Source organism: Periplaneta americana, chromosome 5 (assembly GCF_040183065.1).
Source record: "Periplaneta americana isolate PAMFEO1 chromosome 5, P.americana_PAMFEO1_priV1, whole genome shotgun sequence".
NCBI classification, from domain to species: domain Eukaryota; kingdom Metazoa; phylum Arthropoda; class Insecta; order Blattodea; family Blattidae; genus Periplaneta; species Periplaneta americana.
The window spans coordinates 88,576,847-88,865,204 of NC_091121.1; the positions used below are offsets into that span (position 1 = coordinate 88,576,847).

General features: G+C 35.5%; 1 protein-coding gene across 2 annotated transcripts; it reads right to left on the minus strand.

The window, feature by feature from the left end:
- Window positions 1-99,906: 99,906 nt before the first annotated feature.
- LOC138699960 (transmembrane protein 8B) lies at window positions 99,907-197,155 on the minus strand. 2 transcript variants are annotated; one of them, XM_069826197.1, is made up of 2 exons: window positions 196,974-197,155; window positions 99,907-108,677 (listed from the first exon to the last, which is right to left on the minus strand). In XM_069826197.1, the coding sequence occupies exon 2, from the start codon at window positions 108,663-108,665 to the stop codon at window positions 106,338-106,340; it is 2,328 nt and encodes a 775-aa protein (XP_069682298.1). In that variant the 5' UTR covers window positions 108,666-108,677; window positions 196,974-197,155; the 3' UTR covers window positions 99,907-106,337. The 2 variants fall into 2 exon arrangements, with proteins under 2 accessions (XP_069682298.1, XP_069682297.1); XM_069826196.1 differs by lacking the exon at window positions 196,974-197,155 and adding an exon at window positions 160,006-160,140.
- Window positions 197,156-288,358: the final 91,203 nt, after the last annotated feature.

Genomic DNA, 288,358 nt, shown 5'->3' on the forward strand with positions numbered 1-288,358 from the left:
TATTTCAAAGGACTCATGCAAATTCTACAATTTTATCAATTTTTTTAAATAATTTCAATTGTGCCAATATTTTAAGTGTTTATTATTGTCAAATTAATTTGTTTTTGCATTCAATACGTTAATTGTCTTCATGATTGTAAGATTTTGGATCCTTGTGTTCATCCTTATTAGAGGGCGGATTATTTTTCAATAAATCTTTCATAATGATATTATAACTAATTTTTTACACAACCTCGAGATTCTTCATGTTTCATCAAGGTGTAAACCAGTTAGAACTCGTTAACATTGTTTCTTACTTCGAAAGAAACATAGATTTCTGCCCTATCCTGCTTTGTGTTGATGTGAGTGCAACACTGAAGTCGCAGCATTAAAATTATGTGAAAATTACTATTGTGGTAGACTTTTTCATAGTAGAAGAGCCGTGTGCCAGCCTGCAGAGCATATTGATGAGAAGTATGCAATATCAATGGCTACCTGACTGGAGCATACGAGTATAGGAGTGTCGATAAACAGAAATTAACACTTTTAGACTAATCGATATAGGTTAACAGATTTTCCTTTGCCACTATTTATTATGTTTTGAATAGGTACCAAACAGAGGTTAAAAAATAACTCATATTTAGATATCAATCTTATACAAAAATAAACAAATTTAAAGCCTTGATCTTTCTGAACCGACGCATGCGATGTGCGAGGAGTGTCGATAAACAGGAATTAACACTTTTAGACTAATCGAAATAGGCTAACAGATTTTCCTTTGCCACTATTTATTAGGTTTTTAATAGGTACCAAACAGAGGTTAAAAATAACTCATATTTAGATATCAATCTTATACAAAAATAAACAAACTTAAAGCCTTGATCTTTCTGAACCGACGCATGCGATGTGCGAGGTGCGCCTCTCACAAATCCGGACTACACGGGAAATAGTGAGTTTCTATAACTGCGATGAATGAAATTTTGATCGTTTTCTTGAAATTGATAGAAATTTATATAATTACATCATAATCACGATATTTTCAACAAAGAACAAGTTTTATGCATCCTTCCTTTCCAATAAAACGTGAAAATTTGTGTAAACATGAATATATATATATATATATATATATATATATATATATATATATATATATATAAAATCGTTCAGAATTACATGTGTGTGGCAACGATGTACGCATAGTTTCAGGGACTACTTCCAGGGAGCAGGGCAAGCAGACGGTCATTTCTTTTTCCTGCAACAACTGATCTCAAGAAGGCAGTGTTATCACCCCCTTACAGTCGAATGAAATTGAATTATATATTTAATTGAAGATGCAAACAATTTTCTGTTAGTTTCAAACGGATTGTTCAATAATAATTTTAAAATATTGTTTTATTAATTTTTAAATTGTTTCGGGTGTGAAATATGCTAGAAATTGCTTGCTTTTAAGAAATATTCACCGAAATTAAACCATTTTAATCACCGAATTCAGGGTAAAATAATTACCATAAAATCACGCCTGTACTTATCACTTGAATATTACTTTAATTCGAAGAAAAATAATTTACCTAACTATCTAGTTTCTAATTCTGCAACATATAGAACTCAATTAATTATGATTTATCAAGCTCAAACTAAACAAAGCTACATTGAACCCTAAAATATCCCACGTTTCCGGTCATCTTTCAAAATATCTGCCAATATTCGAAACCTATGAATGAAATGTACATGTTTACTCTAATGACTGAAACATGGACATTATGAAGATGTGAAGATGCAAAGTTAAAACTTGGCCAACTCTCCGTTCCCAGCAAGCTTCTTGTTAGTTGTGAATGTCCACATTTAAAAACATTTATTTAAAAAAAAGTCCGTTCTCGTTGTCGTTTCCGTTCCCGGTTCATTGTAAATAGTCATCCAGAATCGCGATACTCGGTAACTTTTCGAACTCCTATTCATCGCTCAGTAGTTCAGTATTACCTTCTGAAAACAGTGATTCTTTGTCGTAATAAATTAATGTCATGGCTGCAAAATATTATTTTGCCAGTCTTCAATCTTATATCAATTAAACGGCTAGTGAGGGAAACTCAGTTGTGTATACTGCAGAATTACCGGAAAAGTGTCTTTCGCCATTTTTGCACGCACTTGGAGAGCGAAGTAAATCGCAGTTCCATTAAGTTTGTGTAAGCCGAGGAGACCTCCTTGAAGATTATCATATTTATCATCCTTTATAACGCCAGGTCCTCCAATTATACCCAAGCAGCCGGCACCGCCGTCACTAATTTTCTTGTAATCCATACAACATTTCTCTTCGTTAAGTTGGTGCCCTTATGCACATTACTCTGGTCACAAAGACAGATAGAATTAAGAAATTCTAATGCATTTTTGTTATTCGATATTTGAAATGATTAAACAAAACGAAGAACTGAAGACAGAATTTCAAATCCCATTGTTTGGAAATATCAACGTTAAATTAACAATGGAATATGTGTCTCATGCTCTGTTTCTCAATATACAGCATGTCTCAAAAATGTTCAAGTCTCGTAACGTAACAGTACAACTAGTCTATAGACAATGTAATGAAAGCACATAGGTCTACTATCTCCTTCACAGTAATTTAAAGATCTTTAAAGTAATTCAGTTTAGTATTATTATTCCGAGTCGAATTTGATTCCTGGCGTTAAACGCTGTAATATTTGAATCGGTCATTTGTAAAACTACATGAGTCACAGAAAATAAGTTTCGAGAAAAATGGAAAAAACTACCTATAGTTAATAGATTTTCTATTAGGTCTGTGAAATTTTTTACAGGAGGACCATACATTAGTATTTCTGATTACAAAAGCATTGTAACTTAATTATCTCATTTCATAATACCTTAAAATATTTTTTAAATTTCTTGGACTCGTGTTGTTTTAACAAGTACCAATAACAACTACTCCAGTATCCTGACAAAATATGAAGTGTATTGTTTGTTGTAGCGTATAATATATTATTATACAGTTTTCAATCAATTTATATTGTTATTTTTATTTCATATTCAAAATTATTCATATCATTCACAAATTAAATTCAAAATATCATAGCCGTCTTAAACAAAGTTATTCGCGAATAATTAATTTTCATACCAGTGTGTCACATGTTTAATGACAATGTATGAGTACAGACATATCTTTAGTTCACAATAAGGAAATATTTCTAGCTTTGGGATCTCTCTTCGAGCACTTTTTCTCTTTATATCATGCACTTCTACAAGTCCTTGAAGGTACACAGGTACACATTTTGTTCATTTTTGCTTTCAAATGACGTAGTTTTATTAAAAATATCTATTCTATCTGGTACAGGTACTTTTATAGATCACTGTTGATTATTTTTTCTTCTACTGAACTCTTGAAACTACACTCACTGTCTAACACTTTGACAAAGAAGTGCATGATAGCAAATGCGTAATGCCTGCATCATGGCGTTAAGCGTTAAAGCCACATGATCGGGGCTGATGTGGTTTTGAAAGAAATCAATATTTTAAGATTTTATAGAATGTTTAACAATGATCGTACTCATGTTTTTTTGACTGAAAATGATGTGTATACCCATAGTGCTTCCTTTAGTACCGGTGACTCATTTTCGTAAAAAAGTAGATTCATGTGGTTTTACAAATGACCGATTCATTTATGGTGAAAATAATGGCTTATTCCTGCTCTTTTCCATCAGCACTCTTCACTTCATCCTCTAATTTCCAATCGTTTCATTTCATTAAAAGATATAAAAAAATGATCATCCAGATTACTGTATAATCTATGAAAATTGACTACCACACGACATGTACTGGTATAGGCCTACGAGACCTACTGGCATACACTTTTTTTTTATTTTTCTTAAGATATTTTAGCCGCTTGTTCGAGGCACTCCAGTACCTTTTCGCTTTCTGAAGCCAAACTGCTACTCTTCAAACTGATCTTCCGTCTTAGAATGTAAGGGTGCTATTCATAGACATTTCGCTAGCCCGCGCTACGAGCGTGCTAAACTAGCCCCGGCTATTGACTGATTACTTGTACAGGATTCATATAATTTTAGTATATAGCTAGCACTGCTATGAATACGAAAAACGTTAGTTCGCTGATCATCCACCGGAAGCCCGCACTAACAATGTCTATGAATATGGCCCTAAACGTTTATTCAGTATTCGAAGGAGAACCTTCGCCGAGTGAAATATCAGGCTGATAGTCCTGAACTCGTTACATTTCTTGGCATTATTTGTTTCGGAATGCGAAGCAACACTGTCTCCATAAAATCTTAGGGACATTTGCCTTTCTCATATATTTCGTTCATGATGGAATATTCTTATTGTCTTCACCCGAGCATTTCACTAAATCAATGGGAATTCCATCTACTCCTGTTGCTTTCCCATTCTTCATTTCCCTAAGCGCTAGTTCAACCTCTTCCCTTAAAATCCTTTTTTGTCTTCGGATACGGCTGTTTTGTCTTCTATGAGTGTGCTTAATATAAGACCAAAAATTTCCACTAGGTGTCATATTTCATGTTGAATGAACAGAAGAGTTGAGCAATAACTTATGAAAACTCATGATATGTAATAGCATTTCTACTGATAGAACTGATGACAATGCCAGTGATATCAATGACACTAGTAATGCAACAGTATACCATGTAAACATCTTCGCTTTCTATAACGTCTTAACTGTTGTTGCTGTAGACAATACAACAGATGGAAATTAAATTATATTGAAGAGGACATCTGATGTACGTAATGAAATTGGGAAAAATTTAGTAGGTGGTTTCTTCATTACCTCAAAAAAAAAAAAAAAACTTGAGTTAGAGACGAAGGAAGATAACAGTGTTCTAAAATATGTCATTGAGGAAAATAAACATAAAAACAATATCTGTCTTCAGCGTTCATAATGTTGACATATGAATTGGAGTTTGAAAGTACAAGTGTTTCTTGAGACGTACCTTAATCATATTATTGGAAATTCTACCGATAAATGTTTGTCAAATGATGTGTTATTTCATGGGTGTCAAGACGCCTATAGAACCAGGAGATATTGCAAGTCAAGCATGCTCTGCTAAGGTCAATAACTTTCCATATAAAATAGGAAAAACGACCTTAAAGAATATGCGCTGCGGGTTGCTTACGCCAGGGGTTACCTCGTACGAGTTACAATTGGACATCTATGTGTTATCTGCTTGACTGACGTTCTGGTCATAATGCCTTGGTGTCAAGAAAGGCACTAAACCATATATTTCCAAGTCAACTGATCAGAAGAGGTAGCTGTTGAAAAATTCCACTGTGATCACCTGATCTAATTCCGTTATTTCTGCGTTAAAAATTTAGTGTACCAGCATATTCCAACTATAGTGGAAGGCATGAAAGACCGTATTCCCGCAGCAATAACTCCAGAACATTGACAGTAGTAGGCCTAAAGAACCCACTGTGAGATATATGACTGTACACCGAAAGAATTTCCTGTTTTTACAGCGTAATTATGTGTAATTTTTATTTCTGTACCTTGAGTGGTTTTGGGTGTAATAGATCGACTATTAATCAGATTTCTTGTATTCGACAGATATTGAAAGAAATTGAGAATATAAGAGCACAGTACATCCGCTATTCATAGATTTAAAAAAGACATATGACTCGGTTAAGAGAGATTTATATGTAATATTTTTATTGAATTTGGTATTCCCAAGAACCTAGTTCGATTAATTAAAATGTGTCTCACTGCGGGCTAAAGCAAGCAGATGCACTATCACCTTTACTTTTTAAATTTGCTCTAGAATATGCCATTAAGAAAGTCCAGGAAAAAAGAGAGGGCTTGGAAATGAACGGGTTACATCGGCTGTTGTTTATGCGGATGACGTGAATATGTTGTAAGAAAAATCCACAAACTATTAGGAAAAACATGGTAATTTCACTTGTAGCAAGTAAAGATATAGGTTTGGAAGTAAATCTAGAAAAAAGAAAAAGTATGTGATAACTCGTGACCAGGATGTAGTATGAAAGAAAAATATAAAAATTGTAAATTTATTCTTTGAGAAAGTGGAAAAGTTCAAATGCAGTACCTTGGAGCAACAGTAACTAATATAAATGACACTCGAGAGCAAATCAAACGCAGAATAAATATGGGAAATTCCTGCTATTATTCGGTTGAGAAGCTTTTGTCATCCAGTTTGCTGTCAAAAAAGTTGAAAGTTAGAATTTATAAAACAGTTATATTACCGGTTGTTCTGTAAGGTTGTGAAACTTGGACTCTCATTTTGGAAGAGGAACAAAGATTAAAGTTGTTTGAAGATAAAGTGCTTGGAAAAATATTTGGGATTAAGACGGATGAAGTCACAAAAGAATGGTGAAAGTTACACAACTCAGACCTGTACGCACTGCATTCTTCATCTAACAATTAGGAACATTAAATCCAAACGTTTCAGATGGGCAGGGCATGTAGCACATATAGTTGAATCCGGAAATGCATATAGAGTGTTAGTTTGGAGGCCAGAGGAAGAAAGACCTTTGGAGAGACCGAGACTTAGATGGGAGAATAATATTAAAATGGATTTGAGGGAGGTGGGATATGATTGTAGATACTGGATTAATCTTACTCAGAATAGGGACAGATGGAGGAGTTATGTGAGGAAGGCAACGAACCTCTGGGTTCTTTAGAAGCCATTTGTATTTATGTAAGTTAGTTATAAGTTTTTGGGAACTACATTTAATAGGAAATCCGAAATCATAAGCCAGCTGTAACGATTAGGCTGATCACCATACTTACACTACATTACCCCTGTACTGGTTTGGTTACAGTCCACTGAGACATGTGGATGTGAGGCCAGCAGTTGGCTGATCGGTGTTGGCCCTCCGTGGACTATCGCGCCACGGATTTAATTTAATAGTCTACGTAGAATATAGAAAAAAATGCTCTAGTTACTGTATGAATCAGAACTATTCACACTATTAATTCATTTCAAATTACTTGAAATATCCCCGGGTTGTAGCTCTTCACATAATCGCAAACCATATCTGCCCCAATGAAAACTAGTCTCGACAAATTAATCTGTAGTGCCATTTGTATTTTATATATGGAATTGTTGGTCAATTAAATGTTGTAAAATAGGGTACTCGAATTCAAAAACAATTTTTGAAGTCTACGTCCGCCGAAGTAAAGCCTTTGTTTTTCTGAACCGACGCATGTGACGTGTCCCGCACAAATCCTGACTACATGAGAGATAGTGAGTGGTTTCTATAACTGCGAGGTGCGCAGACCTGTGTAGTCCGGATTTGTGGCACCTCGCACGTCGCATGCGTCGGTTCAGAAAAACCAAGGCTTAATACTTCCCTTCACTAGTGAAATCATTACTACTCTTACTATTATAATAGACTTGGCTTAATGGAGTTTTATCTTTGTTCTTGTCTTTATGTTCATTATGAAAGTAGGAAGTTAAAAAAGTTCCTATGTATTTCAGTATACAAAATCAGATATGATATTTAAAAAATCGGAGGTTATTGTATGTTGGAGTTTACATATTTTAATTAAATGACCTTGAATGTAAATTAAATTTGTTATTCAGAGCAGCAACTCTTCGGTTTTATTAGTTTCATAACTTGTTAACGAGCTTATTCATTATGTGCTTAATGTAAACATTGAATAATAATTGATGGCAAGGCAATACCTTGCTATCACTTTTCTTAAGTAAGAAGTAGCTGACTACATTAAGAGAACTTTATAGTGTATATCGCCAACGTTCGGAAAAGGTGAACAATTAATTTTTAATTGCACAAGAGAAGTAGACACTTCGATCAATATTTGATCTGGATATATTTGTGTGTGTACAGAGTTCATTGTTGACTGGATGACATATGAAAACTTGACCACTCTGTAATTTATATAGCCAATTAGACACAGAGTCGTGTGATAGGAATTTTGCGACTATTCATTGGACGATAACGAACAGTATATTACTATCTATAAATGTGTTCTGTAGTCAAGGGAGAATATTTCATTCAGTGAAAGAGAAACCACTACTACTACTACTACTACTACTACTACTACTACTACTACTACTGCTGCTGCTACTACTACTACTACTACTACTACTGCTGCTGCTACTACTACTACTACTACTGCTATTGCTACTACTGCTACTACTACTACTACTACTACTACTGCTGCTACTACTGCTACTGATACTACTACTACCACCACCACTACTACCAACAACACCACCACACTACCACTACTACTACCACTACACATCTACTACTGCTACACTACTACTGCTAATACTACTACTACTACTGCTGCTGCTACTATTACTACTACTACCTCCACCACCACCACCACCACTACCACTATCAACACCACCATCACCACTACTACCACTATCTCTACTACTGCTACTAATATTACTACCACTACACATCTACTACTCTTACACTACTACTGCTAATACTACTACTACTACGACTACTAAGACTACTACTACTACTACCACTACTTTTCCTACTCCTACACATCTACTACTACTCCTACACGCCTACTGCTGCTACTTCTGCACCTACTACTACTACTACTATTCTATTCCTACATCTCTACTCCTGTTTCCACACTCCTACTCCTACTACTGCTACTCTTCTTACTACTACTACTACTACTACTACTACTTCTATTCATACTACCACTACTATTCCTACTCCTAAACTCGTACTGCTGGTACTGCTGCACCTACTACTACTACTACTACTACTACTACTACTATTATTATTATTATTCTACTCCTACATCTCTACTCCTGTTCCCACACTCCTACTCCTACTACTGCTACTCTTACTACTACTACTACTACTACTACTACTACCACCCCTACTACTACTGCTACTAATAATACTACTACTACTAATACTACTACTACTACTACTACCACCACCCCTACTACTACTGCTACTTTTACTACTACTACTACTACTACTACTACTACTACGACCACCACCCCTACTACTACTGCTACTCTTCTTACTACTACTACTTCTATTCATACTACCACTACTATTCCTACTCCTACACTCGTACTGCTGCACCTACTACTACTACTACTACTACTACTACTACTACTACTACTACTACTACTACTATTATTATTATTATTATTATTATTATTATTATTATTATTATTATTATTATTATTCTACTCCTACATCTTTACTCCTGTTCCCACACTCCTACAGCTACTACTGCTACTCTTACTACTACTACTACTACCATCCCTACTACTACTGCTACTAATACTACTACTACCACCACCCCTACTACTACTGCTACTAATACTACTACCACGACCCCTACTACTACTGCTACTAACACTACTACTCTTACACTACTACACCTGCTATTACTTCTATTCCTACTCCTGCTCTACACCTACTGACACTGCTACTCCTATTAGTCTTAGTACTGTTTCTACTACTACTACCACCACTACTCCTACTACCACTCCGGACATTCCTCTCACTCCCAACATCACTACTACTGCTGCTGTCGCTACTATTACTACTAATACTACCGCCACCTGGAAAATGTTGCCGAGGAAAGGCCAAAAGTTAACACGAAAATCGTAGAAAAATTATTTCTCATCAACATTGATGGATTAAACCAATTATTGGTTAGTACCGATTCCAATGCTGATTGTTCGGTTTTCCAGTATTTCTACGTCATTTTGGATTATGAGATATTTTCTCGACTATTCCCCATTCATAAAGCTGTCACAAGTCAAATTTGTTCCTGTATCCTTCTATATTTTTAGCTGTACTAAATATTTGCAGCTCTTTTCTTTTATCTGTATTTCTTCTCGTATATATAAGTGGGAATATCCTACAGAAATTTCATTTCAGCTGCTTCTAATTTTTTCAGGTTGCTCTTTGCCAAGGTTCATTTACTGATCCATAAAGTTACACAGCAACTGCCATAATTTTATAGGATTTGAGTTTAGTTTGTTGATTCATTACTTTAAATAGGCGTTCTGCACAAATAACGTAAATTTGTTAATTCTGACGTCAAAGTTTACATTTTTGGAACATGTCACCAGCCTAAATAATTAAAACAATTCATATGTTCTGATATCTTAAATGTCATATTATAACGTTTTAAATATACATCTTACTACCCGGTCAGCAGGCTAAGGGGACGCCCATAAATTGGTGGCTCGAGAAAATTATTCTATATATATATATATATATATATATATATATATATATATATGCTTGTAACTCGGTCCCTAATAGTCGGAGGGGAGTGGCAGCGAGTAGGACGAGGACGTACGTGTTCCTCTGATGGGTGACTTAACAAATTCACAGGCGTGAGATGAGAGATAGCCAGTGCATGAAAACTCAGTCATGTTAATATTGTCTTTTTCTACCTCAAACGTTTTTCCCTCTCATCATTCCTTTCAGTACATTCTTCAGCAGACAGTTTCTTCTCAGCCAGTGACCCAGCCAATTTCCTTCCCTCTTCCTATTATTGTTGTGATGTGCCGAAGTAAGTACGATATTTCCGTGCAGGAATTCTGCATTACCATATGATGAAGGATGGGTGGAGCGGAGAAAAATTCTATCCGGCACCGAGGTTCGAACCGAGATTTTCACCTGTACGTGCTGACGCTTTATCCACTAAGCCACACCGGATTCCAGTCCCGATGCCGGACTGAATTCTCTCAGCTTAAGTTCCACCTCTTAGTTTCCCTTTAGTGGCCAACCCTCGTGTATCTATCACAGATGGTGACAGTGGCACAGTGTCCAGTGTCCTCTTCTTGATCTTCAGTATTATTCTGTCTTCACCTACTCTTTACAGCACAGCTTACATATGTACTACTGTATATGAATTACAATATTGACATAGTAAAGTAAATTCTAAATTTAAAATAAGAGGCATAACTGAAATTTTAAGAATCTCACAGCTCAATTTTTACAAACTTGTAAGCTATGAATATTATCTGGGGTTGAAATTAGGAGTAATGGGAAGAGTTGTAATTACAGTTTTGAACACTAAATTATTATTCTTCTGAAATTGTCGCTTTGTAATTGAAGAAATTTCCGCCAGAGGTGTCTGTTCTGTGAATTGTACATGTTCTGTATATAGGTAGAATTCAGGTTTGGTAGGTTTTAATTTGATTTTAGTTCTCGGTTCAATTTGGTCGGTATAATCGCTTTTAAGTAATGTAATTATATGTGCTGTGCGCCCTGTTTTATGCCAATAGCTATGCGTATAAGAGGCTAGCAATTGAAATTGTGGTTGGTAATGACGTTATTGAATGGAAATGTAGTTGGAAATTAATAAACTCTGCATCGTGTGTTATTTCAAAGATGATTAAGTAATTGGAATATATTTTACTGTACAGTGGTAAGTTCAATCATGAATACAAATTATACTGATCTGAACGCGAAATGTACTAGTGGCACTATCGAATAAGCACACACTTCTGATGTGCATTTGGTAAGTTTCAGCCGTATGTGAAATACATTTAGCCTTTTCGAAGCTACTTAGGCTACTAGTTATACCTTCAGAGACATTGGTGCCTGAAGCATGCCATGTAGGATAGGAAAATATATTATTAATAATTTAGAGAGAAGTCAGTTCCATTGCTGTAACAAAGATACTGAACTCCGCGAAGTATTTGCCCTTTCCCAGATGGTTAGAGACAATTAAAACAATAACGTTGGGAATTATATAGGGTCATTTAGACACGCTCAGGAAAAATGTTAATTTTGAGACCAATTTATGCAAATTTTATTCCAATTTTGTCCCCTAATACGTATGGGCATGTTTTCTGTACATTTCATATATCTGGTGAGAATGTGATCATTTTTGTACCACTGTACTTAAAAAGAGACTCGGGAGGAAAATAAACGCAGAATAAATATGGGAAATGCCTGTTATTATTCGGTTGAGAAGCTTTTTGTCATCTAGTCTGCTGTCAAAAAATCTTAAAGTTAGAATTTATAAAACAATTATATTACTGGTTGTTCTGTATAGTTGTAAAACTTGGACTCTCACTTTGACAGAGGAACAGAGATAAAGAGTGTTGGAGAATAAGGCTGTTAGGAAAATATTTGGGGCTAAGAGGGGTGAAGTTACAGGAGAATGGAGAAAGGTACACAACACAGAACTGCATGCATTGTACTCTTCACCTCACATAGGCTAATTAGGAACATTAAATCCAGACGTTTGAGGGCATGTAGCACGTATGGGCGAATCCAGAAATGCATATAGAGTGTTATTTGGGAGGCCGGAGGGAAAAAGATCTTTGGGGAGGCCGAGACGTAGATGGGAGGATAATATAAAAATGGATTTGAGGGACGTGGGATATGATGATAGAGACTGGATTAATCTTGCTCAGGTTAGGGACCGATGGCGGACTTATGTGAAGGCGGCTATGAACCTGCGGGTTCCTTAAAAGCCAGTAAGTAAGAAAGTAAGTATTAAAAAGAATACAAATTGGTGCCAATGTGTCGACTCCTCTCATAAAGGGGGATATTTCGACGTAGTATTACAAACACAGGAAACACTTAAAAACAAAGTTTATTACATAAATTATGCTCCTGAAATATTTCTAAATGTTTTATAATATTCCTACTCGCGTTGATCACATGTGAATTTTCCACACATGTCTTGTTAAACCCTGTTCTAGTATTCTCCAACACACTGAATAAAAAGTTCTCTCCTTAGCATTGTCCGTTATTGTTGTTACCTGATTATCTGTGAAATGATAACTGAAACATCTATTTTAAATCAACAGCACATTGTAGACAGTGACGTGACTGTAGCTGGTGTATAGGGTTGTTCGAAATAAAAAATACTGTAGTTTTTGTAATTTCCCTTACCTGATGACACGTTCCAGACACCTTGCCTTGTCTCCTGAGTGTCTTGATGCTTGCTGGTTTACGGACGCATTAATACTTGAAGTTTTGTTGGAGATGATAATGATGATGAATTTTCTTATTTTGAAGTTTGAACCTCATGATTTCAATAATAACAGTCCAAGTTGATGCTCTTCTTATGGTGATGGTGGCGGTGATTGTGAATATGATGGTGATATATTATGACCATGAGGATATTAGCCTATGATATATTTACTTAGGCTATTACATTAAATTTGTTTCAGATGAATTTGTTTTAACTTCTACTCCGTCAGCAAGTCATTCATGAAGAGTCTTGCATCACTTGTTTTGTTACAATAATTAGTGTTCTGCTGACATTCACCGCGATTAAGATGATAATTACGGCGACTATAATAATCGAGACCATAATGATATGATGATTGATGTTAATTATATGACAATGCTTATAAATATAGGCTATTATAACCTTGTAATGTTCGTTTTAGGTTTATTTCAGCTCCGTCAAAAAGGAGTTCGTATTACTTACTTTGGTGCAATTTATGTTTTTTATGAATACCATTTGGCTCTTCCTACAAAACATGAATCTAGTAAATTTGTCACTAATTGATTAAGTGTTAATCACATGTTTATGGTGACTTGGTTTAATCACAAGTTTCGCGTGCAATTTATGGTTCAGAAGAGAGAAGCAGTCAGCCATTACACCCAGAGCGAGGTTTTGAGCAAATTCTGTTTGAACAAACAGCCCCATTTCACTCGCCTGTTTTCGAATTAAAACGCAAAATGGAACTATAAAGTTGAATTAAAGCTCCATGATAATCAAGTATGGTTAATTACAAAAGCGGCTATCACAATACTTTCCATTCGCAGGAGCCATTTCAAACGTTTATAAATTGTAATTTCATGCTTACGTTAAATTAATATGTAAATAACAAACTGAATATTAAATTCTATGAAATACACCGAATTTGTATAGCTAAACATGTTCACTTTATGCAAACTCTGGCTACACCGCTCCCTGACTGTTGCAGTGTTTTCGTGTTTTAAAAAGTTATCCATTATAATTTTGCAAATTATAATTGACAGATAAGTTTGCAGGGCCTGTAAAATTGTTAGAATATTGCAAAATATGAGTAGAGATGAGTTTTCAGTTAAATTAAATATATAAAAAATAAAGTAATGAACAAATAGTAATGTCTACATTTGCCCCGATGCTGTGCCCGTTCGTTCACTCGAATCTCGATTGGACTGATCACTAGACTTAGGGTATTTAGACTCTTAAAAATAACTTTTAGCTTGGGAAAGTAGGCTTTAAAATTATCAATGTCTGAACTAAAATATAGCTTAGGCATCTAAAAACAATTTCAGGGAACTAGAAATACGATATTATGCACCTTAATGTGTTTCTACCTACTCAAAGTACAATAATTATAAAAAATATTAGTTTAGGTTAGGTAAGGTAACTGTGGCTACGGGCGGGTTAGGGACGACCCTTTGCACGTCGACCACACTGAGGCCTATTGTGCAACCCAGATTTCTGGGATAAATGAGGATGAAGTGTACTAACCCAGCGACCGCATGTTTTTAGTTATTTTACGACGCTGTATCAACGTCTTAGGTTATTTAACGTCTGAATGAGATAAAGGTGATAATGCCGGTGGAATAAGTCCGGACTTCAGCAACGATAGTTACCCAGCATTTGCTCATATTGGGTTGAGGAAAAACTCCGGAAAAAAACTCAACTTGCCCCGACCGGGATTCGGACCTGCGCCACCTGGTTTTGCGGCCAGACACGCTAACCGTTACTCCACAGGTGTGGACCCAGTTGCATGTGACCCCTCACACGCTCACCCAATGGGGGTCCCCTATCCCCCCCCCCCAAAATTCATGTCGCCAAGGTGATCAAGCAACACAGGATCTATTCCAACGACCCTTCCAAGGTGTCGAAGCACCCTTGGAAGTGCTCTTAAATATTGAATTCTAGCAGCGATATTGCGGAAAGCTGGGAACCCAGGAACGGTTGCGGAGAAGACCTCTCCCTTCTCGGTAAGTAGATGAAGACATGCGTCTTGACTTGAATGGAAATTAACCGTGAGAATGAAAATTCCAACGCGGCATTTGCCTAGGTAACAGTGAAAATTCACAGAAAACCCGCAGTCAGATTGGTTGGTCCAGGAATCGAAACACGGACCTCCCGAATGCGTGTTTCATGCGGAACGCATGAGCTACCTCGCTCGGTAAAAATACAATTAAATAGTGAATATCAAACGTAACAGTAAATCAATTAATCAATTATTGTGGTTAGAAACTTTATTTTTAATATATCTTAAATTATGAATTACACAGGCTTGCGAATTCTCATTTTCAAGGCCTTTAAATCTGAAGAATGATTTTATTTAATTTCTGCCTTCAATTCACGAATCTGTAGTGACAGTTTATCTATCATGTAAGGCTCAATTTTGATAAATATAATTGCATTAATTGCACTAACTAATCTTACAAAAACAATACAGTAAACAATATCATTATAGCACTTAAATTGGTATTTTTGTCATACTGGTATCTTAACACAGCTCACATTCCAAGTCTTATGTAACCACTTCTGTCTTTCAACAGCGCTTTCTCTTCATGTGAAAGTTCGTCTCGTCTTTGTCTTCTGTGATGTAGCTCTACAATGTTTCTTTTTAAAGATCAGCATTAGTTGGCCATCATAACTTCATCCCAGTTGTCTTGAAAACGCTTTTCTATTTCTTTCTTATTATGAAGACATTTCCCTCCATGTTCTTCTTTCAAATCTTCTATGTTATCAGGGAATAAGTCAAAATGGCTATGAAGAAAATAGATTTTTTTTTTGCTCATATTGCATCCTAAATTTTCCATAGCTATCAACACATTTTCTACAATGTTTTTTTTTAAATCTGTGTTTCTCCTTCCCCAAGAAATTGTCAATCACATTCTTTAATCCTGTCCAAGTCATTTTTTCTTCAATAATTTAAGTTTAACCTCAGAAAAGAAAATTTAGAACTGATATACTTGAAACAATCACCGTCTTTATGCAAAGCTTTAACGAACTATTTAATAACACCCAGTTTTATATGAAGAGGTGGGAGAACGATCTCTCGTTTCACCAGACATTTCTTAAATGTATTCTTCCCTCCAGAATTATATTGTTGTTCTAGAGGGGCATTTTCTTCTCGAGCACGACTATCCCAGAGGGAAAGAAAGTAGAGAAACTTAGTAAAGCCTGACTGTTGTTCGAGCAACATTCTTATGATTTTAAAGTCTCCACCTTTTACCAACAGGTGTTTTAGATACTTTACTGCCTTCAACTATCTCCAAGCATTCATAGGTTTCCTTTAAGCGCACGAAATATGTACCTGGTAATGAAGCAAATTTATTAGCATTGTGTAGAACAGCCTTGAGGTTCCGTTTGGTAGAATCAATAAATAACGTCCATTCAGAATTGTTATATTTATTCGCTGGATGAGTGGATGGATGAATGAAGGGATGGATGGATGAATTAGCCTTATTTATCTCATTAGGAGATAAACTTTTCTCAGAACGGAGAGCTCGTTTTAGAATCTCATATGATGAACTAATACACATGGGCTTCATTCATTTTACTGTTGTTATCACTCCCATAATAATCGTATCCACATACCTATTAACCCAAATTTGGATAATAGATCTGCATTGGGGACGGAACGGACTGTATAACCAAAGTCACCGTTTCTGGCGCGTGAAATAAGTAATGGGAACGTTGAGAGCGAGTATCTTGTCTTTTCCACAGTCTGTGGGCGAGAAAGCTGACAACTGTGATGGACAGATTGCTCACGTCACAACTTAAAAGGAGGTGGTACCACTCTTAGCCTAATTGGTAACAGATGCCTCTGACTGGACAGTGTAATCAAGGACACATCCCAGAGACGCAAAGTGCAAGTATCTTGCCTTTGGCGCAGTCAGTGGATAATAAGACTGACAACTGTGATTGGCAGATTGCTGACGTGACTTGTTGGGTGATACCGTTCTCAGCTGCACTGGCAACAAGTGCTCATTGACTGGCTTTTTACTCAAGGACAAGTGCCAAAAGTGCTGGCACTGGCTGTAAAGGCCTAAACCTTGTAGATGGTGATCTAAAACGATTTTACATACAATCACTATCTAACAGATTGGACAGACACTTAAACACAGTTACTAAAATTTCCTTTTCACAGTTCTGAAGTATTTTATAGACTTCTGCATACATTCTGACTCTTGGCTGCACTAGGTCAATGCACTCCGGCGACTTTCTTAAAGAATCAGTCCGTATGGTTCTTCGTCTGCCTTAGTTCCTCGTGCCGATACAAGGACCCCACATGGTAGAAATCTATGCCCACCTGCTGGTTTGGAATCTCGCCACGTTACATACCCATTAGTTATTCAAGTTTAGTTAGATTATTAGTTAAGTACCGAGCGAAAATAATGATAAATAAAGAAGTAGGACGACTTGTTTTATGTTTGTAATCAATGCTTAGTAACCCGTAATAAAACAATGAAAACACTTCACTGTTCAGTATACAGGGTGATGCATAATTAATGATCTACGCTTTACAGGTCATTTGTAGAGGCTATTTTGAGCATAAAGTGTCATATAAACATGGGTACGATTATAATTAGTTTGAAAGTTATTCGTAAAAATCCAAACTTCATACTATGAATCAGGCTTTGGGATTGCTTGGATCGTAATAAAACGCTGGAACGTAAATTAAACGGAAGGTTGCGCAGTGACGTGAAGTACGGGGTGAAGGGGAAAGTAAGTCTGGTGATTATTATAGGTATCCGACAAGGAAACCTCAGTGCGCAGAAACCAGCGGGCGTGACTGTCTCACGCAGATGACGTATGCTTCTGTTCCTAGCATGCTCTCACGCTTACTGCAGGGGAAGTAAGAGGGGTATAGCATGCGCTCCTCGAGGATTCCGAGGTGAGTTTTCCTTTTAGGATAACTATAGCTCCGCTTCACAAACTGTATACACGTAGCACATATTGGAAGTGATTCTATTGAATTTCTGAGTTAGTTAGTCTTACAAGAAATGGATGAAGAAGCATGTCATCTGGTTGGGTTTTTCCGAGACTTCCCCAACCTAAAGACAAATGCCGGGTAATATTTTGGCGAATCCTCGGACCTCACCTCATCTCACTACATCTGGCCAAAGTATTGTAAAAAATTGCATAAAATTGTAAAAATTGTAGAAAATTACTAAATTGTAAAACTGGGTCATTCCATATCAAATCAACAAGGCACTCAACCCGACCGACTCAGATTTCTTTCAAAATTTCAGGGTTTGTTTGACCTGTCGCGCTAACTAAAACTGCCAAGTTTCATATGTCCTGTGCTTTTCGTTTTCTGTCAATGGCGTTTCAAAAATGAAGAAAAATCACAGTTTTGTAAGCACGCCACTTCAATTAAAATTATATATCTCAACAACGTCTCCAGGTAAATTTACAAAAATTAGGTGATACATTCTTAATATGTGATAGCTTTTATTACTTATATTGTTTTCTGCATGTATTCAATTACACTAAAAAAAAACATGGTGAAACAATTTTCATATATTCACATTTAAAAATGCGGGGGTTCTATTTTAATGAAAAATATATATAGTACGCCTCAATTAGTGATATAATGAACTGATAAGTTTCAACTTGGAATCTTCATAGGTTATGAAGATAAAAATTATTATGTCACAGCAAGCGTAAGCTAACCGTATAAGTCGCGATAATTATGTCCCACACATTCGTTGTATTTAATTATATTTGATCATATTCTTGAATGTCGCTATGTAATTTAACATGTAGTACATAATTCGAATTTTTTTAATTATTACCTGAAATAAATTGTCACATGGATTTTGTTAAACCTGAAGTTCTGTAAGAAATGCTTACCTTTCATTGCTGAGATGAAATAGCCTGATCATCTTTCCAGACAGGATGCTGCGTTGTTTCAACTGCATTTTAAAACTGCTTAGCAAGTATAATACCCATCCTAAACAGCAGGACTGTATGAAACTTGTGTTCCAGGCACTGCGGTGGATTTTGCAAATCGAAGAGCAAGCATTTTTTCCTCTTCAGTATAGCCTTTTTTAGTCACATAAACGGTATTAATGTTTGGGAGATGATGCCTTGTCCAGTCGTACAATTCCCTAGGTGTAGTTATTTGTTTATCGGATGGTCTCTGCAAACTAGCACAAGCCGCAAACCTTTTAAGTGTCCCACCTACAACGTCGCATGCTCTTTTGCCATGCGATATGCAAAAATAATGCAATTCTGTTGGAAATCCAAAATCTTCTTCATGTAATGTGAGGTTCAGGAATTTTTTTTTCTATTTTTATACTGAGCAGAGAATCCATCGGAGAAATACATAATTTTTGTGGTGAATTACAGATGTTTGTTTTAATAACTCCATTAGATATTTTTGAAACAGATGTACAGCTGTAGTGTCATATTTCGGGCAGTGTGAAATTATTACCAGATTTTTAATAGAGACTGTATCGGATGACGATTCGTTATGATATATTACGAAAGTATGAATGGTTGTCTGCACATTAGTCCTGTGATATGACTGAATTTCATCTTGGATTACGAAATAATAGTTTTCAGCGAAGTCGCATAACACAACAAGCAGGCATGGCTGTAGAAATGATTTCATATCACGTAGAAACTTACTTTGTTCAGATGATATAAATGAGTGAGTCAGTAAATCACCAAGTTTCTCCAAGAGACAGTCGAAAAATTTGTCTGTGGGTTTCATTATAGTCTCAAGCGTTAATCGGTCAGTCGTCCTCCACTGCTTGTAGGTCACTGATTCACCGCAGTTTTATACGAAACATTTCTCTAAACCCTCTCTTGTATTTTGAATGGTTCAGGACATTCTGTACATTTCCTGAACAAGCAATTTATATGAGGAGGATTGCACACCATGGTAGCCAAGAAATGTTAAGTTGGAAAGTATAAAGAAAAATTTTCTTGAAATCCACGTAGACCTGAAACTTTAATAAATTGCTTCCGGCATAAGTTTTACATTCTGATAGGACACAGACACAGACAGTATAGTCCACTAACTCCAGCTAGAATACAATTTCTTGGTCAGGGTTAGAATTTTTAAACACTGCATATAATTAATTTCTGCCCATGTGATTTACTCCCTGATTCTTTAATCACAACAAATATTTCTTACCAGGCATCATTCTGCTTATCTCGTCAGAACAACAGAATTCTTTAACTTTACCGGCAACAGCCGCGAGCAAGGGTTTTCCAGGTTTCGGATTTGGTGAACACAAAATTCCCTTTCCCTTTGCCAGGACTTTGTCTTTCCGAATTATGTGCTCGAAAGCTGAAAGAAACTCTTTTTTATATTATTTATGCTCCAGCTTTTAGGTAGTAGTGTTAAAATGGTGATTTTCTCACTTTTACCTGAATTTTGAAAATTTTCCTGCAACTGAGACAAAATTTCAGAATCAGAAAGGTCCTGGTTCCTCGGCATCTTTATATCGAAGACTTTGTCTTTTACAATATATTCAAATTTCTGTCTCTTATATTTCTCTTGTTGTAGCCTTTCTTGTTTAATAAGGAACACACCTTGGTCAAAAAGACTTGTATTTAATGAACTTACATTTGCTGTAGAGTCGACGTATTCTTCATTGCTAGAGTCATTATGAGGATTCTGCGTAATAGCATCATATTATATTTTTATTTCTTTGCGACACATAGCGCATACCTTTTGTTCCTGTTTTAAATCAGGAAATACATTAAGCATCCACGATATAACACTTCTTAAATTTTTCCTCTAATTACAGTGCCCTGATTTCTCGAAGGGATTGCAGCAAACATAGGCCTATAACATAAAACGCGACTCCATTACATCGCACAAAACTACCACATACTACGAAAACTAATGACACTGCACTTGAAACAGATTGCACGTTTTGTATAAATTGAAGACTGTATAAACTGCCACTCATGACGGCCTGACAGATCGATGACGCAGCTTATCAGACAAGTACGAAGTCGTGCGCATGCAGTGTTGGTGTAAGACGGGGTTAAGTGCTACAAACCAATACATTGATATATTTTTTTACTGATATTCCTGAAACGTTTCCAAAATGAAACTTACACCAAGGGGGGAATACTCTTACCTCTATAACATAGCCTACATTTTTCGCGAAATAATTTATGTCCCGCATTTATAGATATTCAATGTTAAAATGTGTTTCACGTGACTATTCAATAAAGAATTCATTACTTTGATGCAAACCTATTTTTATTGAAACGTATGATCCCTTAGCTTTAATATAAGCCCAAGTTTAAGATTCTACCTCAATTAGAAGAGAAGTTATGAATTATTTTTGTTGACATAGTATGCGACATTTTTACATTTTTTCTCGTATTGACAGAATTTCTGTAGGGATATCGTGCATTATTGAGGGCTAAAATTTTACATAATTACTTACCTTAAGGTTCTTTACCATCCTACCAAATTTAATGAAAATCTGAGGTGGTCGGGTTGAAAAGTCCACTTTTTTATGTTGATTTGACATGGAATGCCCCAACTGTAAACATTTTTAAAAATTGTAATTGTAATATTGTAAAATTTTGACTTGTTCCACATCTTAAAGCTTCATTGCTCATGTAAGATCTATGGAATAAAATGAATGAATGAATGAATGAATGAATGAATGAACGACCTCCTTACTACAAAATATACTACGACCAAATAGCTTTTTGATGACAACAGAATGAACATTAGTAGACTGTGATCGGAAACGAAAACGGCAAAGTTAAAAGTTCGCCAACTTTCACGTTCCCGTTCCCGGGCTCCGGTAAGCTTCTCTCATATTTAAATATATTTATTGTAACAATTTTTCTGCTCCCGTTTTCGTTCCCGGTTTATTGTGGACTTGCCGAAACATTGTGATGACCTTGCCATTTGAGACGTTGCTCGAAGTTCACCATAGGAAGTAATGGATTTCTGTGTATGTTAAGTAATTCCTACTATAAAAATTACGTAGACTGTACATTGTTAATTCAGTACTTTTATTTTCCATTTCATCTCATGTTATTGATTTTTATACAAGTTGGTATTATCAAGTTGCATTTTTATATAATTGAAAACACAGTAAGTCAATATACAAACATGAAGCAATAAATGTCTGTTGATTGAGTTGTTAATTCTACTAGAGCAAATGGCCGACACGGAATATTGCAGATTCTGTCGTATTCATGCCGATATTTGTTATTACTGTAAGGAAGTATCGACATGAAGGCCGCGCGATTGGGTCGTTTCGCCATGGAATTGCCCAATAAAAGCGAGGTACGTCGTAAACTGAAGTGCACGTCCAATAGCAGCTTATCATCACGTGGATATTGTGGCTTCTCACACCACCCGATGGAGGGCATTGCTATCGTAGCTCTTGTAATTTCTGTGCTGTGTACTTTTTTATGCTTTACATGTGTATCCTTACACACATTCAGGTGTAACTTGGTTAAGGGACAATGATATCAAGTTGCGAGTCGTGTTTTGGAAAGTAAGAATTGTTATTAGATTCTGCCATATACATAGCTACTGCACTTTGAAAAATAATATACAGGTACGGTTTAATTTTAAAGAATAACTATCGTCAGCTAAAATCAGTACCTTAAGTTACAATGGATTAATTAATTTCTTGCAGGTTAGTTCATATTTACACCAAGAGCAAAATCAGCACAAAATTGATACAACAAAATGGCCTGAAACAGGTGCTGTGTAATTTGTAAAATAATGAATATCTGCTAATTCGTAATGAGTATTAAATACACTGCATATGTAAATTAATCTAACATTACCAGCCAGTAATTAATGTAAAAAGGTTTAAACAGAAATCAAGAATATCTGTATTAAATATAAGCCCAAAGTAACAACACAATCAGTCTGAAATGAGTGTCCCATACCAGTGACAAAATCTAACAAAATAATCACCTATTTAATATGCATTATAAATTCATAATTAACGCACTTATTAGCACAAAATTAGGATCAAATATGAAAGCAAAATAAATGAGATGAAATGAAATTAATAATTTAAAATATTAATTTAAAACGGAATGTAGCAAAACAACTAGGGAAGAAGGTACAACTTTGTCCGAAGAAAAATGGTTTTATAATTGACGTCTAGAAATTTCCAAAAAGAATTTATCAATACCGGTTCAAATTTTAAATGAAATAGTAGCCAAAAATGAATATTGCTAGATCTAAATACCAGGAATTTCTAATTGCTGGCTGTGTGACGTCACACGTCTCTGCTCTCGATCTCTTTGAGAGGGGAAACATATGTAGAAGAGTGAAGTAGGGGGAGTGGCAGTGGAAGGGATGGAGATGTTTAAATAGCGAGCAGATATTACACCACAGTCTAGTATATATTATAGTCACGAAGCTTGAATTGTGAGAGTACTAGGTACAATAGACTGTGCAGGTACTATTTCGCATTGTCTGTAATGAGGCGATAGTAGCGATCCTAGTGGTTAGCAACTATCTGTGGATGCATATTTACTACGTATTGAGCTTCGTGACTGTATATACTAGACTGTGATTAAACTCTCTCGCTTACTATACCAGCTCTGCTTCGGGAGGATCAGCATGCTCCGAATCAGAGCTTCCGACGTCACTGGTTGGTCAGTTGGAAATGACTGCTATATACATTTAGGCCCATAACAAAATTAGTCTAAATGATTGTCACATAGGCCTGTCAGTGAATAATAGACTAAATTATAAAAGTATTAGTAATTATTTTATTATTATTATTATTATTATTATTATTATTATTATTATTATTATTATTATTATATTAGTATGGTAGAATTTGAATATACATCTGTAATATAGAATTATGTTACAGCAAGTAATTCAGCTAAATTAGAAAGTATCCAATGAAAATTCTTTTGTTATGTGTATATAGAATGTCTAATGACTCCAGGAACAGTTATGAGAAAAATTGTGATTATTTCATATTTCACAGTTCTTATTGCAGACATTGAGTTTTGATATTCTGTTTAATCTAAAGCCGTTAATAGTGATATAACCTGTGAATTTGTAATTAAAAAGGCCTTCAAAGATCATATTTTAATCAATGAATCTTTTATAAGCCATTTTTTCCTCGTTCTTAGAAGAGTCATGGGAATTCACAATGTTTTCCACAATCGAAATTCTAAGTCTTCTTTCGTGGTCTTCAGATGTATTAAAATTACCAACTAATATGAAAATAAATATGACGCATGTATCTTTTAAATTAAGAATTTTCGTAATGATAATGTATTTTATAGATGTAATACTATCATAGCTACAATTGTCAATATCATTATCAACAATATTATCGTTGCATTATTGGAGTCAATCTTCTGCTATGCTATTATTGGCTGATCGCTGTTGGTTATCACTGTTAAAATTAGTAAGCAGAAGTAAGAATAAATTATTAGCTTCGTTTTTAGGTGTTAATTTAAATAACGTAACCTACAAGACTAGCACACTTAGATCTCCATTCTTAAATAAAGTGTTGACATGAAAAGTAGGAACAACATTATTAAATTCGACCGTTTGTAATACATTCATATAGATGCAACCGCAATGACGTAGGTCGTAGGCTAAATTGAAAAACAGTACGTCCACGTCAATTACAATTAATAATTATACCTATAACATCGATAATTTCTTGATATTGGAAAAAGAAGACACATATGACGAATAGGTTATTACTTCGGTTGAAAGAGTTTAATATTATTCTCTTTCAAGAAACTAGTGTTTAGACGGAGGACATTAGGAAGAATAATAAGAAAATCTACTTAAATTTTATAGAATGGAGGCAATAGTCATTGTGTCATAAGGAAGGTGAGACGTGGAAATTGGAAACAAAATAAAAATATAGGACACTGACTACGGAGATGAAACTTATAAGATATGTTAAAGTAGGTATTATAATGAGAAACACAAAAATGTATGGATAGCCATATACAGTACATAAAGAACTGGAGATACGAAGTTAAAGAATAAAATACAGCAATATCACTAAATTTTGACACAACATCTTTAAAGACTAAACGACGAATGAAGCAGAGAAGCAGGAAGATCTTGATAAATATTGATTCTCGCTAAGACATCGCTGGAGCAAGCTGACACAGTCTAATCTCTCTAGTTGGTGGTGATAGTGATGATGGTAATGAAGACGATGATTAGGCTACGATTTGAATTTCGAGACCCAGCACTCCAAACAAAAAAATTCATTGCGCTAATTTTCAAGCGAGAAGCATTCCCAATCCACACTGGCTGACTACAATAAGGTTCGCTGAGTATCCAGGTTTCGAGCAGACAACCCCACTCGTCCCTAGATCAGCCTCCTCATTGCGTCTCCGGCCGGTATTTGAGGAATGCTATGGATTTTTGATGAAATGGAGATCGAACGGAATGGTATAGATACATCATATGGAGAAACAGGAGAACCCGAGAAAAACCCCAACAGCCACCTCGTCTGTCACATGTATAACTTTAATATGGATTTTTCACATGACATGCGTGACAAGCCGAAGGTCTGATCACTCAATTGCCACAAGAAAGTTGATGATGATGATGATGATGATGATGATGATGATGATGATGATGATAACTAGACCGCGGAACTTCATGGATTAATTTCGCATATTGAAGAAGTAAAAGTGGATCTTTGCCAATCATGATTTTTAAGTTCTAATCAAGCAAACTTTATTTTGCGTAATATATTTCGAGGGTTTTCCCTTTTAAATGCATTTATATTTTTATTTTGCATATTTAAATGCATATATTAACATATTTCCTTCTTTCTTCCGATTTATTACCTAATTTCAAAAATTTCTCTCTGATAAAGATAACAATAGGCTAATTTTCAAGAAATATAAACATTTTGTGTGAAATAAAACGAATAATTTGTTAATTACAGTGAAGACATGAAATTTCTGCGACAACAATGGATATTTCTCCCTACTGTATAATTTGGGTCATTTCCACTTTAACGTAAGGCTAGCCTTGTGTAGGCTAAAGTTGCCTAATTCAGTGACACTCCTAATTCCGTGATATGTTTCTTTCACTGAATGTCACGGGATTGGGTATCTTGCTAGGAACTTCACCGATGTCTCAAAAGTAGGGGAAAGATGCACACTTTCGAGAAAGATGTGTGGCGCTATGTTCGAACGGCAAAGCTTCGACTGACATTCAATTAAAAAAAATTATCACGGGATTAAAAGTATCACGGAATTAGACAACTTTACCCTACGTACTAGCCATGAAAGTGTAATGTTTTAGGGGCCAGGGCGTCACCTAGATGTCATTCGGACTCTGATTTCGTCGAACCAAAAATTATTAATGTACTGTACTTAGACACCTGCGACAATAAAGTCACATATTGTTGATATCATGAAACTGCTGCGAAAGGTAAAAGACTTGATGGAAGCAGTTCCAGGACCACGAAGTAAGCAGTGTCTGCAAAATTTAAGTGGACCTATGCATTAGAGAATAATCCTGGCTATAAAAAATGCTCCAAAGTACTGATATTCTCGGTGGAAAATGTGAAACAGTAATTGAAATTCGGAACATTTCTGCTTACAAGTATGCATCAATCATATCATTGTGGTGTCGAGTGATCGTTCTCGTCATTTCAACTCTTTCCGAACGATAAGAGGAATTTTATACTAGAGAACCTGGAGAAATCATTGTTTGTTTACTATCATAATAATTACGTTAAAAGCAAAGAAAGTTAAAAAAAGTTTGAAAGTTAGAAATGTAACAATTCAAATAAGTAGGCCATGTAAAATGGATAATTATTAATACATTTATAGAAAAAATATATATTTAATGAAAATGATGATGGCTTGATGACAATTATTGCTTTCATTTATTTTCATTTATATCAAATTATTAAACCACATTAACCTCTTTCAAGTCAGTACGTCTAAAAGTACGAGGTCTAAAATACATAATGCCTGATCAGCAATTAGGTACGTCTAAATAAAAATAAGTCTACAACTTATCCAATTAAAATGGGAAAAGGTCTCATGCCAAAATGTCTAAATTTAATTAAGTCTAATCACAAATAATGTCTACTGACGCATGGGCTAATGCCGAAAAGTCTAATTGGAAATGTCTTAAAACGTCTAATGGGAAAAGATCTCATGCCAAAATGTCTAATTTTGAATTGGGTCTAATCGCAAGTAATGTCTACTGAAATATGGTCTAATGCTGTAGTAACAATATCCACTAACTTGAATGTACAATAAGGTAAATTGAAAAATAGTGGATAAATAACATTGCAGTTCCAAATTACTATAAAACTGTCAGTGTTACTACTCTCTGATCCGACAAAGACATGTAGTAGCTATTATCGCACATTCCCTAATTGGAAACATGTCTATTTAATAGTCTCAGTAAGTCTTCACTCTTCCTAAGAGCCTTACTCTTTAGGCTCAAATTTCAAACTGAACTAGTATAGGAAAATTAAGAAGTTTGAGCTACCTTTTCAATTCGTATGTTATGTATGTTTTTTTAACTGCTTGTATACTTTGTGACCTGGTAGAGTGTAAGAGAAGGCCCTATGGCCTTAACTCTGCCAGTATAAATAAAGAATTATTATTATCACATTTACAGATATAAAACTGTAACTTTTAATGAGTATAAATATATAATTTTCTCTATTCAAACATTTTAAGAATCGAAATCTGTTGCACATTTTTCAACTTTCACAGCTTAGACAACATTGAAAGCTAGGCATATAGCTATTGGACCTTACTGTAAGTTAGACATAGTTGTATTGAATTTCATTTTACATTAGGCATATTTGTATTAGATCTGCTTTCTTTGTCTTTCTGTCATTACACCTAAGGAATTAGACAATATTGAAAGTTAGACATAGAGGTATTCGACTTAATTGTAAATTATACGTAGTTGTAATGGGATTAATTTTACAATAGATTTATTCGTATTAGACCTGATTTCTTAGATCTTCTTTCGTTAGACCTATGGAATTAGACATTACTGTATTAGACGTTAAATCTTTAGACGTACTGACCGCTAAGCTTTTTTACTATTTAGTGCATATTTCAACAACTTTTACTGCATAGTTGCATGCATATTTTCAAGTTTTTCAGTGTATAAAGTTCCGTGGTATAATAATAACCATTACAAAGAATCGATATTCAGAGAAATATCGCTGAAAACAATCTAGTTGGTAAGCAGAATATAGTAGTCTAGTCCCAATGAAATTGATTATTTCTTAGGTGTAGATAATATGTTTCTCATTCGGACTTATGAAATGTTTTTTCCCCATTTTACTATTTACGTTGGATCATTTTGTGTACGTTCAAGTTTTGTTTTTGAGTGAGACTACGCTTTTGGTGTGCGCAATTAATTATGAATAAGCTCTGTCTTGGATCTATAATAACATACGGAGACAGACACATGAAGACAGGAAGAAGTTACTTCAGGTCCATTAGTCTTGCGTGGGCTCAATGATTCAACTTGGAATTTCAATGTTTCACAGCGCGAATAAAAAGGAACCCTTGTTCGTCTCACGAACGTTACGAGTCGATTTCTGTCTGACTTTAATTAAATTTTCCGTAGTGCGAGAGTCGGTAAATTAAATTCATGAACAAGCTTGAAGAACTGGCTGTGTTGTGGTTGTAATTAATTGCGCCTCCGCTAGGAGCGCTTCTCGTGACATGCAAGTGTCGCGCTCCTACGGCACAACCCATTGTTCGCTTATTGCATTGCCGCCCTCTACCAAGACATCCGTCCGGTCACTCATTTCCTTTATTTTTAGTCAAGAAGGCTGTGATAATGCTTATGTGCAGTCATAGAAATTATTTGAAAGAAGCGTGAGAAACAAGTTTAGTTCTGTCTCTTTCACCCACACTTGATAATTTCCAAATCATTGGATTGCTTTCTCTGTTTTGGTATTCCCTCAAGGAACTTCAACAGTTAATTTCTCAATCATTCATTCATCCATTCATCCATACACTTACCCATTTATTTACTTAGTTACCTACTTACTCACCACTTATTTACGTAGCTATTTCTGTTTCAGAGTTGAAACCAAATGTCTGTTTCGATTCCACACTCTAGTTTTTAGTCCGTATAATATTCAATGAAGCAGTTTGAAGTATCTTTTAAAAATCATATTCTTAGTTCCGCATAATTCAATATTCTTCTTTCTTTCTTCAATCACTTTCCGTTCCTATATTCTCTGACTTTAGAATTAAGAACGAAGAATCGAAGCAGTAGAAATGAAGTTTTTGAGATACATAGCTGGCTATGCTTTATTAGATAGAAAGAGGAATGAAGATATAAAAAGGAACTAAATATATAGAAATAATTAGAACAAAACAACAGGACTGGAAAGAACACATGGATAGAATGCCAACTACACGAATTGCTAGAGAAGCCATGGATTACACTGTACAACATGAAATTTGTCCTTTTTATAAAAATATTGTGTATTCGATGTTTTTTTGTGATCGCAAAAACGAATCTGCAGTTAGTTTTTGTTCAGCACGTACAGTTTCTTCAAAATAAAAAGTTAATTAATGTTAGTGAAATGTTGCACTACTTTCACCTTATGGGGTGCAACATGTCACTGAAAGTACACTTTCCTGACAGCCACCTTTACTTCTTTCCAAAAAAAAACTTTGGTGCTGTAAGCGATGGACACGGGGAGAGGTTTCATCAAGAAATATTTACCTTCGAAAAGCGCTTCAGTGGAAGGTGGAATGCAAGTATGCTGGCTGAATATCGCTGGTCACTCACCAGACAGATTGCAGAAGCTGTCTACAACCGTAAAAGATAAAAAAATATATTTTAATTTGTGAATTTTGGCCAAACAGAAGTTGCTATGTACTAGTATAACAAATTTGTGTAAATAAGTGATGTTTGTGTACCATAAAAATGATATGTATTAAAAAATATTGATATTTAGAAATCAACTCAGCACCTCTCATTTAGTTAAAATTACATAGTTTCATCTAAAAGACCGAAATTTGTTGTCCAGTGTTATAATCCAAGAGGCAGAAGGTCATTAAGACGACCAGTTAAAAGATGGCTAGACCAATTTTGATGGAGGCGGAACAGGTGAAAAAGCCTAAGCCTTGAACGAGATGATGATGATTTATTTTTATGTTAAATTTCGTTCATTCCTTACCAGATGTTATGTTTAACATAAAAAGAGACCGCAATTTCGAAATATATTACCATTTAATGACAAATCTGGCGTTTTCTGGCATAGAAACTCATATATTTTGTGTCATACTTAAAGAACTTCCGTATGTGTACCCCAGTGGCACGACACCTGTCCAATCTCTATTCCATCTCAAACCAGTTATTCAACAACATTTGCGGCATGACTTTGTCGACAGTCAGACGAATTTTGCATTGAAAATCGATCAGATTCCCCACAGGCATCCGATACACTTAGTCCTTCACCAACCCCACAGGAAGAAATCGAGAGGGGCAAGATATGGGGAGCCTGGATGCCGATCTCTAAACTGATTGCCTTGGACTTTCAAAGATCGCTCGAATCCTTTCCACTATTTCCTTGAACTCCTTTTGCTTACCATGCTTCCTCACGCATTGATTGATTTATGAACTACTGCTACCATTTTCTATGTCATGTCTTGCAGTTCATGTGGGTACAACTGTTAGGCTCTTTATGTTCATTTACTGAATGTATGTTTTAACGGACATCGGCCATAGAGTTGAAATGCAAGAAGATTTGAATATCATTACGATTGTTTACCTTAGTTGTCAAATGGCTCGCCTTTGAACTGTAGTGTATAATTAATAGTTGTACGGACTATGTGCAAACACTACTACAGTAAATCTCTTTAGATGATTGAGTACTGTACGCTTTTATTATATAATCCTTGTATGCTCCAGCACGTAATATTTAAAGCCATTTTCCGTTCCTTTTATCATATAATATTAATCTCCCTTGTTTTATTCTCTTTGAGTATTTTATCATTGTATTTTATTTTACATAAGATGGGGCCTGCCCAATGTTACAATCCAAACTTGGAGGACTGTTCTAGTGGTCTTAAGCAAATTTTTTGTCACTCAGATTTTCAATCCATCATAATTTGTACTTGTACATAGTTTGAGATTTTTATTCCTAGTAATAAATACTGAAGTGTTTCCTGTTGTTATATCTGTTTGCCCTGGAAAATAATTGAAGAGATATTTTCCCCTACATATCTTGCGTATTGGAATTCAATTTATTAGAGAAAAGTTACACATACCGGTATCTATTTCGTACTACTGGAATAGTATTCTTTTATACCCGTTATACTTTGTGACCTGGTAGAGTGTAAGAGAAGAGTCTATGGCCTTAACTCTGCCAGTATAAATAAATAAATAAGTAAATAAATAAATAAATAAATATCGTTCTTATTATTATTATTATTATTATTATTATTATTATTATTATTATTATTATTACTGAATAATATCGGGGAGAAAAAAGCATGAAATACCACAACATCCGTAGTTTATAATCGAAAACATAGTGTAAATGAAGAAGATTATTTGGAAATTTTAGAAAAACAAAACTGCAGAATTTCGTTGGAAATCCTGCGTATTTCATAGGAATATTTCAATATAAAATTAACTTTTGTATTCTGCTCTGTGAATCATAATATGTTGGCTGTGTACGTACCTAGTGACAGAATCCACCTGTATTGTGATAGTTTTTTGACGGAAAATGTGATTTATTTTCCTCCATTATTTAGTAGGTTATTTAATGACACTTATCAGCTACTAAATTATTTAGCGTAGATGAAATTAGTGATAGCGAGACAGTATTTTGCGAGATGAGGCCAGGATTAACCAGGGACTGCCCGACATTCGTCTTACAGCCTGGAGAAACTCGAGAAAACATGACTTTTGACTTATATATATATATATATATATATATATATATATATACACTAATAATAAATCTGTAGCCGAATTTTTTCTGGTAATTTTCGATTTTCCAAAAATAATTCGTCTTAACATATATAATTAACCACCCTGAAACCGAAAATCGCTTTTTTGAAATTTTTGTTTGTATGTCTGTCTGTATCTGTCTGTCTGTCTGTCTGTCTGTCTTTCTGTCTGTTTGTTACCTTTTCACGCGATAATGGCTAAACCGATTTCGATGAAAATTGGAATATAAATTAAGTTCGTTGTAACTTAGATTTTAGGCTATATGGCATTCAAAATACATTATTTAAAAGGAGGCTTATAAGGGGGCCTGAATTAAATAAATCGAAATATCTAGCTTATTATTGGTTTTTATGAAAAATGTTACATAACAAAAATTTCTTTTCAAAGTCATTTCCGATAAGTTTTATTCTTTGAAAAATTTTGATAGGACTGATATTTAATGAGATAAATGAGTTTTAAAATTAAAATAACTGCCATCTAAGGCGGTGTATTGAAATAAAAAACAATTGACTTCGTCTATAAGGGGCCTTGGTCAATAGCAATCGAAAGCTATGAATCATAGCCTACAGAAAATGTTTCTGTGTTTGTATGAAGCAATATCGGAAACTAAATTAACCGATTTGTATAATTAATTATTATTTCACCATTGGAAAGTGTAGTTTCTCTGTATGGACATAATGCTATAATGTTATTAGAGTAACTTCTGAGTGAATTGAGGACAGGTAAGATTAAAATAGCTTCTTATGCACAGAAAACTTGATAGGCTATTCTGTATATTCGTTTCCTGTATTTCTTAAAATAATGTTTATCTCAGAGAATTAACGAACAACGAGAGTGTATTGATTTAGTATGCAGTAATAATATGTTAGCTTAGCATTTCATTATTTTATAATCCAAATTTTAACTATGCTCAATTGAATCGAGTTAAAATACATAAAATACATATGCATTAAATGCAATGCAAAAAATTTGAGTAATGAGCCAAGTAGATTATGTTGCCCTGTTGTAAAATAAAATTTGTTCCTCCTGAGATTCAAGAGCCCCCATAACAAATTGAAAACTTACTTATCGGGGTACATCCGTTATCAACACACTTTTTATATAATATAATATAATATAATATAATATAATATAATATAATATAATATAATATAATATAATATAATATAATATAATATAATATAATATAATATAATATAATATAATTTAAGTTATTTAAGTTATTTGAAGGGTTCAGAACCATAGTGGGCCAAGCGCCATTTACTGAATACGTAGAAAACAAGAGTTAAAATTAAGTTATTACCATAATTCAATGGAAACATATAACAAGTAAAATAAAGTATACACATTAAATGTAAATGATGTCAATGTTCATTGAACTATGGATGCATGTAATAAAAATTAAGAAACATGTTAAAGGAATTGTCATTGCACCAAATGAGTGCTCTGTGGACCAAAATGATTCCATTTTAATTATTTAAATATAATTTAAATTAAGTAACATATTAAACGATTTATCCTTCTATCAAACACGAATATTCCCTGGATCAAATGTCCTATTTTAATATTATGTAATTACTTTATATTTATTTCTAACGGGTGCAGCGGAGCGCACGGGTACGGCTAGTATATAATATATTTATATATTGTATATAAAGACCGTTCAGCTCTACTACCGACCAGGAACACACGCATCAGACATGCCTTCATTGCCGGCGTAGACAGTCAGTATGTATGTTGATCCGTAACCTTCCACGTATTTTTCCTATAGGCCTATACCTAATTTTGATTATCATTGTTGTTGCTTATCCCAGATTGCAGCTAAAATGTAGCTAAACCATGTCCATGAGAATACATATTTATAATTTGTCTGTTATATTAGTCGGATTTTTCCGAAGTTCTTTTATTCTGCAGCTGATGCAGCCCAAAATGTGTTGAGGAGAAACTTCATATTTATTGCATTTTAGGCATGTAGAAAATGTCTTAACACCAATGAATTAAAGTTTTCAAATTATGTTTTATTTAAAGACGTTCGCAACTGCCGAGGTTATATCAGCTTCGCCGGTATGCCGGAATTTTTTCCCGCAGAAGTTCTTTTACATGCCAGTAAATCTACTGACACGAACCTGTCCCATTTAAGAACGGTTAAATGTCATCGATCTCGGTCGGGATCGAACCAGCAACCTCGGACATTGAAGGCCATAACGCTACCGACTGCGCCACCTAGGCCGGTACCATTTATGTATTTAATAATTTTATTTAATAATAGCATGCTCACAATTATATTTTCATTTCATAATGACTACTAATATGTGTTACAGTAGTTTTTCAAAATTATTGGTGTTCGTCTGCATTCACATATTCCTGATATCTTTTGACAAAATTGTTATTCACAGCACTGAAAAACTCTTAGAGTCTGCGGGAATAAACCCCACATTTTAAATAAACTCAGAGGCACTGTAGCAAAAGAAATCGCTAACATTACAAGTTTGTGGAATTATTGCATGTGATTTAGGCTTACAATTCATAAAAAAGTAGATAATATGTGAACTCAAACGGATATAATACAGGCCACATCACGATTTGTGCATGGGTAAATAGATCCCTAAGTGTTTGAATGCTGGTCGGAAACGTATCCAGAGTGACAAATTTTTGCTGTTTTGAAGAAGATCTCTCTAACTGCCTGGAACATAGCATAACTGTGGACGAAACATGGATCCACCATTACGATCCAAAAATAAAATATTAATAAAAATAGATTAATGGAAAAACCCCGGTTCTCTCCGTCGGAATTAATTTTTCGATCAAGTATCGAGCTGTAATGACCCCCAAATCAGTTAGCTAGGACATTCGTTCATAGTTTTCTGTCTAAGGCCAGAGCTTTCACTGTAAACCCAGCGTTCTCCAATCTTTCTTCTTTTCGCCATTCTATTATTCTCTGCATAAGTTCTACATACCTTAATGTTGTCTATCTACTTTTCTCCCGTTCACAATTTCTTCCAGTAGCCAGTTTCTTCTTAGCCAGTGACCCAGCCAATTCCTTTTTCTCTTCCTGATCATTTTCAACGTCATTTTTTCTTCACCTAGTTTTTCTAGCACAGCTTCATTTCTTATTCTGTCTATTCATTTCACACGCCCCATTCTTCTCCATATCCACATGTACCCAACATTATTATTATTAACATTATTAGGTAGTACATGACTATCTTAAAATTATACATTATTAAGACTATTAAGCTATATGTACACCCACAAAACGCAAAAAAATGATGAAAAATTAAAATTTTCAAAATATAACTATTTTAATAGAGAATTTTCTCCCCTTTAATTTTATACAAGAATTTTCGATTTATGCATTATGCTTTTTTAGATAAGTCCCATTTTCAAAAATTCTGCGTCATCAGCCACGGTCACTTCTACGAAGATCACTCCAAAAGTAATGCACAACATTTTTAAAAATTTATTTTTTATTCTAAACCTTTGCAATTTATGGAGGTCATAGATACATCTTCCCCCTTGTATTCAAATTTAATTTAAGTCGTTCCCGTGAGTGGCGCCAGAGAGTAGCTCAGACGTGTTGGTTCAGACTTTTATCGTGCAGGTATACAGGCCCTCATTCCAAGGTGGCGTAAGCAGTTGAAAGGTGGGGGGGATAATGTGGAAAAGTGACGTATTGTTCCTGAAGGATGCATCTACATTCTATGAAAATAGCAAAGCTGTAGGATAAAAATGTAATTTTAAAATAAATATTGTGGATTATTTTTGGAGTGATCCTCGTAGCAGTCAATCCCCTCGTCCAGCATTGCTTGTAAACTAAACTTCTTTCTAGTCCCAAAATAAATGCATAGATATCAGGGCATCATCATTAGATTGAAAACACGTTTTTACATACTGAAGTAATTTATAATCTTTTACCGATAGTCATAAAACTGTAAATTTGTGTGTCAGTGATGTTGTACGTCATTTTAATAAGAGTCCAAAAGTAGACATTAAAATTCTGAGGAGGATGGGCATGAACCCTGGGACAAACACCATCGCAGGATTTGTTGCATCAATGGAAAATGAGGACAAAAATGCCAAAAAACATTCAACACATGAAGTTAAAACAAGGAGGAGGTATTTGAGAGGCAGAAAGAAGCTGAAACAGGACCGACATGAAGCTGCTTAAGGGGTGACATATGTTGATGCAGTCTTATAGGCTCTGAAAGTTTGTGGTTCATTTCCTGTAAATGGTAATTTTAAAATACTTTAATTTTTAAAACATGATATCTCAGTCAAATATGGTGATACCAAGAAGATATTGGTGTCATTTTGAAGCCCCCTAGTGCTTGACAATGAGTAAAATAACATTAATGTAGTTAATAATTATCTATAGATTTTTACATGATATATGCAACATAAAATATTAGTATAAATTACATATATGGTAATATTTAATTAATGTAAATGAAAACAAAAAATAGCTCTATGTCAGGCACTAACGAATAGTTTTAGCTATAAAACAGTGAAAAAAATGTGGCTCTATCTTAAAAACTGAATGAGCTATCATGTTTCAAGTAGTATGTCAAAATTATAAACAAAATAATTTTTATAAACAATTTAGACATAATTTCAAGGGATTTGTTCACTACATTCTCATTCTGGTACCATTCTCAATTGTATAAAAATTTTACAGAGCAAAATTATGCGGCCGGGTAGCTCAGTTGGTAGAGCAGCTGGCTACGGACTGGAAGGTCCGGGGTTCGATCCCAGGTGGTGACAGGATTTTTTCTCGTTGCCAAACTTTCAGAACGGCCCCCAGGTTCGCTCAGCCTCCTATAAAATTGAGTACCGGGTCCTTCCCGGGGGTAAAAGACGGTCAGAGCGTGGTGCCGACCACACCACCTCATTCTAGTGCCGAGGTCATGGAAAGCATGGGGCTCTACCTCCATGCCCCCCAAGTGCCTTCATGGCATGTTACCTTTACCTTTTTACCTTTTAAATGTGTACATATACCTTAATTGGTACTAAAACTGCATTACATAAACAAATTATGCAGTTATACAAAGACAAATTTTATTCATAGTTCAAAAATTTGATAGTATAAATGCTTCTCGTCACTTCTTTTTACTTCGTCGTAATGTCCACGTTTCTTCCCCATTAAATGCCACACTCCACGCAAAGCTTCCTTTACCGTTCATATCCTCTTTTTGACTTTCTAGTAGCAGCTCATGTTACTACCGTACTTATAATAGGGCTACACCCCAAGTATTTGAAGATGTCAACTTGTTCTATTGCCTTATTTCGAATTCGCTTTTTTACCTTTGTTACTTTTTTCCGATAACTATGGTCTACGTCTTGTTTGCATTTATCTTCATTCCATACTGCTCACAGATGTCATTTAGATGCAGTAGCATATCCCTTAGTGTAATCTCCTCTTCTGCGAGCAATGCTATATCATTAGCAAATCTTACACATTATATTTTTCCTTCTACTACCACCCCTCCCCCATGTTCTGAAAATAGTCTTCACTAAATCCTTCAAGTAATTGCTGAACAAGGTAAGTGATAACAGACATCCTTGTCGTACTCCTCTCCCTATTGAATTCGCCTCTGACATTTCCTCTCCTATCCCGACTTTGACTGGTTATTTCATATAAAGATTATTTAATAGTCTCTTCTCTTTCCAATTCATACCAATTTTCTTCAGGATCCCTCTAAGTTCATCACAATCTGCTCATTCAAAATAATTTTCTAGATTCACAAATAATACATACATTTCTTTATTCTTCTCTAGGTATCTTTCACCGTGTCTTCGCAGCAGTCCAATTCCATCTCTCGTACTTTTTCCCTTTCTGAAGTAAAATTGCTCTTCTTCAAACTTTCCTTCCGTCATAGAATATAAACGACGATTCAGTAATCGCAGAAAAGTCATCGCCGAGTACATATCAGGCTGATTGTCCTGAACTCATTACATTTCTTGGCTTTATTTTTCTTTTTAGTATTGGCAGCAACACTGTCTCCGTGAAATCTTGAAGCCATAGGTCTTTATCATATAGTGTAGCTGCGACAAAGAAATAATAATGATGACAGATAAGTTAACATTATGACGGAGCTCATTTTTAATTTTTAACAAAGATTAGGGGAAGATTTTTGAGAAACGTCGTGGTAAAATTTTCAAAGTTGCACTGTTCTTGTAAGACAGTAAACTTGCTCGCAAGTCCTAGATTGTCAGATTGAGACCCCACAGACCTATATCCAGAGTCACCTATTTCCGGGGGGGGGGGGCGGGAAGCACACATTTTAAAGGAAAGAAATCGTCAACGAATGGAGCAGTAATAAGTACTATGAAAAAGTGTTTTGCGTACTAAGAAAAAAAATAATGTATTGGTTTGCATTGCTACTACATTTGTGCTGAGTATTCACAGTTAAAAAGTAATTATGTCCAATAATTGTTATAGATACAGTAAGTTTTCTCATATTGGCCTACGAACTTATCATTACTGCCCCGTGTTTTGTCTTGAGTGAAAGCCTTCCGGTTTAAAATTCTTTACATACTTGATAACGATATGGGAAAAGTGCTCATTCCATGAAAGAAGGTAGATGATGGTGATGACTAGAATTGGAAGTTAAGGCACTAAAATGGTATTTTAGGCTCCTAAAAAAGGCTCTAAAACAACAAAAATAGGACAATAAAGGCATTGAAATTATATTGAATCACTCATAATTCATAAAGTAAACATCCATAACACCATAAGTAACCCAACCAAGTGCACTGGAAAAGTAGTTTATCTGTTCTATCGACTTGTTTCATTTGTACTTATGAATCCACAACTTCACGTCCATAATTTGAGTTACAATAAGCAACAAGCAAATTTTGAAGATTAACACACAAACTTCTGTCACGTTTATTGGACAAAATCAGTATACATGCTGAAAAAGATCTCTCAGCGTATACTGATGTGATTGGAACATACTTAAACAGTGCCATCCTGGCTATATAATAATCGTTCCATTAGTAGTGAAAGCAGGAAATTCTTCTAACCACTGACGATATAAAGAAGATTTCGATGTTTTCAATTTTGTCATTTTTCACCATACAACAGTACCCTCACAAAAACTATCCTAGAATGACAGCGTACAGTACGATTATTTAATCCTGATAGTCGCCGGAGATGTGCGCCTGGATCAGGCGAGTCCATTTAGTTACGCCAAAGGGTGTTTGGGTTAGTTACTCGCTTGCCTCGCGATCGGATGTCACGCATATGGTAGAGAGTTATGTTTCCAGTACAGTTAAGCTGTACTGCATTCCTTTACCGGCCGCTCGCCCTTATCTCTACCCCAGAGCTCTCCCCACTACTCCTATTACTTCCATTCTTTCGCGTCGCTGAGATGTCAGGACTAAATAATCGGTCTGTACTTCGTGTTCTTAACACAGTGCTGGAGTCAGAAGGACAAGATCGATTCCGGAGTAAGCAAAACAATAATGCTGCGTTGCAACAGTGTGTCTCATATCTATTGTTATATAAGAACTAAAATTTCCTTAGTTTCCAACAAAGAAATAAATGCAGTATTGTTGAGTGAGTAGTCATATAAAGAAAAAAGCACAAAAGTCCATATAAAAGCAAAAGAAGAGCAAAAAAGTAAATATTAAGGCGTTAACGGCAAAAAACGCAAGGTAAAACTTCATCAGAATGCTTCATTTCTCATAATTCCTGCACATTTACTAAAAACCTTTAAGTATAAACATCAAATATAACAGGCATTTTCCTAAACATCCGATGTCTAGTGATGACTATGACGATGATGATGATGATGATGATGATGATGGTTGTGGTGGTGGTGGTGGTGGTGGTGATAACTGTGCTTGCATGTGTATGTAGATAGTCATATGTTCTTAAATGCTGAAGAGAATAAGTTGTTCACTAGAGTGCACATCGATAGCTACATGGATTTTAAATTACTTGTAAAGCTATTGCTTTTAAAAATAACGTCTTTTACTCGTATAATGGAATTGCATTCAGTTAATCCTGAAAATTGTGAAATCATAATCTATGCGATTTATCAGTAAGTTTCTTATATGTTATTGTTATTTTCTTGCGAGTTATAGTTAGTGAAAGATTATTAGGTTATGAAGTCTTGAGTTTTGAATCCCTTATTCCCTATGCATGCAGTTTAGAGCAAGTCTATAACTAAGAACTTTTGCATGCAGAGTAATTAAAGAAATTTGCTTTATCAGTCTGTGTTCTCATATTTGCAAGCAATCGTTGTACAGTTAGAACTTTCAAGTGCTGTTAATACCTCATAAACTTAAGAGTAATATTAAAACTTCGAGATATGCTCCAATAGAGTTTTGCAATCTGTTTCAGTCTTTAATAAAAATACTTCAGTGCTGTGAACTATAAACATAATAAAAAGTGAAGCTACGGTTTGAAGATTCCATATTTGACTTTATTGCCAACAAGAATGAAAGATACAAATTTTGATTACAGGATGGAAGTGAAATAACCTTGCAGAATGAAAGGGACGATAGGGTACACTGAAATTAATAGAAATCTATATTACGTTTTGTCATTAAATACACGGTTAATTAGAAAATGAAGTTTGAAGTTTCAGCAATCCGACAAAATCGCCGCTAAATACACTCTATTTGTGATACAGACGTAAGAGGTCAACGAACTCGGTAATTCGTGCAGTTCTTTCAATTTAGAGGTATTTAAATTAAATTTACACGAAAACCGCCCACAATATTGAAATACGCCAGAGGGATAAATTATTCTTTATTAGTTTTCCTGTCGATATGCATGAAAATCACGATCCTACTCGCAATAGTTACCGAATAAGAGGTTGTTAAACATTTTAGAAAATAAATTTTTTTCTGAAAAGCTATTAACTTTCCACCAATATGATATAATAGTTTTTTTTTATTACACACAACATGAACTATTCGCTCTGAAAACCTACAAGACTATTTCACTTCGACCCTGTATATTACTATAGGTAATTAGTAGTCGCTTGTGATTGAAACAGCAGTAGGCCTACATATACAGCTACAAATCCACTTGACCTGAGATCGAATCCTAACAGGGAAGTGAAGATTTATTTTGTAAAGGACATTTTGATTTTTCCAATCGTATTCCAATTTTAGTTTATCTTCAAAATTTCATATAAATATAGGTTCCTCCTCTGTCATCTGCGCTTTTTTGTATGAAGTTATGCAGTCCTGTACATTCTTATCCGATACCTTAAATACAGCACTCATGATCAGATCTGAACTCGGGCGACAATATCTTATTTCACACATTAGTTCAGTTGGTGAAGACATGAAAACAATGACGGCGGACCCAATAGCTTAGGTGACGCCTCAGTCACTCGTTTGCATACGTTGGGAATACTTCGTATGTTTCGATACACGGTTGGAAAACTACATTCTTGTTTTGGTCGCTATTATCTCGAATGCTTTATACAGGGTATTAAAAAAGTATCCAATATTTTAGAAGGTGATAGTATGCATCAAAACAAGCAAATAATGTCTAATAAACATGGGTCCTACAACACATACTTCCTGAGATGTGAACACTTGTTAATAGGAGGTGCACAATGTGACGTCCATTCATGGAAATGCATTCCTCTGCCCTTCGGCATAAGGAATCACACACTCTTTGAAATTGACCTGGTTGTTCTTGATAACCAAAAGTCTAGAGAATGTAGGTTTGGGGAACGAGCAGGCCAAGGTGTGAGGTCTCTCCAATCAATCCAGCAGTCCTGAAATTTCAGCGTCAGGTGTTCACGCTCATTGCGGAAAAAATGTGCTGGTGTGTATCATGCATGAACCACATCTGGTAGTCTTTGCTGACATGACACATACTCCAGCAAGGTAGGCAATATGTTAATAAGAAAGTCCTGATAGCGAGCCCCAGTTAATCTCTGTGGTAGCACGTATGGCCCTTAATCTATCGCCAAGAATGCCTGCCCGTATGTTCATTGAGAATCGGTGTGATGCCTTATTTTTTTTTTCAACTGCATGGGAATTTTCATCAGCCCACATATGCTGATTACTAAAATTCACAACACCATCTCTGCTGAACCCTGCTCATATCCGCAACCAAACTTTTGTTTTTAGTATTCCTTGCGACGTATCAATATTTCATGCCAGGGGTGTCAACTACGGTATGATTATCTGGTAGTCTGCTGTATTGTAGGGCAGAAAAATGCATTGCCATAAATGAACGTTACATTGATCACCTCCTATGAACAAGTGTTTAGATCTCAGAAAGTATGTGTTGTAGGACCCATGTCTATTAGAACTTCTTTTCTTGTTTTGATGCATACTATCAACTCCTAAAATATTGGATACTTTTTTTTAACACTCTGTATATCATAACGAGATCTATAACAAAAATAGGAAGACTCTGGTGTGGATTTATACCGAAGACTGCGGTTTCATCATTTTAATTCCACTGCTCCTCCGTTATTGACTGGTCTTTAAATAGCCAGAGTAATTTGTAAAGTAACATTAAATAAAGAACTACAATAATTGCAGTTGCCAGTCCGGAGTTACGTAGTTTGTTTAATAGTCTTAGTGATTACTTACTTTATAAGTGAGAGGAATATCGTGTCTCAATACACATTAAAACTCCGAAGTTTATCCTAACTGGAATCTGGAACGAAGACCAAAACTTTTTAATTAGCTGTCAAGTTGTGTGTAATATAAAGAGTTCCAGAAACAGGATATTGCATAGAGGAAATTCTTTAGGCGCCAATTTTATTGCAACGAAGGGAATATTAAAGTAATCACTTCCGCGTACTATGCACATCCTACTTCGCTTCTCTTTCAAAAATGTAACAATACAATGGTTCTGAAAGTGTGTTAATTTCCTTTGTACTTGCACTTAATTCTATCAGTGTCAAATTTACTGGTTTAGGTCTTAATTGTGTACATTTTATTTAATTATATGAAATAGAGATTTATCTCCTTTTTCTTAATTTAATAAAGTTTACGCTATAAATTCGATAAATTGAAATTACATTACATACAAAAAAGTCGAGATTCATCTTCAAAAGGATTTCATGAATTTCATAGTCGTGTGTTTTTCTGAGCTGTATTAATGGTTGTCTTATAAGCCTATCTTGCCGATTAGGCTACTAGACCTATACATAATAAATTCCGCCGTCACGCATTAAACTATGATACGAATATTAGATAATTCAAAATCCCCGTAGATTGGCAAAGTAATCGGAAAGTTGTAAAGTTTCAGATGACGAGGAGGAAGACTATGTTGATGTTGCTGATGATAATAAACAAGGAAAATATTGTAGTCATAAAATCGATTGAAAGACTATCTAATTGGCAGAATTTCTGTTACATATGGGAAAATTTCTTTTTACTTTAAGATATATTAGATATTCTCCAATAATTGTACTTAGTAACCGTAATATATAATATCGTATCGTTCATTACTATAAAATGACATAGAATATTTTTCTTAAACAGGGTGGACTAGGATCTCTGGCCTGTTCCATTCTCTAGAAAGATAGTTTTTTATTTTGTTCTAGGTCTTCCAGTATCCCTATATTCTTTTGATTATTGTACAGGTTGTCTGATTCAAGCCTTTCATAAATTGTTTTAGACATAACACACAACACGACTAGGGGTGGACACATTTTTTTCGTTAACTCGCAGTGCTTGTTTTTTAGTTTTAATAATTATTGAAAACAGCTAAGGTAATAAATAAATATAGACGGATGAATTGATTAATATATTGGGTCATGCGATGCGTCTGACAACGGATGTACTTGACCTCTAATGCTCAGAACTGCACAAAAACATGATTATAATATAACAAAAATCAGTGTCTGAGTCATTCCCACGAAAAACTGCGCTTCTGACCACAAGAGACGTTTGAATTTTCACCTATTAAAGGACTAGGAGAAGAACTTTGATAACGCAAAGAGGTAAAATATCGATATATATCAGATAGGACAAAAACACACATCTTTCAATGTCGTGACTATATTGCTATATTTCCCGTCAAGAGTATCACAAAACTGCTCCTTGAAATATTTACGATACCTGAACAATAAACTTTTTTTTTCTACATAGCTGTTCAGTTTTCAAGGTGCAGGTGTGGGATTTGAATGAAGTGATCAGCAAAGTGGAACTAAACAATATGCACATCTGAATAAAGCCACTTTTTCACATTCAACATCACTTCCTTATTCAAGCAGTCCAATATCAAAAGTCGCACTAATTACATTTTCAAACGATATTAGAATGTTGATGTCCTTACCTGCCTTGTGCCAAGCATATATCATCGTACAGTAATCTTGTTCTTTTGTACAGAAAGTTGCTTGTACGTATATCACAGAGAGAAGTATGATGATGAAATGGCGATCGTATAACTTTACTAATGAGTTTTCACATTGTAGTCTTACAAAATCAACTATCTTTCTCATATACAGCTAATATTGCCTAAAGAAGTGCACATCAAGAGGTTGGCAATATTTTTTGTTGTCAGCTGAGTGGTATTTTCGAACATTACATGACCATACATACTGGTTTCTTTCGCTCTTCCTTGGAGAAAAATCTGATTCTGTCTCACAAACACCTACTACAGCCATTATTCTGGTAGTCTTAATAAATAGATCGAAGGTGGCGGGAAAAACTATGCACAAATACAAAATTTGGACTTCAGCCCTTATTCTACTGACTGATTCACGTAAATTAATGTACTGTATAAGTATACTCTACTTTGTGCCAGAGCCTGAAGATCGGATACGTATACACGGCACGATAACAATGAGTTGATGATGGATAATGGAAAGAAATAAGATACGGGAAACGAGAGTACTCCGAAAAGTCATCCGCAAACATTGTATCTTTCCTTCATAAATGCCACCTTTATCTTGCATCCTGCACAAAACCTCATCGCTCTAATAAGTTCTAATCGACAATTTATAGCTGCTGTAGCTTATATAGGCCTAAATAAATTTTACTTGAGAAGCTATCGATGTGAATATGTCGTAGGCCGTAGAGCAACTTCTGCTTACTGAAATACCATAAAATATGCGGTGTGACATAGTCTACTGCTGCACTCTGATGGCTGGGGTATAAATCGCATCGACAGAATGTTATCACTCGCAGGCGGCACTGCCACCTGCTCCACCACCTCATTGAGTTTCCTCTAATTTTTGATGTACCGTGACGTCATTCAAAGTTAGAACATACTACAGGATGCCAACAAATTTCCTATGTAGCACCTCACGCCCACCTTTAGTTACTATAGGGTTATCAATAAGATGTAATGATAGTAACTGGCAATAATAACAATAATAATAATAATATTAATAATAATAATAATAGGTAATAATAATAATGATAACAATAATAATTTTACATCTTGATTACACACCTTTTAACGCTGTATCACTTCGGAATATGTATGATAAGAACTTTCTTGTGTTAAATATTATTAACGTACCTTGTTAACATGTTTCGACCTATTTTCGGTCATCTTCGGAACTGGTCGTTGTTGGTCTTGGCGCCTTTTGTTTCCTATGTGGGTGCGTTCGTAGTGTAGAGTCAAAGAGTGTATGTGTTTTAACATTGAGTTGTGTGTTGAGAATATCGTTGGGGTGTATTTTCGTGTGTCTGTATATTTCATATTGTTCTAGTGTGTTGAGTTTCTGGCTTTTTGGTTGGATGTGCAGCATTTCCAAGTCTGTGTCACATCACAAATGCCAATCACACCTACAGAGACATCAACACAGGCATGGAAATACTGCACATCCAACCGAAAAGCCAGAAACTCAACACACTAGAACAATATGAAATATACAGACACACGAAAACACACCCCAACGATATTCTCAACACACAACTCAATTTTAAAACACATACACTTTTTGACTCTACACTACGAACGCACCCACACAGGAAAGAAGAGGTGCCAAGACCAACAACGACAAATTCCGAAGATGACCGAAAATAGGTCAAAACATGTTAACAAGGTACGTTAATAATATTTAACACAAGAAGGTTCTTGAATAATTTCAAGAGAAAAATTGTTCCGGGGCCGAGTATCGATCCCGGGCCCTCTGGTTGAACGTACCAGCGCTCTACCACTGAGCTACCCAGGAACTCCACCCGACACCGTCTCAACTTTTCCCTTTATATCCACACAACTCGCGTGGGCTGACGAAACGCCAGAGACCCACAACGAGTGCACACAATCTCTGTGTGACTTGGAATCGTGGTTTTCTGTTAACGTACACAGTAACGTATATATTATGCAAATCTAGTCTTTCAGGGGAAGCTCCCTGTAAAGCAGATTTGAATAATTTCAAGGGAAAAATTGTTCCGGGGCCGGGTATCGATCCCGGGGCCTCTGGTTGAACGTACCAGCGCTCTGCCACTGAGATACCCAGGAACTCCACCCTACACCGACTCAACTTTTCCCTTTATATCCACACAACTCGCGTGGGCTGACGAAACGCCAGAGACCCACAACGAGTGCACACAATCTCTGTGTGACTTGGAATTGTGGTTTTCTGTTAACGTACACAGTAACGTATATATTATGCAAATCTAGTCTTTCAGGTGAAGCTCCCTGTAAAGCAGATTTGAATAATTTCAATTTCCAGGGTGGCCTATAGGAAAGCTTTCAGGGAAGATGTCGCCATATTATGTGAACAGGAGAACGAGTCGGAGGAATAAATTGTCTTATTTTTACGAGTACTGATAGACGAGTGAGCAAATGAACATGAAAATCTATCGGGCCGTGGTTTAAGTAATTCTTACAATTTAGAGTTGTTGTTTAGTCAACTGTCCGAAGACAGGTTGGAACCTCATGAGTGACACCAGTAAAACATCACTCATGAGGTAACTAAGCCAGAATATAATGGAGTAGGACGATCAGCTCCTTTCCCTCTCAATTTAGTTACAAGCGAACTAATTTTATGTAATACTTTATATTTGTCGGGTACCTGGCCTTCAGACCAATTGTTGTTTCTTATAGACCTATATGTATACTATCTTCGTTATAACTATGAAGAAGCAATTGTAAACTTAATATCATAGATGATTGAATGAATCAGTCAGTCAGTCAGTCAGTCAGTCAGTCAGTCAGTCAGTCAGTCAGTCAATCTGTTCAACCACAGTACTCATTTCACACAAATAATATTGGAGATCTTGATTATTATCTTTTTATATTTTGCTGTCCTTTCTAATGGGTAGATCTTCTGAAATAAAAAGCCTTGCTGAACATTGGTTTCATAGATGCTATGTCGAATGAGGACATTCTCTATGCGTCGTGGCCACTGATTTCGATCGGCAGCCCATCTGTACGAAACAAAAGGCGAAGTAATACCCATTAATTAGCTTCGAGTTGCTTACAAAGTGAACGCCGCGTCTGTTGAGGAATTAATAATATGGAGAATTATTATGAAAAATGACTGTCAAGTAAGACGGGAGCCACTTTGTAAGTAGCCGTTTGTGTGACGAAGGAAATATAAAATGTATCTACTCTTAATTTCGTAGGCTTTTTTCATAATTTTATAAAGATTACAACGAGAAAATCAAACAAAGAGCAGCAATTAAAATAAATTATAATAAATATAGAGTAATTAATATTATAAATCAACGAAAGGAGAAACAAATGAAAAAAAATTATATTGAATTGATGAATTAGTAAGTTATCGCATGGAAAGACTAGAGTGCATTCATTATGAATGGTGTGAAAGGATTATGGATTGAATAGATTAATGGATGTAGCGAATATATTATTCAATGGAGTGACCGAATTGAATGGAATGAATTAATTAATGAATGGCTGAATGGCATGATTTAATGTTAAATTGAATAAAGTTCTCATTGAAGACTGGATTAAGTGAAAAAATATTTGAATGAGTGGATAAAGCGATTAAATAAGCGTACGAACGACAATGATAAGAAAACGGAAGAAATAATGTACCTATGTGGGGAAAATTAACAAATGTAAAGAAAAAACTGCAGAAGGAAACGAAATGGAAGGTAAAATGAAAAAAAAAAAATGAAAAGCTACTTGCAAATTATAATTAAAATTTCGATATACAATAAAGAAACGAAAATAAAGCGATACAGAAAATATAAAATAGTATATTATAATATATATAAAAATAATGTAGCCTATATGAAGGATGGAAGAGGAAGAAACTACAATATAAAAAGGAGCGTCGGAGGAACAGAAATAGGAAAAAAGACAAAAGGTAGAAAAATTGACATGTGCATATCTTTATTATGACTGCGTATCTTTATGTAGGAATAAAGGTACTTATAGATGCGGTCACTAATCGACATATCTTTGCGTGTGAGTTTTGCGATAAATGAAAGAAGGGGCATACAAAGAGAAGAAGAAGAATACCAGATGACAGGAAGATGAGGACAACAGGGGAATACAAGGAGAACAAGGCGAAAACAATGAGGACAATGAAGACGATGTAAACAAGGAGAAGACAGGAAGAAGCGGGATAATACAAGGAGAACAAGAAAAAAGGAGAGGAAAAAGAAATCAAGAAGAAGGCAAGGAGAACGAGGAAACACAAGCAAAACAACGGAAGCCCAAGAGAACAAGGTGAAAACAAGGATAAAAAGGGAATACAAGAACAAGAGGAAGACAAAGAGTACAAGAAGAATACAAAGAGAAATAGAGGCGACAAGGAGAACAAGGGGAAGAGGAGTAAAACATGAGAAGCACAAGGAAAGCAAGGGGAATGTAACAAGAATAATGAGAATTCGAGGACAAGAGGAATACTGTACAAGGAAAGCTAGAGGAAATGTGGGGAAGAAGTGAATACAAAGAGAAAAAGGAAATACAAGGAGAATAAGGGAGAGGTTGTAGTTTTGTGTCACGATCAATTACCGAGTTATCCTCCCATACATATAATTGAGAAGAATAACGTGGTTCTGCGTCAGAATGAAAGAGAGGAAAGAGGAAATGTGAATATAATCAAAGGAAATAAAATAGGAGTGTATATGTAAATTTACTGAGTGGTCGAACGATCGACGACCCGCAAATAGAATGTGCGTAAAACTTCCAGTAGGGAAAGATTAGATGAATGAGTGACACATGGCCGGTTTTTGAGCTTCGAAAATGCTACGTAGTCGACACGGGCAGGTCCCTAATGGCCACAATACAGAGAGCTCACATACAGAGTGATTCACGAGGATTTACCGTCCTTTACGGAGCTTATTTCCGAAGACATTCTGAGCAAAACATGTCATATAAAGATGGGTCCTATTCTCAATATTTATAGAGTTACGTTTCGTTATTGGAACGCATTGTTGTGAACGCGTGATCTTGGTCAGCGTACAGTCAGCAGCCAGCGCGAGCGCTACGGAAATCAAAGATAGCCGTATGCAGTTACGTAGAGCGACGAGTGCCATTCACAAGCGTGCGGCCAAGTGTACTCGAGGACGGCGACATTTTTTAAAATGTGTTGTAAACTCTCCAAGGCTGTAAATTAGGATGCAAAATTTAACTACAAATAATTAAGTCGGTGGAAGTGGTGTGATTTGTAATAATTCTTGTGATAAGTGCGCAAGAATAATTAATTTTTCTAGTTAAAAATAGAAAAAGATGTCTGTACGAAGGAACTAAGGAGTTCACAGACATTTTTAGCTTCATAATACTTGACAATTAAAGAATGGTTCATTCTCTATTAGTATTATTTTTTTACCTTCAAACTAAAGAAAAAACGTATTTTACAAACAACTTTAAATTAGTGTAACTCTGAAAATACTGAGAATAGGAGCTATGTTTATATGACATTTGTTGCTCAAAATGTCTTCAGATATAAGCTCCGTAAAGGACGATAAATCCTCGTGAATCACCTTGTACACATTTCTTTCCATAATGTGTGTCAGACAGCGTAAACATTGCCAGTAGAGGAGGAGAGAAGTATAATTACTATTCAACCAGTGACAGAGGTCTCATTCCACTCTTCTCTTCAAATATTGGGCCCTTCAAGATAAGTGTGAAATGAGAGCTCTGCCATAGGCTCAATAGCAATTATCCTTCTCTCCATCTCTTCTGGCAATGTTTACGTCGCCTGTCAGATATTATGGATCAAAGTATAGCCGGCAGACTTCGACAGATTTTCTCATTCTATGTAGGCCAATAAAGAGCGCTGCAATCCTTGATGAGCTACTTGTCGAGCCAATAGGAAGTTAAGGAGGACAAACAGTGACATCTAGTGCTTCTCTGTACTGGTCGTCTACACTTAGCATTGGTGAAGCTATTACACCTTACCCTGAAACAATATTTCTTAATGGTATCAAGAGAAAAGAAAGGGAAAATGGTGAACGTCAGTGGAATGAAATTCATAATGTTGAGAAAATATTCATCTCTCTTCACCCGATTATTGATAGGAGGAAAGAATGTAAGCAATGTAAGAGAGAATAATGAAATAAAATTAAATGGCCTATGAGAATTTTCTTAAAGAACATTGTGGTAATATTCAGATAAGTCAACATATAATATTAGATTATTTTATTGAATATGTTTCAGTCAAAATGACTCATCAAGATTTTAAAGCAACAAAAAATATTTAGACATAGAGGGCCGTATTCATAGACATTTTTAGCGCGGGTTTTCGGTGGATTATCAGCGTTTTTCGTATTCATAAACCAGTGTTAGCGATAGGATATGATTTGAATTCTGTACTAGTAACCAGTGGATAGCCGGGGCTAGCTTAGTACGCTCGTAGCGCGTGCTGCGAAATGTCTATGAATAGCACCCTTAAGTATTATTAACATCAATAAATTATTTAAATGTCTAAATATTTGTTGTTTTAAAATCTTGATAAGTCACTTTGACTGAAACATATTCAATAAAATAATCTAATACTATGAAAATTAGTTTAGAGAAACGACAAAGAAGTAATGGTGTCTTGGAATAAAGATATGAACAAAAATGAAGTCAGAAAACGGAAGGCTATATAAAGAAACATAAACGGAAACTACAACGTATAATCACAGTCTACTATATACAGTCGCGAAGCTTGAGGTGATTTTTTGCAAATCTCGCGATAAAGCGCTACAAGCGGTTAGAAACTAGAAACAATAGACTGTCCACAGTCGACTTTGGCTTTAGAGTGGATTGAGTCGTATTTCTATCGAGTGCTAGGTCGTTGCGTATTTCACATTGATGCTCGTGAAGAAAAATCCTAACATCTATTTCTTATTTTACTTCTAGATGCAAAAAGTGGTTAATAAACAGTAGGAGGGAAGATCTAATGACAAAGAATGAAGCATATCTTTATAATAATATCAAGTTTTGCTCTCTTCATTTCGAAAACACACAATTTATGAATGAAAACAGAAATAAATTAATCTGAAATGCAGTTCCAACTTTATTTGATGTTTCAAATAAACCTATTCTGTTATTACCTGCAGCTGAGAAACAAAAGCTTTGCACGAATTCTATGTCTGTATCAGCTGATTCCTTGAATAATTGTACATTTTCAGACAACTTAGGCCTACTTTTTTTTCAAAGTATATGTTTTTAATTATAGCTGTTAATTTTGTTGTTATTTTTATTTGTTACTTTACTAGAGACGTAGAAAAAGTAAGTCTGTTACAATAAAATTTATTGATCACGTTTTATTTCCAATTCTGGTGTGATTATTATTGCTTAACCTCATCCTACTTTGTTAACTACGTAAGTATACACTACAAGTACCGGTACACGTAAGTTACTCCCATTAATTCATATTTACATTATTATTGTTATTATATTATTGTTGTGAAGGGAAATGCAAATTAATATTTATTGGTTTCATAGTTCATTATCGCTATAATCTTGAATGAGTGAAGCGATTATAGTAAATTTCAGTTCGTTTTGCACAAACAAAAATAATATTAACCTATTTCTTGCAGGTATCTTCGAGTTTATGGTGGAATTTAATATATTTCATTCAAATAATAAATGAACTTTATCCATTTAATATTTCAATAATGGAAGGTGTTAATTTTTTCAAAGGAACACGACAACGAAAGTGTAACATATTTTGTCATCTGCTAGGAGAGATCTGTGATGATGAGGCGATAGTAGCGATCCTAGTGGTGGGCAACTACCCATGTTTGCATTTTTACTACATATTGAGCTTCGCGACTGTATATAGTAGACTGTGGTATAATCAAATTAGGTAAGCACGGGGAAAAAACTCAATGATATGAGCATGTCTTCGTCACAGGACCCCGCGGTCCTGGTAGCAATGGCGTCAGCGTGCACAGAACATGAGAATAATGAGGCTGGAATTCGTTTACTGCATTTCAGCGGAGCTGGTTGTATCGGGTGGCGGCAGAATTACAAAACTTTGCCAACAAAAAAAAACTCATCTTGAAGAAGTTGACGGATCCTGTTACAGCATTTTAGTGCGGCGCAGACTGTTGTTCGATAACTTCGTTCACCTAGACTTAGTGAACATTGCAAGAGCGACACAAGTCAACACTGTGTTCAGATATCGGAAGTGACTCCTCTTGGCTTAGATCTTGAACACAGATCTGTCATGTAAGTGAACATTATGTCACAGAAAGTTCCAATTTATTTTTTCAGCAAGTACTGTGAAATTTATAATGCACATAAGCTCTTTGGTAGCAGACTTCCTCCATTTCGCCACATTATCACACCAAGTATTTCGGCCAGTGTTGCCAACTTTAGCGACATGTCGCTAGATCTAGTGTTTTTGAGAGGGTGTCTAACGACAAAAATTACGAAATAGTGATGATAACTTTTCTGGAGTTTTTATTAATCATTTGGCGACAAAAGTTAGCGATTTTTACGTTTTGCCATTTTAACTGTTTTTAATAAAATATATTTTGAAAGGTTAATTTTGGTATTTTTACGTTGTTAATATAATTATAGAGAAAATATTTTTCTTGGTACAATTTCAAAATTTCATAAGAATAACCCTGCACAACGTATTATGACATCTAGGGTAACCCGCTGCATTATCTTACTTTTGGCGAATTCTTGGCGTTGTTAAATGTTAAAATGTTATGTTTCATTTAACGACGCTCGCAACTGCCGAGGTTATATCAGCGTCGCCGGTGGCCGGAATTTTGTCCCGCAGGAGTTCTTTTACATGCCAGTTAATCTACTGACATGAGCCTGTCGCATTTAAGCACACTCAAGTGCCATCGACCTGGCCCGGGATGGAACCCGCAACCTCGGGCATAAAAGGCCAGCGCTATACCAACTGCACCAACCAGGCCGACCGCGTTGTTAAATCTTGCAGTATTTCATCAATTTTTAGTTGAGGTGTACCAGTACAAAAATACTTCCGGGGTAATTCTAACAGCGTTCTATGTTTGCTCTGACCGTACTTCCCCTTTCCTATTCCAATGCTAAGGTAGAACGCCTGTTCAACCAGTCTAACTTAATGAAACCAAAACTGCGCAACATAATTAATATCAAAACAGCTAGTGCTATACCTCATGCAAGGAACATCTTGAGGATTTCGGGTAAAACAAGTTACAAATACCAAATTCCCTGAAAGTGTTCTGTTGAAAACTGGAAATAGTGATGCGTATTTACGTTCTATTTCCGGCGTATATGAATCGTTTTCCACGTCAGCAGCTACAAGTAGGAGAGAATTATATGGATTATTTATATCTGTAAAAGTTACGATAAACTTTTTCTGTTGTTAATCTTACACATGTCTTTAGGTACGCTCTTTTCTTACTTATAATTGAATTTAGCGACATTTGAAATCATATTTGACGACTATGAGGTGACAATAATTGTTAGCAACACTGATTTCAGCACAGTACTGAAACTATTGTTTGGTGCTGTACATCTCTTAAGAGAGCGGGGCCAGAACACAATATCTGGTTCTTTCCTTCACCTAACAGTTTTCTTCAAGTGAGTTTGAAATAACACAGCTCTCCAATAGGCTTTTGCGGCATATTTTATGGACGTGCTTTTTTTTTCTTGTTATGACATTATTTCCAACTCCTAGGTGTCGCTAGTATCGTTCAGCCAAAGATATGTGACTGCAATGTGTACGCGCATCAAAATGATTCCGTTCCTCTTGCACGAGCCCCCGTTATGCGCGTCACGTCACAGGCATACAAATATAACCAAAATCCCGGCTTCAGTTCGATAGCGTCCTTAGTCTCGTTCTTATACGTTATTCTGGTTGCATTTCGTATTGCATGTATGGAACATACTTTTGAAGTCACTTGCTATGATAATGTTCTTAAGAAGAGTTTCTTCCAACGATTGGTTTAAGACAATCTTTCCCATCTGACGGTGCGCGGAACCCTTGACGCCTGGGAACTAATTTTGGGAGTCCGTGGCATCATGTACAAAAAACTCTAACTTTTAAAAATGCATTCATTTTTGCGATAGGTCTACTCATTGGTTTGATTCAAATGAACGTGTCTAAAATCGTACTAAAACTACGGTTGTACCATTTTCGCTAACATCTATTCGTATTAAATCTCCTGATTCGCTCTCGATTTTAAAAATGTATATATGCTATGCTTTCATATTTCTAAATCACGTTTAGAGATTGGTTGTCAAAAGTTTATTCATAGCTACATACATAACTAGTGTTAGGCCTATTGTACTTCAAGACTGTGTTTACAGTAGATTTTCATCTGAATCAATACAAATTTGAGCTCGAGTGTGAATCGCGTATCGGTAGCGTCACCAATATTGACATTATTTTGTCCTTGATCTTGATATCCAGTGTGCAACACAGATTCTATTATCTTAATTTCAGTAGACCTAGTGTGTCCTGCCACAGAGTTTTGACTTATGAGTAAAGTTAACAACTTTATAGTCCACACCAGTGGCGTAATGGTTAGCGCTACTGACATCCAATTTTAAGAAAAAATTTAATAACGTTATGTTCTCAAGTTCGTCTGCAAAACATTTTGCAACATCTTACACAGTCCAGCTACTTGTGAATGTATAGTGTCCTTTAGTGATTTTCTCACGGAGTCGACCAGTGACACCAACTGTTGAAATTAGACGATTGTTACAAATATAATGATTATTTCGGTTTCTTAAGTTTCGAAAACAGTCTGTGAGGCCAAATACTGTTATAGTCGTGTCGCTTTTATTTCCGGCGTGACTCTTCTTTGCCTTGGAAAGTGACGGCTCTATAAAGTCTAGGTAGGTAGTATCGTTCGCCATTTTTGTTCTTTCGTTGCCGAGCTACCAGAAAAGGAATCTGTTTGCCGCATCGTTAAACATTATCTTGTCGTAACTCCTAAGATAATAAATCAAACGCACTGTAATTCAGAAAATAATTGAGCGGCAAACAATGTACTCGTGTGCTTTCTGCGAACGCCAATGAAAGAAAAAAATGGCGGGCGAATATATTAAGTATTTATCGAGCCTTAGGAAGTGCATAACGTCATCAGCAGCGAATCACAAGACTCATACGTTTAAATGTAGCCGACCTGCAACGTAATTGGCTGCCGGAAATAAGAGCGACGGAACTATAGTAACGATTAACTCACCTTTTATTTCTATTTGCATTCCTGTTTCCATGGAAACGCTTTTAACTAGTATTATACTGTATTTGGAATGAGCAACCTAATTTGATGAACGCAGTAAGTCTCGCTTCATTGTGAGTAATACTTCCTGTGAGTGATGCTTGGTTATAAACCCACTCGAGTTCCCCGATGCGTCGAGTTTTGCTTCTGACCTCATTACTTGTCTAATAGGATAATCGTTTCTTGCTAACAGTTCTCGTGCTGTTTTAAGCTGTTCTGATTTCCTAGATTACGTGTTGGCTGTGTAACAGCCAAGTTAGTTCATTGATGTTATAATGTCTGGGATAAAACTGTTTGTGACATCTTAGGGCATGTTTAACCGGCGTGTCTTAGCGATTCTGTTTTCGAATTTTGTCTGTAAATCAGGTACTGAAATAATACCATAATTGTAACGAGTTCGATAGCTGTAATGTTCTTTCTTCCAACACAATGAATCAATTTTTAATATGTTATTCATTATTAATAGTATATTATACAACGACGTACAAAAGTGGAGCTTTATTACCGAGTGGGTCAAATAGGATCACGACCGGAGGGAGTGATCTAAGACCCACGAGTTAATGAAACTACTTTTGTACGAGTTGTACACAATACTTTATCTACGTTGTTCGTTATTCGCCGGAAATTGTAAGAAAATAAATGTAGGCCTATAAATTCAATTAGGAGTATTAAATCTCTTGTATCAGTGAAGAATTATATTCTTTATGATTCATGACGTCATCTGTATTGTTGCTATGATAATAATTGCAGTTGATTGAAATCAATAAAGAGATTGAAAGCTGTCGCCATTTTTTTGTGGATGGAAATTCGTGAAGTTATTGAGAATTTTTCTGATGTAGACGATATTGAACTAGCGGCAAATAGCGCCACTATAGTGTTGTTGCCGGAAAAGTCTCGAAGGTTATATGAAGCAACATACAAATGTTTTAAAGAAGGGTATTTAAGAAAAATGTAAAAGACATTACGGAAAAAGTTTTTTGGTTAACGTTTTGTAATAAAATGCTTCATAACACGTTGCTAAGTAAAGTAACATAGCAACTCGTTTTCCATTTTATTTTAACAATGAAGGCAAACTTTTGCAGTACAAGTGTCAATAGGACATACGGCATTCAACTATGGGGAACTGCTAGCAATTCAAACATTGAAATACTGTAGAGGTATCAGTCTAAAATTTTACGTTCCATTGTCACTGCACCATGGTATGTCCGTAATGATGTCATTCATCGTGACCTAAACATTTCAACTGTGAAAGAAGAAATCTCTAAGTTCAGTAAAAAATACCTGCACGGATTAAATCAACATCCCAATCATTATGCATTAAATTTGCTGGATAATAGTCAAATAATAAGAAGACTTAAAAGGACCAATGCTCTTGACATTCCATTCATTTTACTACAGCTATTTGAAACATTGTTATTTTTCTTTTGGATTGTTGTCATGGGATAACATCTCCACTCATGTCATATTCTTTTATAATATTTACTTATTGTTTATTGTAGACAGATTGTAAATGTGGCAGGTGTTAAATAAAAAAAGTGCCAATAATGGCCTACTTTTGCGACGAAAGTAGATAAATAATATTATGCAATAGGCAGTATAAATTAATTTGTTTTCTGATCAAGACTTTCGAGTTTCAAACTAGCTTTGAAATGGAAAGATACGAAACTTACTGAAATACATAGTCTATTGATTCCATTTCCAGAAGTGAAGTTAGCAGTATTATGCCACATCAGTTACATTCGTCTATAATCCCTTGAAAAGGTTAGACTATTCTTTTGGAGGGGACTACAAAACAAATTGCACTTTTCTATGGACATCCATCTCGCATAATTAATTGTGATAATGAATATCATTTTCTTTGTTCTATTGTTACCGTCTTTGGTTTCTTTAAAGATGAAAAACTTTGAGAGTTTTATTTTCATCTGACACCAGTATTCCATTTCTACCTCTTTTCATTCAAAAACACATAATCCTCCGAAACTCCACCACGACTTTTAGGACACGGGATATTTGTCGCTTCTAACTTGGGAAGTTCAGTCTTGTATGTTCGTATATTATATTATGATCGTTGCCAGTGACAATTATTGTAACATTAAAATTTTCTTTGCGCATAATGCCGAAACAAACTTGGAATTAAAAACTTACGTCCTGTTTCCATCTTTCCAACCATTGATAACTAAACCGTACACGTATATTGCAGAGGTCAGCCCATCGTTCTAAGTCTATTATGCAATGAAAGCCCCAGCAAATAAAGAAGAAAATTTCACTTTGAACGTGTCTATTTATTGAGAGAGAAAAGAGATTGCGTGACGTATTGAAATCAATAACGTGTATTATGTAAAAAAAGTAGTTGTTACAGAATTTAACAATTTCATGAAAATCATGAGTATATGTGCAGAATTGTGGCGCTATTTATTTCACCGTCAGCTCTCACAACTGCATAAAGGAATTTCTTGCCAGACATATACGTATGTATGGGGTGAGATAGATCATTAGAAGAAAAATCATTAGAATACAAAAGTAGATAATACCCGTGATTTTAAGTGATAGAAGCACACAAAAATAAAGACGAGACCCCCCCTAGTCTCTATCGAAGAGAGAGAATATTTCATTTTTCTGTCGGAAATCGAGCCAAGATCTGCTGACCTTTAAGTAAATATTATGCAACTTGGTTTATAGCAGACGATAAGGAGAAAGTACTAGGATACTTATATATTAATAACTAGGCTTCGTATTCTAGTTACCTATAAACTACAATGAAGTTGCCTGGTTCAAAGTAGATGTGACGTCACAGCGCACGTACAGGTATGTTCGTATGCAAAATAGTTACGAATCCTCTGTCCTCTTCCCCGGAATGCAATTATAAAGAGTAATCTAATCGACCACTGCTCTTACTAGTAGTATTATTTAAATAACTACATCTTTGTGGCTGATTGAAGGTTAATTACAGAGGTAAAATGTTATAGGCAAGACGCTCAAGCGTGTAATATTGTAAGAAATTGTTGAGAATATTGGAACTAATATTTTCACTCCCAATATAGACAACATTACATATCAATTTTGTAAAATAAAAAGAAAAGTGACAAAAACAGCGCACTGAAAGACACTGCAATACCAAAAGGCATAGAAAGTGTATTGAACGTAACTCAAAAGAACCAGCAGGCCTACTATCACAATCTGAAAATTTGAAGTTATTAACTCGACGTTTAGCCTGAATTTTTGTAGCCTAGCATGATGTTTAGTACGAACATACCAATTAATAAATTAAATAATCTACATTTTAGAAAATTTCTAGAAAAGTACATAGAAAATTAGTGCATTTTCAGTTATGTGCGACATGTAAAACCCTAATGAAACACGAAAAAATATCTTGTACTAAATTATACACCAATATCGTCATGTGCTATTGAAAGAATTTCTTACAATATAAAATAATTTCAAGTGACATCCGCATTTATTCAAGTTCCGTAACTTACAAATGCACGTTATTATTCACTACAAAGATAACGGCGAAAATGAACATCACTGCTCAAGCATGTGTTTGCTAGTATAGCCTCAGAATGTCGGGAGTTGACTATACCCCACGAACACGCAGCTACGACTTGTTTGTTTATATCTTTGTCAGTTGCATTACCTGTGTTCGTCGTACTATATACCCAATGTGTCTTTAACTTCAGTCTTTAGGTAGCTGGAATACGGAGCCTATTAATAACTACCATAGCTTAAATTAATAAATATGCCAAATAAATTGAACAAACGAGATGAAATTAGGGGCTATGGAATGTGCTAAGTGTGCCATGTACTGTGTGCACACGGATTAACAGTTGTCGATATTCGACAAATTCTGAGTATTGACTCCATTATTGAGAATAAATTGAGCCTCATCTGTCCACAGTATTCCAGATAACTATAAGCCGTTCCACGGTGGCTGAAGCATGACTTCGGATGCGCTGTAGACGAAAATATGTCTATTCCGTAAGATTTCCGCTTGCTTCCGCCCACGTAACCTGTGCAAGATGCGTAAGCAATGCTTCAACTGCGGTGGAACAGCTTCTATTCTTAGCTAATACACATAATGAAAAATTGTGTCTTTCCATAATCTATAGATTGTATGGCTCGGGGTCCTTACCTTCTACGTTAAGTATAACTGTAGTGTTCTATGTCGAGTATATTGAACATATCTACAGTATGTGTGTTGTTTCATCAATTGAAGGTTTTTTAAAAAGAAAGAACCATAGTGCAAAAAATGCAAAATTAAGGTATTGAGCATGTGGTGAGTGTATTGTACCGGCCGTCTAGTGAATTGGTTGTTTGTAAAAAAAAAATCATAGTTTTATGTAATAGGAGTGAAAATTTTCATAAAACAACTATAGTTCAAATACTTTTTTTTTGTGAACACAGCCATTGTCCAGGGCGATGTTAGCATTTACAAATATCCCATTCATATAATCTTGAAACATTTATCCACACAAAATCAAACTGCAGTTGACTGGCAGTACTGCTTTTTATGTTCGCGGCAAAAACCACCTGAAAGAAAAATACTTTAGCACGTGAATTCTTGTATCAGTTATGGAGTCATCTTTAGGTGCAGAAGTAATCCCATTGAAGGAACGTAAGTAATAAAAGGAGAAGAAACATGATATAAAAAAAAATAGAAAATTAAAGGACAGGCAAGACACACTTCAGCTACAACAGATTTTTTTCTTAAAACAACCATTGTCCAAATTTAGCTACATTTACACATGTGAGCGCTGGCCTTCTGTGCTCGAGATTGCGGGTTCGATCCCGGCCCAGGTCGTTGGCATTTAAGTATGCTTAAATGCGACAGGCTCATGTCAGTAGATTTATTGACATGTAAAAGAACTCCTACGGGATAAAATTCCGGCACACCGGCGACGCTGATATAACCTCTGCCTGCAGTTGCGAGCGTCGTTAATTAAACTATTATTATTATTATTATTATTATTATTATTATTATTATTATTATTATTTACACATGTGTTTCTATGAGGCAATTTAAGTTGTACATGCACTCAGTTATCCCAAGTTTCTATAACACCTTAAGGAATGACATGATGAATGTCATACTTGTAGTGTCAACAACATCCATGCCAGATAGTTTTTTGTTTTTCCTGAAAAATTTTTTTTAACTATAGTTGTTTTTCCAAAAAAAAAATGCCTCAATTGAAACCCATATGAAGAGTCCAGGGGAAAAAGGGGGGATGTCCACTTTTAAACAATTTTCAGGAAATCAATTTTATTATTATTATTATTATTATTATTATTATTATTATTATTATTATTATTATTATTATTATTATTATTATTATTATTATTATTTACACATGTGTTTCTATGAGGCAATTTAAGTTGTACATGCACTCAGTTATCCCAAGTTTCTATAACACCTTAAGGAATGACATGATGAATGTCATACTTGTAGTGTCAACAACATCCATGCCAGATAGTTTTTTGTTTTTCCTGAAAAATTTTTTTTAACTATAGTTGTTTTTCCAAAAAAAAAAAAAAGCCTCAATTGAAACCCATATGAAGAGTCCAGGGGAAAAAGGGGGGATGTCCACTTTTAAACAATTTTCAGGAAATCAATTTTAAAGTTTGAAACTCTATCATTCCGAAAATAATACTGACTAATACCTCCATTTTATTTTGTGACATTTATTGATATATATTCTATCAGTATACAACGTGTGATGCACAACACTGGAGTATTATGACTACAGTAATTAAAAATCTGTTTTGATGTAACCTCACACAGGAGAAAAATGGGGCCCTGGCAACTAAAAAAGTGAATAAAGGGGGTCCTACTCCTATAATGGCATTAAAAATACCGTAGAAAAAAAGCAAAATATTAGTTAACTATAAAATCAATGGACAAAATAAAATATAAAATTATCACTTCATAACACCGAGTAATTGGTTCTCTTTCAGTTTGTTTCTGTTCATGCACAGCCACTTTTTGTGAAGTATGAGTAGAATTTTTGAGCGTTTGGTCCACATAACACCTTTAATTCTTTCAAATTCTGCCATTTCTCTTGTGATATCGGCAATTTTTCTAAAATAATACAGTATACTATTATATTAATAATATAATAAATTAATAAGAAGGACTATTTTAAATTGTTTTTGTAAAAATATAATCCCACCTTCATATGCAGCCACCGGCATAGCTCTGTCGGCTAAAGCCTTGGTTTTTGTGAACCGACGCATACGAAGTGCGTGGTGTGAGCCCGTCTCGCTCCTCGCACGTCGCATGCGTCGGTTCAGAAAAGCCAAGGCTTTAGACGCTTGTCTGCCGATGCGGAGTTGTGCTCGGGAGCGGGTTCGATTCCCACTTAAGCTGATTACCTTTTTGGTTTTTTTCCGAAGTTTTCTGCAATCGTAAGGCAAATATCAGGTAATCTATGGCGAATCCTCGACCTCATATCGCCAAATATAATCTCACTATCACCAATTCCATTGACGCTAAATAACTTCATAGTTGATATAGCGTCGTTAAATCCAAGTAAATAAAACCTTCATATGCTCTGTCAGGATACAAGAATTCTCCATTCAATAAGTCTACATTCACTGGCCGTTTTCTAAGTGGAGGTTGAATCACAAGAGTACCAGGCACCATTGTAAGTATCCCTATGAATCACCATTCTTGGATGCTTCTCTTCCATTCGCAGTTCCCTCACTGGCCTTGGTTGGAATGGACATTCCTTCAGTTAAAATTATTCCAAGAATGTAGTCCAATCTCGAATCATGGAATTATCGACTTCATTGACTTGAAATGATGGGTGGGGCTTGGTTCTGGCACATCTGATTATATTATTCCAGTCGTCAGGAATTTCAGTTTTTGATATTGTGTTTACAAGTCCCATATTCTTGTCACATTCCATGTAAGAATGTCCCCGAATAGGGAATGTGACATGAATTGAACTGAACCTCTTTTTCTCGTGCACCATGTAATGGAGATATCCCACTACTGTATAATTCTTGTTTTGACCACTACAGCAGTCACAGAACAGATCTAGATGGCGAACATTAGAAGATAATTCAAATTCGCAATAGTGAACCAAGAATGAAATTACTTCATTAGCACCATTTTTTCCAGTTTTTTTCTGTGTAAGTATAGAAAACTGATTTAGAATCAGACAATTGTTGCACATTAAATGAATAAAAAGATAATTGGCGCTTATAATATACAATGTTTAATGAGATGTTTGGTGTTGGCAGATTCTTCTGGTAGTTCATCACTAAACACTCAACTTCTTCTGATTTCCTGCACCTGTTTTTAGATTATTCTTACGCTGATAAAATGTTTGTGCCTTTGCAAGATGTACTTTGTTTTGAACTTCTAAATGCTTTATTTCCTGTTCAATCTCATTCTTCCTGGTTGTATTTCTTATGGGCAAGCTTTAACAACTAAGTTCTTAATCCTTTTAACTTGGCTGCACATTCATCGCAAGTACTGCACGTGTCACATCTTGGGTGCCTAAATGATATGTTGAACTCAGTGGAGAATAGTTCTATAAGTTTCATAAGTCTCAGAATGTTCATTATAGGCCTACAATCTCTTTACATTGAGGGTTTCAGGAAGATAAATTTTAGAAGTTTTCTCCATTGAGTAATGACTTGAACGACCTTTGAAAGATTTAATATGCTCAATGACTTCGTCATGTGTACCTGTGGATAGTTTGTGAGGACGATTTCCATATTTTCTCCTGTCATCAGTAGGTGCTAATCCAGAAAATTTCAAAGAACGCTGAATTGTTTGTAGTCTCTTCTTCGTTATTCCATGGACAGATAAGAAGGATTTCTGACACACAACAAAATCACCAATTCTTCCGTCTTCAGCATCATCTTCATTCTTCCTTCGTGATATTAGTTGAACAGTGATGAGGCCAGCAAGGTGAGAACTTTGTGCATTCCAATCAGCCAGTGCATTAAAAATCATGTATTATTTTCTGAATATCAAAGACCTGTAGTTTTCAAAACATTTGTTTCTGCAGTAACATTCTTTACCGGCTTCAAAACTTTAGGCTCTTAACTTTTTGAAAGCATCATTAATAGGTCCAAACCTCTTCCAAAGAGATTCTGATACAGAGTCACACATGTTTGCACTTCAGTTGCTCTAGTAAAACTAACATGAATAATAATAATTCCTTTGTTGAAGCTAAATTTATTAGTGATAATTGTGAACAATGGATTGTGATTTAAAAAGCTATAATATTCAATCCAATAGCAAGGAAAAATGAAAACCTGATTGTATGACCCCCTTCTTTCACTGTTTGACATGGAAATGCCCCCTTCTTTCCCTGTACAAGGAATATTTAACCTGCAGTTATTCCGTAACTGAGAACTTTCTTCCCCTTTTCTAAGTGTAGAATGAATTCACTTCATATGAAGTATATAAGCGAATGGAAATCTGAATTTTGCCTAAAAGTGGACATCCCCCCTTTTTCCCCTGGACTCTTCATATGTTCTGATCATTCACATTTTCTCTAATTTTGGCAATCGTATTCTCATAACAAATGGGTAAAAATTTTTGACATACGGCTGATTCGCCTGTAATATGGTGATGTATATAATTTTTTCAGAAATTATCTGAAGTAGGAATTATCCATAGTTCTGAAAGGTATGTTTGCATAAACCATCATGTCACATAAGTCTCCATAGAACAGTGACAGATTTTATTTGAACTCGAAAAATTTGTTTGAATTGCGCTTAACATTTTTCTTATGTGTTTTGCCATTGCGATGTCTGTCTATGTAGTATTTCTTAACAATTTGCAATTACACACTGCACATACAATTCTTTCTCCTTCTAAAGTGAATATATCTCGTGCGAATTGTTACACTAAACTCTTCAGTACCGCATCTGCTGAACGCTTTGTTTTCGGCGTTGTATTTTGTTTCACTTGGTACTACGCAAGTCGTCACTATGACACGTAAACTCGTCCACACCTGTGGAGTAACGGTCAGCGCGTCTGGCCGCGAAACCAGGTGGCTCGGGTTCGAATCCCGATCGGGCAAGTTACATGGTTGAGGTTTTTTTCGGGGGTTTTCCCTCAACCCAATATGAGCAAATGCTGGGTAACTTTCGGTGCTGGACCCCGGACTCATTTCACCGGCATTATCACCTTCATATCATTCAGACGCTAAATAACCTAGATGTTGATACAGCGTCGTAAAATAACCCAATAAAATAAAATAGACACGTAAACTCACTCTGAATATCTTGCGTTCGATGCTCAGTACTGTACTAGGGAAGGGCTTACGCCATACTGACATCTTCAGAGCAGCGATAACTTGCATCGTCGTATTAAGGTCCCGAGTCACGCGGTCTAATATTCAGCTTCCTTCAGTTCAAACATCATGGCGATATATGTCAGAGGAAGAACAATTGTTTCTATAAATCTTTTAAGTCTGATTAGTGAACTGTGTTACCTACTAGTCAGCGATGTGTGCAATGGAGAAAGAAGGAAACTGGCTGTCCTACCCCATTATCTCCTGGCTTAGTTATCTTATTGATGTCACTTACGAGGTTCCAACCTGTCTTCGGACAGTTAACTAAACAACAATTATGCATAATTGCAATGCGAAAATTGTTCCGGGACCGGGTATCGATCCTGGGACCCATTGCTTAGCACACGAATGATCTACCGACTGAGCTACCCAGGAACTACACCCGACACCGTCCCAATTTTTCCCTTTATATCCACACAACTCGAGTGGGCTGACAAGGCGCCAGAAACCCAACTTTGAGTGAAAGCAAACTATGCGTGACTTGAATTGTGGTTTTCTGTTAACGTACCTACAGTGACGTATATGTTATGCAAATCTGGCTTTCAGGTAAAACTCCCTGCAATGGCTTGAACAATTATGCAGTTTATGAAGATATATTTTCAGATGTCTTGATAAAATTACCCAAACAGTGTTGTATGTTAACCTGTGTGTAAGCTGACTGATAACTAGATGTCCCTGGATATCACTGAATATTATTAATTCTTGTTCTTCCCGATTTCATTTTATCATGACCTCAACCTGTTTGTTGAAAATTCTTAATTAACCAAGGTAAGAAAGCATGGTACAAGGGCCTTCCTTAGATGCATTCTTTTTGTTCAAAATCTTCATCCGGCAGTGACGTTTTACTATGTTCATAATAACTAGGGACCGTATTCTGTCACAGGACGTATGGAGATGCATCTTTGTGCTGCAATTGACGTTCTATGCATGATTCAAAACTAGACCTCAAAAACTGTTGAAAATGCATTCTAGTGATAAAGACTGATATTACGATGACCGTTCCTACAATTTAAATTATTTGTTTATTTACTCATTTAATTAATTTTTGTCTGGTATTGACAGAGTTACGGCCATAAGGCCTTCCCTACCACTCAATCAATATAAAACACATAGCAAATGTAAACAACATCAATACAGAAAACGATGTAATAATAATAATAATAATAATAATAATAATAATAATAATAATAATAATAATAAAAGGAGCAAAATGTAGATATGTTTATTTATGTAATTCTAAGAGTTAAACAATTACAATTTAGTGTTAAATAAGATAGTTTGGATCGAAGGAATGATTAACTTAATGAAGGAAAGTTAATATATTAAAATAAACTCAAATTATATAACAGAAATATATGAATAACGATCATGTTCTAGAGACGAAAAGCAGTCTTTCTGACAATCAGTGTTTGAAAGTAGTCAATGTCTGACAACCCTTTACACTATGTACACTGAAATACGATATTTCCACTATCAAAATAATGAAGGCTTACATTGAACAAAGAATATTTATAATATGGTACACAATATTTACAAAATAAGTAGGCTGTATTATTATTAAATAAAATACCTTGCATTACAATAGAGAACACTGTACATAAGTTTGATAGTGTAACTGTAAACAGTGTTTGATCAGTATAGGCCTACAATCTTTATTATAGTATAAATAGTAAAAATATCGTAGTCTAGTGTACATAGTATAAATAATTTAAATTGTAGATATTAGTGTAATATTGTTAAGGTGGTCCACTTTACGAAACAAGAGTAGCGTGAGCCTTCAGTCAAGTATTTCGTTTGCTAGATGCATGCGCGTCATCCAGTTAAATTTTCAGTAATAGGCCTACTTAAGCTTGTAGCATTCTGGGACAAAGTACGATCCATAATAATAACATTGCACAAATCCAATTCTTGTTTGAAGATTTGAAACTATATTCTTAGAAAACGTGTGTAATAAAAAGCCAAACGTTTCTTTGTTTTTCAAAGCTTAATATTCTTGTATCATAACAATGAAAGCATTTGTTTTATAGCGGAGTAATTAAGTCCCTTTCTTCATATATACCATAGTCGTTTAATTAATCTCGATTACTCAATTTCTTTAGATTTAGAAATTGCAGTTGTGTTAATCCTATATATATATATATATATGATTAACACAACTGCAATTTCTAAATATATATATATATATATATATATATATAATTTAAAGAGAGAATATTATTCATTTAATACTATTGATCTACTAGTCTTTGTGCGTCTTGACATTTGTAATATTCAAAAGAAAATCTCTCTTCTGCAACTTCAACTACCTTTTAATGTCAATGGAAATTTTCCTCCACTTCGATCTGCCTACCACAGTCTCACATAAATATACCATATATATTATATAGGCCTATAATATATATAATTTTACTATAATATATTTATTTAAATTAAAGCAAACTTTCGAAATGTGATGTTCGATAGGGGTAAACTCTAATCTTGGATAAAAAGGGACTCTATCCGACATATTGTATTCCCACAGCGAATACAGTTAATCAAGGGTTGGATTACACATTTAAAGTTTTTACTCATTTGATGGAGTTGATATAGATAACGCGAGCTTTGTATTCGTACCCGCGGGTAGGCTTGGCGTCCATATCATAAATATTAATAAACAGCGTACACTGTTCAATACAAATGCCGGAGGCACCGATAGCGTCGCTCCCCAACCCCCATCCCTTCCTCTTCAAGACTTACAACTGGGAATTTTGTGCGTACGGCGAAATGGCTAACTAGTATACACATAAAACTCTAAGAGAGAGTTTTATAAACAAACGTAACTTTGTTGTCATGGTGATAATGATCATGGCGACTCCCCGTGGTTGTAATGACAGTTTAGACTGTATTGAACATTCATGAGGCGCGTTAAAATACATGATCTGGGACGCAGAGCAGGCTTTCGCTTTTTTAAATCAAGTACAGCGTCACATCCCAAAGGAAATGATTTTTAAAAACAAGTCCCTTCCTCATGAATATTATGATGCACTGCCACAACCAGAAAATGCCACCCCTTTCCATTGTTCTACCCTCAAGAAAGACTTAACCTCGACGACAGAATAATCTGCGTCATTACTCTACGTAAAGTTGGTCAGGATTAGCCTAGTACTTATTTCTATTATTATTATTATTATTATTATTATTATTATTATTATTATTATTATTATTATTATTATTATTATTATTATTATTATTATTATTGTTTAGTCAACTGTCCGAAGACAGTTTGAACCTCATAAGTGAGACCAATAAGGCATCTCTCATGATGCAACTAAGCCAGGAGATAAAGTGATAGGGAGGCTAGTTCCTTTCCTCCTCCATTGCATACATCGCTGACTAGTAACATATTACACTAATCAGACTTCAGATGAATACAAACATTTGTTCTTCCTGTGACACATATCGTGAAGTGAGATGAACTGCCTGATAATAGAATATAGTGTATATCAACCAGAATCTCAGAGATTATTATTATTATTATTATTATTATTATTATTATTATTATTATTATTATTATACATTCACTATTTAGTTCCTTGTGCCTCTTTAATTCGCACTCATACGCGTTAAGCGTTCTAAATCTACCGTCAGATATAAAATAGAAGCACCACGGTGTCTCACTTATCAGTGCTAGCTATCCCACTAGGCCAGGGATATAGAACTGGCGGGAGAGGGGTGGAAAGCATGGGGAAAGCTTTGGTTCCCCGTCCACAGTCCATCGGCGTTGAATGACGCGTCTTTGGCCCGTACGCAATCACATAAGAAAGACACTGAATACAAATCCCCTCCCCTACCAAGTCAATGAGGCTGGGCTGGAAGGAAGGGGTGAGTGACGTAACCGATGAGTGATGCAACGCCACAATTGTCGCCCAGTTCTCCAAGCCTGCACTAGGCTTATAAGCAGGCTTCGAGACTTTGGACCTGATACAATAAGTTTACTGTGCTTGTACTATAGGTTGTTGACTCGCTGCAGGTAGTGAAAGGTAGAGATGTGTTGAGGTTACAACGTTGCTGTTTAGAGTAGAGTACGGTAGTATGGGGAAACACACATATGTACATTCTGAAAGTAAATATACATTACACAATGGCAATGTCAAAAGAATGTGAAAAGTATTTATTCTCCTGTCTTTTATAAGCATTTGTGTTTAATTATAGCCAGTGTTAATGGTGGAAATAAACATGTAGCAGTTTTAATTTCTTCATTTATCCTATTGGTCGTCTTTAGGAAGTGCAGTTTACAGTACCGAATTGCAATGTACTACAAGATATATTTTCAGTGTGTCAAACATAAATCTTTTTCGGTTATCTGCCAAACACAGTTTGTATTGTGAAAAGCTGCGCTCTACATCGCAAGACGTGTAGGAGCAAAACGAAAAAAACCTAACATCATTGCAGTCTCTAAGAGACAGTCCTTTATTCTCGGTTACTCTATGTCCACTATTTTGCTGTTTATATTACACAATGTTCCATATCCGTTATTTTTACATAAAATTGATTTCCACTTCTGTTTTACACGTTCAATAACCGGTGTACTTGGTGTTTCATTAATTCTCTGTGTCATTTCCTCAACTAATTTGAGGGCTTCCGGCATCTCTTGCTCTGACTTTTTTAACCGTGTAATAGTTTCAGACACAGTTTGAAAATAGGTTTGTAAGAAAACCAAATTATTATTCGTCAGAACCTTCAAATCAGGAGCGTTTCCCTTTGCGTATTTGTGGTCATTCATTCTACAGTACCCCCACCCACTATACGCTTTACCACTATACTCAGTACGCCGTTATGCGAATTTCCCACTGAACTACTCTATTGGGTCCGAAGTCTCGAAGCCTGCTTATAAGCCAGGGGTTCAAATTTGTTCTGCATTTACACATTTAACTTGTGTTGGGCAAGGCCATGGTCCAGAAAACACAGGAGCTTTCTCCGGATACTCAGGTTCCCCTGTGACATCCCAGCAATAATTCTCCGTCATCGTCGTCATCATCATCATCATCATCACCATCATCATCATCTCCTCTGATTGAGGTTCTGGCTGATATTATATCTATTATCAGGCAGTATATCTCACTTAACGATATATGTCACAAGAAAAACAATTGTTTGTATGCATCTGAAGTCTGACAAGTGTAATATGTAGCTAGTCGGTGATGTATGCAAAGGGGGGGTTAAAGGAACTGGCCACCCTACCCCTTTATTTCCTGACCTTGTTACCTCATAAGTGGTGCCTTCTTGGTATCACTTGTGAGGTTCAGACCTGTCTTTGACAGTCAACTAAACAATAATGTAAGCATCATCAACAACAGCAGCAATCCATTCATTCATTACAAGTATGCTGTAAGACTTATCACCTGCGGTGCACTCTAGGTCAGGCCTGTCCTCAGCTGCGTCAGTCCGCCGAGGCCCCATCACGCGACTATCAGAGTAGTAGTGGGAACAACCACAAACTCACCCTCCGAAAATGGCTCGGCTGATTTAGCGATTTTTAAGGATATTTTGTAGCTCGCACTGAGAGACGGCCTCACAGTAGGCTAGACTGCTGTATACCGCGCTCTCGAACAGCAAGCGATGTTCTGTGTGAAACAAATTACCACACTGCATTTTGTGCACTCGTGAGATTTGAATTGTAATGTATGATAATTCGAACACAATCACGGAGAGTCTATTGCAAATGGAACGCTAGATCCGAGGTATGATCTCTTTCGTGTATCATAAATGGAGGACACGCTTGGTTTATGAAGCACAGAATTATTGGAGTAATGTCGATCTTCTGTCAGGTTTCACACATTTGCCTGTGTTTTGTCTGCGTAACTGAACGTACTCCAACGTAAAGCTCACAATGATGAGCTCTAAATTGATATCACAATGCATAAGCATTATTTTCTGTTATTTTATTTGTCTGTGATTGAAAATCAATCTCATCCGAGACACGTAAACGTTATCTGTAGCCCTAATATTTATAATTGTTGAAGTTGTAACTATTTAAAGAATATAACTTATATTATAATAAATCAAAACTACTACCATCAGTTCTCTTACTAATATGATTAAAATCAATAAATTGTATTATTATTTATTAAGATTGCAGGTTTTAAGGTCTTAAATAATTGTAGGGATGATGTAATCACGGAAACAAGGAGTGTAAATCTGCAGTATTGAATTTTCCTTGACTGGCTGGCTCGGATTTCGAGGCACTGTCCTAGAATGTTTCCCATGAATTTAGACTCACATTGGCCCATTGTGCGCTCTATATCGGTGAGTATTCAAGTGCGACAGGTGGCACGGGTGGCATTCGTGAATGGTACGCTAAAAAGTGGGTCATCCTATCTCAGCCCTGACAGCCAGGCCCCATTCCCAGACGAGTACCTGATAAGCTATATGACCCTGATCCCCAAACCCTTAAATTCTATATCTGCGTCGGAGACCAGTCTATTTTTAATTATTATAGATGATAGAAGTAGTCTACCGCTGTGGAGTAACGGTTTTCACGTCTGACCGTGAACTAGCGGACCCGGGTTCAAATTCTAGTTGGGAAAGTTACCTGGTTGTGGTTTTTTCCGGGGTTTCTACTCAATCTATTAAGAACATTAATGCTGGGTAACTTCCTGCGCTGAATCCTGAACTTATCTCGCTAGTGTTATGATCTTCATCTCTTTCAGCCGCTACATAACCATAGCAGTTGATAAAATAATACACTAAGAATGAGAGAAGAAATGAGAGGAGGATGGAGAGTGTGGTGGATAGATAGATAGACAGACAGACAGAGATAGATAGATAGATAGATAGATAGATAGATAGATAGATAGATAGATAGATAGATAGATAGATAGATAGATAGATAGATAGATAGATAGATAGATAGATAGATAGATAGATAGATAGATAGATAGATAGATAGATAGATAGATAGATAGGTAGGTAGGTAGGTAGGTAGGTAGGTAGGTAGGTAGGTAGGTAGGTAGATAGGTAGATAGGTAGATAGGTAGATAGGTAGATAGGTAGATAGATAGATAGATAGATAGATAGATAGATAGATAGATAGATAGATAGATAGATAGATAGATAGATAGATAGATAGATAGATAGATAGATAGATAGATAGATAGATAGATAGATAGGCAGATAGAAAAATAAAAAAGGGGAAAACAAGAGTTCTCCGATAATAATCACCGCAACGTCTATTTGTTTCATCACGACCTACTGGTGGATAGAACCCTAACCGCCTGGATGGAAAAACAGATCAGCGCTAAACGAGAATATTTTATCTTAGACTACAATGCTTCCCGCACACTGAACGGCAAGCACTGCTCAGAAGTAATTAATTCGAAAATCAAAGTGATGCTTTATCATTAACGACAAGCAGTGGAGCGTTAGATTTACTGCCTTGATTCAAGAACGGTAGGCTAATAGATTGTAGAAATTATTCTATACGTATTTAATTTTTTTTTCCTTATTACCCATTAGCGTAACTCAGACGGTAGCGCGTTTGCATACTGATCCGTAGTTGAGTTCGGGAATGAGTTCGAATCCAGCTTGATCTGTTACCTGGTTAGGTTTTTCCGATGTTTCCGTACCAACTTTTCTTCTTCACTGCTTCAAAAGCAAACTTAAAGAATAATCGTAAGATTGATCATACGTCAACATGTCAAAATAACCTACAACTTATAATCACATGTGAAAAGTAAATTTATTCAAGGAAAAGAATAGTTGTCATTGTTAGAAACTTTAGAGAGCTTCTTTTGTCCTAAATTTCGCAGCTAATCATTCTCTTCTCAAATAACTTCATTTTTCCTAAATTTTGCAGCTCATAGTTATCTTTTCAAAGTTCTTCTTCTGTCCTAAGTTTAGCAGCTCGTCTTTCTGTTCTAACTGAGGGAAGGGGAAGACCAGTTCAATTTTCAACAAGATGCTGTATCACCTCACTTCCACCGTCATGTGCGTGAGTACCTCAGCGAGCATTTTCCTCAACTTTGGATTAGCCGTAGCACTGTATAAGACCAAATCTTAATGAGGTGGCCTCCATACTCAGCTGTTCTAACCCCTGTGATTTTTTCCTATGGGTCAAATGAAGGACAAAATTTTCGTTCCTTATTTGGCCAATAATCTGCATGAGCTACGACGTCGTATCACAACTGCAATGCAGGCGATAGATTGTGACATTCTGCGCAGTGTGGGAAGAATTGGAATATCACCTAGATATGTGCCGCTTGATTAGACGTATATAAATAGAGAACTGCTATTATTTAAAACAATCATTAACAGTATTTTCTCAACATCAACCATATTTGAACACCAAAGACGAAAGTATAATGATATAAGTTAGAAGATTGTAATGATTTAATCTGAAAGTGAAATTGGGCACTGAGATTGATAAGAAATAAAACTATGTAAGAATGGTTATAAATAGGAGGAAAGGAGCTGGCTACCATACCCCATTATCTCCAGGCTCAGTTGTCTTAGTTGTCTCATCAATGATACCTAATTGGTATTACTTATGAATGTGACCTTCCAACCTGTCTTCGTACAGTTGACTAAACAACAACAATGATTGTAGGACTAAAGCCGAGAACGATAGTTGAATTACAGGACATGTTGGCATAAGTAGCAATTCTCTTGACGGGTCAAAGATACCAATAAGCTGGACCTAAAGCTTTAAGATGACAATTCCACAAATGGTCTACCCTGAATAGAGTTCTTACACGATCAAGGGATTTTCTCCTGTTCGCCCGCCTCAAACTAAATTTCACATTATAGGCTTAAACCTAGAAAATAAAGATGTCATGGTTGATCTTAGAGAATATGGACTAGCGTCGTGCATTTCAAGCTCTATGTTCGGTTCAAGTTTGTCTTACCCTCCCATCTCATCATGCTTTTAGCTGAGTAAAGATTTTAGAACATTTCTTGTGAAATTTGATTTAGATGTAAAGACAGGTAATTTCACATAATATTCAAATTAATCACAATTGTCACTATACGGATGATAAAAGTTTTAGCGACGTGTATTACAAGCACTATAGTATGTTCGATTGCAGTTAGTCGAGTATGAGGAAATTCGACATTCGTCGATTTTCGCTCTGCAAAAGAATGCCCGTCATGTTTGTTCCACCTTCTTATAAAAATATTCGCTGTCCTCCATCCTCCACTCCCACCCCTTAATGTTTTAGCACAGATCTTGCTATTATCCTTTCATATTAAATACGATGTAAGACGAAGTTTGTAATATCATGATTGTTTCTCTCATGTTCGAACATTGCAGGACACTATTTTAAACTGATTAAGGCTTTGAGCACATATCTTGCGATTAGTTTTTAATGTGGAATTAGACGAAGTTTGTAATATCTTGGTTTCCTCTCCCAAGTTTGAACATTGCACAATAGTAGTCGGCACTTTGAAGATATGTGTTTTTTTAATATATTATGTTTCATTTATTTACGTATATTTTTGTGAATATTTATTCATATTAATAACAAGAAAAGTTATCTATACTCATTACTATGCGTAAGTTCGCACGATATGTGCCTGATATCCCCATGCAGCTAAAGCATAAATGCGAAGAGAGAAGAGGAACTAAGAAGGAAGGCACCGAGCATTATATAACGAAAGAGGAAGATTGAACAAACGCAAATGAAGCTTCGCTTCTACAGAGACTCGGCAAACATGAACCGAACATAAGGCCTGTTACCGGTTTTCAATGGACTCGGTTATTTTAGTATACATGCTTCACTTCCACGTACTGTTGGGATGCTTATGGAGTATGGCGAAGTTTGTAGTATCTTGACATTCCTTCACATGTTCGAACATTGCACGACACTAATATGGACTATAAATTGAAGAAGATGGAAAGAAGAATTATGTAAAGTTCAATAAAAAGAGATTTTAAGTACTTTTATTATGCTTTAAGTCAAAGCAGTTTTAAAGATGTTGACTCAAAAATTAAAAAAAACATCAATGTTTATACTGTAGGTACAATTAAAAGAATTTTGTACGGTAAAGCCAAGTAAGGCCAACACTGACACAATTCTAAGGTTTCACAAAGTAATGGAAGTCCCCAGAATTGAAGAATGTGATCCCACAATGTGTTCAGTCCATTTTTATGAAAGGACTGAGCTAGTCTTTGTATATACCGGTTTACTGACTGAGCGAGTTTTTAAGTGACGTGCACAATAACACAATCTTTTTAGACAAGAATTGGCGTTGTTTTGGAAGAATACATACTTAAAATATAGTAATGATAGAGGGGTCAAATATAATCATATATATCAGTTCTGGACATAAGAGAGAAAGTGAGAAGAACTGAGAAATTCCCGCCCATGTCCTTTTTGCTTACAGCGTCTTATAAACAAATGCGCAGTAAGGTTCATTACATGAGTGATGGATTTTAGGCGTTCAGTGAGAGTCGAAATTTAAAAAAAAAAGCCATGATGCCGCCTGATACAACCCGTCTCTGACCTGACTGTCTGCTTGGTACCGCACCAAAATATTACTATCTGAGCCGGGGAAGATGGAGTGGGAAGTTAAGGGACCTGCAGTAACTGAATCGAGTTATTTACGCCCAGGCCTCTCGTATACATATGGTTAAAACATAAAAATGGCCAAACGGATTGAGCGAATTTTGGAATCACACTCTTAATTTCTTTGTAGAGCTGAGTTCTGGACCCTGACAAAACAACAAAACAATAGGATAAAAAACAGAGATGTAATTCTTGAAATCAATACCGGTTTGAAATACACAAGATTAGGTCGAATGAGAAATTAAGATATCAGGAACAAATTAAACATAGTCTAGGAGTATACTGTGCAGGGGATAGACAAATTAACGTGAATAGCAGCAGTAAAGGGGCAGGTTTGTTTGAAGGTCAACAACTCCGACAAGGCACTTGGCTTGCTTTTTTACATCGTGTAGATTGTGTACCAGTAGTGAACAGTTCGTAGTTTGCTTCTGAGGCGGCAAGTAGACTTACAATGAAAGACTTAACAGAGTTCGAAAGAGGGCAAATTGTGGGGGACCAATTAACTGGAGCATCATTAACCAAGACAGCCAACTTATTTAGTGTTTCAAGAGCAACAGTTTCAACAGTTATGATAGCCTACACAAAACATGGAAAGACATAATCGTGTAAAAGTAATAGTGGAGAAAATCAAAGCTAAGTGAAAGAGATCGTCGTACACACTAAGAAGAATTGTGTGGAAACAACACAAAACTATCGCGGTAAAAGTGACATTAGAACTCAATAATAATATAATAATAATAATAATAATAATAATAATAATAATGATTTATTTTAGCTGGCAGAGTTAAGGCCGTAAGGCCTTCTCTTCCACTCAACCAGCAGAAAGTGTATATACATATGCATGAACTTACAAAGAATTCAACAATTTGATTTAGATGAAAGTTACATGTATACAAGAGTTATTTACGAATTAAACAACAATACTCATCTTGTAGATCTTGTAGATCCTGTTTCTGAAGACACTGTCCGCTGAGAACTCCATGAAGCGAATATTAATGGACCATTACCAAGTAAGTACAGATGTTCACATTATTTTGCCTATCCCCTGTATATTCTTGTATACGAAACATCGAATTACTTCCATTGACAGATTGTGTACCTCGTTTTTACCGTGACAACGGTTTTTAGTTTTAGCATTCAGCTTATTGTACTTTGTATGTGTTTGGTTTTGTTCAGAGTTTTAGACAAGGACGCAAATAGCCATAGCAGCTGACGCGCCCTTTTATACCCCACTAACTTAGCTTATTGACAGATACACATTTCCGAAACGAATTTTCAACTACAAAGCTAAGGGGAAGAGAGACAGACACCGTCCACAGAAAACACGGACAGCAGTTTTAAATATTTGAAAACGAAAGAGTCTAAAGACTGATACTTCAAGATGATGATGAGAGTCATATGAAATCAATTAATTGGGCATATTATTTGGGTTAACCTTGAGCATTCACCAACCACTGAACGAATATTGCACACTTTTATCACTGCCAACGTGGCGCTATAAGCCAATTTTCAATACTTTTATCACAACCACAACACATTTCAAATCTTATTGTATCATATAGAATTATTACTACAATAACACATTTAGTATTCTTTTTAGAATTAGTATGATCCACTTCCACTAGATAGCAGCCGACACGATTGACAGGGCCGACAATACTTGAAAACGAAATGATACTAAATGTGAGTAATGTTACTACAGGTGCGTAGTATTATATGACAGGTTAGGTTAAATTAGGTGTGTATTATGTGACAGGTTAGGTTAGGTTTGTTTAGGTGTGTAGTATTATGACAGAGGTTAGGTTAGGTTTGATTAGGTGTATAGTATTATTACTATGTTGGCAACACTGAAACCCATTGTTACATTGAAGAAATATGGCGGTATTCTTCGTTCACGCACGACGATTTTCGTACTTAAGTAAGGTATGTATTTAGGGCGGGTTGGGCGGGCTTACAGCTGTCCCAGTGATCACATCAATTTCTACTAATCAATACTATAAATGCAAGGAATTTTAAAGGTATTTGATCAAGTTCCTATAGTTGTTGGCACATAAGAAAGCTTCACCATTATTTGATATATATATATATATATATATATATATATATATTTCCGTGTAATAAATTTATCAAGTTACTAGTGGGCCTATAATTTTATCACAAAAGTAAACTAAGTTAAGATAATCTGATGGGCTCATTCTCAAGTTACCGGGTATTAAACTCACACGTTTCTGTGCACAAAGAGCTGTTCCACTAGAAAGACTGGAGTGTAGAGAACATGAAGGTAGGCCTAATTAGAATCGGAGCTGCAGTTCTTTGAGGTTGAATTCATTGTGGTCTGCATTTTAATTTTGCTTTATTGCACGACGACGAATATTACGGAGCACGGAATAATTGAGATCAGAATAATTACACCTGGACCACCGGGGGGATAAAAGTTATTTAAATCAGGCTGCCATGACGTGTGTGTGTGTTTGTGTGTGTGTGTGTGCGTATGTGTGTTTGTGTGTGTGTGTGTGTGTGTGTGGAATTGACACGAAAAATTGCAGACAACGTCCCTGGAAGCTCACCTGCTGGGTTAAAGTTTGCGTCGCAAAAATTTAATTTCGTCTCCATGCAGACTGAAATTTCTAGGAATTCGTCCAAAAATTGTGGTGAATCCTTGTTGAAATATTACATATTTGGAAGTCGTTTATATGTTTATACCATATATCAGTACCATGTATTGGATATAGGAACTTATTTCTTTTGCAAAGTAAATGGTAGTATGTATGCATCTGTATTGTAGTGAAACATGAATAGAAAATAGCCAGAGTGTAATACGAAGTTCAGTAAAGAACAGTTGGTTTTATAAAGAATGTAGATTATACAGAGCAATAACTGAATAACAAATATTGTGGAAGGAACGCATGAAATAAGTATCTAAACTGTATATAATGTTCAGTAATTACTTCATGTTTGATGATAAAATGTTTAGTTGATTATACATTGTAAGCATGTAACAATTAAGACAGATGAGAAGATCAGTTTCAATAAAATTGAGAGACGATCGGTGATAAAGTAGTACATGTTTTTGAAAGGTTGTCCGACAAGAAAATGTATGTGAACAATGTTAATGCAATAAGAGCTAGTTTATTTTGTAGTGTGTTTTGTATCGCAGTTTTACTCCTGTTTGAGTATTAGAGAAGTCTGTATTGCCTTAAATCTGCCAGGTTAAATAAACCATTATTATTATTATTATTATTATTATTATTATTATTATTATTATTATTATTATTCTATGTACAACTTACTACTAATTGAACCGTTGAGCAAAGCAACGTAATACGTTTTCTCCGATAGAATAGCGAATAAATTGCTCTTCACATTCTGTACAAAACCTTCTGTTCCTGCTAGAGACAGAGGGTTTGTAGAGCGACATGGTACAGATACTACTTACCTTCAGTGCGTGAGCGAGACAGAGAGCAATGTACAGTAGCGACAAAAAAAATCGGACCGATCCTTGTAGCTGATTTCAGGGCCTTGTTCATTCCAGAGCACGATAGACTGGTAACTAAGACTTTCATGGTTCGAATCCTGCCTGGAAAGGAAACTTTTTTTTTTTGTTCCTTATTCAAATTTATTCCAATACCTGTCGATTGCTGGTAAAATTCATGTTCTGGGAATAATAAGTTAATTAAGTAGTAAAATATCCCTGCAATCGAAAAGTATTGGGAATAAATTTCGATAAGGAACAAAAAAAAGTTTCCTTCCCAGACTGGATTCGAACCACGAAAGTCTTGGTTACCAGTGTATCGTGCTCTGAGTCAACAAGGCTCTGAAATCAGCTACAAGGGTCGGTCCGGTTTTTTTACCACTACTATACAGGAAACTCCCCTTACCAGTATGAATGTCTTTGATTACACGATACCCAATTTGGTCACCGCTAACGTAGAAAATAATTGTTATACGTATTACCGGGAGAAAAAATAAACTTTGATAACTCTCAAAATACGTAAAGATTATTTTGTGGTTAAATAACTTTAAATAATGGAAAAAGAACGTACACTTTTAGACAAAAAAAAAAAAAAACCGGACTCTTGAAGCGTAAATTTGTCTAAGTTCCGTTCGGCTGTGCGCCTGATACACAAGACTACAATCAGAGTAGTAAGGACGAAACCAGCGAGATCCAAGAACATACTCTTATACCGGCAAACAACGGTTTGAACTGTGTATGTGTCATAGCTCCGTGGTAAAACTCTGACTTCACACGGGTTCGTATCCGCTTTCGGATAAGTATATATATTTATTTCGTTTTATTTTTTCTCTAGCTGAAAACGAATGATACATTTATTAACGTGCACAGGAGTTTGGAAATTAAACAAAAACGTTCAGTAATATCGGAGACATCTTCCTAATTACCCTTGAATTAAAACAGATGCTCAGATCTTGGATCTTCTCTCTTCTCCATAAAGAGTATTGCTCAGTTACTAAAAGTAGTAGTAGTAGTAGTAGTAGTAGTAGTGGTAGTGGTGGTAGTGGTGGTAGTGGTGGTAGTGGTGGTAGTGGTGGTAGTGGTGGTAGTGGTGGTTGTGGTGGTTGTGGTGGTGGTGGTGGTGGTGGTGGTGGTGGTGGTGGTGGTGGTGGTAGTCTAATAATAATATTGTAACAACGAGAATAATAACAATAATAATATTCATAGTATTAAAAACCGGAGAATAATAATCATTATCATCATCATAAAGTTAATAGTATTGCAAAAACGAAATGAATAATGTTAAAGACAAAACCAATGCGTTCCATGGCTACACTCGTAAATAGTGCCGTTACATATCTGCTTTGTAATAGCTCCGTGGTAACAGCCTTGCTTCTTGTGTAGGCGATTCAAGGTCGTACACCCCGTAAGGATGTCAGATGTTTATTTCTATATTGATGTGTAATTTATTTAGAGACATCTGGAACTTCTGAAAACATAGTTCTGCGCACAAGTAACTGCGCATATTAAACGTGAAACAACTATTCTCTCTTGTCATTATCAGGGGTAACATGGCTGACAGAAGACATAGGCCAGATACGTGTAGATAACCTCTTCTCTCTCTCTCTTGTGAGGGATGCCGGATTTTCCGCTACTGAGGCAGGTAGGCGACTAGGAGTGCACGATTCCACAGCTAGAAGATGGGTGAGATTATCCAGAGAAGGAATTGAACATCGTCAGCCAACTCTGCTTTAGTTGCAGAAGTAGAAGCGAACCCACTTCTTCAATTAAAGTAAATGTCCGTTTCCCTGGATCTTCTCCTATTGTCATAAGGCATCTGCGGGACGTAGGACGTTATCCAAGAGTGGCAGCAATGAAAGGGTGCATCACTGATACCACAGATTATTCCGCCTTGCATTTGCAGAGGAAAATGTTAATTTCGATTGGAATAAGATAATATTTTCAGACGAAGTTACTTTTTCCTCTGACAATTACGGGCGGCAAATAGTCTACCGTTCACGGGGACCCCGAAACGATCCTACGCATGTGGCAACTCGCTTTCGCAGTGGCCGTGTATCTGTTCCATGTTGGGGCTGGATGTCCAGTGACGGCCTGGGTGTTCTATGGCGGCTCGACGGAAACCTTAATGCCCAACAATACAAGGTTTTAGTGGAAAATGTTATGCTTTCCTCTGTACGGATGTTATATATCCTGATGATGATGATATCATATATCAACAGAATAATCATCGTGTTCACACGTGTCGAGGTCATGAGATGGTTTTCAGAGAGGCCATATATCAGACTGATAGAATGGCCTCCCTGTTCACCAGATCTCAGTGTTCTAGAAAATATGTGATCGGAGGTGGAGAAAACTGTGAACGCGATGATAAATACAATGCCACGTCGGCCGACCACAAAAGATGCACTCTGGAATATTATCAAGAACGCTTGGGATCGTATATCTTCACGTCGACAATACCTGAGACGCCTGATCGCATCCATACCCCGTAGGATGCAGGCGGTTACAGATGTGGAGGGATTACATACCCGGTATTGAATTTTTTGTCTATTTTGATTTTTGTTTATTGGTCTCCGAGATGTATTTCTTTATTTTGTTTAAAACAAAGAAAAGAATTTATTATGTTTGTTTATTCCTATCCGAGAAGGATTTCTTTTACTTAAGGTTTATTTTTCTTTATTTCTATCCGAGAAGATTTCGTTTAGTCTAAATACAAGATAGAAGGGAAAGGATTGCTATTATGTATCTAACTTGCCCTTTGTAAATATTCAACTTTCTGTTAAATATTTCACAATACTGGTTATTATCAGTACACAAGAAGTAAAAAATGAGAATGAAAAAACAAAGTTTAGACTAAGATTCGAACTCGAAACCTTTCGAATACAAGATCACAATGCTACCACAAGACTACGCTATGCGAGAGAAACGATGATGCTTATCCTTAAGAAGCATGTTATATAATCATCATATAGTGGTGGCGGTGGAGGGTTGGAAACATTTACGACAGAAGATATTCGTTTGCGTGTGTATCATGCTCTGACGAATGCACCCGAAGTCTTCCGAATCGGACATAGAATCTGGAGCCCGGTCATTGTTTTTGTCTAGAGGGTACAATTTGGCAACGCTAATTCCAGGTGACCGGAGCAGGTGGAACTTTTCCACAAAAAAAGAATGGCTTTTATCTATATTTACAATAATTAAATTGGAATTGATTTGGAGTAAGTTACAAGCTTTTCTTTAGAGCATTTGTTCTCCATTTTTAATTTGTCCGTTTGAATTTGTGTGGTAATTTTTCTTTTTCTTTGTTTATTTTTTTCTCCGTTTCTCCCTTACTTTTTTTTAGTAGGTTATTTTACGACGTTTACCAACATCTTAGGTTATTTAGGGTCTGAATGAGATGAAGGTGATAATGCCGGCGAAATGAGTCCGGAATGCAGCACCGAAAGTTACCCAGCGTTTGCTCATATTGAGTTGGGGGAAAACCTCGGAGAAAACCTCAACCAGGTAACTTGCCCCGACTGGGAATCAACCCGGGCCACATGGTTTCACGGCCAGACGCGCTGTTACTCCACAGGTGTGGACTGCTTTTTTGTTCCTTGTCCTCTTCATTGTTCCTTTTTCCTGAATTTAATATTCACTTTTTGTTTCGTTTTACTTGATTTTTTTCTATCTCTCGTTTGCATATTTTTTTTCTTTCTTTTGTTTGTTTCTTTATTTTTCTTTCTTTAATTTTTATTTGACATTTCCTTATCTGCCTTCTTTGTTGTTCCATTTTTATTTCTTTCTTTTAAGTGTCTTAAAACTAATTTCAATCGACTTATTTCCTTTTTACAACTCTACAACTCATTGAATCTCCAAAGTTAATCAACCACACACAATGTTCAAATAAGCTTACACAAGTACCGATACACAAAATGTCGGGAAAGATTGGACCATCGCCAACTATAACGAGCTAACGTCCATAAAATGTGTTATTAATATCACACTAATACATCTGTGCTTCCCCATTCGTGCGTACCTAATTTTCCACATTTTTATTCCAGCATTTACCTCTCATTCGCTAATTGTAGTGGGATATCCATTTGTTAATACATCTGGTTGTTGGGTGCTGTAGATTTCGACCCTCAGATAGGCGGCCATCACTTTGTCCTAATGCGTGGCATTCACTGCAAAGATAAGGTTTTTACATTCAGACACTTTTCCCGTGGTAATTCTGTGTACAAAGGCAGCATTACCCTGCGGATGACGAACCATATTTAAACGTGAATAGATCAGTTTAACAGGAACTGATACCTGAGCTAAAGGATCATTTATTTAACGTCGCTTTGTGACTGCTCCCACACAGAAATGAACCGACTCTAATGACAGCTGTAAAAGAGAAACCGTTGGCGATATGGTCCACAAAAGAGCTCCGAGTTTACTACGGCTCCTGCAGTGTTCTTGCTATGACAAGTCCGTACTTGGTGTACAGTTTCCACTACTGTTTCAGTGATACAGGTACAAACAGAATTATAATTATATAAACACTATCAATGGTGCGGTACCATTTTCGAACGGTTACAACGTCGACTTTGAAACAACATGGAATTCGGAAAATGTTTAAATTTAATCAAGGAGCTGTACAGAAAATACACATGCTAAGTATTCACGAAGAAAAGCTAACAGAAACATTAGAGTGAACAGTGGAGTGAGTGAAGGCTGAAGGATCTAAATTATTCACCAAAGGGAGTATTTGTACAGCTACATGCTTAATTAGAAAATTAATGGCAACATTTTAATTGAGAACAAATAACTCATTTATTTATTCACTGTTGAATCTGAAAACTGTCATGCGACATTTTTTGCCATTTTCAATCTTTATTGGATTTAAGTTCTGTAGAGAGAGACACAATTCTGTGCTAAAAGGTGCTGGTATTGACAGTCTGGATTGTATTTTATGTTGTGTATATTCAAAGCCATCACATTGTATTTCCCTATTCGTGGGCATTCGTTTTTGCACTGCGATAAGGACTTTGGTCAAATAAAACTGCAGAGCGAACCAAACGTCACGCACGTCTGAATAATAATACGTTCACATATTAATTATATTTATAAATATGAATTTATTGCGTTTACTTACATGAGTTACATCATTTGCTGAAAATGGCAGCCCTGTTAAGTAAGGCATGTACGAACTTTTTTTACCATGTTTGCGGCCACTTTTTTGAGCATACGTACACTGATGTTGTTAAACTCCATTTTGTTCCTATTCAGTTTCTCCGTGTGCGGCCTGTTTTTGTATAACCTTCCTGTAAGATAACTCCGCAGGAAGAAATGTGGGGACATCAAATCGGGAGAACGTGGGAGCCATAATCCTTGAGAGATTATACTCTCATAAAAAACGCTCGCAAAAACGTGCATGGTTTTATTAGATGTGTGGCGTGTGGTACTGTCCTCCTGGAACCAACAATCACGTTCATCATTGTTAAGAAGCGCAGATCCACATTCCCTAAAACGGGCGATTAATCTCGTTATGGTCGAATCCACATCCGGATAATTCCTACAAAATTCGTCTACAACACGTGAATAAGAACGACTGGAAAAATAATGTTGGACAATGAAAACTCGTTGCTCTTGGGAAAACGACATGTTTGCCGAGCAATAAACAAAGGCCTACTGCAAGCGTCAGTGTATACATACACATCATAATGACGTCTAGGTTTGTTGCTGTTAATACATATGATGCTATGTAGCGGTAGCGGATAGCACTTGCCAACTGCACTACTCAATATAGACAATATAATTTTAATATGCGCGACTTTTGGATCGCTCTATACTTGTTTGGCTAGCTGACCATAAATAACAATTGAAGAATATGGATAGTTAATGCTGAAATTATCAATTTCTGGCAGATTTTCTGTAACATATTTGTACTCTAAAATAACACTAACTTTGTCTTGGTGGGGAACATACTGTAGAAAGAGCTGTCTTTCAGATGAGTCCTCTGGAAGACATGTTCAAAAATATTTTCAAATTAATGAATTTAAATATCTTCTTTGACAAGAATGTGAAGGGAAAGATGACAGCATGACCTTTCCTTGGTTTACTCGTAAAACATACATTCATGCTCCTTAAGTCCATTACTCATGTCATTATTCTTCCAACTGAATGGGGGCATAAACAAGGACATCACGACGAAGTGACGAGAAGAGAATAGAAGCATTTGAAATGCGGATGTGGAGAAGAATGGAGCGTGTGAAATGGATAAATAGAATAAGAAATGAAGCTCTACTAGAACGAGTGGATGAAGAAATAATAATGTTGAAACTGATAGGGAGAAAAAGGAAATTGGCGGGATCAATGGCTAAGAAGACACTGCCTACTGAAGGATGCACTGGAAGGAATGGTAAACGGAAGAAAAGTTCGGGGCAGGAGAAGATATAAGGTGACAGACAACATTAAGATCATATGCGGAGACTAAGAGGAAGGCAGATATTAGGAAACATTGGACAGTGCTGGGTTTGCAGTGAAAGACCTGCCCTTGGGCAGGACTCTATGGATGAATGAATTAATTAATCAATCAATGTATTGAGTACTGAATAGCGGGAATATGTGTAAATGATGATTTGATAAATGAAGAGTCCACTGCAAGAATGATGGATGTCACTTTCTTGTCGAAAATGAACCAAGACTGTCAAAGAATAGCTTAAGACATATAGAATGTACATACAGAGTTATATGGCCTTAACACTGATAGTCATTGTCCAGTAGTGATCGGAAAATCACAGTTAAGCTTTGAGCGCTAAGCATTTCAAACTTTCAATTGTTTCTCCTGCAAAATGTATTCCAAATGACATCCATCATTCTTGCAGTGGACTCTTCAAATATGAGTACTTATTTTTATGTTTTCCCTAAAATAAGTTTAAATTTATCGGTGGGGAAATTACTCTCTCATGGTCAATACGTAGGGGAAAGGTGGGTAGCGCTGGACACTTAAGAATTATTACTTAGTAACTAATTAACATTTATTCAACTTACATATTAATGTAATATACTTTGCATGACATAAGGACATTGTTTATACAGGTTACTAGATGACAGAAAACACTGGAATAAATATTATTAGTAATATTTGGAAGTTACATTTCTAAGTTTTATTGGCAAATGCAGGGTACCGACGGACACTTTAAATCCATGCACAACTTCACGCTTTCTTCTGAAGGCAGCGATCACAATGAAACGAAACATCATCTGGCTCAACCCCAGCACATTCTTCATGTGCCCAACCTTTGCATGTGCAGCATTGGATCCAGTTTTCTTCAAATGTTTCTCCACATACTGTGCAAACCGTTTTCTCAGGCACTCCAGTTCTATTTCGAGAAACATCCTTAAAAGTTGACGGAATCTCAGATGTAGGGCCAAATAAAACCTTTCTCTGTGATTTTCCTTGTGCTGTACTGGATCTGCTTGATTTTTTAATGAACTTTTCTTCAAGGACTTTCTTCAATGGTGATGATGTTAAAATTTCGCTTTTCTGAGCTTTCCTTTTCCGAGTTTCGCTCCTTCTCTTACTGGCATCTGGGAGAGGTGAAAGCTTCTTCAAAATATTAACAACTGGCATAGCCTTGTTCTTGTCCACCTCGAATGATGTTTTAGGGTTTTCTACAGCAGATCTGGAGCTTCTGTTTGATGGTGTGGTGAGGCTTTCAAAAACATGTGGACTTGACCTGGAATTTGAGGGAGCATTTCGTTCTTCTAAGGCTTGTACAGGAGTTTCTTCATCTACAACTGGTCTAGATGTGTTGTCAGCACGTAGTTCGTCTAGGTGTGGTTCGGCTGTGCCCTCCTGAGCTTCTGGGATGTCTGTGAAGAGTGATGGCAGGAAATAATTTTCTGTAAAAACTCCGGGATTTAAGGGGTGGATTCCTTTGCATGAAAACCTATTTCTTGCTATATCCAGGCGACAAGATTTGGCGTATGCGGTTGAGGCCAACCCAGAGATTTCATTTTCAGTTATTCGAAGCCCAGCATTTTGCCTCATCCACATAGCAGAAGATTCTGCATTACGCTGCCTTGAACGTCTGTCTAAAGGTTGGAGTTTATGCGCTGTGTGAGGAGTGCTGATCATTGCATATTATTTTCTCGTGCACAGTTTATCACTGTGAGCTCCTTGTGGCTACTGTGTCCATCCAAAATCAGGAGCACAGGATTTTGAGGTGTAGGCTTTGTAGAACTGCACGCATTGTATTCTTCACCTGACATAATTAGGAACTTGAAATCCAGACGCTTGAGATGGGCAGGCATGTAGCACGTATGGGCGAATCCAGAAATGCATATAGAGTGTTAGTTGGGAGACCGGAGGGAAAAAGACCTTTAGGGAGGCCGAGACGTAGATGGGAGGATAATATTAAAATGGATTTGAGGGAGGTGGGGTATGATGATAGAGACTGGCTTAATCTTGCACAGGATAGGGACCGATGGCGGGCTTATGTGAGGGCGGCAATGAACCTTCGGGTTCCTTAAAAGCCATTTGTAAGTAAGTAAGTAATAATATACTTGCCAGTTTATAATAGAAGCTGTCCGCGGCTACCCGCGATTTGACTGTCCGCGGCTACCCACTGTGCATATAACGTTCTATAAATTAATAGAACCAAAACCATACCAGCTTTGATTCTGTAAGATGCAATACATGTAAAACACATTCATAACAACACACCGGATGTATAATAATAGAGATCAACTTACTTGTGTAACTGGTAGGAGGCCTTAAATTTAATCTCGCTGCCAGAAGTCTAAACAATTACTCACAAGAATTACGTATATTACAAGCACACCAGTCGACGCAACTCAATCAACTGATAACATTCAACATCCAACAAAGCGGGAAGTCATATGCAAGTAAAACAGGATTACCAACTTTTGTTAGTTTAAAGAAACCCCTAGTGTCCGGGGCTACCCACTGTCCGGGGCGACCCACCGTTCCCCTAACTAAAATAGTGTTTTACTTCAAATATTATATCCGCTTGTTAAATAGTTAGGTACAGCTTACAGCAGTAAAATTTTTGAAAATATTCAACATTTTTTCCTCCATTACTGTATCTTGTATAATAGTGAAAATCAGTATGTGAAACATCGTCCTTCTGCTATATGAAAAAAAAATCTTTAGGGTTAAAAAAATATACTTCTTTTTTTCAAAATTAAAAATGGTGGCAGTTTACTGTGCAGTGATGAAGCATTTCACTCATAACTCATAAACTTATTTACTTTTTCATGTTCTCTTTCTTTTATTTTATTGCTGAAAACTCGTGTTTACAATATCATGCTCTTTCAACTACATTCCTTAATAAATACTATTTTTTTTATTTTGTGTTAGAAGAAAATATTGATATTTGACCATTTTTAAAAATGAATTTATTTTTATCAGACAATCTATCAAAGGTAAATAACTGATCTTGCAACATATTGTAGATATGGTATGCATAAATAGACACAAAAAATTTCGTAACAGAAGGTTGGATAGTTTTTTAGTTATGTGGAAAAAGCTTAATCACTGCACAGTGAACTGAATTTTGAAAAAAAAAAAAAATGTAAGTAATTTCTTTAAATCGTACAAATATATATATATATATATATATATATATATATTCATATAGCAGAAGGACAGTGTTTTACACGTACTAATTTTCAATATTGTACAAGATACATAAATGGAGGAAAAAATGTTGAATATTTCCAAAATTTTACTGCTGTAAGCTGTATCTAACCCCTTAACCAAGCAAGTACTGAAAGTCCCCTGCGGGGGCTTGAGTGTTCAGACCTTCAGCGAACATACTGTAATCAGCCGGTGTGAGTTAGAGAATGCTCCTAGCTTGAGGGTTAGAGCAGTAAATCATAAAAGGTCGCACTGCTGGGTCATAGTCTCCCCTCCCGAAAATTCCATTACATTCCATAGGTACTGCAAAGATGGACGCAAGAACAGTGGCATGAAAAATGTTGAAATATGTTTCTGTGTAAAGCTAGAGATCGGCCTTCTGCTTAATTAGGCCCTATTATATTTTCCCTCAATTGATATAATGAAGAAGCTTAAGTGTCTATGTTTTAATAGTTGTACGTAGTAGCGAAGACTGTATTAAACATTGCATGGAAAACTCGTGTTAATTGAGGAGAAGTTTACAATGTACCTGACATATGAATATTCTGTATTAGACAGACTTGACAGTAACTGAAGCACCGGCGGGTATGTGGCATATGTTGAGGACGTCGGCGTTTATTGATCAAACGACCTGCTTCTCCTGGACCGAACTTGAACAAGTCAAAGCCGTACAACGGAAACACTCTAAGGCTAATAATTACGCACGACTCGGCCATGCCCCATCGATTCCAATCAAGTGGGGTCAAAATCATGAAATTCCTTTGATTACCAACTCCGACTAACTGGAACGTCGGTTGCCCCTTTGTGGGCGATACCTGTTATGTAACATAACGCTATGTACTCTGCGCGCAATTGTGGCTCAACTCTTCCCCGATGAAGACTTACACTATCATGTACAAAAGTTCAGAACTGCTTTATTTTTTCATATGGGATACGGAAGTAATTCGCCATTCAATATTTTTTATGAAAATACGCAATTTAGTTCCTCCAAGATAAGACTATTGCAAAAAGGCAGCTTCTTCAAGAATTTACCACTGCCACAACCCTTCTTTACTTCTGAGAATTTTAAGGTACTACAGCAGTCATGTCAACAGATGCCCATAAGCGCAAGCGCGCGCTTTAGAGCTCAGTAGAGCCTGAGCGCTTTACAGCGGAAAGGAAAGAGACAGATGAAAGAGGTAGCATATGCCGCTTGGTCGAGTTATTTATAGGGATGGCCCAGCACTGATTCAATGGATAAAGGGAAGAGAACTTAGGCCTATCAAAACTGTTTCCATGTTAATTTTTAGATTTGTCTGAGAAGTATAAGTGCATTATAAGAATGTAAGTTTTAATATTATGCTGATTTTTCACAAGTTTGCTTTTTTATTCAAAAGGAATATTTTTCTCAATTTTTTTTACAGAAAAGTGAAATTTTCAGATATGTTTATTTAGTATTGAAACAATGCTTTCGTAAATCTAATACATCGTAAATACGTAATTGAATATAGTATATTGAAAATTTTGAAAATATTCGCATGGAAAATGTTTGCAAGGAAATGAATGAACAAGGGAACCACTGTTACATCATAAACAAAAGATATGTGCCCATGTGTTGTAAAAACGTCAGCTTATAGCTTCAGCAGATTTCGAGAAAATAGTTTAATATTCTGACGATAAGAAGTTTCGCCCCAATATCACCTTAAAAGCATAATGCGATAAGAATTTTGTTATGTAATATTAGTTACAGTTAAAACATATACCTAGGTAACTTTGCTTTGTACTATAATATTGTTTGTGCGAGATCGTGCGTATTTGCTTGTTTTCCGCACAAAACCAATACGCGGTAAGTGTGAAATACCACATTCAGTATTCCCAACGTAACACACGTAACAATTTCCCTCTTCTTACCGCTTAAGCGCGACATTCATTTTACTGCTTTAGGCTTTTAACATATTATTTTTAGACACGTTTAACATAGTAATAATTATAAATTGGAAACTTACCACTGCAATTTCACATAAATTGCAATGTCAATTATTGTTTTTAAATATATGCAAAAAATAAGTAAAGTCTACTACTCCACGAAACTTATTGCATTCCTGATACAAGTAACATTAAGGAAGCCGTGAAAAAATCAACGAGATTCCAGATGCCGATGTTATTACTGCAATATGTTATATAAATAATATTGTTAAAATATTAAAATGAAAAATAAATCATTACATAACCTTACCGTTTGTTTTAAGTTCGCATTTATAGACTGGGGGAAAAAAAAAAGACAGACGGATATCACGGCCTGCTGGAGTATAGATATTTTTGTTTTCTAAAGTTGCCGTCATTAAACAGAAACCAAGATGGAGATTTCATTACAACTAATTAAAAATTCGTCTTTCAGGTACGTAATAAACGAACTTCGCACAAAATAATGTACGATACGCGAGCGGTATGTTCTTTTTCATGTTCTCGGAAATTAAAAAAGCTCAACAACGTTTCGCTTTTTCAATCTTTTCCTCGAACATGAAAACGTCAACATACCGCTCTTGTAACGTATATTACTATTTCATTAGTTTATTGATTACTTTCGTAAGGCTAAAGATACCATCAAAATCAATTCTAACTTATCATGTCATACTCTCTCTCTCTTTTTTGGATACCACCTTCTTTATGAATGATGTGTTTCATTCATTTAGTACAGTATACTTGTACTACTATGGAATTTATGTGAATATTCCTTCTTAACTTTTTATTATGTTATTAACGTTTAAAACACAACTGCAATATTAAGGGATTGGTGTTAGTAGGCTACTTTTGTTTTACAGACAATGATAATGTCATACAGAAAGAGGCCATATAAAAATAACGACTTAAAATTTCAAGTTGCATTTGAAGTTTGTACACCACTGTTTTCTTAATCCAACAGGCTGTCTATTCATATGCGTAATCCTTCCTCCTTCCAAACCTAGCACTTGATGCCCGCGCACGACGTCAAGTCAGAAAAATGTGCTTGCTTTGACATCATTGCAGTACAGATTCACAAGCAGCTCGACTCCCACAGGTAGTCAGCATAGTACAAGGTGATTCAATTAAATCAACACATTTCGCTTGTTTATATATTTCAACAGGAAGTATTTCAGAAAATTTGTTGTACCTCAAATGTAAATTATGTTTGGGAGATTACTATCCTCTATATGTAGAAAATTCTGAAAATGTCTTCCCTCCTGCTCAAGGTAGGATCTTTGACCTAGCTCTTCATCGTCCAGTTGCTCAATAAACTGCATGAAAGTGCGACGGTACTCTCACAGTCAAAAATAATTAATTGATCCCACAATTATCTGTTTACGCCACACGCCCCTAGACAATGGACGATTTAAGCAGAAAATTACACATGATGGTTGGCGACAGAGTCCTTCAACATGGTAACATGGAATGACGTGTTGAGTTGTGCCTTGAGCAGGAGGGAGGACGTTTTCAGCATTTTGTATAGAGGTCAGCAATCTCCCAAATGTTTATACTCTACAGACCGATTATTTAGTCCTGACAGCCCGGCGACGCGAAAGAGAGGAAGTAACAGGAGTAGTGGGGAGAGCTCCGGAGTAGAGATAAGGGCGAGCGGTCTGTAAAGGAATGCAGTACAGCTTAATTGCACTGGAAACACACCGCTCTTCCGCACGCATGACATCCGATCGCTTCGAAGGCAAGCGAGTGACTAACCCAAACACCCCTTGGCGTAACTAAATGGACTCGCCTGACCCAAGCGCACACTGCCGGTGACTGTCAGGACTAAATAATCGTACTGTACATATGAGGTATAACAAATTATGGTGAGCATCGTTCCTTTTGAAATAAATAAAGAAAGAAATGTCAAAGTTTTGTATAAATTGCTTTGTACAATAATTAATCGTGGCGAGACAGCCCATGATAGTTAAAGACCAAACAGGCGACTGCCGGCCTCATGTCCCCATGTCCCCATGCTTCAGCAGTGGATGCATGGTCATCCAACCAGTACAGAGATAATGCATGGTTAGCACAATGTTCCTTCTAGCCGTTACAGCTGATTTTTGAAGCCGGATTTCGCAACCTAGCGCAGCTCCCTAAATTTATCACAATACTCGGTGGCCACCGGTCATAATTCATAAAAAAATTATTCCTCCATGAGTACTTAACCCAGCGCTCATTCCATAACCAAATCGATGCGTGGTGTCTTAGAGTACGACGGTACGGCGCGCAACCAGCACAACACAATAAATACTATAATTTTAAATCAAAAATAGGTAACTCTCTCTTTACTCTAGACTTCCAGTCGAAATTATTATTACTTTTTTGCACAATCATGCTCTTTTTTGCATACTTACCATCACTGTTGCATGTCGTGTAACTTGAAGACACAACACGTTCAATGGTTAGTATGTAAACGCAGGAAATAACAGTGCGGTAAGTAAATTACTTACAATACAGCTGTGTTGGAAGTACATTCTCTACAAACTTGAGATAAAATTACTTGTAAATTTTAAAAGAAAAAGAACTCTAAAGGAAGAAGCTGTAACTTTATTTATTAACATTAAAATTGAACGTTATTAAATGTTATGGAACAAAGATTGTCATTCAATTTCGTACATATTGCAATAGCTTCTTATTTATTTGAAAAATGCATATATATATAAAAAGACAGTCGTATACAACAATGAAACAAAGAATACAAAACACGGTCACCTAGAAAATTATACATTAACAAAATTATAAACGTTCAGTTCAAAATTAATACATAACTAAAATACATAATAAATGAAACAAAGATATAGATTATGATTGTGCAAAAAGTAATATGCAATACACGGACGTCAAGGGGTTAGGTACAGCTTAGAGCAGTGAAATTTTGGAAATATTCAACATTTTTTCCCTCTATAACTGTATCTTGTACAATAATGAAAATTAGTATGTATAAGACACTGTCATTCTGCAATATGAAAAAAAAAAAAAAAAAAAAAAATACGATTTAAAAAAAATTATTATTTTTCTTTTTCAAAATTCAAAATGGTGGCAGTTCACTGTACAGTGATGAAATGTTTTCCTCATAACACACAAAAACTGTCCAACATTCTTTGATGAATCTATTTTGTGTATTTATGCATGACATATCTACAATATGATGCAAAATCACTTCTCTATCTTTGGTAGATTGTCTGATAAAAAATAAATTCATTTAAAAATGGTCAAATATCAGTATTCTCTTCTAGCACAAAATTTAAAAAATATATATTATTTATTAAGGAATGTAATTGAAAGTGCATGATACCGTAAATATGAGTTTCATCAATAAAATAAAAGAGAGAGAACATGAAAAAGTTAACAGGTTTATGAGTTATGAGGAAAACGCCTCATCACTGCGCAGTGAACTGTCACCATTTTGAAGTTTGAAAAAAAAAATGTATAAATATTTATTTAAATTGTAAAAATATTTTTTCGCATATAGCAGAAGGACAATGTTTTATACATACCAATTTTTATTATTGTAAAAGATACAGTAATGGAGGAAAAAAATGTTGAATATTTCCAAAAATTTTACTGCTGTAAGCTGTACCTAACCCTTTAAGTGCATAGCAGTCTCGGGAATTAAAAATAATTCGGCTGTGTTATAGAGCACTTACCAAACTATTATCGCAATATAGCTACGACAGTGTAAGAGGTAAACATTTACAAAGTTCAATTAGAATTAATTTTGTTTGAATTTTTTTTATTCTTCAAATAGAACAGAAAATGTAATATTTTGCACAATGTGATGGTTAGACTATCCATGAGATTTCCAGCTAATTTTTCTAATTATTAGTGCACTTAAACACAAAACATGATACAGGTATTCTATTCAATTAAGTGTATCCTATCGTCCCTTTCAGATGTGCAGGGTTATTTCACTTCCCCCTGCATTTAGCAACTCAAACATTCAGAATATAGGGTGAATAAGCTTAATCTGTTGCAATAGAATTTGAATATGTGCTTGATTTTTGCACAGTTTCTTCAGTTGTTCAATACCTCATTCACCTCTTTAGAGGCAGTGTACTTGAGCAAATAAAGCGCATAGGTTACACCATATTTTTATGAAGTACAATTTCATTGTTCTACGTTAGACTACCAAGTCCGCTATTGACAATCGGAAGCGATCTACTCAGTTGTCTAGTTATTCTGGCTGTTTAACTCTGATTTCATTCAGGACATTTTATTTGATATTCGTCATGGAGACTCTTTGAGCTCTTATAACCATAATAATGTTACAGTTTTATCGTTGGAAATGTGCATACGTTTCTTTATGGCATCTGACTCTCACGGTGGCTGAATTGTGATGTAATTTTAGTGTGTTCAAGCCATGTTTTGAAATGTAATCTCCCCAAAGTTTCGTAGTATTTCAAACTTCAATGTTCCATCATTCATGGCATAGGAAACTTGTCTCTTCAGTTTGTTCCAGTTTCCAGAACTATACAAACATAAAGGACTCACCTGAGAAAGCGAACGGTATATGCCTGAAGATAATTCATTCATTCATTGTTCTGCAGGTCTTCCACTGCAAACTCAGCCTTTCTTCAATCTTTCCTATTTTCTGCCTTCCTCTTTGTCTGCTCATATGATCCATATATCTTAATACAGTCTATCATCTGATATCTTCTTCTGCCCCGAACTCTTCTCCCGTTCACCATTCCTTCCAGAAGAGCTTTATGCAATTCTGAAATTTTTGAAGGATTTTATTCCGATACACGTGTAAAATACTCAAACGCTAAATCACACTCAATTGTTTTGTTATAATCCTCTTTAAATGTGATTAATTATTTAGACTATGTTACAGAGATTAGTAAACTAGTGAACTATTATAATTTAAAAATAATAACTTTCGATACTTTCAATCATAACGTCATAAATGCTTCTGCAGAATTGTAGATTGAATTTCATTCCATTGCTTTTAACAAAATGATTTTACAATATGTCAAGTCTGGTTTGTATTGTCATTCGAATAAACATAAATGAAATGAAGGGTAGAGGAGAGTATCTCGTTCGTTCCTGGGGTCAGTCAAGTTGATTAAGCGATTTGAATCGACCCCCAACAAGCGAGTAAGCTCCTCGTTACTTCATTTTCTGTTGAACTGTAAACTAAGATGGAACCAAATTTGGAAATGTTGTGAATTCATTCCATCAGCAGCGAGTAGAAAAAATCAAGAACTAAACCTCTTATTAGTATTAGTTATTAGTAATATTTCCGTACAATCTAATACTAAAATGGTATCATAATCTCCTACAACTTCAGCGTACACAGGATCGACTTGCAGCAGGTATGTGGTAGCTAATCTCCCGCACTGATATATTACGTAATTTACCTCCTTCATATTGCATGTAGCTAAAGCAGAGAGCTGATGTAGTGTTCACCACACCATCAGAAAATTCACTACTTATGCAAAATATTGTCTGGAAGTACTAACCATAAACAACGAAACAGGTAGTGAAGACCAGTTCATGAAGGTGCAGATAAAGATGAAGAGAAAATGAAAGGCGACATTAAGTTATCAATGTGATAGAATAAAAAAATTTTAAATTTAAACTTAAAATTAAAAATATTTGACATTAAGTAACTGACATTTGAAATAAAATGAAAATTATTATTCAATAAAATCCAACCTTTTATTTGGAGAAATATCCAGTAGTACAGAAATAACTTTGCATGCGCTTTATTTTACACTTGTACCACAGTCTAGTATATTCAGTCACGAAACTTGAGTTGTGAGGGTGCTTGGAACAATAGACTGTGCCGGTATTATTTTGCATTGCCTATAATGAGACGATATTAACGATCCTAGTGGTTAGCAACTATCTACGGATGCATATTTACTACGTATTAAGCTTCGTGACTGTATATACTAGACTATTCCTACCATAAATTAATCACGATATAGGTAGATTTGTTACTTACCTTTGTGTACTGGCTCTTGGTAGACGTTTTAACGACACAGATCTTCACATAGATTCGTGTAATGTTTACTCAACGTACACAAAAACACACACACAAGATTTAGAGATTCAGATAAATTATATTAAACTAAATAATTCAGGATGTCTCTCCAATGGGAAAAGGTGTGAATCTCAAAACTCGATAGTATTGATTTTGTACTATTAATATGATTTTTAATGCAAGCCATCATTTACAGACGATTTTAACATTTTATAAATAAATTATTAATAAAGTACACAAATTACTTAAAAATACACCGGATGACAGTGCAATAGAATGAAATTGTTTCTATTGCTTATACATGATAGTACATTTCAACAGATATACAAACACAATAAGTATATAAAAACATAAAAATATTAGATCTTTATACTGACTGATTGGATATTTAAACTGTGTTACAGTGGAAATTTGTTCCTTTCGAAAGTAGACAAAACGAATTGCGTTCTTTAAATATGTAGAAGTGTCAAAATGTTCTCAGAATTGAAGGCGACTTTTTTAAGGATCTGATTTGATTAAGCATATGTCATATGCGTTGTATATAAAATGTTTACACATTTCTAAATAGCTGCATGTGGGTACCTGCAGATCATGTGTTGAAGTTGATTGAATGTACAATACATACAACATAATATATCAACTTGAGCAGAAAACCGACATAGGTTTTCTGAAAACTGTGGAAAAGTGCAACTCAAACAATGTAAGCCTTGAAAGACCATTAAAATAACCTCTGTAGAATAGCTAAATATAAAAAAATTCCAAAATTATAGTTTAAAAACAGGCCTTACAGTTGGAAACCTTTAATGTGTGTAAAGTCTGAAATAATATCAAAGACGAGAGAGAGCTACAGATAATATTTCAAAAGCATCAATTTTTAAGTTTTCTAACACAAGAACTTTAGATAAGACAAATTCTTATAAGAGCTTTCTGTATTTTTCTTTGACAGTTCATCATAATATCCATATTCATTATATTAACCAGACCTGACTTTCTTTCATGTTTTGTTAGCTTCACTAAATGCAAGGGTACACATTAACATTTTGCAAATCAAGTGCATTAAATTCATCGCAGCATTGAACATGAGCGCTGTGAAAGAATATTCTTTTTATGATTGCTTCCATTCAAGCAAAGCTATTAAAGAAGGTGTGTGAATTAGAAAAGGATGTACTTTGAGAGTGGAGGACTTGTAAGGCTTACAATTCAAATACGCTTTGTTTCTGGGAACATTTTGGCACTTTCTCTTATTCCCCTTTTATTTTTGAAACCAGTAGGCCCTATAAAGTATAAAACATTTGGAAAACAAGGCATTTTTTGCTGTCAGAGCTCTCACCAGGGTTGCCAATGAAAAATAATATACAAACACCATTGTTACATCACTCTGACGTAATTCTGCAAAAATCATAACAGCTAATCAGTAGTTTTAGAAACTACAACGTGATGGATCATCTTGTTTATTTTTCTAACCTTGCCAACTATTAGTTGTCCTTGTCGATATACTTTTTAACTATTGCTAAATTATTTCATCTTAATTTCCGAAGTATATATATATATATATATATATATATATATATATATATATATATATATGTATATATATATAGAGAGAGAGAGAGAGAGAGAGAGAGACAGAGAGAGAAGAAATTATCTGATTCTACTTTTGGAATAACAGATGGGATCAAAACAAACATACTTTCTCTAAAAGATCTATGGATCAAAGGTGCTTCCTTGCAAAGGTATATGCCATGGTCTCAGAGACCTTCGAATTTGATGACGTTGTATTTCTGTTTATGGAGATACATGGAAAGCATAACGTCAGGGGAGCACAAAATGAATATTGTTCCTCAAATTACAGACGATGAATTATTCAGAGAACATGATATTTTCGAGAGTAAAAGACATTCCCTGCTCAGTAGTTAGAGGTTTGAAAATATCTTGGTGACCATAAAACAATTTCGAAGAGTAAAAATTAATAAAATTTTATCCATACTGTTTTAATCGCTATTATTCATCGTAACATACATCTTTACGTACGAACACTCTGTAGTGCCGTAAAATTGCATTTGCGGCCCACTATTCGTTTGATAACATCTGCTATAAAAAAGAATCTGACCAGATAATTTTGTACGCTCTATAAGTAGCCCGAATTAGAGCAAAATAATAATTTGAAGTTGGAAAATTTATGCCTTACGTTTGTACATGGAATGGAGTTATGTTTTGTTACAATAAATTCATGTGAACTTTTCTCAAATAACTTACCAGTGGAAGTTTTCTTCGAAGAAGCATTTACAGAGGAAGACTATAAATATTAGGAATAAATCTTATTGGAATAGATTTGATTGAGCATGTGCACTGTTTTAATTTGTATACGTTGCAGATTCATACATCGAAATTTGTAACTTTAGTATTTCTTAAAATAGAAAATATTTTATCATCTCTCTTATTAATTATATTTTTTAATACTTGAACTCTGTTTGTAGGCAGTAAAAACACGAAAATTTCCATGTAAAAATCTTTGTAGTGACACTGTGTAAATATCCAAAATGTTACATTGCATTATTTCATAGATAGTGGCACACAAAAATTCATAATTGAGATATTTGAGTTGTTTGTCCTATGTTTTATTTTTATGTAGCCTTATTTTAGCGCAGTGCAGGCTACTTTAAAATTTGAAGTTTATTAAAGGAGGCACCACTTCTTATTGGGCCTATATTTGACTACTTTACCTAATTTATCTACTGCAAGATCACAGATATTATTAGCACCTTGCTTTTTCCTATTACCCGACTTAACACATTAGTACTATGAAACTTGAGCCTAATAAGTCACGTTCTTAATTGCAACTGAGACTCGCGCTTTTAATTACGATGGAAAAAGCTGATGCAGCACAGTGTCGAAAATTTCAATTATTCATGTGTCATTCATTGCATTAATCACACAAAGCCTTAATAGTTTCTTTAATACGAAAACCCTGAACGTAGTACCAAACTAAATTGTAAACTAAGAGACAAAACTAAAAACACTATTACAACATTGTCAACACCACCCAGATTGTTTGTGGTTCACACCGAGACAATTTTCGCAGTCTTGTCGTTCGCTAAACGGTTAACGCTATGTTGACGTCATTGATGAAAGAGCGAATCAGCCATTCATCTCACTTTATTTCAAAAAGCTGAGCGGCTATCTCTAGGTGGATAATGTGGACGGAAACGAAGTTTACCGTAGGCCTAATTCTGTGTTAAGACATGGCATCTCCTTTGAGATTTACCGCTGTATGCGATATTCATCTACTTAGAACCAGTCAAGATGGATAAATATTCAGGTCAAAGTACAGGAAGACTCACGAAAGAATGTTTCGTTGAAGACGTTGAAGGAACATGTGCAACGATACCTTAGTATTCTTTCCGATGTTTTACGAACGTGAACATACGTCACCAAACACGTGACTGATTCCAACATAGCGTTGAGCGTTTAGCGGACGAGAAGAGTGCAAAAATTCTGACCTAAATAAATAAAAGGCTTGTGAGACTACTTGTAACAATCTGAAATTAATTTCACAGTAATTTTTGTATAATTTAAAGTAGAGTAAAATCACTTTCTTCCGCTACTTTGGTTTAGTATATATATAGCTACACTCTCCTACATTACATTCACTTGTAACTCTGTATCAAAAGAGGGGATGAAACGAGACAAATAACGAAAATTATTTCTTTCTGATAACATTTACATTAAGATTTAGATTGTAATAATTACTGTTTATGTTAATGATGAATGATCACTGAAACTTATATCCATTGATATCTTACTACTGTGTTCAGATAACTTGGCCGTGTTATGAGCGAACATTTGAGTAGGGGTGATGTGGAGTGATTCAATTTCTCAGCATATTCAGTGGGACAGGAGGGGGGGGGGAAGGAGAAAAACTGTCTGCATGCTGACGTAAATTATAGCTATGTTGAAAAACATTGGTCACGTACCTGCATTCCATGAGTGATCACACTTTTTCCACTCACTGTTATCCTATACTTAACACAATGCAGTCTTCTTTTTTCAATCTTCCACTCATAAGCGAATAAACTATAATGTCTTTATTGGTTCCATTAAGGTACTAATGTTTTTGCAATAGTTAGCATAGGCTACTACGCGTTCCGCGCCGTGGCTTCGTGTTCTAAGGCATCCTGCCTAGGACTCGCATTACGGAATGCGCGCTGTTTCTAGTCCTCAAGGGGGAAGATATTATTGCCTCATGAAATTTCAGCCAGTGTATGGGACCGGTGCCCACCCAGCATCGTGATGCACTTGGGGAGCTACGATAGATAGCGAAATCCTGTTACGCAAACCAACTATAACGGCTGGGGGGCTCATCGTGCTAACCACACGATACCTCCTTTCTAGTTGGATGATTGTCCACCTGTGCTTCGGCATGTGGACGTGAGGCCAGTAGCCGGCTGGTCGGTCTTGGACCTTCGTGGGATGTAGCGCCACGGATTATTAGGCCTATTATTATTAGTATACTACACACACGCACGAGGAAAAGAAGTGAACTCTACAGAAGCTGCACAGCTACTAACACATACAACACCCTTGCGGTGCAGGCGGACTGGGTTGGAATCCTGGGATTTTTCATTAAAGAATCCATAGTGACACTTGTGGCGGACAAGGTCGCAGTTGGGATTTTTCTCGGGATTCTCCCGTTTTCCCCCATATTAGGCATATAGGCCTATATCATTCCGTCACAGTTTCTCCATTTCGTTATTTCTTAGCATTCCCCGATCGCCGGCTAGTGACACACGGAGGGGACTGCTCTAGGGACGAGGAAAGTTGTCTGCACGAAACCTAGGTACGCAGTGAACCTTAGTGTAGTCAGCCGGTGTGGATTTGGGAATGCGCCTAGCTTGAGGGTTAGCGCAATAGATCGTATAGGTCTCAGTGCTGGGTCATAGTGCCATAGTGCCCCCGTTCCGTAAATAATATTCTATTCTCTTACATTCCAACGCATACATCCACTTTTTCCTTGTCAGTATCGAATTGACTTTCTTGGCTATACTGCGCATAATGTTATGACCGGCCAAGCTATCTAAACACAACAGTAACTCATTTCTGATAATTGTGTAAGTCTTAAAACTTTAGTACTTATCAGTGTTACTATATTTCACTTTTGGAAGAACATACGTTCGAGAAATTTTCTATTGTACCAGTTTTTATGTCTTCGCAAAGTTACTTAGACGACCATCGAGAAAGGTAGCCTTTAAAGAGATTTAATAGGTTTGAAATTTGACGAGAAGGAGAAATAATCCATGCAATTGAGTGAATCATTAAATAATTCACAGAACAGATACTGTAGCTTACCGTAGCAACATTCTTTTCTTACGATTCACTTGCATCGACAACAATGAACTGCATTTTTAGAAACGTTCCTGCATATATCGCCTATATTTCTATTAGAAAGATGTATACAGAACAAATCTATTCTAAATTGAACTTTATGTATGTCACTTGAAATTGTTGTATTTGTTCTTACCTACATTTCAAGTTTCCCTATTTGGATTTAAATGCATAATACTTTCACTGAGTAAACTGTTTGGTGGAAAATTAAATTTCTTTGATATAAGCGATCTATCGGAAGACATCTTTACTAGACTGCATATATTTTTTCTAAAATCTTATACAAACTTTAATATTTTTGTGTGATGTAATGCGTAAGTTTTGATACTAATTATTATTGCGCCATTGTTTCGTGTGTAATAAGTTTCTCTCTTCAATTTAAAGAGTTAAAGCGTTATGAATTTGAGTCAAAACTATTGATAGTGCATATAGATATTACATATCTAATTACCGAAATTCTGTTACAATTTTCTAATGTTGATTTTAGTAAAATTGATATCATTAATATTAGTATCACAAATGCTAAGATACATAGTTAATTGGGTCACAAATGTAGTTGAATGTAATACTGGGTGAACAGTATAGAGCAGAACAGGTTTCACGGCCGGCCGATTATGCTCGCGGGGGACTCAAGGCCGCGCGAGCCGTGAAACCTGTTCTGCTCTATACTGTTCACCCAGTATATACACAATGATTCATTATTGTTGACCATAATTTTGAAAATAGTTAAATATGTAGCTTACACCTCAAAAGTAATATTCGCCTGGCAACATTTCTCATGAACACTTATACAGGGATTATTCCATTACTTACAAGAAATACTGAATTAAAAAATAATTTTCCTATATTAAACATTTCGCTTAAAAACACCATTCCTTATGATTTATAAAGGCTATTCATCTGTAGAAAGGGAACCCTGAGACTTCTATTTCACAGTTTCAGTAGCTGAAAGAGATACAAAATGGTAGTATTGTTTGTTTGATTTTAGAGATTCGCACTTGAAACACCTTATTCTCTTTTCGAGTCACATTGATGTTGATAAATTTCCATACGTAGCAGAGAAAATTCCCAACTTAGTCATACATATGTCTGCTTACCTGTTTTTCCACGTGACCTGTTTCGCTGTTTAGTTCGATAATTTTTTTATCACTGTACATATACATACAAATTAAATTTGCTCGAAAAGAAATTAGCATAAATGTAAGGCTATTTTAAGGTTAAGATTCTTCATAATATTATTAGAGAAACGGACCTAGCATTATAACTGATAACAGTACTCCGAGAAAAGGTCATTATCTACAAATGAAGATACCCTTCCGATGATTTGTTTTGTTACTGTAGTAGAGAGAGCATAGAGTTTGAAATACTGTACCTAAAGGTGCTCAATGGACATTATGATTCTTTTAGTGTCTTTGTCGTAGTTGAACATTTGTATATCCAGCAATGTTATCAACATGTATGTAATGAAGGCAGCGTAGTTAGGTTCAGTTTTAATTCTTTTACGCTTTTAATCTTTTAAATTGAAGGGTTCAGAACCATAGTGGGCCAAGCGACATTTACTAAAACCGTAAAAAAACAAGTTATTACCATAATTCAATGGAAACATATACCAAGTAATATAAATTATACACATTAAAACTAAATGATATTCCATCTTCATTAAACTATGGTATTCACTTAACTTTAACCTTTACTTTCTCCGTTTTTAATAAATGACGCTTGGCCCACTAAGGCTCTGAACTCTTCAATTAATGAGAAAACAATTTCATTTATTTCTAATATCTTCCATTTACAGAATGATTCATCTGCCCCTTCCTTTCCAGTTTTATGAAATCTCTCATTTTATTACTCGCTTTGGAAAGTGCTGTGCCTTCTTCTAGTAGATTTCAACGCAGGGAAACTTCAGTATATTTAGAGTGACTCACCAACGCGTTTATAACTGAAAATGTGCAAGACCAAGGAATGTTAGCACTAGTTAATATTAGACACTCTTTACTTTAAGAATGGCAATAAAAGGAGCACTTACGATAGGCTAGGATGCACCGACAAGCTTTAATAACGTAGGCCTATTATTTATTTATTTGTTTAAGTATGTACGGCGTTAGTGTGGAAATTAAGAACATTTTATAATAAATACTGAAAACTTCTAACACTGTTTTGAAACGCATTTACGACATCTCTGCAACAAATTTGAACCTGATAGGCTGAAAATTCTGGACCCCAATGGTAAAGCAAATGCTAGTGTTTTGTTCCTTTACACGTTACACATTGCAGAGTTTCTAAGTATAATCGATTACAACATATTATATGCGAGAATCAAAGTAAAAAATTTACCGTACCCCAAAATCAGCTAAGCTAATGTGTCAGGCTCAGGAATATTTTTGTACTTCCGATCTGATTATGAATAATGTGGCTGTCAAATCTACTGAAAAGTGAGAAGTTGCATAACTTCGCAAAAAAACAAAAACAAAAAAAAAGGCACAGTTAACTCATTTAGTAAAAAATTCGTAAGTTACAAGCACAATTTTGGATTCGGGTATGTTGAATTAAATCAAAGTGGAATGAGCAGAAGAAATAATTTTTGCATTTAGTAAGCACTAACTCAAAAGAATTCGTGCATATGTGTGTGAAAAATCCTTCCCTTTTTGGAGAAAATTTGTAATGATACTCATTTAGTGATAATTTATGCGAAGGGCACGTGGAAAAACGTCTGCATTAAAGTAAGGAAAAATAATTTCAATGTGACAAATCCTTTCTTAGTATTTCTTTCAGCACTTACATAAAGATCAAGAAAACATCGAAATTTGGGACCCTTCAAGAAGAGCAACGAGAGTAATTTTGCTTGAAATAGAAAAGTATACTGAGAATTGTCTCATCTTAGGCAATAGAAGAGAAATTGGAAGAGTCCTTGGTATCCTTAACTTCCAAGATTTCCAAGGAAAACAAAATCAGAATCATCCTGTATATACGTTTGTCACTCGGGACAGCGGATGTAATATACGAACGATATTGCATTCCTTTTACATTTGTGTCTAATGTTTAGCATGTGAACAATCTTTGCATTATAATGAATACCTGAATACATAGCACAGGTAATCATTTCCTGAGAAAATCACAACTAGTGACAGACAGCTGCATCATTTTAAATTACTAGTCGACCGCGCCTTGTGTAAACTAAGGCTTATATGCAGTGAGTTTCTTGATAAGAAGGCACTACGATGAAGTAAGATAAGAGAGCAATGACGAGAGATAATGATGAAACTCTGAGGATTTCTGGAAAGGTATGACGCAGCTGATATTTCATATGTACTACATAAGCAATTGCTTAACATGTGACCATTCAATCATTCTTATTTCATGGCAATCGATATGTAAACATTAGGCTTAAAAAAAGGAAATTTCGGCTTTTCTTTCGATATTTTACATTTAATTATTTATCTTCATGTTTTATATTTTACACTTAATGCTGATATGACATTTCGGTTGTAATCTGTTACGTTTAGAATATCCAGCATATAACATTGTTAGGCAGTGATTTCTATTACTATTAGATAAATAGAATTAAATAGAAGTATGATGCTTATAGTCTCCTAAACACTAGGAATGGTAACGTATTAGAGAACTCATCTTTGTCAGTGGACTTTCAGAGGAACTGCCTCTAAAGAACGGACAAAAATATGAAAGAATGTATCAATAAAATCGTCGGACATTCGAATATAAGTTAAGACCGAAAGTGATCCTAATTTAATTTTGTCAAGAAAATTGATCTATTTACAAAATATTGATTTTTTTTCCTTTATTTAGCCTCGTATGTATTTATGTATGTATGTATGTATGTATGTATGTATGTATGTATGTATGTATGTATGTATGTATGTATGTACTGTATGTATGTAATGTATGTATGTATGTAGGCCTACTGTATATGTATGTATATATATATATATATATATATATATATTAGGCAAGAGTAAGAATCCTATTGTTACTTGTAAGGTATGCAGAGAAATGAACTGACGCTGGAACATATGTTGCTGTTATTGGGCGGAGAAAATGAGCAAACAAGATTGAGAGGGATAAAATTTCGTCTCCTTTTGTTTTTCTTTATGTTATAATTCTAGAAAATCTGTTCCATTCTTAAGTGGATTTCTGAGAGAGATAAGAAATTCTACAGATTTGTTAACTATTTATCCAATAAATGGGAAATCTTATTCTCACGGAACGTATTTTATTATCATACCATCTAGTATTTATTCTGATATGATAGGCTAATATACACAAACGGTGACAATGTCTTTATGAGAATTATAATATAAAATATTCCCTTCTGATGGTGTAGGATTTCCGAGAAACATACTTAGAGAAAGAGAAACTGTATAGAACGAACGCAAAAGAAGCGTTTATCTTGGCTACAAGGTAACTCAATCTCAGTGAATTAACTTAAATATCCCTCTATTAACTATATTCTATTGGTGAATATACAATGCGTATAATGTGAAGCATATAACGTAATGCAAATGCTTCTATTTACTAAGACAAAGATCAGCTGGACGTCATTCTTGTTTGCCATGAAATAGAATCATTGAACAGATCATGAGATTTATTACGGTTTGCTACTACACATAATGCCATTGTCATCGATCCCACCATCGGAATAGCTTGAGGAATTTGTTGTCTTTCCAAGTAGAAGGTGAGCAAGAAATGGGAGGCAGGGCTATAAAATCATCAGGACTCACACTCGCCACTCCTTCCTGTTTTCTGGTTGGGAGAAGGAAGATGATGGCCAACGCCATGATAATGTGCCAGGCGCTATGCACATACTTGTAGTTTTGTTTTGTTTGCAAGAAAGAGTAACACACGAGTCCCACTGTAACCAGAAGCACTCCGGGAGGAAAATAAAATTTCCAGTACTTCTTGCTGGGGTAGCAGGATCTTTGGGCTTTGCAACGCCATACCCAGGATTGTGTCATTACAGCCACCCCAACAAGAGCGGGTACAACCAATACCCACAACGATGTTCGATTGTATTCCGTACCCAATGCTATGCCAACTGCACCAGCCATGTGAGCTATAGACTTTAGAGCATTACGGACGTCTGACATTGCAATCAATGTCACCCAAAGAGACAAAATAGCGGAATAGAAGTCACAAAATTGCAGTACATTTAGTCTCATTAGACAAAAAGAGTACATGTCCTCTCCTGCATCACAGGCATGATAAAATGTCGAGAAAACCATCGTGCAAGCGTAAACGAAAGCTTCAGTGTAATATTTGTGACGTATCGCCATCACGACTGCTGGAATGAAGAATAAGTTGCTCAAAGTGAGGAGGAGTGCTGCAATAAGCAGTTGCTCCAGAGACGTAACTCTACTGTCGTCTGTACAGCCCCATCCTATGTAACCATGTTTGCATACACATGTGGAAAATATGAATCCTCCACTCATGTAATTATAGCAGTCACCAAAACGACCACAGTTATCTACTGTGCACATATTTGACTCTATTATCAGAGAGATATTCAATGTACCAAGCTCTGAAGTGCAATTTGATACAGTACTGTCGTTAGTGAAGCAGAATGGTTTCAAAGTAATAAACCAGAATCCTGGTTCAGGGAAAGGCACATGGATACTTCCGATGTGATTTATTTCGCTAGTAGAATTAACTTGAATTTTTGACTCTGAGAAATCTCCAGTGTAATTGAGGCACATGTCCTGAGGGAACAAAGGAACAGCTCTCGCTTGGTAACTTAAACATGCAACCACTGAAACATTATATAGATTCTCAGTAACATTTTTCAAATTCGCGTCGTCTTCAAGTTTCATCTGAAATGTGAGAGTGCCACCTATATCGCTCACGTGATTCACTTCAAACTGCATCATCGCCACTTCATCAGCACTGACGTTGATGGAAAAGAAGCCTTTATTTTCGTCTGAATATTCACTTAGGTAATTGAATGTGAAGAATGCCGAGAAAGACTGTCTGACGAGAGGTACAAGGGTCCAAAAGTTTTGAAAATCTTCAAGTATTAAAGCTATATCATATTTTAATCCGTCGCTTGCCAAACGAGGAAGCATTGACATGTTCACCAATTTCCACTTTTCTGTTGAATTATTAAGAAGAAATGATACCTTTAGTGTAAAGCTTATACTGTCAGTCAAATTTTGAAGAGAAGATATAGAAATATAATACCAGCTATCCACTTTTGGAATGAAATCTTCTTCACATCCCATAACAGATTCACAATTACCACTGTCAAGATCGGGATCTGGAATAGCCTCCGATGAGTACAACATCCGAAAACATGGAGATGTGTCGCACTGTTCTGAAGAAAGGTTGATCCTAACCATCCAAGTCCCTGATGGGACGTAAATTTTGAAGTTCCTTGTTTCATTCCCAGTATCAAGTTGCCCGGTGACATCTTCTCCAGCCACAATTATTTTAGTGTCCTCTTCAATCATAACACTCATGGTAGATTCCATCATGGCGGCACAGTTTGGTGTCAATCCTTGTTGCAAGATCTGATCATTGTTTGGGTCCGTGTAACTGAGAAATGCCACAGCAAACCAATCTCCTGGCACGGGACTAGATACATTGAGGATCATAGGGACTCCATCACTCTGGAATTCAGCGCTGTATATCGGCACCCGGTTCGCAATGGAGAAGTTATCAGGGAATTTGGCTCCATCTGGATTGATAACTGGCAAGCTTCCGTATTTGAGATAGAGACTCACTTTTCTTGAGTCACATCCCGAGAATATTTGTGACGAGGTGAGCTTCTCCGATACGGTGAAGTTGAAGGCAGCTGTGAATGTCTGTTCCGGTATCCGGTAGTGGAGGACAGTGACGTCGCGGTACGCTCTGTAGTCGATGAGTTCGCGTGTCGAAAGCTTCCATACCTTCGTCAACTGCCCGCTACAGAGTGCAGTGGCTCCCAGAACAAGTAATAGAAGCCGGGCTGCCATATTCTCATCCAGCTGAAACAAGGAAAAATCTTCGTTAATAATTTGGGACGTAGGCAGATACTTTATTGGGATTCATAATTTTATCACTTAATACATTCAGTTAAATAGAAAGTGTACGTAAAATTATCTTAAAGGTAATCGCGTTCTTCAGTTATATATACAGTACATTCTCTTGAACTACTGTATATTTTAGAAAACATAATATCACGACTTTGCTAATCTGAACGTGCAGTGGAAGTATTTTTGTTCCTTTCCGTCATTAAAGCTAATATTATCGACAGACTTGGCTCATAACTATCATTTTACCTCCTATGTATTTTTAATTAATGATAATATGAAGATTAAATTATATAAATATTCGTGTATAGCATACTGTAACAGTGATTCATTTAAATTATGGTAATATTAAAATGGACGTAAAAGCAAAAAGTAAAAGTAAATCCTTGGCGCTACAACCCATAAAGGGCCAAGATCGACCAGCCGGTTACTGGCCTCATTTCCACATGCTGAAGCAGAGGTGGACGATCATTCAACCAGAATGGAGGTATCGCGTGGTTAGCACGATGATCCCCCCAGCCTTTATAGCCGGTTTGCGAAACCGGATTTTCGCTACCTATCCTAGATCCCTAAGTGCATCACGATACTGGGTGGGCACCAGTTCCATTCACTGGCCGAAATTTCATGAGAAAATTTCTTCCCCCATGAGGACTAGAACCAGCGCGCATTCCGTAACGCGAGTCCTGGGCAGGATGCTTTAGACCACGACGCCACAGCGCGGGACGGACGTAAAAGCAACGAAGATGAAATTGTGATAATCAATGAAATAATGTATACATACATAGGCGAGATCTTAATCTCAGATATAAAAAATGAAATACCGTCAAAGGGGTAACATTGGCCCATTAGGGATAACTTTAGCCCAACAGAGAATACATATTTGAATTTTCATATCGCTCACAAAATATTAGCTGGCGCTGCCATCTACACAGTATAGTTGAAGCTACTAAGATATACCACATTTTGCGGGAGTTACAGAAATTCAAATATGTATGCCCTTTTGGGCCAAAGTTATCCTTTATAGGCCAATTTTACTCCGTTGATGGTACATAAATATTAAGTACACGCGAAAATGTTATCATATAACAATAAGTCGATATAGGATTTTATTATTCTGAAAAAATATCACAGAGGACATTAATAGAGTTCATAATTTCTTATGGATGAAGTCAGCAGAGCCTCGGCCATCCGTTCAAACGATAGTCTTATGTCACAAGAAGTATTCATATAAATATGATTGAATAGAGATGATGATGATGATGATGATGATGATGATGATGATGATGATGATGATGAAATGGATAGCATATGGGGGATATGCAAGATATGAATATTAGCGGAAAGGAATTATGGAATAATATAGGGGAAGGTTACCTATATCGTAGCACTTTTCAGTCTTTCTTTATTTATTTCGAACTGGAAAGGAATTTTAATTGCATGTATTGTTAAATATTCAGAAAGGGCCATGGGACACAAAATATATATTTTTTTTTCAGAAATCTTTAACGATTATCAAATGTTTTTAAAAGGCATTATTTAAAACTCTGCGAGCGGTACGATTTATGAGCCCTGTTTCCTAAATCGTACATAGACGTTGCTTAAATCGTACCCATTTGTAAGATGTACATATCATTTTCAAAATAAAAACTACATCAAAGGCAAGCTACCTGACGTCTGTTATAGTAAGTTCAAAAAGATATTCTTCAAACATCAGAATATATTGAACCAATTCATCTTCTATTTTCCGTGGAAAATCTGTATTCCTCCCTTTGGCGGATCTATTTGCAGGATGATCTAGACCTCTCTTCACCTTGCCCATCAAATGTCGCTTGAAGTCTGTTTTTTAATTTCGTACTTATGGCTACATTCATTCAATCCCACCACTCGGATCGAAATTCATCCAATGCCTTAATCGTAAAGCACTTGGTTCCCATTTTCCATATTCTCGTTTGCCCATTATCCAGAGCTGCCAAGGGTCTCCATGGTAACTGAGTGAGATCACTGGTTAGAAGGAGTGAAATTCAGGGAAAATGATTGAGACAACAAATTTCTTTTATATATCCATTTGTTTCATAATTAATCATTAGCAAACCACAATTCTTTTATAATGCAAATTATTTTTATGTAATGTTCATCGTTTTTGTGGAAAACAACAGAACACAAAATAAGTTAATATACTGCGAATGCACTTCATCATCCATTCGGTAAATGTACCGACTTACGTGCACCTCATCTTGGACTTTAGCACTTTCCCATACATGTTTTAAAATTTTGTAATTCACAAATGCGTGAGATTTCAGCTCGGGTGCTTGTGAGCGTGATATCAGCCTCGAATCCGTGTGTCTTACTTGGCAGATCTGCATTATCTATTATCTATTCTGAAATTTAAAAATATTATGCACCTAACTTTAATTGTTCAAGTCGCCAAAATCGTACTGATACGATATGAGCAACCTTTCAAAGGTACGATTTAGGAAACCAGCACTCCAAGCAAACTATTCAGATTATAACCTAAACAAAGCTGTTACAGTGACTATTTTTATCATTTAAATAATGCAAACAATCTTATATGTTACGTGTAATAGAAGATATTCATTAAACTAACTCAATTTTTCAATAAAAACTTACGAAAGAGTAGCAAAATCTTATATGAGAAATCAAAACTTACCATTAAGTACGATTTAATACAGCTGATTTCTTGGGTGAAAGGAGGGAAACTGAATGCATGTCAGTTTCTATTTGTATTTCATGAAAAAATCTCTAGATGGTTCCTATATGCAATACTTTCCTCAATATTAATAGTGGTACGATTTCGGCGCCGGTAAGATTTAAGCTACTTTCCTCTACAAATTTCTCGTTGAAAACAATCGGCCATGGAACTTACTCCCGAATACAAACAAAAATGCTATTCACCTGTGCACGCTTCGGCATTTAATTCATTTAAGGGATTATGTACAGCTTACAGCAGTAAGATTTTTGAAAATATTAAACATTTTTTTCCTTCATTACTGTACCTTGTACAGTAATGAAAATTGGTATGTGTAAAACACTGTCCTTCTGCTATATGAAAAAAAGTATTTATATATTTTTTTCTAAATTCAAAATGTGCAGTGATTAAGCTTTTCTCTCATAACTCATAAACTTATTAACTTTCATATTTTCTCTTTTATTTTATTTCTGAAACTCACGTTTACTTCAACTACATTCCTTAATAAATAATATATTTTTTATTTTTTTAGAAGAAAATACTGATATTTGACAATTTTTTAAAATGAATTTATTTTTTATCAGACAATCAATCAAAGGTAGAGAAGTGATTTTTCATCATATTGGAGACATGACATGCATAAATACATATAAAAAATTTCATCGCAGAATGTTGGATAGTTTTTTTAGGTATGAGGGAAATGTTTCATCACTGCATAGTAAACTGCCACCAATTTGAATTTTGAAAAAAAAAAAAACCTAAAAGTATTTGTATCATATAGCAGAATAAAGTGTTTTAAACATATTAATTTTCATTATTGTACAAGATACAGAAATGGAGGAAAAAAAAGTTGAATATTTCCAAAATTTTACTGCTGTAAGCTGTACCTAACCCCTTAAATTGACGTTACGTAGAACAAACACTTTTAGGTGATAGCATACTAGTTAATGTTTTAAACAATAGATACTTATAAAAACTTATGTCATCTATACTAATAATAAATCTGTAGCCGACATTTTTCTGGTAATTTTCGATTTTCCAAAAATAATTGGTCCTAACATATATAATTAACCACCATGAAACCAAAAACGCTTTTTTGAAATTTTTTTTTGTATGTCTGTCTGTCTGTCTATCTGCATGTTTGTTACCTTTTCACGCGATAATTGCTGAACGGATTTCGATGAAAATTGGAATATAAATTAAGTTCGTTGTAACTTAGATTATAGGCTATATGGCATTCAAAATACATTATTTAAAAGGGGGTTTATAAGGGGGCTTGAATTAAATAAATCGAAATATCTCGCTTATTATTGATTTCTATGAAAAATGTTACATAACAAAAATTTCTTTAAAACTCATTTCCGATAAGTTTTAGTCTTTGCAAAATTTTGATAGGACTGATATTTAATGAGATAAATGAGTTAATAAATTAAAATAACTGCCATCTAAGGCCGTGTAATGAAATAAACAAATGACTTCGTCTATAAGGGGCCTTGGTCTACAACAATCGAAAGCTATGAATCATAGCCTACAGAAAATGTTTCTGTGTTCGTATGAAGCAATATCGGAAGCTAAATTAACCGATTTGTATAATTAATTATTATTTCACCATTGGAAAGTGTAGTTTCTCTGTATGGACATAATGCTTTAATGTTATTACAGTAACTTCTGAGTGAATTGAGGACAGGTAAGATTAAAATTGCTTCTTATGCACAGAAAACTTGATAGGCTATTCTGTGCATTCGTTTCCTGTATTTCTTAAAATAATGTTTATCTCGGACAATTAACGACCAACGAGAGTGTATTGATTTAGTATGCAGTAATAATACGTTAGCTTAGCATTTCATTATTTTATAATCCAAATTTTAACTATGCTCAATTGAATCGAGCTAAAATACATAAAATACATATGCATTAAATGCAATGCAAAAAATTTGGGTAATGAGCCAAGCAGATTATGTTGCCCTGTTGTAAAATAAAATTTGTTCCTCCTGAGATTCAAGAGCCCCCATAACAAATTGAAAACTTACTTATCGGGGTACATCCGTTATCAACACACTTTTTATATAATATAATATAATATAATATAATATAATATAATATAATATAATATAATATAATATAATATAATATAATATAATATAATATAATATAATATAATATAATATAATATAATGTAATGTAATGTAATGTAATATAATATAATATAATATAATATAATTTAAGTTATTTAAGTTATTTGAAGGGTTCAGAACCATAGTGGGCCAAGCGCCATTTACTGAATACGTAGAAAACAAGAGTTAAAATTAAGTTATTACCATAATTCAATGGAAACATATAACAAGTAAAATAAAGTATACACATTAAATGTAAATGATGTCAATGTTCATTGAACTATGGATGCATGTAATAAAAATTAAGAAACATGTTAAAGGAATTGTCAGTGCACCAAATGAGTGCTCTGTGGACCAAAATGATTCCGTTTTAATTATTTAAATATAATTTAAATTAAGTAACATATTAAAAGATTTATCCTTCTATCAAAAACGAATATTCCCTGGATCAAATGTCCTATTTTAATTATGTAATTACTTTATATTTATTTCTAATGGGTGCAGCGGAGCGCATGGGTACGGCTAGTGTAAAGTATAACTGAATAGTCACTAGTTTAAATCAACTTCAAGCGTCAATTAGATATTGAAAAATTTATATTGTTAATTTGCATTTAATGGTGAATTGTGATTAATAACAAAATACTTGTATGATTTCCACAGGACAATAATAATAAAAAATTGTTGTACTACTTATAAATCAGAGTGGCATTGCATGTATAGCGTATATAATAATACGGGATGGAGTCCATAAAAATAAGTCAAGATAGTTCGATTTCGTCTTGTGTACGAATTGCAGTACTTTTCACACTCCAGCGGACCTTCAGAAAAAAAAAAACTAAAAATGAGCTGAAATTTCATATTCTGCCACTGTGCTACCGGCTTTCGTCTTTAGGCAAGTAAGACATGCGTCAAATGAATGATTAACGCATAAAGTTTTCCTGAGGTTGGTATTAAAAATTGAAGACATGCAGCAATCGAACAAATGCAGTAATATCCATTTCACTGTAATGATTGTATAGAAGGTGGATGTTCAGCAAGACCATCCACTAATGAAGAGTCGTTTTTGAAGCCATTCGAAAAAGATTTATTCACAGTTCAAAGAAATCTGTACGTAAATATGATCTGCAAATATTCATGCAGATTTGAAAAAATGTCTTTACTCAAACTTAAACTGGTACACATGCGATCCACCGAGATGATAATCGCAAATATACGATTTTGCTGTGGACATTTTTATGAAATTGACAATTGCGAACAGTTTTTAGATCGTATAATGTTCAATGATGAGTCCATTTTTCATGTTTCAGGAATTATCCATCGGTACAATGTAAGAATATGGGTTAATGAACCTTCTTCCCCTATGATTTAGTTGAATTTGAGTGTGATAGCTCTGAAGTGGGTGTGCTTTTGACATAGATCGCCTGATTAGCCTATTTTTCTTTGTGGAATGCGCTGTAGAAAAACAAAATTACCTAGATATGTTGCACCTGTTCGCAATAATTCGATTGAAAGGGGCCTTCACACTCTCCGGACTTGATAATAATACAATAATAATAATAATAATAATAATAATAATAATAATAATAATAATAATAATAATATTTTTTGAATAATTTCAAGGGAAAAATTGTTCCGGGGCCGGGTATCGATCCCGGGACCTCTGGTTGAACGTACCAGCGCTCTACCACTGAGCTACCCGGTACAGGGAGCTTCACCTGAAAGACTAGATTTGAATAATATTTTTTATATACAGAAAAATACAATGTCTCTAGACTTTTGTTTTCGTATGACAAGCAAGCCGTCTACAACTGCAAATCAAGGAAACTATTGAATCTTTCATTTCTAATGCTCTCTATCGAGTATATGACGTTAGCAGAGCCACCAGTATAGCCCACATAGAACTTCTGAAAAATGTGACAAAATGATTTCAGTTGTTTTTAATTGAGTGTACCACGTTCCGTTTAATAGAATATATAATATTTTTTGTGCGAGATCGTGCGTATTTGCTTGGTTTCCTCACAAAACCAATCCGCGGTAAGTCTAAAATTCCACATTCAGTATTCCCAACCTAACATACATAACAATTTCCCTCTTCTTACCGCTTAAGTGACATATTGATTTTACTGCTTTAGGGGTTTAACATATTATTTTCAGAGACGTTCAATATAGTAATAATTATAAATTGGAAACTTACCACTGCAATTTCACCTAAATTGCACTCTTAATTATTGTTTTTAAATATTTGAAACAAATTAAGTAAACTCTACAACTCCACTAAAGTTACTGCATTCGTGATGCATGTAACATTAAGGAAGCCGTTTGTTTTAAGTTCGCATTTATAGACTGGGGAAAAAAAGACAGACGTATATCACGGCCTGCTGGAGTATAGAAAAACACAGAAAACATTTTATAGCAACAATGTTGAAGATAGATATTTTTGTTTTGCAAATTTGCCGTCATTGAACAGAAACCAAGATGGAGATTTCATTGCAACTAATTAGAAATTCCTCTTTCAGGTATGTAATAAACGATCTTCGCACAAAATATTGTACGATACACGAGCGGTATGTTTTCTTTCAATTCTCGTTTCGCTTTTTCAAACTTTTCCTTGAACATGAAAACTTCAACATGCCGGTCTTGTAACGCATATTACTATAAACACCACCATCACTTTTAGGATACAGTGTAGTAAAAATAAAAATGAAATTCATGTCTCTCGTCTTGGTGGTCCGTCGGATATTATTATTGCCGTTGGATTCGAGTTTCGGGGATTCAAACCGAGCTGAGAGCAATGGATTTTTGATGATGATGAGAACATTAGCATCACTCTCTCCTGAAACGGTGCAAAACAGAGTTGCATGCTAAAGAACCCTATTGCTGATCGAAATTTCCAGGTAAAACAGTGTGTCATTTCTCGCCGAAGTCGAGATTGGAGGTAAGACAATAAATCCACATCCGTGGCATAAATGCGTGTGTGCTTGTTCCACTCCCTGAGTCATCTTTCCACCCATTATTCCATCCATCGTTCCATACGTGACATGCATGTCTGTTGTCATTTGATATGAATTAGGGGCCATTATCACTACTTGTAATTAAAGACAAGGTTCAAATAATTTTTCTACCGTAAGTAGCAATGAAAGTAATAAAAAAGTTACATGAAATAAAGGCTAATTGGGATTTTCTGGTCTCTGATCGGGTCAAAAACCCTGCTAGAACTCTTGTGGTGAATTTCGGTGAAGTCCGGAGGACCTAATTAGTCAAATCCACTCTCCTCATCTCCACGCTGGGCCCCCTAGAATCTTTTAAGATGAGACAGAGAGAGTGGTGTGCGGAAGGCAACGAGAAGCTACTACATTTACCTTTCCCAATAAAAACTGCAAACATGGCATGATGCCCTTTATCACCTACTTGGAGGATTTAGTGAAGAACTGTTTTCAGAATATGGGAGGAGTGATAGTAGGAGGAAGAAGGATAAAGTGTATAATATTTGCTGATATGGCGTTGTTAGCAGAAGAGATAATACTAAGGGATATGCTACTGGAGCTAACTGACAGTTGTGAGCGGTATGGAATGAAGATAAATTCCAATGATGAAGACCATGGTCATAGGAAGAAAAGCGAAGAAGTTAAACTTGCGAATTCTATATGAGGCAGTAGAGCAAGTGGACAGCTTAAAATACTTGGGGTGTACTATAAGCAGTAACAAGGGCTGCTGCCAAGAAATCAAAACGAGAATAGAAATGGCGAAGGATGCTTTTAATAGAAAAAGAAGCATCTTCTGCTAATCTCTGGAGAAAGAATGAAGAAAGAGACTAGTGAAGTGATTTGTGTGGAGTGTAGCATTGTATGGGGCAAAAACATGATTATTACGACAAAGTGACGAGAAGCGACTAGAAGCATTTGAAATGTGGATATGGAGAAGAATGGAGCGTGTGAAGTGGACAGACAGAATACAATTAGAAATAAACTAAAAATCTTTAACTGAAATGAGATAATAATGGATAAGAAAGAAAACTGGCATGATCACATCTTACGGATGGACAATGAACGATTAACTCAGTAGAGTTTACTGCACAGATCCTTCGGATGTAGAAATGTGGGACGTCCTAAGGGAAGAGGGAGAGATGGCTTTTCTGTGTGATTGAAACTGACCGATAGATGCACCATGATGATGACGACGACGACGATGATGATGATGATGATGATGTATTTGAATCAAATCAGTTATGCAAACTCCGTTTCGAAGAAAATTGTCATAGCAGCAAAATATTCTGCATGTTGAGAAAGGACACATTTAGACATCAGTTTAGACGAATTTTAAAATATGAATAAATTTATTAAATATTCCCACTTATTACGAGACATTTACATTAAAGTTACGACCATCCAGATTAATCTTTTTAGCTAAGTGGCTTTACATAGTACATATCTCCTAATGGCCTTACTGCAGGTCAGTGAGAATCTCATTCCCAGAGGATTGTTTATGATTTATGGTGGCTAACACGTCTGTGAGGACACATTTCGACGAATACCATTTCGCTCAGCAAATCCATTGACGCTAGGTAATCGCTTAGTGATTCACGTCGTTAAATAATAGAGTAGAAAATAAATTAGCTTTCATTAAGAAAATACATTAATATGTTAATACATTACTGGCTAATATTATGTCTTTACAAATTAAATGTATGAGAAAATTACGGGTAAAAAGTTACAACAGGCTCATTTTCACTTCTAATCATGTTTTATACACCTAACAAATTACGCAGTTTCCTACATAAATATAAATTAATCCATATTTGTATATCCTAGATATAGGGATTTAGATTACTCATGAAAACTCATTTACACACTTGATAGAAACATGAATTATCATATTAGCTTAAAAGCATTGTTAAATAAGGAATCATTTTTCAGTTTCAGATAACATGGGTGCCAGTAGAAAGTGACCGTATCTGCAACTTTAATTTAGGTGAAGAGAACGTAGCCTAAGTAAATTGAGAAACTCTCCTCGCTTTTCTCCCTTGAAATAGGTCTATATTTAAATATTTATTATTAAATAAAAGCAAATATTTCTGATACTAAATTTAATAATACATTATTATTATTATTATTATTATTATTATTATTATTATTATTATTACAATTAATACTAAACATACAGTCATTTGAAATGTTTATAAATGTATACTTAATTTTAAAATGCTTAAAAATTATCAGTGCAGTTAAATTGAGGAGCAAACTTTCAAAACCTGACATGTTCACTTTCAGAAAGTGCTACACATATGTGTCTCTGTAACATTTTTTTTTCTATGCTGAAATTTTATAAGAATCTATAGCCAAAAAAATCATCTTTCATATTTCATCACAGAAAATATTTTGTTCATTGCAGAGATATAAGTTTTTGATATCTGAAGTGTATTTTCTGGAAATTTGCTCCTAAATTTATAAGAGTACTTATGTAACTCCCTGGTAACTAAGGTGTAGCACTCACCGCACGCTAGTCTTATTGTTTGAAGTTATTGACGATGAAATGATTAAATGATTCTAGGAGATACGGCAGTACTTCGGAAAACCTGCTTCAACACCACATTTGTCCACAATACTGTAGATCCGATTTGAGTATGTTTGGTCTAAAGTTTGAAAAATCAAATCTCTTACAATTTCATTTAGGCCCATAGTAGGCCTATATTTAAGACTCGCAAATATTTTAATCACCCCCAGTGACAGGACAGTAAACAGTAAGTGCACACAACTGCATAAGCCAGCAACTGATTTGGAATAACCGCTACAGTTTAAATTAGATGCTTAATATACATACGCAGAAGCCAGCAAAGTTGACATTTGGGTCGATAAATAGCCTTGACTTGTCTGTTGCGAGACATGGCTCCCACTCTCTGCCCACGTTAATTACACTCATTGAGACCCAGATGTAGGGTCATTCCTTCGGTGGTACTGAGTCATTCAAGGGATACTTCGAAAAGAGAAGAATATCTGGATGCATAGACAACTTGTCTCCTTTCTGTAACTTACGAGCAGCGCTTCAAGTTAAAAAAATCGCAAAAGTTTTGTTCGATTCTACAGAAGTAAGTAGAGATATATTATCTCCTTCGCGTTGTCGATTGCGGACGTATTTTGAATCTGTTATCTAATAAAGCTCAATAAAATACTAGGACTATTTGTTTATAAGGCAATGTAAGCGAAAAGGACATGGACGGGGCTTTCTGCGTGCCTTCCACTTCCCCTCTTATGCCCAGGGCAATTCTAGTCCAAGAAAAAAGGATCCATTTACTCTTCTGGTGGTTAGCACACTTATTGCCCTTTTACCATATGTTCAAGCTCAACGACCATAAATATCCTTCATAATCAGCCTCTTTCTTTCGAAGAATACTATGAGTAGCCTATATTATAGTCTCTTGACTATTCACCATTCACGGCATGGCTTGAAACTAAGACTAGTATTGTCCACCATTGTGGCTGAGTGGTTAGCAAGTCTAACTCCGAACCCAGCGGGCCAGGGTTCGATCCCCGGTCGGGACGAGTTGCCTTGCTGAGGTTTTTTCCTCACTCCTATGAATGAATATCAGGTACCTTTATCAGGCGATTGGAACCCCACTCATCTTCGCCACTTCATTTCCTCCCCTATTATCCTTTCATTCATCATCCTGGTTTTCAGATCGCTCTACAGGCGGCCTTCCGAAGCTGCTGGCTCTCTCGACCGGCCTCTGTGGAATTGTATTCAAGTGATGATGGATAGCTTCTGCAACGGAACCCTGGGCAGACTTCTCGGGGAGGACCGCCTCGGACCGTTAAGGGAGCCTTACGGGGGTTGCCGAAGCAGGAATGGTACATGGACTCTGTTGGCTGTAGGGACCGGTCGTTAAGGGGGTCGAGTGGTTAGGTCGGTGCGCGTAGAGGCTCGGTGGGCACGCAACTCATCCCATATCGGGTGGTGTACAATATACGACAGGTCGTAGTGCGTGGGATGTTCCCTCCCTCCTAACAAGGGAAAAAAGACCAGTACTTAACGCCTTTTAAGAAAAAATAAATACTAAATTGGAATTTATATGTAGATGGGTACTAGAGGCAATTTCTACTAATCCGATGGCCTGAAAAAATTGACTAATCAATAGTTGTGGCTTAGAATAAATCATAGACACCCAGGAGGAGATTAGGTACAGATAGGCATACGTTGAAGCAAAATGATCAAAGCACAGCAAAGAAGACTCCGGATTGTGATCCGCAAGGTTCGACAAGTAGATGAAGATCCAGAAACACACGATGAGGTAAGAAACAGGATGAAGGAGAGAACTAGGTACATTAGAAGCAGATGGTAGCTAACAGAGTACGTTGGTGTGCCTTCATGAAGGAGGTGAAAAAACGATGAAGATTATGATAATTTCCATAATATTTACAGTATAAATGAAGTGTCCCAATTTCAACCTAAAATTGGACTTAAAGAATGACATCATCCGAAATATTAAATTCTTTACGACGAAGCTTTTCCCTCGACAGCTGTTAAGAATTTTCAACAGTAAGTGGTATGTTAGTATTGAAATAAAATTAAAGTTCAAATAAAGACAGACTCTTATACTGCCATATGGTTTCGAGTGTTTTACAAATAATCTGTGTATGAGGTGTGTCTAATCGAGCTTTTCTAACCCATGCGTGATAATGATAAATATACTGCATGTAGCGTGAGGTAATTCTGGGTCACGTATGAGGTGACATCGTATTTGAGAACGATTTAATTTCTACCTAACATAGGAAAAAGAAGAATGAGGCAAAATGTTTGTTTCTGCAGCGAATTTGTAATGGTTTGACAACTGTTTGAAAACTGTTCCAATCTCAACTATTGCGTATGATCCGAGATGGTTGGTTTGAAATTAATTTCATACTCGCCCTGCACGAACGCTCAAGTAAGTACTGTAAAATATTTTACTCATATCATAAATTGAAGAGGCCACCGGCGTGGCTCAGTCGGTTAAGGCGCTTGCCTGTCGGTCTGAAATTGCGCTCGGACGCAGGTTCGATCCGCGCTTGGTCTGATTATTTGATTGGATTTTTCCGAGGTTTTCCCTAACCGTAAGGTGAATGCCAGGTAATCTACGGCGAATCCTCCCTCATCTCGCCAAATACCATTTCGCTATCACCAACATCATTGACGCTAAATAACCTAGTAGTTGATACAACGTCGTTAAATAACCAACACACTATGCGCAAAGGTGCACTCATTAGAAGTGACTAAGTGGCCGGGATCCGACGGAATGAGCGACGTCTTAAATCAATATGTGATTTAGGGTTGGCCACTAAAGGGAAACTAAGAGGTGGAACTTAAACTGAGAGGATTCAATCCGGCATCGGAACTGGAATCAGGTATGACTTAGTAGATAAAGTGTCAGCACGTAGAGCTGAAAGCTCGCGTTCGAGTCCCGGTGCCGGAAGAATTTTTCAACCGCTCAACCCATCCTTCATCATATGGTAATGCATATCTGGAAATATCGTATGCACTTCGGTACATCACAAATAATATCACTTTATAAAGATAAATATTGTTTAATGTATTGAAGAAATATGACGTGCAAAAAAGACTTGAGTAAACTGGGGATGAAAAGATGGAGGAATAAGATTTGAGGAGAATGGAATCTGCCATCGGGGAAGCTGAGGCTAGACTCTAAGGACCGTAAAACTACTACATGATGTTGATCATTTGAGAAAGCAAGTGTATTCTGTATACAATTTGCAACTGTGTATCAGCTATGTTCACTGAAAGAAAGTCGTATGGCCAATTTCTTCAGTGCTTAAAGCTGTACCCATGCCCTTAAATCAACTTAATTTCTGGATTTCTGTAAAACGTCATTCTTAATGAATTTTAGTTCTAAACAGTAACTTTGATAAAAATAGATAATTTTAGGCCTCACAATACTCATCTCACGGACGTTGGTAACGCTGGAATTAGGTCCACTGGACCGAGTTCATGATGTCACACAGGAAGAAAAGTCGACAACAACCATCGGGCTGAAGCTGCTCGGTAGTCAAGTATTGTGCCACAGTCTAGTATATACAGTCAAGAAACTCAATACTTAGTAAATATGCTTCCATAGATAGTTGCTAACCACTAGGATCGCTACTATCGCCTCATTACAGACAATGCGAAATAGTACCGGCACAGTCTATTGTTCCTAGCACCGTCAACAACTCAAGCTTCGTGACTATATACTCGACTGTGATTGTACTATGTTGTATTTATTTACGTTCCATGGTATTGGTACATCGCTTGTCAGCTAGAATGGGACCTGTCAAAAAATCTTAATAGTACTACGAAGTCTTAATTATAGTCACAGTCCAGTTTAAATATATACAGAAGAGTTTTACAATATACTAGTCATCGTTGTTGAATGTCGTAAATTCACCTATAGAATAGAAGGCGTGAGGAATTAGGTACTTCTTCAATTTGGCCCTAAATAATCTTATGTTTTGAGTTTGATTTTTTATATCCATAGCGAGTCTATTAAAAATTTTTACTGACATACGTATAAGTTTAACGTATTCCTTTTCGACAGCACGATAGAGACTTGCAAATGGAGTTATTTTTATGAGTATTTATGCTATGAACTGTTGCATTAGTTAGGAAGTTTTCAGGATTACATACGAGGAATTTTATTAATGAAGAAATATACTGACAAGCTATGGGCATTATTTGTAGTTTTTTTGAAAATGGTTCTACACGATTCTCTAGATATGGCACCTACTGTTATTCTAATTACTCTTTTTTGTAGTAGGAATTTACTGTTACTATCTGTAGAATTTCCCAAGAATATTATTCCAAAACTCATTACCTAGTAGAATTATGCAAAGTATAAATATTTACCTACTATCTCTAGGTTATGTTTAATACCAAACATGCTGAATTAATTTTGGGGATAATTTATTTAATATGATTTTTTCAATTTAACACATTATCGATTTGTAAGTCAAGAAATTTGGTCGTTGTTTCTATTAGGGAGATATTGTTAATTATTGCGCTTGAAATTTGCGAGGTTGACAGGACAGGATTTAAATTAGATTATGTTAGTTTTGTTACAATTTAATATTAATTTATTGGCTGAGAACCAATCACATATTTTGAGGAGAATTGCCTCTGTTGAAGATTGGAATGTGTTGGAGTTATAGCCTACTTGTGTCATCTGCAAATAATATGGAATGACCTACATCTTTTATTAGGGGGCAAGTACCTAGTACTTCACTGTATAATTTGTAGTGACTCAGGATTTGAAGTTTCAGAAAATTTGTTTTACTTCTCTTTCTAAAAGAAAGGAAATGTTTAAAATTTACCTTATTATGGGAAATAAGATACAGTGTACAATACTGTCACACACTTTGATACTTACGGCAAGCATCATAACCACTCAGTCGCGGTTGAAAAAAAGCCAGTGATTAGACCTGAATGTTTAGAAGTAAATCCCACGAAGAATCTGTGCACTATATTAAATTTTGTTAAAATTTCACATACGAGACCATAAAACGAGTTAACGTTTAGAGTGCGATGTGATGGCGTCATTATTATGCGAGGAAAGCGAGGCACCTCCTATAAAATGTGACGCTGTTATTTTGATTTTACAACAGGCCTCCTCTGTGAGGGAACTATGCACGCCGTGACCCGGTCACGTGACGATACCAGGTATCGATTCTCGATTGTTACGTCACGAGACCTACCCTAATTGAATTAGATACAGAGTTCAAAATTATGGCAGAAACACACATCCAACTGAACATCTTAAGATTTCCATGCAAGAAATTAATATTCCGAATCGAATTAGGTAGAAGGTTACAACTGCACCAGAAAGTTCGCTGACTAAATTGCCAAAAAAATTAAACATTATCCCTTGTAATATCAGTGTGATACACTACAGATTAGTGCAGTGGTTCCCAAAGTGGAGGTCGCATCCCTAGGGAGGCATGTAAAGAGATGAGGGGGGGGGTTGCGTGATTTAGTCTAAGCAGTGGTGGTCCACCGCTGTGGAGTAACGGTTAGCACGTCTGATAATGAAATGAGCGGGCCCGGGTTCAAAACCTGGTTAGGGCAAGTTATCTGGTTGGGTTTTTTCCGGGGGTTTTCCCTCAACTATTTGAAGCAGAATTGCTGAGTAACTTTCGGCGTTGTACCTCGTACTCATTTCGCCATCATTAATTCACATGTCATCACCCATATTATAGCTCAGATTAAGTTCACGGAACGGTGTGCTGTAATTGTAACAAGAGAGTGAACGTTCGACTACCCAATCATTCATAGAATAGAAGTGGCAAGCACAATAAGCCTCAGGATGGAGTGTAAGCCTTCGGGTCCCTCCACTGTACGAGAGCAAAAAAAAAATAGCAGTGGTAAATTTGGAAATGTTATCTCCATTTGGCTCGTTAGTAAATATTTTTATGACATACAAGAATTTTTTACAGTAACTTTTATTTATTGTACTCAACAAAATCTGTAACAACATTTTGTTATGTTCAAAGACTTTATATAAATAAATAAAAATACATCTACAAAATAAAACAGAAAATGCCTTATTAACATACATTTATTTGTATTTAGAAACATAAACATAAACAACGTTTAACATAAAAGAATTAAGTAAGAAGTAGGTATGAAGTAAAAAATAATTACTGTAAATATGTGCTTTTTTTCAGAAAATAGCTTCTCAAATTTGGATTAAGTATACGATATACACACAGATCTTATTTTCAAGTTTAAGGAGATTCCTCGCTTTTATTTTGATGAGAATCATAGACGAGAAGCTTATTTTGCCTCCTTCTCAGGCGGACGACTGTATAATACATATAGATAAATTAGTGATAAATTCTATATCGCCGCTATACAAAACGATCTTAACGTTACTGAAACCTGGACGACAGAAAATAAAATGAAAATCAATGTGAGTACAAGTAAGTCAATGTCCTTCTGTAGAACTAATAAAGAAATTTGTCTGAAATATCAGCTGAATGGTACATCGGTGCCACAAGGTAACATTTGTAAATACCTAGGTATATATTTAAGCAACAAACTGGGTTGGGAGGAACAAGTCACTAATATCACAAGGAAAGCCTGGAAAGCACTACATTTCTCTATGCGTGTTCTTAAGAAAGCTAGTCTAAGGTCAAAACAATTAGTGTACAAAACTCTTGTTCGTCCAATTATGGAATATGGAGCAGTAGGTTGGGATCCATACAGACAAAACCAATCGATTAGTGTTAATACACACATGCATGCATACATACATACATACATACATACATACATACATACATACATACATACATACATACATACATACATACATACATACATACATACATACATACATACATACATACATACATACATACATACATACATACATACATACATACATACATAAATGCGAGGTAGCAAATATTATGAACTTCGTTTAAAAAAATAAGAGCTACTGTACTTTTGCACGCTCTGGGTAGGCCTGTTTTTTTTTTTGTCAATAAAACTGGTATTATATGCTCTGCTAAAACACAACTGATTTTAACACTGCATCAGTATGTAATACTTCAATAAGTTTTTCCTTCCTATATATCCTATATATTTTTTTTGAATTTCAGCCTGTCGAACGGAATTGTCTAAAAACGGATCCAGTATCGATCTGTGTAACTGTTTTGAGTTTCTTCTGTAAAATACTAAAACAATTGTTTAAAATTGTATTTTGGGTGTTGTCCATTGGTTTTGTGTAAAATTATAGTGGTTTTTAGTTATACAGGGTTTTGTATTTTTCGAAAGTAGTCAAATAGCGATACGGTAGTGGAGGGTCGCAAACAGAAGTTTCGTCCAAATGAGGGTCGCGCCTTCAGGAAGTTTGGCAATATGCATTAGTGAAAAACATAGCGGAAAATCTAGCTGTCACTACAGTGAATTATAGTACATGTATATGTCTCCAGTCGTGGCTGTGGCGTGTAACGCGGGGGGGGGGGGGCTTGTGTAGTGCCTTCGTAGTAGTGGAGTGAAAATAACCTCAAATCTTATGCTAATTGAAACGCAAATCTTTGGTTGACATATATGTTATATGTAATATGGATCCACTTCTTCATTGTGAATCTGAGTTGGGATACAGTTACAAATATTTAGTGTTATAACAGTGTGTGCAAGTCGCAGTTCAAGTATGAGAGCCACGATATTTTATAGAATTTCAACTTTGAAAATTTTATGGCCTTAAATGGACAAGTTCTGCAAGTGGCGACCTGTTGAGCAAGGTTATGTGTTAAGATTATAGGAGAGCTTTGTAATGCATATCCGATATTGTTTAATATATCTTCCATCAAAGCATTGGAGCCCTTAATGTTTTTCTTTTTTTCATTCAGACTTTCAGGATTCATCAATTTAAATGGAAATCTGTTTATCATATTACTATTTGGAACTTTCACACTAGGGATCTTCACACATAAGAGTTTTTTTTTTAGTTCGTTATTTAACGACGCTGTTTCAACTACGAGATTATTTAGTGTCGATAAAATTGGTGATAGCGAGATGGTATTTGGCGAAATGAGGCCGAGGATTCGCCATAGATTACCTGGCATTCACCTTACGGTTGGGAAATCCTCGGAAAAAACCAAACCAGGTAATCAGCCCAAGAGGGGATCGAACCCGCGCCTGAGCGCAACTTCAGACCAGCAGGAAAGCGCCTTAACCGACTGAGCCACGCCGATGGCTCACACACAAGAGTCTGTATGCCCCAGGAGACATTTGTATATACTTTTGATTAAGTGTTGAAAAGAAAACTGAAAATCTGCATCTAATTGTAATGACAAAGGTAAAGAGAAAAGTGACACACATACAGTCACAACACTAGCTCTTCATTTACTGACAGCAGCTGTATACTGCAACTCACATTCACTTTGATGCTTACAGTCAATAATTTGGCTTGGCTCTGTTTACGAGCATGCTTTGACACATGTACCATAAATATGCGATGAATTTCCAAGTCTGATAGGTGGCCTGGGTGGCATTGGTGAATCCGATGCTGATAACTAGACCTTCCTGTTTGAGCCAGGTTCCGTTTCACGGACGAGTAGCCCGATAAGAACCAGGGGCCCGAAGTCCCAAGTCCTTCCTGTCATCGTCGGCTAACAGGCGCGCCATCCTGCTTCACCACCTGATAGAGCGGAGTTCCATCCGCACGCCAGTAGCTTGATAAGCACTAAGGACCTCTGCAACGTCTGCTTTTCTACCACAAATTCCAACACGACCTGGACGCGGATCGAACCAGAACCGTCCGAATGGGAGACCACTTGAACACTTGAGTCACTGACGCACCGTAGTCAGCAATTACATGCATGAGTCATTCCGTACATTGATTTCGCTATGATGTGAAGCGCAGTTGTGGAGAAAATTAAACGCACTATACTTCACCACTTCTTACAGATCACACGACTTAGGGCAACTTAATTGTTTACAGTTCAAATTTGCATCCAAATTTATACAGTCTTAAAGATTTTACAAGAATGATGTGATTTGTAACATTTGTTCTGATGAATTCGTAAGAAAAATGCAATTTTGTAGTTAAAAATGGGGTAAAAAAATCTGTACGAAGCAACTGTTGAATTAACAACACATTTTTAGCTTCAGAATTCTACACAATTAAAAAAATTGTATAATTTCGAGGGAAAAATTGTTCCGGAGCCGGGTATCGAACCCGGGACCTTTGGTTTAACGTACCAACGCTCTACCACTGAGCTACTCGGGAACTATAACCGGCACCGATCCAATTTTTCCCTCTATATCCACAGACCTCAAAGTGGGCTGACAACCGTCAAGCAACCAACTTCGAGTGCACACTAACTCCGTGTGACTTAAATTGTGGTTTTCTGTTAACGAACAGTGATTTGCATAATACATGTCACTGTTCGTTAACAGAAAACCACAATTTAAGTCACACGGAGTTAGTGTGCACTCGAAGTTGGTTGCTTGACGGTTGTCAGCCCACTTTGAGGTCTGTGGATATAGAGGGAAAAATTGGATCGGTGTCGGTTAGAGTTCCCGAGTAGCTCAGTGGTAGAGCGTTGGTACGTTAAACCAAAGGTCCCGGGTTCGATACCCGGCTCCGGAACAATTTTTCCCTCGAAATTATTCAAATCAACTTTACAGGGAGTTGTACCTGAAATCTTGATTTGCAAAAAAAATTGTACTTCTGAATAGTTCATTCTCTAATACTGTAATATTCCTTCTTTATGTACAGTAGTGGCAAAAAAACCGGACCGACCCTTGTAGCTGATTTCAGAGCCTTGTTCGTTCTAGAGCACGATAGACTGGTAACTAAGACTTCGTGGTTCAAATCTTGCCTGGGAAGGAAACTTTTTTTGTTCCTTATTCAAATTTATTCCCAATACTTTTCGATTGCAGCGATATTTTACTACTTAATTAACTTATTATTCCCATAACATGAATTTACCAGCAATCGAAAAATATTGGGAATAAATGTGAATAAGGAACACAAAAAGCTTCCTTCCCAGGCAGGATTCGAACCAAGAAAGTCTTAGTTACCAGTCTTTCGTGCTATGGAGTGAACAAGGCTCTGAAATCAGCTACAAGGGTCGGTCGGTTTTTTTTTGCCACTACTGTACACCACTATGGAGTAATGGCTATGAATGAGCGGACCAGGGTTCAAATCCTGGTTGGGACAAATTACCTGGTTGGGGTTTATTCCGGGGGTTTTCCCTCAACAAATTGAAGCAGAATTGCTGGATAATTTTCAGCGTTGGACCTCGGACTCATTTCGTCATCATTAATTCGCATATCATCATCATCATCATCATCATCATCGATACAATAGCCCGGGTTAAGTTCACGGTGCGGCGTGCTGTACTTGTACAAAAGCGCGGACGTTCGGCTACCCAATCATTCACAAGAATATGAGTGGTAAGCACAACAAGCCTCAGGCTTCAGTGTATGCCTTTGAGTCCCTTCTCCGTACACGACATTTTTTTTTTTTTTTGCTCGAAAAGTCTTTGGGAATATTCACCGTAATTGCCGGTAACTCCTCCTCAATCACCCTGCATATGTGTTTGTGTATGTGGGTCTTGTGCGAGCGTGCGTGTGTGTCTTGTGGTAACGGGCATGTGTATGTACAATCTGTATTGAGTATTGCTTTTCTCTCATTTCGTCATTTTCAACAGTTATATTCTCTCTTTCCTCCCAGTATTCGTTCTTTTCCTCACATTTCTCTCCATTATAATAACATATTGCAACGTGGAATGTAAGGTCTCTTCTGCAAGCAGGTAAGTTGGAAAACCTGAAGGATGGAAGGAATGAGAAGAAACAGAGTGGATGAGATGGGAATATCAGAAGTGAGGTGGGAAAATAGTGGTGTGTTGGTGAGTAATGAATTTAGGTTGTTTTATTCCAATGGTGAGTGCAAAGAAAGTCATGATGTTGGTGTATTACTGGGAACACGTGTGAAAGTTAAAGTGATATCAGTGTGTTATGTAGATGACCGGGTGATGTGAGGCTACAAGGGAAGAAAATGGACTTAGTGCTAGTGCAAGTTTATATGCCATATAGTGGATTAGCAGACGAAGAAATGCAATGAGTGTTGGAAATAGGCTACATTATTCCAACAACATAAACGAAGAAGAGACACATGGACATGCCCAAGAGACGAAAGCAGATAACAGATAGATTACATACTGGTATAGGAAAGATTCCGAAATTGCTTAAAAAATGCGAAGAGTTTACAAGGGGCAGATACTAACTCAGATCATGTCCTCCTGACAGGCGAAGTAGATATTCGTCTGAAGAAGATAAGATAAAGATAAGTGATGAAGAAATTGAACATGGAAAAACTGAATAATGGAGAAGAAAGAAGAAACTTTAAAGAAAATTTTCAAGAGAAAGCCGCTACATTAGAATCCACAGCTGAGAATAGTAATGAGTCCTTTTTTTTTACATTGGGGAATTTAGTAATGAGTACTGAACTCGTCTATAAAGCTGTATACAGACAATAACAGAAGACACAATAGGATACACAGAAGGTGGGAGAATTAAGAAAACTTAGGTCACGGGAAAATGTTGAGAAGATGGAGGAAAGGAGAAAATGGAAAAACATCAACACAGAAAAAGGTAAAAGAAACTACAGGAAAATTAACAACGAACTAAGAAGAGAAAAGGAAGATATGATTTAATGTATCACGAAGTAAAATGCTTATACTTCACAAATAAGAAAAGCAAATCCATGTGATTGATAGAGGACGAAATGGAAACGAAATAACAGACAGACCAGGAATACTGAATAGAAATGACGAAATATGTAGAAGAGTTATAGCCTATGAGACAAGGAATCGTTCAGATGACTTGGCTATAGAAGACGAAGCAGTCGTATCAGAAGTTGAGAAAGGATTTCCTATTTGAAGTTAAGAAGTTGAACTAGCGCTTAAGGAAATGAAGAATGGGAAAGCAACAGGAGTCGAGGGAATCCTCATTGAATTAGTGAAGTGCTTGGGTGAAGACAAGGAGGAAATTCTACCATTGTGCAACGAAATATATGAGCAAATCGACTGGCCCTTAAAATTTAAGGAGACATTGTTGCTTCCAATAGCGAAGAAAAATAATGCCAAGAGATGTAATGAGTTCAGGCCTATCAGCTTGATATCGCACTCGGCGAAGATTCTTATGTGAATACTGAATCGACGTTTATACTGTATTTTAAGATGGAAGAACAGTTGCAAGAAGAAGAGTTTGGCCTCAGGAAGGGAAATGGTACAAGAGATGCAATTGGTCTGCTACGAACAATCGGCGAAAGATACCAAGAGATGAATAAAGAAGTGTATATAGTATTTGTGGATCTAGAAAAGGCGTTTGACGGAGTGGATTGGAATAAACTGATGGGAATTCTAAAGAAAATTGACGTGAATTGGAAAGAGAGGAGGCTGTTCAGTAACCTTTGTATGAAACAACGAGTCAAAGTCAGGATAGGAGAAGAAATGTCTGAAGGAAGTGAAATAGGGAGAGGAGCATGACAAGGATGTAATTTATCACATACCCTGTTCAACATCTACTTGGAAATGCTGGGTAACTTTCGGTGCTGGACCCCGGACTCATTTCACCGGCATTATCACCTTCATATCATTCAGACGCTAAATAACCTAGATGTTGATACAGCGTCGTAAAATAACCCAATAAAAAAATCTACTTGGAGGATTTAATGAAGAACTGTTTTCAGAACATGGGAGGAGTGATAATAGGAGGAAGTAGAATAAAGTGCATAAGATTTGCTGATGATATGGCGTTGTAAGCAGACAGCTGTGAATAGTATGGAATGGAGATAAATGCCAACAAGACGAAGACCATGGTCATAGGAAGAAATGTAAAGAACGTAAACTTGCGAATTCTAAATAAGGCAGTAGAGCAAATGGACAGCTTCAAATACTTGGGGTGTACTATAACCAGTAACATGAGCTGCTTCCAAGAAGTCAAAAGGAGAATAGTAATGGCAAAGGAAGTTTTCAATAGAAAAAGGAGAATCTTCTGCGGGCCTCTGGAGAAAGAACTAAGGAAGAGACTAGTGAAGTGCTTTGTGTAGAGTGGAGCATTTTATGGAGCAGAAACCTGGACATTACGACAGAATGAAGAGAAGCGAATAGAAGCATTTGAAATATGGATATGGAGAAGGTTGGAGCGTGTGAAATGGACAGATAGAATAAGAAATGAAGTTGTGTTGGAAAGAGTGGATGAAGAAAGAATGATGCTCAAATTGATCAGAAAGAGGAAAAGGAATTGGCTGGGTCACTGGTTGAGAAGAAACTGCCTACTGAAGGATGCACTAGGAAGAATGGTGAACGGGAGAAGAGTTCGGGACAGAAGAAGATATCAGATGATAGACGACATTAATAGATGTGGATAATAGGGGGAGAGAAAGAGGAAGGCAGAAAATAGGAAAGGCTGGAGAATGCTGGGTTTGCAGCTCGTCGCCAGTTTGGTGAGAACACTGTGAATGAATGAATGACTCAATCAATCAACCTTGACTATAGTAATTGTCACCTATAACTATCAGAACACTAACATCATTGCTATCAATGTCTTCATCATCATTATCATCCTCGTCCCCGTCGTCATGACGTCTTTTCTTTTCAGAATCTTTTTTCCCTGCCTTGTAACAATATTATCCGCTTTAACTTAATTGTTTATCTTATTTAGTAATTTATTTTTTCTGTCATTTATTATATCTTCTAAGGCAAGTAGCGTACTGTAGGTGTATATTTTCTCCGAGTTTCAAAATTGCCGATATTTTCGATCCTATTATAAACTTTTTAAATTATATTTTTTGTTCATTTTCGTTTCGGTTATTTCTCTTTTACAATCACTAATTTCATGTTACACATCAATATGTTTGTACACATAAATATAAAGCTTTACTCTTCATGCAATTTTTTTTTTGTATCTTTCTGTTAATTATTCTACAGAAATATATTAATTACTTGATGTTACATAATCATCATTGTCACAAATTACAGCCTGCAGTCTTCGCTACATGTTTAATCTTTATCATATACCGGTAAAAATGTAATTTCTAAGGCTTAGCCTCTACATTCCAAATGTTCGTTACATTTTAAAAGAACAATCGTAACATTCTCTATTAAAATTTGTTTTGAATAACAAAAAATTATTTGACAGGCATTATATTTATATATTAGTATGCATATAAAGTGCTTACGTCTGACAAGCCCTATCAGTTATATTATTTGAAATGTTTGTCATTTGTTGTGACATGAGTAAGGAAGAGCTGCAGTTATATACAGTGTAAATGTAAAAAAAAAGAATAAATTTAAAATCTTACTAACCCAGAGGCTATAGAAGACAAAACAGAACCAAGGAATAATTTAGTCTATTTATGGAAAGTTAATTATGATCATACAAATACTTCTATGGCAAAATATTGTCACGGCATTAAATGATACTGATACAATTAGAGGAAGCTCTCTACGACCAGGCGCTGCGGCCGTGTAGATCTTTTCTGCTAACTCCTATCTAGCAGTTTTCTCAACCTACATCAGCTGACTACGCTAAGGTTCGGTGTGTATCTTGATTTCTAAGTATTCAATACTGCTCGTGCATAGACAGATCGTCGCCAGCAGCCGGAGATCGGGGAAAGCAATGAAATTATAATAATTATCAATTATTCAATGGAGCTTGGGCAGATTGATACTGATATCCAATATGGGGAAACGGGAGAATCCCGAGAAAATTTCAATCCCAGGCCTGAACGGGACTAGTACTAGAACCGCCTGCTCATTTTTAGACTACTGAGCCCGAGGTAGGTTATCACTGCACTAAGTACTATTTACAGACACCTTTCATTCTTAAACAAACACGTCACCACTACGTAACCGCTTAATTCTATTCTACTGTTATCATCTTAACATTGAATTCTCAATCATAATCATCACCATTAATAGTTTCTTTAACCTACAAAATGTAAAGTAGTTCAGTATGCATGTCACAGTAGGCATATCTATTTTGCATTAGAAGCTGACGGATTGTCAACTTTTTAAGTTAAAAGAATGAGCTATCTGTTAGCAAAGTATGGAATTATATCTATTGTTGAGATTACAGTTATAATAATCATAATAGTGACAATAGTAATAAGCTAATAATAATGACCAGTTATTAGAATATTAAACATCTTTAAAAGTACGTGGTAAGTAATTTCAACATTTAGAAGTGAAAACTGATATTTTACAAGAAGAACTCGAAGTCAGTTCTGGAATACATTCATCAATCAGTATCAAATAAATTGCAACTACAGTCTTGCAAGAATGAGCTCTGTATTCTCAAAGCTGTTTGTATTAAATACAGTCCAACTGGATAACCTGTGACGCAGGAGAGCGTTTCCCGTCTCGGAACAGATCTGGTAGAACGCGTGAGGGAGAGTAACGTCACAGTCTACTATATACAGTCACGAAGCTTGAGTTTTGAGGGTGCTAGAAACAATAGACTGTGACGGTACTATTTTGCATTGCCTGTAATGAGGCGACATTAGCGATCCTCGTGGTGAGCAACTACCTAATGTTTGCATATTTACTACGTATTGACTTTCGCGACTGTATATACTAGACTGTGGTAACGTTGTATCTCCGCTATTTAAACATCTCCATTCCTTCCACTGCCACTCCCCTTACTTTGAGCGTATTCCGAATCTCAGCGCTGAGCAATCTTATGGCATCACGGTGTTCCGAATTTCAACGATGACGTCACTGATGGTTAGACAGAGGATGCGGGATGACTTATCGTTGAATGTAGGTGCACATTTACTATATGTTACATTTCTTTCATTCAAACCATTGGCTCAACAGGTTTTAAACGTAAACAGACAACATCAACATTGTACTGGATCTCCGTACAGCCAGAAGGAAAAGAAAAATAACGTACTGTAAGCACATACCATGCAAGTTCAGTCCTCGTCGTCATTGATGCAATTACCAGCGTTGCAGTAAACGACGATATATTCTCGTAAGTTGTCGAAGTTGAATCCTCTTCGCCTATCGCTTAAACAGTTTTTGTATCGAGAGAATTTCTGAAGAAAAACTCTAAAATGGGGATCACTCAATTTCTTTAGAGGAATATTTGCACTGAGCATCATGTTGCACGTGTCGTTTCGATCCGCACAACTAGATGATGATGATGATGATGATGATGATGATGGTTCCTCAGATTTCATTTCAACGCATTCCCTGTGCGATGTACTGTTGCAATGTTTCTCTATAGCCTGAGTTGTTCTGATTTTTAATTAAATTTTACATTCATTACACACGATATTGTCTTCGTTAATACATAAAATGTCACTCTCATACTACTTCTTAATTGCATTTCTTATCTCTAAGCGAATTTAATGTTTTGACTTCGACATTATGAATGAATCAGCACTACACTGTTCAACTCGTACTAAATACTTCAGCAGGATAACAAAACTGCACACATTGCGTTGCAATGTGGACCGGAGTTCCTTCGTTATGTACGCTGCTGTACTCGCCAGGAACACAAAAGACGAAAGACGCGGCACGTGCCATATACTCAGATACGAAACAACTTCACTTTTCCTTAAGTCATCCCGCATACACTGTCTGCTGATGGTCCACCAGTGTCGCACCGGTTTCATCAGCTTGCAGAAGTGGTGGCAGTCTCTATCAGCCGCCATCATTGAAGCTGATTGGTTGTTGTATAGGGCAGGAATTAGCAGACGAATGACATAGTGCACGGCGGTGTGTTCTGCTTTGGTTCTGCTGTATTATTTGTAATGAGCACAACGTAAAAAAAATATGTTAATGGCTTATGATCGAACATGTCAACGGACCAGTTAGTACTACTGGTCCAAGAAATAAATTGTTTATGCTCTCTTTTCTTTGAAGAGATGACAGTACAGAAATTTCGCAAAATCTTGCTAGCGTAGCACAGACAACAACTTGTACAGCCGCCATGATAGCTATCGAACCTTCCAGTAGTTTTGTTCCTATTTCGCTGCAGAGTGACGTCATTGTTGTCCACCGGTCCGGTGAGATTCGGAATACGCTGTTTGCTCTTTCACCTATGATTCCCCTCTCGAAGAGGACGAGAGCAGAGGTGTGTGACGTCACAGAGCTAGCAGTTAGAAATGCGTGACATACACGAAGAGGCCGAAGATATAATTATGAGTGGACCAGCAAAACGATGGCATGAAAATCTTATGTATAAGACCGTAACAATCTTGGGATCCAACACTTGTCATGGATGATGATGATGATGATGATGATGATGATGATAAGAGAACAGAAGATCGTTTTACTAATGGAATATGAAGTTAAAAACTGGAATCAGAAATATGTAGGGAGTTTTTTTTTTTTTTTTTTAGAAATACTGGATAGATCAAGAACTACATAAATAGACGTCGAAAATACATACTGTAGCCTATTTATTGGAAACGGAATGGTTAAAAAAAAAACTCACATATTAACTTTTCATTTTGTGATGAGGATTATGATTGCTATTACATTTTACAAGTTTTGGAGTTTCTTGATAGTGAACAGGACATTAACAAGTATCGAAACTCCAAGACCACACCTGATAGATTATAGAATATTCAAAAGTTGTGTGAAACACATCAGATCACTATGGAACATATATAAACCTAAATGTGCATTTCCTTGCCTGAAATCGAAGCTCGCTTCTCTGACCAACAGAAGGGGACAATGTATAAATTTTGTAAGTTAAATTTTTCTACTTCAGTTCTATTTTATGTCTCAAAAATATAAGTTCTTATACGTAAATAGCGAAACAATACCTAACGTGAATTAATTATGAAGGTTTTCAGGCGCTGGGCTTACATCGCTATCAATCTTGAAGACAGAGCAGTGAATCTGTGGCGTGGAAAACTCACACTGACATTTATTGAAAGTTGAGAGATGTGTACGGGAGAGAGAGAACAGATGGTTCTGATATAAGCAGATTGGCAATAAATCTCCAGTCGGGACGGAGAGACAAAGTTTCGCTTACTCTTCCCTTCTATCCCACATTGTGGCTCGTGGAAGAGCAATGTATTCTTTCCAAATGATTTTTATGTGCCTCCAATATGAATTGACAAGCAAATGACACAGCTTGTACATATTTCGATGCCATTCATTTCCGTTACACATACAGGTAAACGCCAAAATTACAATTTGTTATTTTTCTTCACGTTTCAAACTGTACAATAACGATTGATGTAACATACTTAAAATATATATTAATATGACTGTTTCACTCATACAATCATAGTGTTTAAGAATACAGTGTAAGCTCTTAAGATGGATAGAAAACAAGTTCGACATCCCATAGTTCGACTGCTTACGTAGGGGAATTAGACACGCCCCTATACGGGCACTAAGAAATGGGTTTGCCATTTGAATGAGAATTGGTTCTGTGTCTTGTAGTGATACTTTTGTTAAAGGAAAACAGAATATTTTATTGATTACGACATCCATATTTAATTACTGATTTTAAATTAATGAACTCTTCTTTTTCTATTTGAGAATTGTGCCGTTTGTGAGACGGAACTGTCGAAACCCACTGTGGTACTAGAAGCGCATACACAAGCCTCGGGGCGGGCAGGAAATGAAAGTACAGTACTGTATTCGCTGATGGATAACCAATAAGAATTTGTATTCATTTCACCTGCCACACCCGCTACCCTTATTGGACTGGACTTTCAATTCTGTTCAGTCGAACTTAGAGTCCACTGTACATTGAATTTCAACCGATCAAAGCCCTATAGGGCTACGCATAATGAATAGCTCAAGTCAATAAGTGACTACGTAACAAAAACCAAGTTTCGAGGAGGGGGGGGGGAAGTATTGCAATGTCAATTTTTCGTTTAGTCTTATAAAAAAATTAACTTAGTGCTTCGTGACAAGCTTAATATGATGACTGTACGGTACTTATTTATTTCTGTGGTCTTCAAATTTTTGGCAAAATTTAATTTTGTTTTAGTAACTTGGTTAGTTTTTGACTTTAGGTTGTCATTTGGCTATGTCTTGTGTTAAGTACAAGAATTTTTCATGTGATTTTTTATCAAACGTTTCTTAAAATACTATATTAATTTCGTTTCTCTTTTCTTTTTGGTAGTCTATTATAATTAACGCTTTAAAAATATTTTTGTTCAAATAATATAATACAGTTGCATTCACAATGAAATATTCTCAAATTAAATTTATTTTATTGTTTCTTTCATTCTTACATTCCTAATGAGACCTTAATAATAAAACAAAACATACCGGTACTGAAGTAATACTTGGGCTTGTCAAAGTAGCAACAATGATTCAAGGAGACATGCTGTACGTTTACTTTGGATAAATTCACCCGCCGAATGAAAAGCACTTGTAGTATTACCTAAGAAAATTGATTTGAAAGGGACACTTCTGAGAGATTCTCATCTGAAAGGACTGAATTTCGAGTGGTAGGGAAGTTGAGGTGATGGTAAGGCTTTCTCCAAGAATAAGTTTCCCGTTCCATAACAATTATATTGCACTTTCACGATAATATCATAATTCAATTCACTGAATAAATTCTAGGCCTATAAGTCAAATATAAGTTACACAATTTTCAGTTAATGTTTGATATATTATCATATAATATTACTTCTGCTTTCATTTTGATGGCTCAGTAAACAATACTTTCACGTTTGGTTATTCTTGAATGAAGATCTTAATTCTGTGTGTCAATACTATGTATTCGCAAAGAGTGGGGCTTCTTCGTTTTAAGCAGATTAAAGTGCAAGACGAGCTTTTAAATCTTCATTCCATACAAGGTGACTCCGCATATCAACAAACATGAGGAAAAATCCTTCCACACCCCTACCGCTTAATTCTTTCCATGTTCCCATCTCCTGTGTTTGGATTATGTTGTGAGTGGTGACGCAACTGCATGTCATCTTATCACTTCTCATATCCAACAACGGTCCCTCCTCGCCCCGCTTACTAATTACAATCTTTCTACAAAGACTTAGTAATTAGTTTTTCAACTGCTTCATATGTGTAATTTTTCTTCGTATTTAAGTCTTCGAAAATTTATAACAAGTTCCGTTTTCAGGATGGGTATCTACGAGTAAACTTGGCGATCTAGGCGCCATAAAGAGGTTCTTTGTCCTGCAGCCAATAGGATAGGATTCAGACACGTGCATTTGTTTATATACGGAGTCCACCAGGGGCGTATTTTGCGGACTACCGGGGCTACCGGCGGTAGCCCAAGGAAATTACAAAAGAAAAAGTTTATAATATAACATAATGTAATAATTTTGTATTACCGTATTAGTTTTACCACAGTAATTAAAATTAAAGTAATTGTTAGATTTATATGCGCTCTCTGCTCTCGAAAAGAAACAAGTTGTCAAGGCGGCATCACTGGAGAAATCGCTGCTACGAAGGGTAGCCTGTGAAAGTTCCGCTCACGTCGCACAACTCCCCGTCCCCCCCCCGCTCTCTTCTGTTTCCATCGTGCAGTGTAGGCGGGTGAGTTGCCGCTCTCGTGATCGGTTTCTTGGAAGGCGCGAAGCAACAATATGCTTAGTACGCTAGCTCATTAATGTTATTGTGTTCTTGCAGTACAGTATTTTAAATTTGTGATTTGTTCGAGTGTCTAAGAGTTATATTAATTGTGAATTATTAAGTTTTTAATTTCCCAATTAAGTGATATTGTGAAAAATATGGCAGAACAAGTTTCTGGAGAGGTTTGTGTTGAAAATGACTGTGTAATAGAAGGTTTATTAAAAGTGCCTTTTAACCGTCGTACATACAATGAGAAAGTTGAAATTGTGAAAATGTAAAGACCAACTCCTGAGTTAAATTTGTCCATGGACGTAAAAGAAAAACAGCGTGAGTACACACGCCATTTCACTTCAACATCATATGGTAAGTGGAATTGGTTGTGTGGTAGTTCTAAACTGTCTAAACTATTTTGCTGGCCATGTTTGTTATTTAGCCGCGAAACTAATGTGTGGTCAAAAGAGGGGTTTTCTAATATGAACTCCCTTCGAACGGCAGTCCTAAAACACGACAAATCAAAAGCTCATATTTATAGTAGCATGAACTTTGCAAACTTTGGGAAGACAAGAATTGATTTACAGCTAGATAAGCAAAAAGTTCTACACATCAACCAACACAATGCGCTTGTGAAAAAAAATCGGGAGATTTTACTGCGTCTTATTAACGCAGTCTGCTTTCTAGGAAAACAAGAATTGGCTTTTCGGGGTCATAATGAGAGTGTGGAATCAGACAATAGAGGAAATTATATTGAATATTTAAGTTCCTTAAGTGAATTTGACCATTTACTGGCCAATCATTTTGAGAGTTCAACAGTATTCCGTGGTACTTCTCCCGCAATTCAGAATGACTTAATATTTGCTGTAAGTGGGGTTATGATAAAGAACATAAAATCTGAAATAGAAGAAGCACCTTTTGTGGCCATTGTTGTTGATGAAACAAGTGACTGCTCTAATCAGAGTCAATTGTCCACTGTTTTAAGATACGTCGACAGTACAGCCAATGTTCAAGAACGGTTTATAGGATTCACAAATGTCAGTTCGGGCAAAACTGCTGCTGCTTTGTTTCAGCATGTGGAAGGTGTTATAGCAGAATACAATGTCGGCAATAAGTTAATTGCACAGACATACGATGGTGCTTCAGTTATGGCGGGAAATATTAATGGCTTAAAAACAAAAGTTCAAGAAAAGTATCCTCAAGCACTATTTGTCCATTGTTACAGCCATGTTCTCAATTTAGTTTTGCAACAAACTACTTTATCCATTCCAGAATGCCGCATTTTTTTCAAAACACTGTCGGGTTTAGCTGCATTTTTCTCATCATCTCCTAAAAGATCAGAAAAACTCAAGGAATTTATGAAAAAGAAACTCCCAAAAGTAGCACAAACTAGATGGAATTTTACATCTCGGCTTGTAAATACAGTAAAGGAATACAGAGAACAACTGACTGCTTTCTTTGAAAATATCATTTGTAATGACTCTGAAGAAAACTGGGATGATGATGTAATTGTGCAGGCTCAAGGATATTTGTATTTTTTCACACAGTTTCAGAATATATTTCTTCTTGAAGTCTATGCTAGAGTGTTCGCACATACAGATGTGCTCTACAATATTCTTCAGACAAAAAGTCTAGACATAGCATACTGCTTGCAAGAGGTATCAAAGTTAAAACATACCATATCCGAGTTCAGACGTAGTGGGTTTCCGACCATATGGAGTAATATGGAAAATGAAAATTCTTCACACAATACAATGGAACCACCATTAAAGCGAAGAAAAGGAGATGATGAATTGAAATACAGGCAGCTGTACTACAGCATACTAGATCGTATGCACATGGAAATTACTGACAGATTTTCTGATTATGGAAAGCTTTAGTTCACACATCTTCTAGATTCTCAAAAATTTTCTGCTTATAGAGAAAACTTCCCGAATGAGGCACTGAACAAATTATTTCAGTCCTATAACAGTCACTTTGATCAAGCACGTTTGAAAAATGAATTAAGTGTAATATATTCAGCAGAAGTCTTTGATTTTTCGAACAAACCTATCCATGAAATATTATCTGCCATATATGAAAACCAGCTGAACCAAGTTATTCCTGAAGTCCTTAAATTGGCAACATTAATTGTGACAATACCAGCTACGTCAGCATCGGTAAAAGAACATTTTCTGCGTTGAAGAGAATAAAATCCTACTGTAGATCAATTCATACACAAGAACGTTTATCCGGCTTGGCACTGATGTCAATTGAAAAGTCATTTCTACAGAAACTTCGCAAGCGGCCCAACTGTAATTTCAATGACGAAGTCATCAAAGTATTTTCGTCCCAATCAAGATGTCTGGAATTCACATATAAATAGGTAAGGAATTTTATTATAGGGTTTTTAAAATATATGTTGTGTAATAATAGGGTAAGTGGTAGCCCAGACCCTTAAACCAGTATACGCCACTGGAGTCCACTTATATGGAATGAAGATTAGGACAAAACAGATATAAGTAAGAAAGACGTAATTTTGTTGAGACCACAAAAGAAATCATATTTTACCTAATACATTCTCCTCTACGGAAAAACATGACTATTGGTTGAATATATCTGAAGTTTTATTATGAATTCTTTCTTTTTTATGACAGTAGTTATCATGTTTTATGAGATAAAATGTATATTGAAGTGTTTCAATTTTTTATACACGCCATAGTTACGCGTTGGTCTGTAATATTAGATGCCAATAAAAATATTACTTGAAGGCGTGTCCACAAATCAAGTAGACATATTTCTTGTTATAAGAAATAGTATTGTAAAATTACAAAATTTATTTTGCTGTGACATTTCTATTAATATTTATTTTTTTTAAAGAAGTTATACCTGAACTGTAAAGTCATATGGGAATATTAACGTTATTGCATTTGATATATTAAAATGAAATATTTTGCTTTTGATAGCAGAGTGGTAGAAGTGCCTAGGATCTGCGATTTGTAAGATAGGAAAACGTGATAAAGATATTATAAAAACAATAATGAAACTACTCTCGGAGGGAAGAAATAAAGCAAACTGTCTATAAACACTGACGTGAACATTAAAAAAAATGACACATGTGCTCTGTATATCGTCGTTGATTTTAGGACACCTTCTACGTGACTTTACAGGAAATAATTTTTCAGGAAGAATAGAACATTAATTAAAAATCAATGGGTCTACATAAGAATTTGAAGTAATTCGGTAGAAAATGTTGGTGAATATGATGAACATAAATGACATCATCGAGGATCAGGGTAGGCCTACTTCTATTAACACAATTAAACCCATACAACTAGAACTATTTACTACCATCACTACTAATCCTACGATCACGATTGTCACCATTACTAAAACTAACACGAGTACTACCACTACTAATACTACTACCACTATAACACTACTCCCCAACTACTACTACCACAACCACCATCACCACCATTACTACTTTACCACTACTACCACTATTTTACCACCACCACTACTACTACTACTGCCATATCTATCTTCATTTCTACCTATACTAATACAAATATAACCATCGCACTACTACCACTACTACAATTTAATTTTATAGTAAACTGTACCATTTTCTTATACCTTGTAATTTAATAAACAAACTGAAAACAGTAATATATTCGGTAACACGAAAAGAAGTTAAATTGCTAAGAAAGATAAAACATAATGGAAATGACAGTATTGGGTATAATGAATATGGGCTCCGAATTTTTGATTTCGAGAGAAATTTTTATTGCGTACCTATGTATACATACAGTCGGCGGTGTCTGTTAGGAAAACAGGATTAAGAACAAAATTCCTTGGGAGGACTACCACCTATGACATGCCTGATTATCTTTAATATACGTTGCACAATTCTAATGGAAAATTTTAATCAAGATGGAAGTCAACTCACAAATAACAATATAAATTCTAAGTAAAGAAACATGTTAATTCTACCCACAGTCTAGTATATAGTCACGAAGCTTGAGTTGTGAGGGTGCTAGGAACAATAGACTATGCCGGTACTATTTCGCATTGTCTGTAATGAGGCGATATTAGCGATCCTAGTGGTTAGCAACTATCTATAGATGCATATTTACTACGTATTGAGCTTCGTGACTGTATATACTAGACTGTAATTCTACCTATTAAGAATTATCATATCTGTAAAAGCATCTACCCTATGTATTTATCTCATTGACTTCACATTACACAATAACACGCTAGACTTCCCAATAGATGCAGTACGATGACGCCGAATCTCCTCTTAAGTAAGAATTCAATGGGAAGGGGTGACATTCTTATGATATGTGGGATCCAAACCTACACCGTGACATCTAACAGCAACAAAGCCGTGCGTTCACCGTAGAAAACTTCAATGCATCTAAATCAAGAGACATTGCATTAACGACCCCACAAATGATTTCACTTTCTACAGACGGAAGATTGCCTCCAGCTTCAGATGTTCTTTTCGATCCGCACATTTAAATTAGTGTCGTTCCCATTCATCTTGTGAGCGGAAGTTGAATGTAATAGGCAGTTACGTCGAGCAAAGGGCTTGAAAAAGTAGAACGAGATGAATAAAGAAAATTGCAATGAAAGATAATAGGTTAAGGAGTTCATGAGGTCTTCACTCGGTGACGAGGATCTGCGTGGGATATGCAGCGCTGAACAATCATGTTGCTAAGCAACACGTTCCAGTAATGTACCACCGAACAACACGGCATTGTGGGAATCCAATCCAATTCCATTTGCGAAAAACCACTACATGCTTACAAAAACTCACCAAAATAATATGTCATAAAACCCACCAGATTTTCGTTCCTAAAGATTTTTTTGCACTTCATTGTTAAATAATGCGAAGATATAATAGTATGAATAATTATTAAAAATTATAACAACATACACCACTCCGTCTTAGTGCAGCCCTAATTTCAAAACTGATTGAAATCCCCATCCTATTTCTAATTTTGATTTAATGATAATACTTTGAATCCACTTCTGAACTTCACCAAGCAAGACATAGACCCTAACATTGATGGCGCGAAGTCGGTAATTCTTTTAACGGGTTTTTGTTTGATACCTCTTTGTACTGGAAAACTTTACCCCAAAAATCAGTAGTAATGCTGAATTTTTTTCGTTTCATTAAGTTCATCTTGCGCCGCAAACTTGAACGTTTTCAGTCATTTTTTGGGCTGTGTTGAATTAAGAAAACCTTAATTTGTTGTAGAATATAATAGTAACATTTTTTTCCATACATTCATAAAACATTTTCATCGGTTGCTCGATTGGAGAACAACGAAAGAAACGCGCCGTCATCGAATTAATTTCTCACTTTGTGTGTTAAGACTGTGTTCTGTTTTCAGTTCCAGCCATTTAGTTGTTATACGGTTAACTGCAGAGTACATTGATAGAATCTAATATTGCAAGACAAGTATTTTGAAATGACAATGGTCATCATCGAAAGAGTCGTGTTTTATATGCAATCTGCCTTACAGATGTGTTTGAGAATTATTGCAAAATCACCAAAAATTTCCACTGACATTAAAATAAACTAGATTTCCAACTGCCCACAGTGTAATGAATTTTAGCCACTGACAGAGGACCAAAAAACTAGATTTAATGGATAGACCACCGTGTTGGCAACACTGGGAATTCATCATCGTTAGACACGGCAAAGAGGAAGATGGTTTGATACAAAGGGCTACAAACATGTCAAAACCAGCTACAGTGTGACGCTTCACGTGTTAATTTATTTACAGAAGCATGTGAACTGTCCGTCAAAGATTCTTGTGTACGCTCGGCTATTCGGCCAGACATATAATGAAAAGTATGACAAAATGGGATATTTACAAAAAGCGTCATGTATGTGTCTGTGTGCATGAACTACTGTCCGTCCGAGTCCGAGGTAGTCACGTGGCAGTTACTTATTTAACGGAACCTTTTCCTTTAAATTATTTTGAACAGTTGTATAATATTACATAGACTTCTAATTCCGTTCAGCAAATATTTTCAGGAAATAGCTTAACAGCCCAGCCACTAACCTTTACAGAGGGGCCAGCAGAAAAGGATGGGGGGAAACCAGCATGCGACATAACCACTTGGACGGATAGTACAGGTTCTACCAGAAGTTTAAGGACACACTTTCGAAAGAAATGTTTCACTCCTGTCCTTATGCTTATGTGAAATTCTCTTATTTTTATAAAGGGACCAAATGAAGTTTTTTTACTGCAAACACAGTCTCTCTATCTTTCAAACTGTGGATTATACAACAATTTTTCTGTTACGAAAACTTACTGAAAAATTACATTTTTCGTAAAAAAAAATTAATTACTCCAGAATGTATGTATTTAGATCAATGCATTTTGGGATAGAGTTAGATATTATCTCAAGTCATTCTTTCACATCTCAATAATCTGCCACTTCATGTCTACTCTCCTAAATTTCGACCCATTTTCACTTTTTTCAAGCAAGAAATCTTACCTTTCCACACTTGCAGCAAACTCCACAAGTATTTACTAATATGAAAGGAATAAGCTGATTGACCAATATTAACAACTCCCAATGTTATGATATAAGTGGCAGTGGCGGTCACGGGCCAATTTGCTGTAAATTTCAAACTGAAGAGAATTTTATAAAATGGCAATTATTCCTAAAGGAAATTTAAAAAAAATCTGGATTTTGATGCGTGAACGAGGTGTCACAATTTCTTTAAACAAAAAGTAATATTTGCACAAGAAGCTTTTCAGATATACCTAACTCCATCCTAAAATTAATTGATCTAAGTACATTCATTCTGAAGTAATTAATTTTTCTCCTACAAAAAAGTGTAATTTTTCAGTAAGTTTTCATAACAGAAAAATTATTATATAATGCACAGTTTGAAAGATAGAGAAATTGGTTTTGCAGTAAAAACAAACTTCACTTTTCACAGGAATTTGGTCCCTTTATAAACATAAGGGGATTTAACATAAGTATGAACGCAGGGATGTCCTTAAACTTTATCATCATGCAAACAAGTATAAAGCCCGAAGCCCATTACGGTCTCAGTGAGTCATTCTCCGTCCATTTTCATATACGTATATATACATATATAGCATGACCAAATGAAACCTGATTTCTCCGCTTCATGTGGTCTACTGGCCTTCAAGTATGATAACTTGGTATGTGGCTTGATTGTCGCCTTGGGTAGAGCATTCGAGAACATTTTGAACCTGAGTGTGTGTGTGTGTGTGTGTGTGTATGTGTATGTGTATGTGTATGTGTGCTTGCGCGGGTGTATGTATGCGTGTGAATGTATGATTACATCAGCAAAATTCTGCCTAATAATTTACACGCAATATTTTTAACGAATTGTTTACTAACGTTATCTCAGTAACACGTTGTTAAATATAGAAATAGTCAGTTTATAGCAGATTAAATTCAGCGAAGTTATTTATAATATTTTAAATGCTAAAACCTCTTTCATTGAGGTTATATTAGACATGGTACCTAAGTGTTTCAAGTAGACGTTTTTAGATTATTTTAATTTATGCCAGAACAATTCCGTAAAATTTTGTGTAATATGATTATTATTGCATTCAAACTGGCATATAAACGTACACTACATATGAATACTACAGGAATGTAAGAATGAGTGCCAGCATTCTTTTTCTTTAAATTTTAGTATCTTTAGACTTTTTGATCAGAGAAAGACGTTAGATCAATGTAGGCCTATTTATATCATTCTATATGTTTACAAATAGGGAGCAATTTTTCTTCTATAGCGTATATCTGAAAAATACAAAAAATTACTATTTTGTCAGAATGATTTTCAGAAAACAAGAGAATCAAGTACCAAACGTCTTAATAACCATACGGTATTTCAACAAGAAAAACGAAACCGAATTTTAATTTCGAATCACGTCCCGAATGTTTATAAACCCCTGAGAAATAGGATTTTTCTTTCAAGCAGATTGCACCCTTTAAAAGTCGGAGATTGGAGGAGATGCTAATCTGACAATCACAGGCAGAGAAAACACGTGTGCACATTTTCGCCCCTCAAATCTACTTGTGCACTTAGGGCAATTGGCAGTTTCCGGCTTTGATCGCCTTTACCCTCAGGAAACAAAGTCTAGCAACCGTTTGATGGCGTTGAGTGAACAGAACGCAATCTTGCCTTCTTATCTGAAATCGAATCCGCTCTTACAGTCCATTGGCGATCTCTAAGATGAAAACCTACGAGTAAGTGTGATCAGCTTGGGAAAGCTATAGGGAATCAATTCACTTTTTGGAACATACCTGGTTGAGTTACATTCACGCAGTTGAAATAAAGTGAAGAAAACAAGAATGTGATTTATGATGGAGTGTCTCAATGCCAGAGTTGTCTAAACCACAATTACATGGAAAGAAGATATTGAAGTTTAAATTTAGACATCGATTTTTTAATTATATGCTCTCATTTGGAAATTATTTCTCCTTTACTATAATCTAATATTTATTTATTACAAGTACTTTGGCACACATATAAATGATAATTTACAGTCATTCTATGCAGAAATCAGAGACTTAAAAATTTGTGGGTTAGGCAACTCTAGCACTGAGCCATTCAATTTATAAGTAATATGAAAAAAATACTAACTACGAAGTCTTTGCTTTGATTCCCGACTTTGCCAAAAGATTTTTCCTGTAGCAGGAACTGTTCCTTGGTATGTATGACCTAGATTTATGTGTTGTTTTTAAATTTAAGTAACATTTAATTACGTATAAGTGTTAGGAAGGTATTGGAACACCTTACCAGAAATCCGCCAAGAATATCCTTAAAGGATTACTAAAGGTATCTTATGCCGCGACGGACTTTGGATGTAGGAATGCGTTTCTGCAGCGTAGAGAGTTCAGTAGAGTCAGCTCTGGATATAGTGAACTCTGTTATAGTGAACCTAAATCTTTGGTTCCGACCCATATGCATTAAAAAGTACATTCATATTTCCGTTTATAGTGAATCCTGACTTCGGTTATAGGTGAACCTAAAACTAAAACTTCCCCAAGAAAATGTAATTTCAAAATGGCCAAAATGGTAATTTAGGAAACCCCTTCTCCTATAAACTTCCAAGAAAATGTTCAGAACAAAATCTCAAACCTTTTACTCCTTAAGTGCACTGAAAAACAAAGGATTTGTTCAGCTTCCTTAACAGCTTTAAACATGTTAAAGAGAATAGTGTACGCAGTGAGGGATAAAGGAAGGATTGTAGTTTTGACTCCTTTAAAAAGAAGTTATTAGAAGAATATGAAGAAAAAGTGTTTTCTTTTGTAAAAGGGAGTAGAGTGATGACCAATGGGTAAATACAAGAAGGATTAGAGTATAATGGTCCTCAACCCTTCCTCCCGCATCTTTATAAAAGTGAACCGGGGGAAATTCCAAGGCCGAGTACACAGCGTACTTCTAGTGGGAAGAGGAGTGAAATAGGTTAGTCCCTACTACCTACATGGCCAGATTAGATTCAAGTTGCGAACTATGAACATCAGGATATAGAAGCGTAAATTGTTTACGTTGGAAGATAAAGCGAACATTAGTACTGATATTGAACGTGGTTTGTCCCAAACAGGCATTTATACTGTTTATATAGCAACGTCAGTAGTATAAAAACAGGCACTTCGGTTTTAGTGAACGAAATATGCTGGTCCCCAGAGGTTCACTATAACCGGAGTTGACTGTATTTTATATTGATAACAGAGGATTTTAATTTTGACAGACTTAGATAGCATATCACTATTCTGTAACAGTACAATAAATATAGATATCCTATCTATTTGTTACTAGACAGAGTAACACATAAAAAATTGGTGAAGGGAAAAGAGATTGGAAAATACAAGGCCGAGCGAGTGACATCCGCCTCTTTCTCACACATTAAGATGATGATGATGATGATATGATGATGATGATGATGATGATGATGATGATGATGATGATGATGAGGACGACGACGACGAGGATCACGATTATTTTATAGCAATGGAAGAAAGACTATCGTATACGTACTGAGAAAACATGGCCCTAACAATTTTTGTTCAAAACTGCAGTTTACTTCACATGGGTTTGAATCTATATCTCGATTCACTAGCCATTAACTTAGTGGTGTGTGTCACCAAAGTTTCTCTTACATATCAGAATCCACAAATAAGCAATGTCTTATAAGATTAATGAAAGCAGTTAGCAATGACGTAGTCCGTGCATTTTCACTCTGTTGATTGCAACAGTAAGGAAACGGTTCACTTATTGCCTTCGCTTTGCATAACCTCCACACAGCCATGGGAATCTGCGTATTTACAAACAGGAACCTGTTTCGTTGTACATTTTAGTGGCGTGACTTAATTTCTTAGTGATGAACCAAACTTTTCTTTGTACCCATTTCACGGTCTGAGCCCTTTTTGCAGGCTCTGTGCTCAACATTGTGAGGAAACACACAAGTACTAAGCATATGCAAGTGTTACAAATAATTTTTTTTAACATGGAAGGCTTCTGTGATTACCACTGAGGAAAAATAGTAGCATAAATTGCAGAATTGCTCCTTATGGGAGTCGCGTCGATGCCATTTGTAATGCATTCGTAAGTTAAGAAATTATTGTTTATTTCATTGGCCCGGGTTATGCTTCTATGCTTGATCAAAATGAAATGCGTTACATATGATTATTGTATTGGAAGATCCATCATCATTTGTTTATATATTTTATGGGTTATTGATCGGAAGTGAATTCCTTTGCCAATGACTCTGCGCACAACATATACCAACACACAACAAAGTAAGAAACGACTACCGGTACTTGAAAGTACGTATCGCACAGAGTAAATAATGGGAGTCTTACTTACTTACTTACAAATGGCTTTTAAGGAACTCGCAGGTTTATTGCCACCCTCACATAAGCCCACCATCGGTCCCTGTCCTGTGCAAGATTATCCACTCTCTATCATCATAACCCACCTCCCTTAAATCCATTTTAAATTAATATTATCCTCCCATCTACGTCTCCATTTCCCCAAAGGTCTTATTCCTTCCGGTCTCCCAACTAACACTCTATATGCATTTCTGGATTCGCCCATACGCGCTACATGCCCTGCCCATCTCAAACGTCTGGATTTAATATTCCTAATTATGCCAGGTGAAGAATACAATGCGTGCAGTTCTGCGTTGTGTAACTTTCTCCATTCTCCTGTAACTTCATCCCTCTTAGCCCGAAATATTTTCCTAAGAACCTTATTCTCAAACACCCTTAATCTATGTTCCTTTCTCAAAGTGAGAGTTCAAGTTTCACAACCGTACAGAACAACCGGTAATATATCTGTTTTTTAAATTCTCACTTCCAGATATTTTGACAGCAGACTAGATGACAAAATCTTCTCAACCGAATAATAACACGCATTTCCCATATTTATTTTGCGTTTAATTTCCACCCGAGTGTCATTTACATTTGTTACTGTTGCTCCAAGATATTTGAATTTTTCAACCTCTTCGAAGGATAAATCTGCAATTTTTATGTTTCCATTTCGTACAATATTCTGGTCACGAGACATTATCATATACTTTGTCTTTTCGGGATTTACTGCCAAACCTATCGCTTTTCTTGCTTGAAGTAAATTTTCCGTGTTTTCCCTAATCGTTTGTGGATTTTTCCCTAACATATTCACGTCATCCGCATAGACAAGAAGCTTATTTAACCCGTTCAATTCCAAACCCTGTCTGTTATCATGAACTTACCTAATGGCATATTCTAGAGCAAAGTTAAAAAGTAAAGGTGATAGTGCATCTTCTTGCTTTAGCTCGCAGTGAATTGAAAAAGCATCAGATAGAAACTGACCTATACGGACTCTGATGTAAGTTTCACTGACACACATTTTAATTAATCGAAATAGTTAATAATGAAAGTCTATTACTACTAATTTATGCAAAATATATATTCTCATGACTTCTTCAAAATTTATCTGCATAGCCTACGGACTAAGTCCGTAGAAAAAACTTTGGCCAATTTTTAACTCCGGACTAGAGAACTTCCTTATGTATGAGTAGGCTAATCGTGGAAATCATTAGTGCACTTAATCTTACTTATTCTTGCCTTATTACTCAACTTTAACCCTTTATCGACTTACAAACCAATGCAATGTTGAAAAGTTTGTCTTAGAACGAACACTAGACTTTCTCAAATTGCGGGCTGCGCTGACTATGTGATCACCACACTGTTGACAAGTACAAGACCGGTCCAGAGGAAGGCATATAAATTTAATCTGACCACTACCTACGCCGGGAAATGTACCACTGGACACTTGGATGGGAAGTGCACACGCTATCCAAAGAGCCAAGACGCTTAAAATAGAATAATCTTTATTTCTGTGCTACAAATAATTTTCATGCTCTTTTTCAGCATGTCACACATAATACAAAATATTATGATTTATGCAAATTATTGAAAGTTAAACATCAGTATAGTCGTGTTGCGACATTTTATCCCAGACATCTGGTATATTTAGTTAAAATCATCTAAACTAACAGTTATTTATTTATAAAACTACCTTACTATGGACTAAAAGTCAAACATCATAACCATCATCATCAAATTCTTCTTTATACAGGGTGTCAGACTCAAGCCGTTCATAAATTGTTTAGACATCACGCACAACACGACTAGGGGTGGACACACAATACTTTTCGTCGTTGAAATTCTCTTTGAAACGTTAATTCATGCGTCTGAGTAAAGAAACAAACATTTGTAATACGCGGATCTCTCGAGGATAGTTCATGGCTCTTAGCTGGAGTGATGTGTTCGTATGAATGTTTCGACTGCCTAAGAGGGTTCGATACTCGGTGCTTCCTTTCGTACTTTTTAATTTAGGCCTATAACTTCGATTCCAGGTGATTCTAGAATATTCTAATTAATACTACTTTAAAGTAGAAATATGTAATCCATCGTACGATCGTGTGAACCAGAATATTTTACAGCAATCGCTATAAACGCTCAAACTCTACAGGTATTTACGGTTCGAATAACTGAAGGTCGTAACAGCAAAATTTAAATATATCGAGAGAAGAATTAAGGAAACTACATCGACATCGTCCAACACCATGCGGGTTGTTATCGATCTGGTATGTCTTAGACCATAATGGTCTAGCATATTCTGTATCCAATTTTTTTTCTTGGTCTTCCCAGGTTTTGACGTTCTCATGAGTTTCACTAGGTGTGATATATTAAAAAATATTGAAATAAATTAATAAACTGTGTTAAAATTTTGCACTGTCTGTTCTTTAAAGATACGTTGTTTATACTGAATGAAGCAAACTAAATAAATTAATTTGAAGGATGTTATAGGAACTATAAGGAGAGCAAATGACTCGGTAAAACATTATCCAAAACTGGAATACACGTTGGAAAAGAGAAAGAAAATAAATAATTAACATAATATTATCATACGAAGGGTAAAACTCGTAACATTCACGTGATGTCAGTGAACATCATACCCACACCTGGTTCCGCCTATGCAAATAGGTATGAACTGCTTAAGTCAGACACTCTGTACAGAAATTAGGCACTTGTTCCTGGTACCTTCTCAAAGAATTATAGCCAGCATCTTGGTTTTGACGCTTAAAGCTTTCAATGCCTTGGCTTAGTGTAAGTCTTTTCTGATAATATTACTGTGGTACTGTTTATTTAAGACTTTTTAAATTTACTTCTGTATTCTATTATTATTATTATTGCATTTAATGAGGAATGTTTAGTTTCTTTCCGATATTTCTCTTTCTTTGCAATAGCCTACTTCATTTTCACTGCATGGATTAGTTTATATCATTTATTGTTAACGTAAATATAACAAAGCAGGAATGACCATCACTTCATAAAACTTCAATAGGGTATCCGGCTTTAAAAATGTTTTAATAAATTTTGCCACGTACAATATATTTAGGAACCAGGAAATTATTTCTTCTAATTCAAACTTACATTGCATCCTAAATATTTAAAATATTAATTTACTCCATTATCCTGTTATTTAAAATTGTCTTACATTTTATTGGCTCTTTTCCACAAACGTTTTTGATTTTATTTTCTGAATAGATATAAATTGTAGCCATTAACCACTTTTCAAGATAAAATAATAGTTTTTATAATATGTCTTTCTATTCTGACAATAGAATATAGTCTGAAATTATAGGCCAATATCTACATTTTATTACATAATCTAAATACACAATAAATTAAAGTTGGAAATGTTGAGGAGCCTTGTCGAACTCTTTTATTGCCACAAATTTTACATTATATCTTAATTTTTATGTTACAGCCTTCATGTAGGTCTATGTCTGTAAGTACTTTAATTATGTGTAACAGTATCTCTCTTCTGTTCAAAATTTTCTATCAATGTATATACAGTAGAACATCTATTACCCGTGGTACTGAAGGGGATGGGTCGAAAAAATAGGATAATCCGTACCATAAGAATGTCGTGAATTTAGTGAATAATACACTTCGGTAATTTTCTCCACGACCTTATATTTAACATCCTAGGTAGTGGATCAGAAGTTCACTAATTTAAGTCAACAACGGATTTTAAGGGGTAAGGAAACTCCTTGTAATGGCTATGTGTGGAAAGATATGAATAGTGGAGGTCCCATATTGTAGATTTACATAGTTTCTACACACCAATGTCATATTCTGATACGAGATGAGCCACAGTTCCTCTTGCTCCAAGCCATTAAATTATTTACACTTTTTATACCTAGCACAATAAGATTTCTTTTGACACCCATAGAAGACATTTCATATAGAAGTTACACAGTACGACAATTCGAACAGTAGACCATACTTACAAGGGAAAAGGCTTGTAATAACACTCTCTGGAAAAAATAGTGGCAATACAATGTACAGCACTTAATATATTTCTGCAGCAAAAAAAAAAAAAAAATGTGAGAGAAAGACAGATGGTTAATCCACCAGTCTGTTAATAGGGTGACGGATAATTGGGATTCTACTGTACCTAAATTTAAATTGAAACGTATATGGATATCAGTATGCATCCGGGAAATTCTTGTGTACATGTCAGTATACTTATTTCAGTTTTATATTATGTACAGTATTAAAACAGATCGTCCACCACTGCTTCGGCATGTGGGCGTGAGGCCTGCAGCCGGCTGGTCGGTCTTGGCCCTACATGGGCTGTAGCGTCATGAATTTACTTTACTTTTTACAATATTAAAATTGTAGGCCTACTATTGTGATTTCTTTAGGTCTATTTCAAACAATCCACATTCGTTCTTTCGAAGGCATTATAGAAAATTATAATTGACCTTATATCTTAAGTAGGGTAAAAGTTGGTAATATTGTGATACGAGTAATATTGTGATAGTTCTTTTTGAGAATCTATTACATTTTTCTGAGAGAGAGGAAGATCGGTTTTTTGCGTCAACGTATTAAGGGAATGTACGTGGACAAGTTGCTGCACTATACCGGTCTTTCTCTCGCTCAGTAAAATTGTAATAAATTCTCAAAAAGAGCTATCACAATATTACTCGTATCACATTACCAGCCTTTACCCTACTTATAATACCCTTCCATTTTTTATGTCACATATGACACGTTCCGTAAGAGAAGGGCGAACTCGCCAAATGTACCTATAGAGATAATCGATGTTCAAAGTATTTTACCTGTAAACGAGATAAGGGCGAATTCGCCAAGGACACGTCTGTAAATAATGATAATTATTTTGTACCCTGAAAAACGAATACCTTTATTGAAAATTGCAATTAAATGTCCAATTTAATATTCCAACTTAATAGTGATCATAGATGATATGAATTGATCAATATTATTCGAATAATTTGAAAACAGTATATTAGAAAATAGCAAAGGGCGTAGAATGAACTGAATAGTGGCAGACATTAATAATGAAAATAATAATAATAATAATAATAATAATAATAATTAATAATAACAATAATAATAATAATATAATAATAATAATAAGAAGAAGACGAAGAACACTTAATCGCACTGTGATATGACATTTTCAAAGTGTCTGAAATTATTAATAAACAAAAAATAAGTAGATCCCTGTCATGTTATTACCCTTGCTATCAAAAGTGGTCTCACTTGTTCTGGGAATAGAGGTGCTAATAATCCATTACATCACCTTAATGAAGATGTTCCTCTGAGTCGGTCACTGCTAATTTTCGTACTAATGTACGATTTACCTTTGTTCCTTTCAATCTTAGCGTGTACGTTTTTCCATTTTTCGACATGCTTCTGACGTTTCCTACAATAACCAGATATACCTGGTTGATTATCACTGTCACTATTACTCATAATAAGCTATTACAATGTCCATAAATACACGTAATACGGTTGTACTCGTCTGTGTGGTTACAACACTGAGACAATTAATGGCGCGCGTCTTCAGGCAGAGTGGCGTATTCGCCCTTCTCGTACGTAGTAATATTAATATTATGAAAGCCAACGGTGTAGCTCAGTCGGCTAAGGGTTTCCTCCGAGATTTTCCCCAATCGTAAGACAAATATCAGGTAATCTATGGCGAATCCTCGGCCTCATCTCTCCAAATACCATCTCGCTATCACCAATTTCATCGACGTTAAATAGCCTCGTAGTTGATACAGCGCCATTAAATAACCAACTAAAAAACATTATGAACCTGTCACAGGTTACGCAGTTTCTCCAACCTTACAAACAATGATAATTTCGATGTAGTAAGGGCAAACCCGCCTACGTCTGTCAGGTTTATGTTGCAGATATGTCTTAAATATTCGTAGGAATAAAAAACACAAAATTCGACCCTTGGCGGGCTCGCCCTTCTCTTACGGAACGTCTCATATGTATAAATAAATAATAGTAAAACCTGTATTCTCCGGAATCTCTAATAGAGCATAACAATGAAGAGAGACATGTGAATGTTTTTGCACTGATATCTTTCTTCAATTAGCATGCCGTAACTAACTGTGCTTACGTGATGTGTGACTCATTTCCCTGAAGTATCAAATCAGTAAGCTGTTTCAAAAGTGTGTACGCAATATACTCGTTGACGCAGGTATTATTCGTAGATCCAAAGTCGTCACATAAATTTAACGTGATCTTCTAATCGTCCTCGGAACTCTAATGGTTACAATGCTTCCTCTACATTCGCGCAAGGCGAATTCATACATGGCCGAGTATGATTCTTAGATAGCATAAACATAATTAGCATGACTTTCCTTCCAAAGGAAGTGAGTCTGTGGTTCAGTGTCACTGACAACAGGAAAATTTGCTAACATTTTTCTTTGACAATATGTAAATATGAGTTTTATGGTTATAGAGTAGGATGGAGTGAATCTATACATGAAATTGTTTTTGATCTCTTTTCCAAATGTAATAGTTGCAAAAATCTGTATGTTCACTTAACTTAGGAATGTGAAAAACATGGAGTTTCTATATTTAATTTTTGAGGTGCCCCAAGAGTTTTGAAGTTTCTTAAAATTATAATTGTTTTTTTGCTCTTTGTATATTTGTTCTATTATTTTGTTTTTCATTACATAGCTAATGAATTGCTGTAAAATCACATATTAAACTTTATTTGGAAAACTCTAAATTGAGATTGCAGTGTACAGTATTTTTGAGGGGATCCAATGGAACAAAATATACAGTATTTTACGTAAAATATAACAAAAATTCCATTTCAGCCCATTAATTTTGTTTAGTTAGAATTTATTCTTGTTTTCTTTTTCAGTTCTTTCTGAGTGGTAACTAAATCAACAGGTCCAATTTTATTATCCTTCTTTCTGTTCTTTGCTCTAGTAAAACATTCTTTCTTGTTTTGGAACACGGCGGTCTTTATCATAATTAGGTCTATAGTATTAATGTTTTTTTTTTTTTTGCATTTGCAACTGCATATATCAAATAGTTTCTTTGCTTCTTCTTTGAATTTTGCAATGTTGTCATTTTAGTTGTCGTCACTATGTCATTTCTTACAAGGCTTCATTAAGTTTGTGTATTGATCATGGTAAGCACGAATCAGTTTAATATTCTTGTATGACTGATTTTCGGAATTTATACCTTCACCTGGATTTCCTTAGTTTTGATAGCGACTCTTTCTTAAATCTCTCCAACAGTGGATTCTTTTGATTTGAAGTCAGATTTTAATTCATTTTTGACGCATAGATAATATTTCATTACGTTATGATAGGTAGGTAATTGTGATGGGTTCAGCCCCTCTGGCATTGCGAAAACAGGGTAGGTCAGATTTCTTGTATTAATAAGAGATATTCTGATTTAAATACCTTGCAACATAAGAAAAATGAATTTCCATTAATTTTGTTATATTAATTATATCATACGTAAGAGTTTCGTAATTATTCCCAATTTTCTCATAAATTGAGATTTTTGTGACACTTCAAGATGAAACAACAGGGGACCAAAAATATGCCGAGTCTTTTAACATGTATTTTTTTAACATGTTTCTGATATCTTGTTCAGATTAAATCACTGAAGAATATTCTCTCGCTAAAAAATCTGAACCTCAAAATTTTGTGAAAATTTAAAGATATGATGCTCTGTATATATTAATCTAGAGAAAATATATTTTACATTGTTCTTTATGATACCACCCTACACTTTTCATTGGTATTACATTTTGATTCCATAAACATCATATTTTCACTCCACCCTATTGTAGAGTCTTGATAATATTATTCGTGCCGTAATGCCAACTCACACCTTATCTACAAATGTCTTGACAGGAGGAAAACTGTTGTGTGAAAGAACAAAAATGGACGCCATAACAATAACTATACAAATTACAACACGTTAATCTCACGGTTTCTCAGAAAAAAATTAATAATCTCCCACTAATAGACTTCCGCTTTGGTGTTTCTCCACCTCACAAATTAAATTTCACACAGCATGATATTCAGTGATACAACAGGTATTACTTTTAAAACAATCAAACCGAGCCTGGAATTCTAAAGTTCCATAAGGAATTGATGATGACTCAGACATAAACTTATCGATTACTGTTCCTAAAAGAAAGATAACGATTTCAGATATGCAAAATCATCACCAAAGAACGTCATCGGAATACAAACTGTCATTTATTTATCATTTTACATTTTATTGACTTATCTTTCTTTATATATCGTTATTATACAAATCATTCATATGTCAGAAATTTTAATTTTGACAAGTTATTATGTTTTAATTCGTTTATGATTTTGTAATGATCCACGCAGAAGTCGACTTACCGATTTCCAGGACTGCATTCCTACCTGAACGTGACTACACATTTGAATTAATTCAATTTGCAATATAATGGATTTTATTCGTTTTATGTATTTCTACTGATTACACAGGGCCTAAACTCTTAATTTTGTTACATTTTTGTAGATTATGAAATTTCCTTTGAATTATTGACAAAGTCTCGAAAAATATTGTTATATTGCAGCCTGATCAATGCAGAAAAAAAATTATGATAAGCGTTTAAAACTATCAATAATAAATCAACTTCCAATGAGAGTAAAGGATAAAGATATACTGCATAATACGTAATACATAATCCAGTATTATCGTTTTTATTTCAATACAACCCCTTAGGAGGCGCCAGACGTCGCTGACGATGACGCCAAACATAGATTAGACAGAGTTTTGAAAAAGATAATAAGAAATTTTAAAATAATTTTATGGAAATGAGCAAAAGAAATGAATTTGTTCAATTTGTTTGATATTCCACGACAGACATAACTCAATCCAGCACAGGACACATCATTTAAATCACGAACTAGCCTGGGAAATTCAGGACGTCTGGCAACCCTGGTAATAAATAATAAAGTGATACAGATAATATTTCTATATTGTCAACGAAGAATTTTTATTTTTTTATTTTTGGTAATATGATAGTGTGGAGAATTTCATTACTGGGGTGGAAACACTGCAAGACGAATTATTACACCTCATGATAGCCCAGAATATGACTAACAAAGTTAAATTTTGACATGGAGGACAAATGGCCAAGAATATTTACCCTGGGGCCCTCTGTTTTATTTTCCTTTCGGATTAACATAGGGTTGGACTCTCAAATCCAGTATATAATGGCAAACAGGAAACCTCTGACATGAGAGAACAACAAAGGATAAATTTTATTGTCTCTAAATCAGTTTTCATTGAATACTGATACCTATATTTTTTAAACTATATTATTTCTGCTGTTCCTTTATTACAAAAATGAATATCACGCTAATTCTAAACATTTTCTGCAGTGTAAAACTTCGTAAAATAAACAACCGATTGTGTGATACATCAAATGAGAGAAACTGCGCAGTCTTGCACTGTAAAAATCTGACTGTCACGCTGAGTATTGAAGCAGTATTAAGAATTTATTACTATAGAAAGTGTATAAAGTATCTTACCACAGAAGCATGACACATTCAGGTGTGATAACTTCGTTTTGTATTCACTAGTTTACGACACCAACCGAGTCGCATGAGCACACATACTGCAGGAAGATACCGCGACTAGCGAAAGTGTTGTCAGCTGGAAACTGGCCGACCTTGAATTGACTGCGTGGTGGGAGGACGCAGGCCGGCCGCTTGAATTTCCCTTGCCAGATCATTTTCATAGAAATTGCCCGCGATGTACTGCCAACTGCCTCTTTCATTATTATAGTGATTAGAGAACTTTGATACGGACTTACAGAGCTCATTCTTGAGGCAGTTTTTAACAGAAATAATTTAAGTGAACACGAGTCAAATTCCAAACAAGTACTCTATAATAATAATAATAATAATAATAATAATAATAATAATAATAATAATAATAATAATAATTCTTTATTTATACTGGCAGAGTTAAAGCCATAGGGCCTTCTCTTACACTCTACACTCTACAATAAGAATCTTTAAAAAATTGTTGGTGTGTGCACCGACGGAACTGACTGAAAACCTTCTATATTTAGAACGTAATTGAGTCATTGTACATGGATAGGAGTAGCGATGCTCAACCTACGAGTTCCGTCCAGCTGAGCCCTATTCCACAAATGTATGGTGTAGTACACTACAAATTACTTACAACTTACTTACAAATGGCTTTTAAGCAACCCATAGGTTCATTGCCGTCCTCACATAAGCCCGCCATCGGTCCCTATTCTGTGCAACATTAATCCTGTCTCTATCATCATATACCACCTCCTTCAAATCCATTTTAATATTATCCTCCCATCTACGTTTCGGCCTCCCCAAAGATCTTTTTCCCTCCAGCCTCCCAACTAACACTCTATATGCATTTCCGGATTCGCCCATACGTGCTACCTGCCCATCTCAAACGTCTGGATTTAATGTTCCTAATTATGTCAGGTGAAGAATACAGTGCTATAAGTTCTCCGTTGTGTAATTTTCTCCATTCTCCTGTAACTTCATCCCACTTAGCCTCAAATATTTTCCTAAGAACCTTATTCTCAAACACCCTTAATCCCTGTTCCTCTCTCAAAGTGTGAGTCCAAGTTTGACAACCATAAACAACCGCCAATATAATTATTTTATAAATTCTAACTTTCAGATTTTTTGACAGCAGACTAGGTGACAAAAGCTCCTCAACCGAATAATAAAACGCATTTCCCATATTTACTCTTCGTTTAATTTTCTTCCGAGTGTCATTTATATTTGTTACTGTTGCTCCAAGATATTTGAATTTTTCAACCTCTTCGAAGGATAAAGCTCCAATTTTTATATTTCCATTTCGTACAATATTCTCGTCACGAGACATAATCATATACGTTGTCTTTTCGGGATTTACTTCCAAACCTATCGCTTTACTTGCTTGAAGTAAAATTTCCGTATTTTCCCTAATCGTTTGTGGATTTTCTTCTAACATATTCACACTACAAATTACAACTGAAATTTGGAGTTATACCGGTATCTTTGTGTTCCACAAAATTATGTATAATATCAAAGAAAATGTTACAAGTGATGTCATAGTAGTGATTATGTATATAACGCTGCTTTTATCAATACTTTACGCTATTATTTATGTATAAACGCAGTGATTTTCATTATCATCTCTATCACTTTCACTGTACCATATATTTAATAAATTATGTATTGATAGAATAGTAATAAAATTGTTTGTACATACCCTGATATTAAAAATATCAGTTTCCTTCGGCTCGCAGAGAAAACTGTTTAATCGTAGGCCTACATATGGACTAATACCTTCGTGGAATATATCAGTGGTAATTTCATTTGTAATTTGTAAGTATGGGGTACTAAGTACAATATTGTACATCAAACTTTTGAGGAACACAATCGTTATAATTTGTACAAATTACAGGCAAATTTAGTTATAATGTAGTCATTAAAATATATAGCTGCCGCATAAGGCGGCATACCGGTCCTGAGAAAATGACACTGTACTTGTCCGCAGTCGCGTTACGCGTTCTTGTCTATTCTACTATTCTATTTTCAAGACGGGATTCTATTTTCAAAGAAAAGCGACTTCTTTTGGGCTTTTCACTCACGAGATTTAAGTCCTCATGATTTCTTTTTATGGAGATATTCAAAGGTCAATGTTCACGCGCAGAAGTCTAGAATTGTCTGTAAGCTGAAGAAGAACGTGAAGAACTTCATTGACTCTATATCTGACGACGCTTCCATGACGATACGTCCACAGCAGTACGTCCAAGAGACAATTTGTCCACTATCTCACGTCCACAGCTATTTTTCCCAAGAAAACTAGTCCAGCAAACATTTCGTCCACCAAAAAATTTGTACATTAATATTTCGGTCAAGAATTGGTGTGTCTATAATTTTTATCCCAATTTTTCTTTGTCCACCAGTTTGTGTCAATTAGTATTTTGTCCTGGAATATTTTGTTCATTTTTGGGTAACAAGTATTTCAAATATGCAATTTAAAGGAGAAGGGTTGCTATTAAAATGTATTTAATTATTTTGTAGCATAATAATGTTCATTTCTATGGAAATACCTTTGTAGTTCATAGCTTCAATATTAAATTTTGAAGTAAGCCCTAAGTGAAAATATTTAAAATGGCTTATATGATAACAACTGTAAGAGGGCAGAACATGCTAGTCCACAACAATTATACTACCACTTTCATTATTATTATTATTATTATTATCATTATTATTATTATTATCATTATTATTATCATTATTATTATTATCATTATTATTATTATTATTATTATTATTATTATTATTATTATTATTATAGCAGTGGTAGTGGCATAGTAATAATAGTGTATTAATTTTAAACCATTAATGCAAATGGACAATCAGGAATTTTGGACGCAGTGTACTGGACGAGACAATAAAATGGACAACTTAATAAAGAGAACAAAGTTAATTGTAGGACATAATAAAATGTGGACCAAACTTTCAGAGGACAAAATAGCACAATGGATATTTAAACTGTGGACGAAATAATAATGGACATAAAACACCAGAGGACGAAAAAATATAGTGGACAGAATATCAAAGGAACGTACGAAACGGTGGATGAAATATCTGTGGACACTGCATCTGGGAACGCTGACGACGTGTGTCAGAGAGTTATCGACATTTTTAAAGAACGTTTAAATCATCGTATTGCCATTCGCGGTGATAATTATGGAAAAGTTATTCATTGTGCATGAATCTCCCATATCCTGTATTTAAACATATGCAGTAATAATCGGAATATATAAAATTAATTTAAGGTTATTAAAATCATTCATATTTTACTGGCGTTCTTGGTAGTAATAAAATTCGCAAAACGTGTTTACAGTATTTTAAATTAAGTTTGAACTGTCCCCTGCATTAGCATTAAAAGCCAGAATTTCTGTATTTTAGAAATAAAAAAGTACTCCTTGCAATAAGTGGAATAAAGTTCAAAGTTCAGGGGGTTTGCTCGTTTGCCTATTCTTCTGGGGATACCCTTGGGCGTGGATTTTTCCCAACTGAAAAGCATATGTCAGATAAGCACATGGCGAATCTCGACTCATCTCGTCAAATACCATCTCGCTATCCACAATTCCATCTAAGCTAAATAGCCTGGTAGTTGATACAGCATCGTTAAATAATCGACCAAAAAACTCCAGGCTAATGCAGGTATTTTTGATAAACTGGGCCCAAACTGGAAAAAAATGACCAAAATGGAACATAAATATTTCCGGTGCCCTCTATCATAAATAGGATTCTCCCGGAAGAAACCAACATACAAATTTTATCGTCCTCTGATATTCCTAGTCTCGAAGGTTTTGAACTCCCGAAACTCGGATTCCACGTTAACATACTAGTAACCGTGATACCACCAACGACGACTCAGAATGATGAAATCGGACATCATATTACGTATTAGAGATCGGGAAAGATACAAAAAGTAATAATAATTACATTGTTTTTAAAATAAAGGATGCTTACGTAACAGCTATCCGTCATTTTCTTCATTCCCTGACTTGTAGACAACAGGTCACGATAGCTATTATTACTCCGATTAAAAACACACGCCGGATCCATTCTACCACAAGAAATGACAATTAATAGCTTAAATAAGATGTAATGAACTGACACACAATAGAGAATTAGAAAATTAAAGGCTATTTTATATAAAATGATTTCATTCATCGACTTCTTTAAGTTTCCTCGGAACTTCGTCAAACTCCAAATAAGATACATGCTTTTATTCTGTGTTGCTGTAATTGTAAACGTTCTTGTTTTTCTTGAATGAACGCCGACTACCTACCACTTTTACATCAAAAGAAACAACGATTGTACCGGTACATTTAAGAATATAAAGTTTTCTTAGACTATAAGCTTCGAAAAGCCCTAAACGTAGCGGATTGTTTAAAGGCTACAATGTCACCAGACAATCGGTACTCGGTTAGAATAGAGATACTAGTCCTATATGCTAGCCACATTTTTACTAGTTCCTGAGGAACCCAAGAGCCTTAGAGCGACCAGAAGGATGGATCAATGGAGTTGATTTTTTACTCTATCGGGAATCGAACCCGTGACCTTTCGAATTGAAGTGCGACACCTTAATCATGCCACTATTTTGTGCTTCCAATTTAAGAATCTTCTATTAATTTATTACTGTGACCACCACATTAATTAAGGTACGGATCCTAAGCTTTGCTGTAACATAACTTACCCCAAACTGAATAGGTTTTTGATATTAGTAATTAAGAAATGCATTTGCTCCAATATGTGGCGTACCGGAAATTTCGCCCCTCCCCTCGGCGGACATCTGCTCTAAGACTCATCCAAAATTAACCATATCAACCCTATTTTATATTATGCAGACCAACGTCAATTTCAAAATGCAATAGAGAATACAAGAACACAGGAAATGCATTTAAAAATGCGTGATTCCTCCCGGTTTGCGGATGTTGCGGAGAATATGTGGACACTGTTGATTTTATTACATAAAAGTAGTTATCAGCCTACAGAATTTAGCAGCGTTTACTTTATCTTACACTCTGCATGGGCGCTTGAAAGAAATTCTACAACGAATCAAATTAAACTCTTAAATAGTAAGAGTAGAAAATTTCTATTAAATTATTTTTTTTTGTTTACCTGTTCAGTCCAAAAGTAGGATGGAGTGTTAAATGTTGGTCTTCACAGTGCGAACATAACCTATAGCGCACTATCAGAAACCCGAGGCAAAATGTAAACACGTACATATTTAAATTTCTTTTACACACACACACACATCTAAATTCTCCGCCTTCTCTCATTATTAAAGTTCTAGTTTGTTTCATATGTATATGCCATTTCTTCCGAAAGATCATATAAAACAATAACGCAAATAGAAAAACAGAGACCTATTGAAATTGCTTCCGAAAGATCATATAAAACAACAATTGGAATAGAAAAACAAAGACCTGTAGAAATGCAATGCTTCCTTGATACCACGCAAGCATGTTAAGCAGCACACACTGAAATTACAACAAGTTTGCAATTTCAATCGTGCATGCCTTTTTTTTTTTTTTTTAATTTATTGAGTATGCCCTAACGAGTATAACTCATATGTAGGGGCTATACAAGAACACATACATATGTTATACAATGTAATTGAAAACGTCATGAACTAAAATCTGTGAAAACAAACAATAACACAAGAATTTATTAAAGAAAGAAAGCAAAATAAGAACAAATAGTAAGATAACATAACGTTTTGGGCAGAAAGAAGAAAAAGTTTGAAACCATGAAATAAATAAATCAACTGAGAATTAAAATAAATAATCTTCCCAAAAACGTATTTTTAAACAATTCTTAAAACACCGTGAATTTGGTAAAATTCTATATTATAAAGGAAGTTGGTTAAAATTTGTTGTTAAAAAAATGGTTAAGTCTTTTCGTTCCATAAGTTACTGAGCTATGCTGAGAAAAAATATATTGCCTTTTTGTCTTGTTAAATAAATATGTATATCTTTATTAAATTGAAATACAGTATAATATTACTATGTTTTAAATTGTTAATAACTTTGTACATGAAAATGGCAGCACCTAATTTGATAATTGATTCAACTGGTAGAACGAAAAATGTAATTCTAAGAGTGTTTGGAGAATCCTGCGAAATAAGTTCCTAAAAAACTGCAATAGAATAATTGTCGTTAATTTTAATGTAACAATAAGATACACAAAATATTCGTCTCCTTAATGCAAGAGTACAATATACTGCAATAAATAGAAATTGAGATAAATAGGTACATCTTTTGTTCAGAATAGGAAGCCCTTTTCAATACAACAGAGGATTAAAATATATTTCCATTAATAATGATGGTATAATACTGTACATATTTTGCCTCTGATTGACCTTCTGGCTGATATGTACATCTATTATCAGACAGTAATCTCACTTGACGATATGTGTCAGAGAAAGATGTTGTTTGTATACATCTGAAGTTCTGAAGTCCAATTTAGTGTAATATGTATATGGTTAGCAGTGTATGCAAGGGAGGAGAAAAAGGTACTGGCCATCCTAACCCATTATCTCCTGACTCAGTTGCCTCATGAGTGATGCCTTATTGGTGTCACTTGCGAGGTTCAAACCTGTCTTCGGACAGTTAACTAAACAACAAACATCATCTTAAGTCTGATTAATGTATTAATGTGTAACTAGTCAGCGATGTATACAAGGGAGGGGGAAAGAAACTGGTCACCCTCCCTCATTATCTCCTGACTTGTTTCCCTCATGAGTGTTGCCTTATTGGTGTCACTCGTGAGGTTTAAACCTGTTTTCGGATAGTTCAACAGCAACAATAACATATATTCCACTCTGTAATTATAGGCCTACTAAATATGACATGTCTGTTGTCTGTAAATGCAATAGTAAGATAAGTTGTATGTCTCAGTATTGCAGTTATTTTCTTCATGCTCATAGATTTTTCATTGAATGCGATACTGCGATATTTTAAAATTTTCACTGTTGAAATTAGAGATTAGTGACAAAGCAGAAAGCGTTATGAAACTATTCTGATTATTATGGTTATTATGTGTGTGTAGTCTGTATTATTTTGAGAATATTTTGAAATAAAGATATAAATTTGATGCGTAAAAAGTACGATTAACTGCATAATATTCAGTTCCAATTTTAAAATAAACAATATTCATTTTACAAATAAGAATCCACTTGACTATTCAAAGTATGCATCTTCAGTGCGTTTAATGTGGATATAATATTTTGAGAAAGAATTGTGTTGTTTCATTAACAAATTGTTTCTTGTATATTAAATTAAACTTTAATTTCTTTAAAAAGTTAATAATAACTCATAGCAAGTCTTAAAAATAGAACCAATGTTCAATGCAATACTGGATTATCTTACAAAATGCATAAGATAACTTAATGTACAAGTAATAGGCCTATATATAGGCCCTAATACTTCACTGCAATAATAGGCTATTTGATAAAATTATAATTATCATAAAACAATTTAACTAATTGTTTACCATATTTAATGTAAAACTAAATAAAATAATATAAAAAATTACATTTCCATGCCAAATTTAAAGTTTGTCCTTGAAAATTTTGCTCTTGAAAAGCCCGATAAATATATATAATTTTCTCAAAGTGATTTATTTGCAACATATCTCACCCTTGCAATAAGGCGACATTAGTCCACCCCTGTAGAGTAATATTAACACGTCTGGCCATGAAACGAGCGGGCCCGGATTCAAATCCTGGTTGGGACAAGTTACCTGTTTGGGGTTTTTCCGGGGTTTTCCCTCAAGCAATTGAAGCAGAATTGGTAGATAACTTTCGATGTTGGACCTCGGACTCATTTCGCCATCATTAATTCACATATCGTCATCGTCATCGTCATCATCATCATCATCATCATCAATACAATATCCTGGGTTAAGTTCACGGTGCGGCGTGGTGTACTTGTACAAGAACGCGGCCGTTCGGCTACCCAGTCATTCACAGAATAGGAGTGGTAAGGATAATAAGCCCCAGGGTGCAGTGCAAGCCTACGGGTCCCTCCTCCGTACAAGAAAAAAAAGACGACTTTTGTGTACTGCGCTTAATAGAACTTTCGTTCTTCTTCACTTCAAGTTTTAGATGTTTAATATGAGTGTTACAATACCGGTACCAATTCTTTGCGTGGTCTATCTATATTTCTTCTTAATATAATTTCATGACACATTTTAGTACGAAATATTATTCCCTGAATGAATATAATTTATTCGTAAGGGACATATAAATTGTACACTTAACGTTAAGTACCAACGTACTGTATGCGTCCTTAACAAAATTTCAGAATTTCAAGGTCAGTATATAATATTTTGCAAAAGCAATTAAGGAAAACTAAATTTTTACTTTTGTAATATTTGAGTACGAGAGAAGTTCAGGAGTCATTCAAACACTTCCAAATTCAAACAGAATGACTGATTCTGAGGTTTTTGAAGGTGACTCAAACGCGCAAATAAACGCGCTTTTCTAAATACAACAAAAATAAGTTGCATAATGAGACAAATAAAAATATAAGAATTGCAACATTATTATATTGTCATTTATGTAACAACACCAATCACATTCAAGTTTTGAAAATTATATCCAGCAGTTGACGGCCTTGACTATGTTCACACTCCGAGACCCTGCGATGAAACTCAATCATGGCACGTTCTAATATCACAATAGGGATAGAGTCTGTTTCAACACGGATGTTGTTCTTGATCTCTTCAACGGTGTGTTTTTTCAGGTGCTCCCATAGGAAATAATCACACGCAGTTAAATGAGGGAGTCTGAGGGTCAATCAATGTCACCATTTCTGGAGATGACGCGGTTGTGGCAATGGGAAGATGTAAGTGGGTTATAAGTGGGACATAAAATTGCTCCTACTCCAAGAATAGAATAGAATTTGAGCTCTCTTAGTTGTTACTGCTAAAACTACAGGAAAGTAAATAATTTCCATCTGAAATCTACCTTGTAGTAATTCTGTTATCCCAAGGGTATAGTTACCTCGGAGCGCTTTCTCTGTTGGTCTATATTCTATGATTGTTTTGCGAATTAAGTTACTGTAAAAATATTCGTGAAAAGTGGCTTAATGGCAACTTTATGTATGTATGTATGTATGTATGTATGTATGTATGTATGTATGTATGTATGTATGTATGTATGTATGTATGTATGTATTTATTTATTAACACTACAATTGGATATACACCCAGTGCCAGTGATATATGTAATATAAAATAATACCATTATAATTCTACAATAATTACAGCAATAAAATAAAAATAAAAAAAATTAAATTAAATAAACCTAAATTTATTTCTAACTATAAATAAATAGATGCAATAAACCTAGGACTATAAATAAAAACTGTTCTATAATAACGCCTACAATAAGCAAAATTGAACCTAATTTATAAGTAGGTACTTCTAATTCACCCAACTATTACCAATTTAAGTAATTACATATCACCTTAATTAATTACAAATCAACTTAACTAAATATCATCTTAATTAATTACACATCACCTTAATTTATTTACATATCAACTAAATTACATATCATCTTAATTACATATCAACTTAATTAATTACATGACACAACTTAGATATTTACACTGCACCTACAATTACATTTTCAGTCTAATCTTCTCAACCTTTCCTTAAATGTATTGATTTTGAGAGGACCACCCTGAAAGATTGCCGCAGGTAAGCTGTTCCAGTCTACTACTGTGCGGTTAACAAAGGACAATTTTGCCAAGTCCATATATCAATCAAAACTGTTCTAGCAGCCTTCTTTCGTGGTTTCTAAGATTCTATTGCAGTATGTAGACTTCAAAGGTTTTTTGTGAACACAAGTTCATACTACAACTATTTTTAAAGTCTTTAAAAACTGTGGTTGCGATATTTGAACACTAATCTTTAATTAAGTCGGTTCAAAGAGATCACGACTCTAATAACTTTCTAATATTTATCATGACATAATACACACATAAAAATTGTCTAAGGAACAACTAAAAAATTAGAAATATTAAGCAAATTGACCAAGTTACAAAACTGAAAGGAAGTGGATATTAAAGTACTAGTCATTTGTCATTATACTAGGTTACTATAGTAACCAACGTTGTTATTTTGTATTGTTACATTGGAAAGAATTAAATTAGTGTGTTTTAACAGGCTACAATTTTGTAACTAAAAACCGTGTAAAATCGTAATAAACAGTTAAGAATAGTTTTAATGGTGGAAGAACGTCGTCATTTAAACAATCATTAAATGTCTAAGCCGATTGGCATAATTGAAAGCAGCGGAACACAAGCTGATGCTTCAAGGGCTGTAAATACGGGAAGAGGTGTAATTTCAAGAATGTGGAACAATTTGGCAGTCCAGAAGAAAGGCACTAAGGAAAACCAAGGGTTGCCACTGTAGGACAAGACAGATTTCTGTACTTCGGAGCCCTGAGAGAAAGAACTTAAACTGTCACAGTGTTAAGAAGTGCCTTGCAAAATGTAAGTAACGTAATTGTTTCAACTCAGACTATCAGAAATAGACTGCATGAAAAAGACCTTCATGCCTGTTGACCTTTAAGGTATCCAGCTAATCGCCATGGAAATCGAGCACGTCGTATTTTGTGATACCAAGAACATCAAAATTGGACAGTGGATTAATGGGGACAGGTCCTCTTTACAGATGAATCACGCTTCAGTTTGCAATCAGACTCAAAAAGAGTGCTCATATGGAGGCTAGCAGGTGACGCAGAAAGGCTTAGGAACGTACAGGAGACCCACAAATTTCAAGGAGTTCCATCATGGTCTGGAGGAGCGAGCAAATTCAAAACATTTTGCAACCGTTGGTGCTTCCGATCGCTGATGAGTATGGGCCTGAATTCCCCTGCATGATAATGCCAGAGCACATGTTGCCTGAGTGATGCGTCAGTGGTTTCAAACACACAATATTAAAGTGGTACAGTGGCCTGCGCAATCTCCTGATCTAAACCCCATACAGCACCATTGAGATAACCTTCAAAGAAAAGTTTCGGAGGATCTAGACAACATCCAGTGTCTGGATCAGCTGTACGCTCGGCTTAGACATCCTCAAGATGAGATTTCTCATCTTATTTCGTCAATGCCAAGGAGGTGCCGAGCCGAGCTGTACTTAACACAAGAGGAGGTGCTGCCACTTCCTGATGCCAGAGAAGTACTGACAATTGAAAGTGATAAGGTTTTATGAACTTCAAAATTCTATGACTGTTTCTTTACAATTCTCATCCTGCGTTATTTATTCTGAAAAAATGTTCAATATGATACTCGGGAGGAAATTAAACACAGAATAAATATGGGAAATGCCTGTTGTTATTCGGTTGAGAAACTTTTATCATCCACTCTGCTGTCAAAAAATCTGAAAGTTAGAATTTATAAAACAGTTATATTACCGGTTGTTCTGTATGGTTGTGAAACTTGGACTCTCACTTTGAGAGAGGAACAGAGATTAAGGGTGTTTGAGAATAAGGTGCTTAGGAAAATATTTGGGGCTAAGAGGGATGAAGTTACAGGAGAATGGAAAAAGTTACACAACACAGAGCTGCACGCATTGTATTCTTCACCTGACGTAATTAGGAACATTAAATCCAGACGTTTGAGATGGGCAGGGCATGTAGTATGAATGGGTGAATCCAGAAGTGTATATAGAGTGTTAGTTGGGAGGCCGCAGGGAAAAAGACCTTTAGGGCGGCCGAGACGTAGATGGGAAGATAATATTAAAATAAATTTGAGGGAGGTGGGCTATGATGATAGAGAATGGATTAATTTTGCTCAGGATAGGGACCAATGGCGGGCTTATATGAGAGCGGCAATGAACCTCCGGGTTCCTTAAAAGCCAGTAAGTAAGTAAGTAATGTTACCTATATATATGATACATAGATACTAAATATACCTCTTATGATTTTTCATTCAGAGAAAAATACTGTGCTCCTTAGACAATTTTGATGTGTGTAATAATATAATTGTGTTATTAAACTGTTAAATTATTTTTATTTCGTAAGTGACAGTAAATTTCTCTCGACTATACATATTTAAACTGTAGAAAATTCAGGTCAGTTTTAACAGGCGCCTAGCTTCAGATCCTGACAGTCTATTACATATTTATCCACTAAATTCCAGTCTAGTTCAGTTATCTCAGTTGTAGATTTACATTTAGATTATATTTGGGGTGAAGGGTAAGGCTCTAAGTAAATCAGCTTCTACGGTGTTTTGTACATCACTGAACATTTAACACTGTTAACTCAAATTCTACCTCAGATCAATGTTGTAAACTCGACTTTTAACCCGCTATGAAATGGTGCAGAAGTCGCTGAATTCTTATGAGTATATTATCAACAGTAATATCACTAAAGGTTTTGATTTATCTAGAGAAAATCAAAACTCGAATGGGATTTAATTGACAATTACACGATTGGAAGAAAGTATATAAAAATTATAAGAAATAATGTAGGCCTACTCTAATACAATAAAATATTAATTGACTTACTGAAATTCTATTTCACTAATATTAGCTTCACCAAAACGTTTGAACAGAGCCGCCATTTTCAGTTGACTGTCTATAGCAAATGACGATCGTAAAGCATGTTTTCTAGTACCGTAAAGAATTTGCAGTTTGAAATGTTGGCAAACAAAGAAACAAATGCTAGGGTAGTAATAAAAACAAACAAATGCTAGGAAAGCGATAAAATTAAACAAATGCTAGGGAAACGATAAAATTGTGCGATAAGCAGCCATGATTGATTGAAAGACGTCCATTCATATCGTTTTATTGCTCAAAAGTAGTATGACGTAGGCCTAGTAAAAGTGTGATAGTCAAATTAAAATGCGATTATTTTGCCGCTGTGACTGCTAAAAATGCCCGCCAAATCTTTACATTAGCAAATAAAAATTTCATAAATTTTACCCGCTAAACTAACACTGAAAAACGCCAGATCTGCCGGGAAAACTGCTGAATTGGCAACACTGCCTCAGATTTTAATTGCCTTGTAAATTCTCCAGACTTTTCGGAACCGGGGCTGGGGAACCTTCCCCTACTCCATGCAATTCCATAAGGGTTATAACATGGCTGCTTTTGCAGTTGCTAGATGGTAGTATTGCAAAATTAATCAAGGTGGTTGGTTGTCTTCAAAGTCCATTAGGTTGATCAGTGTGTTATATGTGATCAGAGGTAGTAGGCTATTTAGAAGGACCTGAATCTTATTTATGATTTCCTTATTCAAACAACAGAGATCGCTGAAGTCGTACAGATATGTATACCGGTATAAAAGTTTTCATGGAAATTTGATATGGGCAGTAAATTTTATGTGAAGTTCCCTCTCTCAGGAACATGGTATCTTCACAGTCCACAATTAATAATTTTAAGTAGATGTCCTACTTAACTATATGAATTATATTTCATTCTGAGTTACCATGTTCCCTCATTTATTTCAATATATCATTCTATGTTGTTATGAAACGTACACAACTTGAAATGTAAATATATCTACCAGCCTATTTGAATTGAAATCATGTTGATACAGAGCTACGGGCAGAAAAAAACTGCGTCAACTTGTGTGCCTATATTTGAACATTATAAGGGTATATTTGAAGACAGTGAAGCCTTTTGAGAATACCTAAGAAATTAAACTGTTCTTTAGTTAAATTTCTCAGTCTGTTGCTCTCAACATCAAGGAATACATCGGCGAATTTGCAATAACGTTAAAGCATTGTGTTCCAGAGTAGGCTAAATTATATGTTGACACAGTCGTAATATGTCACCGCTCTGGTCATAATTTGTGGTAATGAATAAACGTTAGAACTATGTAATTGCCTTTAATGGATACATCCAAATAGAAATAAAGGATTATACAACTAATTAACTAATGAATAAGATAAACATGATCTGATATTCCAGCCCATTTACAGAATTACATGAATTTACACCATCAGTTTTGACATCCTTGCTACTATCCTATCGAATATATTAGTTACGAGATTTCAATTTGAGAGAGTTACTCATTGTAAAAGAAAACATAGGTAATTATTGTTTATTATTACGATGTACCGAAGTACATATAATATTTCCGTGTAGATATTCATATGATGACGCAGAATATCTGCACGGAAATATCATATGTACTTCGGTACATGGTAATAATATATGATATGCGAAAAATAATCACTTTGTGATTTAAGACGGCGCTTATTCCGTCGGATTCCGACCACTTAGTCACTCATAACGAGTGCACCTCTGCACATGTGTGGACATTGTGCCACTGTCATACATCTATGACGTAGTGCATGAGGGTAGCCCACTAGAAGTAGCACAAGAGGTAGAACTTAAACTGAGAGGATTCGATCCGACATCGGGATGGGAATCTGGTGTGGCTTAGTGGATAGAGCGCCAGCACGTAGAGCTGAAAACCCGGGTTCAATCAATTTTTCTCCGTTCCACTCATCTTTCATCATATAATTATTGTTGTTTTTTCATTTTCTAAAATACTATATATTCACATGATGTTAGTACGTGACGTTGCAGTCCATCAAAGCAGACGTGCATTATTTACTTTATTACTAAAGAAATATTTCGTTTGATGCTGGATACTTAACACTGCAGCTCATCAAAAAAACATGACTAGTTCATTCATTATTTAATTTTTTAAAAAACATTTCACCTTTATTGCCATACACTTAACAATGCATTCTGTCGGTGAGTTTATCGTGTTACTAGTCATACAGCATTATTCCTACTCATAAATAGGACATCAGATGATGATCATCAGCGATTCTCTTCCTCAGTTGAGTCTTTATTTCGTTCATTGCAGAGAATGCTGACTCTCATAAGTATGTAGATCCAACAAATGCCGTTAAATGCCAATATTTCGATAGGATTCTTCAGACAATAATTTCCAGAAGTCGGTGTATTGTTATCAATAGCTCTTCCTTTCAGAAACTGAAATATAGCAGCACAACTTCACTATTTCTTCTTTTAATTTTTGGAGTCACCTTCCATTAATACTGACATATTATTAGAACTGAGTTCATTCACGCTTTCACTTTTTAATTCCTTAAATATAAATGCTATGAAAGTCACAACGCTTTTTCAACTCGGAGAACTATTTAAATCTCGTTTAAAATTCCGTGTAGGCTAGAAATCATCTAATTGCTTTGCAAAGTATCCGAATCAAAGAATACATGTCTGAAGAAACTTTTGAGAGAAGTCTCTAAGAAGTTTTTGATAATGATCTGTATTGCACTGTCAACAGATGGGTTAAAGTTAGATATGAATAAAACTAACTGCCGCGTCTCGCTCGCTGTGTTCGTTGAATTTGTCGTCCGAGGCTCGTCTCGTCATTCTTGTGCGATTCGAGTCTAGCTCATCATTCTCGAAATAGCATTTGGTCGGCGTGGAAAGATTTCTTAACATTGAATAACTTACATCATTGAAATAAATAATATTATAAATGTTTAAATGAGACAAAAAGACAAAAGAGAATAGTATCTTGTTATCAAAATGTTCTGGTTCTATTATCTATAACGATGTTACCTATGGTTATATACTATAAAAAGAAAAAAAAATCTCAAATAAATTTGCATTTCTAAGAAACATAAAACATAACGTTAATATCTTATGGCTTGATATTGAACATTTGATCTCAAACATATGAAAAGAAAATTCCTAGCCTTTTAATAAGGGCCTAGTAATTAAATAGAGACTGGGGAACGGATTATTATATACTAAAAGGTAGAGATGATGTTTCAAATAGGCTACTTAATTGTTTATACATATATAACAGTTGCCAAGGTAGATAAAAGTTCAGTCAGGTAAAAACAACTGTGGCGATTCAAGGCTGCTTGACGTTCGGAACTTCGGGAATGATCAATCTCGAGGTCTCGAAACACTCACAAGCAGTCTTTACGTCAACGACGCGACGTATAGAACATTGTCGTGCGGATTTTCTGCTTTGCGGGCGCTGTTAGTCTTGCTTTCTCGATCGTTGTTCATCTCTAGTTGATGTCTTCCGACGAGAAGTGAGAACATCAAATAAGGCACAACAAACTGTAGGCATCCTGTTACTTACGCAGTTGAGAAACGTGTGAAGCCATTTTAAAGTTGTTATTTGCAGAGAGATATGCAACATTGTCTCTTCTTATCTATGCCATTTTCATAAAGAAACTGGGAATGAGGAAACTAGAGCTCTGTCGGTGCTCCACCCTATCAAATATATGCAGAAATGGCATAGATTGGAATCAACGCAACTTCATTTTGAGCGCAAAGAGTATAAAGAGAAGCATTTCTGACTCTGGTCGTTAATTGGTTAAACATGGACAAGATTCTGCGTACCAGGGTTGACACTACAATGAAAGCCATAATTTTAGTGTTATCATCGAAAAATTGGACGAAGTAAAGCGTGATCAAGACTTTCAAGTTAAGGATTACGATATTTGCAACTCACCTGAGGAAGAATGATTTAAAGAACTTCAGTTGCATGGAATAAATGTGCAGGGGTAAAACATTTTAAGTTTCGGATACTTCGCAAAGCAATTAGATGATTTGTACATGGAATTTTAAAGGATATTTAAATAGTTATCCGAGTTGGAAAACATGTGACTTTGATACCATTTATATTTAACCCTTAAATTGGCAATGTATCCTAGAGGATACAACAGGTTAATAGGCTATATGCTATAATTTTAATAGAAGAATAGAAAAAAATTGGTAGGAAAATTAAAATATCACATTACTATAATATTGCACAACATATAAAATAAGGACATTGCGATAGTTGTTTTCTTTACAGTCCGACACGATTTAATAAAGTATGAGAAATGAAGTTTTGCCAGTTTAAGGGCTAAGGACTTAAAAACTGAATGTATATGGATGAACTGAGTTCTAATAATACGTCAGTATTAGTGGAAGGTGACTCCAAAAATTATAAGAAAAAATCTTCGCTCTTGTCCGCCTTCCTCTTTGTCCCCGCATATGGTACCCATATTGTAATATTCTCTATCATCTGATATCTTTTTCTCTCCCAACTATCCTCCGTTCACCATTCCAGTATATCTTTCAATAAGCAGTTTCTCCTTTGCCAGTGATCCAACGAATTCCTTCTTCTCTTCCTGATCAAATTCAGCATTATTCTTTCTTCACACATTCTTTCCAACACAACTTCATTTATTATTCTGTCTGTCAATTTCACACGCTCCATTCTTCTCTATATCCACATTTCCAATGCTTCTCATCAATGACAACAATACGTTGTAGGAATACGTCTCCTTCGTTGTGGTATCTCTGTAAGTGGAGTTGAGCTATTGCGTATCTGTGCTTCTGTCAGGTTATGTACTGAATTATAAAACTGGTTGCTATGACGACAGATGTTCTTGTGCATGATTATAGAGTACTATTTTTAACTGTTCTAAAGCATGTTTACTAAACTTGAGCAGGAAAAAAAATCGAGGTAGCCCGTGGTAGAAATGCACGCCAATGTTATCAAGGGTTACTTGAAACTTGTGGAAACGATGCACTACCGTATCGGACGGTTCCAAGATGGGTCTCTGCATTTCGTACGAGTCGGAATAAGACGACACATATGTCTGGCACAGATCGCCCGTCCATTTGTGACGAACAAGTGGAGTTAGTGCGAAGTCTCCTTGTTGACCACATGATAAAAATTGCAGCACTCTCAGTTCCTCGAGTTCCGGTGCCGGAGAGAATTTTTCTCCGCTCCACCCATCCTTCATTATCAATCTAATTTAGTTGTAGTATATCGTCGTTCCTATGTGCAAAATATAAAAGTTTTCATTAGGAAGAAAAACACATTTATTCATCCTATGGCAGCCATACATAGGAGACTGTGAATTCTTATATTTTCGAAACAAAGAAATATAATTACAAATACGAGAGTTTATTATATGCTGTATCACTATTTAAGTTATTTAATAGAGCAAACATCTAAAATTTGATAAATATGTCACACAGGAGTTATTGCAGGAACAACAACGATATGTAACTTTTATTGGTGTATTTGAGATTATGGCTTAAAGAAAACAAACATGTATATGTATACTATTTCAATTATTGAAATTTTGTTCTAGTAATGTTTACCAATAAACAGCTCAGAGCTGAATGACAAAGCATATTTTGAAATGTGATTGTTTTATTTAATGAATAAGAACGTCAGCTGTTGTAAACAAAATCACATGCTATTATTTACATGCACACTGTGACCCTTGTCTCTGTACACAGAATTGTAAATAAAAAGTCAATTAATCCTTTTACCTTACATCAATTTATAGTTTTATTGTTAGAGAATTCGTTCATTTGAACACGATTCAGTGTTTTCACAATGGGATTCATTAAACAACAAATTATTGCGTAGAACGATAGATAGCTATACAAAGCTGAATAAAAAACGAGAGTTTGTATTTACAAATCGGTTTTCTGTTTCTCAAGAACAACTTCCTAAGTAATTATTCTGGCCACGATATTGAAATGTATCATTTTTCCTTAAGGAATGGTTGCGTTTTTTTTTGTGTTCATCTTTCTTATCTCTTAACTAGTGGCTTCTGTTTCTACTGATTGCAGGTTTTAGGATGGATGTCTTGTGTTGACTTACAATTTTATACAATGTGGAAACAGATCTTATGCATTTATTTATAAGTGCAATAAAGAAAATTTTTCTGTCATAACACGGATTGTCTGCAAAGGTAGGAGTCTTAATTTTACGCCTCCGTGGATTTTAATAGACATAACTTTGCATACCTCACTTATAATAAATATTTTAATTGCGACGAAAGTATTAGAATTAAAATGTTCCTAAGACATTCAGCTTCCCAAATATTATTACTTTTCATAAAAATCAAAAGGAAATAACTGCAATATCACAGATATACTACCTGCACTTTATAACAATACTGTAACATTATAAATATTACGTAACTAATATTCTCACTAGTCCACCGTTGTGGCTGAGGTGTTAGCGAGTCTAACTCCGAACCCAGCGGTCATCTTCGCCACTTCCTTTCCTTCTCCATTATCCTTTCCTCATCATCCCGTTTTTGGTTTTTCAGATCACCCTATCGGCGGCCTCCCGAAGCTGCTGACTCTCTCGACCGGCCTCCGTAGAATGTAGTTACGCTATGTTGGATGGCTTCTGCAATGGCACCCGAGGCGGACGTACTCGTTTCGCCTCGGACCGACAATGGGGAATCTGCCAAAGCAGGAATGGTATATGGATTTTGTCGGCTGTAGGGTCCGATCGTTAAGGGAGTCATGTGGTTAGGACGGTGCGCGTAGGGGATCTGCGGCACGAGGGTTAGCGCAATAGATCTCAATAGGTCGCAGTGTTGGGCCATCCGTGCCCTCTCAGTTAAATTCCATTCCATTCCAGTTCAATTCCATTCCACGACCCTCACTAACTTGCTTGCCCGATCAGAAAAATTAATGTGACGCTTTGAGCTCCTAATTACGTACTGCTGATGACTAAACTGTACTCTTTATATAGAAACACCCTCATAACATTTTATTGAAATCAGAATGCTGCACAATACTAATTATACAAACTATACGTAAAAATAACTAATTTTCTTCATATGAGTCACCAAAGTGGTTCTAGAGTATTTGTACGTGACCGCATGAAAAAATTTGCTAATAATTATCTGTTTTCATCTATAATTTGATGTAATATTACAGCGTTGCAATGGATTATTTAGGAATATTTTAAGATTCAACGTCTATATGCCTCAGCATAGGTGAACAATAATGCACCAGTATTTGTGTAACGTGTGGTTAGCACGATGATTTCCCCAGCTGATTTACTAAACAAATTTCGCTGATCACTGTAGCTCCCCAAAATAATCACCATGCTGGATGGACATCGGTTTCATACACTGGTCGAGATTTCTTGAGAAAACTTCTCCCCCACGAAGAATCAAACCGTGTCGCTTTCTGTGACGCTAGTCTAAAACATAACATCTTAAGAATATGGAAAACTACTGCATTATATGCAATGATACGACATCAATAAGTTAATAAAATAAAATAAAAGTTACTTACGGATCTGATGTTCATAACTTTCTATTCTTCCTAATCGTAATATTTTGTCCATTGCTAATGTAACTTGTGATATGCAGGTGAAGACCCGATGTCGCATCAATTCCCGTTTACGCAGGACTATATCTCTATGCATATAATGCTGAAACTCAGCTTAAATAAATTAACCAGGAAATTGGGACACCCTTTAAGCATAAAACTGTGGCTTCAAAATACAAAAAAATCAATCGGCTGATAACGTTTTATCTGCGTCATAATGTTATCAGCATGTGGAGTTAAAAATAGTTCTTCGCCAATTACTGTAGATTCAACAGAACTTTTAGGAGCAAGCCCAGTTCTAAAGTTCGTGTTCTGGCAAAAATTTATGTTTTGTTCATCAGTATGTAGGAATTAATTGTATTCGATTTAACAATTTCTCCAATTTGAGGAGTGATTTCTCGTAGAATATGAATTTACATTCACTAATACTATTAAATAATTTTACTAGGCCTATGTGTATTTTATAAATCGACAGATGTATAGCATTATTATGCTGCATATCTTCATGTAGAACAACGCGTGATTCCTACCACCTGTCGACAGGTGTATAGCTTTATTATGCTGCATAATTTTACATAGCACGCGGGGTCCTTCCACCTGTCGACAGATGCATAGTTTTATTATGCTGCAATAATATCTTTACATAGTGCGCGTGGGTCCTACCACCTGTCGACAGGTGCATAGCTTTATTATGCTGCATATCTTTACGTAGAACACGTGGGTCCTACCACCTGTCGACAGGTGCATAGCTTTCTTATGCTGCATATCTTTATGTAGAACACGTGGATCCTACCACCTGTCGACAGGTGCATAGCTTTCTTATGCTGCATATCTTTACGTAGAACGCGTGGGTTCTACCGCCAATCGACAGGTGTACAGCTTTATTATACTGCATATCTTTACGTAGAGCGTATGGATCCTACTACCTGTCGACAGGTGCATAGCATTCATGGTACATATCTTTACGTAGAACACGTGATTCCTAACATCTGTCAACAGGTGCATAGCTTTATTATGCTACATATTTTTACGGAGAACAACTAGTGTGTGCTATCACGCTTTGACAAGTACATAACATTACTATGCGCGCTGAAGAAGATCCGTGGAAACACAGGTAAAACAAGGGGAATTTAAGATATACAAAGGAAATAATCGACATTAAGGGGAATACAAATGTAACAAGGAGAATACAAGGACAACAAGAGGAATATAAAGTTGATAATGAAACTGTAAAGAGAAGAATGGAAATACAAGCAGACAATTGAAAAAGAGAAAAGTGAGATTACAAGCAGAACAAGGGGAATATAAGGAGAATACAATGAAGACAAGTGGAATATAAGGAGAACAAGGGAGATACAGGAACAACTTGGAGAATACAAGGAAACAGGGATAATGAAAGGAGAACAGGAGGAATACAAGGAAAAGAGGAGGAATACAAGGACAAGCATAGGAATAGGACAACCCAGGTTAGACAAAGAGAGCAAGGGGAATACCGGTAATTTGTGAACTAGAGAATGGTTGCATTTTTATATCACAGTCAGTTCCCAAGTTACTCCTTTCTCATAAATAATAATAATAATAATAATAATAATAATAATAATAATAATTATAATAATAATAACAATATATAACAATGATAATAATAATAAAAATCATTTATTTTACCTGGCAGAGTTAAGACCTTGAGACCTTCTCTTCCACTCAATCAGGTCTACAATTAATACATCATCATCATCATCATCATCCTCCAAACAAATCGCTATCGTCAGCATCTTCTTCTAGTCATATCGTAATTTCCCGTAACTATAGTCCAGGCACCCAACTATGGTGCAAAACGCATTATGTACTACTTAGACCTCCAAGAGTTCGGTGTTTGCCATTTAAGGCGCCACTGTGATGGAATTATGTTCCCCATAGCTGTTTCTATCTACCATTACACGCGGAAATGATATGGATGCTTAACAAGGTCAGTGTGCATCGTTCTATTGAATGTGTGAAGGCACGAAATCATTCAGTTTGTGATTGTTTTATTAAGCTCTCCTCTGTAGAACTGGTACGTTATAGATATACGATTCTTTGTACAATTAAATCTGGCTATATAGTGTTTACTTTCATGTAATAATTACACTGGCAGAGGTTAAGGACTCTACGTGAAAAATGTTTAACCTCAAGGCTAGAAGTCGGTCCTCAACTATGTACCACAATTTTTCGTGGACCATAGTTGTATTTGATTTTGAAATATTTGTTTCAATAAAATGTAATCAATGTGATTATTTACTTCTGCAAATACGGTATCTTAGTATATTCTAAAACACCATTTAACATTATAGTCAAGTAAACAAAGAAACAGGCTGTTCCAGCATCAATGGTACTAGCACGAATGATGGCCCGGTAAAACGAAAACTTCAGGGTGGAAGGAAAACAACCGTCCCTGTAAGTGACTATGAGAGGAAAACATAATAAAACAAATTGAAAACCTCAAATGCGTCTCGAAAAAGAGAGATCTATTTTCAATTTCATAATTACAAGAGAAGTGGAGATTCAAAGGATCGAAATAAGCCTAATGAATGTAGTTCTCAGTACGATAAATAAACATTATCAGTGAATTTATTTGCATAATATTTTGCTAAGAATGTGTTAGTTTATTTTGATACCGTACTTTTGTTCTTTAATATACATTCACCTGCAAAAAAACTGGGCCAACTACATTTTCTTTAAAATTTTTGAAAATTGTAGGATTTTTTAAATAATTGTATATGTGCTGAGGTTCATTTAGTTATTCATTTATTTTGTGATGCGTAACAATGTAATAATATACACGTAATAGCCAACAATGATCTGAAAAGAAGATTCGTTCTTGTAATATTGAGTGTAAACTTCTCGGACTCATTTCGAGCTAAGCTGAAGATGTCTACAGACTGTAAGCTCTTTTGAGGCAGTATTGGAGTACTTCATTGTATATAAATGTCACTAAGTCCTACCGATTCAGCAAAAGTGGTTGCATTGATAGAAGGTGGGAATAGTCAGCGTTATGTGGCTGCAGTTCTTGGGATTCCTCGATCGTCCGTACAACGAGTGTACCATCGCTTTAGAGAGACAGGAGGTTATTCCAGGAGACCCGATTCAGGGAGAAAACGAGTAACTTTGGCTCGTGACGACCATTTTATTGTCCTAAACACATTAAGAAATCGCCAATCCACAGCTATTGAGACCAGAGGAGTCTTCCAGAAAATAAGACAAGTTAACGTGAGTGAGAGAACTGGAAGAGGACGTCTGGATGAATGTGGGCTGATTCCAGAAGACCAGCTAAAGGCCCAGAATTTCTCCAGCGACATCATGTTGAACGATTACGATTTGCTCACAATCATGCTAATTGGAACCTGGGGGAGTGGCGACGAGTGCTCTTCACAGATGAACCGAGATTTAGTTTACGGATGGACGTGAAAGAGTGTGGAGAAGAGAAGGAGAACGTTTTTCTTCATGTACCTTCAGTTCACGTGTCAGTTTCCAAGGTGGATCACTAATGGTATGGAGTGGCATTTCGTAAGAAGCTCACACAAAACTTGTTTTCATTAATGGAGGTTCTTTGACTGCTCCAAGATACATCGAAGAAAGTCTAATTTAACATGTGGTACCATATGCCCCACTTATTGGTGGGGCATATGCTACAAGAATCGTGGATGAGTTCCTTCACGACATTGGATTGAATAGGATGACATGGCCAGCAAGAAGTCCAGATATAAACCCTATTGAACATGCGTGGGGCATGCTAGGAAAGCGAGTTAGAAGTCCTCTAACTCCTCACAGCAACTTACAACAGCTCCGAAATGTTCTAAGTACAGAATGGAATAGAATCGACCAGACTGACATCCAGAAACTGATCGAAGGGTTGAATCGGCGAATGGTAACAGTGATACAGTCACGGGGAGGCAGTACCCGCTATTACCAACATCTGGGTGGCCACAAAATCAGTTGAACATATGGAAGAAAATTGATATAATTTGTAAGTTTTTACACCTTTTAATTATATCTAATGTTTGGCGTTGAATATAATAGCGCAAATGATAATGAATAATTTTTTTTTTCTGGGAAGCGATGTTTTCTTCATTTCTTAAAGGATTTTCTGATTCTCACCTCATAAAATATTGAGAAACTTTAGGTGGCCCGGTTTTTTTTTTTTTTTTTTTTTTTTTTTTTTTTTTTTTTTTTTTTTTTTTTTTGCCGGTGAGTGTAGTTATTCATTATTGCAGAAAAATGACTTTCAGATTTCACTTGTTTATTGAGTGTTTATGCAATGTATACTAATAAAAAGAATCCATGTACTTTTAATTTATTTCTCTGCTAGATTATGTTTCTACCCTTAAATTAGAAACTCAATGTATTGATTTACGAATAATTACAGCTCCAGCTATAGTCCATTCATGCTTTCAAGCATGAATATATGAGTGGACCATAGTTGGGCAACTCAGAATACAACTATGTACCAGTGCTTATTATTTTTTAACACTTGTAATAAAATAATTTCAAACACATAGGCCCATGTCAATATTTATTTATTGTAAACTTACAAGAGTCCGAAGCCAAAATTTCACTTAATCTGGAGGAATGGTACTGAATATACAAAGAAAAATGTGACAAATGTGGACCATGGTTAGGGGAAACTACGGTACTCCTTCTGACGCCATCCAACCATTGTTCTCTTGGTTTTCCTGCTCTTGTTCTACCCTCCGCAGTCCACTCGAAACATTATCTTCGATATTGTTCCATTTTCCATCTTCTTCACGTGTCCAAACCATTTTAGTCGTCTGTCTTCAGTTGCTTCTATAGCGTACTTCTCTATCTCCATAATTTTTCTAAACCTTTAATTTCTAATTTTTTTCCCTTTCTTGATTTTCTTGCTTCTCTCCACCAGAAATGATGATGATGATGATGATAATAATAATAATAATAATAATAATAATAATAATAATAATAATAATAATACTTACTTACTTACTGGCTTTTAAGGAACCCGGAGGTTCATTGCCGCCCTCACATAAGCCCGCCATTGGTCCCTATCCTGAGCAAAATTAATCCATTCTCTATCATCATATCCCACCTCCCTCAAATCCATTTTAATATTATCTTCCCATCTACGTCTCGTCCTCCCTAAAGGTCTTTTTCCCTCCGGCCTCCCAACTAACACTCTATATGCAATAATAATAATAATAATAATAATAATAATAATAATAATATTAATAATAATCATCATCGCCATCATCATAAAAGTTTCTTGCTAGAAAAATAGCTATACAAATTTATTACATACATTTCAAAATTTGAAACTGTTTGAGTTATATAGATTAGGGAATTTCTTTATTAATTCATCGTAAATTACAGGGCCGATATTAATACTGTGATTGAAAGCAGCGCTCTTTAAACACTTGGGTCCAAATGTATTGTATCCATGCCTTTCGTTTTGTGATTATATGATGTTAGTGTGATTTTTAGGTTATAAAATTTGATAATTCCATTGATATAAATTTGTTATATTTCCAAAACTTTAAATTAAAACAGTTTTTCGGAAAGCTAATAAATAGCATTTTTAGACGTATAATTATTCTTTTCTGCAATAAATCTAGTGGATTAAGCTTAGTTTTATAAGTAGTACCCCATCCTAATTTTCCATACTGAGTTACAGACTGAATTAACGCAAGGTAAACTGTACGTAGTACATTTATTGGTAAGCAATTTCGTAACTGAACAAAATAACATATAATTTTACGTAGGTAATTTGTTATAAAGATGGTTGATATATTTGTCTCATTAGGGATGTTTATTAATAATGATCCCTAAATATTTAACTTCTGAAGATTCCTTTATAATTGGACAATCGCAGTTAATATGGGCGTATATATGAAGAATGCTCGGTGATTAAAATTTGTAAAATTGAGAGGCACGAGAGTACCAACAGTGAAATGTCTCATCAGCCTGTTAAGTCCATCATAATTACCACTCCAGTTAATTACTGGAAATCGGAATGGAATTCGTGGAATGATAAGCCAACGCTTTAGCATAGTTATTACAGTAAGAGCTTAATAATATAGAAGACAACATTCATGTTCGACGTTTCATATCCATCCACAAACAACGATAAGAAGTAGTACACAAAGCAAAAAATTATACGTGTTCGACAGATGAAGTTATATTGTTTTCGGAAAAATAAGATATCTTCGAAGTTCTCATCATTTCAAAAAAATACTCAATTTTCTATAAGAATTTCAAGTGTCTAGTTTATCTTCTCCTAGGAAAAATTACAGATAGTGAAGGTTTGCTTCCTGTAACCAGTGGAATAGCATATCCAAGTCATCACCAGTATATTATATAACACATGTTAGTGATCACAATTGAATTTAAGATTCTGCCCAATATACAATGCTCAAATATGGTAATAATGTTGAGGTTAAATAAATCTATACTAATAATAAATCTGTAGACGAAATTTTTCTGGTAATTTTCGATTTCCCAAAAATAATTGGTCCTAACATATATAATTAACCACCCTGAAACCGAAAATCGCTTTTTTGAAATTTTTGTTTGTATGTCTGTCTGTCTGTCTGTCTGTATGTTTGTTACCTTTTCACGCGATAATGGCAGAACGGAGTTAGATGAAAATTGGAATATAAATTAAGTTAGTTGTAACTTAGATTTTAGGCTATATGGCATTCAAAATACATTATTTAAAAGGGGGGTTATAAGGGGGCCTGAATTAAATAAATCGAAATATCTCGCTTATTATTGATTTTTGTAAAAAATGTTACATAACAAAAAGTTCTTTACAAATAATTTCCGATAATTTTTATTCTTTTAAAAATTTTGACAGGACTGATATTTAATGAGTTAAATGAGTTATAAAATTAAAATAACTGCCATCTAAGGCGGTGTAATGAAATAAAGAACAAATGACTTCGTCTATAAGGGGCCTTGGTCAACAACAATCGAAAGCTATGAATCATAGCCTACAGAAAATGTTTCTGTGATTGTATGAAGTAATATCGGAAGCTAAATTAATCGATTTGTGTAATTAATTATTATTTCACCATTGGAAAGTGTAGTTTCTCTATATGGACATCATGCTATAATATTATTACAGTAACATCTGAGTGAATTGAGGACAGGTAAGATTAAAATAGCTTCTTATGCACAGGAAACTTGAAGGATATTCTGTATATTCGTTTTCTGTATTTCTTAAAATAATGTTTATCTCAGAGAATTAACGAACATCGAGAGTGTATTCATTTAGTATGCAGTAATAATATATTAGGTTAACATTCCATTATTTTATAATCCAAATTTTAACTATGCTTAATTGAATCGTGTAAAAATACATAAAATGCATATGCATTAAATGCAATGCAAAAAAAAATGGGCAATGAGCCAAACAGATTATGTTGCGCTGTTGTAAAATAAAATTTGTTCCTCCTGAGATTCAAGAGCCCCCATAACAAATTAAAAACTTACTTATCGGAGTACATCCGTTATCAACACACTTTTTATATAATATAATATAATATAATATAATATAATATAATATAATATAATATAATATAATATAATATAATATAATATAATATAATATAATATAATATAATATAATATAATATAATTTATTTCAAGGGTTCAGAACCATAGTGGGCCAAGCGCCATTTACTGAATACGTAGAAAACAAGGGTTAAAATTAAGTTATTACCATAATTCAATGGAAACATATAACAAGTAAAATAAAGTATACGCATTAAATCTAAATGATGTCAATGTTCATTAAATTATGGTTGCATGTAATAACAATTAAGAAACATGTTAAAGGAATTGGCATTGCACCAAATGAGTGTCTCTGGATCAAAATGATCGCATTTTAATTATTTAAATACAATTTAAATTAAGTAACATATTAAACGATTTATCCTTCTATCAAACACGAATGCTCCCTGGGTCAAATGTCCTATTTTAATTATGTAATTACTTTATATTTATTTCTAACGGGTGCAGCGGAGAGCACGGGTACGGCTAGTAAATAAATAAATAAATAAATAATAATAATAAAGCGAAACAATTGAAGATTGGACATCAAGAAGGCTGTAGGCTATGTAAAAATAGAAAAACTGTACAAAGCAGGTACAACTAGTAATGCAATATCATATATTTTCTGCTCATCTACGAGAGAAGGTACGTTCTAAATAAAATTACAGTGGGACTGATCCTTCTTTCTTAGTGGAATAAGCCATGACATAGACTTTTTTTGTGGAAAAACTAATTTTCAAAGATCTTTCTTATGTCCAGTCTTCAATTATTTATTTAGCAGTGTATGAAACAAATAAATAATAAGATTCAACAAAATATGATTGAATTATAAGAACCTAAAGCTATGAAACAAGGAAATGGAACCATTTCTTATTAATGGAGAAAAAAACTCGCTTCGGCGCCGAGGATCGAACCCACGACCCCCAGTTCTACATACTGATTGCTCTAACCACTGAGCTACGCCAAAGTTCAACCCATCGCACCGGATCGAATCTTTCTCCATTAGTTCTTTTACCTTAGTGGCCTTACTCCATGTTCGACTGATAAATTGACATAAGTTACATTTTTAAAATGAAGAAGGCAAACTTACGAATTCTAAACGAGGCAGTAGAGCAAGTGACAGTTTCAAATACTTGGGTTGTTCTATAAGCAGTAACTTGAGCTGCTGCCAGAAAATCAAAAGGAGGATAGCAATGGCAAAGGAAGCTTTTAATGGAAAAAGGAGCATCTTCTGAGGACCTCTGGAAAATAACTAAGGAAGAGAATAGTGAAGTGCTTTGTGTGAAGTGTAGCATTGTATGGGGCAGAAACATGGATATTACGACGAAATAGAGAGAAAAGAATAGAATCTTTTGAAATGTGGATATGGAGAAGAATGAAGTGTGTGAAGTGGACAGACAGAATAAGAAATGAAGCTGTGACGGAATGAGTGGGTGAAGAATGAATGATGCTGAAACTGATCAGAAAGAGAAAAAGGAATTGGTTGGGTCACTGCTGAGAATAAACTGCTTACTGAAGGATGCACTGGAAGGAATGGTGAACGGGAGAAGAGTTCGGGGCAGAAGAAGGCATCAGATGATAGAAGACATTAAGATATGTATGTGGATTTATTTTAGTAGATTATTTTACGACGCTTTATCAACATCTTAGGTTATTTAGCGTCTGAATGAGATGAAGGTGATAATGCCGGTGAAATGAGTCCGGGGTCCAGCACCGAAAGTTACCCAGCATTTGCTCATATTGGGTTGAGGAAAAACCCCGGAAAAAATCTCAACCGGGTAACTTGCCCCGACCGGGAATCGAACCCGGGCCACCTGGTTTCGCGGCCAGACGCGCTGACCGTTACTCCACAGGCGTGGACATATGTGGATCATATGCGGACACTATGAGAAAGGCAGCAAATAGGAACGATTGGAGAATGCTGGGTTTGCAGTGAAAGACATGAACATGGATAGAACACTATGTATGTATGTATGTATGTATGTATGTATGTACTATGTATGTATGTATGTATGTATGTATGTATGTATGTATGTATGTATGTATGTATGTATTTTAAGTCAACAGTCATCACACAAGGAGAGCTCTATGAATAAGAAATAGTAACCATCATAGATTTTTATAGGACCAAAAAATTAATCTTTACATAAGTAAATGGAAGCTTAGAATCTACCATTATATCTATAACAATCGGTGCTCTGGAAACAAAACGTAAGACTCCAAATATTACAGTGATGAAATATTAGCATCATTTATAGACGAATGGAAGGAAGCTCTGGAATTCTGTGCAAGCGATATGGCTTCACTCTATCATTTACTACATTAATTTTCATGATATAATAAAATACGCAACTACAATAAGGATAAACATAACTTCAAAACTGTATTGCCGACGTGATTATGAATTCAAAAAATGTGGACCATGTATAAATTGCAGCCACACACAATAGCAATCGATACCATGAACCATAAACAAAGGACCGTACTTTCCACCAGGGCAGTAAGTGATAGAGGTCATATTATCAATCCGATGCTCGCAAATCATCTTTGATTTAACGTTGTGCGATAGTTTTGGGATTTTGCAATCCGTCACACACGTAGAATTGTCCAAAACCTGGGAGCTATGAATCGGCTCATCATCAGAATAAAATAAGAAAAAGCGAACATGTGTGTTGGATCCGTTATCAAGACCGTACACTTCTTTTTTCCTATGTTCCTGACAATGGAGCCGACACGCTCTGCATCTATTACGTGATGCAAACAAAAACATCTGGCACCAGATATTGAAAGCTCAGCTCCGGAAACAGAATTCACACTGAGACCGGCAATGTAAATTTCCACGTGACCTAAGAAAAACATGGAATTACGAGATAAACTAACAATTTTAAATCACAAGGTTGTGAAACCTAAAAGCTGCAATCACACCAGTATAGTAATAACACGTTTTCTTTTTTTTCAACTAATCGGTGCTCTAGGAACAATATTCGAAGAATTCACATATAGGAACTACACCAGTTAACCAACCATGGGTAAGTAACTGGTTGTAAATCACTTCAGGAAAAAATTATACAAAGACGGACAGTGTGAACTTGAGGTATTATGATCTAAGATATAGGATGATGTGTCGCTGTCTAAAATCGTATAGGATTTGTCTGAGACGACGAGGACGATGATGATAATGATAATGATGATGATAAATTGTTAAAGATTTCTTATCTGGAGAGAATATCAGATGATAAGGTCTAAAACTTGGAGCTGAATTAATATTATATTATATTATTTATTTATTTATTTATTTATTTATTTATTTATTTATTTATTTATTTACTCACTCACTCACTCACTCACTCACTCACTCACTCACTCACTCACTCACTCACTCATTTATTTATTTTACTTATTGGCCGGCTAGCTCAGCTGGTAGAGCAGCTGGCTACGGACTGGAAGGTCCGGGGTTCGATCCCAGGTGGTGACAGGATTTTTTTCTCGTTGCCAAACTTTCAGGACGGCCCCGAGGTTCACTCAGCCTCCTGTAAAATTGAGTACCGGGTCTTTCCCGGGGTAAAAGGCGGTCAGAGCGTGGTGCCAACCACACCACCTCATTCTAGTGTCGAGGTCATGGAAAGCAAGGGGCTCTACCTCCATGCCCCCCAAGTGCTTTCATGGCATGTTACGGGGATACCTTTACCTTTTTTTACTTAAATATATTAACGTCCTAACCAACAGTGATTGTCCAATATTAGTTTAGTATAAGGGTTACAATAATATTGCAACACTATTAATGAAGATAATCAAAATAATAACAGTAGTAGACTAATATTTACATTCGATATTTTACAATCATGCAAATTCTGAGTTTATAATTTAAATGGCTAAAATTATTCTCTATGAAAGTTGGCAGTTTTAATGCAACTCGAGACCGGGGAAAGAGATTATTAATTTTAGAGTTTCTTCTAGAAACGTTTATAATTTGTCATACCTTTCGTAGGAAGACGGACGTTAACGTTGTTTATGAAAGATTCACATGTTGTATGACCTTTGAAGTCCTTGGATAAAAATAGGACACCAAGGTCTTAGCGTCTAGAATATAAATAAAATTGTGGCATTTAAAACAATCATATATCTTCTTTCGTAACTATTCTTGGAGTCAGTGGGCAGAAATCTATATGAATATGCGTTGGATACTTTCAAATTTAGCCGAATGTGGTTTTAACAGAATTCGCGACTACAGATTAAGTTTCGATGTCGCTAACACAAAGTAAAGAATCAGGAGTAAATCAGGCCTTGAGAATGAGTAAGTTGTATGTATTGAACGTGTTAAACCTAACATTCTAATTGAATAATTACATGCTTGAGAAAATAAAGGTAACCGTCAAGAATTACTCAAAGATTTTTAGGTACGATTTATTCTACTCATTTTATTATTATTTAAGTTATAATTGAATTTGAGTGAAACAGATTTCCTTGAAAAGTATTTGAAATTATTCTTGAAAACATTAATTTTCATGCCGTTCATTGGAAACAATAATAATAATAATAATAATAATAATAATAATAATAATAATAATAATAATAATAAATTAATATTAAGGCAACTTCTACTGAAGTTACTTGCTGAGATTTGATAAAACCAGCATTAAATTTTAAGTCGTGCGGCTGGGATGGGATAAAACAGTTGCATGAGATATCAAATAAAACAAACAGTAGACAAGAAATCGCTATGAAAGAGACATTTCTCTCATTGGACTCGCTAGATTTGTAAGAAGAACTAAAACTTTCCTAGATTACTATTTTTCGTAACATTTACACCATGGCTATGAAACACTGTTTACTAATGAATGCCCTTGAACTGTTTCACCTTCACCAAAGAGAATGCTGGGTGGTCCATAGAAATATGATAAGTGGCAAGTCTAAAGTATAAAGCACTCATTGACTTAATTTCGTGGCATGTTAGTAATAAATTCAAAGCTAAAAATAAACTATGCTATAAATGTCCAGAGACGAAGCACAAGACGCGAACTTTTGAACTGGATGCTTGATGTTGTAGCCTGCTGTGCTCCAACCACGAGAAAGTCTCTGCGGAATGAAACGAAGCGGGGTAATGCTGTGAATGAATGTTGATATCATAAGGTGTCATAAGGTCACACACGTGGGTACTCGTATCTCTATTGGCTCGCTCTCACAGCACAAACAATAACATTGTTACACACATATTTATACTACCGTAGTTACAAAATTAGGTCACTGTTAATCTCCTGGTCTTTTAATCCCTCCATATAGGATATAACATATGCAGGAGAGCGCATGGTTTTTAAACTGACGGTATAACGATAATATTATCTATCTACTTCGCTCCAATAGATGACGCAATAGTAAGCACATTCCTTTCACTGTTGATCTCCTGGTTGGAGAACAGTAGGCCTACTCCAGCTATGAAAGATACTGAAAGATGAAGAATGCACGTTCTTTATGAATCCACATTCTTAAGCATTGAGAACGGGTTATTTTTAAAGTATTGCTTATTAATATACGTATATTATAACTGCAGCAATGAGGAAGTAGAACAAGTGGGCAGATACATTCTGTCTTTTAAGTTTCGTTACTCATTGCTGTGGTGGCATCCGTTATTGCCAAGAATTGACAACAGATTAATGGCAAGCTTACATATATAATTTTGTCTTTGTACTCCTTCTTTAGCATAATCTCATAATCACTATCGACAGTCCTATTTATATGCTGGTTCTAGTAGACATATAGACATATAAAAAAGTCATTAAAGTTTCCCTTCTGCACTGAAAGATACGTAGAAAGTACCTCTGATGTGGCTGAATTTATCTAAATTTATCTAATACTAGGAGTGTACTATAACTAGTAACATGAGCTGTTGCCAGCAAGCCAAAGGAGAATAGTAGGCTAATAAATCATTGCAAAGGAGGCTTACTTACTTACTTACAAATGGCTTTAAAGGAACCCTCAGGTTCATTGCCGCTCTCACGTAAACCCGCCATCGGTCCCTATCCTGTGCAAGATTAATCCAGTCTTTATCATCATATCCCACCTCACTCAAATCTATTTTAATATTATCCTCTCGTCTACGTCTCGGCCTCCCCAAAAGTCTTTTTCCTTCCGGTCTCCCAACTAACACTCTATATGCATTTCTGGATTCGCTCATACGTGCGAAGGAGGCTTTTAATAGAAAGAGAAGCGGACCTCTGGAAAAAATACTAAGGCAGAGACTAGTGAAGTGCTTCGTGTGGAGTGTGACAGAAATGTGAACATTACGACGAAGTGAAGAGAAACGACTAGAAGTATTTGAAATGTTGATAGTGAGAAGGATGGAGCGTGTGAAATAGACAAACAGAATAAGAAATGAATCTGTGAAGAAAGAATAAGAGTGAAACTGATCAGGAAGAGGAAAAGGAATTGACTAGATCACTGTCTGAGAAGCAACTAACTACTGAAGGATGCACTGAAAGGAATGGTGAACGGGAAAAGAGTTCGGGTCAGAAGAAGATATCAGATGATAGACAATATTAAGATATGTGAATCGTATGCGAAGACTAAGAGGAAGACGGAAAATAGGAAAGATTTGAGAATGCTGGATTTGTAGGGAAAGGTCTGCTCTTAGGGAGAACATTGTGAATGCAGCATAGAGATTTGTTGCGGTTGTCCCGCTTTTCTGATGAATGATGGTGGTAATGCTGAGGTGAGGTTAGTCTTATTACTAAGTCAGTTAATTAACGGCATTGTGTAACTACTAAGTTATTTACACAGCGAGATGCTATTTAGTAAGGTGAGGCGGTTGATTCGTCATCGGAGTACCTGACATTCGCCCTATCCAGGTTGGCGATAGAATAGTTGTAACGTAAAAATTTGAGACTCCTTGATCATGTGGATAGCATGACAGAAAATCATCACCTACAGCAACCAAAATAAAAACATGTATACACATACATAGAACATGTTAAACCACAGAAAGAAGATGTTAAGTCAGTTTTCAAAAAATTTGCTTGGGAGCATTTTTTAACTTTAATACACTGTCATGACATTATTAATTTACATACCATTTAGTTTATATCAACATAATTGGAAAGAACATGTAAATAGAATGCCAACAACAAGTATAATGAGAGCAGCCATGAATTATAATCCATCAGGAAGGAGATCATTAGGAAGACCAGTAAAACGTTGGCGAGATCAATTTTAATGGAGGCGGAACAGGCCGAAAGGCCTAAACCTTGATGATGATGATGATGATGATGATGATGATGATGATGATGATGATGATGATGACCATTTAGTTTAAGATAACCGTGTTACAATGCAAGCTTTTTGTCATTATGATTTACTAGAAACATAGTTCACTTTGTGAGCTACCAGATGGTACCAAAAACAAAAAATAAAAAAGTGAATTAGCGCGTTCTTTTCGTGGATCCTTCGTACGTAATAAAGTATTTTTATTTGTATGATTTAAAACAAACAAGAGGAAATCAAAATAATTAAATAATTTTTAAAAAGTATTCTCTTATTAATACTTACGATGCTGTCTGTGTAACATGTGAGAGGAGCAAAGATTTAAATAAAAGATAGAAAACGTGAATTGGCAAACATATCAAGTTCATTGAAGTAAATTGTTCAGGATACTATATATTTTTCTAAATTATAGACATCACCTCAAAGAATTTGAGTGACCACAAGGGTCCTGAATACAATAAACATGTACAATATGATGTGATGTGATACATTAAAGAAAAAAGAAAGTTAATTTTTGAAGGCAAATATAAGTGGATTAATTGAAATAGAGATGATGATGTAATATTTGAAGAGAATCCTTGATAATATTTATAAGAATAGACATTTCATAATCAAAAGGAATGTGAAGTTCCTTAAGATAATTCCATGTGAATTTTGTAATTGAACCTCTACTGCCAAACAGCAAACCAATGACAGACCATTGTTTAAGAGGGACGTTGTACTTTTGAGAAAGATACGGCAGACAAGGTTCATATATAGACTTCTTCTCAATATCAACTTTGGTGGCCTGATTTAGGTTTCTTTCGAAACGGATAGTAGGGTCAAGAACAAGAGCCCGTTTTAAGCGTCCCTTGATAGCAATGTCTGCCCGTCTAAAAGAACTACATAGGCTTGCCATATAAGAAAAATATTGAAATATTTGTATTCAAATCCACAGGCTTAGAGTCGGATTCGGGGTATTCTTTTTTAAAGGATGGTAACGTATGCAAGACACAACATATGTCGGGTAAAAAGTCAATTTTGAAGTTGGGATGTTTGCCAATTGAGGTCTTCAATTACAGGTAAGCCTATATGTTAGAAAATATGTACATCTTTGTAACAGAAACTTTAAAAGGGGAATTGTAACAGAATGAAATTATAAACATTTTGTAATAAAGTTCCGAAAGTTAAGTATATGTTGATCAGCAATATCAGCAGGGGATATTTCTTTATAAAGAAAAACAATCTCTTCTGAAAGGTTGAAGTTTTTTCGTCTTTCAATGAATATCCTGATGCAAGCATTTTTTTTTTCCTACAAATTTTGAAATATCTCGTAATTGTTGGACATCGATTTTTTCACCTTTGTCTTTTAAATTAATAATAAAAAAGCGCAAATTAATATGAAAACTATAAAACTGAAAAATCTAAAAAATCTAAGAAAATGCAGTGACACACGAATATTTAGAACATACCTAGTAGATTTAAACATAAGGCAAGGATTATGAAGTTTGTTACATAAAACTTAGTAGGAAATCTTAATAAAAAAAATGGGAAATGCCACGGATTCTAATGTAGATACAACATTTACCTATCCACTATTCAAAAAAGGGATAACAAAAAATATGAAATGAGACATCTATTGAGGACAGAATGGGACTCCCTTTAAACCCATAAAATGATGATGATGATGATGATGATGATGATGATGATGATGATGATGATGATGTACATATTTTATGTACACAACTCGTCTTAGATTCATAGTGATGTTTTACTTGAATATACACGAAAATTAAATCATATTTGTCTCACATACATTAAACTGCATAAAATAATATACAGAGTAAACAGCATTCCGTCACTTTGTTTCAGCATGTTTATTTTTCGTCTAGAATGAGTAGCAACTAGAGAGAAGCTGTCTAACAACTCACAGAACCAGTGTAGCACTTCATCCCTGACAGCGAAAGCAGTTTTGGCGTCAACTGTACGAGAAGGTTGTGACATCGGTGCAGTATGAATAATGTACTCACATGTAGACAAGCGTAGCTCCATGTTGAGAGGCTTCATCTCAGCTGACTGCATGAATGGAGCAGGACCCACCATCACACAATCTGCAGGCTGTCTATCGTGATAAAACCAATTTCCACCAATCGAGTGTGAAGCACAGGGAGGACGGTCCGCCGCCTGGGTTGGCAGCGCGTCCTGTGTCCGTTATTGATTTTCACCCAGGCCGTTGCTGCAACGCCCTTGAATCGCTCGAGTAATGTATGATTATATTTTACTGTTCGCCCCCGTCACTTTCTGAAGGAATGACGATCGGGTTAGCACTTCGGCCAACTGATAACGGCTCGAGTTATCTTGGATTCGAGACCTGGGTTCGTGCTGAAGAATCTGGGTTAGTAGTGGGTCTAGATAACGATCCGCCAGCAGTGTTGTAGAAGGCGCTGGTGTGGCGAGATAGTTGCCTAGCAACGTTCACACTTTGCAGTCATTTGTTTCGCACTTCGGCTACAGTTTTCTACGTAAAATTTTGTTGTAATGTTATGCACTAAACTTCAGTCCATCATAGGATTATCATCCGTCCGACAAAAGGAGGACATGTGCTCTATTTTAATCATTTTATACTGTCCGACAGGCATTTAAAGAAATTGAAATATCCGGAATTTCGCATTTTCAACTAGAATTAATATGAATATTGAATAATATGCGATATTATGCGTAGAATATTTAAATAAATGCTGAAAACCTATGAAAGAATTTAACTGCTTTCAATGGTTGAAGCTGGAGCACATAAAAAAACAAAATATGATGACCTATTGACATGCATTGGATTCTTACACTCTAAAAATGTCACTATTCATGATTCTAAGGTATTTTATCAATTTTATTCTGCAATGTACAAAGATATGCCAATGAAGTTAATTTTGACAAAGGTTTAAGTTTAGATAAACAATGGTGCAAATTCTTCAATTCCAATAGTTCTGCGAGCACTGAAACTTTCTCAGAAAACTTAAAAATATGTCAATTCTATTTATTTATCACAAGTCACAATGGAAGTGCTGAGAGAGTATTTTCCCTGATATCTGCTCAGTGGACAAAAGAACGAAATCGCATGCTAACGGAGACAGTCAGAGGTAAAATATAATTTCAAGGACATGTCCTGTGAACAGTTACATAGTTATTTGTTACAAGATATAAGTTGGTTTCTTCAGGCTCTTGTGCACAAAAAGAACCTCCACCGATAAGTAAGGTACAGATGTAATACTGATTCAGCAACTAGCGAGAAAACTAAGGCGAGCCATTGTTTTTATCTTTAATTTTGTTCATACCAATTTTTAAAAAGTCCTCCTTTTCAGAAATGTCCTCTTATTTTAGATTCTATGTCCTCCTATAGAATTTCTTCTCATAGTAACCCTAGTCCATCGTCACTTTCTGAATTTTGATTTTTAATAAACGCCAACATATTATATTTATTAATATTTATACAGTGAAATCTCTCTAACCTGAACACGAATGGGTCAATAAAAAAATTGTCCAACCTAACGGGGTGTACAAGGAAGACGGAAGTAGATATTTTTTTAACATTGGATAGGAAATTACTGTACATAATGTTAAGGAACTACAGTATTCAAACACTTTGTCATTTGGATTCGTCATCAACAGTTTTGCAAATTCTTTTTCTTTTCCCACTACAATTTTCTTTCCATGAATTTGATATTGACGTCCTATTATTGCTAATGTTTGAACCTATTGATTTATAAATTTCAAACTCCGCTGAACTTTTCCTACAACTAATACCATAACGCAAACGATCAATAACTTCTTTCTTACTTTCAGTGGTTAATTTTACCAATTTACGCTTACTCATTCAGGCACTATACAAACTGCAGAAAGTGATCCTCACAGGTAAAAACCTCAGCAGAGACTGATTTCTACACTGCAGGCCTATTTAAATGATTTCTCTTCATAAAGATTACTGTTATGAAAAATAATGCCACTTCACTCCACACTCAAATTTAGTCACATTACAGTTACATGAAGGATAAAGTGGGTAATTCCAAGAAAATAGAAAGAGGTTCACAGTTGCTGTACTGTACAAGGAAAACACACTCTCATTTCACTGGGCTGATATTCTTGTAAAATACAAGGGTTCAATGAATAAAAATTGACTTACAACTTTACAATGGTGTTCATTATTCTTATGCAGATGACACAGTTTTACTTTTTGGTGGAAAAACCTGGTGTGATGCATATAATAATTCAAATAATGGATTTAAATTAATAAAAAAAAGTGGTTTGACATAAATTATCTTCCTATCAACAAAAATATCAATTCTCATTATCTGAAAAATGTAATAAATCTCCTACATCTATATTAAGTATTAAATTACATACCTCTATCTGTTACCTTAGTATAGTGTAAATGTCCGATAATTAAGGAGTCCTCTGGAGTTAAGTATTTAGGCATAATTTTCGAAAATCTTTTGAAATGGAGCCAACACATTAATTACGTTTGTAATGAATTACGTAAAATAATATATTATTTTGTTTTATTGAGGAATTACTTGTCAATACGTTTATTACACACAATATACTTAACTTTATTTGAATCGGTAATTATGTATGGAATTATAGGATGGGGTAGCTTATTTAAATTCAGTTTTAATCCACTTTATTTATTACAGAATAAAATAATTAAAATATATATTCATAAACCTCTTGATTTTCCATCTCAAAAATTGTTTTTACACTTTAATGTTCTTAAAATAAGACAAATTTATTATATTGTATTAGTAAAATTCACACGAGTACATAAAAATCGAAATAATTTTGAATTGTATTGTCATAGTTATGAAACAAAACTTATGATGAATTCTTTAAGATTGTTTGAACCAAAATACAACACTGCTACAATTTTTAATCTTAGTAGTAATCTAGGCACAAGAATATGTAACAAATTTACATTTAAATATCCTAATCTTGTCAATTCTAATAGTTCTAGTATTAAATTTAAAAAGTTGTGTATAGATTTTATAAAACTTGAAAAATTGTAAATTTAAATTTATATATATTCTTATTGCGTAGTAGACATAACACAAATTGTATTACACACTTCTTAATTTCAATTCAGGAATCCGCCCCTGAGCAAGAGTTCTACTCTTTGAGGGGCGAGCTAAAGTTTTTCTGTTTATATTACATTTTATGTTACAATTATTAGCAAAATAAATAAATAAATAAATAAATAAATAAATAAATAAATAAATAAATAAATAAATAAATAAATAAATAAATAAATAAATAAATAAATAAATAAATAAATAAAAATAAATAAATAAATAAATAAAAATAAATAAATAGGTAGAACAAATACACAATAGACCAAGAGGATACTCCAAGATATTATTATTATTATTATTATTAATGTTACAAAGTATCTTTGTAAATATTATTGCTTGTGTATAATTGAACCTAAAAATAATATTACGTTTCTATACTCTAGAGACGATAATGTGATGTATTGTAACCAACGTAATATTTACGTTTGTCCTTTAGGCGAACATTAATTTTTTTTCTTGCTCGGCCTTTACGTATTGCTTCAATTAACATGATGTGTGTAAGAGGGTAGAGGACTACCTTGCCAGCTACTTTGTAAACACTGTATTATTCTGTGTGTACTTAACTTCAGAGTAAATGTACCTCAACTTCGAAGTCAACACGCCCTGTCCGAGAAAGAATGTCCGATGCGGCATGCTGCCGGTCTTTAGGATACACTGAGGCTGGGCAGTTCCGTTGGGAGAGCAAATGTCGAAGGACTGAAAGTTACCAGTTCAATCCCAGATGTGACGGGATATTTTTCGTTAACGGAATTTTCAGAGCGAGTCCCGCATAGCCTCTGTCAAATTCAATACAGCGCACAATGATACTTTTACGCTATCTGGCCGCGCAAAATTCGATTCAGTTTTAAAATTATGTAGAAACAATAAAAATAACAATTTGTACATATGTTAAGCATTTTCCGTATCCATATCGACATGATTCGAATTCAATTTAAGCTTAATATTAACTCAGTCACAGACATATAGGTATTCTATAGGTAACAACACTGTAGGACTTCAGGTCTTTATCACTGCATGTATGAAATATATAAGTAAAATGCATGGAAGAAATCAGTTACATTACAATTTTTATTTTAATTGCACTCTTAACTTCACACATGACATAATATGTCAATAAAAACACTACATGGTTATTTTTATGTTAATCAAATAAGATTTTCACTACAATCAGTAAGTACATTTTCTTTCCATACAGAGTAGTGGGAGCCTCAAATTTTAACAACAAAATACAGAGTGAGTGAAAAGTCTGGAACCATATAAATATCTTCCATATGCTTGATTTTCGATTATTATAGGTGTTAACAGTATTTATAACACCAAATTCTGTGACAGTGACACATTCGATTCTAGCCCTCAGCTATCTCAAAAGCCGCCATTTTAAATGCAACTTTGAAATTTTAAATGTAAAGGAGTTCATGTAGGTACTTAAAATCATGTGCAATTTTCTGAGAAAAACAATGGTGCAACCCGTTTCGAAATATCTCTAATCGTTTTCAAGTTATTTAAAAATAACTGTAATAATGACACAAACATTAGTTACTGCACCTACAGATATTTTATAACATGGTACAGTACTAAGGAGGCTTTGGAAGATGTATTTTTATGCAATTCTGGTAATTAAGTTTTCTTGATTTACTGTTTGGTTAACCTGTGACAGTTTCAATGCATTGTTGTGATTATTTGAAGATTTCTTGTAACAAATTTCTTTATTTTCATGATCACATTATCGAAAGAGGAAACAATTGATATCATTCTTTATCCTGGTAGGTTAAGCCACAGAAATGTTGTAGCAGACTGGACGAACAGTTTCCTGGACATTGGATTGGTCGACGTGGACCAATAAAATGGCTGGCCAGGTCTTCAGATTTGACACCCCTTGATTTTTTTTCTTTTGGGGTTTGGGATACGATAAGAAATACCATACTTCTGACTTCTTTTACAATGCAAGAGCTACACAAATAAACATAACTATAACAAATCTCGTGTCCTTGGATATTATAGTAATTGAAAACTCCATAAAACATGAAAATATGTGATCACTGTACAGCGTACCTCTCAGAAATAGAAGGCGATTGGAGCTTGGTGCCGATCACACCTAAACCTAGTGCGGAGGACATGAAAATACGAGCCCCATCTCCATGCCAACCATGCGTCTTTTCTTTATTTTAGCAGACAGTTTAAAATCATAACCATTTTTTCTTAGATCGTGAATATCTTTGTTATTCTTTAGAAATCGGAATGTGCTGATATAACTTATTATTTTTATTGTCTCTTAGTTTAAGCCTACTCATATTTGAGTGATATTATTCTCTGTGAAGCAGTGAGGCGGAAGGTTATATTGCAGAACATTTGGACCTATAACTTTGAATAATTAATTCACACCTGCGAAACAAGCCTGTAATATTCAAAACAATCGGGGTGGGAAGACTAATTTTATTGGGGACAGAATGGATCGGATGACTAAATCATAATTTTTGGGATGAAGAAGTTGATGATAATTGTACTGAATTTTTTGCCGATGTAACGGAGTGAAATAATTCATTTAAATTCAACCATTCAAGGTCATCTATCACACGAATATTGTCAATTTTATACTGTCACTTTTGTCTTCTCATTGATGATTCACAATTGCTTTCAGTTTGGTAGGCTACATAAATACTGTAGTTATTTACACCGTGTCCGAAATGAAACCTACCGATAAAGATACTAAATAATTTATTCTTTAATTATGACACACTAAAACAAGTTAGGGGAAAATATTAATCAACTCAACAAATTTATATCACCATCAGTAAATCTCAACATGTCCCCCTCTAGTAGCAAGTCACACATCTAACCTGTATTCAATCTCTCTCCAGGCATTGTGTAACATCTACGGAGTTACAGATCTTACTGCGTCGATAATCCTTTGACGTAACACATAAAGGTTATACACTCTGGTGTTGCAGACACGGTCTTTCACGAATCTCCAAAGAAAAAGGTCCAATGGTGTAAGATCAGGAGATCGTGGGGGCCATGAAATAGGATCACCACGACCAATCCATCGTCCCGAGAAATGATTTTGTAAAGTTTCAACGACTGGTCCCCAATAATGAGGGGGCACTCCGTCTTGCTGGAAGGTGAACCTCTCTAGAATCTGGGGTAGCGCAAAAATTTTCAAGCATATCGAGATATACCGCACCATTCACTGTGTTCTCTATGAAGAAAAAGATCCGATCATTTCTGAACTGGTTAATCCACACCAATCATTTAACTTTGGAGAGTTATGTTCATGTTCAAAAAAACACGATTCTCAGAACCCCAGAACCTGCAATTGTGGCGATTAACATAGCCATAGCCTATACATGAAACGTTGCCGTCACCATGTCGCTGAAAGTCCCCATTTTCTAGCCAATGTTTGTGCTATTGAACAATGGTGTGCCTATCAAGAACTGCACTGCCGTATTTTTCACGAAATCTCCGCTGAACTGTAACCGGAAACTTAAACTCTGGTAACCAGTAACAGCACTGCACTTTTTCGTGGGGTGTGAATGGAGTCATTTTGGGAAACAATTGTGTATACACAGCAATAGGAATAACAGGTTCGCCAATTTCGCGACATAAAAACCTGTTGAGTTTCTCTATATTTTGGTGCAAGCTGGCCGTATGTAACTTTTATGGATGTTTAGTTAGTTCATTTCTTTATCGGTAGGTTTCATTTCGGACACGCTGTAGAATGTTCGGAAAACATAGTATGTCCATACAATTCAGTGAGAAACACCAAAACCTAATTAACAAGAAACTCAGAAATAAGCAATTAACATATAAATTTCCTGAGCAACAAGTAGGCCTACATCCAACAAATTTGCTTTTATAGAATACTACTTCCATAATAATTCTACATTTAATTAAATGTTAATTATTTTTAAATGTCATTGTCTTTGTAGTAGAAATTAATATTTGCATTAGTCCGTTGTTTCTGTCATTCATGCAATTAACATTAAGAGGCTCTGAGCATATTTCTAAATAAATAACATAGTAGGACGCTATCATACGATGCGACTGAAATATCTTACCCAATAATGAAATGCATTACTATCTTTACTGTATTTGATTGAATAGTTATTTATTATCCTTTTCGTAAAATATTCTGTTAAATATCACTGAGGTTTTAATTTCCTTTGCACATATTCGTGAATTTATCGACATTATGAAAACCTCTTGTAATATTATTGCCTGTGATAATAATAATTATTATGTTAGTTTGTTTTGTAATTTATTCAGATTTAATTCTTATACTCTCGTTTTATTATTGTTTCAGATGCCATTATTCATGAATTTCACTGCAATTTCTTCTTTGAGCGGTAAGTAAATGAATATTCAGGATGAAATGAAACCCTATGATACTGTATATCTGGACCTTCACATCATATGAGGAAAATTACACACTACATATTATGTAAATATTTTCTTAGAGCAACTAAAGATAGAAAACTGGTAATCATTATTGGCAGAAGCATATGTGCGTAAAAATTAGACAATAAAGCAAGAGTGTAATATTCAGGCAGTTGCGGTACGCTAGCATGAGTTACGTTAAACGACACTCAGGGTCTCAATTGAACGCTCTATGGGGAAAGTGATTATTTACTTTCATAGATAGAAAATGGAGTACAGCGTTTCCTTTGTGTGAGAGTTGTAATCGCTAGAGCTAGGAAGTTGGTACCGAAACGATTAAGTTGTGTGAGCTTGGACTATATCTCTACCGAATGAAAATAGTAACGTAGCTCTAAACTTCAACAAACCAGCAAAACAAGCATGTACAATCGGGTGGTAACCTTCGTAATTTTCACTCTAAAATAATTTACGCATACGTATATAAAAGTAGGAAATAGTGATACGTCCCTAGACTTGTTATAAAACTTAATAATGTACATTTTCATTTCATCGAAACAAATACTCCTATGTTCAGAAAAACTACCCCATGTTCCCCTTAGAGGGATCGAGCAATAAATGCTTACTACTTAAAATCAGATAAAGATATCGTTGTGATTTACATCCGACAAGATAGAGAAACTGTTCAAGTTTATGCAAAAAAAGTTTGAAAACAGCTGCATGCGTAACTTTCGTTTGTTTGTTGATAGGGCACTAAAACAACCCTAGCGCCATTTTGTAGGAGAACACGCTGTGGTAAACATCAAGTGGACACCACAACAGAAAGTTCAGTGCGTGCTATGAATTGCGGAAGAACAATCTGTTACTCAAGTTATTGGACCATTCTTCTTCGTATAGGCTACAATTACAGGAAATATGTATCTGGACATCTTGCGGAACTTTGTTGTTGACCAACTTCCCCCAGGATCGGTTTTTCAACAGAATGGGGCCCCATCCCATTATCATCAACGGGTGCTTGAGTTCTTGGATGAAAAAATCCCCGATAGGTTGATCGGAAGACGAGGATCCCTTTCCTGACCACCCAGGTCACCCGATCTGACCCCTTGGACTTTTTTTCTTGTGCTTGTGAAGGAAGCAGAGCTAACACTTTGGAGGAACTGAAGCAACGCATCACAAATGTAGCTGTGCTAGTGATTCCATAAATGCTACACAACACTTGGCGGGAGGTTGAATACCGTTTAGATGTCTGTAGAGCAACTCAAGGCGCACACATCGAGTTGCATTGACCATTCTTCGAAGCTCGGAGAGTTTTTATATCAAGTTATGTAGAGAGGTATGTTAATAAACCATTATTTACACTTGAAATTATCGATTATTTCTCGATTCCTCCAAGCTGCACGGTGTATTTGTATGCGGAAAATTTTCGTTCTGCGTCACAAGAAGTGACTGGAGCAAATCTGAATTACGATAGAGTATTCCTTACTAGACTATATCATCAAGTGGACAATGACTTTGTGAATCTCATAGCACATCTTTTAAGTGGCACATCATATTAAACCATAATTCGTTTTAAGGATACTTTTCATATTTTCTTTAATGACTATAAGGACATCTGTGGATTGGTATACGTATACTTGAACAATATTATTCTTCCATATATTTCACGGCTTCTGTTATTTCCACATTTTTGTACTGCAGCAATATGATTGTTACAGGCAATTCATTTGTTTAAAGGCATATTTCAATACACAAACATTATATAGGGTTTGGCAGTGGGATATGGCGGTTTTTATAGCCCTATTGTGGCACACTCAGGATAAATTAAAAGAAAATACATATACTGGAAGTAATCTAGTGCAATGCAATTTATAAATGTCTGATTACTTTTTAAAAACTACATTTCGTAAGTAGCCTCCACGATAACAAATACATTCCTGCAATCTGCTATGAAAGTTCTGCATAACTCGCCCCAACAAAACAGGTTCGATGGCACTAATTTCGTTCCTTATGTTTTGTTTCAGCTGGATGATGGTGCGAGGCTTGTTGCGATACAACCTACTTTTCAGATAACCCCATAGGGAGTAATCAGCGCACACTGCTCATGGTTCAATTAACTGTCTGCGAAACATGTTTCCAGGACGAACAATTTCACGATTTGGAGATACTGCCTGGCCGCCAAGATCTCCTGACCTGACTACAGCTGATTACTTCCTATGGGGTTATCTCAAAAGTAGGTTGTATCGCAACAAGCCTCGCACCATCATCCAACTGAAACAAAACATAAGGATCGAAATTAGTCCCACCGAACCTGTTTTGATGGGGCGAGTTATGCAGAACTTTCATAGCAGATTACAGGAATGTATTCGTTGCCATAGAAGCTACTTACTAAATGTAGTTTTTAAAAAGTAATCAGACATTAATAAATTGCACTGTACTAGATTACTTCCAGTATATGTGTTTTCTTTTAATTCGTCCTGAGTGTCCCACAACAGGGCTATAAAAACCGTCATATCCCACTGCCGCACCCTATACATATGCCTAATCGATAAAGAATTATGTACACTTGACTTGGTTTTGAAGAAGATGGTTCATCTTAATTGCTGTATTTCCCATGTAAAAAGAGCTATTCCGGTGTTTTTCATAGCACAGTGTTCTGAACTACTATTCGTTTTATAGATTACATATCCAGTCACATAATTTCCAGTATAATATTTCTCCATTTGTAACTATGATTACATTTTTTTTTTAAGGGTTGCATTCAGTTTCTGTGATATAGGATTCAACTACTGTTATGTTGAAAACCCCTCCACTGCGAACGTTAGTAATGTTAGTAGATAATGAAACTGCTTCTCTACTATGCACATTATTGTAATGTAATGACTGGAGCCATCCACTATAATTGCAGATATATACTGTGAGTTGTTTACATGAACACAGTATAGTAAGTTAATGTAATAGATCCATATGCCGGCTGCACTCAACCTGAAAACAGTGTTTTGGTACGAATTACCTAAGACTAGTAAACACTCCTATAAAATTTATTTTAGATCGCCATTATTAAATATCATATTATTCAGTATAAAGATAGCGTAGGATTGCAACGTGAAGCCCTTCTGAATTCTTTCCGTAAGGATGAACGCATGTGATTTATTTCATTTTGTTTGCACAATAAAAACAACTCGTTCATTCTTAACCAATTTTTATGCCATTATGGTAGCGCTTGGGCAGAAAACCCAGTTACACGCGCACGGATTATTTACGTCCTTTCTGTTCTTGCACACTGCAGGAAACATTTACTGAAGTAGTGTAGTACGAAGAGCAAAGAGGGTACACCAGATACGAAAAGATGACAGCAATTATACTACAGAAAGGATGGTTTCCAAAATAGATTTTATTACCATTTATAGCATTCATATTAGTATACAGGGTTGTTTCCCATCTGTGATAATGAATTTGAATTACATCATGTGCGTCAGGAGTCAAACTACAGCTGAACTGTAGCGCGAGGTGACAGATCAGTAGTAAGTGGTCTCATAGAGTACACGGCGACTCAAAGCAGAAATTCCAAAGAAAATCGAGTCTTTTTGGGAGGGGTATATAAGAACCCTTTCCGATGCCATGTACAGTTTAAGTGAAAATAAAAGAAGCCTGCAATAAACCAGGTTTCGTTATTTCCAAGAAAGGCATCTTCTGTGTACTTAATAAGATTGGCAAAGCTCGAATGGAATTAATTTGTATCATCTCATGGGGTGCGGCGACTTGTGACGGGGGGGGGGTGGATTTACTTGCTTTTTCCACTCTGGATTTAATCCCATCCAAGCTTTGCCAGTCTTATTAGGTGCACACAAGATGCCTTTCTTGGAAATAAAGAAACCACAATTTTTGCAGGCTCTTATGATTTTCACGTAACTTTACTTGGCATCGGAAAGGGTTGTTATGTAGCCTACCCCTCCCTAAAAGGCTCGATTTTCTTGGGCATTGCTACTGTGATACACCGTGCACTCTGATTATGAAATCACTCACTACTGGTCTGTCACCTCTCGCCGCAATTCAGCTGTCGGTGTGATTCCTGACGCACATGATACCATTCAAATTCGTTATCTGAGATCGGAAACAATCCTGTAGTACCCGTATAAAGAGAAAATTAATCTGTATTTTAATAAAGAGCAAGGGGTATATTTTCCAGATTTTTGTGTCTGAAATTTTAACTATATTGTAATAAATTTTACGTTTAATGAGAAATTTCCCCTCCTTACCGGATATTTCAACGTTACGTAATAAACGAGTATGTAATCAGACTCAAGAAATACTGGTAACTCCGCCTAATTTATTTGAGACTGTTACAGCTTGTGTGTAACTAAGCTCACTGATACCTGCTTCCCCAGAGCTCGGATTTAATGTTTGTTTGAAACTGTTTTATCTCCTTCTCGGACATCATGTTACTGCAGTTATTCATTCACTGCCTCCTTATTTGGTAGAAATTTTGTTCATAAACAGTTCAGTAACATTTTTGTATTCTTTATTACACGATTCTTAGAATATTGTTGTTTTCCATGTAGTCGTAGATCGTACAAAAAAATGGATTGCCATTAAAATGCAGCAGTTAGTTAAAAAAAATAACATTTACACAAAATGACCATTTCATAGGTAAGCGCATTAGTTTAGTCATTAAGAAGTCTAGCGTTCGATAATCGTTGGAAATTATCCACAAAATTAACTTGATCATTCTTAATATCCCAATAAAAATGTTATAAGTCATAAAAATAGACCACAATACCACAACAAGTGATTAAAAAGAAATGTGTTTTCTTCTTATTACGTAGTGTAGAGCTTCCAACATCATGCGTGGCCATCGTCAAAATTCACAGTCATTCAAGGGTTTTCGCTATCGTGGCAGTGGAGAAAAGATGTTGCAACAGTGAAATAGTCCTCCGAAGAGTGCTGAATTAAACGGAAGTAGAAATACTGCACTTGTTCATTTGATTTTGGTCGTTGAACATTATGTTCCTAGTTTATATATACACATTTGTTTCATGTCACTCTTTGTAATGTGCAACTTGAACATGCGTGAAAGTCACGGTCATGGTTGTTAATCCGTCAAACACACGAGATGTTTGTTGGCAATAGGTATGTTGTCTCAAGTGCAAGTATGGCGCTTTAAGCACATGTTACGGGCCATTCACACTTTGTTCATCTACTGTCAAGCACAAGAAAAGCTCAAATATATGCTTTGGTTAAACCCCCCGAAATGCGGGAGAAAATCGTTTAAGAAGATGTTACTTGGTTAAATTTATAAGCTAATTTTGCACTTCAAGTCTTAGAGGAAACTTAGAGAAATTCTAAGAAAGAGATCTTTTCAGGCTTGGTGTCAACTGCCACATAAAGGGAAATGAGTGACTATATATGCTGAGTGCGCTGAAGCTTTCTTACAGTCTTATTTCTGCAAGATCCGTTCCTGGCAGATCCTTTAATACAACCCGTTGTAGGCATACTGACTGCAACGAGACAGAAACTATTGGTCACATATTGGGATTCTGCAGAAAAGCGAGCTGCTACGGAACAACAGATATCATTGAGTGAGGACAAGTATTGTAGAAGTCCTAAGACACCTTCATTGGGAGGTTCATGAAGAGGTTCACTGCATTTCGGCAGCAGATTCCAACAGGCGCGCGGACATCATAGCCATCGACAGGGTTAAGGATAAGGCCATGGTATTAGGTCCAACCATCCGCTTTGAGAGAAACCTCTCACAAGCGGACGAGGTCACGAAGGAAAAACAAGAAATATATTAATCATGCCTACCTTTCCTCTCTTCTAAATACAACATACCTGTTAATCGTCAAAGGTATGTTATTTGGAGCGAGAGGTTCCCTTCCACAGTCTACCTACCAACTATTAGTGAAATTAAAATTCCAAGTCTTTCAAATACAAAACATCTTATTACAAATTCTTAGGGAATCTTTACATATCATTTAATATAATCTATATTTTCAAGAAAGGTAATTTTATTAATATGACATTTTGGCATCAAGCGAATCCCAAATCCAAAATTTAGTATTTTTTTAATTAATCGACTTAAAAATATAACTGTTCTGTATTCTGAATCCTTGTGGTCACCCTCACTGGAGGGCTGATGATTTAATCAAATTCTTCTCTCTCGATTATAAAAGTGCAGTTTTAGTCTTTATTCATATTACACATATAAATGTAATTTACACTTAATACATTTCACTAATCTTAACATACTACCATAGCAGAACATAATAAGGTGCTAAACTGCGGTCAACACCATCTATCTTCGCCCGGCCGATGTAAGAAGTCCAGCGCCCGGTGTCGTAGGTAGTGAACATACGAACTACGTGATGGATAGATCATCCTGAGTTCTTCACTTATCCGTTAGTGTTAGGCAGTGGGATGAGAAGATAAGATGGAAACCAGAAACTTGAATAAAAAAAAAATCGAGGCAAATGTTCTGCACCTGGATGTGACATGTGTGTATATGCAGTGTATGTTAAACAGTTATGTTTGTGGACCTTGTTAAAACAGTATCGCTGAATGTATTGTAAAGTAGTAGATATTAATATAATAATTTCAATTATCTATCTAGTTTTTGCACACTTTTCCAATACACTGTACACTAAATATCCATAGAATACAATTTCAATTTTCTAACCTCTCGTTTTCTCTTCTGTCTCATTTTGGTTGTATTTAATAAGTTGTAATAGAAGGTAGTGTAAAATTGTATAATTTTCATCTTGGTATTGGCTCCAATATGAATTTTTAGTGCAAGATGAGAGAAATAAAAATTTAAATTATTTATTTCAATTTTAGTGGTTTCAGGAGGAGGGATGTTTTCTGTACGTAATTATAGTTTTAGCCACTTGTTGCGCTGCTAGATGCATAAAGTAATTAGGTATTCCTTTCACCACTTGCTGTGATACTAGATACATGGAGTAATTGGATATCCCGGACAAAAACAGGTGGCAGCAAGATCAATTTCTATATTAGCGCCACTAGCGTTTTGAAACGAGTAAGTGCATAACTTTATCATACTATTATTCACCCATGATACTGCTATAAGCTGATAATATAGCAATTATATAAACCAATGAGAACGACTGACAATGATCGGTGTATAAGTTATACCAACTTGGAAAGTAATATAATATAAAAATATCCAAAAGGAGAACTAGGGCAATGTCTCAATGTGGAAATTATTGTGGACGATCGAAAATTATAATACCAAACAAATCTTTTGAACAAAAATCTCACTTCGATTATTTTGAATGCAATTTAAGTTTTGGTACAGTACTGCGTCATTGCCTAATCCCTGTTATGAAGATGTTATACTGTATTTTACTAATATCCTGTTTTTTCATTGTGACGGAATAAAGTTGTAGAGAGAGAATTAAAAATTATGGCACAAAATTACAATACGATACGCATTACAACAGGGAATGTGAGACTGACTACTTCGTTTCGTTGCCTCTATGTCAACAAGGTGTTGTATGAGTGCACATGAAACTTCTTGTTTTGCTTGGTTGGTAATTTCTTCACGCATTTTGTGTCGCTTATGTTGCCACAAAACTTTTAGAATTTAAGGCATTTTAAAAGGATGTCGAGTAACAATTTTTTAAATATAAATAATTTGAAATTTAGATAATTATATAACATTGTTCACTTTATTTACTAAATTTGTTAATTTTTAATATACTGTAGAAATGGAATATCTTTCTGTTTTTGATTTCAAATTATGTACAGATCGTTATAGGTCATCCTCTATAGGAGCTAAAAGTACTAAGTCATCTGCAAAGCTACGGCTTTTTACTGAAAAGTACCAAAGCTAAGCAACATCTGTATCAGTAATCAAATACGATAGAGTATCGTTAATCCGAACTATGCTAATCCGAAAATTTGGTTAATCCGAACAAAATTATTTTAAGAAAAAACTAAATTTATTGTAATAGTACAAAGCAGCAAAAAATAAAAAATGTATAAATTCACTCAATTTCTTTTACTTTAAAAATTATGAAAATAACACATTCAAGGGTACTTACAGCAATTAGTGTTTTCTGTACATAATTTACACATCTGCCATGTTCATAAAATCAAGCAGGCAGGTAGTGATTCTAAAAATAGTAACAGGGTACTCCCACCATCGTCTCTCAGCGCCCGTGAATAGCATGCATTGCATTACAGGAAATATTTTGGTGAATCCGAAAATTTTGTAATCCGTATAGGTCTTGGTCCCAATTAGTTCGGATTAACGATACTCTACTGCATTATAAAGAATAAATGAATTCAGTTATCTTGGTTTTAAATATAATTTATGGCAGAATTGGTTATACGAGACAAAATTCTTAAATTTGATAAATCTATGGGTATCATCAACAACATTATGAAACCATCATTAGTCCAAAGACATACACGCCTCCGCCTCTATAAAATCTTGGCGAGACTTATTCTATTTTATGTCAGTGAGACTTGGACTATTCGGAGACGTGACGAAAATCGCATTACTGCCAGTGAAATGAAATTCATGCGTCGTACAGCAGGTTACACGAAAGGGGATAGGAAAAGAAATGAAGATGTCTTGAACGAGCTCCAAATGATACCTGTTCTGGATCAGATACGTACATCTACAGTATATCAAAGCAATTGACTCCAACATGTAAATCGAATGTCAAATGACAGAATACCAAAAGCAATCCTGAATTATAATCCAACAGGAAAAAGATCATTGGGACATCCTCAAAAACGATGGAAAGAAAACTTTGGTAGACAATAACAGTTCTTCAAAGGACTATAATCTCTGAGGGTGATGATGATATACTGTAGATAAATCTTACTATGACACGAATCTTGAGGGGAGAGGAGGGTTTTTGTATGGTGGAAAACCAGTGACTTAAAAAAAATTGCTTCAAAATGCATTTTGATATATGAGAAAAATATTACATGTAATTTAATATGCACATATGCCCTTGTCAGGTGCTGCTACGTTATTTTTAAAACTCTGGTGCACAGGATTTCCGAGGGAAAACAATGTTTAAATGTGGTGGTGGGAAGCCAGTAAATTTTAGGTGAAATTGCCTTAAAATAATCTTAGATAGGTATGTGAGAAATGTATTACATAAAATTGTATGCGCCTTTATGGTTTGATTAGCTACTGTGACCCCATTTATAAAACTCTGATGCATTAAGTGTCCCTTTGCAGCATATGGTTGTTCAGAAAAACCACAGTCTTCTTTATTTCTTTCTCTACAATTATAGCATAGATGTTCCACCATGCAACCACCCCTTGAGGATACATAGAGGTGCCATCTGTGTTTGAAATTGTGTGCAGAGTTAAAATTTTGAAAAAAAAAAAAAAAAAAATTGAGCGAAGCTTTGTTTTGATCCATGATATCAAAACATAAAGAATTACATTTGTGCCGCAAAGGATTAAATGTCACTAAACTTTGATTGCAATTTCCCGTAACTGTAATATTTTTTCTTATTCTCATACAGTATGTTACATATCTTCAGAACTATAACGCTGCACGCATAATATTTGTTGAAACACATCCTTTAATCTATGATGAAACTTTTATCAGTAATAGGAATGTATTATTTTGTTCCATTTGCACAATGTGTTTCTAAAAATTCATTCTTATAATGTATTTTTTTATTTCGGAAAACATATTATGTGTCTTTCACGTGTTAAATTTTATATTACCTTGTTAACATGCTATTGACCATCTTCAGAACTGGTTGTTGATGGTCTTGGCGCCTTTTGTTTTGTTTCATGAGGGGGTGTGTTTGTGTAGTGTAATGTGGAGTCAAAGAATTTGTGTGTTCTGAAACTGAATTGAATGTTTTGCGCCAAGACCAGCAACAACCAGTTCGGAAGATGGCCAATAGCAGGCTGATACATGTTAAAAAGATAATACTTACTTACTGGCTTTTAAGGAACCTGGAGGTTCACTGCCGCCCTCACATAAGCCCCCCATTGGTCCCTATCCTGAGTAAGATTAATCCAGTCTCTACCATCATATCCCACCTCCCTCAAATCCATTTTAATATTATCTTCCCATCTACGTCTCGGCCTCCCCAAAGGTCTTTTTCCCTCCGGCCTCCCAACTAACACTCTATATGCATTTCTGGATTCGCCCATACGTGCTACATGTCCTGCCCATCTCAAACGTCTGGATTTTATGTTCCTAATTATGTCGGGTGAAGAATACAATGCGTGCAACTCTGCGTTGTGTAACTTTCTCCATTCTCCTGTAACTTCATCCCTCTTAGCCCCAAATATTTTCCTAAGAACCTCATTCTCAAACACCCTTAATCTCTGTTCCTCTCTCAAAGTGAGAGTCCAAGTTTCACAACCATACAGAACAACCGGTAATATAACTGTTTTATAAATTCTAACTTTTAGATTTTTTGACTGCAGACTAGATGACAAAATCTTCTCAACCGAATAATAACACGTGTTAACAAGGTAATATAAAAATTAACACGTGAAAGACACATAATACGTTTTCCGAAGTGATATAATGTTAAAAGTTGCATAATCAAGATGTATAGGCTATATTTTTTATTTTAAATTATAAATGAAATACGAAAATTATGCCATAGACATTTTAAAAAAGGTACTTTTATGACAAAGAAATTTTGAATCCAACTTTAAAAATATCTCAGATATATCAGTTTTAGAGATCTATTGTATCCTGGTAATGTTTTTCAAAATTTGAACTCCAAAATGTTTTATTTTTCAAAAACTAATCTCGCATTTTAGTTGTTTTAGCAATGATATCTGCACGTACAAAAAGGAAAAACGTTCATCAGTTAGGAAACAGATTTAAAATTACCCCATCATCTCCCCTTAACTCTTGTATCTTCGTAATACTGATAATGCTTATGGTTTTCAAAATCTTAGTTGGAAAATATCGTTATTAGTATTTTTTCCTGTAATTTGTCCGTGTACATAGTTGAGGTCCGCACTGTAACCCTCTCTTGTTGCGGCTATTTTTATTATAAATGGAAATAACAAACCTGCGGTCTCGGGAAACGCAAACCTCTGACTGGAAATAATTAATGAGCCTTACAGACAGACATGGGAGACTTGGCATCGTAATGAGGCCCGCTCGGTCCCTGCCGACCGTTACAACAAGTCAAGTTGCCTATGTAATTCAATACTTTTCTGTTTTGTATCAGAGATCCACAACTATTCCTAGTAATCTTCAGAATAGCTCCAGTGATGAAAACACAAGTTAATGTTGGATGTTTTATTTTCCAATATTTACCTAATACCAGGATAAATAATGATTATTATTTGAACACATCTTCTCTTGTATAAAAGTTTGCCAATATCAAATTCTATGAGAATTATTACGATAACAGTCGTAATGAAATAGATTTTGCTAGTACTTACACTTTTTGTACTTCTCATTGCACTATACTTTAGACAGTTTTAATTAGGCCTACTCATTCAAGCCTTGGTTTTTTTCAACCGACGCATGCGGGTTGCGAGGTGCGAGGCCCGCCTCTCACAAATCCGGACTATACGAAAGATAGTGAGTGGTTTCTATAACTGCTAGGTACGCAGACCTTGCACCTCGCAGTTATAGAAACCACTCACTATCTCTCGTGTAGTCCGGATTTGTGCGAGGCGGGTCTCGCAACTCGCACGTCATATGAGTCGGTTCAGAAAAACCAAGGCTTTATGTTGCCTCTGCTATTAATTCTCGTAGCGCCAATGCTTTTGCGGCTGGTACCATGTTTAATATTGTATGGTGTCTTTAAACAGTCATGATATAATTCAATATTCTAGCTTTTTTTCTATAACCGAGGCTAGACACAGTGATACGATTCAATGTGTTATATTTAATACATTAGCAAGCCTATCGGTATAAAGAAAATACAGGACATCGCAAAGAAATTGGGTAAGTTCTGTCTAGAAGGCATTCGAAACACCGCGATTAACTTCGACTAAGCAGTAGGTGTTTATCGTTGTTGATTACATATCTTTTCTTCCTGCTTCTGGAAACAAAGTATTATTAAATTCATTTTCACACACACGTACAGCCCTAGACACACGAAAAAGACCAGTCTTCTGCAGCGTGAATTTGTCAAAGTTCGCTTTGGGCAGTACGTGGTCACACGATTAGGAAAAAGATGTTATTTTGCACCTAATTAACACCTTAAATATATCTTTGTTATATATTAGTTACAACATTTATCTATGAACAGACAGAAAAAGCAATAAACAAACAAAACAAAGGAAAAGCAGAACGGAGTCGTGCATAAGAAATTCCTTCAATACAATGGAGAACGTAATTAAAATATAGTGAAATTAATACACTTGTAAATTATCGTGGCTAAGAAGTGAAAAATATCCTTAAATAGCAGCATTCTGAAATAAAAATGCAGTGTCTGTTCCACACAACAACAACGTCACTTACTTACTTACAAATGGCTTTTAAGGAACCTGGAGGTTCATTTCCGCCCTCACATAAGCCCACCATCGGTCCCTAACCTGAGCAGGATTAATCCAGTCTCTACCGTCATATCCCAACTCCCTCAAATCCATTTTGATATTATACTCCCATCTACGTCTCGGCCTCCCCAAAGGCATTATTCCCTCCGGCCTCCTAACTAACACTCTATATGCATTTCTGGATTCGCCTATACGTGCTACCGGCCCTTACTTACTTACTAGCTTTTAAGGAACCCAGAGGTTCACTGCCGCCCTCACATAAGCCCACCATTGGTCCCTATCCTGAGCCAGATTAATCCAGTCTCTATCATCATATCCCATATGCGTGCGCCTATAGTGCTACATGCCCTACTCATCTCAAACGTCTGGATTTAATATTCCAAATTATTTCGGGTGAAGAATACAATATTTGCAGTTCTACGTTGTGTAACTTCTCCATTCTCTCGTAACTTCATCCCTCTTAGCCCAATCTAAACATCTTATTCCCGAACATTTTTAGCCTCTGTTCCTCTCTTAAAGTGAGAGTCCAAGTTCCACAACCATAAAGAACAACCGGTAGTATAATTGTTTTATAAATTGTAACTTTCGGGTTTTTTTAGAGCAAACTGGATGACTAAAGCTTCTCAATCGAATAATAACAGGCATTTCCCTCTGCGTTTAATTTCCTCCCAAAATCATTTACACTTGTTACCGTTGCTTCGAGATATTTGAACTTTTCCACCTTTTCAAAGGATAAATTTCCAATTTTTATACTTTGAACAACGTTAGTAAGATTATTAACATTAAATGGCGTGCAAAATATCGTTCAATTGTGTGTACTATTGCTGTAAACGTAACACGAACTCATTATGCTTCGAACTAGTACCTATCTTTGCATTGTCATTGCTGAGTTAGGTATCAGCGACAATTTTTGAATCACTGACAATTAGTTGTTTCGTAAAGTGTTCGTCATATTAATGTTACTGGAGTCTCCTCTTTGGGAAAGTTACAAGGAGTTTTCCATTCCTTCCGCACTCCTGACAAACTTAATTATGAATTAAGAAGCCATACAATAATGGTAGGAAAATGTGCGGTACCCCATGACATTTTGTCCAGTCTACATCATTTATCACAAAATTTTCTTTGTGCTCAACTGAATTTGATCCTGGGTCAGCGAAGTGGGTGCGTTAGTACTAACTTCACTGAAGGTATAATTTTTGCAATCTAGGCGTCTGTTTTAATATAAAATATAATCAAGTTTTTGGATGCGGTTATGATGTTCAGCTTTTATAAGCTTGTGCAATGGAATTGAGTTTAGTTTTTGTGACAGTGGAGTTTGCGTGTCGCGTTGTGGTTAGGATGTGGCACTTCCGCTATGAAATCATATCCACTTCCGAGAACAACTTCCTATTATTACTCGCGCGGTTGGCTCAGCCCCTATCCAATAAACTGCTGCATGGCTATTCCGCTTGTACATTGAAAATATTAACAAATTTCTCTGAGGAATAACAAGTCACCATAATTTCATTTTTTTTTTAATTTGTAGTTTGGCAGCGAGTCAGAATCCATGTATGGGAAATTTTGTAATATTTTAAGGACGCAAACCTGCTAAAATGTGTCTCAATTTGTCGGACTACATTTTAAATACAATAAATTGAGTAGAGGTACAAGGTTCCTAATGATAGATATTCATATCACAAATGTAATAAAAGGAATGAGCTTGAATAAAAGATATTTTCTAGCCTTCCAGATTGTAGGTTGTGGTGACAGTCTTGCAAATGCTTTACACTTATTATCCAGTTAAGAGTTATGGCTGTGGGATTGCAAGTAAATAACTTTGATCTTTCAGGTTAGGAACTGAAGCTATGGCCTTGGAATAGAAATTCCATTTCTCCAGATGAGGAGATACGATGATGTGCTTGCAACTGTTTTACCCTGGTCCTCGAGATTATGGGTTATGGTGAGGGGCTGGCAAAAATTCACACGTAAAATTTTAACCGAAAAATTTCTGATTAGTCTGGGATCATAGAGACGGTTTCCAGATAAAAAGGAGTGCCGGATGGATGGATGGATGGATGAATGGATGTGTAGTGGGTAAAAGGAGTGCCGGATGGATAGATGGTTGGATGGATGTATAGCGGGAAAAGGAGTGTCGGATGGATGGATGGATGGATGTGTAGTGGGTAAAAGGAGTGCCGGATGGATGGATGGACGCATGTGTAGTGGGTAAAAGGAGTGTCGGATGGATGGATGGATGTGTAGTGGGTAAAAGGAGTGCCGGATGGATGGATGGACGCATGTGTAGTGGGTAAAAGGAGTGTCGGATCGGTCGATGGATGGATGGATGGATGTGTAGTGGGTAAAAGGTGTGTCGGATGGATAGATGGATGAATGTGTAGTGGGTAAAAAGAGTACCGGATAGATGGATGGACGCATGTGTAGTGGGTAAAAGGAATGTCGGATGGATGGATGGATGTGTAATGGATAGATGGGCGGACGAACAGATGGACGGGTAGATATAATGTATACAACATTTGTATATGGATAGGCCAGGGATGCAAAACTGTGCTCCAATTGAGGCAGACTTCAGAAGCCGGAATACGTAACTCATCCCTTCCCTTCAATCCTCGCGTCATTGTGGTGTAGGGAGAGAAGAGAGATGTATTCAGTGTGCTTGCCAAACTTCACAGAACGTCACTGAAGGCTCCGACCTTGTGGAAAGGGGAACGAACTCTTTCCCCATGTTTCCATTCTTCTCTTCCTCAGTTCTGCAAGCCTGGGATAGGCGAAGGGATACTGTAGGTGGATATATGGATGAGTGTGTGAGTAGGCGCATGGATAATAGATGAGTGGATGGACAGATGGTCAATGGATGGGTGGGTGAACGGTAGATTATATGGATGAGTGATTGAGTGGATGGTTGGATGCATATATGAATTGGTAAATGAGTCAGTAGAAAAGACGGATGAATGGATGGATGGATGGATGGATCGTAGGTTGGTAGGTATAGTATGTAGGTAGGTAGGTAAGTACTCGTAGATAGGTCGGATGGATAGCATTTCCAGTAATGTCCAATAAATATTAAACTTTCATAGTTTCTGCCTTTAACTATTACTGAAATGCCCTTAACTTATGTCATTTCTGTATTTCTGTGAGCAGTAAATTTACCACATTCACTAGTTTCACATTTCTTTAAAATTTCTGTTTTTGTTCAACAGTGTTCATCTGAGCATCTTCTGAGTAGAGTGTAATACAGTAAACTGAATATTCTAACATTATTGCAAATGTTTCGAAATTGTTACTGCTTTGTTTCTTTTGAAAATTTGTAAAATCAGTTACTTATTTTTAGATGTTAAGTCATTTTCTTTAATCACTAAATACATTAGACAGCTAATTACATTAAGGGAACCAGGTTGTGATGCCTGTGCGATTAAAGCATTATAGTACAAGAGTTTAGTTCAATATATCTAGCCGTTTAATGTTCAATATGGAATAAAAATCGCCTTGGTTATTCGATAGATCATTCTGAATTTAGTGACATAAGAGACAACTAACTAGTTTCTTATGAAAGTGCGAAGAAAAGGCCCTAACGGATAACCTGTTTTTCCCTCTTTTCTAAATGTACCCCAAACTTTAAGTGCATATTAATTGTTACAATTTTCATTCATATCACTTGTATTTTTTTAAGATGTCAAGTAATGTTTATTGAAAATTCTAAACCAATATTTCGTTAAATATTTCACCATTAGTCAAACAGAAAAAAATAGTATATTTGATTAACAATTTCTGCTATTTTTTTCACTGAATATATACTTTTTCTTATGTTATGTGTGTGATACGTATAAACCCAAAGATCTACTTTGTAGAACATAGGCTGCAGAAAACACTGTAAAAATTTTCTTGTAAATTTATTAATTTATTTCAAAGAAAAATGCACTGAAGTGTGAAAATCCGTAACTTACGGAAAACTGAATTGGAAAAAAAGGACTGTATGAATTACATGCGCCGCTGTATTTAAAGAGTCCACATAAATTGCTTATGTGCAGAGATCCCCTACAATATATATTGTTTTAAAGAGCAAGTTTTGCACTTTTTTTCGAACCAAAATAAAAAATCGAATTTTTCACCACTAGTCACTACCCAGTCCCCTTAATATTTTCTTTGTACCTGTTATGGTTTTGTACCGGTACTTGCAATTTTTTCCTCATCTTTTTTTTTTATGTTTGTATTTGTGTTTTTATTTGGATTTTTTAATTTTATTTCTTTTATTCACATTTTCCCTCCAAATTCTTTTTTCATTTATTTATTTTTTTGTATAATTGTATTCAGATGGTGTGATAGAGAAGGCGTAATGGCCTTAACTTCATCAGATTAAATAAATATGTCTGAACATGGTACCACATACCTTATCAATGCATAGTGATTATAATACAATTATATTGAAGATAAGGAACGGTCCATGGTCCACAAGTTGAAAAGCCTTCAGTATAAAATGCGGGAGCTCAATGCAGCATTAAGAAATAAATCTCGCTCCAGAATAATGTTACAATTTGAGTGATAAATATTTAGTAGGCGGCATTGAACCAAGTGCCACGTAGCGTGTGATGCATTAATCCAGAAGGAATTGATATTCAGGGCGCCGAACGGAACAGGTGCCGCCCGGCACTGTCCGTCCGTCCGTTCATTTAGAAGTGAGATGTAAGGCGGACGCAATAACTTGCTTCCTGCGCTGACGAGTGTGAAGAACAAACAGCGCAGCTCATCATCTTGAGTGATGTGAATTGGTGTAGGAATACAGCATGTCCAGAAACAAACTTCATGCTTTCCAACTATTCGCCAAGCTCCACTCATGTAGGTCCTCGTTAACAGTTGTGATGAATCCTACCCCGTTGGTTGATGACAGAGAACGAATTCAGTTCATAGAATACAATGGAAACTCTTAAGTTCGACATCCCATAGTTCGACTGCTTACGTAGGAGAATTATACACGCCCCTATATGGGCACTAAGAAATGGGTTTGACATTCGAATGGGAATTGATTCTGTATCTTGTAGTGATACTTTCGTTAAAGTAAAACAGAATATTTTATTGATTAGGACATCCATATATAAGCACTGATTTTAAATTAATGAACTCCTCTTCTTCTTTGAGAATCGTGCTGTTTGTGAGACAGAACTGTCGAAACCCACTGTGATACTAGAAGCGCATACACAAGTCTCAGGGCGGGCAAGAAATTCAAGTACAGTACTGTATTCGTTGATGGATAACCAATAAGAATATGTATTCATCTCACCTGCCACACCCACTACCCTTATTGGACTGAACTTTTAATTCTGTTCAGTCGAACTTAGGAGAGTCCACTGTAGGTAGTTAGTGATTGCTATTTGTTTACATATACGGTGGGCATGACAAGTTTTGAGGTAGTCTGGGACAGTTTACTTCATACCCTAAGGGTGAAACCTAACCATTTTTCCCTCCCTTGCTACATATGCTAGTGGATTGTGGTGATTTTCTAGTTTACAGGTTGAATTCTCTTTTGCCAACTTCGTTTCGAATTTCGATACTGACAAATACTACAAATGTTAGTGATTTTGTAACTGATATATTGACAGTTGAGACAAACGTTCTCGGTATTGGAGTTCCATGAGATTAAAATTGTACTAGATTTCTAAGCCGGTTACTGGAAGCTACTGAAATTAAACATACTAATAATTATTTAATATCAGTATTAGTATTAATACATAATAGTTATTTTATGTGTTGCGTTGTGGTTATAATTCAAGACTATAGTCAAGTAAGTTTACGGAGTTAGTAATAATAATTTCATGTGGTCAAACAAAATACATTTTTAGGTTGGGTCTCGTGAATCAATTGTTTAGTCAAACCAGTGAATTTCATATTGCCAGACAAAATACCTAACATGTTGATTCCTTTCCGTATAGTTTGCCTATGAAAATATGTTACAAATTATTGAATTATTTAGAATAACCTTCCAACATAAAGGTAAAGTACGGTAAGTAAATAAGTCATTCAGTACGTAGGATCGTGTGATATCTGGTAACAGTTGGCAACACTGACAAGACGGCAATAATTGCTTTATAGGAACTGTTCTTACGTGACCCTCACTATAAAAAGATAGATTTTTTACAATACAGTATTTATTGTAATAATAGTGTAAAAAGGCATCCATTGCCCATCTGAATATCACTGGTAGCAACGCAGCTTTACCGAGGGTTGGATGTGACACTTGGTTGCAATCAACCTTTCTACATGTAGATTACATACTGCTTTTATAATATCATAACTTTAAAACATAAAAATATAGAGTAGACAATATTATAATACTTCGTAGAAATACTCGTCATGCTAGAAGACTAAATCGACCAGCATTTGTTAGTTTACATGGTTTTATTAAATAATTATTGCATTTCTTTAAACTTGTTTGAAAATTGCGAAAAATATAGTAAATTATTATAGATATTTATTACCGATTCAGCTATTACACTCTGCTGGCTCTATGCCAACAACTGCTAACCTGAATGCGGTACTATGATGTAGAATAATTAGTTATCATGTATAAGTGAACATAAAATTAAACATTTATATGAAAGTCATAGACAGATGATTAAAAGTAGCAAGGAAAATTTATTTGCAACTGTTTATTGTAGAGAATTTTCAAAAGTAGCAGATACGAGTATATAAGTTCTAAAGTTTTATGGTAAACACGATTAATTTAAACATGCACTAAAACCAGACGTAAGTGAAAGTTTGAACCAACACAAATCAATTATTTTTTATTTAATTTATTTAACCAGCTAGCCGCCAGTGAGTACAGATTAAAATTATAAAACAAACATGTTTCTAGCCATACCGTAAGAGCCAGGCTCGTGTACGGTGTGGTCTTAGCCAATAATATAACATAAAATTTACAAGGACAGTTTACTAAATACAGTAAATAACTTAATTCCAACTAATAAATAACACACAAGAGCAAAAAAGAGAGAGAGAGAGAGAAACACATTTAATATAAATTGACAATCAGACAGAAGCCAGTGATATTTAATAAAAATATGAATATAGTCGACAGAAATAAAGGATAAAAAATACATACATTTGTTAATATTATAGGCCGTGAATAATTTTATAAATTTCTTTTTTTAAAAGCTTCAATTTTAAAATATTTCATATTTGGAAAATGGTTTGTAATTTCATTATAAAGTCTTGGGCCGAAACTAGCACCATGTTTAAGATACCGTATATGATGTAGATATATGATACAAAAATTAGTTATTAAATTGTATATTTATTATATTTAATAATTTGTGTATAGATCAATTTTAAATTATTAAGTTTATGTACTTTAGTGAACTATTAATAATAAATATTAAAATATTAAATACTATAAATAATGTTATAGATATTTATGAAAGTGAAGTTTGCTGGTTGGAGTCCTCATGTGGGAAGAAATGTTCACATAAAATTTGAGCCAATGCAGTGTTTAGAACTGGTGTCCACCAGCATCGTGATGAATTTGGTGAGCTACGTGAAGCAGCTATAGGCTAACTGTTAGGAGAATCATCGCGATAGCTACGCAATACTCTCGTGCGGTTTGGATGATCGTTCACCTCTGCTAAGGCATGTTGACTTGACACGGTAAAGAAGCATAGCCTTGTCATCTCGCGCAGGTTACGTGGGCGGCAGCACGTGGAAATCTTACGGAGTAGACGCATTTTAGTCCTCAGCGCATCCAAGGTCATGCTTCAACCACCATGGTACGACTTCTAGTAAATTTTAAAAATTTACATTAAATCCTGACAGCAAGTCGAACTCTCTTGCACATTGGGGGATGCCTATCTTAAGGAAATTTTCATCAGAAAATCAGTAATAACTTTTGCAATATTAGGAGAATACACTGACCACAAAGCAATGTCAGTCACCATATTACTAGTTTTAAATTGCATTACACAGTATTTTCAGTTGTAAAATAGCCCAATATCAATGTGTATTTTCCTATATCATCAAACATTTCTCTACTCTGCTTCCTTCACAATACACACAGCCAATTCCTGGAATTCCTTGTCACAGGAAATCAGGAGCAGTCGGAGTCTAAAGTCTTTTAAATACATTCTACTTAGAAATGTTTTTATTAAACAGAACTAGACTCTGGCGGAAGTGTATAAATAGTTTCAAATGACCAAGTTATTATTGTTTCTCCTCTCTCTTTCTTTTTTTTTTCTTTTTTTATTATCTTGATATATTACTTAATCGTTTATATCTGAATGCTATATCGTACGATTTTGCTATTCAACTTTTTATGTCTTGTAACATACAAGTATTCTTCTATTAGTATATTAACTGTATATTATTTTCAAGTGAATTAATCGTCGAATTTATCTCGAGCAGTTTATGTCTTATAAATTATATATATATTCTCCTTATGTTATGTAACTAATTTTGATGATATGTAATTTTCTACTTTATTTTGTATTATATCATGTAAATGAGTTTGACTATTTGTAATTTTCTACTAGCTATATTTTATGTAATTTGTAAGGCATCTTCTTTTGTGTTGTTTTGTAATACTACTACTACTACTACTACTACTACTACTACTACTACTACTACTGCTGCTGCTAAAATGTTCGTGAATAACTTGGTAATCTTCAGCTTAATTATAAAAATAGGCTACTTACAGGAGAGTAAGCCAGATAGCCGCTCTCTTAACCAAAATCGTGTAGTGATCAATGGGGAATCGAAACCATAAAGACTGATTGCTATGTCACATTAATTTCATGCTTGACAACTTTAGATAGGTTTCTAGAATCACCCAGCTCTCTGCATTGCATTGGTATGGAAACTAAATTGTCGCACATATAGTTATGTTTGTTTTGTTGGTTGGCAACGTTGGCAATCAGAGTGGTATGACCTATCCCTTTACGTCATCAAATGGATGTGGTTATCTCATTCGCTTCAGGGCTAGATTTGTGTCGCAGCTGCCAAGTTTGGCGCCCTGGGTGTGTAGGTCACTTGTTTGCGACGTGTGGACTTAGACTCCAAGCGGAAGGCGAACAATGTAACAACGCCTCCATCGATATTGTTTTGTAGAAGAAATGTCTTTCTGTTTTAGTGATATGACTTTATTAGCATTGAAGATATTTCAGCAAAACTTAATAGAATGTCATCAGTGTCACTATCATCATGTGTTAAATTCTGACAGTGTATGAAAAATGTATGTTCTAATACTATTTATTACAGATAAAGATCATATTATTTGCTATCGTCGACAACTTTACTTGTAATTTGCTCTGCTTACAGATGTCTTTTATAAAAATATTTCGCATAAAATGTTTGTGAGTACTTACGTTTTACTAACATCTGTTCCTCTTTAAAACACATTATTTAAGATAGAAGAATATTTTAATGTTTGAGGTTTGCGTAAATTTGACAACAGAAATTGAAATGCTGAGGCTCGAAATGAATAACCCAGAATTTGTAGAAAATTGTAAAGTTTCTGAGCCACACATACTGTCACAATCAGATCTTAATAATTTTGATTCGTGATCTTTATAAAAGTAAAGCAGAATTGCTCGCTCAAGATTGAAATGCTTGAACTTGCTAGAGAAGAATATAAAAATATAAAATATAAATATTTTATAACAACACTTTTATATGCTGACGATCAAGTCATAATCAGAAATAACAAGTTTCCTAAAAGGCGTACTTTATTTAAGCAAAACATTTTGTGAATATAGCGTGGAAATATCACTTTATATACAAAAGTAATGACTAATGAGCTTTCATGGTGAAGAGATTGTAAAACCGGAGATTATAATACGTAGAAAAAAATTCCATGGAACAGGTAAACAGAATTAAATTTTTAGGTGTTACTGTTTTATTGTCAGAGATTATGTTAAAAAGAGAAAATGTGAAAGATTACTTGAATGATATCATTAGATAAACTTCGTAGAATGTTTTTGGTTAGTTGTATAAACATTTATGGGAGCAAATAACTTGTATGAAATTAACCAGAGGGTTGGCTAAATTTGTCACTATCACCAATTTTTTTATTTATACTTCGTATATGAACGAAGACATTAATATCATGTCAACACTTTATGAAGGTAACTTTGCTATAAAACAAATTATTGATTTTAATGGATTGCTTTTAGTGCACGACTGGCCAAAATTTCTCTGAATATATGCTACGACATCCAGTTTATGAGGTTTTCAATGTAACAGAAAATTGTAAATGGAAATTTATTGAAAAATGGAAAAAAATTACATTTAGAGTGTGGTCTGTGGATACGCTTCGGGGCTTCTATCGCGTTGTCTTGGTGTTGGTGGCTGGCGTTTTGACCGCTGTGTTGTGGTCATCTTCAGAGCAGTTGGATAATGAAATAGTATATTAAGTTTTATATATATATATATATATATATATATATATATATATATATATATATATAGTAGTCTCGATGGAGTAGGCTAATTTCGGTGATAGGTCGTAGGTTCTCCTTCTGGCATCTGATTGGTCCTTCGTTGTCCAATCCGGTTGAGGCCTGTATGAAGGGGAGTATTCATATTAAATACTGGCCCTCATAAGGTCCGAAAGAGTGACCTTGATACCGTGCCCGATGTCCGGATGAAGGGGGGGGGGCGCCGCGTACATGTGGAGACCTGGTTTCTCGTTCCTAAGTATGATCTTGGAATAGACTTCCCTATGAGTTGCTGAGTTGTAACCCCTCGTCCTTGTTGATGTTGTTGGGATGTTGTTTGATGTGGAAGGCTTCTTTAACCAGTCTTCTTTATCTATTATCTTGATATTGTTGAATTCGATGACGTGGCCTGAATCTGCTGAGTGTAAGGCTATTGCTGATTTTTCGTATGGTCCGTATTTGCAGAGTCGGATGTGTTCCTTCTATCTTCCACCGTACGTCCAGTTTGGCCTATGTATTTTAGACCGCAGGAGCAAGGAACCATGTATATTCCAGCTGATTGGAGTATGCCTATGTGTGAAGAGCACATGATAAGAATAAATAGAATGTGGCTGCTGGTATTTTCAGTGAATTATAAAACTATAAGACGAATGAATAAGCAGGAAAAGATAGAATGACAAGAGAATTGATTGAATATTTGGATTTTCGGTGTCCTGGATGCATGACTCAGACAGTAATTAAAAACTCACATAAACTAATACATTTTTATGCCTGTATTATAGTACGTTTAGGCGTATGTTTTAGTGTCCTGTTTTAAAGTGTACGATGGATTGTTTCTCACAATGTCTAAAATTTACTTAGGTTTGGTTTGTTTTTTACACCTTTTTAGTACTACATGACGAGAGTTATTGCAACCTAAATAATTAAATCCTGATTTTTTTTTCTGATGAGTATTAACAAGTCATTCACTCATATAAAGGGAATTGTAGAGAGCAATTTACCTCTATAGGAGGCTGTTCTAGCTACACCTACGATGAGATGAGATGAGATGAGATGAGATGAGATGAGATGAGATGAGATGAGATGAGATGAGATGAGATGAGATGAGATGAGATGAGATGAGATGAGATGAGATGAGATGAGATGAGATGAGATGAGATGAGATGAGATGAGATGAGATGAGATGAGATGCCACAGGGAACCTGAGCTCACGGAGAAAATACCTGTCCTACGTGGACCACGGGCTTGCCCAACACAAATCATAAATCGGAGGTACGCCGAAGATCGAACCAGGGATACCAGTATTATAAGTCCAGCGCTTTAGCCGCTAGATCGCCATGGCGGTATTATTATTAATTTCTCATCCACAACAATTTTGCATCTTATGTGGTCCCTCCCTAAGATTGCAGTTGATTCAGTTTTCATATTGGAAGTTCAGAGATTATGTTCAATCATAGATTATAGAAGATAATAAGATGCGGTCTGGTTTTCATCTTTTTCATCTTCGGAATAATTTAAAACAATTTGATAATTTATTCGTCAGGTAACAACAACTAATCTCATCGTAAATACTATAAAAGAATTGACTTCTGGAATACATTTAGATTCTTAACACTGTGACACACAGTTAAAAAAGATCGGTGAATCAGATGAGATGAAGTCTACGTTTAATTAAATTTACACGAATGTAACTATTTCAGAAGCGATTTCGAAGTCGTTCGCTACCAAAGCGCTCTCACTCTCAATGCATACATTCACCTCTATAAAGTCGCTAGGAAGTAGGCCTATACACATAGAAGAGGGACACCAAAGAATTCAATGACATTACGCAAAGAGGCCTGTGCAATTAGGGGAATCCCCTATTACGCTGTGTCCATAAGTGACAACTCAACCGTGTCGCTTTCCAACTGACCTGCAGCACTGAGTATGTAAGGGGCCGAGCCGGACCGCCATTTTGTTCTGCAAAGCAGACAGTAGTTTGCTATTCATACGCATAAGGACTTGAGCAAAGTCTACAAAACTTTCTCTCTCTCTCTCTCCTTCTTACGCGATTCACCGAGTCTTACTACATCGCACAAGAACATAACTCAAAGCACATTAACAAAATGAATAACGCTCAGCAGCAGGAACTGCACATTCTGATGTCAAACGTCCTCCTGAGATTTTGTCTTCGACTTAAACTCACATCACTGGGGGAAGGAAGTGTTTTGTAATTTATGAAGCCAGCGTCAAGCTTCCACTTGCTGTAAATCAAGGATATTATAAGGTAGTAATGGAGAATTCGTAAAACGACGCTGTAACAAAGTGCTGCTACCGACTGCTTTAAGAATTACTCGAAGTCTTCGATGGTTTAGAACTGTGGTAGGGTAAACATTGGTAATTTCGTGGCAGTGGTTATTTCGTGATACTTTTTCTTTGTTCTTTCGTGAACTAACCTATGGTGTTACGAGATCCAAATTTCCGCCAAGGAATTGCATATGTTATCCAGTTTCCAGAAACATACAACTACGCTTTCTGTGACTATTGTAGCTGCTTCAGTGAGCTTTTATGTTCGGAGAGAGCAAGTTTGCGTCGACTTCTCATGCGTACAAATTTTGTGGATGTTTGTAATTACATTACAGGCTTATTACTAAAGGTAAGCATATGATATTTGGTACAAAGATTTATTGTATCTTCATGAAATTTTAGGAAATGTTTTTGGAATTTTAGATACAGCTGTAGTCGCTATATAGGCTTAGCTTTACTGATAGAAATCTTAGCTGTTTGAGGCGAAATTTTGTTGAGCATTAAGTGTTACATTTTATACTGTTTTAAAAATTGTATTACAATAGGAATTTTAGAAATCTGAAGACAAGATGTGATAACAAAAAAGAAAAGGGAGACGCAATGGGTTCAGTGTAGCTTCTGTTTGATTTGTTATCATGCTAAGTGCCAATGATAAGTGTTAGATGACTTAATTGCAAGAATTGTGACAAGATGAAACATGGCTACACCATTTTGGACCGGAGACGGAGGCAGACAATGGAGTGGCATCATGCAAATTCACCAAAGAAATAGAAATTCAAAAGTACACCTTCTGCAGGAAACGTTATGGCTACTGTGTTTTTCGATTCAGAAGGACTCTTGCTTGTGGACATCATGCCACACGGAACCACCATTAATTCTGACGGGTATGTTGCAACTCTTCAGAAACTTCCAAGCTCGACTGAGTCGTGTTCGACGACATCGGGAGAAGGAGGTTGTTCTGCTATTGCACGACAACGGACAGCCATATATCAGTCACAAGACCACAAACCAGATCAGAAAATTCGGATAGACAACACTCAAACACCCGCATTACAGTCCTGAACTGGCACCGTGCGATTACCATCTCTTTGATAAACTGAAGAATCCCTTCGCGGAACGAGGTTAGAAGATGACTCCCTTGTGCACGCTGCTAAAGAGTGGCTCAGACGTGTTGGTCCAGACTTTTACCGTGCTGGTCTACAGGCCCTCGTTCCTAGGTTACTTAAGGCAGTTGAAAGGGACGGGGATTATGTGGAAAAGTGACATTTTGTTCCTAAAGGATGCATTTACATTCTGTGAAAATAGCAAAGCTGTAGGATAAAAATATAATTTTTAAACAAACGTTATGCATTACTTTTGGAGTTACCCTAGTAATAGTAAAGTCCGTAATAAAAGTGTTCACCCTTTCAGGGCAAAGAAGATCCATTTTAAATTTCAATTTTTACTTTGATTTCATTCTTATTATGTGTTCATATGTATTTCTATGTTTTCTTGTTATGAATATTAGACGGAATTACTATGTTTGAAGTCTTGTAACAATAAATGAGAATTTCATTTGACTTTAATGAATTTTTCCACAAGTCTTTTACCTCTCACGAAATTATCAATGCAATATCACGAAATTACCAAGGTTATCACGAAATAACCAAACTTTTAGCTTAAGTTGTAAAAGTGGTTTTTGGCACTTGTTCAAGAACGTGTCCAACCTTTATGTCTCCAGATTTGTACAGCAAGTTATCGTCTTTTAGATGAAAAAATCGGAATAAGGATATATTTACACATTTGCATTTTAAATTAATTTTCATGAAATTATCACGAAATTACCTATGTTTACCCTACTCATTACAATGCCCGCGGGCCGCATGCGGCTCTGGAAGACATTTATTGAGGCTCTTGAACTAATATTACTATTACTAGGGCGTACTCCTGTTTTTTTAGAATTATTTTTTAGTTTATGTAATAATGTGAAACTGGAGAAAACTTTGGTTTCCCTTCATCATTACTGCCAGTGAAGGTGTTCAACAACGACACGTAGGTCTATACGTTTTTCTTAAAAAAAAGGTAGTGTCATATCTCTAGAAATTCTAGTTGAAGCAAGTAAAGCAAATAAATCCCGAAAAGACTAAGTATATGAATATGTCTCGTGACCAGAATATTGTACGAAATGGAACTATAAAAATTGGAGATTAATATTTCGAAGAGGTGGAAAAATTCAAATATTTTGGAGCAACAGTAACAAATATAAATTACACTCGGGAAGAAATTAAACGCAGAATAAATATGGGAAATGCCTGTTATTATTCGGTTGAGAAGCTTTTGTCATCTAGTCTTCTGTCAAAGTATCTGAAAGTTAGAATTTATGAAACAGTTATATTACCGGCTGTTCTATATGGTTGTGAAACTTGGACTCTCACTTTGAGAGAAGAGCAGAGATTAAGGGTGTTTGAGAATAAGATTCTTAGGAAAATATTTGGGGCTAAGAGGGATGAAGTTACAGGAGAATGGAGAAAGTTACACAACGGAGAGCTTCACGCATTGTATTCTTCACCAGACGTTTGAGATGGGCAGGACATGTAGCACGTATGGGCGAATCCAGAAATGCAAATAGAGTGTTAGTTGGGAGGCCGGAGGGAAAAGACCTTTGGGGAACCGAGACGTAGGTGGGAAGATAATATTAAAATAGATTTGAAGGAGGTGGGATATGATGGTAGAGACTGGATTAATCTTGCTCAGGATAGGGACCAATGGCGGGCTTATGTGAGGGCGGCAATGAACCTCCGGGATCCTTAAAAGCCAGTAAGTAAATAAGTGTCATATCTCATGTCTTTATTACATTGCTATCCACCCAACTGTCTGAAGACAAGTTAGAGCCTCATAAGTGACACCAATAAGGCATTACTCATAAGATAATTAAGCTAGGAGGTAATGGGGTAGGGATGCCAGTTCCTTTCCCCCTTCATTGTATACATTGCCGACTAGTTACATATTCCACTAATCAGACTTCAGATGCATAAAAAACAATATTGTTCTTTCTCTAACACATTATCGTCAAGAGAGATGCACTGCCTGATAATAGATATGATGTAATGTATGTATGTATGTATGTATGTATGTATGTATGTATGTATGTATGTATGTATGTATGTATGTATGTATGTATGTATGTATGTATGTATGTATGTGTCCGCAAACTCACTCCGAAGCGAGGAGAGATCCTCGATCTTCTAGCGGGAAGTTTTAAGTTGGCAGCAAAATCATCCATACGTGTTCAGTGTTGACCTTCGAGTGGAGTGAATCTCACCTCCCAACATAACTGCAGGCGCTAGCGGTGAATCCCACCTATAGGTCTCACAAGCACGGAATACCGATGGAAGGAATGCGAATCAAGCACTGCGATAAGGAAGAGCGGTCGACAGGAAAGGTCACGAGATAACTTTAATGATATTCACGAGTACAGTCGGAAGAGAAATGACATCGATAGAATCAGTCTTGCGTTGTGATAGTTACATTACGACTTTAGTTTATTCCATTGCATGTGAATGCGTGTCTTGTATCGCACGGTATTATTATTTCATTCGTAAACATATGTTGCGCGTTTAATTAGCTTCGAATTTTTCTCTTCTCAGCCCTCAAAGACCGCTGGAGATAGGTAATTCCAATCGTCGGTTTACATGCAAAACACATTAAGTAAAAAGTATTACTTCTGAGAAAAAGGGGTATGTAATGTACATAATGTATGTGTATAAACTTAGAAATGGAAAATTAAATACATGTAAAGAGAAAAAACTTAATAAAAGTATTTTCAGGATTCAGTTTTATAAAGAACTTTCAAACGCCTTTTTCTCAGAAGTAATATTTTTTACTTACTGTGTTTTGCTTGCGAACCGACGATATAACTGCAATGTAATATGAAGGTAGGGCCATTCCATGTCAAATCAACACAAAAAAGTGGACTTTTCAACCCGACCACCTCAGATTTTCATTAAATTTGATGGGATGCTAAAGAACCTTAAGTTAATTAATTATGTAAAATTTTAGCCCTCAATAATGCACGATATCCATACAGCAATTCTGTCAATACGAGAAAAAATGTAAAAACGTCGCATACTATGTCAACAAAAATAATTCATAACTTCTCTTCTAATTGAGGTAGAATCTTAAACTTGTGCTTATTTTAAAGCTATTGGATCATACGTTTCAATAGAAATAGGTTTGCAGCAAAGTAATGAATTCTTTATTGAACAGTCACGTAAAACACATTTTAACATTGAATATCTATAAATGCAGGACATAAATTATTTCGCGAAAAATGTATGTTATAGAGGTAAGAGTATTCTCCCCTTGGTGTTAGTTTCATTTTGGAAACCTTTCAGGAATATCATTAAAAAAATATACCAATGTATTGGTTTGTAGCACTTAAACCCGTCTTACACCAACACTGCATGCGCACGAGTTCGTACTTGTCTGATAAGCTGCGTCATCGATCTGTCAGGCCGTCATGAGTGGCAGTTTATACAGTCTTCAATTTACACAAAACGTGCAATCTGTTTCAAGTGCAGTGTCGTTAGTTTTTGTAGTATGTGGTAGTTCTGTGCAATGTAATGGAGTCGCGTTTTAAGTTATAGGCCTATGTTTGCTGCAATCCCTTCGAGAAATCAGGGCATTGTAATTAGAGGAAAAATTTAAGAAGTGTTATATCGTGGATGCTTAATGTATTTCCTGATTTAAAACAGGAACAAAAGGTTTGCGCTATGTGTCGCAAAGAAATAAAAATATAAGAAGATGCTATTACGCAGAATCCTCATAATGACCCTAGTAATGAAGAATACGTCGACTCTACAGCAAATGTAAGTTCATTAAGTACAAGTCTTTTTGACCAAGGTGGTAAACCATACAGTTATTGGCCACTTAAGGAAAGTTTTATGTTTGAAAGTCGAGGATTTCAATGCATTATATTGTAAGAATGAACCGTTTGTGCATCTGTAATTGTCAATTATTTCTTTATTCAAAACACTGTTACACAAATGGATTCAATAATACTGTGTGATACTAGTGACCATATAAAATTGATATGTATGAAATTACAGTTATTGGCCACTTCTTGACAGTTATTGGCCACTGACTGTATAGTTATTGGCCACTTCACAATTATCAACTATAACAGACATTTATTTTTGTTTTGGCTGCAAATATTATTTTAAACTGTTGCTATTATTTCTATTAATTATTTACACATGCATTGCACTGCCCTAACACCAGTTTTATGTAAAATATAAATCCACATGTCTCTTTGCTCTGTAGGCCCTTATTTATATGTTGCTAGTTTACCAAGTTCTTCAAGGAAATCATCATCCTTCGAACTACCCTTAAGGTCCATACTGTTATGTGAATCTTCTTCTTTATAAAAATGAGTGACATAGGGAGATATCACCATCTTTTTCAGGAATGTGTTGTCTGTGTTTACGTGAAATATAATTTACATAAAATACTTTTTTACAATCTTCACATCAAATTTCAATGAAAGCTTCTTTCAAATGTTACAAATTGGACTTGATTCATTTTGCAATTCTCTGAAAAGTGTTCCTTTTGTCATTTGTGTTTTCTCTTTTCTTTCTTTCGCAACTTCACGTTTTCTCATTCTTTTTTCTTTTCTTGGACAATTTTCTATTCGCGCTTCTTTCTATGCATATCCTGGTAGCTCTGTGATATTATCGAAAACTGCAATCTTTCTATATCATGTTTGCCTTCTCTTTTAGGTGTCTCTGGCCACACCAGAGACTTTCCGATTGATGTATTCTTGACTCTTTTGAGCATGGAAGATATTTTCTTACTTATGTCCTTTTTACTTCGTTATTTAACGACGCTCTATCAACTATGAGGTTATTTAGCGTCGATGGGATTGGTGATAGGGAGATGATAATTGGCGAGATGAGGCCGAAGATTCCCCATAGATTACCTGACATTCCCCTTACAGTTGGGGAAAACCTCGGAAAAAAACCAACCAGAAATCGAACCCGCGCCCGAACGTAACTGCAGATCGGCAGCCAAGCGCCTTATCTGACCGAGCTACACCGGTGGCTCTCACTTACATTTATGTTACCACAACCAGAATGTTGACTACTACAACCTGCATTCACACTTGTTGATGTACAGTATTGTCATGGAGAGTCGGATACTGGCGTAGTTCAGTCGGCTGAGGCACTTGCCTTGTGCCCTGGCATGGGTTCGTTCCCGCTTGAGATGATCATTTGGTTGAGATTTTTCCGAGCTTTTTCCCAACTGTAAGGAGAATGTGAGGTAAACTATGGCGAATCCTGGATCTCCTCTATCAAATACTATCACCAATCACATCGACGCTGAATAACCTAGTAGTTGATGCAGCGTTGTTAAATAGCCAACAAAAAATACAAAATATGAAAAAATTGTCATGGAGAGTCAGATTCCGGGCTTCATCTCTTGAATTTTATAATAGGTATAATTGTCAATATTGTCAGCCAAAACTTCTTATTGAGTACAGGGTTGTTTCCGATCTCTGATAACGAATTTGAATGACGTTATGTGCGTCAGGAATCACACCGACAGCTGAATTGCAGCGAGAGGTGACAAACCAGTAGTGAGTGAATTCATAATCAGAGTGCACAGTGTATCACAGTAGCAATTCCCAAGAAAATTTAACCTTTCTGGGAGGTGTACATAACAACTCTTTCCGATGCCAAGTACAGTTACATGAAAATCATAGGAGCCTGCAAAAACGTGGTTTCATTATTTCCAAGAAAGATATCTTATGTGTACTTCATAAGACTGGCAAAGCTCGGATGGGATTAATTCCAGAGTGGAAAAAGCAAGCAAATCCCTCCCCCCCCCCATCACAAGTCGCCGCACCCCACGAGATGATACAAATTAATTCCATTCGAGCTTTATCAATCTTATTAAGTATACAGAAGATGCCTTTCTTGGAAATAACGAAATCTCGTTTATTACAAGCTTCTTTTATTTTCACTTAACTGTACTTGGCATCGGAAAGTGTTGTTATGTACCCCTCCCAAAAATGCTCGATTTTCTTGGGAATTTCTGCTGTGAGTCGCCGTGCACTCTGATTATGAAATCACTCACTACTGGTCTGTCACCTCTCGCCACAATTCAGCTGTCATGTGACTCCTGACGCACATGATGTCATTCAAATTCGTTTCAGAGATCGGAAACAACCCCGTGGATTTGTCTGCATCCAGTGTTCGATATGAAATGACATTTTCAGAACACTCATTATCAATTTCCTCCTAGGCTATAAGATTCAAATCACCTTCCCGTTTTAGCATTCTTTATTTTGATTTTTAAGGTTGCCTTAGGAACCCCGTCTTTTTAGCAATGACTGTAAGTGAGGTCCTGTGAGATTCCAATTCTTTCAATGTTACCTTCATCGCCTTTGGCTTATAGTCAGCCCATTTTGGAATCTTAAAAATAATCTAACCAGGGTATAAAATAAACAAGAATAGTTATTGGCCACCCATTAAGACAGTTATTGGCCACGTGGCTAATAACTATGCACACATTTAATGGACTCAAAATAAAAATACTAGTGAAATAGTGGCATTTAATAAGTTAAATGAAGGAAAATAATTTATTTTTAAAATTATTTTAAAATTACAGTTATTGGCCGGGGTGGCCAATAACTGAAAAATGCGTTATAATTAAACAGTTATTAGCCAGTAAATTTTCAAAATTTAGGGATTGTATTTGAGTACGTTTTATAAGTGTAAAGTGAAAATAGATATGTACGTGCCTCATAATTGGAATAATAATGAATACCAATTAAAAGAAACAGTAATTATTATGACTCAACCACAACACAGTTCTTAAGAATTTCACAAGAAACCAAAGCCTGGGAACGTGTGTTTTGCAAAAACATCTTTTTCATCTCACAGTGCTATCTGTTGTTGAAAATTAAAGTAACTACCAAATAAGAAAACATGCTGCTACCATCTGGCAAAATATTAATTAATTATTTGCATATCCTGTCTTATTATAACACATCAAAGTTCAAGTGGCCAATAACTGTAAGGTGGCCAATAACTGTATGGTTTACCCTATGTTCCTTATTAAACAAAGAAGTCTACAACAAAAGAAATATAAGAGACAGAAATTTGAAAATATTCTAAAAGATAAAGTCTTCGATATTAAAGACACCGAAGAACCAGGACCTTTCTGATTCTGAAATTTTGTCTCAGTTGCAGGAAAATTTTCAAAATTCAGGTAAAAGTGAGAAAATCGCCATTTTAACACTACTACCTAAACGCTGGAGCGTAAATGATATAAAAAGGAGTTTCTTTCAGCTTTCGAATACATAATTCGGAAAGCAAAAGTCCTGGCAAAGGGAAAGGGAATTTTGTGTTCACCAAATCCTAAACCAGGAAAATCCTTGCTCGCGGCTGTTGCCGGTAAAGTTAAAGAATTCTGTTGTTCTGACGAGATAAGCAGAATGATGCCGGTAAGAAATATTTGTTGTGATTAAAGAATCAGGGAGTAAAACACATGAGCAGAAATTAATTATATGCAGTGTTTAAAATTTCTAACCCTGACCAAGAAATTGTATTCTAGCTGGAGTTAGTGGAACTATACTGTCTGTGTTTGTGTCCTTATCAGAATGTAAAACAAAATCCATATGACAATAATTTATTTGAAGTAATAATTTTAAAAATTCGAATTATGTAATACATGTTACATTACATAGCGACATTCAAGAATATGATCAAGTATAATTAAATACTACGAATGTGTGGGACATAATTATCGCGACTTATACGGTTAGCTTACGCTTGCAGTGACATAATAATTTTTATCTTTGTAACCTATGATGATACCAAGTTGAAACTTATCAGTTCATTATATCACTAATTGAGCCGTACTATATTTTTTTTCTTAAAATAGAACCCCCGCATTTTTAAACATGAATATATGAAAATTGTTTCACCATGTTTTTTTAGTGTAATTGAATACATGCAGAAAACAGTACTGGGTATTCAGTTCAAAATGTGTCATGGCTCGCTGTATGTCGTCATGTGGCTAGCCGATGAGCCTAGAGAATTCAATCTTCCTACACTTCCGCAGAGGCGTATTACCTAAATGCGAGACAAGTTGCCTAGCAAGTACGGCGTTCATTCTGAAGATTACTTACCGATACGTACGATAACGCCAGTGGTGGCAAGAATGTGAACTGTTTGGAAACACGTACTGAAGTGAGTTTTTTTCTTACTGTCGGGATATGGGGAGAGGGTTAAGACGATTACTTACGTATTTGTTAACTTGGACGGTCAACATGGACACGGAGCATTTTGATTTGTGTTGTAGAATGTTGCCGTACGCAATCGATGATAACAAATACCCTGCGTACTACTTGCCGCGCAAAACACAGTTCGAAAGAGGTTATGGTAGCACACAGCTTACAGACCGCCATCTGTTGCTACGATATTCAAGTTATACCGTACACGTTCTCAAGTTCAGATTGAACGCCTTGATTAATAGGCAACTTCTCTGACATAAAAGCTGAAACTCGCTTCAAATCGCTGACTCACAACAGTGACGTCATGACACACTTTGAAATGAACACCCAGTATAAGCAATAAAAACTATCACATATTAAGAATGTATCACCCAATTTTTGTAAATTTATCTGGAGACGTTGTTGAGATAGGTATATAATTTTAATTGAAGCGGCGTGCATACAAAAATAGGATTTTTCTTCATGTTTGAAACGCCACTGACAGAAAACGTAAAGCACAGGACATATGAAACTCGGCAGTTTTAGTTAGAGTGGCAGGTAAAACAAACCCTCAAAATTTGAAAGAAATCTGAGTCGGTCGGGTTGAGCGCCTTGTTGATTTGATATGGAATGACCCGGTACGAAGGTAAAAAAATGTAGTTTGGATGTGCGCCAGTAAAAAAAGATTGAATGCCACTGTTGTAAGAAGTCCTCGTAACAGTATCAATATTACCACTGCCCTTGAAGTGAATATCTACAGTAGGCCTATTTCTTACTGACGTAAGCAGATTTCCTTTCATAAGAGAAGATGAATACTAAGTTATACGGTCAAAGTCACAAAGTTTGCGAATTAAGGCCGCATAATCAAATCAAAATTACTTTTCACAGTCTTACTTGTAAGCCAGTCATGTCAATTGATGCCCATAGGCGCAAGAGCGCGCTTTAGAGCTCAGGAGAGCCTGAGCGCTTTACAGCAGAAAGGAAAGAGACAAACAAGTGAGGTAGTATATGCAGCTTGGTCGATCTACAGTGCGTCCGCAAACTCATTCCACAGCGAGGATATGGCGATGTATACGCTAGGGGCTGCAGTTCTGTTGGGAGGTGGGATTCACTCCACGCGAAGGTCAACACTGAACACGTGTGAATGATTTTGCTGCCAACTTAAAACTTCCCGCTAGGAGATCGAACGTCTCTCCTCGCTGCGGAGTGATTTGCGGACACATTGTAGCCTACAGGGATGGCCAGCACTGATTCAAAGGATAATGGGAAGAGAACTTATTCAATTGTATCCATGTTAATTTTTAGATTTGTCTGAGAAGTATAAATGCATTATAAGGATGTAAGTTTTAATTTTAATGCTCATTTTTTGAAAAGTTTGCTTTTTATTCAAAAGGAATATTTTCTCAACTTTTTTTTTTACAGAAAAGTGAAATTTTCAAATATGTTTATTTAGTAGCCTTACAGATACTGAAACAATGCTTTCGTAAATCTAATATATCGTAAATACGTATTCCTGAAGATAGTGTATTGAACATTTTGAAAATATTCGCATGGAAAATGTTGTAAGGAAGTGATATCGTTTTGATTAGTTTAATGATTACTTTTATAAGGCTAAAGATACCATCAAGATCAATTCCAACTTATTATGTCATAATCAATCTCTGTCTTTGGGATATCACTTTCTTTATAAATTATGTGTTTCACTTAGTACAGTGTAGTTGTACTACTATGGAATTTATGTGAATATACCTTCTTAACTCTTTATTATGTTATTAACGTTTAAAACAAACTGAAATATTAAGAAATTAGTGTTAGTACAGGGACATCATTTTATTTTTACTTCAATTTTCATTGTACCTGAGTTTTTTAATGTACTTCACTCCCACCCCCTTTGCTAGTAAACTTCCAACCGTTCTCCACACAGAACCGAGGCCGCGTATGCAGTACTGAGTTAGTGAGTATAGTACGTTCCAGAAATATGTTGGCGTTTTCCAGTGACGAAAGAGCTTTCAATATTGAATCATATTTTCGCACAGGTACTGTCATCCGTTTACCTACGTCGCATCCCGGATTCCCCCACCTGGTTCTGTTCGCCTCTCTGTAAAGTCTAGTAGCTGGGCTGTCTTAGCTCTTTTCTGAAAACATTAATTTCTGTTAGGAATTGGTCGTCTACGTAATATTATACAACTGTTTAAAATAACTTAAATAAAAGGGCCTCGTTAAGTAATTAACTTTCACGTGATTTCCTCCCCCCCCCCTCTACGACCCTGCAACAAAACTACTTGAACGAACAGTAGATAGCATTTCTGAGTAATTTTATCTTTTCGGATCGGGCAGAAGTGAAGATTAAATTTACAGTACGTAAGGTATTCTTTTATGGAGTAGGTATAGAATTATTTCAACATGAGTTACTCGTACGAAGGACGAAACTGGCAATTGGAATTAGGTACAATAGTCTATAGTGCGATACGAAATTAAGGCCACACATTTTAAAAAATGTGTTTAAATATCCATATTATGATTATTTTTCAATTTAACTTCATGTTCTATATTGTACGCTAATGTGCTGTAACAGTACAATATAGACTCCATAATTAATACATCCGAATGGATAGCTCAATTCGTGAGTAAAAACACTAAGTGTTAATACAGTACTGTATTTTAATTAAACAAAAATCTAATGAAAATGATCAAATTCAAAATTGCGATATTTCCTAGTTTACATAAATGGATGAACTACTTTTCTTCCCTCCTATACCTAGTAAAGTGATTTGTTTGTATTTTACGCCAGTATCATCGAACTCCAGTCTTGGAAGGGGGAGCAAGCGGTGTTTCCGGTTCTAGACCTTTAATCCACAGATATAGCCAGGTTAATATTAAAAATGTTAGTAAAACTAAAATGATGTCCCTGTACTTTTGTTTTACAGACAATGAATAAAATATCAAACAGAAAGAAGCCATATAAAAATAAAGACATAAAATTTTACGTCCCGTTTGAAGTTTGTGCACCACTATTTTCTTAATACAATAGGCTGCTTATTCATATACTAATCCTTTTTCCATCCATACCTAGAGCTTGATGCCCGCGCACGACGTCAAGGTCAGAAAAGTGCGCTTGCTTTGACATCACTGTTGTAAGCGATCATCTCGCCCCGAATATAACCACAAGAAATGTATTATTTGTTGCAGTCATTCCTGGTTGAGTGTTAGAGAAGGCCGTATGGCCTTAACTCTGCCAGGTTAAATAAATTATTATTATTATTATTATTATTATCATTATTATTATTATTATTATTATTATTATTATTATTATTATTATTATTATTATTAATGCTTGCTATGTCTAGAATGGACGAATTTGCTAGCATATTCTTCACTTCTGCACCACAACTACGCATGGATTTTATTATAATTTGTGTTAAATTATAGTAATTATAAAGCTGTGAAACAAGCCCGCGATTAGCAGGATAAAGTTTGAATGGGTTGGACTGTGTTTAAATCAGTGTAGCACATTCACTGTGTATCTGGCAGTTTTTAATCACTAATGACTTATGTGGATGAAGCTACGAGTGTGGCAGTGATATTCATAAAACATCAGATGCACAGAGTGTTATAAATAAACAGCTTTGTGTGCTTGCGTAGATACGCACACAAATTGTTTTGAACAACCGTTCTAACAAATTTATCATCTATACATATCTCTCTATGTAAATTTCAGCTTTGTCATCAGTTTAACTGCTTCAATTAGGCACATGTTGCACTTAAAAAGAGCGATTAACTCAATTGCTAAGGGTATTGCCCATTCTAAACATGTTCAGGCCTGAAAACAGATTGTAACAATGTAAGGACCAGTGTGTATACAAATGTGGATTGGAATACGTTCTTGTAGCGTTTGTTTAGTCTCATAATCTACTGCATCATCCGACATTCGTGGTGTACGCAGCGGGTGTGGTGCAGCTTTAATGCTATTTGGAATTCAGGGTCGGACGTTTGATGCCCGATGAATGTTTGTCCGTTTATCTAAGTGATGTTCTTTGTTGCCTCACAACATACGTAGATGACCGATATCGTGCTGACAACGCTAGAGAGCCCCACTTTCTGTCCATATTGTGTGAAGTCTAAGGAAATTTACATAAGAAATTGGTAGGCTAATTTATTTTAACGGCTGTGAAAATTCGGGAAAATATTATAGCTAATAATAATAATAATAATAATAATAATAATAATAATAATAATAATAATAATAATAATAATATAATGTAACGTAATATGTGGTGGGATAGCCTATGAAGGCCGACCAGCCGACAATTAGCTACACATTCATTTCTCAGCAGAGGTTAACGATCATCCATACAGTACAAGAGTAAGGTAAGGTTAGCACGATGATCCCCTCCCAGCCGATATAGGTGATTTTCTAAACCGGAACTCGCTGTCTATCGTGGCTCTCAGCGTATTCCGAATCTCACCGGACCGGTGGACAACAATGACGTCACGTTGCAGCGAAATAGGAACAAAATGCTGGAAGGTTCGATGGCTGTCATGGGGGCAGTACAAGTTGTCTGTGCTATGCTAGCAAGATTTTGCGAAATTTCCGCACTGTCATCTCGTTCAAAGAATAGAGAACATAAACAATTTATTTCTTGAACCAGTAGTAATAACTGGTCCGTTGACAAGTTCACTCATAAGCCATTAACATATGTTTTTTTACGTTGTGCTCATTACAAACAACCCAGCAGAACCAAAGCAGAACACACCGCCATGACACAACAATGCACCATGTCATTCGTCTGCTAATTCCCGCCCTATACAAGAACCAGTCAGATTCACTGATGGCGGCTGATGGAGACTGCCACCACCTCTGCAAACTGATGGAACCGGTGCGACACCGGTGGAGCATCAGTGACGTCATCGTTGAAATTCGGAACACCGTGATGCCATCAGATTGCTCAGCGCTGAGATTCGGAATCTGCTTACATTGCTTATAGGTAGCACATTTTTATATAGAAACTCTGATTACGTTTGAATAAGAGGAATTACTCCTTTATACCGTGTGATTTTAGGCAAAATTAACAACTTCTCTCCTGTCTAACAGAGTTATATGAAACATTGTACGGAAGTTACAGGTAGCATGTACGTTTTGTGGACAAACTATATTTACGGTTCCATGAGACGAACTACCCCTTTATAGGAGGTGCATTTACATAAAGTTAACTTCTCTCCTACTTAACAGATTTTTATGAAACTTTTTACACGAGTTACAGGTAGCATATATTTTTTGTGTACAAACTCTGATTACATCTATATGCTACCTGTAGGCCTAATTGTTGTACAAAGTTTCATAAAAATATATTATATAGGAGAGAAGTTATTAAATTTATATAAATTCACCACTACAAAGGGGCAGTTCCTCTTATAGAAGCATAATCAGACTTTGTAGACAAAAATATATGCTACCTCTACATTTTGTATAACGTTCCATAAAAATCTGTTAGGAGGTAAGTTATTAACTTTGTCTAAATGCATCTGCTATAAAGGTGTAGTTTTTCTTGTGCTAACGTAATCAGAGTTTGTACACAAAACAATACTTGCCACCTGTAAGGCAGTAGAAAGTTTCATATAAGATCTGTTGCAATGCAGGGAAGTTATTTTGTTAAACTACTAGATATGCGTATTGGAAATTTATCCAAATTTGTCCCAGAGAGGGAATTGTTTTTATCACTTTTGACTTTTACAGATTCATTTCGCAATATTTCATTCCTTAGCATTTTCCAACCAGATTCTAGAATTATGAATATTGAATAATCTTTGACTATGTCAAATAATTACTGGAATGAGTTGGTCTGAAGAGAGAGAAACAGTAGTGAGACAATCAGGAAGCAGAATAACCCACTCAAGTCGTTGCTTGAGTCGAAGTATCTGAGACTTCGAGACCCATGACCTGTCCTTACTGATAAAGCGTACGGTCAGAAGACCCTTGCATTGGATTTAAGAGAAAATTCTGATAGTGTAATACGTCTGTATGTATAATATTGCTCAATAAATCCATCTATCTACTTATCTACTGACAAAGCAATATTGGTTCGTTTACCAGATTTTTCATCGATCTTTTATTGTCTTAAACAGTGACATGAGTGAATTACTGAGCTCGAAGTTGCAGAACATTACATAATTATTTTTCACATTGTAATCGCATGGCCCGCTCATTAAAGACGGGGAGTCCAGTGGCGTTCATTTTATGTACGACTAGTGAACTTAAATGGAATTGTAAACAGCGTGCAATTTTATTGTCTGACAGTGAAGTACATAGGACAGGATGAAGGGAAATTTTACTCCAAAAAAGGAAAATTTCAACCTGTCATGAGGAAATTTATCGGAACCTAATCTGACAACACTGCCAATGGATATGGAAGGGGAAGGTAGGTTTTAGTCTGAGATTACCTTCCGTGTAGGTAGATTCTTTTAATATTAAACCACCATGAAACAAACTATTTTTCTGGTAGCTCATTCTTTCCCATCGCACAGCTCACAAGCTAGGTCTCGCCTCCTAACTTATAGGGCCTACCTTTTTGAATGAGGACTTTGTTCTTTAATTTATTTAAAAAAATTAGTAGAGGAATAAGTTGAATTTTAAGTCGATTGAGGACTCAAATTAACTTAACTGAAACCTGGCATAAAGAAGCTGTGTTTTTCTGAAAGAGAACAACATTCACACTGAAACCACAGTCTAGTATATACAGTCACGAAGCTTGAGTTGTGAGGGTGCTCGGAACAATAGACTGTGCCGGTACTATTTAGCATTGTCTGTAATAAGGCGATATTAGCGATCCTAGTGGTTAGCAACTATCTATGGATGCATATTTACTATGAATTGAGCTTCGTGACTGTGTATACTAGACTGTGCTGAAACTATGTTTAAGTCTATTTGTTTCAGTTATAGATTCCAGCTCGAGCTGGGATATTATGTTTATGATGCAAATTTTGAGTACCTATTCAATATTATGTACCAAATATACCGGTATTTTTTTTTTTTTTTTGTATTTTATGAAACACTCCATTCTGTCATGGAAACAATTATGATCTTGGGAACGACATATGACGTCTTCTCATAATAAATTTGGTTAGTGGTACAGCTAATGTCCTAAATTAAAACTAGTGATACGTCACTGAAGAAGGTTGAGAAACGCTAGTTTAAGGTATCAAGCGTTGTAATTTTGATAAAGGTCTACTGCATTATTATTTTATATATTTTCAACTTTTCATCTAAAAGTAATCGAGAGTAAATAAGCTACAAAAAATAAAACAAATCCTTCTGGTCAGTAACGTAACAAGGCATTAAGGTCTCCAATTGGATGTTATCATAGTTACACTAACACTGTAACCGTTCGAGATTGTTACTCTAACTTTTGACACAGAAAGCTCATTCTTCTGAAAACGAGTGAGGAGTACTTACTGTTTATTTTCTTAAGAAAACATTCCAATTCGCAGAAAAATGTACTTTGACATTTATTCATCATATAGAAACCAATAGTGTTTTTGTATCATTCTGATATTTCTCTGGTAAGTACAGCAACATTGATTTTAAAAATTTACTTCCCTTACGTGTCAACATACATAGAGCATATCTCTGGAAGCAAATGAAATAGATTTGATATTTATTTTCCTTCCAAAATAAATAACTAAACGTAAGTATACAATGATATTTATTTACAAAGGGAGACATGTTAAAACGGATTAGCTGGATTTAAATATAAGTATCATTTCGATATTTCCTTTCTAAGTAAAACAATATTGACTTTTGTTAATTTCTGTTACGTGTGGGCTTCCTCGGTAAATTGAATTCGCATGTCTGTCAAAAACAGCTTTTACATTATGACTGTTAGTGAACGAAGAAAGTATGGTAATTAAAAAAATCGATCCCCAGTTTTTAACTGAAATGGCCGCCTAACGTCCTGCGAACACGCTTATATTATTTTCACAAATGTCATCTCTACTTCCGTGATTTAGTAAAACAATATTTATTCATGTCACTAATTCTTTGTTATTGCTAAAGTGGCAATGTTACAAACTACAAATGCAGAGCGCCTCGGGTTTGTTTTCGGACATAGAAATGGATATTTAGGCCTATATATCTCTTTAGGAATATGGAATACATATTTTTTTCTCGTTTTTGTGTGTTAAGTTGTGACCTGGTGTTTTGTTAATCAGATCGCTAAAAGTTAGCTACTAATAACAGAATGTTCACATAAGTGTGGAAGGGATGAGAGAACCGGTTCAAGAATATAAAATTAATTTCGATGATGATGATGATGATGATGATGATGATGATGATGATGATGATGATGATGATGATGACGTGATAAATGACAGATATATCCAAGATCGGTTAGTTTATTTTGTACGGATTGCGTGTTGATGATGCGAAATTATCTTCTTTCATATTATTATTCTGATAATTAAAGCATGGATTTAGTAGATGCCACAAATTAAATAAGGTTATTTCCCCATCTGTTTCAAGGTGACTAATGTCCTTTTCGACTTGGTTGTAATATTCGGTGATCTGTTGTTTACCGCTTTAGCTTTTGGTTCCAGGCTTCCGCGTTTAAACACAGGAAAAACAATGTGTTTTGTGTTATTTCTGTAGTTCAGCATAAAAATGCCAAAAATAAAATGTAAAATTCAAGTTTGACATGAAATTTCTTAAAAAACTAAAATTGTTTAACTTGTGTTAGTGAAAGCCACGTGTTTTTTATATTTTTCAAATGTGATGTTGACTTACACGAAAGAAAAATCCTAAACTATTACAACAACGAGAAAAACTGAAATGGTAAACAACGTAAGGATAACGGCAGGAATGTCGGAACTGGATTCAAGTTAGTTAACATTTATTACAAAATAACAGAATAAATATAACTAAGAGCAAGTCTATGCTCAAATTATAGCTATGCGGTGTGTAGCCTAATTCCAGCACAATAGGCAACACTGCAGACTAAACGAATTTAACAGAGTATCCAACTTACACGAAAGAAAAATCCTATTACGATGTTCACCGTGTAGACTCAGATAGGTCTCATCATTTTTGCAACCACACTTTGAAGCAAGCGATTTTCACCTCATGTTATTTCTTTAAAAAGGCAATTTCGTGTTATAAATATAGGCTAATGTTATCAAATTCAAATTAAAATTCAAATTTATTCACAATTTACAATTGAAATGGTATATATGAATAGATACCCGAAATGAGCATATGCTCATGCTCGGGTACAGTCCATAGTCTACATAAATTTTACAGATATCAATAATAATGTTGATGATAGAAATAATAGTAATAATAATAATAATAATAATAATAATAATCAACGTGACGGAGATAATACAAAGATAGTAATACAAATTAATTAATTAATTAATTAATTAATTAATTAATAATGATAGTCTAATAATAATAATAATAATAAAACAAAATATTAACAATAATAAAATAAATACTAAGACTGATAAAATAAAATATAAAACCACTTAGCGAGAGTTAACACAACTTAAATAAGCATATAATAACCAGAACAAAAAAATAACGAGCTCGAAAATCAACAAAAAAGTTCGTTGTATCGCAGACGACAGCAACCGCCGTATTGACATTGTGTTATGCATTATTGGTAGGAGGGGGAGCCGAAGGTCTACATCCTGACGTTCTCTTCGAATCTTCTCATACAATCATGGGAAGTTAATGCTGAGAAACAAAATGTCTACGAGTCAAACTGTTCATTATTCCCAGGATAAATACAAATAATACTGAAATATATTACTCCAGTAATCAAGTTTAAGTTATAGATCTCCCCTTTTGTGCAAGAGATATCATATCAAAATATTTTATGAATGGCGGGGAAAATATAAATTTCAAGAACTCTCTAGTGACAGAGATAGTGACAAGTACAATCAAGTGTATCTATCAAGTAATTAATTTCTCATTAAAGTGCAACTTCTTGGAAATCCGGACAAAAGATCGTCCGGACGGAGTCCAGTCCGATACCCGGGAAAGCTAATAAAAAGTAATCTGTCCCGGTTATATCCGGACGTCTGGTCACCCTATTGATAATATGCATTTATATCAATTTTTGCTTTAAAATTGTCTTGCAATAACAACATGAACCCATAAAATTAAAAAAAAAAAAACGCAGAAAAATAGAAATAAAAATTATCGTCTTGAATTTTATGCTTAAATTAGCACAATTTAGTAGATATTACTATTACTATGATGTACCGAAGTATTATGATACGCGTAAGTAATCACTTTGTGATTCAAGACGGTGCTTATTCCGTCAGGTCCCGGCCACTTTGTCACTCGTAATGAGAGCACCTCTGTACATAGTGTGTTGGACACATATTCTGTGACACAGTACATTAAGGTAGGCCACCAAAGGGGAACAGAGAAGGTAGAACTTAGACTGAGAAGGATTCAATCCGGCATCGGAACTGGAATCCGGTGTGGCTTAGTGGATAAAGCGTCAGCACGTAGAGCTGAAAACCTGGGTTCGAGTCCCGGTGCCGGAGAGAATTTTTTCCGTTCTATCCATTCTTCACCATACAATACAGTATCTTAATATTGCGCCAATGGAAGATACCCATACATTCACAGTTTATGTGAAAAATTGTTTTATATTTCTTCTGTAAAGTGTTTGGACTAATAATGTTCATGCAACTGTATGTTAAAGCTTTGAAGGACCTACTGGAAAAGTTTGGAATAGAATGTGTAAAATTCCTCCACGGTCAAACTTGCTGCTCACGTGGTGAATTGTTTACATTTTGTGAATTGAATCAATCTCCTTACAGTATATTATAAATTTCTGTATAATGTTTGGCTTGTTATACATCCATACGCTACAGTGATGCTGAAAGATTAATAAATGAAATGAAAATTAATGCAACTATATATTTTCTCTTCGTCTCTAAATATTGTGTATAATTGAAAAGGTGACTCAGTGAAGAATTATTATTACTATTACTATCAACAGGAATTAAATAAACAATGCTGATATGAACACGTGTTTCTCGTCCTGGTTTATATAGAGGAATTATGACTCCAGGATTTAGTGCATATTTTATACGAACGGTAAAATATATCGGTACTATGTGAGCTTGAATTGTATGTGGTATGGGGGTGGCCCCTTCAGGGGCTGGAGTGTGAGGGTGTTCAAACAATTAGCCCGACGGACGGCGCGTAATGGAAAGCTGCTAATACCGCCAACGCCATGATTTACTGATCGGAGCGCCGGGGCGCGCAATTAATTGTGGGTAGCGCGGATTAATAACGGCCTCTTTGTCACCCGTTTTTAGTGCGTCGACACCGCTCCCAGGTCTGTGAGTCTGAACCACTTGAAAGACATACGTGGCATAGCAAATTATGTCTTCGCCAGAGAAAAAAATCTCTATTTTAAGTAAATAAGAGAACCGTGTGAAATCGTATGTATTCTGTCTTATGTAGCATACAAAGCAGCTAGAAATTCCCATTTCGTACCTAAAACTATCACAAATGAATTGTCGCTTGTTAACTTTTGTGTATATAATCGTTCTCTCTCTGTGAAATGGGTATCTTGCTAATCATGAGGTCTGAAATTCCTGTGATTCGAACTTAACATTATTTCATTCCCAGTTTTCTGCACAAGGGCAGAAAAGTCAGAATTCTCCAATCTTCCTATTTTCCGTATTCCACCTCCATCTTATTCTCCGTATACGATCTACCATATCAATTACATCTCAATTTATTTAGAAATACATTATTTCAGCTTTCTAAACAACGTGACTGCCTCATTGAACAGAGCATAGCTAATACTTACTTGATGAATCTTTCGTACACTACTTTTAACACTTGAATATAAATAATTGATTAAATGGCGATCTTACTCGTGTTAATTATGTAAGCATGTGTGGCTTACAGCTGTTTCGGTCTTAATTGACACCATCCTCAGAGCCTACAAGATCTCGGCGCTATCTCAACTTCGCTGCCTGTTGTGTGGGTGCGTTTGTGTGATGAAGAGTTGTGTCAAATAGTGTGTGTGTGTTCTGAAATGATCTGTGTGTTGATAATTTGATTAGGGTGTGTTTTAGTGTGTCTGTATATTTCATATTGTTCTAGTGTGTTGAGTTTTTGGTTTTTGGGTTGTATGTGTAGTATTTCCATGTCTGTATTTATGTTATTGTATGTGTGGTTAGCATTAGTTATGTGTTCGGCATATGTAGATGTATTGTGTCCTCTCGTTATTGCTTTAATGCACCCACACAACAGGCAGCGAAGTTGAGATAGAACCGAGATCTAGTAGGCTCTAAGGATGGTGTCAAGTAACAACGAAACAGCTGTAAGCCACACATGCTTACATATTTAACACGAGTAAGATAGCCATTTAATCAATTATTAATACTTACTTACTTACAAATGGCTTTTAAGGAACCTGCAGGTTCATTGCCGCCGTCACATAAGCCCGCCATCAGTCCCTATCCTGTGCAAGAATAATCCAATCTCTATCATCATATCCCATCTATCTCAAATCCATTTTGATATTTTCCTCCCATCTCAGTCTCGGCCTCCCCAAAGGTCTTTTTCCTTCCGACCACCCAACTAACACACTATAAACATTTCTTGATTCGCCCATACGTGCCACATGCTCTGCCCATCTCAAACGTCTAGATTTAATGTTCCTAATTATGTCAGATGAAGAATACAAAGCGTGAGGTTCTGCATTTTGTAACTTTCTCCATTCTCCTGTAACTTCATCCCTCTTAGCCTCAAATATTTTCCTGAGAACCTTATTCTCAAACACCCTTAATCTCTGTTCCTCTCTCAAAGTGAGAGTCCAAGTTTCACAACCGTACAGAATAACCGGTAATATAACTCTTTTATAAATTCTAACTTTCAGATTTTTTTGACAACAGACTAGATGACAAAACCTTCTCAACCGAATAATAACACTCATTTCCCATAGTTATTCTGTGTTTAATTTCCTCCCGAGTGTCGTTTATATTTGTTACTGTTGTTCCAAGATATCTGAATTTTTCTACCTCTTCGAAGGATAGATCTCCAATTTCCATTTCGTACAATATTCTGGTTACGAGACATAATCGTATACTTTGTCTTTTCGGAATTTACTTCCTAATCCATCGCTTTACTTGCTTCAAGTAAACTTTCCGTGTTTTCCCTAATCGTTTTTGGGTATTCTCCTAACATATTCACATCATCTGCATAGAAAAGAAGCTGATGTAAGCCGTTCAATCCCAAACTTTCTGTGTTATCCTGAACTTTCCTAATAGTATATTCTAGAGCGAAGTTAAAAAGTAAAGGTGATAGTGCATCTTCTTGCAAGCATAACTAATACACAGAGTGAAAACAAAATTGAAATTAGAGAACAGGAAGGATCACAAAAGACAACAGGAAACGAACAAAAATGTGAAATTAAGAATAGGAAAGGTAATAGTATATAATAAACATAGTAAACAAACAGAATAAACATTGAAACAAAATTGTTCCTTGTTAGGAAACAAAGTAGTCTACAGATTGTACTTTAAAATGGCAAGCGATTCTCTTATAGCAGTAAGAGAAACATCACGAATGAAGTTATTGTTGAAATGGAACTTCTTGCAGGAACTGACAAATAGGCTAGGTATTGTGATTCTAGCTCCAACCGTTGGTCATACAACTTCAATGGAAGCGAGGTGATATTTCTTAAAATAGTATGGAATTGTGGTCTCAAAATTCTGCATATTTTGCGTCGACTTAAGCGGGCTGTTGCTTCTGTGCCTCGAACTTGACTGTCGGTCGATAATGTAGGAGGATGTAGAGCATGGTGGAATGACAAGCATGCCAATTCGCCGACAGGATCCCCCTTGACAGATGCCATGGATTTCTTTGTGTACAGTGAGACCTTTCTTGCTCAAGACTTGGGCAATCATTGACCTGATTCAGTGATGTCTGGAGTTCCGCAGTCTATCATCTAATATCTTCTTCTTTTCCCCCAACTTTTCCCCTGTTCACCATTCCTTCCAGTGCATCGTTCAATAGGAAGTTTCTTCTCAACCAGTGGTCCAGTCAGTTTATTTTTCTCTTCATAACAAACAATTAACTCTAAAGTAAATATACATCTTGATTACACAATTTTAACACTGTATCACTTCGGAATATGTATGATAAGAACTTTCTTAGTTCCGAAGATGACCGAAAATAGGTCGAAACATGTTAACAAGGTACGTTAAAATTTAACACAAGAAAGTCCTTATCATACATATTCTAAAGTAAATCTTAAGCAGCTTACTACAGGGTGTCCCATAAGTCTAAAACCATAGGCGAATTACTGAAAATGTTTTTTCTTTGTCCATATGACAACTGAGTGATGTATTTACGTTAAGAGGAACATATTAAACTGGTCCTGCTTGTTGATGACCGTAGTCACTGAGAGGTTACCCACGAATTTAATGCTTTGCACTCAGAACGAGCGCCAATTACACGCAGTTGTGTAGGGAAAAAACAATTATTGAGACGGGATTCGTCGCAGACAAAGCGCGTAGTGGACCACCGAGGACAGAATCTGATGAGCAAACAACGTGCAATGTCCTGGCATCGTTTCCGAAAAGCTCTAACAATTCGATCCGCAGGATGTCCACAGAGACGGGCATCTCGAAAACCAGCATTCAGCGCATATGCACACCAACAAATGGCACCCATACAAACTGAAACTGTTACAGAAATTAATAGAGAATGATCCGAATCCGGATGGGAGAATTTTTTCATGATTTTTCCCTCACAACTGCATGTAATTGACGCTCGATCTGGGTGCAAAACATTACATTCATGGGCAACCTTCCTGTGACTACGGCCTACAACAAGCAGGATCAGACGAATTCGTTCCTCTTTACTTAAAAATATTACTCAGTTGTCCTATGGACAGAGAAACAAAAAACATTTTAGTAATTTGCCTATGGTTTCACACTTATGGGACACTCCGTATAATATTCATAACACAAATGGCGACTTACGACAAAGGCAAAAGCTTCAACATTTCTTGGCAGCATACATTATGAAGGCGACATTTATTTCATAAACGAATATTTTGTTATTCACTATGAAACTACAGCTTTTCTTGGTTTTTAAATCACTGTCAGGGATAATAAAAAGACATCTTTATCTTACTTGTCTCACTGAGACCTGTGTCTGTGGAGTGTAGGCATTCACTCATGATTTCTTTTAGCTTTATACAAGCACAGAATCACTTACTCAAATGCTCCTAACGCCTTTAAGAATTATACGTAGTTAAGAAATATTCTACGGTCTCTGTTAACCTATAGGCTATGTAATATTTAATATTTTCCGGTTTTACCAAGCTTCACTATGTTTTTAATGATTCATTAATTTAATTGCTGGTTCATTAAATTATTTTTATAGCTCACCAAGTATCTTTAGTGCCAACGAATCAGTAAAGCTATCATTAGTTAAGTGATAGATAGTATATTTAACGTATTATTATTATTATTATTATTATTATTATTATTTTTATTATTATTATTAATCCGTGGCGCTACAGCCCATGAGGGGCTAGGATCGACCAGCCGACTGCTGGCCTCACGGCCACATGCTGAAGCAGAGGTGGACGATCATCCAACCAGAATGGAGCATTGTGTGGTTGTTAGCACGATGAGCCCCCCAGCCGTTATAGATGGTTTGCGTAACCGGATTTCGCTACCTATCGTAGCTTCCCGAGTGCATCATGATGCTGGGTGGGCACCGGTCCCATACACTGGCCGAAATTTCATGAGAAAATTTCTTCCCCCATGAGGACACGAACCAAGGCGCATTCCTTAACGCGAGTCCCAGGCAGGATGTCTTAAACCATGACACCACGGCGCGGGACATTATTATTATTATTATTATTATTATTATTATTATTGTTATCATTATTATTATTGTTATTATTATTATTATTATTATTATTATTATTATTATTATTATTATTATTATTACTTGGCAGTGAAACTGATTGCTCGTTGTAACAGGTTTGCTGTTACTTGACTATAGGTACAAATTTGTTTACTCGCGAGTGAGTAGAGTCATGGACAGCAGTGGAGAGGAATATGCACAGACCGCAAATTTTCGCATAATGACGTGAAGCGTAGAATGAATATAGTAATTTCTGGTACTGTAAGGGAGTCTGTAGGAAAATTAAATAACCATTTTACTTTGCGCTTAAAGACTGAATAAAATATGAGAATTATTTAAGCATGTCAATAAACTGGTGATTCAGAAAATTGAAAAATACGAGTTACGTCATTAATATTCATTGTGTGTAAATTAAATTTAAGTGAATTATTCGATCCCGCAAATATTGTACAGATAAATGTTAATAATGGCAATACACTCACAGAAAAGGTAAAAGAGTGAGTTACTTCAAGTATATACAAAAAAATACTGATTGCAGTGTAGCGTTTGTTACTTTAAAAGAAACACTTTTGAAACAAACATCCAACACTTCCAATGTTTAAGTCGACGTGATATTGAATTACCCTGAATTTACATCTGCTGTATTTAAATGCCTCCTTGTGCATCTGTTGACGCAGGTTTTTCTCAATGTATAATTGAAATGTTAGTGACCGTAGGCGCAGAATGAAAGAAAATGATATTGTCACTTCTGCTGTACTTTCATTCCACACATAGAAACAGCAGATGTTACATAATACAAATATTGTTTTCTTTTTCTCTCAATGATATAAAGTTGTGTTTAATTTTAATACGTAGAATACATTTTTGTATGAAATCTTTATCATTATTTTGACGCCTAATACGTAATATAGGATCATTTTTCACATAAGAACTTATTGCAATTATCTTACATTTAATTAGCGATAAAACGCGAAATATAATATTTTATCACGATTTTTTCGAAATTAATATGAAATTATGTCATCTTTAGGCCACAATGTACGTCACTCGTCGAAGCGTTACAAAATAACCAATTAACAAAAAAATTATTCATCGACTGCAACACAAAGCAAGTAAACAGTGAACAACTAAGACAAAGTCATGGATGAATATAATATAATAGGATGCGAAACTTGCTGAGTTTCCCGTAACACATGCTAGTGGCGCTAGTATAGAAACTGATCTTGCTGCCGATGTTGGACGGAGGAGAGCGCACCAAGTAGCGAAAACAAAAACTAATTACTCCATGTATATAACAGCGCACCTGGTGAGGAAAATGTTAAACTATGCAGAAAATATTCCTTCCACCCCCACACTCATCGATATTCTTAACTAATCCAATTTAAAATAAAATATTTAAATTTTTATTTCTCACACCATCTTCCAGTGAAAATTCTTATCGGAGCCAACAGGAAGATAAAAGAGACGATCTATTTTACACTACCCAATTAAAATATAACCAAACAGAGACAGAAAATAAAGCAAAAGGTTAGATAATTAGGATTGTATTATTTGGGTATTTAGTGTACAGCGCAATGGAAACGTCTGCAAAAACTACTTAGATAGTTTAATTTATTATATTACTATTACTTTACAATACATTCAATAACACTATTTTTACAACGTTCATAATCATCACTGTTTAACATGCACCGCTTATACACACACTTAGTATCACTTTATGCCCACTCATTAGCAAGTTTCTGGCTGCCATCTTGTCTTCTCGAGAAACGTCTGTTCGTCTAGAACGAACGATAAAAAGAGAACTCTGGGTAATGTACCCAACATGTAATTCTAATGTTCACCACCCACGACATCGGGCGCTGATCACCTTATTTGAACCCCCTTCCGTCAGATTGTGCTGACCGCAGTTTCGCATCCTATTATATATTCATCCATGACACAGTATTTCAACATGGCACGACTCACGCTGTCTTCTATTGTACACAGTAGAGGTACTTTGGAACAGTGTGTCTCAAACACCGGGTCGCTTGGAAATGTTATTCTTCATATGGTTAATGTCCAATTCCTGTAAATTGGAAATAAGTCCTCACATCCCTGACAGTAATCAAGAGCATGTCGCTGGCTGAGAACCAGTTTGTTCTATCGCCATTTTTTTACTTTCTGGGAAATTGAATTTAAAAGTTTCACTTAGGGTAAACATTGATAATTTCGTGATAATTTCATGAAAACTAATTTCAAATGCAAATGTGTAAATATATCCTTATTCCGATTTTTTCATCTAAAAGACGATAACATGCTGTACAAATCTGGAGACATAAAAGATTGGATACGTTCTTGAATAAATGCCAAAAACCACTTTTACAACTTAAGCTGAAAGGTTGGTTATTTCGTGATAACCTTGGTAATTTCGTGATATTGCATTGATAATTTCGTGAGAGGTAGAAGACTTGTGGAAAAATTCATTAAAGTCAAATGAAATTCTCATTTATTGTTACAAGACTTCAAACATAGTAATTCCGTCTAATATTCATAACAAGAAAACATAGAAATACATATGAACACATAATAAGAATGAAATCAAAGTAAAAATTGAAATTGAAAATGGATCTTCTTTGCCCTGAAAGGGTGAACACTTTTATTACGGACTTTACTATTACTAGGGTAACTCCAAAAGTAATGCATAACGTTTGTTTAAAAATTATATTTTTATCCTACAGCTTTGCTATTTTCACAGAATGTAAATGCATCCTTTAGGAACAAAATTTCACTTTTCCACATAATCCCCGTCCCTTTCAACTGCCTTACGTAACCTAGGAACGAGGGCCTGTAGACCAGCACGGTAAAAGTCTGGACCAACACGCTGAGCCACTCTTTAGCAGCGTGCACAAGGGAGTCATCTTCTAACCTCGTTCCGCGAAGGGATCCTTCAGTTTATCAAAGAGATGGTAATCGCACGGTGCCAGTTCAGGACTGTAAGGCGGGTGTTTGAGTGTTGTCTATCCGAATTTTCTGATCTGGTCTATGGTCTTGTGACTGATATATGGCTGTCCGTTGTCGTGCAATAGCAGAACATCCTGCTTCTCCAGATGTCGTCGAACACGACTCAGTCGAACTTGAAGTTTCTGAAGAGTTGCAACATACTCGTCAGAATTAATGGTGGTTCCGTGTGGCATGATGTCCACAAGCAAGAGTCCTTCTGAATCGAAAAACACAGTAGCCATAACTTTTCCTGCCGAAGGTGTACTTTTGAGTTTCTATTTCTTTGGTGAATTTGCATGATGCCACTCCATTGTCTCCGGTCCAAAATGGTGGAGCCATGTTCCATCTTCTGTCACAATTCTTGCAAGTAAGTCATCCAGCACTTATCATTGATACTTAGCATGATAACAAATCAAACAGAAGCTACACTGAACCCATTGCGTCTCCCTTTTCTTTTTTGTTATCACATCTTGTCTTCAGATTTCTAAAATTCCTATTGTAATACAATTTTTAAAATAGTATAAAATGTAACACTTAATGCTCAACAAAATTTCGCCTCAAACAGCTAAGATTACTATCAGTAAAGCTAAGCCTATATAGCGACTACAGATGTATCTAAAATTCCAAAAACATTTCCTAAAATTTCATGAAGATACAATAAATCTTTGTACCAAATATCATATGCTTACCTTTAGTAATAAGCCTGTAATGTAATTACAAACATCCACAAAATTTGTACGCCTGAGAAGTCGACGCAAACGTGCTCTCTCCAAACATAAAAGCTCACTGAAGCAATTACAATAGTCACACAAAGCTTAGCTGTATATTTATGGAAACTGGACAACATATGCAATTCCTTGGCGGAAATTTGGGTCTCGTAACACCATTGGTTAGTTCACAAAAGAGCAAAGAAAAAGTATCACGAAATAACCACTGCCACGAAATTACCAATGTTTACCCTATAGTTTAACACACAAGAACAAATATATTAAATATTTCTTCATATCATAGAATTTAGAATATTGAAGACAATAAAAATGTGTAATTCCTCTCTTCTCACATTTACTGAAGACGAGATTCAGGAGGGGCAGGAATGGAGATAGAATAATATGACTCTGACTTTTCAATGTTTGTATTGTATTCTACCTGCATTTGGTGTTTAATATTGTGAAATAAACATAACATTTCTCAAGTTATGTAATGTTATTTTGTGCGAGATCGTACGTATTTGCTTGTTTTCCGCACAGAACGAATACGCGGTAAGTGTGAAATACCACATTCTGTATTCCCAACGTAACACACATAACAATTTCCCTCTTCTTACCGCTTAAGCGCGACATTCATTTTACTGCTTTAGGCTTTTAACATATTATTTTTAGACACGTTTAACATAGTAATAATTATAAATTGGAAACTTACCACTGCAATTTCACATAAATTGCAATGTTAATTATTGTTTTTAAATATTTGCAAAAATTAAGTAAAGTCTACTACTCCACGAAACTTATTGCATTCCTGATACAAGTAACATTAAGGAAGCCGTGAAAAAATCAACAAGATTCCAGATGCCGATGTTATTACTGCAATATGTTATATAAATAAAATTGTTAAATATTAAAATGAAAAATAAATCATTACATAACCTTACCGTTTGTTTTAAGTTCGCATTTATAGACTGGGGGAAAAAAAAGACAGACGTATATCACGGCCTGCTGGAGTATAGTAAACACAGAAAACATTTTATAGCAACAATGTTGAAGAAAGATATTTTGGTTTTCCGAAGTTGCCGTCATTAAACAGAAACCAACATGGAGATTTCATTGCAACTAATTAGAAATTCGTCTTTCAGATATGTAATAAACGATCTTCGCACAAAATAATGTACGATACACGAGCGGTATGTTTATTTTCATGTTCTCGGAAATTAAAAAAGCTCAACTACGTTTCGCTTTTTCAATCTTTTCCTCGACCATGAAAACGTCAACTTACCGCTCTCGTAACGTATATTACTATTAGTCTCTACTTAGGATATGTACACTCTTTTGTAAAACTGTGAAAACATCTAACCAACAATAAGTCTAGAATGACCTTTGAAAATGGTTTCATAAAACTGAATGTGAATTGGCGAAAAGTATGGAAAGAGAGCTCTGATATCTTTTTCCTTTCAGTGGAAATCAGCCAATTTTGTCTTTTTACTACATTTAAGTTCATTGTCAATCCGTTTACAGCAGGCCTAGAGTTTCTTCTTGCAGAGCGAGGTTTGTGTACAGCAACAGTTGTTACAAGGCTGGTTTTATAAACTACAGAATCTTGGACTAGTCGAGGAGCTTCACAGAACAATATGGAACCATTGACAAATTTGTGAATACTGATATTGCTTTGAAATAATTTAAAATGATTACAATTATTGTAAATAATTTCTGGCTGCAATTGAATGACTGTATATTTCGGAAAACAAGTAAAACAACTCTAGCTACGACACAGGGCTGTGCAGTTCATATTGCACCTTCAGCTTCCTGCCAATAGCAGAGTGCATATTGTCCACTTCTTGAGCTGCATTGTGACCTGACTCTTAAAATTTCTGTACGAAACTAGCGCCTGGCATTTCTTTCATTAACCATAGCAAAGCAGTACTCATTACTGAATTTCTGTTTTGAGCCACACATGAATCAGACCACAAAATTATTTTTTTGATGTCTAGAAATTCTGAAATGTAATTCTTTAATAGAATACAAAGAGCACTAGCAATTTCATTTAGTCCTCTACCTGCTAATTCTTCATACGAAATACAACAATATGACTTTTTAGTCTTTATTTCCTTAGCAGTCAGGTTATAAACAGCCAAGTTCCTTGAATTATAGAACACTGATGTATCACATTCTTGACATTGCATAACACTTTGCAAATCAAAGGAAATAACTTCCGTGTTTTATCAACGTTTTCGGTGTATAGTTTTTCTCTTCCCTGACTGCAACTTTCTCAGTTCCATGAATGTTTTATTGTTGATTTTCACATTCATAATAATAAAATTAATCTTTATTCATTTAGATTTGTCTTCATTGGATGCAATACTACTTCGATCAGATATATCAACATAATCTGGATTGTCCAATATCTTCCTCAATATCACTCATTATTACTTTTTTCTTGAATAAACAAACTTCTTATATTGGTGAAGTTGTATCCTAACAACGAATAACAACTAGTGACGTTATTAGAAATGGGTGTCTCATTGGTTCACGCAATTGTTGCAGTCCGCGCGGAGATATAACAAATTGGTACTAACAGATTATAATCGAGTGAACATGAAACAAATGAATTCTTACGATATTGACCTGTACAGTGCAGATAGAATAAATTGGGTACGAAGGAATATGTAGAATGGCATATAGAACAAATTAGCTCCAAAATAAAAAAGGCCTATTTGGACATAGAACAAAATGGTTCTCAGCCAGCGATGTATACTAGTCTACATTTTTAGAAGTAAGACGAAGTTTTATTTTTGGTGTCTTGTCCAATTTGTTTTAGAATATTTAACGTAGATTAAATTTATATCTCATATCATTAGACTTAATTGGAGATTTTGTAATGCATGGGAAGGGGTGCAAAATGTAGAAGGAAGAAGCAAGTCTGCTTGTCTCTTCAGCTCCAAGTCTCATGGAAAACTTTTTTTATTTTTTGTCTTCAGATCTTTGTGACGATGTCATTAAAGATTCATGAAATGTGTTACAAGGCTTCGCACTTGCTGTGTGTAACTTTCTCTTTTTATATCCGCTGTCAGATCCCGACTGTCAAGTGTTTAACTCTCTCGTGTTGACACAAAGTGCTGCAGTCTGGCGGCTGAGAGTGGAATGCATGTGTGTGAACTTTGCGCTAGTAATTACAATTTATTGAAATGGTTTCGCATGTCAGTTTCACGCAACTATTTTTGTATTTGTCCACTTCTTTCCACCACCAAGTAGAAAGTCGCGATGTCCACTGAATCTAAAAATACCCCATTTTAAAATTTAATTTAACATTGTCACATAAATATGCACGCAGTTTCTCAATAAAGATTTTATAGATAATAACGTGACCGCTATTCATTGAAACGTTCTCTGAAGTTAATTGTCATAATATGTAATGCCATAAGTGATTTTGAATTTATCGTTAAGTCAGCGAGTCACGTGGACTTATCTAGAGAAATTCAGAATTACTAGTTGTATTTGTTAAGACTATTTCATGAATAAAACGAGCCAATAGAACTCATAAAATCCGTAAAATAATACAACCTAACGACAACGGGCACTGCAGCTATGAACTTATGGCTGTAACTCGTAGGCCTATTTATTTGTTTGTTTATTTATTTATTTACTTGCTTATTTATTTACTGTGGTGGAGTTAAGGTCATTAGACTGTCTCGTCCTCACCATCAGAAATGCAATACAATTACAAGGAAAAAAATACTTACCTCATACTTAAATACCTACTTACCAAATAGAAATTAATAGTGGCGCTGGAGGTTGTAATAAATAATCAGATATAATATAATTATAGCCTAATATACAGTATGTACATCTATTCTTTTTGGTATTCTGAGGCTTACTGTCGAATTATCTTTGGACTAATTTCCAGAATTATATAATTTACTTGTACTTGTAATTTAATTGGTTCTGTACAGTATACAGAGTGTTTCATAATTCCTATTACAAACTTCTAAAAGTTGTAGAGAAGGCTAAGTAGATAAAGTTTTGATTAGGAACCCATGTCCGGAAATGTATCGTTTCGATGGAAAATAAGTTTGAAGATCGAATCGATTTCACATCTCCCACTTCACTAGAGACTTTACAGGAGTCCCATAAACAAGGTTCTTCATGTGGCCCCAAAGGAAAGAGTCGAGAGGAGTTAAATCTGGGGGCCGTGGTGGCCAAGGTGTTGGACCACCTCGACCTATACACCTTTCCCCGATTGTTTGATGGAGATGTTAGCGGATGGCAAGTTATAAGTGCACAGGTGCGCCATCATGTTGGAACCAAAATTGCTTTCGTAGTGCCAGTGGCAAATCTTCATATAATTCTACCAGTGGAGGATCTTAACGAACAATTTTCATTATCTTGCAAACATTTCGTTTGTGGGTCCATGTTGGCTAAACGTTTGTTGCTTATATTAGTATGTTCATATCATCCTTAGGCTTTTACCATCACTTTATAGAAACCCTATGTTATGTTGTGAGTTAATTTAAGTTTCATAAACTATAATTTTCATACTAAAGCTCTTAAATGAAATGTATGCAATTCCCAGTAATACAATAGATAAACAGTGAATGTATGTTACAGAATTATTTATTTTATTACATTATTGATAACAATATAGCGTTAAATGTGTGAGCGTTTTCATAGTAAACCATTCTGTTGCAACTTCAGTAAACTCCAACATTGTAAATGAGGCATAGACGTTGCTATGGTAACATGTAGTATCACGTCTTGTCTAGACATGAGTTGACACTAATTCGGTATGTAAGCTGTAGGTGTTTCCATGGTAACACCCAGATATATTAGTATTGTATGTAATCTGTCAGTTATATCGTAGACTAGTTCGTTACTGCATTGGTATGTTTTGAAGTAGCGCCGAACAGTTATTATAGGTATTACTAAATAATTTCTTTGCTGCACAATATGAATCTATTTACTGTTGTTGTTGTTTGACGAATAAAGAAAATCTGGCAGGAGACTGAGCTGGAATGGTAAGGATGTTTAAGGTTTGAAATGAAAATGTGGCGTTTCTTTTCATTTCTGTCTTTGTATTCCTCGCATTTAAGTAGAGTATGGCGTATCCTATTACATCATAATTTTATTGCATCCTCATTCCATGAGGCCTAGTTGAAAGACAACAATACAATATTAATCCAAGCGGTTCACACCAGTAGTGACGCGAGTGAGATGTTCGAAATTTTAATGAATAATAATAATAATAATAATAATAATAATAGTAATAATAATAACAATAATAATAATAATAATAATAATAATAATATTAAAATAGTAATAATAATGTAACTACAGATAATTGGATTAATTTGTAAAAAAAAAAAAAACAGTTAAATACCACCCCGATTTGTTTTTTTTATCAAATTAAAATTAAATTGAAAATTTCGTTAAGCTTCTTCATTATTATACTGTACATATTTACAGCCTGCGCAGAATAGCACGACTCCTGTCGCTTGCGTGACGTAGCGCGCTTTGATAACGTCACAGTATTAACAGAAATTGTGATAAGATTTCTCAAATCTCAAACGCAAAACATTTAACATTAAACACTCTGAAAAACTGAACAGAGTTTTGAATCTATGATGACAATTCGGATGTAATGTGACGTATCAAGTAATACTACATCTCATTTATAGCCATCAGACGGTTTCATTTGGAGAATAATACAACTCTTGAATACAACTACTGTAGTAGTTCAGTAGGCTATTACAATTCAGTTAAACTTAAAAAAATAGGCCATCTTACTGTCATTCATTTTATTACTGTTATTCTATGTATCTCAAATAAATGAGACATGAACTAATATAATAAATTATCTAGTCTGTACTTAACGACGCTTTATTAACTATAAGACTGTCATATAATAATAATAATAATAATAATAATAATAATAATAATAATAATAATAATAATTAGGAACCGTATTCTGTCCCAAAACTTAAGGAGATAATTTAGTTGTTCATAGACTATATTGACGTGGCGTCATTATTTGGCGCATGGCATAGGTACTGTGAGGGAACACTTGCATCTTGTTTGTGCTGCAGTTGACTTTCTGTTCATGATTCAAAACCAGACATCGAAGACTATTGAAAATATATTCTTCTGATAAATGAACTTAAACTTAAATTAGTAATTAATTAATTAATTTAATTATTTTGTTAATAATTGTATTATAAATTATAATATAAACAGAAAAACTTTGGCTCGCCCCTGAAAGAGTAGAACTCGTGCTCAGGGGCGGATTTCTGAATTGAAATTAAGAAGTATGTAATACAATTTGTCTTATGTCTACTACGCAATAAGAATATATAGGCCTAAATTTAAATTTACAATTTTTCAATTTTTATAAAATCTATACATAACTTTTTAAATTCAATACTACAACTATTAGAATTGACAAGATTAGGATATTTAAATATAAATTTGTTATATATTCTTGAGCCTAAATTACTACTATGATTAATTAATACTGTAGCAGTATTTCATTTTGGTTCAAACAATCTTAAAGAATTCATACGTTTTGTTTCATAACTATGATAATACAATTCAAATTATTTCGATTTTTATGTATAAATTTTATTAATACAATATAATAAATTTGTCTTAATTTAAGAACATGAAAGTCTAAAAACAATTTTTTAGATGGAAAATCAGTAGATTTATGAAGACATATTTCAATTATTTTATTCTGTAATAAATAAAATGAATTAAAATTGGATTTAAATAAGCCACCCCATGCTGTAATTCCTTACATAATTACCAATTGAAATAAAATTAAGTAGAGCGTGCGTAATAAACTTATTGACAAGTAATTCCTCAATAAAACAAAATAATATATTATTTTACGTAATTTACTACAAATGTAGTAATGTGTTGACAAAGGTAATTAATGTGTAATTGATTTATTCATTTAATTTATTTTTATTGGTACAGGTATTGGCAGACTTAAAACTAAGGCTTTCCACTCAATCAGTATAAAAATACATACAACATATAAATTACATAAATACGGGAAACAACAACAATAATAATAATAATAATAATAATAATAATAATAATAATAATAATAATAATAATGGTAAAAGCAAAATGTAAATGTGCTTAGTTATATGTAATTCTAGAATTAACAATTATAATTTAGTGTTAAATGAGACAATTTGAATCGAAGGAATGATTAACATATTGACGAAAAATTTATTTATAGGCCTATATTAAAAATAAATATTGTAGAAAAGTAATATTTTAAGAAAGATCATGTTATAGAGACGAAAATCAGTCTGTGCGGCAATAGGGTTTTGGAAGTAGTCAATGTTTGACAGCCCTTTACACTACGTACACTAACATACGCTATTTTCACTATTTACACTATAGTAAAGAATACACTGACCGAAATTTCATAAGAAAATTTCTTCATCTATGAGGATTCAAACCAGCGCGCATTCCATAATGCGAGTTCTATGCAGGACGTCTTAAACCACGACGTCACGCACGGCTTAGGACTATGGGGTTTTCTAAAAGTCAGTGAAACTGGTGACAGCGGGGTTATATTGTATTGGCTAGATAAATCCAATATTCTCCAAGGAATTACCTGTCATTCGCTTTCCAGTTCTGGAAAGCCTTGGAATAACACCAACCAGCTAATCATCTTAAGCGGGTCTCGATCTCACTTGCGAGCGCTGCCAGTCAAATATTGATTAACCGATTATCGAAAGTGGAAACAATTAGAAGTACGAGGAATGTAGCTATCGCGCACGTCTTCAACATACTATGGCACTTAAGCATATTCATCTTCAAAGTAATCTCTCTCAGATACAGTGCGCTTCCGTCAGCGTTGGTACAAATTAGTAAAAAGCAGTCCGGGAATTTTTTTTAATCGATCGAAGAGCTTGAGTTGCAGCTGTGATCATTTCTGTGCTGACGAAAACTAACAAGAAACGTTTCTACGACTTAAATACAACCTGTCTCTTATGGTTTATTAACCACACGCAAATGAGTATTATTAGAATTCAATTAACGTTTTATCCAACCTATGTCAAAATAGAATATTCCGGTTGCAGTTCGACGAGTACAAAGTGCAAATAATGCATGCTTTATTGCCAGACGACCGTCCCCGAAGTGCTGCATTTAATGCATATATTATGAAAGGAATTGAACGACACAATAACTGTCTTAAGCAAGTTTATTTTTCTGATGAAGCAATCTTTCATACCTCCGGAAAAGTCAACGGACGCAATGTTCGGATAGGGTGTCGGAAAATTGAGATGTTGGCGGAAACATTGCATGAAATCGGATTTCGATCCGACGTTCTCCAGGCAACAAATGGAACACATGACGAGGTGTATCCATAAAAACTTGGTGAGTTGAGGTATCATTTGCTGAAAGCCCGTCCCTGCATATAGCGTAGTTTTTCAGTAATAAATGTTTATAATCAGGGAAGACTTTATATTCACCCGGTATGATTCTGATTAAATTCTTCGGTTGATTATGTAATGTTATTAATGAATTTTTATTTCATTTTCTGTATTAGAAATAGTTTGGTGGATTATAATTTCTATATTGTTGGTTATTATGTTTGTGTTAATAATTAATACGAGTATTAGTGCGAATATAATTGTGCTTATAATTAATATTATTTTTATGGATATAAAATATCTCGTTTGATATTCGTCTTGTGACATAGAAAAATAATACTAATATTCCTTTTAGGAAGATAAGGAATAAAACATGAGAATCAAACTCTTCGTGATAATAGTCCTCCTACTGTACGTATATGATTGTTTGAATTAGTATTGTATGTCTCATGAAGATCACATGGCGTAGGGACCTCAGCTACATTTCGATCCTCATAGAAGTGAGTGTGGAAAAAATTATCCCACTGATTATCATGAGATGTTTATGTTTTTAAACTTATGCCCAAGGGTACGTCTTTCACTGCAAATCCATCATTCTGCCTTCTTTCTAATCTGCGAATATGATCCATTTATCATAATGTTGTCTATCATCTGATTTCTTCAAATGCTTCTAGTTGTTTCTCTTCACTTCTTCGTAATGTTCATGTTTCTGCCCCATACAGTGCCACACCCCACACAAAGCATTTCACTAGTATCTTAGTTTTTTTTTCAATATTCGTAGAAGATTCTTCTTTTCCTATCAAAAGCTCTCTTTGCCATTGCCATCCTCCTTTTGACTTTCTGGCAGCAGCTCATGTTACTAGGTACTTATAGTACACCCCATTCCATACTGCTCACAGCTGTCGGCTCGAATAGCATATCCCTTAGTATTGTTTTCTCTTCAGCTAACAACGCCGTATGTTTTTAAACTAATTACTTTTACTATTTATTATAAATTTTTCAAGAATATCTTTAAATTTAATGGAATATTATTAATTATATGGTTTTTACAAGGGGTTAAGATGTGTTTCTTTTGAACATGTTTGATAAAATTAATGTGTAACGGTATTTTCTGGCCTAACGCAGATCCATCCATATGGATGAAATGTTATCTTTCGTCTGAGGATAGAAGCAATATCTGCTATATTTTAGCGGAAATACTATGAACTTACAAAAGTATACTAAAGAGTAGACTTTGTACCACGTACGTGAGTACATACGTTATACTAAAGACGATGCTTTTTTGTATTATAAGGAGCTTACTGATCATTCCAAGTTAAGGGCAAATGCTATACTTTTTCAGTTATTCGTTATGCATTTTTATTAACTCTTAGGTTCGTTTTCGAAAAATCGTGTACGTGGCGTTAAAACAAGTTGCGTATTTGAGTTTGTGAATCAAAACGTTACTATTAACTGCATTCGGGCAGACAGATGGTCCACAGTGAGGCGTACTTTTCGTAAAACTGTAAATATTTTAATACATTTCTGCGGAAAGTATACGAGTTTCAGCTATACTGGAAACTAAATAAAAACACTTTTAATAATGCAGGAGTTGGTTCATGAAATAACCCTGGTGGGGATGATTTGCAATGTGAGTTGGCGAATATTGGGGAAACCAACCCTCGAAACTAGAATTGTATGAAGCCATTCTTCTGAAAATGACTCACTGTGGGGTGAGTGATATCAGAGTTAGGGGTTGAATCTCTCATTTCAATTCTGCATCAAGTTTCGTTACGGTAGTAGAAAAAAGTGAAGTTATAATTTTTGTAGGATGTGTGTTAACATTTTGAAAATTCGTTTGTGGAATTATTTTTAATGAGCTTTACTCAAAAATATGAGTTTGAGTTTTAATAATGGCAAAAAGCGTTGTAATTATGAGCTTGGTTTACGGTTGACATGACAACGTACGGAGGTTTTTGTTTTCTTGGTTAAATTATCATAAGCCTGTTTCATTTACAATTCGTGCTTTTAATTACATCCTCAAACTTTATTTCCCCTCACTGTCTTATTTTGTCATGTACTCATGCATAAATAACATATATGCGAATGGGAAGTTACAACTTCATTAAATCTAGTTTTCATACGCATTCACTCATATATGCGAAAAACGTATCTTATGCGATTGTAAGGCTGTTATTCATCTGAAAATTCACAGTAATGGGCGCATATTTAACTAAGTGATAATTATGATGAAGGATCGGTGGAGCGGAGAAAAATTGTCTCCGGCACCGGGATTCGAATCCGGGTTTTCAGCTCTACGTGCTGACGCTCTATCCACTAAGCCACACCGGATTCTAATTCCGATGCCGGATTGAATCCTTTCAGTTTAAGCTCCACCTCTTAGATTCCCTTTAGTGGCCAACTCTCATGCACTGTGTCACAGATGTGTGACAGTGGCACAATGTCCAACACATATAATAACGCAGAATTCCTGCACGGAAATTTCGTATGTACTTCGGTATATCGCATTAATAAGTGATAATTAACTGTGTTACGAATATTGCAGACAAGTTTGTGAAATTGAGCCCTTGTTTCTTAATTACTTCCATTATGGCTTTTAGAGAACCCGGAGGTTCATTACTGCACTCACATAATCTCGCAATCAGTCCCTATCCTGAGCAAGATCAATGGAGTCCCTACCATCATATCCCACCTCCCTCAAATCCATTTTAATATTATCCTTCTATCTATGTCTCGGCCTTCCCAAATATCTTTTTCTTTCCGACCTTCTAATTAATACTCTGTATGCATTTTTGGATTCGTCCGTATATGTTGCATGCCCTGCCCTTCTCATACGTCATGTTCCTAAATATGTTAGGTGAAGAATACAATGCGTGCAGTTCTACATTTTATAACTTTCTCCATTCTCCTGTAACTTTATCCCTCTTACCTTGAAATATTTTCCTAAGCATCTTCATTCTCAAACACTCTTAACCTCTGCTCCTGTCTCAAAGTGAGGGCCCAAGTTTCACAATCATACAGAACAACGATCCCTTATTTCTAAACTTCAAAAAATTTAATTTTCCTGAGGCTACGAAACTAAAATAAATAAGTGCAGTCTTTATGGATGTATTACTCCAATCCTGGCATAATCTTTAGGTGTGTAGCTACTAGAAGTATCTGAACGCAGTTCCAAACTGAAATCAATCAACACATCCCAGTCATTAATTTAACCTGAATTATCATGTCGGTAACTATTTCCGGAGGAAAGACGTCGAAATGTGTGTAAATTTGAAGAATTTCAATGAAAGAGAGAAAGGTTCTAACTATTTATTAACGCCTTTGACAGATTATCTATGAATATACAGCATTATTGTTGAAAAATAGAGGTATATATACCTATATTTTTGGTTCATTAAGTAGGAGTTGAATCTCTCATTTCAATTCTGCATCAAGTCCTTCTGTAGACCAATAACAAATTTATCAAATTTGTACTATACACGTTTTTCCCATTTCTATTCACGTAATGTCCAGTGACGATTCATTTCTGTTGGAACTTGCAATAAGAGTGGACTTGGATTAAGATTTTTGGAATGCATCGGATCCTGGTAAGTGAAGGTGTGGCGAGGTTCGTCAAATGCAAAACGAATAGTGTCATATCGAAATCCATATAACTTGCATACTTATCTGAGATCCGCTCATAGTTCGCAAGTAACTGTTTTGAACCTTCCGTAGTACAAAGTTCTTGCTGTATTGAGTGTAGGATGTGTCTGAGGTTCACATGCGCAGATCATGGTGGGCCTGATGATTGTGCGATAAATAGTCTGTTTTTCATCCTTAACGACATAGTGTTTCTTGGACCAAATAAGGGCATCATTATATGGGACATAGTAGACTTGTGACGGCCATTTAGTATATGTTATTTTCAGTAAACAAGGACTGCTGTACATGATGACTTCTAAGTGTCTGAGATTTTTATTTTTGCCTGGTACTATATTACTGGAAAGCTTGATTATATTGATAGTGAGTTTTTATTGATTTGCTTTAGACATTTTGAGAAGATTTTGACAACTGTTTTATCTAAATTGGCCTTGGCGCGCCAAACGGTAGTTCATTTTACAAGTTGTGACGTGTGATGTTGCAGATTATGAATGGTCTGACTTACATTTTTGTAACAGTCCTAGTTCATATGAGTCGGCCTGGATATCGTAGTCGGTATAGTGCTGGCCTTCTGTGCTCGAGGCTGCGGGTTTGATCCCGGTTCAGGTCGATGACATTTAAGGGTGTTTAAATGTGACAGACTCATGTCAGTAGATTTACTGGCATGTAAAAGAACTCCTGCGAGACAAAATTCCGCAAACCGGCGATGCTGATTTAACCTCTGCAGTTGCGAGTGTCGTTAAATAAATCATAATTTAATAATTTAGTTCATATGAGGAGCTGGCGTACAAAAATCAACATATCCATAAAATTTCAAAATGGAGATAACAGGTGGCGAGGATTCTTTATTTAATTCTGCGTCAATACCTGACATTACATTCGTTCCAAATATAACATATTCCACAGTACCTAAATGGCGAAAGAAAAATGTGTGTTCATTCAAAACGCAACATGTTTGACAACTGTATCCATTCACATCGTCACATGTCGCAACATCCAATAGTAATCACAACAGAGCGTCTCGGCATAATGCTGTGCAGTAAAGATGGAGTCAAACAACGAAGATGCGGTTATTTCAGAGTGTGTTTCGTTGCTGTTACCATATAAACATTAGTCTTATCCTTATTTTTCAGCACTCTTATTTTCATTTCTTTGTATTATGGCGAAAAATAAATAGTTCATTTGCAAAAAGCATTTACATGGATTTTGTCTGTCATTAATGAAGTCTATAATCATATGTACGGTATCAGTTAGTTTCTAGTGAAAGATTAGAACCCTACTACATTGGGAATTCATCCTAAATTCCATGTTATGTACTGTCGTGTTCAAGATTACATCTTACTGTAGTTATTCAATTTTATTGTACCATAACCAACACATTCATTCAAAATGCAACATGTCCAGACTATAAATGCAAACAGTACCCATTGTACTAAATGTACTGAATATTTTATGTTCATCATATACTTTTTATACACGTTATGAATATGAAGAGCACAATGAACAGGTTACATATTGTTGTGTATTAGCTTTATCAGTTTCTCTCTCTTCCTGAAAACTCTGTTAACAAGGACATGTTGCTGTCTGTACGGCAGCTCCACATATATGATCGATGAACTGGCTGATCATGAGATTTGGTGTTAATTGTAAGGATTTCATTAATGAGTAACAGAAAAGCACAAGGTCCAATGTTCACTCTTGCGGTTCCAAATCCATTATGGATGCGTGGAAAATTTGACTGTGTGTTTATTGTAATCAAAGGAGTAGCAGAGTCAATGAGACAAACAGATTCGTTAAGTTTCCAACGGTGTGGAGTCTGAGTAAGCTCTCTATAAAGTTATTTATATTTATATTTAAAGTTATATTGTTTTTTGTTTGTTCTCTTACTTGAAAACATTTTTGTAGACGTCCACATTCCACAGTAGGTCTACTTTTTTCATAATATTCCTCTCAATGGCAACATATATTTATATAAAGAATAGTAATATTTATAGTAATACAAAATACTTCGATAAGTTTAAATAAAAGGATCATTTTTATATAATATTAAAACGCATGTTTGAATGATAAAAACGCGGTCGGGAAAATACAATTCCTTACAGCTCATGCATTTTGCCAAGACACTCGCGATGCGTAGTCAGGGAACAACGTTCCCGTTGAGAGGGTAGGAGTAGAAGGGAAGGTCGGGCGTGTGTCTACCGAGTTCAAGGTAAAGACTAACCCATTCCTCTATAATTCGTAAGTAGACTCATCCGATCTCGTGCGCAGCTCTGTAGGAAGTGTGTCTCGACATAATGCCTGAGCTGTACTCTGTTAGTTTCGAAGTTACAATAATTTAGTATTTGAGATTTAGACACTAACAAGAACTACATTACTCCATTAATAAGAAGAGAAATGAATGATGAATAGTAGAGTTTAATTTTAAAATGAAGTACGTTGTGTGTCATTTTTGCTTGAATAATTTGTGTGCTAATCTACAACAAACTTTACTCTCTTCCGCAGAAAGATAGGCTAAAGGCTCTTTATTACATAAAAATGATTGGTCCTGTGTCAGATATGAAGAAACAAATTTCAGATCAAAAATAATAGGGGCAGTAACCAATCCAGTCCTAGTATGACTGTTAAGACAACGCCTGTATTATTAGGTGTTTTTTTTATGTTTTATGTGAATGTATTATATTTTGCTTAAAGTCAGATGTGGCTGAGTAGAGGTTATATTAAATGGCACAATGTTATGTGATTTTCTAAATTGTGTTAAGATGTTGTACCATTAGTGATGGTATGGTTGATATGGACAACAGGTGTGACAGCCCGCGTGCACTTAGGCCACTATGTGAACCCATTATATTAGGCTTAGGTGGGCGTGTAACATAAAATATATGTTCGAAGGTATGTGGGGAAGAAAGGAGAGATTCTTGGACATATGGGTGAAAAGGAGAGATTTGTTGGTGTACAAGAAATGACGAGATATTCGCTGTGGTATACGACAAGAGGAGAGGTTCATTATTATGTAAGGAAAAGGGAGAAATTCGTGATTATGTTTGGAAGAAGCAGTTATTCCAGGTTGTGCAATGAGGGTATGTGAGGAAAAAGAATAGATTCATAAGTATGCAACGGAAGAGGAGATATTTGTTTGTGTAAAATATAAAAGGAAAAATTCATTGGTAGGTAAGGAAAGAGAAGATATTCGTTGGTGTGTAACGAAAGTGGAGGGATTCGTGAAGCTGTAATGGAATAGACTAATACACATAGTGATTCACAACTAATGACTTGCCCTTTAGCAGTCAGTTCTGTAGGCCATTTTGAGAATATAATGTCATATGAATATGGGTCCGATTGTCATTAGTTTGAAAGTTATTCGTAAGAATCCAAATGTCATACTGTGAATCAGGCTTTGGAGGTACTTCCATTGTAATACAAACATTGGAACGTAAACTAAACCGCGGGTTGAGCTGTAACGTGAAGTATGGGGATGAAGGGGAACATGTCTGGTGATTTTCAGCTGCTCCTATCAGGGATAGCCGTGCCGAGGTACGGAACGCTCACGGCATTCGCAACCGTGCGGCAAAGATTATTGAAGTGGAAGAAGGGATATTTGAAAGTCTGCTTCCAAACTGAAATACTATGTTTATTTTGAATTCTGATAAAAGGTTCTAATTGATTTTATTAATTGTAGATCTTTGTTGTTTTCTCTCCACTAATAATTATTCACTACTTTACTCCACTATTACCTTTAGGGAGGCCGAGACGTAGATGCGAGGATAATATTAAAATGGATTTGAGGGAGGTGGGATATGATGATAGAGACTGGATTAATCTTGCACAGGATAGGGACCGATGGCGGGCTTATGTGAGGGAGACAATGAACCTTCGGGTTCCTTAAAAGCCATTTGTAAGTAAATACTTATTCAGAAAAAAAAACTAATTAAAATATGCCTTAATAAACCAATTGATTACTCATCCGAGCTTTCGTTCACTGCTTTTAATGTTTTGAGAATTAAACAAATTTATTATATTGCCTTATTAAACGTCATACATAAAAATCGCAATAAATTCAAATTCTATCACCATAAATATGGAACTAAAATATCCGATTTTATACGACCAGAGGAACCAAAGTGTTTCACAAGTATAGCTCTTAGCCATGGTACCTACTTTGGTCCAAGATTATATAATTGAAAAATACCCAAATTTGGAAAATTTTGGTATCAGAAATTTAAAAAATAGCGTAAGGAATTGAATTTTTAAAGTATATATATATATATATATATATATATATATATATATATATATATATATTGATTTCATATGTAGCCTATATGTATTTGTATGAGTTAAATTATTAAAATTGAAATTGTATTTTTAAAGTTAATTTATTTCTAATTTTTTTTATTGACCCACTTTGTGTCAAATAATTATCTTTGATTGTTTAAGTATGTGTTTAGATAACTCCTGAGCACGAGTTTTTACTCCTCCGGGGAAGAATTAGAACTATTTTTGTACTTGTTATTTTACTAACAATAAACAACAGTTTGAATTCTGTTACAATTTGTTATGATTTAAATTACCGTACTTATTACAAATATTATAGTTATTATGAAAATAATGATCATGATAATAAATAATAGTAATTATAATCATAATAATGACAATGACGACAACAACGAATCCTCATCTACAATTCAAGAAAAGTAGCGACTTTGGTGGAAATGGAAAGAGACCTTCCTGTAGTCGGAATAAGTGTTAGAAATTTAATTCCTGGAAGCGAATGATTAATGTAGGCCTAATAGTAACAGTGCTAGTATTAACGAAACAATAATTTCCATCTACTTGATGTGACGAGAAAGTGAAATGAGTTATCTTGGAAATACACATAGTTGACAGTGCGGCACTGGGAAGGAAGTTTGCCTGTTCGGATAGATCTTTTCTTAGCTGTTCACACTGAACTGCATGGCTGGCCCACTTTGATGCGTCATGTCAAGGCAACAGCCAAAATGAAAACGCGAGATTCTATATCAAGAAGTCTGCGAATATAGGCTGAGGGGGTGAAGAGGAGAGAAAAAAATGTGCTTGGGTTGTTATAAATGATGTTGCTTTTAAGCCGTCAAATCATAAAGTAACATGCTCATCCGTTTCCTGAACCAAAGAGATGAAGGGGTTACACCCTCAAACCCTGCAAGGGGACGGGATGGATGGATGGGTGGATTTTTTATATAATGTTGCTCTAATCTTGTTGCAACCAAAGAGATGACGCGGCCAGAGATTTATTGGAGTACGAATAGCTACGCCTTTCTCGAAAACATGCTCCTCCCGTGACCTCTATTTCCATTTCATTCACCCTGCATGTTCCGCTACCCGTCATACACGTCTCTACATTACATGAGAAGTTTGTGTATACTGATGTATCGGCCTTCTATTCCGGAAGCTTTGGTTAGAATTCCTGTAATTCCAAAATTAAATTTTTATACGTAAATAATAATAATAATAATAATAATAATAATAATAATAATAATAATAATAATAATAATAGTTTTATTTAATCTGGCGGAGTTAAGGCCTTAGGGCCTTCTCTTACACTAAACCAGTAGTAAAACTCTCTTACATAGTTGAACATAAAACTGTATATGATTTAATTAATTACATATGAGTCTGAAGCTAGACGGAACGATTTACGTTATGAAATTAAAAAGGCAGTTAAATAAAAATGTACCTAATAAAAATAAAAGTAAACACAGTGGAATACATATTAATGTTGTTAGAAAAAAATACGATTCACATAATAAAAGTATGGTTTTCCTATATTTTCTTTGAGAAATTTTTATTTGCTTTGAGACAAAGCATAGAATACAATCCTGCAAACTTACAGGCAAGGGAATAGCCTACAGCATAGATGTCCAATCGTAACTCGTACGAGGTAACCCCTTGCGTAAACAACCCGCAGCGCATATTCTTTAAGTTCGTTTTTCCTATTTTATATGGAAAGTTATTGAACTTACAAGGAGAGGACACGCTCTGTATATCACAGAATTAAATAAGATTTTGTGACATGAAAATATAAGACGTACTGTTTAAAGTCATATCTAGTATGGGTGACCAATGACCCCTCGTTTTGAAAATATTGGCTATTGTTTGTGACATACTTCCTTGAGGAGTCTAATAGGAAAACATTAGACTGTGTAACGGCGTAGCTCATATGCTTGGATGCTGAGTTGTCATCCAGGCAACTTGAGTTCGAATCCTAATGCCTTCTCATTTTTAAAGCTTGTTATTATTATTATTATTATTATTATTATTATTATTATTATTATTAATTTTTTTAATTTTTATTCACTTTCAGTTGTCAGCTCTTATATTCAAAGCCATGTTGAAATATGCGTGGTATGCATCAAAATTAATAAACGAATGAGAAGTGTTTGTGAATGTGAATTATATCTGTTTCGCAGTAGTAGAAGTGCAGAAAAATTTGTGTGACTGTGGACAACCTTCTTTCATTTGCTGTGCATGGTGCAGGAAATATGTATGTTTTGTGTGTTTTTATGACATTTATCATAATGAATCGGGACACAATGAAGTGGAATAGCTGCTACAGAAACAGAAGAGACATCAGTGACACATCTTACCTGCCTACATGAGCAATATTTCATTGTTTATCCTTTACAATTCAATGTTAGCTAATTATAATTTGTTTAAAACATGACGAAGCGTTCAATACATTGAGAAATATGATATATGTAAATAGATTACTGTGATCACAATATTAATCATTATTAGAAGAAAAAAATAGGACCAGTTAAGATTCGAACTTAGGTTGCCTGGATAACAACTCAGCATCCAACCATATGGGCTAGGCTGTTACACAGTCTAATGCTTCCCTATTAAGCACCTAAAGGAAGTATGTCACAAATAATTGCCAATATTTTCAAAACGAGGGGTCATTGGCCGCTCATACCAGGTATGACTTTAAACAGTACGTCTTGTACTTTCATCTCACACAATCTTATTCCATTCTGTGATATACAGAGCGTGTCCTCTCCTTGTTAGCAGAACATGCTTGACGTGCGCCTCCTGGTTCTATAGGAGTTTGGACACCCATGGCCTACAGCGACGACCACCAAGAGATGGATATACCAGGTCGACCTACTTTCAGACCGGAACAGACCTTTTGGCCTAAACCCTAATGTTGGTGATGATAATGATGATGAAAATTTCATGCCATTATACACCATCATCATCATTATCATAATCTCCTTCATCATCCTGTAACCTGGCTTGTCGAGTTCGGACAGGTACGATATTGAATTCCGTACCTAAATTTATTTTAGGATTTTAGTCAAATAGGGATTTAGTTTCGTTCTTTTCTCAATTGATGATCATATCATTTCAATTTGCATTCTGTGATGGCATTTACGGTATATTGCCTGCAATTCTAAACTTTATTCATTAGATTTTATTTATTCACAATCTGGTAATGTACTACTGTATATTATTTCAATAATAATAATCCATGGCGCTACAGCCCGTGAAGAGCCTAGACTGACCAGCCGGCTGCTGGTCTCACGCCCACATGTCGAAGCAGAGGTGGACGATCATCCAACCAGAATGGAGGTATCTTGTGGTTAGCACGATGATCCCCCCAGCCGTTATAGCTGGGATTCGTAACCGGATTTCGCTACCTATCGTAGTTCCCCAAGTGCATCACGATGCTGGGTGGGCACCGGTCTCATACATTGGCCGAAATTTCATGAGAAAATTTCTTCCCCCATGAGGACTCGAACCAGCGCGCATTCCGTAACGCGAATCCTAGGTAGGATGCCTTAGACCGCGACGCTACGGACATTAAAGTTTCTTGATACAGATATCTTCGCTCTGTTAGTAATATTCTTTTAATTGTATAATCATAGGCTATCAATTGTTCCTTGTATACATAATCGCATTATCAATATTATTGGTTTTCTTTCTTATAATACATCGTAGCGTTTTCACAACAAGCCAAAAAGGTATTTAATTTCGAAAACGGAATTATACATTTTTTCCTCCTTTCATAAGGGCTGAATTTTTGTAGGCCTATCCCTTGCCTTGTTTTCATCTGTGTAGATTTTGTCGATGTTCATGCTTCAACTTAACCACAAAGTGTTTCTCTACATGTTATTTGTGATGCCGGTTCACAATCCTCAGCACAATGAATACAGACTGAAATGTCCAAAACTGAATTAATAATTTGCCCATTATGGTTGTGGCGTGATAAGTTGGTGGAGTAGGGCTGTATAAAGTAGTATAAACGGCTCGCTGCTTGTTAATAGTAAGTTAAACTTTATGGAAATCGTGATTACACTGTAATTTAGTGCGAAAACAATATGACAAACCCTTCGGATTATTTTATAGTCACTTGGAATAAAATTACTGAATTCCGTTAAAGGGTTTGTTATTCGCAATAAATTTAGAGCATTCTGATAACATTTTCGTTTGAAATCTGTACCTGAAGTCTAAACCAGCATGTTTAGTTAGAATATATTATTTAGTATGTACTCATTTCGTAATAAAATACATACAAAAATGATGGCTTTGGTCTAATAAACTGTCATTGATATTATTATTAATACTAAGATTACTCTCATTACTGCTGTTTGTTACTTCTTAAGGCTGATCCACAATAAACCGAGAATGGAAACGAGAACGAGAACGGAAATATTATTAAAATAAATATATTTATAGTTCCGTCGCTCTAATTACCGGTAGCCAATCGCGTTGCAGGTCGGCTACATTTAAACGTGTGCGTCTTGTGATTCGCTGATTCATTTCTTAAGGCTCGTTAAATACTTAATATAATCGACCGCCATTTTAGCTCTTTCGTTGGCGTTCGCAGAAAGCACACGAAGACGTTATTTGCCGCTCAATTATTTACTTACATTGCTACGACATGATAATGTTTAGCGGTGTGGCAAATAGATTCCTCGTATGGTAGCTCGGCAACGTAAGAACAAAAATAGCGAACGATACTACCTACCTAGACTTTATAGAGCCTTCACTTTCTAAGACGTAAGCAAAGAAGCGGAGTCACACCGGAAATAACAGCGTCGGAACTATAAATGTGAACATTCACAATTAACTTTCACGTTCCCGTTCCCAGACTCCAGCAAGCTTTTCGTTAATTGTGAATGCTCACATTGAAATACATTTGTTTTAACATTATTTCCGTTCTCGTTCTCGTTGTCGTTTCCGTTCCCGGTTTATTATGGACCAGCCTTTATCCTACTGCTACTATATACTAACATGCTTCTGTTTTTGTTTCATTTCCGCTAAGCGGCAATACTCCCGCACTTACGAGTTTCTCTTACGCATCTCATGTTTGTGTATTGAATAAGATCACATTTTGAGGTAACAATAACAAAAGGTAGTCTAATTTGAATCAGAGAATTTTGTACATTTGTCAAAGAACTTAATCATCATACTGTGCATAATATTCTTAAGAAACTGAGAGAGATATAGGCTAGACATAACACTTTGTCTTTAAAGTTTTTAAATAAACCTGTGTAAATTAATTTTATTCTTCGTGTAATAGTCTCATAATTAGGGTAAGACGTATTGTTAGCCGAAAGACTAGTACGTCAGCTTTACACGCTTTAACCGGGATTCGAGTCCCGGCGATTCCAATTGGAATTTGTAGCAGTTTTTTGGGGGCACTTCCTTTCCCTCTGCCGGAATTTCACCATTGCTACATTAATCATCATAATAATGCTATATAATTGGCCTCCCATAGTGTACCAAGGGAAACGTCTATGGTGGCTAGAAACTCTACAGCTTCGGCGCGTCATCCACAGATGTGAAAGTTTTGGTAAATGACGCAAGCCAAGTACCCGCCATTAGATAAAAAGACAATTAATAGGTTATTAATGATAAGTGGCTGTCCAGCAGATTATTTTCCAAACTGTACAATGGAAACCAGTAGTGCAGCTGCGGACAATTGAAGGGTTCAGAGCCATAGTGGGCCAAGCGCCATTTAATAAAAACGGAGAAAGCAAGGGTTTAAGTTAAGAGAATACCATAGTTTAATGAAGATTGACATATCATTTAGTTTTAATGCGTATACTTTATATTACTTGTTACATGTTTCCATTGAATTGAATTATGGCAATAACTTCATTTTAACCCTTGTTTTCTACGGTTTTCCTAAATGGCACTTGACCCACTATGGTTCTGAACCCTTCAATTAAACTCCCGCATATCATTAAGGAAATAGAAGAAACATTTGAACACTTTTGTATTATCACCTCTGCTCTACGTTATTAGTACTTCAATTAGGTAGGGTCTATTGTTGCTACTATTACGATCACTACTTCGTTATGTGGCTTGTATGTTCCCCTGATCTTATTACATGTGACAGTTATTTAGCCTATGTTGTGCATTGAAAAACGAAGTAAGTGCGAAAAATCCTAATAGAAGTGAGGAATTAAAGTTGGTATCTGAGGAGAATTATATAAAATTAACTTTTCCGTACAAATGAAAGCTTTTTAGCAACTTCGGAGAACCTTCATAATATTTTCAGTATCTGTTTTCATCTTAGATATATATTTTTTTGTGAGTGCACACCCTTTATTTATCACGCGACGAAACGGCCGACATTGTGCGTAATAATGAAACGAAAATTATCGCGATAACCACCGGCGTGGCAATGGTAAAGGAAGCTTTTAATAGAAAAGGAGCATCTTCTGCGGATCTCTGAGAAAGAAGTAAAGAAGAGACTAGTGAAGTGCTTTGTGTGGAGTATAGCATTGTATGGGACAGAAACATGAATATTACGACGAAGTGAAGAGAAGCAACTAGAAGCATTTGAAATGTGGATATTGAGAAGGATGACGCGTGTGAAGTGAACAGACAGAATAAGAAACGTAGCTGTGTTGGAAAGAGTGGATGAAGAAAGAATGATGCTGAAATTGATCGGAAAGAGGAAAAGGAATTGGCTGGGTCACTGGTCGAGAAGAAACTGCCTTCTGAAGGATGGACTGGAAGGAATGGTGAACGGGAGAAGAGTTCGGGGCAGAAGAAGATATCAGATGATAAACGACATTAAGATATATGGATCATATGAGGAGACTAAGAGGAAGACAAAAAAAAGGAAAGAGTGGAAAATGCTGGGTTTGCAGTGAAAGACCTGCCTTTGGACAGGACACTATGAATGAATGAATGGACCACCGGCGCTGCGCTGTGACTAGCGAGCTCGCAATCAAGTAGATAAACAGCTTTAATGTAAACCTATTCTATTGCTATTAGTAAATATACTTTCAGTTTTGCTACGTGTAGCTATTATTGCGCTTTCATAACGCTTACAAAACTTCGTAGACTATAATTTTAAACACCTGTAATAGCTTAAACATGTCTCAATTAGACAAAAAAAAAAAAGACAATATTTTAATCAGATCACCCTTGGCTTCAGATTGGTACGGTATAGAGCCTTCACTTAACACGAGAAAGGATAGCCTATCACAAAGGCTATGATCAAACACGTATGATGTTAGTTCACGATTACTACACAGTTTGAAAGCTAAAATTTATCCTTGCGTGCAACATCGCCTCTGAATTGATAAGCAAATAAGTAAAGAAAATAAATAAATGTTGTGTATTTACTTTTCTTTTTTTTTTTCTTTTCTTTTTTTTTTTTTTTTTTTTTTTCTTATTTTACATTTTATAGTGTCAAAACAAATCCTGCGAAACAGCTCGGATCCATTTGCCACTCGAGTTGTGTGTACCCAGCGCCCGCTGTGCTCCCCCACCCCTCCGCTGGGACGCGCGCCCTTCCCAGAGCAATTATCAGACGTTAGAACGTGGCACGTGCCCCGGCAGCGATGACAAGATGGAGGAGGCGGCACACGGACCGCCCAAGCGTTCTTCACGGACGCGAAGTCCTCAGTCTCGCGATTCATTTGTCAGAACCGTCGGAACTCTACTCTCGGACCACAACCGACATGGACATGGATTTCACGTTCACCGAATTCTACAGTTCAGCATGAAGAAGTGTTGTTTCAAGTAACCTTGAATTTACTGTTATTTTTATTTATTTGTATTAAGGAATGTGTCTTAATTGTATTTATAATTAACGAATCCATCATCGTGCAAAAGCCTACACTGTGGTTCTAGCAAAATAAAATATTTATTTACTTAGCTTTTAGTTACTTATTCAATTTTGTAATCATGTTGCTTATGTATTTATTAGTGATTTTTCATCACCATCATCATCATCATCATCATCATCGCCATATTCATAAAGTTTAAACCAGGGTTTAAGCTAGAAAATAAATAATTGTCTCAAAATTGCACAAATGAAAGATTATATTTGTGCGAATTGCGAAATGCTTGTGCAATATTATAAATAATTTTGCACAAATATAAAATTATTAATGAAATATGCAGAAACAAAAAGTTATGAAATTCGTTTCTTGGAGTTTCATTACTTTCAATCCATCTTATCACACTCTAGATATACTTATGTAAGTAAATCATTAGACGTAGGTATGTTTAGAATCAATTACTCCTGAATTTGCATTACACCAAAATACGTTATTTTATGGGCACTCTAATCATTGAGATTCTTTACTAGTAGGCCCTCCAAGATTTATTGTTAGCAGAGTGCTAACTCTTTTTACTGGCGGTTTATAATTTCAGTTTTTATAACATTCAGTGTAACTGAATCCTCGCTCACAATTTACAGTATGCGATGGAATTATATACATCAATTAGAAGAAATGGTTCACTTAACTTAGACCTATATGAATTGTACCAACTCTTTGAAATCAATTGAACATATATTGCTCAATACCTTTTTCGAATATTGCCCATGCCATTATCATTTCATTTAAATTCAGATTAGATCAAACACATCTCTGATTTTATTTGTCCATTACCATCTTCGTTTTGAAGTCCAATTGGTTGTCGCATTTTTGCAAATTTACATTCAAAGTTTGTTGCATTTTTAGAAGTCGAGTAGCAAAATGCGAAATATGCTACTGTAGCTTAAACACTGGTTTAAATCTCCCGGTCTGTTCCGTTTTCAAGAGTTATCTCGGTCTCTCCATGGTCACTGGTCTGTCCTGTTGTATATAATTATGAGAGGTATAGGCATCTACTCGTCTGGCATTCTCATTAAGCTTTCATGCCGGCTTTTCCTCATTTTGCCCATCCTTTCTACTAAATTGAATTTATGTGATTAATCTGTGAGTGTATTTATTTGTTTATCTAAAACTGAATAGCCTACCAGTGGCCTTAGAATTACTGATTTATGCACTGAATATTTTATTCAGAACCTACGAAATGTTTTCCACATACTCGTTATAAATGTGTCCATTATTTAAATATTCATTTTCAGCATGCATGTTATTTTTAATTCGCGTATTTATTTATACAGTTGTGGCGCGAGGCGGAACCAGCATAGAAAGATTACGCTCCATTTTTAACGAACCTGCGCTAGACACAGAATGTAAGTCAAGGTGGCATCCGCGTCTGTGGCTCAAGTACTAGCACGCTTGTCTTTCATCCAAGTGGTTCCAGGTCAGATCGTGATGGAATTTGTGACGTTGCAAAGGAGTTTTCTCGGGGTATTTCCGTTTTCCTCTATCATTCTACCAACACTCTCCAATTCCCCCTCATTTCAACTATCATCTGCAACAGTAAAATTAGTTGAGGATAAAGTCTTAGGGATTGTACGGGTTTCTGATGCTGATATAGGAGGACTTTGGAGCTTTTCGGACCCTGTGGGCTTATCAGGCTACTCATGCGGACGGGACCGACTGAGACAGGATAGCCGACCTATCAGTCGGCTCGGCTATGACAGGAAGGGCTTTGGGCTCTAGGGCCCTGAGCCTTATCAAACTACTCGTCCGCAAAGCTGGATCTGGCTTTATCAAGCGCTGAGGGAGGATGAACCACCTGTCAGCATCGGGTTCACAAATGCTATCTGTTGGACTTGGACAATCATCACATAAGCGATAAAAATTATACGCACCCGTCCCGAGTCCAACCCTCATAAAGCCAAGCAAACCAAAAAAATCAAGGTGGTGCGTGTATATACTTGTAAAGGATAGAAAACTCCAGACAAAGAATACAAGTCAAGATGGCGTGTGCATACTTGTAATTGGCAGGAAACATCTGCACTAGACAAAGTGGCGCGTGTATGGCTGTAAAAGGTAGACAGCATCTGCGCTAGACATAGAATGTAAGTCAAGGTGGCGTGTGTATACTTGTAAAAGACAGACAACATCTGCACTAGAGAAGGAATGTAAGTCAAGGTGACACGTATGTACTTGTAAAAGATAGACAACATCGGCTCTAGACATAGAATATAAGTCAAGGTGACGCGCTTATATCTGTAAAAGGTAGACAAAGAATGTAAGTGAAGGTGGCGCGTGTGTAAATTGTAAAAGATAGACAAAACCTGCGCTAGACAAAGAACGTAAGTCAAGGTGGGGCGTGTCTACTTGGTAAAACTCCCGCTGTGAATATAGAGTGTAAGTCAAGGTGGCACGTGAATACTTGTAAAAAGACAGAAAACACCTGCCTGTACAAAGTATGTAAGTTAAGGTGGCGCGTGTATACTTGTGAAAGATGAACAACACCTGCGCTATACAAAGAATGCAAGTCAAAGTGGCACGTGTATAGCTGTGAGACATAGAAAACACAAATCTAAATGTACGTTTAAAACTAAGCCTATATAAATAGAGTTATATTTAAACCTACAACTTTTTTCATAATGAATAGTTTATAACTTGTTACATAATTAATTACCGGCACTGAAAACAAGAAACAATTTCCTTACATCCCTCATCTTCAGTCGCTTGCTACTCCCAGGTTTCAAGTGTTCTATCCATAATTTACATATTGCGATTGATATATGTAAGTAAACACGAAATTATTCAGATTTCAGTTAGCTTTCATGTTTCAAGAGTTTTAGTAGGCTATAATTTGTTAATTAAGTTTTGTTAAATTGAAGACTATTCAAAGATAAGGTGTCGTGTCGGAGCGAAGTAAGCGCACCGAATAAATGCGCGAATGTACTGTAATATTTAATAAAATAAACAAAGTCATACAGAAATACATTACATGAAGTTATCGAACGGTAACTTAGAAACCGAGAGTCCCCTTTTAATTTTTCAAAAATGATAGTATAAAAAATATTGTTCTGCAATGAGGGAAAAATAAACCGGGTGACTTAGGGAAGTGCCCATATGGCGTCCAAGTAATAAGCAATTTTCAAAGTCCATAGGTTTTGATAATAATAGTCTAACTTACAACTACTAACTTAACAAAATGAAATAATCTTCTTAAGAGATAATAATAAAATGTACAGTATTAAGTTAAGTAAGTATATCAGAAATAAATAATTGTTCTGCTGGGCGAATGCTGCATAACATAGTTTTTTTTTTAATAACTTAAATTCAGTAGACAGAACATGCAAACTATGTAACGGTACCTGTAATAAAGATAGGATTTATGTAAAGAAATAGACCTTAATAATAATATTAATAATAATAATAATAATAATAATAATAATAATGGTAATAATAATAATAAACTATAAAATTCTGGCGAAAGAAATAAATAAAATTGTCTGCACGGAATATGATCAATAATTAAGACAAGAATTTACAATTGAGTGGATCAGAAACAAAAGAGTATAAATGCACTTTAGTTACTTTTGAGAAAATGTGTTTGAAATTATTTAAGCATTCGTAAATTCTGTGAAATATGAATTTTAAATTTTAATCAATGAATATATGAAGTGTATTTATTGATACACAATTATACAAACTCGTGTACACAAGATCCTTCGCACGAGCCCGTACGGCCATTCGTGCTGTAACTATGCACAGTTTGAATCTTCAAAGAAAACAAAAATAATACTACTAATGATAAAATAGTAAAACAACAGTTATTATTACTACCGTTATCATTAATTATCACAATTACAACTAATCTAACTTCATACCAAATTTCACAAAAATAATAAAAATAAAATAAATGTAATAAATGGTCGGTCCGTAGCTGTGACGGAGAGCAGACGTGTTGCCGGGTGCGTGTGTCTAGTGAAGGAGAGAATGGAGGCACTGAAGAAGATAGTAAGAGGACATGAGGGCAGAGATACGAGAAGGATTCTCTAAAGTGGACTCTGCGACAAACAGATTTCTGGATATAGAAACCGCGTTGGCCTCGGTGACATCCAGGGTCGAAACCCTAGAAGGTAAAATTGACTTCAAATTTATATGTGAAATGTCGTTAATAGATTAACCCTTTGCCACTATTTTTTTTTAAATATATGCCTTAGCTTACTCTGGATGCACTTAACTCATTTATTTAGAAATGGCACTAGTACCCCTTTGCTTCTGATCCCCCTCAATTGCAAATCAGAACTTAATAAGGAGAAAGAAAAATAATTACATTATTTTGCAACTCGATGAAGTTCAACCGGTGAAACAAAGAAAAGGACAGAAGAACGAGCTTAGACACTTACATTGACTGAGAACGGAACCGGGAAGGCAATCGACTTACTGAACTGGCTTACCGCCGACTAAATAACTTAAGTTTGCACATGCCAGTGCTTTGACGCAAGAGGATACAGAAAAGGAAAGCGACGACGTCGTCACAGATCGATCGATTGAGATCACGTCTCTTAAGACTGGTCCACAATAAACCGGGAACGGTAACGACAACGAGAACTAGAACGAAAATAGTGTTAAAATAAACGTATTTAAATGTGAACATTCACAATTAACTAGTGTGAATGCTCACATTTAGATACATTTATTTTAACATTATTTCCGTTCTTGTTGTCGTTGTCGTTTCCGTATCCGGTTTATTGTGAACCAGCCTTTAGCGTCAATTCAGATGACGAGAATCTAAGGAAAAAACAATGAAGCCGTTTCACATTTATTTGTCCATACATTTAACTTATTATTCAGTCATTGTGATCTCGAAGGACTCGTTTCCAAGAACTCGTATCCTTCACCTACGCCCCTAGCTGGCACGGCCCAGAAGGTATATCGACCCACAAAATAAACTACAATAAGTGAGAATAACCTTACTGCTTTGCAATTTGTAAAGTGTACTGAAGTAATAAAGGTGATGGAGAGAACCTTCGAAGAAGACTGCAGCCTATTCTATGAACTGTATGGTAGCAGCCCCACCATGCAAATACTTTCTACTCCATAGAGAAGAAAATTACAGTCCAGGAGCCACAAACAAACATACTGAAAAGAATATGTGCGAATAGTAAAACAAAATAGCCTAGATTGAATAATGAATTCAGAGTGAAAATTTTACAGGTAATTATTGATTTTAAGCCAATAGCTAGATAAGCAAAGAAGCTCAGATATACGAAATGATCACACACATATATATATATATATATATATAGTTACAGGTATCCCCAACACACGCCATGAAGGCAGTTGGAGGGCATGGAGGTAGAGCACCATGCTTTCCATGACCTCGACACTAGAATGAGGTGGTGTGGTCGGCACCACGCTCCAATCTTTATCCCTGGGAAAGACCCGGTACTCAATTTTATAGGAGGCTGAGTGAACCTCGGGGCCGCTTGGCAATGAGAAAAATCCCGTCACTACTTGGGATCGAACCCCGGACCTTCCAGTCCGTAACCAGCTGCTCTACCAACTGAGCTACCCGGCCGCCTTATATACAATGGTAGACAGGATTTAATAATAAATTTAAGGGTGAAATATCAAAATGAATAATATTCTACTAACATGGCTACTAAGGAAAATAAGTACACGTCAGTTTGAAAAGAAAATTGTTACATTCCTATGGTATGTGACGGAAATAAATTATTTGGTCCAAAACCTGGACAGCATGATGGTGGT